General features: G+C 43.2%; 4 protein-coding genes across 13 annotated transcripts in view; 3 read left to right on the top strand and 1 right to left on the bottom strand.

Moving 5' to 3' along the window:
• NDUFA12 (NADH:ubiquinone oxidoreductase subunit A12) overlaps positions 1-9459 on the top strand; it is a 14035-nt gene extending 4576 nt beyond the window's left edge. The window contains exon 4 of the mRNA XM_035551669.2: positions 9184-9459. Coding sequence (XP_035407562.1) covers positions 9184-9364 — 181 coding nt within the window. The 3' untranslated portion in view covers positions 9365-9459. The remainder of the gene's footprint in view (positions 1-9183) is intronic.
• A 24034-nt stretch (positions 9460-33493) lies between these two features.
• TMCC3 (transmembrane and coiled-coil domain family 3) lies at positions 33494-169155 on the top strand. 3 transcript variants are annotated; one of them, XM_050711277.1, is made up of 5 exons: positions 76132-76300; positions 114281-114354; positions 162815-163713; positions 165219-165354; positions 167626-169155. In XM_050711277.1, exons 3-5 carry the CDS (start codon positions 162830-162832, stop codon positions 167926-167928), a joined length of 1323 nt encoding a protein of 440 aa, XP_050567234.1. In that variant the 5' UTR covers positions 76132-76300; positions 114281-114354; positions 162815-162829; the 3' UTR covers positions 167929-169155. The 3 variants fall into 3 exon arrangements, with proteins under 3 accessions (XP_050567231.1, XP_050567234.1, XP_035407534.1); XM_050711274.1 differs by lacking the exons at positions 76132-76300; positions 114281-114354 and adding an exon at positions 33494-33584 and having other exon boundaries at positions 167626-169149; XM_035551641.2 differs by lacking the exons at positions 76132-76300; positions 114281-114354 and adding an exon at positions 147713-147816 and having other exon boundaries at positions 167626-169015.
• Positions 169156-179697: 10542 nt separating this feature from the next.
• Positions 179698-206244, top strand: CEP83 (centrosomal protein 83). 8 transcript variants are annotated; one of them, XM_035551621.2, is made up of 17 exons: positions 179698-179975; positions 184537-184795; positions 185141-185291; positions 186078-186170; positions 186472-186603; positions 186941-187045; positions 191072-191323; positions 192489-192620; positions 195803-195917; positions 197356-197500; positions 197638-197787; positions 198451-198526; positions 199655-199812; positions 202555-202684; positions 203577-203680; positions 204435-204618; positions 205333-206244. In XM_035551621.2, exons 2-17 carry the CDS (start codon positions 184647-184649, stop codon positions 205516-205518), a joined length of 2262 nt encoding a protein of 753 aa, XP_035407514.1. In that variant the 5' UTR covers positions 179698-179975; positions 184537-184646; the 3' UTR covers positions 205519-206244. The 8 variants fall into 8 exon arrangements, with proteins under 8 accessions (XP_035407514.1, XP_035407516.1, XP_035407515.1 ...); XM_035551623.2 differs by having other exon boundaries at positions 179698-179913; XM_035551622.2 differs by having other exon boundaries at positions 179698-179856.
• Positions 206245-206380: 136 nt separating this feature from the next.
• PLXNC1 (plexin C1) lies at positions 206381-278758 on the bottom strand. The gene is made up of 31 exons (XM_035551619.2): positions 277708-278758; positions 267620-267742; positions 264544-264678; positions 262420-262520; positions 257326-257440; positions 256186-256330; positions 251341-251410; positions 249921-249996; positions 249745-249801; positions 245439-245578; positions 244114-244293; positions 242711-242798; positions 241592-241798; positions 241292-241483; positions 237872-237971; positions 236628-236729; positions 236136-236239; positions 233033-233074; positions 232440-232564; positions 231686-231884; positions 230161-230307; positions 222882-223059; positions 221470-221573; positions 217907-217961; positions 217038-217069; positions 216843-216950; positions 215131-215294; positions 214542-214689; positions 212556-212696; positions 212391-212465; positions 206381-210701 (listed from the first exon to the last, which is right to left on the bottom strand). The coding sequence occupies exons 1-31, from the start codon at positions 278656-278658 to the stop codon at positions 210597-210599; spliced, it is 4509 nt and encodes a 1502-aa protein (XP_035407512.1). The 5' UTR covers positions 278659-278758; the 3' UTR covers positions 206381-210596.
• Between the last annotated feature and the right edge of the window lie 9600 nt (positions 278759-288358).

Here is a 288358-nt window from a genome sequence, read left to right on the forward strand (position 1 = left end):
GCAGACTGGTTAATTTTAATTTAGAAGGGATTTTCTTGGATGTTTAAAGTTGTGGAAGGAAGGTACCATTCAGTAGGGTGCTTCCATAGATGAAGAGGTTCTTCCTTGATTAAAACAAACAGTGGTGAAGATATTCTGCGATTAAACCATTTATCGGTTAATGAGCGATAGGAGAAAGCTGATCTAAAACCTACAATGCTGTTAGCTGCTGTGTCCACGAGTGCTCTGTGCAGGTGCCTGTTCTTGTAGCTTGCTACGTCAACGCAATTTCTAACAGCTTTCTTGAAAAGGGGATGTTCAGTATTCAGAAATGGCTGTTGCAACAGGCACTGGATGCTGCCATGGGTAGGTTACGCTTTAGACACTGGCAAGCACCACAGCCCAGACTTTTGATTTATTTCGTACTCCAACAAAAGCAACAGAAACAGTGCAGCTGTGAGACACTGTAACTGAACTGCAAAAAGTTCCATATATGCACAAGTGTCTGGAATAGTTGGATTTAAATGATGTGGGCAGGAGAAAAGAAATGATGTGGGTCTCATTAGAGCATTTGAGAAGTGCACGGGTAGGCTGGCAAGGTAGTCAGTTTTGTTTCAAACTCTCTTTAAATTACGTTTAATGCAGTTAACACTTTCTCTTTCATCTCCAGTGAGAGTTTGATGACTTTTTTTTTTTTTTAAAGGTGACATTAAAATCTAAAATCATCACAACTAGCACATTCATGCCAGTCCATGCTGGTCCATATTGACTGCATAATAACTGTTTTTAGGGTCAGGTTTTTATCCTTCAAACTATAAGACTGTGCCTGTTCTCAAGTTTATCCTAATCTTGACGTACTGTTAGTTTTTGTTCTATCTTGTGTTTATGTGTTGCTACTTGTGTCCTCACAAAGCACAACAAAGCGTTTCTTCCTGAGTATCAGTCACGTTTCTAGGGTAAGCAGTCCTCCTTTCCAAGATATTTTTGTCAGGTTCTGCAGGACTTCTTAAAAATCGCTGATAAATTCATATATCCCATGGCAACCTTGGATATTTATTCTTGTGTAGGAATCTTAGCTTTGTGGTGCATATAAATCACTGACCTGTAATTCTACACTTTTTAGATAAGTTTTTCAAAATTGAAGTATTTTGACTCGTAATAAACATCTTTTAAATTGTATTTTTTTCCATCTGATATTATACTATCAGAGGCTTTTAACATGGCACAGATGTCTAATTTGAGACTTAATTCATTGTAGGAGTTCCTGTGCAGGGAGCTCTGGTTTTGTACAACTGCGCAGGAAACTGACTTTTTTCTTTGAACCCCCAGATTTGTTGGAGATTGGACTGTGTGAAATTACTTCTATTAATACTTTCACTTGGTCCTTAGTATAATATCTGTTCTGCCAGTTTTAAAAATGTTTGTTTCTTCAAGTGTTAGCACTTCCCTTCAACAGATGGAAAATTGAACGTTTGTCACCCGTGGGCCAATGAGGAAGTATATCGAGTACGATCCTAACAGTTGGGCTGTGATCTGAATGCTGCTTCTGAACACTGATTTTTGACTCTGCGTTTCAGTTAATTCATCTTGGTGGAGCATTGCATGGGTTTGCTGTTGTACCCTCTGCAGGTGGAAGCAGGTTTTATTGCGTTGTTTATGCTAGTGTTACTTTCAGAAAATATTTTGCAATTGTCGTGACTACAGATGGCACTTCTAACAAAATCCTGGTTTAAGACCAAGGCTAACCTAGAGATTTCAGATTTTCCTTTCTTTAGTGGTAATGCTAGCTAGTTTGAGTTCGCAGCATTCTTATAAAAATCTTACTGTATGCCTATGTATAGCCATACTGTTTTATTGGGAGTAATAGAGCGCACAGCAGATATGCAGGAAAAACATTTTCTTCTTTTATTCAACGTAGGTCATACTACAGGTAGTTTTTCTCCATGTTTCTGGTTGTTGAAGACACCATGCCATCCTAAAGGGTGGTTTTGTGGTCAGTGATGTGCCTTCAGGATTATGGAACATGAACAACTGTTGAGATACAGCCAGGTGCACCTTGCGTTTCATGCATGATGAGTTGGGAAGAAGGAAAAAAAAAAAACTGTGAAAACAGCTGTCTTGGAAAAAATAAAATAGGAGTTAATTAAGCCAGCATTTACATTCTGTCAGGTATTGGAGAAAAGGAAAAAGCAGCAAGAAGCATCTCATATGTAATGTAGTGTGGCACCATTTTTGTGAACTACTGAATGTTTTCAGTATTCTGAAATAATTTGGTGTACGATCTTTTGACAATGGATGCATTGAAATCACAGTGTGAAGGAGATCAAGAGTTGTTCTGACATCATTTCTATACAGGGAATTGGGACTGCAGCTGTTCTAAAGTTGCCTTGTGGTTTATTTTGATTTAATTTATCTTATTTAGCCTCTTCTTTTACTCTGGGTTTTCTTATCAAAATCAAGATGACGGTGTCTCCTTTGTTGGAGACAAGTTAATTAGATTTTTTTTTTGAAATCCTTTCAATACTTGTGGAACGATTAGTATTAAACTTCTTGTAGTGCTGTGCAGCATATTGGGCATTTTTTTCCCTGAATAAAGATGCCTTTTATGCAGTTAGGCAGCTTTGAAAACCAAAGTCTTCGTTTCATCTCCTAAGGGACAGAGCATGTTGTTTGCTGGAACTCCATTTTTTTTAACATGCTGTTCATGTGTTGTGTTCTGTGAACATACAACGATAAAGTTGTATCTGCTCATACCAGTGTGCAGAGGCGCTGTATTTAGTGCTTTCATAGATGTTGCCATTAAGAATTGCTCTAATTGTTGTCCTGTGTATTGAGCTCATTTCCATTTTATTGCTACTTTAGACGGGCCCGTATCCCTTCTGGTTCCTCATTCATTTATCTCCCAACCTAAAAGTATTAAGGTTAGCGAAGCATCTCCAGGAGCCTCACATGATGCTATTTTGTACAATTGGCATGTGCTCGCATTCATTTGCTGTTCTGACTTGGCATACGGATTCGCTCATTAACAAGCAAAACTTTCTTCTATTGGCTTGAAAATAATAATAATAAAAAAAAGGCAAGAAGGTGGTAAGGATAAATGACTTTCAGATTTTAGTATTTTGTACTTTTGCCTCTGTAGGAAAGCTTTTGAACAGGATTCAGGGAAGAAAATCTTAACGTTAAGATCGAGAGGAACCTTTTCTAATGTGACTCTTTAGGAATCTCTGAACAGCCTGTAAATACTAGTCATGGTACCAAAATTGTTTTCACAGGCAAAACAGTTTTGCTAGAAAAAAATGGCTATCTTGAACGTGTTCTTTGTGATGATAATCCAGCTTGCTCTTTTCTAAGGCAAGGGTTATCATCTCTGCGAATTCCATCCACCCCCAGCAGAAGCTGGCTTGGATCAGAGGCAAGCTGAGGCCTGGGTGAAATGTGCTGGGAAGAGCTGTTAGTAAGGAGGTGTGCTTAAAGCAGTGTTAGCTTTTTCTCTTTCTCCATTAATCAAGGGCTGCACAGAGAGGTGAAATAGTAGGGGTGTAAAATACAGGTGAACGAATCAAAGAGCTCGGTGCTGCTTTTTTATGGATGTTATTACCAGCTGCAGGTTGTCTGCGCTTGTAAGTTTGGCAGAGTAGCAAGTTGCGTTGTCTCACTCTGTGATCACAAGAGTGATACTTTCCAAAGGTATGAAATCCTGTGGTTGGCTGCAGGGACAGAGGGCAAGACCCCGCTCTCCTGGCACCAGTAGCCACTTAATTTATGGCGTGCAGGAGGGCAGCTGGCAGTGCTGCGGGATGATCGAGTGTTGGAGGGATGGCAGGTTGAGTAAATCCCCATTATCATTCTGCTCCTCTGGAAGGCACGCTCCTTTCTCAGCAGTAAGACTTACTGCCTGCCCTCATGCAAAACGACTCCTCTGTTCTGCTTAGTACCTGGAAGACTTTGTGTAGGATGTGGCGCTCAGCTGTGGGTACCGTGCTCTTTTGGGGAGGAGGCAGGATAGGGGTTTATTTGTTTGAAAATACACATAATTTTTTAAAAAGACTTTATTAATCTAAGCCGCAAACAAGCAAACTGTGGACCAGTGGAAGAAGCTTAGGGAAGAGCAGCGAGTACTATCAGACCTCCAAGGACAGTTGGAATTGTTTGCTTAAGAAGGAGAGAAATGACCATGGATATAACCTTTAAGCATTTAATCTTTTGCAGAGGGGAAAGGCACAGGCTGTCTTCCAAAGATAGGTGGGTAGAGTAGGAAGTAGTAGGTTTACATTGCAGAAGAGGAGGTACAGATCGGACACTGCTATCCTTACCGCTAAAAACGTCTGCTTATCTTCACTGGTGTAACTTGGTTTGGGAAGATCAGTAAGCCAGCGTCACATCAGTTTTGTAACGACTTCAGTAGGTGTCTGCTGGGAGCAATGTGGATGCAGCTGATACTTCCTTGGATCTAGAGTGTGTGCACACTGTTTAAATCCCTTCCAGGCTTGTACTTCTTGATTCTTTAATTCTCACAAATAAGACGTTTTTGGTTATTTCCACTGAAGCAAGGTGAGGGGAGAGGATCAAGTATCTCACCGTCCTTAATCTGTTTGAGATCAAAGAAGAGAGTACCATTATTCTTCTCCTCCCCAAATTCTCTGTATCAGTCCTGATTTTCAGGCTATGTTCACGTCTCATGCGGAAGCTTCCTGCATGTCTGCGTATTCCTGTGATGGATAGCTATTAACTATTCAGCGATCAGCATACTCCTGTAGCTCTGGCTGGAATTTGGAGGAGCACAAGTTTGCATTTAGGGAATTCTGGAAGGCTCAGATTGAGCTCGCTGAGGGGCAACTTAGAACCTAGTTTTCCGGTTTCAACAGGGTTATGTTGTCAAATGAGGCTTCTTTTTAAGAGTCTATAAGGTCCATGCAAGCTGAGGCCTGCTATCCTGCTGGATGCTGGAGGTTTGATTCCTTTGTATCATATTCAAAGCCTTTCGTGACTGGCTGCATGCTTTTTTTTTTGTTTAACCATTTTCCTGGTTAATGTAATTTGAATTGTTGGATCTGCTCTTTCAGTATAAGTTATGTGCTGTGGAGAAAGCAATATCTTAATTGCAGAATAGTTTTCCCCTTTCTCGGGAACGCTTTGTTTTGCCAGCATCGTTCGTTGTGTGTGCAATGTTTGACCAGTACGTTGATGTTTGTTTCCTCATAGTGCAAATCTGACATCTCTGGAAGGAGCTATAGGAGTGCTAACTTCATACAATGAAATTTCAAATTTAACTTCATTTTAATAATCTACATCCTCTTTGTTAGCTGATCTGACAGCTGCAGGAGGGAGGAATGTAGCATCTCAGTGCTAGCACACCAAGAAATGTAAAAGAATGTGCTACTCTCTTGTAAAACTGCTGTTCAAGAGTGCCTGTAAGGAAAACAAAAAAAGATTGATCAGGAAAGGAAGGAGGGGAGAGGGAAAATAAGGTTTTCATCCCTTCAGTAGATTTACAATAAACTTGTGGATTTTATAACTAGATTAAATGCTGGTGTAGTGTTTTTTAGGTAAATGGGTTAGTCACATTATTGTCCAATGGTATCTTAGGGTAGCTTGCCTGAGAAATCAGGCATCTCCCATATGTGTACAAATAAAAACGTTCCTTGTCCTTTTTTCCTCCCCTTCCAATACATGGAGTTGGAAGAATAAGCGAGGACCCTCTTTAAAATAATTTAAAAGAGCCTCTTATGATGCATATAATAGTCAGAGTTAAACCCCTAGTTTCTTGCTCACTTAAAGTACTTGGGAAAGCACTAAAATACTTCTGCCGTTTGACCATAACACACATCTTCGCTTCTCTTTTGTCTTAATGCAACACAGTTAACTTGCTGGAGAAGAAGTAGATGCTATCAAGTTGGCAAGCTTCCTGAACTTACGTAGACAGTGCCTGAACTTTGCAGATGCACATATGGTAGTAGCTACGCAGTTTGTATAGCATCGGTTCTTGTTTGACAGCTTGTACATCATATAATTGGCTCCGGTCCCTTGTAGCTTCAGTTTGAAATCTCCTTGCTTTTAAATATTTGTCTAAGACTTGGGAGAAGGTTCTGCACAGAGCATTTGAAGGTATGTTGATGAGCGTCTCATCTGTTTACCCAAGCAAAAGCCCAGAGGCTTTACTAGCCTCAGACTGCTTGGTAGTTTCTCTGCTCTGAGGCTCAGGAAGCTGCTCCAGCCTCTTCAGAGCTTTATCCTCCTTATTTTCTTTGCTCTAAGTCATCTGCTTCTTTTGTAGGTTTTAAGTCATTAGTTGCTTTTGAATCCTATTTTTCCACGCGTGGATTTATGGGTAAAGTTTGTATAGAAATCTGGCCATCTGCAAGACGTCAAATCTCTTCATTCGTGCTGTTCTGTCGAGTGCATGAAAAGCTTTTCTTGAGCATCTGGGAGTAGAGTCTATGAGACACCAGGGCTTCAAAGGACTCTTTGAGGGAAGTCGTCAAGGGGAAAGTCCTCCCAAAATAAAGCTTTCAGTTCTTGTTTTGCTTAAATGGGGAGTGGGCAACAACAAAATTCTCTTCTGGAGGTAAGTGTTTCAGTACCTGTGACTATACTGCCATTTCTCACTGGTAAGCAATTTTGTTTCTACTTTCCAGTGAGAAAGTGGGATTTTAAGGGGGCTTCTTTTGCAGATTCTTTTAAACCTGAGCTCAATTTCATGTTGATGTTTTAGTGTCAGAAAATCCTGAAAGCTAATGTAGAAATACTTGGACTACTCCAAAATACTGTGTGTTAAGAGACTTCATTGATTTAGTCTTGGAAAAACTGCAAAGCAAAGTTTAAATTACAGAATAATACTACTCTGTCACCCAGTTTAAATGGGTAAATAAACTCAGTATTACAATAATTACTTTTCCATTTCAAGGAGTGAATGTATGCTGTATATACCCTTGAAATGAAATAAGTGCTAGGCATCAAGTAAGCTTGAAATCTAGTCAATTTAAACTAAGCTTTCATACATTTCTTGTGCTCCACCTGCCCCAGCCTATCTTTCAGGGCCTTTGTAACTGCATTTCTAGCCAAGAAAACAATTTTCTTTTTTGTCCTGGTGATTTGTATGGCTCTCGAGGGAGTGGGAGGCTTGGGAGGATGGTGAGGCTTGGTGACAGGTGCAAAAACAGGTTTTTGCTTGCAGAATTCCTATCTGCTATTACCAGAAATGTCAGTAGGTGAAGGTGTACGTGGTTGTCTCCACATGTTACGGTAAGAGAGTTTGAAAAGCTGAGCAGAGCGATGCAAAGCATTTTGATATGCAGTCAATAGTCAGTGCTGGCAGGATGTATATGGACACTTGGATCTCGTCCCTCCATCCTGTGCCACAGGTCTGTTTCCTTGTATTATCAACGGAGAGCTGGCCTATAGGGTCTATGATCTCACCTCTTTCCAATTAGCTGTTTTACAGTGCTTTTGCTGACTTTGGTGCTGGTCATCATGGGACAAGTGATGTCCCGCCCAGTGGGAAGCCTGCTAGCATGCAGAATTCTTTTAATGGATTTGATCTGGTAGAGTGCCTTTACATAAGGTCAGAGCTTTGTGTAAGGTGGCCAGGGCACCTTCAGAGGCATGCAATACCAGATCTAAAATCAAGCAAGGCCTGATCCTATATCCTCAGGCCATAGCATGGTTGACGGAGATGCTGTGGGGCCTCCTCCTTCCAGACAGAAATCATTACCCCCGATCTTTATTTTAATAGAAGCAGTGGGACAAATGTAGTTCAAATCATACCAGATTTACAAAGGGGAGTTGGGGAAGAGAGGGATCCTCCTCCTATTCATGTTGCATTGAGTCACCACCTGAAATTGTGTATAATCTTCAAACTCGTAAGTGGATGATATTTTCCCATGGGAGGTGGTTCTTTACCTCTGAACAAGCTTTTATCTTATTTTCAAAGGATCTTATGGTTCCATCCAGTTTTGTATTCAAGTCAGTTTCCTGGCAGTTGTTAGTCCTACAGTGTGTGCCTTTCATTTGAGGTTTTTGTTTTTTTTTTCTTATAGAATGAACATATGGCTGACATATTTTTTTACGTGAAATTTTGTACTAAAGTTATATCCAAAGTTGGGATTTTTTTCTAAATAAATGTTTAGAAGCTACTTGACTGAAAATTATTCAGCCTTCTGTAGAGCTCTTCAGATTAAGAATATACTTGTCAGTCAAGCACATGCATCTATTTCATGCTACTTTTATTGTGGTTTTGTATTGATGTATCAATGAAAAGTTTGTGGGAATGGTTGCTGAAGGCTGAAGATGTAATTTTTAGGCTTTCTAATACCTGGAATTAGAGGGCTTCTTATTTTTAGGTGAAGTCTTTGGCAAAAGCTGCTTAGCAGAAGCTTTTTTTAATTCCACTTCAGTAAAAATATAGATAGGCTTTCAAAAAAACTCACTTCTGTCATTACATGTACTTCGTGCTGCGTGCGTAGTTAATTGGCGTATAATAAAAGTGATTCAGGTTTGAAAGTTGCTTTGGTCACTGAAAGAGAAATGGGGTGAAATCAATTCCTGCTGTTTTGTTTTAGTAAATTATTATGGAAAATACTTAGCTTGATCATTAATGTTATTTGCACAGGGGCGGGTTGACCTTTAGCTCATAGGTAAAGGATAATGGCTGTAATCACTTGGTAATTACCCCATTACTGATTGGTATCACACACTTCACTGTGGAGTCAGTAAACATTTACATGATTGCTTTCGGTGAATTTGCATCATTAGTCCATATATCGTGAGTGGCAGCCTCATGAAGGCATTGGAGATGGGTATTGAAACTGTTGTACAGAATAGTCTTTTGCTAAAAAAAGTTTTGGTTTTGCCCTTTGAACTAGCTGGCTTGTTAAGGCTATACAAACATGTAACAACGAAATACTCCCTGCCCAGAGACCTTTTGATCTAAGCCTACAAGGGAACAGGAAATTCAAATTCAGGTGTACTTTCACTTCCTTTGAAGCAGAACTGTTATTTGTCAGTTATATTTATGTAATTATTTTACATCATTATTCTGTAGCATCGTTCAAAGTTATACTAGAATGAAATCAGCTCCCTCTGACTCCCATGAAAATAAATGTTACTTTTCAGCGGAGAGAACCCTTGGGAGTCAGGAGGAAGGCTTGTTGTAGATCATGTAATGCTCCTTAATGTGTCTTAACAATGTTTCTTTTTCCTCTTAAGGCATCGTTGGCTTCACTCGATGACGGATGACCCTCCAACTACTCATCCACCAGTTGCTCGTAAATTTATCTGGGAGAACCATAAATTCAATCTGAGTGGTACTCCTGGACAGTATGTACCTTACTCTACTACTCGCAAGAAGATACACGAGTGGATCCCACCCACAACAGCCAGCAAATAACAGCAAAAAAAGGAAGTCATTTGCCTTAACTTTGGCTTTCAGTGTAAATTGTATCTTCATTGGTTTTGTTTAAAATAAAAACCTCCTATAACTGCTATGGTTTAGTTTATTGACCTGGGGGGGGAAATAAAATAAGAAAACACTGGGAAGATGTAGAGGACAGAATACATGGCAAGTCTTAATTTCAACAAGATACTGGGCTTTTTGTCATGTTATCAGTGGCTATTGTCTTTACAAGTGGTTCTCAAACTTTTTTTAGCATGCTAATCATTCCTGTGGCAGTTAGTTCGCATATTTGTACCGTTCAAAAGAATAAAAATATAAATTTGAAATACATGATCTTAGTCTTCAGCCTTATCCTATTACATTCTTTGCATGGCGCATAAATGTATCATTCCTGTACTATTTTAGGAAGTAGTCTGTTTAAATATTTGCAAGTCAAGTTAGATTAAGGCTGATCAAGGATTATAGTTTTTATTCACAAATTCTTTGTGCATGGGTATGTGTTGCTGTATTTTAACATGGTGTGTTAGGTAGTATGAAACATGTAAGGCTACAGCAAACAAATGATATCTCATTCCTCAAGAAAACTCAACTATAAGCAGGCACAAAAGCTGTTCCCTGCTTCTATGCATCATCACTGACCACTCAGTGCACTGGTTTTGGACTAAGACCCACGAGCGTTGTCAGTAGAGAACTTGCTTAAAATTGCCTGTCAGGTAGACTTTTAGGGGTGTTTGATTTGTTGCTGTATGATTAGCGGGTGTCCAACCAGCAATCCTGCTGACTCAAGCAGATGCAAAGATTCGACCCCTGTCACAAAGATCTTATTGGTTGCTTCTGTGTCATCGGTTTTGTTAGATGTTCTCACAGGGGTGTGGGATGGGATGTATGTCCTGCTGTGACAGGACCTTAAGGGTCTGTGGAAGCTTAGGACTACATACTGTGGGAGACTGAGAAGCAAAGTATACCAGAACCTATTCTCAAAAAATAAGAAATTTGCAAGTTAAAGAAATTTGGGACTGTGGCTTTTTCCTGCATCTCATAGTTTGATTCTTATGCTAGCTCTGCTAGTATTCTTCAGCAGAGCTGCCATCACTACAGGGTTTCCTCTATCTGATGACCAGGCCTGTAGGTCACTGACTGGTGACCAGTCCCTGCCTCCCTCTCCTCAGCGGGACGGAGGGAACAAAATGAACAAGCACGTGTGTCTAGATAAAGGCAGGGATATCGCCCACCAGTTACTGTCACAGGCAAAACAGAGTTGAATTTAGTTTATTGCCAGTTAATATCTACTTGAAATGAGAAAATAGAAGTGAAGGCAGAAAATATGTATCAAAACACCATCTTCCCTCCTGCCCCTGTTTGATAGGCTCAACTTCACTCCTTCGTTCCTCCACCATTTCCTGCCCCGAGGAACATCCTGGGGAATGCCTGGTTATGGTCATTTTGCAGGTTTGTCTCTGATAATACTTTCTCCTCATGCTTTGCCCCTGTGCTGTGTGGGCTCTCTACGGACTTCACAGGAATCTCCTTCACTGTCTGGAGCACCTCCTCACCTACTTTCTGACCTTGTTCACATTACTGCTTCTGACTGTTTTTCCTCTCTCTCTGTGCACCGTGTTTTCCCTTTCTTTCCTGTGCTATCACTGAGGCGCCGCCATCTTGGCTGCCGGGCCCGGCCCTGCCCTGTGGTGGCGCCGGTAGAGCGTGGCCCTGGCCTCACCTCACAGGGGAGCCCTGCGGCCCCCTTACAGCCAACACAGTCGCTTCTTTTATTGCTGTAACTGGTCTTTATAGAAACCACTATTTCTATTAGTGGGAAACAGCATTTTGAGATCTCCTAACGTAATTGAAAAGGATAATGTTTAATTTATGTTAAAAGCACAGAGCACAACTGAAAAGCAAATCATGCCATACTAGGAAGGACTTGTTCAATATTTTCACCTTGGGAAATTAGTTGACCTCAAGAACCAAATTTCTCCCAGAGTTGTCTAAGACCTTCATTACCAACATTCATCTCTATTTGTCCTACAGGCACATGCCTGGGTAGAGCAATTAACTGTTAATAGTTTTAGCTCTACTCTTTTAATGCGTTTTTACCTATTTCATGCCTCTTCCTTCTCTTGTGGGTTTTTTTGATTGCAACCTCAACACATACCAGCATGTGCAGTTGGGAATATTTTTCTGCATTTAGGGAACAGACAGTAATGTAGTAACTTTCTACACCTTCTCTTCTGAAGAGACAGACTCAGAGGTGGTACAGGTGTTTGCTGTCATCTGGAACTGAAATGTTAAGGGAGTGCAATTTTTATAATTTTATGCGGCTTTGTGTGAAGCAATGTTCCAACAGAAAGGAACAGCAGGAAAACAGCTTTCCCTCCTGCCCCGTGGAGCTGAACTAAGCCCAGGATTTGGCTGTTCAGTCTCGAACATGCCACCAGTCACGTTTCTGAAGAGCACAGAAACCTGCTGGTCCTGCTTTAACCCACAGGGACCATACGTGCGGGACTTCAGAAGCAGAATTTCACTGATAGTGCCTGTAACATTGCTTCCTCAAGGTAGATTGCAGAAAATATGTACAGGAAATAGAGTGAACATATGAAGGAACAATAGCAGTCTTTCACAGGGCTCTCTGTAAACACTCCTGTGATTCAGCCTTTTTATCAGCAACCTCCTTCACTTGTGGAAGTTCACCTTTGCTGATGACATCTGTCTCAGTAGATGGAGGATGCTCAATTGCTTTCTGGTTTAAATGACATTTTAAATGCCAAGCTGGATGAGTGCTGCAGCAGATGGTGTCTTCAGTCAAGTGCAACTGAAGCAATGACAGGAACATTCCCCTTACGCTAAATGTGACTTTAAAAGAGGCAACGTTTTGACTCACAAACCATGTCCCATTAAGAAGACAAGTACCTCCTTCAGGAGCAGCAGAGTGTTGAAACTTGCTTTTATTTTGAAGCTATGTCTTTACGAGTACCTTTGTGCATCCCCACAGTCCTGGCCAGCCTCCCATGTGCCATGGCAAGCCAGCAGGTGCTGTATGCAGGACACCCGCCCTGTCCCTCTCCACCGCAGTGACTTTGCCTGTGGAGTTGACCATGGCCCTGGTAATGCAACAGACCGGGCCAGCACTGCATTCCCATTAGAGAGTTGCTCCATTGACAGCATCCACCAGCCGCACACTGCTCACTGGGCCTCTGGATTTTCATCTTAAGGACCAAAAATCGCCCTGGCTGCGCAGCTTTGGAGCAGGTGGAGGTTGCCTTGCAGACAGAGGTCCTGTGCTGTAGGTGAGTACCAACAACACTGTCCGTTGCTCTCCCGGGACTTGATATTGGCTCTGATGCTGGAAGCAGCTAATGAATCTGCAGTAGCCCTGTTTGGCAAAATGTGTCTTCAATAGCAGGGAGGCTAATGGCAGCTCAGGTGTCCAGATGTGCCTCAGCGAGCGGTTAGGGAAGGGAAGCGCTCTGCTGCTCGGCCCTGCTCAACCTGTGCAGGGGCTGGGGTCCCCAGGGGCCTTCCTGACGCTGAACAGCTGGCACCAGAGCCAGGCCTGGCCATGTCCTTCCCCTATGGTTTTGAGTTGCTTGAACCCACCTAATGTCATGGCCCAGAGCAATGGATTTTATAAATGCTCAGGAACACTTCTTGGCTTTGTTTACATGTGACAAATACCAAGGGCATGTTTTGAGAAAAAGGCAGTGTTTTTTTTAAATTTATATATGAAATAATTACCTTTTATTTGTTATTATTATTATTATTATTTTTAAATAGCCCTGTAAGACTCACATTTATTATTTCCTATATGTGTTTTACTAAGAGGTTTTGGTTCAGGATTTTCCTCCTGTTAAATTTCAGCAGACTGAAAAAAAAAATCAGAACACAGCTACAGGTGTGCTAAGCAATATGTGTATACATAAATGTGCATAGATATATTTTTACTAGGAAAAAATAATACCAGACTTAGCATAAAGATGATATTTAGTTGTAAATTTGTATTAAAAATTTCTAACAAAGCTAAACTTTATGAAATTATGAAGCTATGTAAAACAAGTTAAAAGCTGATATTTAAATCAAACCTTCTTTCTTGTTAATTAAAACCACAAATCACTTAAATTTATAGAATCATAGAATCATCTAGGTTGGAAAATACCTTTAAGATCATCAAGTCCAACCATCCACCTAACACTACAAGTCCACTGCTAACCCATATCCCTTAGTGCGATGTCCACACATCTCTTCAGTACCTTCGGGGATGTTGACTCCACCAGTTCCCTGGGCAGCCCATTTCAATGCTTGACCACCCTCTCCATGAAGAAATTCCTCCTGATCTGTAAGCCTCCCTTGGTGCAACTTGAGGCCATTGCCTCGCATCCTATCACTTGTCACCTGTGAAAAAAACCCAACACCCTCACTGCAACCTCCTTTCAGGTAGTTGTAGACAGTGATGAGGTCTCCCCTCACCCTCCTTTTCTCCAGACTAAACAACCCCAGTTCCCTCAGTTGCTCCTCATCTATCTTGTTTTAGATCAGTTTATCCTGCACTACAAACCTGGTAAGGCAGAAGACATTGATGCTGCAATGAAAATTTTCTTTTGTGTTCAAACAAGTGAAAATAAGAGTTATGTGAAGCGCTTGTTAATTTTTTAAGTAGGTATTTAGAGCAGGAGCAATGATTAAAGGACAGCTTCACACACTGTTTCTAAAATCCAAAACGTTTTAGAATTTGTGCTGATTAAGAAAGATATGCAGCAAATTAAAATTTTAGGAGCTTATCTTTTACTTTATGTAAATTACCCACAAACAACTGCATTAAGTACTTAGTGTAATCTAATCTCTGTAATAACAACAGTGGATACAGAATCTATTTAAATGATCTGTACTACTGTCAGCACCAGTTAAGCGAATCGTAAATCAAGAGACTTCTGTTTTACATTGATTTATGTTGCTAGAATATTATACCTATTTGTTTCTCTTCGTCTGTGGGGTAATTTATTTTCTGTTCCTCTAATGGACTGCTTCATTTTTACCTAAGATACATATTTTAAATATTAGTTTTAGATCAAGTGGTTGCGGGACTGTTCTATTTCCTTCATAGCCCAAAGGATTTTTAGTTGATGGAACAGCAATCCATCAAAACACAGCCTGTATTTAACAGATGAAGTCTCATGCGGTTGAGCATTCAGACACAGGCCTATTAATAGTTTGTTTTTTGAGGGTAACCATCCATAAAAATTCAATGAGGCAAAACCAAATTCAGCAATATCTGTCTGTGTGGCGCTTCCCTCATGCCTTGCAGCAAAACAATGTCCAGAGAAAGCAAGAAAACACTAATGTGTTTTAATTTGAGGCAGCCGTGTTAAAAAAGAAAAGAGCATTTGTTTACCCTGGATATTTGGGAGTTCATGGGGCTGCTTAGCTTTTTTCTGTGGAAAGTAAAGTGCAAGGGTGGTAGAGCATGAGCCTCAGGTACACGTCACTTGTCCACAAAGCAACCGTAAGAGCATGGTTGGCACAAGCAGCAAGTTTGTTTTGTGGCACCTCTTGACTTAACCTTGAGCATCTCCAGCCTGAGCTCCGTGTCTCTCTGGGCCCCAGCTGAGGGGTGCTTTGGCCGTTTGGCACAAAGCCACGCTGGGACAGAGCCCCCTCTGCCTCTGCTGGGGGAGGTCACCTCCAAACCTCTAAGTGAGCCTCATCAATGCAGGTCTGCATAAGGTGCTGAATACCAACAGCCCTCCTGGCCTTCTGGATATATTAATTTCTGGATGTCTGTGCCCGGAAAGTCCATTAACAACGTGAATCTATTCAGAAGAGCAATTCTGAAAATAGAAAATTCAACAAGGGAATGGTGCTATCTCCAATGTCACGAGCGTGAGGTGACACCAAGAGCTCTGCCCGGCATCTGGGAGCCGTGGTGGCTTCAGAAGTCTCTCCAGCTGGAGCCTGGCCAGGAAGTCAGAAAACAATTTGCTCCATTCAAAAATTCTCTATTTGCTGTGAATAGCTATTAAAAGGGAGAAAAACCCACATCCACTAAAATAAGCCTGTGACAGATCGCACAGAGGGAGCATGTACATTGAGGGATAAAGTGATGTTTGCATAGTTAGATAGCAAGAAATTAAATCACAAAAAGTGAAGCAAGATTTAGATTTCTTACAGTGGGGTGTGAAAAACTCAGAGCTTTTACACATTTAAAAGAGGAAGAGTAAGGGAAATACCTGGCTTTATTTCTGCTGCCTTAGAGAAAGCTTTCTGGACTGACTCAGTCTCAGCTGTGAGAGTTAAAGCCCTGACCTGGCAGATTCATATGGAGCTGATACCAACTCAGACACAGAGATGAGATAGAAGTCATGGGCCGTGGATCAGGACACAATCTTAGGCAATCTGGAAGAGCTCAGCCTGAAGGTGTTCATACTATTTTTTAAAAACAACAACAACAACAAACTATCAGATTGAAAGCTATTTGGCTTTCCTATAATTCTCGTTGTTTAGCTTGCATCCTCCTCCAGCAGGATCTGGTTTCATCTTTGCAAATGAGCAGTTTCAGTTTGGGGCTGTCTGGCCTGCTGTGCTGTTGCTGTAAATGCTATCAGGGAATGGTAATTTGGCTTTTATGATCTTCAGATGGTTTCTGAGGGACTTCAAATGGTGGACTTCAAATGACTTCTGATGGATATTTTCTGATTTTTTTTTTCTTCAAAATAATGTCTTACCATCTGTTGGTCTTTGGGTTTTAAAGCGCGGTTTGGCCATTACAGTTTACGTTTGAAAAACAGCAGCAGAGGCAAATGCATGCTGTCAGAATCACTTCAAACAGTGAAAAAAAGAATCCGTGCTTAATTTAGTTCTTCAGTCATTTCTGCTAATTGGTAGCAGCAAGACATAATTTGGCACTGGATGAATTCCTGCCCTTTTCAGCTCCATGCTGTCCCATGCATCACAAGCTCGCTTTGGCCGGTGCCGGGCATGGGGCCGTGACTGCTGGCGGTGCCCCTATCACTCACCCGTGCTACAGGACAACGTAAACTGGTTCCAGAAAATGAACGCGGAAACAGCCACATCTCCCGCATGGCCAAGCACAGACCGGATTGTCCAAATCCAAGCTGCGAGCGCAATTGTGTACCTACAAAAGCAAAGCGGTGAGCAGTAATCAATTTGCACTATAGCAGTTGTCAGATTGCATCGAGTAAGCTTTTCTTTCTTCTAAAAGCCAAGTGGGATCTTACCCGGTTTTGTAGCTCCTATTAGAGGGGATTGTAATTGCTGTTGGTAGTGAGCAATAGGAAAACACAAGTCGTAGCTGACAGCGTGCCAGCTCAGGCCTGATTGCGGTGACGGGTCTTCTGCCCGCTTGTCTAACTCCACACTGGGCAAAATGATGCACAGCTACTCGTGCCCTCATGTCACAACACACAATCGTACAGTATAATTAACTTCGTGCGCTGCAATTAACAAAATAGCATCTTGATACAGAAATACATCAAGGAAACAGACAACTTTTATCACCCGCCATATGCTGCCTAGAGTCAGACATGTAAGAGTTGCTGCAGATTAGCAGTTGCACATTATAATTCATATAGGTCTTTCGGAGAGGATGATGCTTCACAGGCATACAGACAGTATCGTTCCTGAGGCAGCTTGCCAGTACTAACAGGGAGCTGTGAGTGAATTTGTACCACCACCCTGCCCTCCTTTCTGCTGTTCCCTTTCTGCCCTTCCCCTGTGCCTCAATTAAAAAACATGAGCAAACTCTCCTAGAAGAGACTGACCTCCTAAACAGAGAAGAATAAACATGCATACCTTTATGTACACAGGGAATGTGCGTGCTTATCCCCTGAGCTGCTTGAGCCTTCAATTGTCTTTTGGTAGCTATACATTTCATCTACAGGGGACCTGATCTCACCTCCAACTTACCTGCCTCTCCACTTCCCCCCCAAAAAAACATGCCACAGTGGGTCAAGGGAGCTGAAGCCGGGGGGAACATAAATGTTTTGCCCCTGTATTTTAGTGAAACTGTGAAGAGCACTGAAAAGCTTTAGACTCGCCGTGCTGGATTGCTCGAGGAGTGGCTGAGAGCACTGCAGCAATGGCTGTTGGCACCCAGGAGCAGCCTCTCGGTGCACCTTGTGCCCCAGCAGGACACACCGCTCTTGCAGGGATGGCTGTAGCAGGCTGTAGGGGGCTGGTAGCACTTGTGCTTGTAGTCACTTCTGAGATGAAAGCAGGGGAAAACTATAGTTAACTGTTTCTCTCCAAGCAGTAGATGAGCTCGTGTGCTCTTGCTCTGAGGTGGGTCCGTGCATCTTTCCAGCTTCCCTCTCGTTTCCTGCATGCTGTCATCCAACTTCCCTCACGCTCTGGGCAGCTCCTCTACCATCCTGCCTCGCTCCACAGGCCAGAGCTGGAGGTCTGTGTGCTGCCTCAGAGCCATCTCCCCCCATCCACAGCCAAGGGCTTTCATGTCACCCCTTGCTTCCCGCATCAGACTCTGCCCTCCCTTTTCATGCCACTGGCTGTGTGCCTTTTTTGTTTTGTTTTGTTTAAACAAAGTGATCATTTGGTCTCTCCTCCTGGAAATGATTAACTTGCATTTATTTTCTCAGGGCAGTATGAAACGTCCCAGGTTTGACTGAAGCATACCTTCCTGCAGAGCATCCTGTCTTGTTCTATAGAACCGTCTCTCCGTGGTCATGTGCTGTAATGACCAGTTGCCTCCACTGTTATAAAACTGGATTGAATTTCTAACTTAATTTGCCTGTGTCCAGCTTTCAGCCACTGGATCCTGTTGTCGTCTTTCCCTGCAAGCTGCGAGAAGTGATGACTGCCTAGCATTTTCTGCCTGGGAAAGCACTTGAATGCTGTAATCAAGTCACCTCTCACTTTTCTTGTTGACAAGCTGAACAGCTGGAACTCTACATCTGTGACTGAAAAGCAATTTTCCCTTGTCATTTTTGCGGTTCTCTACCCTCCCCAATTTTTCATCAGCCTTTTCAGAATGAGGATTATCTATCATACCAATCCTGCACACAAAGTGTAAAAAATCATCTTTCTTCTGATGCTTGATTTATTCCCTCATGAGCAGCAAGAAGTCAAGGACTTATTAGCCCTTTTTTTGCTGCAGGATTGTGCAGGGAGCTGTGTTTGGATTACTCTTCCACCAAAACCCCCCAGGCCCCTCCCGGAGTCACCGCTTGCCGGTCTCTGTTTTGCAGCACAGCCTGCACCCTCCCTAGAGGGACACATTTACTTCTGACCGTTCAAAGATGGGTATTCTGCACACAGAATCCAGTTTACAGGGTAATTCAGACAAAGCCACCAGGTGGCTCCTAAGAAACCTCTCCCTTTGGCAGCGACTCTCCCCCTGTGCAATTACACTTTGAAGTCTGTCAGTTTGTCCACTTGTTTCCCAGCTGGGAAGCAGAGAGCGTGCCCTGAAGGCAGTGGGTGGGCGGGTCACACCTGAGAAACTTTGCTGTGGTTTGGCAGTTCCAGCAGCCACGGGCTCCTCCGGCTCTAGTGCCCTGCACTGCCCACCCTGCGCCCCAGATCTGCCTTTTATCCTGCCGATCCCCTCTCACCCCTGTCCTGCTGGTTGTCTGCTCTCAGACACATCCCCCTGGGTTAAGAGTTGCTGAATTATACATTAGCAAACCCTGAGAGTGAGGACGCGATGGGACATACTGTTGAGTCATAGTGGGGAGAGCCAAATAGAAAATAAATTCACGGGAGCTGCTGAAGTAACCAGTTCTTAAACCAAGTAAGTGCTTTCAGACGTGGTATAGTGCTAACTTTCCATCAGGTTTCACACAGTACAAAATTAAGCCCCTAGGTGCGTTACATCTCCATGTGTACAAACCTGTAATCTGAAATGAGGAAATAAGATCTCCCTGGCAATTCTCAGAAAGTCACGGTAAGACGCTCTGTGCCTACCATCGGTTCCTTCAGTGCTGTCACCCCCTGTTGTCCCACCGGTATGTTTTTCCACACTCCTGGTCAGTGTTAGGGTGTATTTATGGTTATTTATTTTATATACTAGCACAACATAAGTAATATTCCAGTCTCCTGCAGTTTCCCAGTGCCTTCAAAATCAAGACGGCTGAAAAAGAAGGATCCTCAGCCAACTCTTTCACCACTCTCGGGGTTCACTTAGTAGTGTTCATCCCAAACATCCTCCTCAGTTACCAACAAAGAACAATTTCTCTCTACTTGATATAAATACATAATCCTACTTCTTTTCAGATACAAAGTAAATAATTAGCACTTGTTAAATTAGCACTTAGTAAATTATTAGCTCTTCTAACATCCAAATCTGAACCATCTAGTCCCCGAGATGTTTTGCTCTTCATGTCCTTCTGTATTGGCCTTAGCCTCACAGCTGGCATGCAGTCCTCAGCAGGGACTGTGAGACCTTTCGGTTTGACAGTGAGGCGAGAAGCACCCGCAGTGCTCGTGTTGCCACACCTGAGGAGAGGGGAAGATGCTCTCTCAGAGGTGCCACAGGGCTGATGACACCTGCGGGGAAGAGCAGGCTATGGAGCAGCCTTCAGTTCACTGCCCGTTGCAGATGACTGTTAATATCTCCAGCTGATGATGACCTGCTCACAGGCTAATGCAGGTTTTAAAATGATCGATGACCAACAGTGCTCTGTCTGGTAAGGACAAGCACTTTTTATTGGGGCCAGTAGAGTCTGCCCCACACTCAGATCGGTGGGGCTTGCCTTTCCAGATGATTGCTGGGTGCCTGATGTGCTTCAGCTGTTGTTGCTGTGCTCTGCCTTGGCCTAAGCTTAGCCCCACGAGCAACATTTAGTTCCTGCTGACCAAAGAGCTCCATCAGGTGTTCAGGGAGCAGTGTGACCTACGAGAGTGCGCACACCTTCTGAAACAGGCAGGACCCACAGGTAAAGGTATAACCAGCCCCGGGCTTGCACCCTTTCGCTCAGATCTTGGTGCTGACCTGCAGGGCTGGGAGTTGCCCGCCTGAGCCAGCTTTGCTTCAGGCCCCCAGAACTGCGTGCTGACTGGGTTTTTGTACATACCCTGCAGGCAGCGGGCTCCTAAGGAACAGTGGGAACTCCTGCTTTGCTTTTAGTCACTGAGTGTTCCCTCTTTTCTCTATTTCTACCAACACAAGAACTACGCAGGGACCGTGTTCCCTGATCACCAGGGAGGACTGCGATCGCCCTGGTCACCATCCATTTAAAATCAAACAGGAAATTAGAATTAAAATGAAATAAGAAAAGATCATAGCCAGGATTTTCATTAGGTTCTGTTTCCTGTGATATTTTCCATATTTCAGGTTTCATTTAAAAAGAGTTTTTTTCTCCTGATGCATATTTTTTTTTGTAGTAATCTTTTTAGTAGGTTTACTTCTAACTGGCATCAGCGAAAACTTCAGGGGATTGCGGATCTATTTTTTTTCTGTGTTGCAAGGCTGTAGCAAAGCCAGAGCGTAGGAAGCAGCGAATGCTAAAATTACACCTTGTTTGTATATTTAGCGAAAAATTACCCTGCAGGCTCCAGACACCCAGAGCGCTCTGCTGGGGAGCGTGAGCACTGCTTTTGGAGGCAGGACCGGCGTTGGCGGCCTCCCCGTGCCCAGCCATCCCCAAAATGACAGGGGGGGTTGCACCTGCTGTTTAGCATTTGGGGGGCCCTAAGAACATGGTGCTTTATAGCTGTTTGTCGAAATTCCCAACTAGGTGATGCTGCCGAACCCTGTGCGTCTTACGCGGTGTGTTAGGCCGCGCTGCCTCAGTGGCACCAGCTCCCTGTCGGTCCTGTTACTCTAGGTGCGGCCTGTCGTCCCGGAGTTTCTAAAGGAAACCAAGCTACCCTTCCCCAGTTTCTGTCCGACTAGGCTACACATTAGGAAATTTTTATCACCACCAGTGCTTCCTGAAATATCGGCTTCCTGACACGTGCGCCCTATGAAGAATTTGGTGCTGCTGCAAGGCTGTGTTTTTTTTTTTTTTTTTTTTGCTTTGAAGATACCATGTCTGCTGCTAATGGTTTCACGTAGAAAAGTATGCTGCCAAGCAGAAAGCGAGGTGCGAAGGTGCCAGGGATGCCTAGCCCCTGCAAGGTTTGTACACAGTAGCAGCTGGGTGAAGGAGAACTAATTAAATTAATTACTCCTTGTGCTTCTCTACAGCACTTCTGCAACAGTGTTTGTGTTCACCTACGTTTAACAGCTGACCTATGGAAAATAAACCAAACCACAAAGTGAAAGGTTGCCTTACCATTACCAGTTCTCCATGCTGTCCAAGATCCCACCTATTTTTTTCTATTTAGAAATTAAGGACCTTCTATGGCTTGACTGAATGTCACTGCAGTAGGCACGTGTCCTTTCCCTTCCCTTCTCCTTCCAGCCTACAAGAGCCAAATCAGTTTAATATGTGCTGCCACAGAAGATTTATTTAAATTTGTTCAAAACAAGAAACCATTGGCTATAGTAATTGCTAAAAAACAAGCAAAGAAAAAATCCTATGTCAGGATACATTATATATTGAACTTGCAGTTCTAGCATTAGAATTACCATTCAACAGCCAAAATATATACAAACATCTGCTGTGATATGAAATTATTTTTGTATGATGGGTTTTATGAAGGAGGAAACATTACAGTACTTGCCTTCCTTGGCTAATTCAAAGCAGCCATTCATGGCTTTCCGTATTGCTCTGCACAGCCCAAATGCCACTCATGACATTCTGGGTTGAGTTACAAGACAGGAAAATGCCAACTAATAAAAGTCATCTTTCCAATGTCTCAGTTTTGAGTGCACTAGCTCTTGCGGTCTTCAAGCTGGTCACAGTTTACATTGCTCAGCCTTAAATGGAGATTATCTTGGTGAAAGCCTTTTTAAGTCTGAGAGATTCCATTTTTGTATTGAAATACCAGATGTCATCCTGAGATTTAATATATTCTTTCCCTCTAATCTACAGCAGACAAACTGTTTGATCTGACACTGCATGCTGAAGTTACATTTTTTTCCATGCTGTGTGCTAAAGATCACTTAAAAAACCTGTCAGTAAATGCCTGACAGCTTTATTTGTGCTTGCTAATTAAGGGGCCCAATTTGATATCCAAATGGCTCTGGAAAATATTACATTTTCTTTGTCAGATTTGTATTTTATACTCTCATTACTGCTATTGTCTGAAGTATTGTTTTCTCTGTTCTGCAGGAAGGGAACTGGCTCTAATTATTGGCTTGGGGTGGGCAGTTGAGTGGAGGGGACATTCACACTACCTATTTTAAGTAAATTTACCTAATTTGCCATTTAAAGAGCCTCCCTCTAGGCAAGGTAGAGGTAAACAAGTTCCCAGCAGCTGAGCTAGACTCTGAGCATCTGTTGTGTGAATACCCACCATAAGATACACAAACTGGGAAAAGCAGAGAAATACTTCTTGATTCAGCCTGACTTGCTATGTTCACAAGGCCTTGCTGCTAACAAAAGTAGGCTGCTGTTACAACTTTGAAGTGGAGCACGATGTTTTACATACACCAAGTTATGCCATACTTAGAGTTTTGTGCAGACGTACGCACCTGTTCAGCTCTATATCCTTTATCATTATTACCAAGAGAGGATCTCCTCCTCAGAATATCCTCCACGTAGTGAAGGTAATGGTAGTGGATTGTGAAGGAAGGCAGCGCAGGAATATTTCTAAAACAGCATGTCTTCTACAGAGGCAGTGGAAAGCAATGTTGAGGAAGACATAAAGTAATTTCAGGAGAGTCTAGTGCTGTATAACATAAGCTCAGGAAATTGTTTCAATGCATACTAAACTTTAAGCACTTTAAGCAAGCGCTTAAGGGACTCAGGTATATTATTAAATGCTTTCCTGAGTCAGAACCAATATCTTATCATTTAAATAAAATTTAGAAAACTGTAAGCGGAGGCAGAATGCAAAATCAAAGTCAAAACCCAGCTTGATAAATGATGTGCAGCCCAGACAGCCTTCCAGAGTGCAGGCACTCTCAAATGTCAGTGTCAGTTAAGAGATGCAAAATATTCCTTTGTTAGAGTGTGCAGCAGCACCATATCTGACTTAGGCTTGGACTTATTTTTACAGCAGCTGGGGGAGAACTTCTTTATCTACAGAGTAAGTAAGGCCCTGTGCAAACGTATTTTTATGTATTTTAGAAAGTCTACAGGCTAGAATCAGAATGGCAATTACTGAAATTGTTGCCAGTGCAGCTGATATGCTGAGTTCAACTAAATTACATTTAGATACACTTGCAAACAGCAGGGTTAGCTACCTGCCATGTTGCTGGAGAAGAAGGTGCTGGAGAAGAGCACAAATTCTGGCTGAGCTTGTTTCCTTAGCCACAGGATAAAGCATTTCCATTAATTCTGACCTGTTCCACCTGACTAGAATATTTTGTTTCTTTCAGTAGGTTTTTAGTCCTTGAGACTACCCAAGTGCCTCAAAATACTGACTTATGTGGCTTGGTTGGTCTGTATTTGCTTTAATAACAAATGCTGGATGCTGGTACTAATGCTATCACTATAATTTCCATCTCAGGACTGGGTGACGACATTGAAATAGTGATATTGAATGTATGTCTTTGTTTTTACTCCTTTGTCTTTTCTGTTTTGGGGGAAGTTATCCTTTTATATCAGTTATCTTACATATCTAGATCTGTCTATCTATCTGTTTTTAAAAATATATCAAAATAACAACGCCGTAACCAGTTATTTAGCTACAACCTTTTAATATTTATTTCTCCTGTGAGTAGGCTTGGTGTACAAGTTGTATTTTAAATGCGGTGCTTATTTCACGAAGCTGATCTCTTTCATCTGACATGATTAGCTCAAATGAAAATATTCCCATGTAAAATTTTCTAATCCCTTATAACTCTCTGTGGAGGAAGAAGAGCAAGGGCAGATTCAAAATCTCTGCTGGACTGAAGCACTCAATTGCTGACTGTTAGGCAGTTGGCTAACTCATCTAATTCAAGTACGCAAAAGGGTGAGTAAGCAATAAACCATTTCAAATCAATCCATCTGGCAGTAGGTAAAATAGCTCTAATGAACAACATGTTTACAGAGCACATTTCCTACTCAGTCTAGTCATTTGCAGGATTCAGGCCACAGATGTCACAGGTTGTCTGAGAAGCATTAGATGCAAGGAGATGACTGCATGTGAAAGGGGAGTTTGAGGATAATTTATGGTGATGGATGTTTGCTGTTTATGCTCACTTCATTAGCTAAGTCGGTCTGGATAGCAGTCATGGGACTACTCTGCTTCCCCTACTGCTTGCTGATGGCCATTTGCTCTGGAGTTCATAGGTGAGTGCACACAAGCATATGTTTTTGGCTAGATGATTTGCTTAATGATGACTAAGGAATGCACATGGCATCTGTTCTGGAGTTGTTAGAAGTTGCCCTGTCCTTTGGTACAGAAGCTGGGAAGAATATACTGTTGTATTTCCCTCTTCTTCAGGCAGAGGAAAGGCACAATCTCTAAAGTTTCTGTTTAAAATAAAGCAATTGCATTCTGACTTCAGATGCTCTAGGAACTAACAAGATCCTAAGTCCACTCTTAACATGAGAAGCTTTGTATCTGCCTCAGCCAATGCTATCAGCATAATGTCTTGGCATTATGAATCTTTGGATTGCCTTAGGTGGGAACACGTGTTCATAAATAATAGCAGGATTTGGCTTTTTGTGCGTAAAATTATTAGGCAAATCAGTAGGAGCAGCAAAACCAACCAAATAGCTGTCTGAAAAGCGAGAACGTGAAGTGCTCTATAATGAGCCTGAGCACAAGACAGCTAAATTCACAGCGAGTTAAAAGTTATACTGCAATTGTGGCAGCATACTGTTTAGCAAGGATGAGCCAATTCTTTTGTCTTGTGAATGAGGAATACCACCAAATTTTGCAGTCATAATCAGATTCCTGGTGGATAAATGGACATATGGAAGCATTTATTCGGGCAGGAACAGTTATCTGATTAACATCACATACCTTCCAGATTTCTAGGAACAAAGGGCACTGCAAATAAATATATATTTGGAATTGTATCTCTGTTCTGAGTGGCAGCTCCCAGGAAATCCTGCAAAGGACAGAACTGAACAGACAACTCACTCAGGTTGCTTTGCACAGCGTGAAAAGTGCAAATAGCGAGAGCTGAGGATATTACAGTAAGATGAAATATTGTGACAAAGCAAGCCCCCTGTATAAATTCAAATTGCTGTTCCACCATTTAACACTGTCATCAAGGCACCTCTGCAGGTGACGCCAGATAACCAGTATGCATCAGAAGAAGCTGAGGCTGCATGCCCATGGCACAAGCAGTTCAGTAGTAAAACCACTTTAAAAAACGTGCTCCCACTTCCTTCCCAACCCTCCTTCCCCCACATGTTTTTTCCCTCAGTTATGCTGCACATAATTACATCAGCTTAACAAATTCAGCAAAAGAACTGAACTGACAAAATGCTCCGAGCTTAAGCACAATCCAAGTACTTACATTGGAAGTACTTGTCCTTGAAAAGAAAATTAACCATCCTGGTATAATTGTCCTTTACCAAATAGCTTCCTTATTGTACCTGCATTTTTTAAGCTAGGATAGCTGCAATAGAAAGTGCTCATACTCCTAACTGAGAAACAGAGCTAATAAAACTGTGATGCATAGAAAAGGCCTCAAGACCTTCTTCTATGTTTATTTTGAAACATCTTCTTTCTCCCTGCTAGGGCGGTATGATTCGCACTCTGCAGAACTGGGCATCTCTTCATACCAAAGTGGGAAACTGGTGAGGCAGCAGCCCTGGTTGGTCCTCAGCATGCTGAGCGCTTGAGTGCTCCAAGCCCTCCTCAAGCTCTTAAGGACCACTCCCTCAGACTTCATGATATCTGTTGTGGTTTAGCCCGGCTGGCAGCCAAACACCACACAGCCGTTCGCTCACCCTCCCCCCTCCCTCTCCGGGACGGGGGAGAGAAACGGGAAAGTGAAGCCTGTGAGTTGAGATAAAGACAGTTTATTAAGACAGGGAAAAGAATAACAATAATAATAATAATAATAATAATAATAATAATGGTATTAATAGTAATAATGTGTACGAAATAAGTGATGCACAATGCAATTGCTCACCACCCGTTGACCGATGCCCAGCCTATCCCCGAGCAGCTGCCCCCCCCCACCCCCGGCTAGCCACCCCTATATATTGTCCAGCATGACGGCAGATGGTATGGAATACCCCTTTGGCCAGTTTGGGTCAGCTGTCCTGGGTCTGTCCCCTCCCAGCTCCTGCTGCACCCCCAGCCTGCTCGCTAGCAGGACAGAGCGAGAAGCTGAAAAGTCCTTGGCTTGGTGTAAGCACTGCTCTACAACAATTAAAACATCAGCATGTTATCAGCGCTCTTCTCATTCTAATCCAAAACATAGCACCCTGCCAGCTACTAGGAGGAAAATTAACTCTGTCCTACCTGAAACCAGGACAATATCCAAACGTTTTGGGCTGAAGTCTGCTCAAGAAAGTCCTTGTGCTTCTCTGGCTATTTACGTCATGTGCATGAGCAAACCTGTTGCATCTCTCCTGTTCCTAGGATTTGCACTTCCCACAGGACAGTATTTCTTAATGTCTCTGCAGGATGGACTGAGCCCAGGATCTGCCCCCTGATTCTGAGTTATTACCGCATCTGACAGCACCCTGACTAGCATGAGAGACACTGAGGTGTTGCCATAACACCGACCATCACTGTTTCCTGCTTTAAATCCTATTATTGAATGAGGTTTGTCTAATTTTTAAAAGTTTAGTTAAATAATGCTTATGTGAGACCTGAATGTAGGCTGATCTGTAACTGAATAATTTATGTCACTATAATTTCCTATACGCCTGTAAGAACCACAAAGCACAGATCATTCCTCTATATTAGGTATGAAGAAAATAACTAGGGTGATACTCAAATTTTAGTTTGTATTTATGCATATGGTGTTATTTTATTTTTATCATGCATCTTATGAACGCACTGTTACTTCCTTTCTCCTATGGACTGTCTCATAGTTTTAAATTGACAGCTCCTGGAGGAGAGAGACAACGTGTGACATGTGAACAGAACCGAAGATTGATAAGGGTATGCATTCATTCATTATAATGACGAAGAAGGAATGAAGATTGACAGTTCAATCACTCATTAATAAAGACTTACTCTATTCTCATTCATGAATGTGTTAGTCGAATTCTAAAACATTTAAAAAAGATATCATTATTATTATTAAAGTTTGACTTAGTGCTTTCTCCTTACTTGACAGTGTAGAAAAATCCCTATCGATAAACAGAATTTTAATTAGTCTGAAAAATACCACAAAATTACTGATTTTTTTTTTCATTTTTGGAAATACCTTTTCTATTATAGATTGACATGAGGCAGGACTTAAATATTTGATTATTGTAGTTTAACAGACTGCTAAACCTCAGCTGAGCCAGAGGACTAGTGCACCATTCCAGACAAGACAGGCACAAGCTAAGTTACATTACTTTGAATCTGCCCTGGTCAGAGGTCTCAGACTCCCAATGACTGAATTAAAACCTCAACGACAGAGACTAATGACAGAGTCCACTGTGAAGGACTTGGCAGAACAGGGTGCAAGCCTTGTCTCACAGAGCATCTCTGTCTACAGCCCCCTTTCTAGGGGCTGCTGCTGGATCTCGGGCTGGTCCGTGTTCCTGTGGGGCAGCCGTACACAGCCCTGCTCCGCGGTGGAATCCAGTGGCGACCTCGTCTCCCATGACATACTTGGTTGGAGTTTGTGTGAGAGCAGCCTGGCCACCCTGCAGTGCGATGGGAAGCAGAGCTGCTGTCTCAGGGTACATGGTGCCAACTCAGGGAAAAGCTCACGGACACATAAAAACAGTCTCGGTACAGACGCGGGTAAGGGAGGCAACCAGAGAACCACGTTAAATCTTGTCCTGTTACAACTATTCCTCTTCCAAATTCTTTGAGCACCTCTTCAAGAAAATGCTTCCTCTCCCAAGTTAAGACTTAGATTTGTACAATTCACATTTTTAGCAGCTTCACACCCATTTGTTTCCTTGAATTCATTGCCAAATGGGATTGATTTGTCAGTTTGTGTTATTGTCTGGTTGTGTTCTACAATAAGATGGCAATCTCCTTTCCCTAAAAAGACCTTCCCCCCCAACCCCCCCCCCTTTTTTTTTTTTCTTTTGGCAGTGAACAAGTCATATTTTTTCACTGTTTGCCTGTGAAAATGATTATTCTCTGTTTCATGTTGACTAAGTGAAGTGCAGATATAGACAATCTATGATTTAAAAGAAAATACCCTCTTGGTTCAGCTGATCGGGTGGAGAGAAGGTTTTGTTCCCATGGCAACATTTTGCATTTGAGCCTGCAGAAATGAAGCTGCCTAGAGGCATTTCAAACATGCTGCGTTCAGAGAGCTGCTTGCACTCTACAATGTGTTTTCATTTTTTGTGTACAACAATTGCTTAGCAAACACCAGCGAAACAAAAGGAAAAATCTTTGCATCCCAATACGTTAAACTCGAGCCTGCTGATACGAGGTACGCAGCATCGTACTGATACAAGCATTGCTCGAACTGCTCCTGTAATATGCACACAGCGAAGCAACCTTGAAGCTTTACTATCAGCCGTCTGAACAGACGCCACAACTTCAGGTAAAAATCCGTCCAAAGCTCAGGTGTCACTTTCGTAAGAGTTCTTCTCCCACCTTCATCTGAGACAATGCTGAGACATGGCGTTGTGAAAAATAGCTTGGAGGGAACTGGCTAGTAGGCTGGGAAACAAAAACCCCGTGCAGGAGATCGTGTCTCAGAGACACGGGGCTGGAGCATGGGAAGGGCTGTAGAATGCTTGGAGAACGGTGAGATGGGGTGGGAGAAAAAAAGCCTTACCTAGTACAGGGAGGTGCCGAAGTAAGGCATCAGTGGAAAAAGAGTGGAGGACAAATCCAGTTTAGGTTCAGGTCTTTGCACTTCATACTGTAAAATTTGACCATACACTAGCAGGGGTGATTTTTGTGGATACAGAAGAATGAATTAGACTTCAGTGGTGACAGAGGGACAAGACAAGGAACAGATTTCACTTCAGGACTTTTGGTTTATTTATAAAATACTGGGAAAGAAGGACAGGACACAAGAAATTCAAAGAAGTCTTTAAGGGGGGTGGTAGACACTAGCCCTTCCTCTTTGGCTACTGTCTGTCTGTGTTTCACCAACCAAACCCTCCCACTCTGTACAAATCTTGTTCAGGCAGAACTGGAAAATTCCATGTTCTTATCCAAGATTGAACAAGATTGTCTGGGAGGGACACAGACCAGTGACACAAAAGCACGTCAGCACAGAAGCACAGTAATTTTTTCCAGGAAAAAAATGATGGAAAGTCACCCAGGAGCACAGAACTGCAAATGAAATGCACACATAGAATCAATGTTATGGTATTTTATGAATTATATTGTTAATAGAGAGTGATACTTTAATGGGAAATTCATTCACCTTTTGTGTCTATCTTTGGACACCAGTAAGCAAAGTAGTGACATTAACAATATTGGTGTTATTGACAAATACTTTAGAGGGAACAGGTTGACAGAGCACTGAGGTGTCGTAGCACCATTTGGTTGGTAACATAAAACTGTAAAATGTCCCCAGTATTAGAAGGCAGTAAATTGTTACCTACAGCTTTTTTGGGGGAAGGAAATAAAAGCAAAGTCATTTCGGAAGTCTTGTGGAAGGAAGACACCTCAGACCAGGAAATGTGAGTGAGGCAGAGGAAAGAAGAAGACAAGAGTATGAAGAAGGCAGACGAGGTTACGCTGAATGCTCGTTGTTCAGTTACTCTCAACCCGAGTTCATCTGAGCTGACCAGTAGGGCTGGAGTAGCTAGCTGTAATGCTGTGATCAAGTGGTACTATCGTGCGTGAGCAAAGCTCTTTGAAGACCAGCAAACTAACATGGCTTTTTCAAACCACACTTGAAAGTAACAGTACAATATGAATTTTGGAGAAGGAAGTATATCTGTGTAAAGATAAACCGATCAAGGGTCTGTTCGTGGAGGTCACAGATCAAACCCACCAAATTATGCATTGCTTCATGCCCAGACTTCCTCTGAAGAGGCCTCGTATTGCACGAGCATGATGAATGTGCTAAAACTGTAGGAGAAAACTGGCACACGGGGTGACATAACGGGGAGTGTGCTAGGGAGGAACGCAGAGATAGCTTACGGTAACACGGGCAGGAGAAAGGGTGGGTGCCAAGAGCCATGCGGAGTCAGAACAACTGATGAAGATCACAAAAAAGAAGATAGTGATGGGATGAAAGAGTGGAAACATAAGCAGTGCTGAAGCCTTGAAATGATATTATCTCAGACAAGACAAGACAAGTCAGCAAAGGTAATTATTTACTGCTGGTTGGCCAGATGGTCCTGGAGTTGTATCAAGAATCCCTGCCCACCACATTTCTCTACAGGTCTGGAATCCAAACTTTTCATCTACCCTAAAATGCGTGCGTTTTCAAAATGAAAGGATGGACTCAAATTTCTATAGCTCCAGGGAAAAAAAAAAAAAAAAAAAAGCAGAGGTCTACAGTGCAAGTAGTGCAAGACGGAGGCAGCAGTATTCCTGCTGTTATGAGAAGACAAATAAAAAACACACCCTGAGGTGAGAGATTTAATATAGCTTTTGAAAGATATGGGCGTAGGGGTCTATCTCCAGGGCAAATGGCTCAGCTTTTCACTTTCAGAGGACAAAAGCTCTGGTCTTGAAGAGGGGAAACAGCTTTCCAACAACCTGTTGTTAGAGATCGGGAGGAGGCTGCTCTATGGAAACCCATGGACAGGAGCCAGCTTTCAATGGGTTTTGTCTCATCAGGAAGGTAGACTGCTATGAAACCTGTTCTAAGACATTGAACACTCCTAATGGATAAAAAGCAGAGGTACTGAGGACTGGGGTTTAGGGTACTCTAAGAGCCACACACATGGATATAAAGCATTACAACACTCACATCTTATGGTTCCAACCATCTTTAAAGTAGCCGCAGAAATCTCCTTCAGAAAAGAAGTAATTTGAGAGTGTATATCTGTTAATGAGTGTAACTACAGAGAAAACAACCCAAATACCCAGAATGGATTCCCAAATACCTATATGGCTATGGTCCAGAATGATTGCTGATGTTCTTATTCCTCTTGACTACCCAGTTTCATTTATAGGTAAACTAGTAATTTCATCAAGCTTACACAATCAGTCCTTGTGCAAGAAGGACACTTGCACTTCAATGAGAAAATGTCTGGAAGAAAGGAAAGCACAGACCGGGATGACAGCACATACATTGAGAGGGGTTTGTCCCTTCCTGTTTTACACTGGGCAGTGGATGAGAACAGTCAATGACTGTACCAGGTAGTGTTGTTGGACATGCCACAGACTTTGGTGAATAATCACCATAAACTCTGTATTAACCTGCCAGCAAATATTCAGCCACGTAAACTAGACATCTCCTGTCCAACTACAAGTGTAAAATGTAACGAGCTTGATCTAGCTTCTTTGCTTTCTACTTACTAACCAGCTTGCTGAAAATTAATTTACCATGGATCACTATGCGCTGACTGGACTGAAGTTTCATGCGTGTGTGAAATCTGTTACTTGAAAACTTAACAGGACACAGGGCAGAGCTGGAACAATGGGTTGCCATGAGGTAAGGCACCAAGAGTAACACCTGAAAGGATGGGGACCGCCTGGTTGTGTCCCCCCGAGGCCCAGCACAGCTTGGCCAGCTGCCGGGCAAGCAGCTCGCCCCAGGGTGTGTGGCTGCGTAGGTGCAGGTTCAGGGCACTGAGCCGTGATTCACCTCCACGCTGGGCAGCAGGAGCCTGGGGTGCTTGTGCTTAGCGTTAATAGAGAGGGTACGTTATAATTAGCGCTGAGTACCCCTCGGGATCAGCTTCTATTTTAGCTCGAGAACAGCTTGTAACTCCGACAGCGTACTACAGCTTGCAGGGAGAGTGAACTGCTGCTGGAACAGGTGTAGTTTGCTTTGGGTGAGACTCGTTTTGTCGCAGGGAACCGTTGCAGGACCAGCACCAGGATCCTGCCGGCAGAATGAAGCCCCCAGCCCACCCCCGCCCGGCGAAGCCCCCCTCAGCGGCTGCCTCCTGCGGCCCAAACCACGCGGCCGGGACCGCGGGGCGCCCAGGGACTGACAGGACCCCGGGGGGGGCTGAAGGGACCCCGGGAGGCTCGGGGCTCCCCCCGCGGTGCCCGGGGAGGGCTGTGGCTGCCGGCCGGGCGGGAAGGGGCCGGGCGGAGGGGGCGGAGGGGGCGGGTGGGCCCGCGTGGGCCCGGCCCCCTCACGGCCGCGCTGCCTCGTGCCGGCCGCCAGCCGCGGCGCCGCCGCCGCTCCGTGAGGGCGGGCGGCGAGCAGCGAGGGGCCGGGGCGGGGGGGGCTCCGGGGGCCGCGCCGTGAGGGACGGGCAGCGCCCGGCGCCGCCTGCCCGGCATGCAGCGAAAGGTAAGCGCCCCGCCGAGCTGCCCGCCGCCACGGGGGGCCCCCGGAGCCGGGGGGCGACGCCCCGAGGGGCCGCCAGGGGGCGCGGGGGGACGCGGTTGCGCCCCGGGCGGGGGCTGAGGGGCGAAGCTTGAGCCCCCGGGGGGGGACGCGGCGGTCCGGGGGTCGGAGCCCCCGGTGTGCTCCGGGGGGGAGCAGAGCCGGCCAAGGGGGCAGCAGCTCCCCGTCCGCACGCTTGTGCCGCGAAGGCGCTGCTGGAAGCCCTCAGAAGATCAGCCGGAGGTCTGAGCCGGGAGGGGGAGGTCGGCGCGGCAGCGCCGGGGCTGCCTTGGGGCTGCAGCCGAGGGCTGCCGAAGTCAGGAGGAATCCTGCTCCCGACGGAGCAGCGTGTGCGGGCAGACCTTCCAGCTCCCCCCCGCCCGGTTTCCAGCAGCCCTTCTTAAACGCGAGCTGCAGTTCTCGGTGGAGCGGGGCTGCAGCGATGCGAGCTGGCCGTGACGGGAAGCTGACAGCGCGGCAGGAGCGCTATCGGAAAAATGAACCGGGTAGCCGCTCAGCCTCCCTGTCCCGCTGGTGTGCCTGCCTTGCGCTCATTCCGTGTTGTTTTCACAAATTTTGCCGTCACAGATTTAGCGCTGCTCGCCTAGATCCGCAGTAGCTAAGACAACTGGAGTAGCAAGGCATCCCACCGAATTCGCAGTGAAACACGTGGGGTATCTCTGGCTGCTCTCCATGGTAAGTGCAGCGGTTACAGCCCGGTGTTCCCGGCGTTCCCGGCACGCTGACACGAGGTGTGATGGCTGCACCTTGCTCGGCAGAGCCTGAGCCGTGCAGCACGAACAGGGAGATTTAGGATCGCTTTCCTTTGTCCTGGAGAAGAGCCCTCCACTGAGCCAGGCTGCTAAAACCCAGCGTTACTAATCTCTTTACAAATATTCCCAGAGCGGTATGTTGTACTGTTAGTGTTAATTATTACGTAGTTACTACACGGTGTGGGCAGACTGGGGAAGAGAAAACTGATGAATTCTATCCCAGCATTGTGAATAACGTGGAATGGATGCTTCATGTGAATTCTCCTTCTTCCACTGCCCATCACACTCCTTTGCCTGCTAGGAGGAGGAGTGCAGAAATCATCGAGAGCTGAAATTGAGGGCTTTGTAAAGGTCAAAATGACCTCAGGAACCGTGGATATAAGATATCTGAGCCCTGTTTCTTTTTTATACTTAATTTGTAGGCTGCCCGAGGGCTGATTCGCAGTTTGAGGGTTGCTCAGCCCTGTGCCCTCCTGCTCTGTGCTGCATACTCAGCCAGTCGCCCGTCCCAGAACAACCTCTGGGTGAATTCAGGGCCACCTGTGCTAAATCCCTCTGCTGTATCAGAAGAAGAGCGATACAAAGAGAAGTTACACTAAGCTAACTTTAGGTCAGAAATGATAAAAATAGTAATTCCTAATTCTTAGAGAACACCTTCGGCTAGTGAAGGCTGGATGAAGAATCTTCAAAGAGAGGGAGTCTTCTAAGCGGGAATCTTCCAAGAGAGGGAGGAAAAAGTAGCAAGAAATAGAACAATTGCAGACCTCACTTTGGATCACAAGTGCTCAGATCCTGTTTTAGGCATCCAAATGGAGAACTTTCTTACTGGTTTGTGGATCAGGTCCTTGGCATGTCTTGGTAAACCAGTAATCGTGTTGGCAGCCAACAGATAAAATTAATTTTGTGCCACGGCTGAAGTGTGAAACCACAGTGTCACACTCTTTATTCTCTGCAGTTCCAGGAGGTTCTTTCATCTGTGACATGGGGTCCTCATTCTGCATTTCTGTCTGTTGGGAAGGGGAGGTAAAACAGGGAGAAGCCCTGGTTTTGTTGTTCCTCTGTTGCTTGGTTTTGCGGTAAGAAGAGGAAGCCTCGCATTTGGGACCTCTCTGACTGTGCTGTCACTAAATGCACTCGGTGTTTCATTGATTGCTTCAAAAATAAATTAAGCTGGAGAGAACTGGGCCACTGAGTAACAAAGCTGAAATGCTTGCGCGGGGTTTAGTGCGGGTCAGCAGCTCAGTGTTAAATCCACACTTTCTGTTTAGATCAAGTTTTCCGCTGCCATCTGTGCTCGTACAGGAGCAATAAATAGAAAAGTTGTTTCGAACGTCTCAGAAGCATAGTAAAAAACCATGGTTCTGCAGCTGAGCTGTGTGTGGGGTGACCTCTCCGTGGTGGCACCCCTGGCTCCTGGGGTGAGCCGATCTGCCTGGGGAGCCTGCCTGCTCCCTGTGCTTCAGCCACCGCAGCGGGGCAGGGGGGACCCGAAGCCTGCAGCGTTGTGCAGGTGCTGGCTGGCACCTGGCTTCCAGGCTGAGATCTGGTGCTGCGTGCAGTGGAGAGCTGTGCGGTAGGGGCGGGAGGACACCACGGGGAAGGACAGGCAGTAGTGTGACGCTGTTAGTCTGCTGCTTTTAGGGCTTTCTGCTGAACCTGGAGCCTAGCCGAAGCAGCTCTTGCTGTGTGCTCCTGCTAGGGAGCAGTTGAGACGCCTCTGCCTGCCACCTATCTCCTTCTGCACCTCCAGCTACACCAGCTTAACGTGTTCTCCATGAAGGCTGTGCTTTCTAGATCCTCTGGGTGCGCGTGAGGTCAAGGTTTCCAAATTCTCCTAGTGTCTTATTTGAGGTGCTTTACAGGAGTCTCACCTTTCCAGAGAACGTGTCTCATATATTGCCTCTACACAGTCCCTTTTTAGACTTGAGAGACACGACGTACAGAGCTCCCAGGCCAACGCTGCTTTTCCTCCCTCCTCAGGTGGACCAAAATAGTTAAAGATGCCATAGGCGTTTCCTCGTACTTTCTTGCTTATACGAATACACATTTTTAAGAACTCCATTGCGTAGCATCTAGGTGCAGCAGCAGGATTTATAGCTTAGGTTGGTCTACTTGATTTCATTCCTAGTGGAAAGCCTGTTGCTTTTTCTCCCATGTGCCCCTCACTTCTCACTCGGTTCTGTATTAGTATGGAAATACCAATGCAAATATATATAAGCAGGAAGAAAATCCCTAAGGTTTTCTCCTGTTTTTACATACCTCCCCCTCCCCACCGTTCAAATAAAATAGATTAGTGCTCCTGTTAACAGAGACAAGCTGCTGTTAGACGGCGCAGGGAGGCGGTAGCAGGTAGGAGAGGAGACGAGAGACTGCATTTCCAAGCAACTAATGGAAAACCAGTCCTTCAAACCTCAGCATTCTTACCTCTTTGAACTTGTTTCTCTTTCAGCTTCTTTTACCAGATGTACCTGTCTTAATTTATCATATTAGGAGGTAATTTATTCAGCCTAGACAGTCTTTTACCAGATCACTGAAGTACATATTAGATATAAATTTGCATTTGACGCTTTTATTCTCTGTTTGAATATCACCACCGTGTATCTTGTTCGTTTTCACTGGGGAAAACATAAGCCCAATTCACCTGTCAAATTCCGCTGGAGCTATTTTTTCAGGCATGATGTACCTACCACTGGAAATTAGTGGAAGTCTAACACATCAACAAGAAAGTAGTATTTAGGGACAGCAAAAGGAAGTCATTAGCTCAGTGAGAATATACTGAAAATCCAAGCTAAATAAAATGTGTAACGAAGGTGAATTTGTCTGCTACTTTTGTTTTTATTAGGTGTAATTTAACGTTCTTAGTTTTTTTTCCTTTTTTACCTCTGACCCTCAGTAATCATGTGTAGCTGTGCTTGTAGGTACGGATGAGGGAGGGAGAACAGGCTGCTTGGTGATGCTCTGTTTAATTCATAAGGCGGTTAGGAGGGATATACATATCTTGGCAGGTACAGATCAGCGCTGCATCTTGCTATAAGTTTTAGTCACCGGATATTTGAGCAGAATGAAAGTCTTATTTTTAACCGAGTTGTCATTGTCTTTTCTCTACAACCTGTGCAAAGCTGTATGTGCTGGGACAACTTGGGATAATGGGAGTGGGTGGCTCTGTAGCTCTGCTGGGGAAAGAAGCGTCCTTTTGGTGGTTTTAGTTGCTCAGAGATTGTCTTCAGAGCACTGCCAGTCAAAAACTACACTTCAGGGTTGAGGTAATAATGAGGTTTTCCTTATTCAGCTATTTTGGAGGTTCTACTATGGTGGTTGCCCTCGGGGAATGCAAAATGTACTGCCAGATAAATCCATGACAACAGGTAACTTGCTTAAGCATGAGATTTATCCCAGCTGACATGCAGGCCGTTCGACTGGGTAGGATGCAGGGCATCCCGGACTGAGGGAGCACCGAGTAAATTCGTGCTCCAAGCGCAGCAGTGGGGATTTCAATACAGGTCTCCTCCTGCCTTCCCGCTGGGCTGCTGGGGGAAACGGGACAAATGGGCAATCTGAGATTTCCCCTGGAGCTTGGGCAGGCTGTCACTGGGAGGGTTTCAGTGTACTTTGGCAATTCTGTCAGTGAAAACGTAGCTGCCCGGAGGAGTTTAAGTGCCTAAAAGACTGCAGGATTTGTGTGTGAGGATTTCAGTGGGACATCAGTGTTGGTTTTGAAGGGCTAAAGACAAAAAGATTCCCTACCTTTACCTCCAGTACCTCTGGTAGCTAAAGGGTTCAGCTTTCCCATCGCTGCTTTTTTCTTTTTTTTTTTTCCTTCTTTTTTTTTTTTTCCGTGACTCAACTGATTAGCAGCTCTGCCTCTCTACCAACAGTGAACCAACAGTGAACATGATGCAAATATGGACATGTTTGCATGCATTGGGAAATTCTTGCCTGAAAAAGTAAAGGCTTAAAGCAGGAACAAGGCAATGAGGGGGACCAAGGCAGTGAAGCTGAGGCTTCACGTTCTGCAGTAGTGTGTGCTGTGGCGGGCTGCAGGTGAGAGAAAGGCGATTCATTCTGCGCTGCGACGTGAGTGGGGTGTTTGAAGGGTAGGTTGGTATTTCTGGCAGCGTCAGAGACCTGAAGTTGGAAGTGTCATTATGGTATACGTAAAAGTTGCTGGGCTGTCTCAAAAGTATCTACCATCTATTTAAAGTTCTTAAAACTATTTTCTTAAGATTCTAGAGTAAAATTCTTAAAAGTTGGGCAAAAAGGAGCCACTGTCTGATGGAATGACAGTGAGGTTTACGTATTGTAGTCCCCAAGTTTGCTTTTGAAAATGAGATTTAAATGAGTGGCATGCTTTTCATTGTCGTCTTGCTGGCCATACTGTCATCTGCCACCTTTGTTGGGAAGCAGAGAGGAGAGCAAGGAGTAAATGGCTTGGAGAGGAAGAATTCAGAAGTGATTCAGTACTGTTTCTTTTGGTAGAAGTTCCGGGGGCACCAAATGAAACTGTCAGGCACCAGGTTCAGAGCAGAAGGTATAGCTGTGGAGCTCCTTCCCGCTGGGTGTTGTAGAGGGCGTGAGTTGCCCTAGATTAAAAAACAAAGCCAAATATATTCAGAAAGAAGAGTACTTCAAAACTCCCTGAGTACAAAATTAACACTTCTGGCTCAGAAAGCCCTGGGCCTGCAGATCCCTAGCAGCTGGCAGGTATTCTAGGGAGCATCATTACACCGTTATCCTGGGCTGGGAGTCTTCCCTAAGCATCTGATGTTGGCCACCGTTTCAGCCAAGATACAGGTACGGATTTAATGTGAGCCAGCGCCACAAAACTGAGCTTTGTTTTCCCCAAAGGTTGTTTGTGAGATGCTGAGCCCGTTGGAGTCATATTGTTGGTTAAGCAGGTCAGCTGGGAAATGTTTTGTGGGTCTAAGCTGAGAACGTGTGCATGACTTAACGTGTGAGGTGGCGGGAAAACAAATAGAGGAAGATTAAAATCTTTTATGCATATCAGCTTCATTAAGCTAAAACCAGGATTTTTTAAAAGTCATTTCTTGTGTTAGTGGCCTGGACCTGACTCCTGTTCAGGGGGATGGAAGTCAGAGTGTCTGGTTCCAGGTTTCTCTATAGGCTTCCCACACCAGGACCAAGATTTTCCTGGCTTCATGTTCTGAGCTTGTGACAAAGCAGAATTTAGCATGAAAGGTACCAAAAAGGGCAGTTAATACCTTTTCTTGTAGATGTTCCCCAGTGCTGGAGTGTTGTCCTGGTGAGAAAACAATAAAATCTTAACTTTTAAAAATATGTATGAAAAAAAAATCTCCAGACATGGAAGAAAATAAAAAAGGGACAGATGTGTTGATTTACCTTTTTGTTTGTGAGGGTGGGGGGGCAAATTTTGCCTTCTTTAACAAAGTGTTTTGGTTTTTTTTTCCCTGTTTCCATTGCTTGGGGGCATGCCTATGTTGGTTTGAGCGGCCAAATAAATAGAGTTAATAGGTTCACCTTGGTATGAGTTCCTGGTAAGTAAGCCACATGTCACTATGCTTTCCTGTCAGTCTTTCCTGCAGTAGTTAGCAATTAGTGCAAAAATGGATTTCTCCAGTCTAACACACAGCAGAAGTACATTTAGAAATTGGCATTGATATTTTGTGTTTCTGTCTCCAAGGCTGCCTGTTTCCTCTTGGAGAAAAAATGACTCCTGCTCTGGTCAGAGTGCTGCCTGCTGGGTCTGCCCAACGCACCATACACCACCACCCCCGCTTCCAATAACTCAGCGGAGATTGAGCAAATCTGCCTTTTTCCTGGAACGCTGCAGGGATGATCAGGTCATTTGATAGCGGATCCCATGTGGTTTGATGACAACCGAGGTCTCCTTAAAGTGTAATATGCACCTTACAGGTGTATTCTCTTGCCTGCTTTGTGGTAGCACTTGTAGGCCAAATACCCCAAAGGTCTCAGAGCAGAGGATTTCTGTGAGCTCTAAACCTGTACTGACTGGTTTTCAGTTGGAAACGGCACCACTTCTCTGTTCTGTGCACCATTTTCTGTAGCCTCAGCTATGTTTTGCAAGCAGTGCCAGGCATTCAGGGTACCTCCTCCACATCACCCGAGGAGGCATTTTCCCTCCTTAGAGGACAGGTTGCACCAGCCTGCCCTTGGTATAATGACAGCCTCCCTGACACAGGGCTTGCGGCTCAGCGCACGGGGCTTTGGGCTTGGTTTAACAGGCACTCTGTTTTCACTGGGTAGCTGATCTGATGTGTGATTTTTAGGCAAATTTATTTCATCTTTTGTTTTATCTCTGTGGTCTGTCTTGTACGTGTTGGTGAAGAAACTTTTTCTCTCATTGGAGAGCAAGTAAGACTTTCCAAAACCTTTGATATTCTCCAATTGTAATGCGAAAAATGGCTAGGGCTCATGTTTTTAGCTCTGCTGTAACATCTGTGTGTGCTCTGGCAGATCTCATGTGGATTCAGGACACAAAATGAAGACAACGGCTCTTTGGTCACTTTTTTTTTCCCGCATTTGAACAACTGGTCTTAAGCTATTGTGTTTAATGTAGTGGAGCATGACCTTGAATGCCAAAAACCATTTTAAGAGAAAATGCCTCACTGGTCCACATTATTTTTGTCAAAGAAAAAAAACACTACTTGCAGAAAATGTATTTCTGCTGAAAATATAGAATATTCCCTGAAAAACTAACCCCTAGTTGAAAAATGATTCAAAGCTCTTAATGCACAATGGAGAGTCGAAATCTTTTCCAGAAGGGAAAACTGTATTTTTCCCCAGCAGCAACATAGTAATAATGCTTGCTAGTTTGATTTAGATATTCTGCTGTTTTGTAAATAAGTATTTACATCTGTTTTTTTCTTTTTTATTATTATTCATCTTGGACATTTGCTAGCATGTAATTATTCATACCAGTGACTGAATTTACAAATCCCCTCGTAGTTCTCTATCCTTTTCAGATGCAGTAAAAGCTGTTCTATTAGATGTTCTCTTCATCTTTTTTTTTCTTTTTTTTTTTCCTGCTTATTTCTGGAGAGATGAATAAACGTACTTTTTAATGCATTTCAATTACCTTACTTTTTGTTAAGATATATTTTCAGGTAACACAATTAATTAAAACTCCATTAACTGTTTTAAAATGAAATATCCCCTAGTGGCAGGTCTTTGGTACTGGCCTACTTGAGTTAATGATTGCAAATGGACGTATAATACACATTGACTTGCTCAGAATTAAAAGAGGATTTTTGTCCTTTTTCTTGCTCTTTGATGTATAAAGGACGCCTGAATAAGTTTCCTTTGCTTTCTACCATTTAGATTCACTTAATTCTGGTCTTCCTGTGAGTTAGTTTTTAGGGCTAATTCGTGTTATTTTGTTGAAAGCAGGGCTGGTTGTACAGATTTGGCATACCATCTGAGCGAATGGATTCCCTCTGACCTTTAATAGCAAAGAATTAGGGAACGTTTTCTAAGTCTTTCGACATTTGCATTAGCTCTCAGCTGAGGTGCCCAGCCTTGCAGTGGAGAAGCTGTGTCTACTCTCGGATGCTTTTTTCCTTTTGCTGTCAGGCTGATCTGTGCCCATCTCCTGCCATGTTCTCACAACCTGAGCAGGCACTCACGGAGGATGGTTGTTGTGTCCGTGGGAGAGCTCGGCTAGACCGAGTCGTTTTTCTAACTGCTTTGTAAGACGAAGAAAACCTTTCAGAGAGGTCTGCTTTAACCACGACTCGCTGATGCCAGTTCATCTAACACAGAGGCAAACTAGGTTTTTGTGCCTTGCAAAACACCTGCACTGGGAGGCCTTCTGCAGCTGAGCACAGAGGCTGCCTTGGTAAGAGGAGAAGGCAGGAGGAGGGCCCTCCTGCAGTGGGGTGGTATATTACAATATACCTCCCAGTATATATTGCAGTGGGGTGTATTACAATAATAAAGTTAGGTGTTTGTTATTACTGGGGAGAACTGTAGCAAGAGAGCGTTCTAGACTGTAACTCTGAGCGCTGTCATTGCAGTGACTGTGCAGAATGAGTTGACAGTATGCAAAACGAAACATCCCCAGCTTTGGGTGATAACAGAAGCTACGTTTTCCTGGCACATTTAATCTCTCTCTCCTTTTAATATGTGATGCAGGAGGGTTTTCAACTTAGCCCTACAACAGGTGACTTTTTTTCAGCTACTGTTTGCTGATCTTCAAAAGTAGGAGTGCAGCTTTAGCAGGCAAGAATATCCATCTACATACATAATGCTCTGGTAATTCACACATGTTGAGAGAAAAATGCAAATTTATATCTTAATAGCCTGGCATGCCAGTTCTAGAGGTGAGAGTGAGTAGTCAAGACTTTTGTACGTGACATCTCTGCTGACAGACAGTACAGAAATTGGAATAATTCAAGAAAAAGGTAAAGTTACTTTTATTAGGTGCGTCTCTTACAGAAACACGGGGATGGTGGAGACTAAAGGAGTTAGAATCCCTGGCAGTGGATAGTAATCTAATGTGAATCCCCAGGCAGGTGAAGTTACCCTGTTCTCGGCATGCTGCCCGGAGTAGGATGGGGGGAGGGATGGGAAAGGATGAATCAGCTCTGGTGTTTTGCAAGATCCTGCCTTCTAGTTCAATATTGTCTTGTTTTCTTTGCCTGAATTTATTCCTGACAGGTGGTGACAGAATGTTTTCATAGAAGATATGCCTTGTTAGAATCATAGAAACCAAATAACGTCTCCTGTGGCAAACTAGGGTTCACACCGACAAGCAGACGGGTTCTCTTCACTACTTCTTTACAGCTTTGAAAATCATCATTGCTGTACAACATCCCTTTTTGCTCAGGCCTGTCTGAGGAGTCTGAGCAAAGCCAGGCGAAGAGGCAGTTTCCAGTTGGTTTTGGTTCACAGAGCTGCCACCTCCAGCCTGGAACAAGTGCCCGGTGTGCAGACTGGGTTTGCTCTACGGTAACTAAATTTAGGCAGGATATAATTTAGAAATGAGAGGCACAAATCACTAAATTGGAGGGAAACATGGCATTGAATCAAATGAGGAAAAAGTAGTACTTTCCCAAAGCTAAATATCAATCATTAGTTACTTGATTTTGAGCCCACATTGATTTCATAAACGCATTTTCTTCCTTGGCACTGCTGCTTTAGGGGTTTTAAAGGATATGTGCGTTCTCAGATTTTCACCGTGCCTAAGAACTGCAATGTGAACTTCACTCATCGGACTGGTTGGTTCCTTCAGAGCAGCGGTCAGCTTTTTGTCCCATGGGACAGATTCTGGCAAACGGTTTTAGAGGTGCTGATATGAGGTGGTGGAAGAGTAGAGAGATTCAGGGTAGAGATGTAGCTACCACAGGTGGATTTATGGTTGAGTGCAACACGCAAAAGTACATTAATCACTGTAGGGTAGAAATGAGTAGGATGAATTAAATTTTTCAAGCGAAGCATTTAAACTATTTCTAGCTGTATGTAATCCACTCTTGTGAGTGAGAATCTTCTTTCATAAATAAAATGCTAAGGTAGAAATAAAAGCCTATTTCAGTACTGTCAACTTCAAAGGTAGCAGAAATGTTTTCTTAAACATTGGTCATTAACCATCATTCAAGTCTTTCATATATAACAATTCTAGAGATGCATTGGGAGTAATATCTTATAAGACATTACATTAGGTGTCATGAAGAACTAGGACACGGATAATTATGTTTCCTTTCTTATCAAATTAAGCTTCTGCATACTGACATAGCCACAAAACAACCCTCCTAAGGTAATGGAAATGGCATAAAACTCAGCAGTTTTTCCCTGCTGATTTCATTGCCCATTGCAGTCCAACTGCTGTGCGCACCACAGGCCTGAAACTGCACCTTGTGCATAGGAAGGCTGACCAGGTTCATTCGCTTGCAGTAACGCAGTTTCAGAAGCTCTAAAGGCTGTATTTTTTTCTGTAGGAGTTGCTCCATGATAACCTCTGCTTTCTGCTGGCACTTCCCTTTCTCCCTACTTCTAAGGAGCTGCTCCCCAAAATACTTGGAGCCCACCCAGCAAGGCCACCTTCTTTCAGACTTCCTTGTCCTGCCTGAGACTTGACAGCTCTCACTTGCCTTAGCCCTGGTCCCAACTCCTGCTATATTGCTTTTGTTTAGCTCTTCTCGCTTCCCTCCTTTGTTCCCTTCTCTGGGTGCTGCTCGGTTTAACCTGCAGTCACTGGGCTGGAGGGGGTACCGGACATTTCTCAGCCCCTCTCCTTTCATTGAATCCCATTTCTTGCAGGAGAGATGCCCTCCGAGTCAGTGCCTTTGCAGTGTTGCTCTGTCACTAGTGCTTTGTGTACGTGTCCCTCTGAGCTATGTCGCACTGTTCGGATGCTTTTCAGGCAATGAGCGAGGAAAGAGCTAAATGATTTACTCAGTCTTGTAACTACTAAGAGCTGGCTTAGGTTCATATATCACCTGTAAACCTGTCTTCCTGAAAACAGAGCAGAAGCGGATGTCACAGTTTTCACTCACGATCTGTTTTTAGACTTTTTCTGTTAGCAGGATGTGCTGGTACGTGAGAGCCCATCTCCTGCGATGCTTTCGCATTGGAGCTTTCCTGCGAACACCGAGTGACTGGTTAGGGAAACAGTGCTCTGTTCTCCCTGGATTTTGATTGTGCATCCTGTGGTTTTGTTTCCTCTCTTAAGAACGCCAGGCAGATACTAGCAAGGTGATTAGTGAGTCTGGTGCCCTGCTATTTTTGTGTACTTCTGCGTTTGAGATAAACACAGGGGAATTAATTAATTCTGTGGAGTTCTGTGCAGGCTGTCACGAGGATATAAAAAGGGGCTATGCGATGGCATACGCTGAGCTCATGTTGTTTGAGTGTCATGCATGGCTACAACAGACTAAGGATTAGTAACTTCATGCTACATTTCATAGTACTAGTTTAAACTAATTGAGCTGTGTGTGATTTGCCTTCTGGGCTCTCACTCCTGCTAAAACCAACTGATAATCAGTGCCAGCGTAAGTTAGACATTACTAAAATGCTGTTCAGCAAAACAGCTTGAATAATGTAACAAATGGTGCCATTTTGCATGCCTTTTTCAGAGCACAGAAAATCGATCTACTTCAAAAGCTGGAGCCCTGCCACTCGATTTTTGGTTTCTAGCAGTTTCAGACATAAAGCAGTTTACCTTATAGTTAGCATAATCATGCTGTCCAGTCATCAGCATATAAACTTCGTGGATTATGTTAGGGAATGGCATTGTGGAGATACAGATGGATCTGTTTAATGAGGAACAAACCCCGTTTTGCATGAAATTTATAAACCTCAATTATCCATGTGCCACGAGGGACAAAGAATAATTTTGATAATCAAGCTTTCAGAAAATGGAATGAATATTCAACATGATAAGCACTAAGAATCATGACCTCGTCTAACACAAGACTTGGATGACTGAAGTGCTTCTGTATTGGATTCTAAGAGTGTATTTAATGCTCGGTCTCCCGTTCAGTAACTGTTATTAGTATCCAGCTCAAAAAGATCTGTAAGAGCCAGCTAGGTCCAAATGCTCCTCAGTGCCACTGGTAGTCTTCAGTAAGCTATTACTGAGGACAGACAATGAGAATTTGATAGCCTGCTTCTCAAAGAAAGGCAATGTAAAATTTTACACAGTTAGTATGTCTGCTGACTAAAAAAAAAAAAAAAAAAAGAAAAATAACGGGCTTAATTTTCTCTGAATGTCATTTTTTGAAGTTAAATCTCTCTGCTAAGCTTTGGAGCTTAGAATGCTTTGGAATATTTTTCCTGCTCATTTAGAGTAAATCCTTCTTCATTTGTGTTAATTACTGCTCCTATGGTGATATTTGAAATACAGACAACCTATCTTTGATGCTCAAAAGAGGAAAAAAAAGACAAAAACTCATCATGAATCTTACTGCTAGAATGTTATTAATTCTGCATACTGATGTTCACAAATTCCTGCCATTCTCCTGCCTCCCACTGTCTCCATGTTTTGTTCAATAAATCCACGGGACGTTTTTCAGACAGCTCCAGTGTCTGAATATAAGCAATCCTTTCGTAAATAGTAGATATTAAGTAAAAATTAGCTGAAATGCTACACATTGGAGAGATCTGTGTTTACATTCTTGATATGAATTAGCATATTCTCCTGTTTGAAACTCCAGTAAGTTTATAGTAAAGTAATTCATCTTAATGTTTATGTGGTTGGGCCATTCCTGTGACTCTCCATCTGTTTTACTTCACTGCTTTACATTGTGCCAGGCTGTGTATAGGCGTGTCCTCTGCTCCACTGTCAGAGTGAACAGATGAATGCAAACAGGTAGGGGAGCAGATAGATGAACAGATGTTGGTTTTCAGCTGAAATGCAGCTGGGTCAATCCATTGGCAGTCGCACACCCCTGAAGACAGTTTATAGCTGACACTACTGCATTACTCCACCATGTAGTGCTCTTGGGAAGAGGTCTGTGGCTGACCATTTACCATTGGCTTTTTGAACACTATAAACAATAGTCAAAAACAATGCTAGTGCAAGGTCACTACTGGGATGTAATGCTAGATCAAAAGTATTTGTGAAAAAGAAAATGCCGAAGCCTAGGCTCAGGTAGTTATGCTGCCAGTTCCTAGTGTGTTCTTCTGCATAGCGTGTGGTAGCTGGAGGTGGGCAAGCCATGCTTTGTGACAGAGACTGCAAAAATAACAGCTGTTCAGGAACTTGCGTGTTCATAGCAAAGGGCTGCCTGAAGCTGAGGAGTTCTTTTCAGTGCAAGCGACCAGCTGGATGCAGAAGATCAAGGGAGACCTGAACTCGTGGCCTTGATGTTTTTAGATCAGTTGGGTTCTTACATGAAAACCTTCCAGAATGTTCTTCAGTTGGTAAGCATTTATCTTCTGACCCATTCCTTTTCCTTGCACTATAGATAATTGGCACTGTACACTGTCACGCAACCAGTGTCTCATCCTCTGTATGTGCACAGGATATGTGGCAGATATGAGCTGTTCAGGCGGGGTCCTTATCTTTGCGTTTGAGATTTGCTACGAGTGACAGTCTTGCACTATTCCCATACAGATTGTCATCACCTCCTTCCTTCTTATACCTTCCTTTAGGTCCCTTTCACCATTCATTTAAAGTGGTGCCTGCTCTGCTATGCTATTTCACAACAGCAAATTAGTAGCACAGGGAATCTCTGTAGTTCATTTTACCATAACCACCGTTGATTTCCAGAGACTTCCAGTTGCTGTTGCCCTGCTCACAAGCCTACTTTCCCAAGCTCTGTGCCAGTCTTGTCCTGCACATGAGAAGTGAAAGAGAAAATTACTTATTAAAGTGTCTTTGTTGGATGTTAGTGTGGCACAGAAAAGGAACAGAATCTTTATTGTACTACGTGCCAGAGGACAGTCAGTTGTACAAAGCGTGGGAAGGGGAGGTGGTGGGTGAGGGTGTTACCCGTACAACCACTTTGGAAATACACTTTGGAATTGGAGGTACGGTATTTGAGCTAAAGTATCCAAGACATTTTGTTTTTCAGGATAAAACTTAGCAATTTAAGAGTAAAATAATATATGTGAAAGTATATATGCCAATAATGTTAGCTGTCACTATACTCAGAGTTCTGAAGGATGGCGTTATTCACTTGATTTCAGTGGGAACTGCATTCTTTAGAGTGTAGATAATAGCAAGTCATGGAAAATGCTCGGAGGTAATGTTTCAAAGCAGTGCCACCTAATGGTACGTTTAGAATAGGAATGTGTGGCCTCCCACTCATGCAAAACATCGTGTGTACATACATAGCTGGGCTCTCTAACTTCCTTAAATAGTCACCTTCTGTGTTTCCTGATCACAGGAGGCAGTAATGACCTATACCTATCCCTATTAGGACTAACTGCAGGGGAACAAATGCAGTTAATGTCCTGCTTCTCAAAAGAAGAGCCGTTCCCACTGTACAATTAACCATCACACGGGCAAAAACTCCTGCCCCTAGGTCCCTCCTTCCCAGAGTGCTTGCAGAGGTGCATGTGCAGTTACTGTTTAGGACTTCAATTTCTGCTGAGACACTTTGCTCCAGCCCAGCGTCATGATCTATAAGCCAAAATCACTTGACCATGTCTATGGCAGCCAGCTGTTTGCTGCAGAAGTTTAGGAAAGTAAGATGTTTCATTGTGCTAAGGGCCTAAGGCAAAGAGGGAAAGAACAAGATGGAAGATAACTTGCCTTCCATATAGTTTTGCTCTACAGGGAAGTGGCTGTAAGGCTGGTTTTCCAAAAGTGAGGTCTCTCAGGCTGTGGAAACTAAACTTTTCCCCCCACCTTCTGCAGGCTCTGTACTGGGCCACAGTGGCTTTCTCGGCCCAGCAATGCCTAGCAAGTTTAGGGTAGAAGAAGAGAAGAGTGCAAAAAACCCTTCTGCTGTTCTCCCACCAAGACTGGCGGTCAGAATTGGGGGTAGTTTCTGCAGCTGGGATAGAGGAGGTGGAGAGGCAGTTTGCAAGCTGAAGAAAGAACAGCTCTGATCAGGCTGCTAGCCAGAAGCTGGTAATATCAGAGAAACAAGGGTATCTTATGAAGCCTGGGAAGGGAGTATTACTGGGAAAGCGTGCTTCATGAGCCTTTCATGAGCTTCATGAGCAAACAATAAAAGCAGGATGTTGTTAAACGTCCGGAGTAGTGGACAGTGAAATAAACCTCCTTTTTCCCATTTAGAAGAGGCATGTAAATGGTGGCAGATTTAGGATTTCAGGCCTTTCTTAATCACTCCTTGTAAACTAGTGATAGATGCCACTATGAAATGTAATGGAAAATACTCCTTTCGGCTGAGTGCTTGAGAAGTCTGATGCCAGAGGTAGAGAGTAGGGGGACAGTTTCTGTTGGTTACCCTGATGGAATTCTGGTACATGCAGGAGTCATCAATAATTTTTCATTACTTGTGTTGATGGCATTTTCTTGACAGCTGCAGCCCATATTCAACATACCTACTCCTGCAGTCCTGTCGTTCACACCACAGTAAATAGTCGCTGACTGGTCAAGAGCAGGAGGAAAGGTTTTGAAGTGTTGCAGGCCTGCTGCTCACCAGTGCCCAGATCCCTGATCCTTAGGCAACATGGTTTCACAGGCCTGGATGGGACACTGCACCAAGGGAAGATGATCTTAGAAAAATCCTTGCAGAACAAACTGGTCTTAGAATATCCTGAGTTGGAAGGGACCCACAAGGATCATCGAGTCCAGCTCCTGGCTCCACACAGGATCACTCAAAAATCAAACCCTGTGTCTGAGAGCATTGTCCAAATGCTTCTTTAACTCCATCAGGCTCGGTGCTGTGACCACTGCCCTGGGGAACCTGTCCAAGTGCCCGACCACCCTCTGGGTGCAGAACCTTTCCCTAACCCCCAGCCTGACCCTCCCCTGTCCCAGCTCCATGCCGTTCCCTCGGGTCCTGTTGCCATCCCCAGAGAGCAGAGCTCAGCGCCTGCCCCTCCGCTCCCCTTGTGAGGGAGCTGCAGGCCGCCATGAGGCCTCCCCTCAGCCTGCTCTTCTTGCTCTTGTTCCAGTTTCTGGCAGGACTAGATGCTGCCAGGATGCCAAAAGCTTGTCAAAACTGTTTGGTTGGTTGTGTGGCTGCACTGAATTCTCTGAGAAGTCAATTACAAATTGACATATGCTCATGTGTTAATTACAGCTACTGGTACAGCCTGGAGACCTCTTTTTCCTGCAGTAGCCATAACAGCTTGTATAATTCTGGTTAGCCTTAGAGAAAAGGGTCACTGAATTACACGAGAAAAGTCCTGGGGACACTTTAATTAAATTCTAGGTTTAAAAGTAGCAGTTTCTTCCAACAGCTGCAATGCATTAAGGCCCAGAAGGTGGATTAAGGAAGATGGGCTTCCTAGCCACCCTGCTGAATGCAGAGGAAAACCATTTCATGTGGAGATTACTGTCTGAACTGGAATGAGAAGCGGCACAGGCCTGCGGCTGGAGCAGCTGGGGCTTATGTTAAACCATTGCTGCAGTGCTGCTCAGTGCAATCTGTCAACCGGCACCATCACTCTTCTTGGGGTCGACCTGCCATCAGTTGCAATGTGGGTAAAGTAAAATACAAGCTATTAGTTAGGCTTCACCTAGCCTCTCTCCGTTGGACCAGTTCATTTGTATACAGTCCTTTCTTCTTCCTTGTAGGTACATTGAGTGCACAGCAGCTTCACCAAGTGGTACAGAGATGGACAGCACAGCAGGACAGCGCTGCTAAATTCCCCCTCAGATTCCAGCAACAGTCCCATTTATCGTGGATGACAGTAAAGCTTAAAAATAAATACCATTAATATTAGCTTAAATATAGCTACACAGTTCGCAAAGGTGTGTGTGTTAAGTCCTGTGGCTACAGAGAATGCTGAAGTCAACAGATTGTAAATCATCCTTCCTTGACCATTAAAGGAAATCATTAAGTTGTTCCTGAGCAGGGGAGCTAATGAAACTCAAGTTTCCTATGGTCTTGAACACACTCACTTCTAGACGCTTAAAAATTAAATTACACTATTTTCTGTTCTTGACACATACCCTATAAAATTCCCATCCGTTCTCATGTAGCCTTTCTTCCGTCAAATATTTTGATAGCTGTGTGCAAGCTGCCTCATTTGGCTGATTTGGTGAAGAGGATCAAAACCTTGGCCTTTCCTTGCTCTAGTTTTAAAAAACACACAGAAAGCTCATCATGTTTCAGATCTCTTGTACTGGTCTGAAACTAAAAGTTTACTATAGATACATGCACAGACCGATGCTGGCAATCTGAATTCCATAGGAACCAGGCCAGCTAAGCTATGTCAAGAATATGGGACTTAATACCAATGGGAGATAAAAATGAAAATGATGATCGTAAGGAGATACAAGGAAACAGTCCAGAAATGAAGGTCATTCTACTCTAGCTGCCTTGTAAGAGCACCTGAAACTTCACTGCTTTCCATGGTATGGGGAATATTGCAAACTTTGCTTCTGAATGTCTTGACTCCTTTACTGGCTTCATCTTCTGCCTGGGAATAAATCGTTCCAGTTTTGCTGATGGCAGTTTCACACTAGCACATTGCTGAACACCAACTGTGGAGGAGTGCATTTTGAAACAATTTTGCAATATATCTTGAATTGTGTGTTTCCTGAATCGCTTCAAAAGAACTGTGCTGCTCTGCCCTGGGGCAGCCATAGCAACTTTATACACTGTACTGATTTGGCAGGCCTTTCTGTAATTTACTTCTTTTTCTTGAAGTTTTTTCTATATAGTTGATACTTCCCTTTCATTGTATTAAACATTTTTTTAAAAAATCAAATGGTGATTGTATAGAAAATATAATAATGTTATAAAAAGATTTATCCTAAATGAGGGAACTCACTGACAAGGAACTTTACATGTTCATCTGTGCCCTTGACATAATCTTTCAACAACATTGTCTGTTCAGAATGTATATTCTCATTTGGATACATGATGGGTTTATGGGTGTCATACAAACTACTAGATATCTGAATGATGAATGACTAGGGAATTAAGGATCTGCAATGCTGGAGAAGTTCCCAGTAGATAATTTCAGTCCAGATTCAGGTGAGTTGTAGATACATATGATAGGTTGTACAAAAATTATAGGATAAAAGAGCATTCCTGTGACCATGCATAGCTTGTCATATCAACCTAGCACTGCAATTGCAAGGGCTGCAAGTGAGAGCTCCCTGCTCAGCAGGCTTCCCTTGAAATACAGGTGTAGTCATGTATTAAATAAATTGAATGGTTTTACTCTTCCCTTTCTTTATATGAAAAGGGTTTAAATTTTAGGTAAAAAAGCTGACTTTGAAAAAATAAGTATATTCTCATTAATGATATTAATGGAGTAACTGTTATAGCTTTGTTTTGAAGTCTCATTTGACTTCTTAGCATTTTTAGTGTGTAAATTCATTTTGGTTTATATATTTTAGAAACCGCAGTTGTTAGTTTGACTTTTTCCCTAGACACATTTTAAGGCGAGACAGAAGATCAGTTTTATAAAGTTTTTCTTACCTTCAATATTATATTGCTGAATTTGAGAAACAAAGAAACAAGACTTTCAAAGATTCTGTCAGGTTCTTTGATGTTAGGTATGAAAGAAGACATTTAGAAAGGAGTAATGGTTGTATGAATGGAGAAAGTTTTTTTTGGTTTGCTTCTGAAGACAACTTGCAGAGGCTGTACAGCTGGCCTAAGCCAGGTTCATGAGTGCTCACAGCTCTAGCGAGACTCGTGCCATCAGCAAGCCAACGCTGGTGAGCGCTCTGTGGTGCATTTCCACAGAGTCTTCTGGTTTTCTTACATCTTTCCCTTCCTCTCCCTAATTTTCTTACCTCAAAAACAGTAGGTATTTTTGTCATTGTTGTTTGTTTTAATTTTCTCTGGCGTGTATGGTTTCAGGTGTGAAGTGTGACACACTAGTTTTCAAATCCTCCCATTCGTATTCATGTCTGGATTTAAAGATGTGCTGATCTTCAGTTGCCTGCAACACTATGTGCAGGTTTATAGCATCTCTGATTTTCAGATCATGAATGTTTGCTTATACTTTATATACAAGATCTCACTGTTACATACGTAGTTGAATATTATTTTATTTCTCTACATTAGAAAACCTCTCAGCTTTGTGCAAGATGAGAAGATTGAAACCCATACTGTGTTTTTTACATCTGTCAGAGCATTGTTATTTGTGACACCTAAACTGTGATCAGCTTCTAGCCTAATTGCACCAGTGGTGAATATTCTTGGCATACCTTTATATTGTTTATTTTTAATACATTTGAAGCCTTTGTATTGTTCTCACATTTTTAGCAGAGAACGAATTTTATTTTTCTTTAAATTGTGTCATAAAAAGAATGTGTGCCTTTCTCTCCCTTTTTACCTCACAGATGCACAAATACACAACATTTGTGCACAGTGATTAAGCATGCAGTGCACAGAATGATGTACTGTAGTTGTTTCTCTTGTGAGTACATTTTCTTGCAGTTACACTGTTTGCTGTATCCCCTGGAAAATTATTACAAATGCTTCAAACTGTATGGAAAAAGCAGTGCTGCTAAAGAGCATGGGGTAATTACTGTTATGTAGGACTTCATGCTTGCCTGGATCCTGCTGCAGAATCAATGTGTGATGTAGGTGTGAATTCGCGTTAGAAGCTCAGCCTGTGAAGTGGAAGTGGCAGGCTTAGGGGTCTAAGATGCAATATAAAGCTTTGTCTTTCGGTTTGTTTTTCCAGGCTCTGCAGTAAATGCTACTGCTTGAATACTCTCCTCTTGATTTCCTTTCTTAGAGGCCCTGCCATGCTCAGCAGGAGTGCATCAGAACTGAGATCTTTTGGTAGCTGAGCTTTCAGCCTCCTGTTCTGTTGTGTCCTTCTAACACAGCACTGCAAGAGAAAAATAATTATTTATGAGAGATCATACTAGGAGCTAGGCTTCCTGCAAGAGACAGGTTAACCCCATCTCCCTGCAGAAACAAAGCATATATTTTCCTGCATCCTGAATTCCTCTTGTACAAAATGACTTTAAGCTGCCACAAGGTCTGTGTCTGCTGATGCAGTCAGTCTCATTTGTTCCTGTACACTCAGTTTTCAGAGGTTTAGGTTTTGTGCAGATGTTGCTCTTCAAATCTGAAGTTTACAAGAAAGCCATGAGGTACCCAGTCACTTCGGTGAGCTCTGGGTCCCAGCATAACTGATGCCTGTCAGAGGGCCAAAAGATTAGAAAGAGTTTTGAAGTAGGTAAATCAGTAGGATCTCTATGCAAGGTACAACATGTGAATCACAATCTTCACCTATTCTGAAAGTTACTGCTTCCCCTCAGATTAAGGGATGTGATTTCATACCAAAACTAGTTTGTGGTGTGAGAAGGTAATACAACTTTCTGCTTTCTCTATGGTTATATATAGCATACATAATGTGTAAATGTACATGCAGTTGCAGTAAGACCTTGGTTACCCAATTAGCCACTGAAGTCAAAAGGAGTAATTTTTTCTGCAGTCTCTAACATGATTTTGGATCAACCCTTTACGAGGGTCAAGAGTTCAGGGTTGTCCTAGGTGCAAGTTCCTTGTTAACAGGGGTGTGTGTCTCAGCCCACGTGTTACCAGAGCAGGAACACCAGGAAAAGATCCACAACCTCCACAGGAGGGGATTACTTCCAATCACACATTGGCAAATCCCTGTGTAGGAGGAGAAATTCAAGGGATCTCAGAAGATGTTCAGCCCTAAAATACAAGCAGTGGCTGTTGAGCGGATCGGGCTTTCTCCAGGCTGCAGCAGCTGGGAGCTGGGAGTACAGGTCCAGACTGTGGGGCAGGAGAAGGCTGCTGGAGGCCAGGAGGAAGGAGCAGGGGGGTCCTCCTGGCCTACCTTTGGGGCCAGTGCGTGGTCGTGCCTCCCACAGCCACAGGCAGTTCTAGCAGGTGCCACGTCTTGCTGGCCAGAAAATCTCACTTGCTCAGGGTCCTGCCATGTGTCCAGCCCACCTCAGCTCATCACATTGCTTTTACCATCACTTGCTAGACCTGTCCTCAGGGGCGGATGTAAGTATTCAGAGAGGTGTGAATACAGGTTTCAGTTTAAAAATGCTATGAACTTGTAAATTCATACGGTACTTATTTTGTAAAAATAACAGAATCACGTTTATTTGATACAACAATAAGTGTATACAGATGTATACATGATGTATACAGAAACCCATGTGTTGTGATTGTAAAGGGGGACTATAAAGTAACTCCTCTCACTGTAATCATCTCTCTGTTTCAGAAGATCTGGCATGTCAGTGAGCTCTCACCCCTCCTTTGTCCTTTTGCGTGGGTCCTGAGATCAGTAAGGCAGCAAATATTTGTTTTATTCTTGCTCAAAGACTCCTCTGGTAGCACAGAAAAAACCAACAAAGTTGTATGGGGAAATGCAGTGCTGTTCTGTGGTTTTGGCAGTGGGATTTTATTACATTCTTAAGGCAATTTCAGTTCAGGTCCATGCAGAGACCTCCAATAACAAGGCTATGTGAATAGGATTCAGCTCCTTCTCCCTATAAGCAGCAAGCGTGGTGCAGAGGTGTGTGCCCAGTTCTGTGTTTTTTCCCCAGTGTTTAGTGAAAACTGGGGCCCTGGTTTTATTTGCTCCTCCGAACTTACTCTGAAGACCATAACTATGATTTCCCACCTCGGCCTGTGCCTTTCAGGCAGCTGCAGTGAACTTGGCAGCTACGTGGCCCAGCATACCGAGGCCCACTGGTCCCAGCTTGCCATGCGCACACTGCGTGGCCTTGTCACCGCCGTGCCCCATGGCCTGGGCCGCGTCTGGGCCACATCTGGGCTGTGTGTCTGGGCTTTATGGAGGTGCCCCAGGCTGTGAGGGGAGGCTCCTGTGAGCGCCCTCTGTGAGGTAGCTCCCACCTTGGCAGCAGCTGCTGCCCGTGAGGTGAGAGAGCAGCTCCTGCTGTGCCCCTGTGCCCTGCTAAGCGCCAGCACGTGGCTTTAGGGGCTGGAAGGGAGCGGTGGCCGCGGCGAGAAGGAGCAGTAGGTGCTGTTGGCTTCCCTGCCTCTCGTGCTGCCCCGTCAGCTGCCCTGTGCCCAGGTGGCGGGTGCTTTCTGCCGCTCTTTGGCAGTTTCTCCTGCGCAGTGAAGTCAATGGGAGCTTTGAAATCATTACCCAGTTTTCATTTTTCTGCTTTATTGTGGTCCCAACGGGGCTGTTGAACTCTCGCCCAGCCCAGGCACTGAGCTTGCATGTAATTACCCCAGCCGCAAGCCTGCTTCGTTAAGAGACACGTTCCCCAGCTCTTGTCCTCAGCCTGTGAAGAGGGGCAGCCACCCCAGGGGCATGGCAGCCCGCAGCCTGCTCACTGAGGCCCGGGGCTGGGAATGGGTCGTTTGTGAGTGTCACCACGCTGTGCCTTCCGGGAAGCCATTCCAGTCTTCTGTGCATTGTCTGCTCCCCATCCCATGCAAAGAAGAGTGTCATTTAATTGGCTTTGCAGCTCATTTTCATGTCTTTAAACGTAAAACAATCTACAGAAATGAAAGAAGATCTGTTTATATTTAGCTACGGCTGAAAGCCTAACCAGTCTTTTGAGTTTCACTTACGATACAAAATTGCTGGTGTTTTGTTGCAGGTACAAAAGTATGAGAGAATAAAACTCCCAAGATCAGCTAGTTCGAAGGAGATTTATTTTATTTTGAACAGTATACATCTTTTGAAACCATTGTTGACTAGGGTTTATTCTGAACCAGTCTCTTCAAGTTTTGGATCTAATCTCACCTTAAAAGCACAAGGTTAAATAATTCTTTACACCTGTTTGTGGAGTTCAAGAGAGGCTGCTTCACAGTTGCTGTTTGATCTGATTTCAAGGTCTGCCAGCTTGCAAACAGGGTTATTATTTTTTTTTTCTACCTCTGCTGAGGAGTCATGTGAGGTTTTTTTCAGCTGTTGTTTCTTCATTTGAACAAAATAGCAACAAAACCTTCAGGTACAGCACTCCTGTCTGGAAAAATGTTCAAAGTCTGCTAAGTTATCAAAAAAATAAGCACCTAGCAACAGATCACTTAGGATACGTGTGGATTTGATGTGATTCACTAATAAACAACTCCGCAAACATTGCCAAGTGTTTTTTTCTGCACTACAGGACAGCAGTTTTAGCTCAGGGTCTGAGCCCTTTGATTTCTTCTTATTTTTTTGTGAGTCACAGGTGGATAATGATTTTAATTTCCTATAGCTAGTGAGGTTTCTGCATGGTCTGAATAGAGGAGGATCCTGCCAAATTAAAGTGTTCTGTGCTTGTATCAGCAACGCAAAAGTAGAGCTAGGTGGTGAAATGTGCAGAGCCAAGTTGTGTGCTACTGGGTAGCCACCAGCTGGCTCGAAGGGGAGGGCTTGGTCAATCTCTTTGCATCGATAATCAAGGATTCAGGATTCAAGAGTGCTAGAAAGGTGTAGAAAATTCCTCGCTTCCCTTCTTTTGGCTGAAGACTCTTGCTACAATCAGTGGCAGCGAACTGTCCTCACTAGGAGGTGTGGTTGTTGGGCTTGGCTGAGGACGCGGACCCAACAAGCGGGAGGGCTGCAAGCTGAGCTGAGCCTTGCCCCAAGCCCCCTCCAACATCCCGATCTCTGGCGAGGTTTCCCAGTGGCTCTGCCTGCCAAAGCAGGAGGAGGAGCAGCCTCTGAGCTTGGAGGAGGGCTGGGAGGCTACGCACATTAGCGCTGGAAAAGCCCAATGAAATGCAATTGAAATCAAAATACCATTTGTTGTCTTACCCATTGGAACAATTCACAGCAAATATTTCCTTTAGAAGAGGACAGCAATTTATTTGAAGATGTGTTTCATAGTCATGTTCTTAGCATGTTGTTGAAAGGACTTGCTCGTTCCTGTTGTGGTATTTCTAAGAGTGATTTGGCAAATGAGAAAGGGGAAGCGCTGTATAACAATTGCATCAAAGGCACAAAGTAAATTGAAAACCAGACAGGCCATGCTATTGTGTGTTAACATCTTTTGCTCCAGTGAACTTAGAAGTTGCTGCAACTATAGCAAGTAAAATTCAAATCATGAGTGTGATATTTGTGTGCCTTTAATGAGGTAGTTCCTTCCCACATGGTGGCTGAGAGTAGCTGAAGTGTTTTATTTCCTCTCTACTATATGGCTTAAATAGACCCTTTTTAATAGTAAGAGCAGTAGCTTCCATTTGCATACTTATCTTGGGTCTATTTATCAAGCTTTTTATATTAAATGATCTAGAAGAAACAGCTAAAGACTCTGAAGGTACAGCCCAGTATCAGAAAAAACAGGAAGAAAACTAAGTTTTCTGCAGAGTTTTTGATACTAGATGAAATGTTACATGTTGTTTGCAAGTGCAGAAGCAAGTTTTACAAGATATGCAACATTATTTGTGCTCACCACAGGGCCAAATACAGACATAAGGTTGGGGAAGGGGAAGGAAGGAAAGGGAATAGGGACTGGGTGGTGGGCTGGCAGCTCCCTCATTGTGAGGCTGGGATTGCATACCAGCCCAAGCAGTATTGCTGAGGGTTGGTGCTGCCTGTGGCTATCTGCTTCCACCTTACCTTGTAATAATTCCTTCAGGACAAAAACAAACAAACAAAAACTTTAAAGATATAAAATGAAACAGATTTTTTTCCAAGAGAAAAAGTGGATTCTGTGGCATTATCGCATTCCATGGGTATGGTACATTAGTCAGAGATTTTGTTTTGAAAAGCAAAGGTATCGTTGCTTTTCTGTAAAATCACCATTTAAAAATTTTAAATAAAATTACAATTTTAAGCAATAATCATTTTGCTGAACATGAGAAAACTTTGAAATTTTTCTTTTGCTAGGAATTTAGAAAGTGCTCATTTTCGCTCTGTAACAGCCAAATAATCTTCTGAGAAGAAAGAAAAAAAGGAACAATAAGAATCATTTTGTCACTTACAAATGCCATTAAATGCTATGTGAGTAATAATTTTTATTCACTTGTTCCAATGGCAGAAGCTAGCTCAGGGACATGCTTCTCTTGTCTGAGACCTAGCAGTCAAATTTTAGGGGGTTCTGTGACAGATATGGTCTCTCATGTCCCTCAGGACCAGCATACGAGGCTGGATTTTTCCAGAATGATCCCTGGTTTCTGGAGGGCCTTTGGTTGACATCTCCAGGCAGAGCCCATCTAAAAAAGTCAAGGCAACACTGTCCATGAGCTAACCAAGTTAGCTGCATCAATGGTTGCTTATTTTGAGCTCTTCACCTTGTGGTAATGGTTTCGTTTCCTTTTGCTGAGCATTTTGCTCAGAAGCTACTGCTTCTGTCAGGCAAGCAACATCCAAACCAATTAAACCTAATTTTAAATGCGTGTCCAAAATGGCATTTCATCTTCAAAAATGAAGCTTGGTGTGGTTTTGAATACGTGTTTTGGTCTCCCATCAGTGTTTTAAATGCACGTCTCCGAGTTTTCAGCAGGCTCCTCTCCTTCTTCCTGCAGAAATTAAGGGAATAAGGTTTCCTTCAGAAAAACGTCATATCAAAATGTTCCTAGCTACTACAGTCCTGTTCTATTATCACTGTGTGTGCACAGATGTGAGAGTTCATAAATAGCTTTTGCTGTGCTGTACGGCTCAGTACAGCCCAACGCGCTGTGGTAGAAGAGCTGTAATAGAGGGGAAGGAAAGAGCACAGCCACATGTGTTGTGCAACGCACTCAGGCACAGCCTCAGCTATGTTTCCTTTGTAGCGTACATGTATCCTAGCTGTTGGGAGCCATGAATTTTCAGTCTCTAATTCTAATTAAGATGAAGGAAAGAAAGGATGGGATGAACAACACTGTCATCTCACAGTGCTAGACTGTATGACATAAGGTAGCATTTGCTTCTTGGTGACAGACAGAAAATAAAAGATACTGAGAAAGGTCTGAAGTGGATCATTTTGTCTAATTAAACATATTCTCCAAGCTCTGTATTTTAAATGAATTAAGCTGAAAAAAATCAGTTCACCTATAGCCTTTTCTTTTTCTAGACCTTTTTCAAATGCCTTACTTTTGAATTGTATTGTTCTTGATTCCAGAAAATAAAGCTTTCAAGTCATTAGTGCTAAAAGTTATTTCTGAGGTCTTACTGGCTTTTCTTTTCTTACTTTTTTTTTTTTTTTTTTAACGAAACATCTGAAAACCATTCCTGAGGCACAGAAATGAGGTTGTTTGATTTCAGTTTTGTGCTAACTAATTAACTTACCCTCTTGCTTTAGCTGTCTTGTGATACTTGGTATTCTTGGTATAAGCTCTACAAGTGCTTGCAGGAAATATTAAAGAAAACCACCTTAAACCTGTAATTTGGAGAGGAGAGCTGTGAATACTGACCATGACAGAGAGCTGTGCAAACTGAAGGCAGTGTTTCTTTATCAGTGGTGATAGACCTATGTGACTGCCTGTGTACTTTCAAACCACTTTTAACCTGGATTATGTGGTAAAAATACAGCTCCAAGTTAAAGCAGTAAAGCCAATTTCAGATCAAGAAGAATGTCTGTCGGCTCCTCAAATAGCTGTTTTAAGCTGAACTCATTAGGCCTGTGTGTAGGCAAACAGATGTGTACAGATGAAGTCCAAAACAGGCAGATATGTCAACGGGGGCTTACAGTGCACCCAGAGAACCTGATTTCTCTTTCCTTTGCATCCTATATGTTTCTTTTCACAGCTGTGTGAGAAGAATGACAGTGTTACTGAATTTACACAGTCCACGAAGCCTCCAGTCCTGCAATTCTGGTCCTTTATCTTTTAACAAGCTCGCACTTCATTTTCAATGTGTGTATTCAGGCTTTACTTTTTTGTATCACCAATCAGATGAAACGCAGAGCTGTGGACTACAGTCTGATCCTATTTATAGAGTCTTTCTTCTAGTGTAACTGGACTGAATTTACTGGAGCCAGTCCTGATTTACACTGAATATAAAACAGGACCAGATCCTTGCTTTTTTCATCTTTCATCTTGATCACTCAGATTCCATTTTTTTTTTATGGTAAGAAATTACTGTTGTTGCTGACACATTTTTGAATATAATGTAACTTTTCCCATCCATTTCCCCAGCTCAGTTTCCAGGCTGGATTAAGATACTGTCTTTGAGGAGGGATGTAAAGAGGAAGCTGAGCTTGTGCTGCTGTAGAGGGACCACCACCCCATCCCACCCCACCACCATGCTCAGGCAGTAAGCACTCTGTAGGTCAGAAGGACCAGGGTGTCTCAGGCAGGAGAGATCTGAAGCTGGAGCTGTAAGGCCACTAAACTTTCTCTTCTGTTTTTTGTTTAAATTGCCAGTGCTGCCTGTTAAGAGCAAGAGCAAGGCTTGCTTTCTCGTACTTTCACTCCCTAATCCTTTATTCCAAGATGGCATGACAGCCTGCGTTAGTCCCTGGCAACACTTAATATGTAGGTGTGAGCAAAAATACCTAATTTGTGGTGAAATGTGCTGCCAGCTACAGGCTTTGAGAAAGTCAGGGAGTCCTTAGGTTCACTTAAACCTACCGACAGTCTGCATTATCACACGTGTTATCAGACAGTGTTCCCATACTTAGACAAGCACGTATTGCTCTAGACGAACCAGAATCCATCCAATGATACGTGCTTTTTAAGTACGTTGGTAATACCGGGGCTGAAAAGGGGGAAGTGTTTTTTTTTCAGTGCACCCAAGTAGAACCAGGGTGTCCCGCAGGACTCCCTGCGTAGCCAGCTCCCTCATCGCCCTTCATCTCCACTACAACAACCACCACAGCAACACCTGTCTCCCTGCCAGGTAACCTTGCTGATCTCTCAAGCACACACGTGCCGTGAGGTGAATGAAGTGGAAGGCCGAAAGACTGCTCGCTGTCATCTCTCCGACCACAACCAGGTGGCAGCGTACCTCAGGACATTACTTCTGCAGCTGCGCATGCAGCTGGCAAGCCATCAGCCGCCCCATCTCTGCGACCCCGCTGGCTGTGCTCGTATGCAGCCCCTACTGCTGCAAGAGCAGCCTTACGCGTGCGGGAGCCAGGAGAAGAAACCTTATTAATTATAAGTCTCTGGTGCTAGTGGCCACATCCCGCTGTAGGTCTTGAATGTAAGCGTCAAGTTGTGTGGGTGTGTGCTCCCTGCTGGTTGTCCTCCCTGGCTCCTGCAAACTGCTTCATTCCCTTCCAAACCGGAGGCTGACACCAAGGTGTGTCAGCACTAGAGAGATGAGGAATGTAGGACTACTTGCTCCCTTTCTGAAGATGTCTTCACCGGTGTGTTTCAGAGGAGCAAGTCTTTGGGCTTTTTCACTCTGAGTTTGCTCAGCTGTACGTAAGCCCATAGATGTATATAAAATGGAGGGCAAATATCCCTACCAGCTTGTAGAGGTAATACCAGTTTTTGGTAAAAATAACCTTTGTTTGTTGGTTTGCTGGCTAATATACGAGCTTTTTGCTCCTTGTTGCATACACTGTCCTGATTTACGGCGGGGTGGGGAGGTACCACTGACTATTTTAGTTAAAACAAGATTCTTATCTGCAATGTTTTTGCTTTCAAACTTCTCAGAGTCAAGATACCCACTTTCCACTGGAATTACACTGTTGTTTTACTTTTCAGCCTCCTTTTGTGCTTGGATTGAATTTGGCTGTTCTTTTGCAGTCCAAACAAGAACATATTTCTTCTGGTATTTTTGCTTCTGAGTTTTGACTCTGGGACTGTGTATGAACAGACACAAACTTCCTGAAAGTACTTTTGGAATGGAACAAGCTTCAACTTGTGACTTAGTCATACAGCTTTTTCTTATAGTTGTAGAAATTTATCCTCTTAGCAAGTGGTCCTACAACTTCAGAGGTGTAATGATTGCAGAGCTGGGTTCACGCTTGAATTCATCACAGGTTCGCTGGATTTATAGCAACTTTTGCTGGTTGTAAATCCTGTCACGGGTTTTCAGGATTCAATCAGGAAGGTGAAAATTTTCTCTGCTAGAGCCGTCTGAGGGAGACAGCCCTGTCTGGAGAAAGGTGAGACTGGAGCATGTCCACCAGAGTTTTTCAGCATCTTGCTCTGAAGGACTGCAAAGCAGAGCTAAAGCTGTTCTCATTCCTTAGGGAACACAAGGAGGCTAAAACATTGACTAATCTTTCCTGAGGGAGGTGTTTTGTTGGAGAACACTGGTTCACAATAAGCCATTTCTCTGGAAGTCTGATTTCACACTGGATGTAATTCATGTCTGGCCCACAGACTGGGAAAAAAAAGTGGGCTGTGGTAGATGATAAGTATATTCAGTCCTTGGCTGAAACGGGTATCTGCGATCAGGTTGGAAAGCAGAGACATCAGTCAAAATGTGACAAGTTCTGGGACTTGCGCTTGTTAGTTCCAGGGTATATTTCACTGCTTTAGACTGCTTGCATAGCATCAGGAAATAAAATCCAATTCCAAGGTTCAAAGTGTTTACTCTGTGAAAATCCTCTGAGTTGAATCTTTGTTAGAACATATGTATGATCCAATGAGAATTAAACCTTAGCAGAAGGCTTGTGAAGCATGAACATATACATAAACAAATGTATGTACTTGGGTATGCACAGCTGCACACGCTGCATCAAAGCCCTGCTTAAAAGAAAAGAACAAAACATTAATCGGCTCAGAATTACAGAACTGAATTTAGTTCCTTGAAGTAATTAGGGCAGCGTATGTGGCTTGTGGAGGAGCCATGAGAGTTAACTTTTGCAGATCAGTACAACTGTATGAAATAATAATTCCTCCTAAGTTTCTAACTCATTAAAAGATGAGGTGTGTGTACTGGCTCACTTGTTTCAGTGGTGCTCAGGGAGAGAACTTGAGCATCTTGTTGAATCAGGGCTGCAGCTTCTCCAAAATACAGTTGTGGTTCAAATGGGACTTCCCAAATGGTGTTTCAAACTGATCAGCACAGCCAGCTGCTTTGGAGATCATCTACAGCTGTGAAGGAGGAGGCAGCAGTTGCTCTGAAGTGGTCTGTGTAGAATGGGATGTGAGGGGGCTAATAACATGTAATTCTGGTTCTAGTACTGCTTGTATACTTTTTGCACAGGGAGAGAATAATTTAATCCTTTGTGGAAATCTTTCACATCTATCTTCTCTCTTTTTCCACTTGAGGGGTGTGATGTTAATCCTTAATACCATCTGGGGAAAGAATCCCTGTCTTAAAAGATTTGCTTTTACCCATTTATATTAGCAGTTATCAGCTTTTTGTGGCGTAGTGTGTAAAAGATGCTGTGTGCACAGTACATGGAATGGGAGCAAAAGGTAAACTGGACTGGAACAATAGGCAGACTTGGGGGATCTAGAAATACTAACACCATTGTGAGCTAAATTGCTAACACTTACTTTGCAGGAGACAAAAATTATATTGGAGCAATTTCTTGGCATTCAAACGTATCAGAGAACAACTACTATTATAATTCTAGCTTTATGCTCCCAGTGAATAGAATCCAATAAATGTTACATTTTGTTCTCGTTTTCCTTACACAGACTTCAGTTTCAATTTGCATAAATCATATGCTGTGGACTGTTTTGCTACTTCCTCTGTTTTTCATTCTGTGTATATTCCTGTACATGGTAATGCTTTGAAAAGATTTATAGTCTTTGTGAGGCATACTGAACTAGGAGACTTATTCCCTGGATTTATTCTCCTGGTATTAATTGCCTTACTTTGCAAATAAGTCCAGCAAGCCTAAGCCAAAATATTACAATTTATGTTGATGATGATCGTCAATTGGCAAACGTACAGGTCCTGTTTATCCTGTGCTTCTTGGTTCTTGTGCTGCCACAGTGTTCTAGGTTATCTGTCTTTGTCATCAAATAAAAATATCATAAAAGTTTGCTTAGACCGTGTTGTGCTTCTGAATGCTTTTGTTTAGAAATATATGCAGTGCTTGGTAGGGTGGGAGTCTGATTTTAGAGAATTTCTTGATCTACAGTCCAGAGGGATACAATTATTTGAAAGTCAGTTCTGTGGCATTTTTTCACTTTCCTGCTACTTCTGATTGTTTAACAAATGTACTTTCGTACAGTTTCTACTAATCCTTGGTAATATAAGTATTATTAACAGACTTAATAACAAAGAAGAGAAGTGTAAGTTTTAATTTGAATTTTAGATTCCTTAAATGTGGTGCCACAAAATAACTTCATGCAAAACCTAACAACCCTTAGGTATTGTACTCACTTATTACTTCCAATACCTGGACTCTGTAGGCTGGTTTGTCTTCTGTCTGAATCTGTTAATATATATATATATTTTAATATATTTTTAACAGGAAAAAATTAAAAGGCTTAGCATTCTCTCAGAGACCTAACATTGTACTAACCAGTAGCCTCCATTCACAAACTAATTTTGCAGTCGTAAAATGGAGTAGGAAAATATTTCTTCCTGAGGTACAGTTTTGTTAGCTATTCAAGAAAGAGAACTTGTGACCATCTTGTGTTTTAAAAGGAGGCATAATTAAATCATTGGTAACCAAGAAAAATTAAAAGTTCTTTCGCTAAAATACTTAATTTGCAGTGTTAATTTGCAAAACCCTGGGGTATGGTGGGGGCTGATCTTGTGAAGGGTGTTTAATTTGATGCTTCTGGTGCATGCAGTGCTCTAATCCTAATGACTTTCAAATGCTGGAAGAAATGAGTTGTGTTCATCTGCCTTCGTCTGAGGATCTTGCTTGCATATATCAAATGCTGCAATAAGTTGAGAGGACCGATGGAAAATGACAGCACATAATCTCATTTCAGTGAATCTGTATGCTCTCGGTAGGTTATTACTGGGTTTCTTTTGATCCCAGCAGATTCTGCATGTTTCTCTGTTCTGTAATTTTTCAGGCCTCCTTCCCAAACCTGTATCACCCATGCAGCTACTACGCGAGGCAGCAGAGCTGACTAACGGGGAGGAGAGCTGGGGAAAAAGAGGCAAAAGGCCTTGTGGTCTCCCCCATCTCCTGTGCCCTGTGAACAATATTCATCTTGTAGTCATAAAAGCTTCATATGGCTGTGCTGGTAAACACCATGAGAAAGAAAGTTGTTTTTAAAATTTACCAATGTTCACTTATATTTTATTTCTTGGTTCATCCCTCATTTGTCTTTAAAATGTTCGTCCAAATAGAAAGCCCATAAGGAAATTTAATTTTGTGTAGTTGACTAGAAGTGTACTGATGGCAAGTATATAATAAATATACTGCTTTATGCTGAAGGTTGAAACCCTTCTCTTTGGCCCTACGGCAACCTGAAGGAGGGCTTGCGCTTGTCCTGCAGCCCAAGCGTGCGTCAGTAGGGACTGGGAGATGGAGAGGCCTTTGTAAGCGCAGTCCTTTCTCAAGGCTAAAGTGGTTCTGCTTTCCTTATCAGGCAGCAGTATCTGAAGCAAACAAAAAGGGCCTGCGAGCCAGCAGATATTTTGTATGACATGTATTCATACTGAAATTGCCGTGGCCTCTGGATCACCTTAGCTTGTGTAAGGGAGGGGAGGGATGGCGAGGCGGGAGGAGGGAGCCCGCTCCTCACCCCACGGAGGAGCCGTGGCACCAGGCAGGGCAGCTCCGACATGAACGCAGATCAGGGGTGGCAGTGGTGGCTGGCCTGTGACCGGGAGGTAGGTCTCTTTCGGGCTGGTGTGGGGCTTTTCCTCACCGTGTCCCTGCCCTGGGTCAGGGAGCACAGCCAGCCCCGTGGCCGGGCCCTGGCTGGAGAGAGCAGGCAGCTGCCGCTGTGGAGAGCTGGCCCACGGCAAAGAGGCTTCATGTTTTCCTGAAAACAGTAAACATAAAACATTTTCAGAGGCAGTGCTTGGTAGCCTTACCTTCCTACAGGCATTGACATTGAAACAGGGATGGTTGACGTTCTCTGGTCAGAGGTAAGCATACCTTCTCTGGACATTTCCATAACTTAACTCCTGAGGAGCTGAGGTTTCTGAACCAGCACTTAACCTCTCTCACTCACCTTCTCCTCAGGTACAGTGTTTCCCAAGCATTGAGTGAGCTGAAATCACAGGTTATCTGCAGCATCTCTCAATAGGAAAATGTCGAGGCTAATCTATTGAATCTCTGTTTTTCACATACCAGTGCAGTACAACAAAGCAGCATGGGTCCCTGTGAAGTCCCTTTCTGCTTCTAAGACATCTGCTGCTTTTGATTTCAGTGTGCCTGGTTGATACTAATTAATACTAAAAGAGATGCTTTTATATTTCTTTCAGAGTGCTTTTGGTGCTAGGATCACTGGGGAGTGCATCTGAACTCTGGAGGACTGTCAAATGCAGGGTTTTCTCCAATTAGCAGCAACTCTTTCTCCACTGGCTTGCTTGCTTTGTCTCTTTGAGTATGCCACTTTTACTCCTCCTTCTCTTTTTCATCCGTTTTTTTTTCCTCCCTGTCACTTTGCAATAGAAGCTGTAATGTCACTGAACCGCTGCTGTGCCTCCCTGTCCTTTCTGTGCCAATCAGTTCATCTGGGACAGAGAGAAGAGCTTTGAGGTCATTCTTTGCTCTGACTATACTAAAAGGTGTAGGCAAGAAGGAGATAAGCCATGCTTTGAGTGGGATGATTTGAACCCTGGGCCTTCTTTGGCCACTCTGTGGCAGTCCGTGCTTCCTGAGAAGTACGGTGCCCACGCCGGGTGCAGCACTCATGCTGAAGCATTAACACCTACAAGTAAAACAGAAGGTTTATAGACTACAGTGTAAGGTTTATTTTAGGGTCATCGTTCACTTGTCTGTTTTGCAACAGAATGGCATGGATGGATATTTATGACCCTGTCTATCTGCATATCCTTTCTGGTGGAACTGCTACGTATGTACCCACTCTACATATTGTATTGTGCAGCCGATAGCTTCTTTTCAAGTGTGCTCTTCTTCACTTGTTCTTACTGTATAGCATGGTATTTGGAATTGGTGGAAATTCCACCAATTTCTCAAATCCTTTAAAATTCTAATTCTGTCCTCCTGTGTGCTTACAGCCCCTTCCAGATGCTATCTGTATTGTGTATAGAAAGTGGATATTCTCTATGTTGCTGTCCTGTTGGAGACCTAGGAGAATATCCCAAGGCACATCATTCCTGTTTGGCAGTGAACCATTGAGAAGCGCTTTCTTGCTGGAGATTTGTATTGTGAAAAAGTGCAGAAAAGCTGTACATTAACTGAACGTGCAGACAGTCTCCTCATTCTCTTGTACCAAGGAGGGCCTTTTTCCTGCTGTTGGAGGAAGACTGACATGGTCTCTCTCTGATAAACCCACATTATCTTTTTCTTAACACTGCAAAACCTTCCGGGTGCTTGCAAAGACAGCTCGCTTCCTCCACTGTTTCCATGTTTCCTGTGAACTGAAGCTGAGCGGGGTCAGGAAATTACTGATCAGTTGGCATATTTGTTGTTCACAGAAAGACAGCAAGTTTTCTGCCGAGTGGAAATTCCAGAGCACAGTCCACCACATCTCTTATGTGGAGTTAACTAGTCATCTATTTCATTCCGATTTTTACAGCAGAAAACCAGAATGATCTGCATTTCTATACAAACTGTGTTTTCCATCTATACTTTTGATGGAAGGAAGATTCCTGGCAAGCTTTCTTTCAATAACCACTAGTGAATACAGTGTCCTTTATTTAGTGAATTATTACAGCAGTGAAAAATGTGGTAGTCTACTTTTCAGAATAGTGGGAGTCAGAAAGCAGAGTCCTACCCTTGACGCAAAAGGATTGATCTGTCTGTGGTTGTCACTACAGGGAGTTCTAGATACATCAGCCCAAATTAGTTCCGTGTAGCTTTAAGTTTTAAATGCTAACTCATTTCTCTTTGCACAGAATATAGAGAGCACTTGGGTAGCAATTTAGGTACCACAGTAAAATAAAACAAGTTAGGTGGATGAACTCAGGCAACAGAGAGCAACTAAATGCATTTGGAAGTCGATGATTTACTGTGCGCATTGATGCAATCACTTAACCTCCTGAAAAAAACATGGAGACCTCTCTAAAATTGGAATGCTCTGAGACGGTCTCTATCTGTAATCAGTTTGGGCCAAAAATATAATGACTGTGACTGTCCAGAATGCTGAGACTAAGAAGACAGGCTGATCAGCTAGCTAATTTAGGTCGTGATCCAAATTGCACTGAAATTAATGGGTGGACTGTGACCTCATGAGAGCTGAATTGAGCTCTAATTGATAAAGGAATTCACTAAGCACGAGGCACTTCAGAATGTTTTTATTGCTGTTCAGAAGTCATACTTAGTTTAAAAGTTTCGAGCCTCTTTCTTAAAATAGCATTTGCCTAAGGTGGACCGTAAATGACTGGTCTGGTTTGCAGCAGAGCAGGAGTTAATGAAAGCTCAGTCTGTTCTCGTCTGTCCTCAGAATTTTCAGTTGGCAAATTTTTGGTTACCCTAGCAAATATAACCTCCTTCAACGGTTACCTTGGTTATATTTTTTACATTAATATCTTGCAGAGATTCAGCTCACTGGTTTTAGGAGAGAGATGCATCCGAACCAGGTAGGTTGGACAGGACTGCTGGATGTCTCTATTCCCTCCTCCTGCTCAAAGCAGACAGAGCAGGTTGCTCAGGTTCTTTGCAGCTGAGTTTTGAGTGTCTCCAAGGATTGAGATTGCACAGACTTTCTGGACAGCCTGTCCCATGGTTTGGCCAAAACAGAGCTCTGTTGAGCAGATGACATCCAAAACAGAACTCTGACAGGCTTTGCTGTGATCTGCATGTGCTCCATCCTAATACAGCCTCAGCTGGGATCTGACTAGTGTATACAGTCTGTGATCTTGTTGGAGTTTTTCCAGGCGAGGAGAAAACCCAGTCTTAACTTGGTCACTGTATTTACCATTACGTTTTTCTGGTTGTTTTTCTTTGTTTTCTTTGTTGTCTTCTACAGAGGCTGCATTTTAGGGTTGTTCATTTGGATCGGTGAGGCTGTGATGGACATGGAGCTGTCTGAGCTGGCTTCTGAGTTCTTTACCTTGATCCAGTCACTGTGGTGCTTTCTCTGTGCATATTTGGCATTGCTTTAGTTGAAAGCCTGTCTGCATGCCAACAGGAGGGAGAACATCAGCTCTGATAGCCTTTCAGCAGACACTTGAACTGAAGTCTGCTGTGATGCTAGCCCCCATCCACGCTGGCGTGATAGCCTCCACCCCTGGCAGATGCAAAAATCAGTTTGAGGGGATCAGAAAAGGCCAGAGTAACAGTAAGGCCCAGCTGTAGAATTAAAGATGACTCCTCTTTTGTGCCAACCCAAGCCGGGAGACGCCAGAACTTGCCTCTTTCAAGATTTAGCTTCCTAATTTCTTGAGGCTGGGCCCCACTTTGCCAAGTGGAACTGCAGGCAGCTGCCTCCATCCCTCCCCATCCTGTGAAGGAAGCTCTGTCTGTAAGGCTGCGGTTGGCATTTAGAGGGACTGAGGTTGCTTTTTTTTCTCTTGCAGCCTCCTGGAGATGCGTCAGTAAATCATGTGCATCATGTTATGGGAAATATTGAATGCAATAACTTTATTACAAGATCCATTTTTTTTTACCCACTGAGCATCATGAAGATTGAATGTATCGGTTGAACAGATTGGCTGTCTAACTAGCAGCGTGCACCTACAGGGACCCTCACTGCACTGTGCTGGTTTTAGAGTGACTTCTTTTTGGGGTGATTATACTCAGTTCTCACCTTTACATACCATTTGTAGTTTCTCAAGATACAGGAAAAAGCTGGAAGAATAAGAATTAAGAGACCAATAAACCAAAAGACAAAAACGTTGGAAATAATAATCTAAATAATATCTAAATATCTAAATAATAGAAAAATAATCTAAATAATATCTAAATAATAATATAATCCAAAATATCCTGCATGTTTTCTTAAAACAATGTCTTGAATCTCAGGGACTGCCCTCAGCCATTTCTCAAAATACTGATATTCTGCCTTGATTGGCCTTGCTGTGCAGCTAAATTTTTTTTTGCATTCTGTCTAAAGCAGTTGAAACCAACCTTGGCTTGGGCCTCAAGACTCAAATGTTAATATCACTAATTAACTTCTGGCGTGTTAAAATGGCAAGAGTATTAAAATAGATTTTCATTTTGTTTCCCTGTTTTGACTGGTTTGTTTGGATGTCATTAAGCTACTTATTTCTAGCAAAAGTACAAACGTTGTACTGTGAGCAGTGCAAGTAATTTATGGCTTCTTAGCTAGAAGTCCAAATGTTAATTTTTGTTACTGTTTAAATTAAATGACAGCACCATTTTATTCTGTTCTTCAGTATCCAAATAAATTGATTACACAAGTGCAATTAAGACAACAAGCTTAATCTTTCCTTTTATTGTGCAAGTTGGCAGTGCCAATATTAGCCTGCAGTCTTCTTGAGTTGCTTATGAATATTTTACATTGCTTTGCAGTCACTTAATAAAATTAAACTTCCTGAACTGAAGAAAAATAGTTCAATTATTTTTAGAATAATAGACCAGATGTCCATAGCATGGAGGTAACAATCATATTTTAATCAAAATACATCCTCAGTAGAAGATATTTTGCAAAACATGTCTCAATGGAGGCAGTATTTAATCTCACTGTTGCTGCTGGATTTTAGGTACGTGATTGAGTTCATGCTCCTGCACTGCCTAAGACAGTGGTTATGCACGATACAATGTCCTTAGGTTGCAGATCTCAACCCTTAACTAGAGCAATGCCTTAAGTAGCTAAAAGGTCCTATTATGAACAACAAAAATACAGAAAAAACAAATACTTCATGACAGGAAAAAGTTAGGAGCAACCCATCCCTTCGAGCGGAGACTGCATTATGGACTCAGCATGTTCTTCCTGCACCAGAACTCAATTAGTGAACTTTTTTTTTTTGTGCCTACAAAGACCTCAGCCTTACAGAGCTCCTGCCTCCCTCCCTCAGCCCTGGTTTTTAGCTCTTTTCTCTCTTGTTCTTCTACCTCTGTAAAAGAATTGCACTGTAAATTTGTTTGACAGTCTTTGGAGTCTGTCTCCAGAACTTAACCATTTCTGTAGATTTTTTTACCCTGACAACTGAGTTTGTATTCTCAGGTCGTCCCGTTGTGGTTTGATAGCTGTGGAGCCACTCTAGCCTCTGTGCGTGGAGAGCACGGCACCTCCAGGGGTTTCTGTAGTCCCATGGTCTTTAGGAGAAATACCGGTGGGTTGCACAGCAGCCTGGGACTGAGCTAAGAAGAGAATATCAGTCCCTGGAGCCTCAGTTTGGTTTTGCGTCTCCTGCTTCCACCCTCACAGCCAGGGCAATGCCTGTGCCTGGAACTCCCCTTGTCCCTTTCGTTAGCAGTACCTGCTGGAAATAGACGGGCATGTCAACACAAAGTCTATACAAGTAAATCAAAATGGACCATGATGCTGTCATCCACGGTCCGTGCTTTAGCATTACTTGGCCGTTACGTGTTAAGAGTTCAAGCGAGGGAGTGCTCTGCAATGTTAATACGCTTTGGACTGAAGTAGTTAGCAAGGTGGTTCCTAGCTGGAGAGTAAACGCGGCACTTCAGTCGTTATGTCACCGCGGAGTTAAAACCTGATTAAGACACCTGACAGAAACCAGCGCAGGGAATGTATTTACAGGAAATAGAGTTAAAAGTACTTCTAAAAAGGGAAATGTAGTTGAGTAGGAAACAGACTGAAAGTGCTAGTGAGCTAAGTCCCGTTGGTATGTTTTAGCTGTCACTCAAATTTTCCTCAGTAGGGATTACGTTTTGGTGCTGGTTTGTGGCTGGAATGCCAAGCAGTTTGACAGAAAGCAGATCGGATCTTCTGTAAGTCTGCTGGTTTTACAGAGTGCAGAGAAGGGCTCAAAAAATTGCAGGTGTAGGCAATGAAACCATCTTCCTTGGTTGTGTCCCTAACTAATAAAGCTGAAGGAGTGCAGGATAGGGGAAAGACCCTCTGTTGTTTTTGGGTCTCTGGTGACAAAGGGAGCAGGGAAGAAGAGAGAGTGAGCCACCACCCAGCTGTGCTTTCTGTTGCTCTACTGTACTTGTGTATTTTCCTAAATTTGAGCAATATCCTAGCTGGAATTTAGCATCAGCTTTATTGACTAGCTGGGTGTGGGTCTTGGGATCCTGGAGTTTTTATTTGTTCTCAAACTTGAAGAATGTTAGAAGTGTTTTTATGGTTTAAAATGAGGAACTTGGGATCTAAAGTAAAGTCCATTTACAGTTTTATAAATGTTTTCATTTATAATACAGTTTGTGCTTAATGAAATCCTCTGTGTAGACTTAAATATAATTCAGGGGAAACAGAAGAGTCCTGAGGCTTTCTGTGGCTGGGTTTATGCAGTTTGGGCTAGCTGGTGAGCATAATAGTCTTCCTGGCATTAGTATATATTAATTCAGATCATGTCACTTATTAACTGTTCATCTTTTTCCTCTTCTTTTTTTAGAAGAGGTACTCACATTTTTGATCTGTTCTTAATGAGGTGGCTCTGTTTGATTTCTTTGAGTAATTGCAATTTGTGCACATCTGCAAGGAGCAGTTTTGAGTTTTGCTTTTCATTTCTTCCTGTTCCAGTAAATCAGTCACAGGAGAAAGCATGGAGACATCTGAGTGGAAGATCTAAGTAGCCTGCCAGGTTGCCTTAAGATCTGACATCTAGCAGACTGGACTAGAAAGAGCAATGTCATCTGGACATGGACAGCTCTGAAGATGTCTTTGCATCGCACGGGGTTATTTACATGGTTAATGTGCTGTAGCAAAGCCTGTCAGAGATCTGATAGCAGGTCCATGCACTTACCAGCAGCTGTGGGTGTTAAAACTCCCAGGACTAACAACCTCCAGTTTCACTTTTGTTCGCTCCTCATGAGTTTCAGTTCTCACTGAAGTTCAGTTCCTAGACAGTAGGACTACTTAAATCCAATGAGACTTCTATTTATTATTATTTTTGGTTCCCTGGTATGAATCTGTCCCAAAAGCTTTTTCACTGACAACGGCTGAAACATCCTGCTTTATCCAAGTTCAAGCGAGTGCTGGGATTCTGGGATGATTGCTTGGCCACCTACAAAATTCAGCTTTTTAACTAAAACTGTTCTCAGAGACTCACAAAGCTGTTCATGCCTGTTCTCCAGACTTGTCTCTAGCAGACACCAAAACTTCTTATTCTTGTTACAAACTACCCCTTGAGATGGTTTAATTCAGCCGCTCACCTAGCAGAAGCTCAGCCGACCCATTTGGTTAACATGGCCAAGGCAGCCTGGTTTCTGGAGCCAGCAGCCCACGGGAAGCCTGCCAGCGCATGTAGCCCCAGTGCTCAGTGCAAATAGGCATTATTTGTGTCTAGGGTGCCTGGGACTGGGCGTTGGGATTGTCCTGGTTTCGGCTAGGATAGAGTTGTTTTTCCTCCTAGTAGCTGGTAGGGTGCTGTGTTTGGGATTCAGGATGAGAATAATGTTGATAACACCCTGATGGTTTAATTGTTGCAGAGCAGTGCTTACACCAAGCCAAGGACTTTTCAGCTTCTCGCTCTGTCCTGCCAGCGGGCAGGCTGGGGGTGCAGCAGGAGCTGGGAGGGGACAGAGCCAGGACAGCTGACCCAGACTGGCCAAAGGGATGTCCCGTACCTTATGGAGTCATGCTGAGCAATTAATATTGGGGGGGGGCTGGCTGGAGTGGGAGGACCGCTGCTCGGGGATGGGATGGGCATCGGTCAGCGGGTGGTGAGCAATTGCATTGTGCATCACTTGTTTTGTACACATTGTTATTAGTAGTACTGTTATTGTTATTTTTTCTTTCTTTTCTGTGCTAATGAACTGTATTTACCTCAAGCTTTCACTTTTTTTCTGATTCTCTCCCCCATCCCACTGAGTGCGGGGAGGGTGAGCGAACGGCTGTGAGGGGCTGAGCTGCCGGCCGGGTTAAACCACAACAGGGCTGCAGCTGGAATAATGTGTCAGCTCTCAGCAGGAATGAGATGTCCCATCAAGTCCATCACTGCGTTCAGTGCCTGGTATTTGTTATAAATGGTAAATCATTATTTTATCCCCCGTGCAGCTAGCAGGACCAGTTTTTCAGAAGCTTCCTCTCCAGGTCTGGAGGAACATGTTTGATCTTAACCCCTCTGAACTGAGGAGGGGTTATACTGCATCCGGTAATTCAGCTGCTCTCTCTCTACCCTTCAACAGCTGTGTTGGCTTTGGGGAAATGTAAATGATTTCCGCAGTGTTCTGCTAAGCAGGACCTTTCCAGGAGTGAGTCCAGCTTAAATCAAAATGTGATGATAGTGAGGTTGAAAGGAAAAAGGCTTAAAAGCCAGCCTGTGCAGTAATCACCCATGAACCTTTCCCCCCTCATTTGGGCTCCTTATCCCACCTGAGGAAGCTTAAAATCAGACCAAGCACAGATGTTATTGAATACGGTTCTGTGTCCTGTGTGCGGAGCTCTGTGCCGCCTCCTGACTGCTCCATTTTTAGCTGCAGAGTAATGTAGTGCTCTCATGATTTATTACACAAAACATTCTGGCAGCAGAAAGGATCAAGAGTAGGTGGGTCCATTACAGCTGTTATCTAATTCCTTTTGAATGTTAGAGACTATTTAAATAAAAAAGCCTTTTTTTTTTTTTTTTTTTAAATGTATGGTCCAGGATTTCCATTTGATGTTTGAAAAGAGAGATGTCTCTAATAGCCAGCTGACCCTCATTAAACAGGATAAGATCTGAACACTGAATATCAAGAACAAAATTTATGATGTTTCCATTAACCTCAATAGGGACAGGGAATTTTAATACCTGTGATGTGACTACAGAAGAAACTTCTCCCTGGTCTCTGGAGGGCAGTGGGGATCTCTCTCCTCCTGTCTGCATGTGCTCCTGCTTTTGTGGAAGTGAAGACTCAGCTCGAGGGGAACAGGAGCTCCCTCCTGCTTGTCCTGCTGGTGTGTGACCCCCTGGCTTGCACAGCAGGCTCCTCTGAACCTCTCCCGATCATGGTGCAAGTAAGGAGAGAGTAGGCAGGGACAAATTCACAGCTGGTAGTAAGCCTCTTCACAGGCTCCAGTCTGCAAAGGGCAGCCTAAACAGCCGAAATGGATGTAACAACAGTAGCTGAATAAACAGCGTTGGTCTCACTGGTGAGCCGGCAGCTCTGTGTGGTGCTCCGGGGAGTACGTGTTCGCTCTGTGTGAGTGCAACGAATCCACCTGAGGACATGAGGAAGCTGGAGAAGTGGTACAGCTATGTGGGGTGTGCCTCTTGGATGCAGCTAATGCAGGGAGCAGGGCTAATCTGGCCAGGAAAATAAGACCTGGAGTGTTTTGGAAAAAAATAGTCTGATAAAAAAAAAAGACAAGCCGCTGGTTGTACTCCTCCAGAGAAGCTTGCTCCTCAGTGCAGCACACTGACAATTGCCTTACTCTTTTGTTTGATCTAGAAGTGCATTAGTCAAATTATAAGAACAAAAGAATAAACTGAGTAACAGCCTGAGAGTGAGACACAGCTGGTCTACCCCTGTGAGAGCTCAGGGCATCTGCAGTCTGCGAGCACTGTGTCTGTCGGGCTTTTCCTCAAGCGAGTGGCTGTGTGTCTGGGCAGGGAGGAGGAGGAGTAAAGGGCTTATCTTTCTCTCGTTGGCCCTACAAATCTTGCAATGGAAATTCAAACCAGTCTACATATTTTTGCAGGCTTTTTAGTGATGTTTACGAAGAAAAAAAGCACAACTGGAAGTAAACTCAGCTCCTTCTTGCAGTTTCTGCCTCCAGTGTGCTCGTGCTGGGACCCCAACCTTGTCACTCAGCTACCAAAACTCATACAGGAAAGGTTGCTCACGCACTTTGGCTCTGAAAGAGCAGCCTTCAGAAAAAGTGGAGGCACTGCGGGTCCTCCTGCACCTTCTGCACGTCCTGGACAGCTGGGGCGAGTAGGCTGATACCTGCCGTCAGCTCGGTGCTGGGCAGGACGTGCTCCAGCAGCGCGAGAGTCTTTGCCTTCACGCCTGCTCTGTGTGTGCAGAGGAGTCTGGCTTTGAGGAAGACTCTCGGGCTATCTTTAGCAGACAGACCACGGCTGGGTTGCACTTCCAGAAACCGAAGCAGCCCTATCGTCTCAGCTCACGCTTTCATTTCTCTCCAGGGAATAACTCATACGAGCATTACAACCAGGCTGAAAACATCCACCTCTCCAGCAGTTCGCCGTGGTGGAAGAGCACTGTCCTTCTGGACTGCTTAGGTAATGCTGTTGGCTTTCGGAATACAACTTTTCTCTATTAGGTACTGCTTTTATCTGCTTTTCCAGCCGCGACTAGGTGGTCTGCTGCGGTGGTGGTCTGAGAACCAAGATGTTCTCCAGATCCTCCAGCAGCTTTTAGTCTGACTGTGCCTTCTGCCCTTTTAGAGCAGTCTTACTCTTTGCCTTCACAAGTGAGCCGTGCTGCGTGTGTGCTAAACAAGCAGTAGTCAGCCTGCAGAGGTGGCTGTTACGTAGGACGGACTGTGTTTGCATCCTGACTGTCAGGCATTTGGCAGTAATAGCTACCAGTGATTAATGGTATGACACGAGCTGTATGTGATAATACCAGTATTTATGGGAGTTGCTGTACTTTTGAAGTTCATGCAAGGTCAGAAAATAGGTCAATCAGCATTGCTTTAGTCCTCGTTTGCAGCACTTACTGGCAAATGCAGTAGTTTGGCTTCATGTACCTCACAATTTTCCTTCCATTTGGAAAAGCAGAGAAAGACTTGCATTTACGGTGTTCTATATGTATTTGTCATGTTCCTCACTCATCTCTTGTTTTGCAAGGGCTAGTCTTGAGCATTCATTGCTCAAGTTAGCGGTTGACTCAGCTTATGAATCTATTATCATATTTTTTGGAAAAATTGGCCCAGGAGACCAGTTTCACTGGCACTGACTTGAATGCCCAGATACAGAACACAGTGTTATAAATGAGCAAGTAATTTATCAGAGTGGGTCTTGGCCTGTTTTATCTAGTACTAATTTTTAAAGCCGGTTAAAATCATTTAGAGTTATCGATTCCTTTTAATGTAATATCTTTTTTGTTCTGATACCTGCTACAATAGTCAAGATACCCCATTTTTATTGTAGTGATCATATGAGAAGACAACATGACATTTCTTACTTCAGAAAGAGAACTTACTTTGGGATTTAAGGGCTTCTTTAAATCCTGAATAGCAATTGACAGTACAGTAACCTGGTGCTTCGGGGTGGGGGTGTTGTTCTGCGAGACGGAGGGAGGACACTAACTGAAAGTGGAACAAGTTATTTCACAGTATCCCCTGACAGCATGGTCACATGAAGTAAATGCATTTTGTGGGTGGGAAAAGGCTGGTTTTTTTACAAGCAAACCCAAAGAGGAATAGGAGTAGTTTACGTGAGCAACAAATGCACGCAGAGGACAGAAAGCAGCTGACGTTAAGTGAGTAAGGGCTGGGAAAACAATTCAGGTGTTTTTTTTCCCAATTCAGGGAAGAAAACCAGAATTAGAAAACACACAGGCAAGCAAAATTGATTTTGAAAAATATTTTATTATTATTTTTTAAATGCAGAGCAGCAAAGCATTGGGAGCTGGGAAGCCCAGCGGGGATTCCTGCTCCATCGCAGTATCAGTTGGGGTGCACCTGGCCTAACTTTCCATAGCGGGGTCTGAGACAGGGACAGCCCAGGTCAGCCCTCTCGTGGCCACTGGTAATCAAGGGGATTTTAACTACAGCCACCTTGCAGTGTTATAAATAAGACAACTTACAATCTGTTTGAAAAATAAGACAGTTTGCAGCCTCTAGGTTGTGTAGGTGAACATGCGCAGGGTAATTCAAACGATCAGGTGAGGTGGATGTGGGTGACTGACTTCTGGGACTGCAGGAGCTCTTTCGCTCTGCCAGTGTTCAGGCTGCAGAGCTGTCGGTGAAAGCCTCGAGCACCTCAGGGATGGCTCACGGAGGCCTCTGGCTGCTGCTTCACCAAGGGCAGAGCTGTGCCCACCCTTCCCTGCTCCACGTGGGGCCCCAGGGAACGTCTCCTCCTGCTCGGGCACTGCTGTAACGTGTGTGTGTAAACGTGTGAGGGGAATAGCAGGTGTTGCCTAGTGCTGGGCCTCTCCTCGCTCTGCCTGTTCCCCGGCTGCCGCCCGTGGTGCAGATGGGACGCGGCAAAGCTGCTCTGCTTCCTGCCCTGTCAGAAAGCCCTGCTGCTGCTGGGTAAGCTCCAGTGATCAGTCTTTATTTCTGTGGGGCATGCTTGTTTTCCTGGAGCTTGTCTGAGTGGCCTGGGTGAACACAAGTGCAATTTCATGGGGGACACGTGCAGCACTCAGGCGAGCTTACTGCAGCCCCTGGGGAGTGGATGGTCTTCTCCTGCTGTGGGTGGAAGAGGGCGAACAGCAACGGGGTTACCTTACTGTAAGAAGGAAAACTGCAAGGCCTCGTTTCTCTCTTATGCCATCCAATGGTTTTCTTAGTATGAGAAGATTTAAGAAATGGGATCCCAACCTCCCTGGAAGGGATGATTATCTGTAGTGACCGGTAATGCAGCATGCATGTTAAAAACATATAGGTAAAGGGAGGCTATTAAATCCCTGGGGAGAAACTGGCCTGACTTGTGCTTGGATTTTGAACCTCTTAAACATAATGTATTGTAATGGCGTGATTATTGCAAATATCAGTGAGCAGTTGCCCTTGGCTTCCCCTGAGCTAACGTGGTTCCTCTGGGGAAGACGGGTGCTGTAGCATTTGCATCCATTTCAGCCCAGTTTTTGCCAGTCACGCTGCCTGAAAGGCAGCAGCTCCCCTCTGGCTTCGGAGCCATGTCCATAAAACTGTGCATGAATTGATATAAGTCCTGGGGCGAGAGGTGTGCTGTTCTCCAGCCTCCTACTGCTCCAGTCTGAGATTCACGTAACGATTTAAGTCAGGAATAGTAACAGATTGGGAGATTGACCGTCTCCTCTGAATTATGCACCTCGGAGAGCCTGTGCTGGGAGGGAATTACGTTTAAGAGAGTAAGAGGTCAAGACACGAAGCGTGAGACACCTTCCCGAGAAGCACAGGGCTTCACTCTTGTTTCCTCTGTGGCACCCCCAGTCTGTCCAAGAAGGTTAAAAACGCTTGGAGTGGGTGTAGACCAGCCTTTGCGTGAATCAGAGTCAGGCCTGGGAATTAGTTCAACTACAAATGAGTTGAGGTCAGCGTTCAGTCACGAGGCTCGGGTGAAGTCGCCTCTCCACTGGGGGGATTCCTGGGTGATTTCTGTGTCCCATGTGATGCAGCAGACCAGAGTTGCAGGTCGTGGCTTTCTAAAATGTCTCTACTTCTGTGAACCAGGAACCAGTGAAAAGTGGTGCAGTTGTGTGTAAGAAAAGCCGAGAGACTGCATCGGCACTGGGTTTAATGCAAGCCCCTATTTTGCCCTGTGTCTTGTTAATTAGATGCTATTTTGAGTTCAGCAAGGGATACGATGTTAACCAGACCTTTGTGTTGCTGTTACTCCTTTAAACAGTTATTTGTGTTGCAGGATTTGTTGTCAAGTTATCTTCATTATTAATGGCTTTCACCATTAGAGTATTTTTAGCCTTGTGAGAAAGTACCAAGGAAAAAGGAAGGAATCCACTAGCAGATACCCAAGACTTAAGTATGGCTTTCCCTTCAGCAGGTTTTCCTACTGCTTTTGATTTTGGCTGTCTGGAGTGCTCGCAGGGAAACGTCCCTGGGTGACCTAAGCTGGTGCCTGTCTCCTTGAGACAATCAGTTCAGGTGCTCTTGCACCTCTGTCAAAGTCGGACCTTTTTGTTCCATTAGGACTGGTAAAAGGCAGATAAAGAAGAAGACTGAACTGATGAATTTTCTGCTTGACACCCATGTGCACTTGTAGCCCTCTTCTGGAAAATTAAAAGCGTAACACAAAACGTCCCCCAAAGTGTCAGCCACTCAAGCCTTGCAGATTTTCACCAGTCCTGAGCTGTAAACACTGCTTTCCTCTTGCTTTCTGGCTCTAGGCTGTGTTACTTCCAGTCAGGATGACTTGGCCAACTAATCCGTGTCCTTACTAAACAGGAGGCAGAAAAAGGGAAGTTTGTAAGGGGGGAAATGCAGAAGAAAGAATGGTTTGTACCTTTTGGAGCTGCAGGATTTAGCTGATGTCGTGCATAACTGAGGTATTGCACTCCGTGTCACTGGCAAAATTTTCATTAGTGAATAGAATGGAAACAAAAATTATGGTTACTTCTGCTCCTTTCAGATCATTCTCAAGGTCCATTGACTCTTTGTATATTCTAGGTAGATAAGTTCCAGAAAGCAGCGGTAACTGCACGCACTCCAAATTTACCCCTCTGAACGCTTTCACTGCGAACCTGTCACGCTTCGTTCTAAATCTCCCATTTCTAGATTATTCATGGTTTTGCACCCAAAACCTTCAAAAGCATTGGTTGGTTCTTTTACTTTAAAGTACAGATGTTGTACAGTGTTTTTTCCGGTATTTTTTCTTTCCCCTCAGTTTTATGACTACTGCTTTTATAGCCATGTCTCTGTGTAGTGACCTGAGTTGGATTTCATTACCTCTAACAAGAGAGCTCTGCCTCACGCCCTTCCTTTCATGCACAGCTGAGCTGAACATTGCACACATTTACTTCAAATGGAAAATGAGAACATACATGCTCTGAGAAAAATGTCTTTTTTTTTTTTTTTAAACTGGGATATTGCAGTGTGATTGCATTATTAATGGGTAAAGTGCTTTGGTTACTTTCTTTTTTATATGGTTTCTGGATCAGATTCCACTCCCTGTTAGTTTTGTCCTTGTGAACTGAGATTGTGATGTCTTCAAGCAAAGTTACTGTATGGTTTAGTTGTGTCATGGGAAAAAAGTAAGGGCAGTTATCTTTCTGCAGCTGACACATTAATTGGCATTGCTAAGCCTGTCTGTAAATATGTCCAAAATCTTCAGAAGAAGAGAGAAAAGCTTTCCAGCACCTGGCTTTTAGAATACGCTGGGATTTATGGCAAAGTGTGTAAATGGTTGCAAAAAAAAAAAAAACAAACCTGAGCCCCTTCCCTCAAATTTATGGCCTCATTTGAAGTCCAGATGAATTGTGCGTTTCTGGAGACTTCAGCAGGCTTTGGATCACGCTGATATTTTAAAAGGAAAGCATTTATCTTCAGGGGACACATGTTAAGAGGCAAAATAATAATGGAAGCAGTAAATTAAAAGAGAGAGAAAGCCCCTTGTATCATATTCTTCATTACCGTGACTCCACGATGAATTTCCCTGTGGTATTTATGTGATTCTTTTCACATGATAGCAAATCACTTCAGTAATGAAGCTTCTCCCAGCTGCCGGAGGAGAGCAGTCCTCAGTGTGACAGCGCTGACTTCCCCGTGCTCGGCATCCATTCTCCCTCCCTCAGCTGCAAGGAACCCCTTGAGGACAAGGGGTTGCTGCCTCTCAGCGTGGTTTGTTTCTAAGTATTATCCTCTCCCCGCTCTCTCAGGCTAGCGTGGTCAGGGGCTGCCTTTGCCTTTTAATTTGCTTTTCCAGCCACTTCTGCCAGAGGCAAAAGGCGGTGCGCCAGCCCCGGTGCTCCCCACCTGCATTGCCCCTTCCAAGCAGGTGAACTCCTTGCAGCGCTTTGGGGGAAGGAAGGGTGGCACTCCCAAACTGAATGACCCGTCTCCCTCCCAACAGCACGAATAGCTGCTGCTGTTGCTAATTTTATTATAAATATCACTTTTGTTTGCGTTTCTTTAAAGACTGGGATCGGGCATAAGGCTGTGTCTCTCCGAATAAAAACCCCTGAATTATGTATTCTGCTTAGTGGTTGTATTGTGCCAGGCACAGTGGGAGCTTGTCCTAGGCTGGAAGTGCCACTGTGTTATAAGTAATAAATAATAGCATCTAACAGTAATTGTTTCATTACTTTATGAGTCAGACCCTTCACCAGGGGATTTGCTCGCTGACAAACATGTTGTTCAGCTCTGCATTTCCATTAGGGAGACCATACCCGGCTTTTCGCTGTCTTTGTTCTGCGATGGAGGCTTGAAGTCATTCGTAGTGTTTAAAAAATACATGAGAAATTAGGCAAATACATTGAAATTCAGCGCTTAATGGCCTGCGTTAGGGTTCTCCCAAGTGCTCCGTGCTGCTTGTAGCTGGTGCCTCGGGTGACAGGAGGCAGGGTGGCCCAGCCGTCCCCGTCCCTGTCCCCGCAGCGTGCCAGCCTCGCTGCCCTGCGCACAGCCCCGTGCCCCGGGGCCAGCTCCAGAGCACTGAGGGGCAACCTAGGTGCAGAGCCGAGCAGAGGCCTGATGCTGATCCGGAACTGGAAGTTCTCCTCCTCATTCTGCCACAGGCTTCTGGTGATGCCTGCAATGTGTTGCTTCTTTCCTAATTTCCAAAGAACCACGGAAATACTAATTTCCCTGCACCTTGCCCTGTTTCCTCCCACAAATGTTTTTTTTTTTTTTTTTCCTGGACGTTTACTGATTAAAAGATGTTTGCTTAACTTCTGTCAAATGACACTGAATCCACAGCAGCGACCTCTCAGCAATGTGACAGCTCTGCCGTCCCTGCAGTGCTGCTCTGCCCTGCTCGAGAGCTTTGTGTCACAAAAAGAGGGGCAGCGGTCCTACCCGGGCAGGGCTTGCCTGCAGATATTGCTGGATTAATTTCGTACTGCACAGATGATTCTGAACAGCTTGTGACTTGTTTTTGTGCGTTATGAATAAATCCTCATTTGAGAGAGGAATACCACTTTTCTCCATGATGTTTTTCAGTGCATTTTTATCTTTCGTGCCAGTCGCAGATTGGTGTCTCTTCACATTTATTAATCGCACTGAGTGAATGCTGAGTTGATGGGTTAGTCTCTGCCATGACTGTAACCTGATTCTCCTCCAGTAAACTGGAGAGCATGTGATTTTTTTTTCAACTACAAGATGTGAAGTGGATTGAAACGAGAGGAAATTGTGCCATATGGTGCTCACACTCCTTAACTCGCATTTCTCACTCTGCCAGCTGTGATTCTGCTCGTGTCTCTAGAAGGTGGTTTCTGCGGGCAGCTCTGCATGCAGCGTGCAGGCAGGGCATGGCCGGAGCCCCGTCCCCACCGAAAGGACGATCACCCTCTCTCCTGACATGGGTTCTAGTGTACAAGAGAAAAAACATGGCATTCATTTTCTTCCTGTCATTTTGGTAGCATTGCCACAACATTCGTAGCTCTGATTTCACCCTGCTAACGCACAGGAAGGTAATCTGCGTTAGGATATGGACGCAAAACCAGAATTGATTGAATTGCTTTCTCTGGATTCATCCCTACCTGGCAGCTGAGCCCTGGCAGCTGTGTGTGCGCCTGCTTGAGGCATGAATCTTGTGGCTTAAACCAGAGGACTGTGCCTTCATGTGGGGCGCGTTGAGGGTGCAGTGCTTTGTAGCTGGGGTGTGCAGGGAGTGTGCGCACAGCCAGTCGTGATAGCACAGCTGATGCGCTACAGCCCGGTGAGCTGCAGGCCGATCACTTCCCATCTCATGCCCACGCTCTGACGTTTCCCCAGACAATTTAAAGATGAGCTATGTGGCAAGCTGCAAGTAGTAGTTGGGTGCCATGTCCTCCGCTCTGCACCGTGCTTCAGAGTGCATTTGCTCATTTTTGTACCCAAGGGCCTGAATCGCCCTGTGTAGGCGACGGTCGAGGTGGGTGAGCTGGGCTCGGGTGTGCTCAGCAGACCCCATGTCACCATAGGTCTCTGGGGTCCTCTGCCCCAGCCAGTTTGTCCAAGGTGAGGGCTTTGTGCTGCGCCCAGAGCTCGAACACAAGTGCCGGGTATGCCGATGCATCCCACAGCTGTAAGACTGGATTTTATATTTAGAAAAGGTTGAGTCTGTTCGAAAAGCAGTGGGTGCGGGCTCAACCTGTGGGCACCCCGCTTTGTACTAACTCGAGCAGCCTTAACCTCGGCTGAGAAGGCTTGGCCAAGCCTTCCCTTCCCCTACAAACGCCCAGGTGGCAGCACCAGCGTTTGGGTGCTATTGGTGTGCCCGGATCAGCCAGAGCAGGGTTACTTCAGGGGGTTGTGCTGAGGGACACCAGAGCCCTAAGGACCGGGGAGCTGGAAGGCACCTGAACCTCCTTGCACATTTTCCACATTCCCTTGGTGCCGAGCAGAGCTCTGGTCTAGTGCCTCGTTTTCTTGTGCTCACATGCCACCAGTGAGACTGCTCGAGCCATGCTAAAAAAATGGCAGCACGCTGAGAGATCAAACAAAGACAATTGTTAGGATCAAATAGATCCACATTTTTCTTTGGACCGAAACCTGTTTTACCACAAAGTGCAAAAGTCTCCCTTAAACTCTAGTTGAGCCAGAATTCACAAAATGAACTGAAATACCAGTTTTAAAAATGTTAACTTTAAGCTGTATTTAAAAACGTTTAAATGTCGGTAAATCAATTGTCTTGGAAGGGAGAGGAAAGTTCAGATCCGACTGATAAAAAATGTCCTTTTGCTTTGACCTCTTCTTTTGCTTTCTTAATCTCATAGCGTAAGCTAACTCAAAGTTTGAAATGTAGAGATGTTAAAGATTTCTGTAAATGTCAAAACTGCATAGGCTGAGCATTCCCATTTTTTACTGAAGTCAAGATTTGCCATAAGCCAAGCATTTTATGAACAGTTTATTTTTAAGAAATCTGTCAACGAGAAAAACCCTTAGAAAAGTAAATGGTATCCCACTTTTTAAACTATCTATCTTCGATAGGATAAAGACCGATCAATAAGACCGTCTAAGTTTTGCTTTCCAGATTTTATATATATAATGTATGGTCCTTATCATGGTTTAATACCGACTGCTTCAGAAGCAATGAATTCTGCCTTCTATTTAGGGAGGTAATACGTTTAAAGAGCAGGAAGCCACATTTTCCAGAAAGGCTAACCTTAAGGATAGAAAGAAAGTTCATTCCCCACCTAGAACTGGGACTCCAGCCCCCTGATGCCCAGCTCGGCCGCCGGTGGTGAAGCTGTCCTCGCCAGGCAGGCAGAAAGGATAAAGGGTCGCCGCTCCTTTTGGAGTGAACGCTTCCAGAAAACCTTCAGTGCCAAAAGTAATGATGTAGCAGTTTCTTTTTAATCATGTTGACTAAATGCAGATGCCGTGTTATTCACTGTCCAAGAAACAGATTTCACATCTGTCTCAGCAAGCAAGTAACTTCTTGCAAGAAATACCACGATGCGCTCATGCAAATAAAGTTACACAGGTGCAAGAATGCTTGCAGGACAGTTCTCAAAGAGAAAATGGTTCTGACCCCGTTTACAAGCTGAAAATAACCTACTTTGTAACCAAAAAGGTTTTTAATTGAAGTGTGACTCTCACTGGCAACTTCTGGTTTTGTTTTCAATGTATGCCTTTGTGCGCAGTGATGGGACAAAAACTTTCCATGAGCAGGATTCAAATGTGCTGTTACAAACTCATGTAGTGGAAAAAAGTCTATTAAATGTGATACAGAAAAGACCTTTTTTCATATTCAAATTTTAGTGGGTACAAGGAGGGAGGTAAAATTAGCATTTATTCATTTTTTTAACCTTATTTTTTATATTTAGGACTAGCTCTACTTGTAATCTATTTCTTTTTTTACTTTTCAGAGTGCCACTATAGTTAGAATCTGAAGAGGTGGTATTTTGGGGCAAATAACTGAACTGTTAATGTCAAGTGTTAAAAAAAAAATCCCGGGGCAGCAATCTTTGCCAGACCAGGAGACTGACCAGAAAAACCCAGCCAAACAAAACAGGCTTTCTTCGTTTGTCTTTCGATTTCTGAGCCTTCAGACGTACCGAGATCACATTTCACATTTTCTCTAGGAGGGCTAAAAACTTTGAAGTGCTGCATTGTTTTATTCATGCTGCTGTATTCATCTGATGACAGGGATGCAGGAGCTGGGTCCTTTAGCGCTGGTGTGGATTCATCACAAAACCACGGGCGCTGGAACCGTGCGCTGGAAGGCTCGCGTTCCTGTGCTAGTAGCTTTGCAATCCTTTGAGTGTTTGAGCAGATATGATAGTGCTGAGCATCTGACTTGGGATGAATACTTCATCAAGAATTTGAGAAAAAGAGCATCAGTTCATCTGGTTTTAGGGCAAGATTAAGGAGAATAGTTTGGTATTGTCTATTTGCTGGTCTTTGAGACCCTTTGCTTTAAAACACAAGCACAGAAACGCAGATATCCTTCTCATCCCTTACCCCTTGCTGACCCAAGGGTTACGAGAGTCCCTGGGTTGTGCTGATGGGTTTATCTTCCCCTGAGGGCAGCTAAGCACCAGACTGCTTGCTCCCAAAAGGGCCGAGGGATGCTCTGCAGCATGCTGGTGTGTCCAGCCTGGAAGGAGGAGGATGAGGACTTCTCCTTTTTTGTGCAGGCAGAGAGCTCTAGAACACCAATTTTGGCCCCAAAAAGCAGACAGGTGGAAGTCAGTTCTGGGAAAAGCTTAAATCAGGGTTCACAAACACACCAGAGTTCAGGAAGCCAGACTTCAGTCCTGCTCCTCAGAGAACTTTCTGTCTCCTTAGAAGATCTGCAGAATAACTGAGCGAGCCTACTGCAAACCATACCAATTAGAGATGCACTTTACAATGTATTAAGTGCTGCAAAGTGCAAAGTTCTGTACAAAATGAAACCAAAATTGGTGGATATTATGGCGTTGATATTTGTGTCTCGTTTTCCCTCCGGTAAAATCGTACCCTGTTACTTTCTAATGCATTTGAGATAACTCTAGGGAAGTTTGAGCACTCAGGGAGTCTCATGCAGTAATGCCCTCAGAGAGATGCGCGGTTCAGGGATTGAGTGGTGACATTAGAAAATGAGGAAAACACAGCTAGAATGCTAGATGAAGAGCAGCGATGAATGCCATTTGCTTCATTCAGATGACCGGTGCAGTCATTGCCCTTATTTCCCTGTCCCTCGGGGTACTGCTGTTGCGGTGTGCCCCGACCAAGCTCCCCGCGGGGCAGGCTGTACCCCAGGTGGATGCAGCACGCATGTTTTGCCGTCCTGGGAAGCGTGGCAGAGCGTGCAGGTCCTGCTTGCCCAGGCTTACTCTCGTGGCTTTCCAAGACAGGCTTTATCTGGCTGAAAGGACAGAAGTGAGACGCGAGGCAGCCAGAAGGCACGTGTGTGTTCAGCTCTGCTCCTCCCTGGGGGACGTGGGGAAGCTGATGCGTGCGTGCTCAGCCAGCCCGGTGGAGCTGCACCAGCTCCTCAGTCGTGTTTCTGTGACTGGCTGGTGCCTGGCACTGCCTCTCGGTTAGCAGGGCAGGAGAGCAGCCAAGCGCTGGAGAAGCTTCCCTGTTTCAGGACATGATTTCTCACTTCCTCCTTACCCAGTCTGTGATTTTCTTCCTCCTCCTCCAGCTCCTCTGCAAGGGCCGACAGTTCTCCTGTGTTTCAGGAGCACCCTCTTTCCACAGTGTCCCAGCAAGCACACTTTGCTGCTCTCTCCCATCTCAGGTTGTCCTTGGTCTCCTCAAGCCTCCCTTTCCATTCCTCCTCCTCCCCGGCAGGCTCTCTGCCTGCCCCCGATGCTTCCAGCTCTCCTCCCCTCTTCCCCCGTGCAAAGAGTGCCACGGGGCGCTGCAAGCCTCTCCTCTCCGCATGTCGTGCCTTGTGCCTGCACCACGAACCAGCGGATGGTGATGCAGCTTTGCTGGAAGCACTGGGGTTATGCTGCTGTGCGCTCACTGAAGCTCTTGTTAAGTAGGAGACTCGCAGAGCACAAGAGCTGGCAACAGCACCTGGAGGAAAGGTGGGAGCATCGTTCCAGATGGGGCAGGCGAAGCTGGGGAAGAAGGTGTGCTGCGAGTTATTAATTGTGCGTTCGCTTCAGCCTGCCTAATCCCGTCAGTGAAGTCTGGCATGGTGGAGCCCAGGGCTGAACCCTGGAGATTACTGGGCAGGGATATTTGTAGGTACTTTGGCACTGGTGTTCATTTCAAGAGCTATTAAAAATAATGAGATGCTGCGGCTTTGCTAACGATTTAAGAGATTCTCCCTGCATCTCAGTATGAGGCTGATCTGATGCAGCCATCTTTGTGATAGCATCCCACAGTGTTTTGTCTTTATGAGTACATCTTGTTCTGGCTTGTTTCAGAAATCTGCTCTTAGCTCTAAGGTCTGCAATCGTTGGCCTGTAATTAGTACCAATATTACAATGCTATTACTGCATTGGTCTGAACTCCTGGCTATTTTTGGATATGACGTTGTTCAAGTTTTTGTTGCATAGCTTGTTTCTCTCATCATGAATCAGCAGGCCTCCGAGTATACAATAACGCTGCTTTTTAGAACAAGTTGTGCAGAGTTACGTAGATAACCTGCTAGCCAGTATTTACGCAAACATATCTTTAGATGGAGACCACAGTCCAGTCGCAGGCTGAGGGGGACTGGGGTCGATATTCCCTTCTGGTGGCCTGGTTACTGAGTATCCGCCTTGCCTGCGGGCCAGGTAGTTGGCTGGATTTGCATTTGGTTTCACAGAGATCAGACACTCGGTATGCACACGGGTCATGTAGATGGCATTTACTACAACTGAAAATGTGAACTGGTTTTTGAGAAGCAAAATAGTGCTGCTGTCTTACTGAGAAACAACCAGGCCTATGCCTTACAGAGGACTGATAACAGGAACCCCAATTTCATGAAAGTTTGGGTAAACACTGGGACATGTACTGTGTTTGAACCCTGTAGCTAATGTCTGAGGTCTCTCAGCTTGTACCTTCTCTATGAATAGTAAAATGTTAGCCCTCCGGTGGCTGTAGTATCTCCGAGTTGCAGTTAGCATTAATCAGAGGTTGTGTAGCTTTTCTAAATGAGTGGCAGCTTCATATTTTGGAAATCTTCCTTGAGTGCCCTTAGGTTTTATTCACAAATAATCTGTATTCTCGTTTTCTTTCTCAGCTCTGTTGTTAAAGAGCACTTGCTTTCTGTTACGCTTCTAAAGCACGACCAGGAGATGCTCGGTGTGAAGCCCGCTGAGTCTGGTTCAGAAAAGGAGCCGTGCGGTGCTGGAGATACAGTCACTGATTCTGCAGCAGAAACTTTTAAGGCTGTAATACTCCAGAGGGCAAGGCCACTCTGCATAAAGGCTCAGACTGAGCGAGGGGTAATTAAAGCTAAATGAGAAACAGGCAGTTTCCATCTGTGATTTGGGAATCCTAGAAAATATTTACATTAGAAAGGAAGGCATCAGAGCACAGAATTAGAAAAACAGAAGTCAGGAGCCTGCCTCCAACACGGATATTCACTTTCCATGTGTACTGAGCAAATCATCACAGAGAAACACAGAAACGGGGTCAGAAAGCAGAGTGAGAGTCAGTCTTAAAAATGTAGATCTGGGGGGAAATTTTCATAGAAAGAGAAACACTTGTAAGGATTCATTTTGAAAAAATCTCAGGATTGAAAGTGTGCAATTAATCATGTATGACATTGCAATTAGTATGAGTTACTCTTTATAATTTGGTAGCATTCAGAGATATCAAAACCAAATCAGCGTTAATTTTTTTCTACATATTTCTCATTGTTTGACCTATACTGGCTGGCTAATTATTGTTTAAAACTCAGTCTTATGAAGCTTAATCCATTAATGTGTTTAAAGAGCTTCAATGCTCTGCACTAAAATATGGCATCAATGTAAAAATAATGATTTAGCACTTACATTTTAGTATCATTTCTGGATTTTGTTAGCTGACAAATTGCTCTAGCGTGTTCCAATGTATGTTATGAAAATGTACATGTTTTCAGTTTCAGATCTGGATGATATGTACTCTGCTCTAGTCTTTTACACTATCTTTGAGAAGGAAATTTAGTGATAGTTATAGAAATCGAATTTCTACACGGTGGCGTTGTAAGCCTTACTTACATTTCAAGTGAGGAAAACACATCCCGAGATACAGCTGACCAGAGCTGAAACCAGTGCTTATCATGAGCAGACAGCATGTGGGACAACACGTCCGTGACCCCGCGGCCTAGAGGACTGCTGGCAGTGTTCACTGTGGAAGGTGTAAGTTCATTGTGTGGATGGAGTCAGGACGTGTCAGCCCTTCTGTAGGTGCTCCATATCCAGATATCAGAACAGAAGACACCTCACGACTGGAGTGCTTGAATGTTGTGACGTTCAGTCACAAAAACCAAGGGGCTTTAAGCAATCGGGAGAAAATGGGGTCAGGACATTCTTGAGCATCTCCAGTACGCGCGATCGTGGCCTCATTCCTCCAAGTGCGAACATGAGCCTCTTCTGTAGGTAAATATGAGGAATTAATAGCACTGATTAAACTATCTTGTAGACACATATGCACAGCCATGAGATGCTAACGTGGCTGTTCACCAGAAGGAAAAATCTCTTCATTTAAGTAAGAGGCTGCCACTGACAGGATGGCAATATTTCTCAAGCCAATTTTCCTGTCTGATTACTGAGCAATCTGCTCTCCACAGGAAAGCAGAAGAGAAACCCTCTTAAAAGTTTAAATTTGGTTACTGAATTGAAGTCTATTTTTTTGTCCTTTTTGTTTATTTCCTTTTTTTTTTTTTAGTTCTGAAGTTTTATCTTTGGGGAAATAAATATGTCTTTATTAACCTTACCAGGAAATGCTGCCAAAGATCATCATCTCCTTTTAGCATTTCACTTCTAAATGCATACATGTGAAATTTCTAGGCCTCACTGAGCTGTCTCGGTGCTGAATGTATCTCCTCACTTTGCCCCAGTGCACACCCTGGTTGTTTTAGTGAGCTGACTGCAGCAGGTTCTTTCCGAGCTCTGGGAGGTGGGTGCCCCAGCGGGGCAGTAAGGTGTTCCTGTACCTCGTGCTGCCTGACCCCAACTTGAATTGCAGCTGCTTAGGTCCTTCAGGTAGTGCCTCTCTTCCCCTTCACCTACTTCCATGGTTGTGTTCGGGAGGGTGGGAGGATCGGGATGGCTTCACGGGACCACACGTGCTTCCCCTCCTTGTGCTGCCCCATGTCCTCTGCTGCAGCTCCTGGCTCCCCAGGCTCGCTGGGCTCTGTCCCTGGGAGGCTCCACGCTCCTCTCACCCGCTCTCTCCTCTCCGCTTCCTTGTGCCCTCGAAGGGCCTGCCCCCTTCCTGCCATGGCTCTGTCTGGAGAAGCTGTTCCTTTGACGCCAGATCTTGCATTTTGGATTCTTGCCTTTCCTGGCTGTTGGAAACCCTCAGGAAGTTGCTAAATCTGGGGAGAAAGAAGAAGTCTTGGAGCCTCCGATAAGAAGGGAAGGCTGCTGACTCCTGCTGGGGTGCTGCAGGCTCTGGAGTTGAATACTGAGCACTGACAAATCCATCTACCTTTGTCTGGAGACACAATATAGCTTGGGGATTAATGTGGTGCAGAGAGACAACTCCAGCTGCTTCTGATTTCCTCACTGGGAGCCCAGCTGTCTAGCTGCCAGGTTGTGATAGAGTTGTACTGCTAGGTGCATTGACTCATGCTCTTTTCCTAGCGATGCACAGAGATCAATTACCCATATGTTGCCTCCAGCGTGTATACGTGCCTTTCAGACCATCCCTCCTGAGGGGGTTATCGACGTTCCTGTGGAGCGTGAGAGATGGAGGGGACTCCTGCAAGCAGCCTCTCTACTGATCTGTGAAGAGATCCCGAAGGGGAAACTGGGAAGTTGTTTCCCTTCCCTTATATCGTTATGTGATAGACGTGCGTATGCGTCCTCTCTAAACGGGTTTTCTTTTCTTCTTGATTTCTTCATTAAAAGGTGTGCCACACATATCTTCTTACTATTGCTTGTGGCTACTATGCAGCCGAGCGAGTTTTTCGGTATCATGTCAAGACTGGAAAACAGAGGAGAGCGAGCTGGCTCATTCTCAGCGCAGATAAAACTGGCTTGGGAAAAATACCCTGAATATGCCCGTCCTCTTTACCCAGAGGCAGTGTTAACACCCGTCTGCCACTGGTGGCCTCAGTTGGACTCCCAGATATGGAAAGGTTACTTTTAGGAGGTTTGTTTTGACTGGACACAGCGACATACAGGAAGTAACAGGACTTTCTGTACAAAAACTGAGAGTTATCGTTCTCTGTCTTAACCTAAATTGGCAGAAGCAAAACTGTGCTGCTGAACTTAGCTTTTGCAGCGTGTTGGACTTGGAGTATTTATTCATGCTTAACTTGAAGCTTCTTTCCAGGAAAGTATTCACATTTCAACTCATTTATGCTGAGCAAATATTTTAAAATGCTACATTCTTCCCTAATTTCATGTAGAGCTGAAAAAGCCCTTACTGTGACAGAATAAAAAAGAAAGTTCACTGATAGTACTGGGGCTCTGTCTTGTGGGGAAATGTGCTTTCCAGCAAGCACAACAGTTTCACCTTTGTACTTTGCCAGGTCAACAGTCTTGTAAGAGACGACGTGCTTTTAAAAGAACCGAATTACACTGTGAGGCATACACGGCATGTAAATAAATGGCACATAGGAATTTCCACTCCGGATGACAGTGGTAGGTCACCAGCTCTAGTTGTGATCACAGCCAAGTGCATCAAAGGGAAGTATAATGAAATGTAGCATCCACTGTACTTCACAACTTGTCTCCACAAAAACGACCTTCTAAACCTCTTCTGTCTGCTCCCTTTCCCTCCCCGAGTTGTGAAGACTTACTTTCTAACATTATTTCCATTTTTTTATTATTTGTAACCTGCACCATTCTTCATGGGCTGTTCAGATAGAGGATCGTTGGGCACACAAGTCCTGTTTGTTCCCCTGTCTGAAGCCACTTCCTAACCATGAAGATTAGGCCCAGAGCGTCTGTGCTGATTCAGGTGGCAGCCGGTCCCCAGGGAGCCACGGCACTTACAAGATGTCTGAGTGATATCTGTGAGGGGTGGGGACAGAAAGAGACCCTGCGGGGGAGCCTAGGAATAAACAGATCAGGAAATAACTTTGAATAGCAACACCACCACGTATCAAACTGGGCAGGATGGAAACTTCTTTGTGAGTCGTTGTATTCTCGGAACATAATTCTGTCAGATGGCCATGGGATGTGTCGCAGGCTGAGAGGAAATAACTTTTCTGCCTGATGTTCCTCTGGAAGTCCACCGGCCTCTAGCAACCGTTCGCTTGCCCGTTCATGTTTGCCACTCCTGGCTGTGGTGCTGGCTGCCTGTGGGCCAGACGGTCACAGCACAGTGCTGACATGTCACACCGTCCTGGTGAGCCCAGCAGGATCTCAAGGGGCTTGATCTCACCCAGACCATCGGACAGCTGAGCATAAAGGCTGTGAACTTTGTTTCCTGCATCAGTTGGATATTGGATTGTGCGTATATCGGCTGGTGACAGCAGAGCACTGAAACCCGTGCTGCTGCAGGAGGCACCCGTACAAGACGCGAGGCTGGCTGTGCTGCAGAGGCTGTACATGTCAACCTTTCCAGCTAGGAGGAAAAAAACAAACAAACTGAAACTGCAATGGAATCGGGTATTTTTGTACATTCTTGTAAATAAATGGAATGGCATCCACATCCCTCTTCCCTGCAGGCTCTAGGAGCCAGTGACTCAAGGCAGGGCCCCTGCTCCCATCGCAGCACCGGGGCCAGCCAGCAGCTCCCGCAGGCTCTCTGAAGTCTTCATCTGTCACCTCCTGCTGCACTTGTGCTGGCATGCCGGCGGTTTCTTCTGGTACAAACTGTCTCTCTGGGCTTCTCGTACTCAGCTGTCACTCACATAGGCGTTTCTGACTGAAGCTTTCATTCTCTGCAGAGCTTCACTGCCCAGAGTCCAACAGCCTTTGGCCTTTCCCTGGTTTGGGAGGGGTGTGTGAATTTCTGTCAGCAGCCATCAGTCCTGCCAAGGACTGTGCAGCTGGCTGATCCCCAAGGCAGGACCAGCTCTGTCTCTTTCAACTCTTTCCCTTTTTTTCTAGGTTTCTGTGAATTGTGCATTTTCTGGATTTTCTTTTAATCTCTTTAGGAGAGTGACCAACTACTTGCCAATAAGGGGATGTGATACCACCACCCCCTCATTAGTTTTGTGGAAAGCGTGTAACTTTCTTGTGAACTTAGCTGGAAGAACGAACACTCCTAGATATAAATACATTAACTGTTTTACAACTAACTTACCTAATTAATTTCAGCCAAAACTTCTCAGTGAATGCTGGCTCATTGCATCTTTTCCCAGGTGAACTGAAACTGCACTGTTTTTCTGCAAATGAACTTTTTGTTACCATACTGACTCAGTCTTTCACATTAGTCTACTGTCCTGTTTACAGTAAGTCAAACCCAGCTATGTTGTGATAAAATAAGCATGTTTCCTATGTCCTGTTATCAGTTTCCACTCCATCATGGGGACAGTACTCTGGAAACGGGGGAAATATGTGCATCTGTCAGAGCTCCAGTTTGATTAGAAAGGCTGAGTATCATCAGGTAAAAGAGATTTGTGCAGTGGTCACTCATTACGAAATTTAGGACCGCTCACTGAAAGGTTAATTGAGCCAGGCATGCCATATCTTTTCCTATTTTTCTTTTCACAGAGCAAGTAGAATAGTTGGATGCTATTTCCCAGACAGGGGCATCTCGTGAATGAATCCCTAAAATCCCTTCCTTTCATAAATATACAATAAACAGATTCTATCTTTGATTAAGATGTTTCCTACTGTCTATTTTGGTATTACTGAAAAAAACCATGACCATTGAAACGGCCTTAAATGAGGCAGTTGTATTACAGCTGAACAGCAACAAAACCAGAACAGTGTGCCTCTAACATATACCCCAAACACTCGCGTATTATTTAAAGATATTTCAAGGACCTAGTTAAACTGGGCTTCTTTAATAGGAAGGTTAACGTTGAACTGTACTAATGCCACAATTAACTTGCACTGTTACTAATGAATTTTCTAAATCCATTTTTATGCAAGTTGTTACTATCCAATTGCTGGAGGCAAGGGAGTGCTGGGGAGCCCTGCAAGCAGTTGCAACAATGTCTGTGACTAATTGCATCTTAGGGCTTGGCCTTGCCAAATTGCTCAGTTTTTCAGCTGCAGCGATTTCTTTTCACAGAACCAGAGTCAGAAAATATGAAAGCAATCAAGTAGTTCTGCTTCTGAAAAGCCTCATTTGTTGTTCGTTTTCAGCGAGTGCTGAGACAACGATCTCCTTGGGCTGCTGCAGAAGGAGCCCAGCTCCTGGCTTAGCTGAACTTGTAACTTCGGTGAATTGTTTCAGCCAAGACTCTCCACGATATTAATGAATTTTTTTGCTACATCAGATTTTGGGGGCAGGATCCACAACTGTTTGAGGCGGTGTTTAGCTGTACTACGTCCCCCCTGCCAACTCCTGTACTGAGCAGCCATGAGTCAGACCTCCCAAAGCAATGAGATTACAGGCAGTGACTTTTTTTCTTTGCCATCTGTTTTATGAGTTGTCAGGTGACACTCCTGACAGATTTTTAGCTTCTCTTTGTAATCACAAATTTGCACTATTAAAAAATAGGAAAGCTGAGAATCTCACAGTTTTATCATTCTGGGACTGGGAGCTTTGGGAAACTCTAGATGTCAGGAAATTCGGCTAAAATCATGGATGTTGACAGGGCTGCCACAGGACAATAGAGCCCTTGCCAGGATCTGCTTATGAGCCTGCTGAGGATGTGCACACTTTTCCCAGGGACATCAAGGGGTCAGTGCCTGCCGACCCAAGAACCCTCTGGGACAAGAGGAGACCAAAGTTACGGTATATTGCTTTTTTGAAGCCTGGGTTTTCTTTTCCCCATGAGGCTGAGGCTTGTTATTGTGGCAGGACACAAGCCAGGAGCGGCTGATGAGTAAATGACAATAAGGAACCACAGAGCAAGAGCGTGGTCTCCTTTGAAGGGTTGTGCAGGATCCTAGCCACTGCTTGCCCTTGTCCTCTGAATTGTTAGCTGCATATGGATGAGGAGCTGAAGAAAGTACCTTTTCCTCAGCTGTACTCAGTCCCTGTCAAAAATTGATTACTTGGCCCATGTGCAGCAGTACTGTAGAGAGAGATGCTCTTTACCTACTTCTTTTGAGTTATGTGCCATGAGAAATCCTACTCTTGGTGTAGGGAAGGTCAACAGTGCAGTGTTAATCTGCCCGAAAAGAAAAGAAAAGAAAAGAAAAGAAAAGAAAAGAAAAGAAAAGAAAAGAAAGTAATACCTGAATTTACTCTTTGGTAGTGAGTGCAGGGATTTACTTGTTCTTCATAGACAACTGTGCAATGGAAGAAAAACAGTGTTTACAAGACAGAGCTCCTTACTGCAGTCAGAGCTGCTTTCCAACTGTTTGTCAAAGTGACTGCAGCCTGCGCTACAAGGGCACAAGAATAAATCCTAAAATTAGCAATAGGGGTTTGCAGTTGCCCATGCTGATCCCTTAAGATTTTGTAGCTGCCTCCAGTAAGAAACTCAAAACAGAAGGTCTGTTAACCGTGGGTAATTCTTATGCGGTGGCCAAATAGGAGAATGATTAGAGAAAATGTCAAGACAGAAATTACTCTTGTATTTTACAGAAATAAAGCAAAAAGTGATTATCTTCCTAAATTTCTACCTGTTGGCATCACAGTTTAAATTGTTTTTTCCTACCATGATTTAAATAAGTTGTTAATGTATTCCTCTGATCCAAAAAGCTGATTATTTTATCCTAAGGAAGATTTGTGCATCGTTTTGTGACGCACGTTTTGGGAGCTGCCTGTGTTCTGCTGAGAAGTCATTATACTAAGGATGAGGAATGGGATATATTAGAAACGCAGCAGTGTAATTATGTGCAAGAACTCTGTTACAGCCTTTGTTGATAAACTGCAGTCTAGATCTAGTCCTAGAGGATCCAGACAGTATTACCTTGTTGAGTTACTTAGCCTGACTCATTGCTGAAACTCTTCTCTGTAGTCTTACGCTGTGTGGTGTGTTCCCACCCTGTGGGAAATCTGAAGGCAGTGGCCAAAATAACACGTCTGTGATCAAACCATTTCCTTTCAGTATTTGTATTAGTCTCACATCCTTTTTCTGGATGTGGGCAAGTGAAAGGTGTCAGCTTTGCACACAGGACTCAGATATACTCTTTTTAATCAACCAGTCTAAAAGATGATGATACGTATTAAAAAAGTCAACCATACAAACAAACAAAAAAGCAACCAAGTATCTGGTAGCGTAGTCATTTTGGTTATGATGTACACATGCTCCTTGATCCATCCAGCCCTGTGGAGTCCACAGCCTCTCTTCTGGAACTGGGGGAAGTTGAGAAATGAATATTTAAAGCAAGATGTGTTGACCGTACAGAAAGTTTGATTTCCCCACCCCCAACGACACTTTTGCTTCGTATCAGCCCTCTTGCTTGTACACTATGTATGTGCTGCTCCTATGGCTCTCCGTCGGCAGTCTGCGTGCTAACAACCAGGCTCTGCGTGGCTCTTATGGAAGTGGGTAGGCTAGACGGAAGGATGCCCAGGGCAGGAGGCACGAACCACACTCAGCGTGCAAAGAGGGCGTGAGAGGAAGAGGCAGCTCGTTGAGCTCTCCTGCTTCAGTTCCACCAGATGCCTTTGGTCAGACGTGCAAGAAATTGCCTTTTTTTAAGAATTAGAAGGCAAAGGCAATGACAGCTTTAATGTTATGAAGGAACTGAGAAGATCGGGACCTGTGCTGAGATTTGCAGTAGGTATCATATTTGGTGTATGCCTAGAGGAATATCTAAGTGGTAAATTATATGTGTTTCTCACTGACCCCCGTATGAATCCTGGTAGAGTGCAGAAGATAATCTGATTTCAGAAGACCAGAGAAAATTCAGAGCAAATATGGGAGAATTTGGCAAAACAATGGGAGGTCTATTGGGAAGGAAGCCAGCTTTTTCTCAAAAAAAAAAAAAGAGATACCTTTAGATAAAACCAGGAACCAAACTTGCTACAGGTAACGTTATTTTTGATGTTAAAACTGACATGGGTTTTTTTGAAAGTGGCTGGCAAACTTATCTTTGTTCTCAAACCTTAGTGGAGCTCGGTAGTCACTGGCTGCCAAGGCTGGTAAGAACAGGACCTGACTTTTCTGGATATTTTAAAGTATTGAAGATCCCCCCATTTTTTTTTTTTATTGGATTGCTTTAGATGTGCCAAACTGTCTTAAATGCGTTAGCATTCTGTATTCCGAGGTGCACTGGTTATGAGGCAGGTCCTTGACTTTTCTGAGCTTTAATTTGCAAAAATTTTATTTTCTAAGTTTTACTTAAAATTATGTATAACTGATGACATTTATGTAGCTTTTTTTTTTTCTTTTTTAATGGAACAGTGATTAGTCATTTTTCCTTTTGTATTTGATTTGCTTATGTAAAGTGCAAACAACCTTTCTTGAAGCTGATTATTTTGGTAGAATAGCAGATGCTCCTCTATGATCTTCATCAAATGAAGGATTGGGGAAGAGACTGTGTTAACCGCGTGCAGGTGAAGGACTGTGTTCCTCCCTGTCCCCATACCTAATTCAAAGAATCCTGGCAATTGTCAAGCTGGTGAGAACAGACAATTTAGCAATTCAGATTACACTTTTTTTTTTTTACACACATTTTTTTTTTTTTACAAGATGAGCCCAGGTCACAGACTCAAAGAATTGCACCTGAATTTTTTCATTGGCTCATCACATGCTTATTGGTAAACCATCTGCCAATAAGATAATTGACTGTAATTTGGGGTATCTCATCTGAAGACCTCAATCTCCATCACCAAAAACGAGACTAATGCATACGACACAAGGATATTGTGTAGAATGACTCCCTGTATCTAACTACTGAAGAGCTCTTTGCAGTTGTAGAGTGCTCATTAATGGCTAATTAACGTTATTTAACTGTACTTCCTGCCATTAAAACTCCACTGTCCCAAATTAAACCAGGTCAAGCTTTTATTCTAACCTGTACATAGAGATTATTTTTTCCAGTCATAACTGTGTGTAACTTGCCATTTGCTCTCATCTGATCCACTTATGAGCTCTTGACAGCAACTTGAGTTCAGCCTCATCTGACTCAGTTGAGGAAGTAGCTCAGGTGTTCCCAGACCTCTTCCAGAACATCTTTGCACACTGGTGTGCATTAAATCCTCATTTTGTTTAATGGGATGATTGTCCCATTTCAAGCAGTTGAGGGGTAAGAGTCCTATTCAGAAAGTAGGGTTGCAAGTTAAAAAAAATCACTATGTGCCAAACTCAGCAGGGTGCTATTTGGACTGGTAGAAACAAGATGCAATGGTCAGTCAGGAGTATCGCAAAGCTGCAGGTTGCAGAGAGCCTTTCTCCAAAGAAGGTACCAGCTTGGTCAGTTCAGGTATATCCAAAAATGGCACATGCTTCCTCTCTGCGCGTACCAAAGAAAAACGAACTAGGATAACACGGTATTTTCCTTCTTCTTTGTTTCAGTAGCTGGAGTCAAGTTCATTACTCATTTGCTCAGCACAAGTGTCAGAGCAGGCTGTGTGAAGTAGCACAAGAATACCAATCATTATCTGTAATTTCACTGTGATGCTTATTACTGTGTTTCTCAAAAGTGATTGTCTTTATGAGGCAATTTCATGCCTTACTATGTCCTAATGCATCTTGCTGCTACTTTCCATGACTGGAGTGCTGCAGTGGATGGCTACAAACTCTTCAGAAGGGGTAGGTTAGGAAGGAGAGGCGGGGGGGTAGCCCTGTAAGGGAGTGTTTGGATTGTCTAGAGCTGAACAATGGTGATGACAGGCTTGAGTGTTTATGAGAAAGAATCAGGGGGAAGGCCAGTGAGGCAGATGTCCTGGTGTAGTTATAGATCACCCAAACATGCTGAAGAGGCAGGCAAAATATTCTATAAGCATTTGGGAGAAGTCTCACAATCACCAGCCCTTGTTCTCATGGAGGACTTCAACGTGCCAGATGTCTGCTGAAAATACAACACAGCAGAGAGGAAACAGTCTAGGAGGTTTCTGGATTGTGTGGAAGGTAACTTCCTGACACAGCTGGTGAGTGAGCCGACTAGGGATGGTACCCTGCTGGACCTTTTGCTTGTTGACAGAGAAGGACTTGTGGATGATGTGAATGAAGGCTGCAGGCCGTCTTGGGCATAGCAATCATGAATTAATACAGTTTTTGATTCTTGGGGAAGTAAGGAGAGGGGTTAGCAGAACTGGACTTCCAGAGGGCAGGGGATTGAGTGCACCCTCAGTAGGTTTGCAGATGACACCAAGATAGGCACGAGTGCTGATCTGTATCACAGCAGGAGGGCTCTGCGAAGGGATCTGGATAGGCCAGACTGATGGGCCGAGGCCAACTGTGTGAGGTTCAGCAAGGCCAAGTGCCGGGTCCTGCACCTGGGGCACAACAACCCCAAGCAGAGCTACAGGCTGGGGGAAGAGTGGCTGGAAAGCTGCCTGGCAGAAAGGGACCTGGGGGTATTGGTCGATAGCCGGCTGAATATGAGCCAGCAGTGTGCTCAGGTGGCCAAGAAGGCCAACAGCATTCTGGCTTGTATCAGAAATAGGGTGGCCAGCAGGACTAGGGAAGTGATTGTCTCTGTACTCGGCTCTGGTGAGGCCGCATCTCGAGTACTGTGTTCAGTTTTGGGCCCCTCACTACAAGAAGGACATCGGGGCTCTGGAACACGTTCAGAGAAGGGCTACGAAGCTGGCGAAGCGTCTAGAGAACAAGTCTTGAGGAGTGGCTGAGGGAGCTGGGGTTGTTTAGTCTGGAGAAGAGGAGGCTCAGGGCAGACCTTATAGCTCTCTACAATTACCTTAAAGGAGGCTATAGCAAGGTGGTAATCATCTCTTCTCCCAAGCACCAAGTGATAAGACAAGAGGAAATGACCTTAAGTTGCACCAGGGGAGGTTTGGGTTGGATATTAGGAAAAATTTCTTCACTGAAAGGATTGTGAAGTATTGGAACTGGCTGCCCAGGAAAGAGGTTGAGTCACCATTCCTGGTGGTCTTTAAAAAATGTGTAGATGTAGAGCACAGAGATGTGGTTTAATGGTGGACTTGGCAATGCTCGGTTAAAGGTTGGACCAGATGATCCTAGAAGTCTTTTCCAACCTAACTGACTCTATGCTTCTATAACTCTGTGATTCAAATACACAGTTTTAGAAGATGTTTCCACAAAATCCTTTCCAGATTCTAAATTAAAAAATTCTCAATATATTCCACTGTGAGTGTCATTAGGCTTTAGAAAATACAGATATACTGTGTTTTCTTATAAATTTAATTCCCTGTAAGTATTCAGTTACTTAGAGCAATGTGTGACTGATGATCCTGCAGTCTGGTGAACCCAGTTACTTGTTCAGCACAAGTTCATTTTCGAGGGGTCACAGAGGGAACACATTATCTTAGAAACAGTTTTCAGCAGTTTCCCATTTTCTCCTCCTTGCATGTACCTGGGATTTGTTTCAGCATTGGTTATGCTGTGCTGGAATCCTGTCTCTACCAGCTTGGTTCTTGCTCTGGGTGCGTGGTGTATTCTCACTGATAGCCTTCCAGGTGCTGTGGCTGAGCTTGCTGTCTAAACCAGAGAGCTTTACCCAGAGCACTTTGAAATCAGATTTTCCACTTGTGCTTACTGGGCTTCGCATGGAGCCTTGGGTTACCAGCATCCTCTGGCTAACTGCGGAAGCAGCGCAGCCCTCGGCCTGGGTTTCCTGAAGGCAGGCAGAGGGCAGCTTGTCTTAATCTCTGTCATCCTTCTGCCGGTTTTCTTCAGTTCAGCCTGAGTGCCTGCTGGCTGAAGTTTCTGCCACAGGACACGTGTTTTTACAGTACCCAGGGGTTGTTTTAATTTCCCCAAGGTAAATTACCTGTGGGGAGGAAAAAAAAAAATCACCTTGAAAAATCTAATTGCACTTATTAGGTCATTCTAAAGCACAACCATGAGCGTGTCCCATTTCTGAGCCGTAGGCATGTGGCAGAGCCCCCTACTCTGCTCCAGAGCTGGAGGCTGCTCTCAGCACACACAGCCTGAGGTGGGTGCCTGGGGTGCCCTGTGTGGCTCCGACCACAGCCCAGGCTGAGCCGCCGAACATGGTGTGCCTGCCGCACCCTCGGGCCTGGGAGGAAAAGGAATGAATTGGATGCTCCTGGAGCTAAATGTATAAATACTCAGCACTTTGAAGTTTGTCTTAGTGGGGAGACGGGAATGGTATGCGTGTGTCAGAGAGTGAGAGAGACAAAGGAAAGACAACTTCACTTCAAAACTTTGATTCATTTAGCCTGGAGAACAAGAGACTGAGGGGAGGCCTCATGGCGGCCTGCAGCTCCCTCACGGCACAGAGCTGGGACAGGGGAGGGTCAGGCTGGGGGTTAGGGAAAGGTTTTTCAATGAGAGGGTGGTCAGGCACTGGGACAGGCTGCCCAGGGAAGTGGTCATGGCACCGAGCCTGACAGAGTTCAAGAAGCATTCGGACAACGCTCTCAGACACGTGGTCTGATTTTTGGGTGGTCCTGTGTGGAGCCAGGAGTTGGACTCGATGGTCCTTGTGGGTTCCTTCCAACTCAGGATGTTCTGCGATGCTATGATTCTGTGATTCACAGTAACTGGAAAACAAGAAGTCAAAAATCTGTACATTTAGATCTGGTGCTAGTCAAATTTAGTAGTTCTGACTGGAAAGCTAAAAACTCCCAAACCTAGATATTTTTGTGTTGTTGTTAGTCCTGCCAGCTGTACATGGAAATCAAACAAGAATTTCTGTGTCCACAGTTATAGTATAAGTCCGCTCACCCCTTCGTTAAACATCACTTTAAAATTTTCCAACCTTGAGCTTCTAACTGGGAGGAGTCTGGAAAGGACACTGCGCTGGATCTGCAGTACCATTTGGCCATGTGCACACGGTATAATTCTATGGCATGCCAGACAGGAGCTGCTTTATGTCACCCCGATTAACAAATGGCTGCTGAATCAATAAGCTACTGCCCATCATGATGTCAGTCTGCACAATGCCGTTGATTTGGCAGACTTTTTAGATAAAGAATTCTAACCTCTTTCCTCTTGATGACTTTATTAAATCCAGATTGATCTCTCCTCCAAAATGTCAAGGAATCTGCTAGCAGCTTAGCAAGCAGAGAGAAAAACGACCTGCTGTAAAACAAACAGCTGTGATTTAGAAGTACAGGTCATGTCTGCATTGTCCAATGAGATAAAGGTAACTTTTCTTCAGCTGTTATTAATTCTCATCTTTAACAATTACTTAGATACTAGGCAGAGTAGGTCCCTGTTGTTTGCAGTTGAACTCCGACTCCTGTCTGAGCACCCCTGAGGCCTTTGCTCTCCAAAGGGGCAGCTTATGCTAAGGCTGTGGTACTGCCCCTGGCCCCGAACATTTCACTCTGCCCTGTTTCAAAGATTCCTGCCCCTGCTGTGAGGATTGCTCAGCTAATTATACAGCAATCATTGATCTGCTTAAATCGTAGCTGGATGCACTGGGAAAGACCCAGACTGTCATCAGTTTGCATGAATACACCAGACCGATAGGGCATCTCCCTCACCAGATACTGAGCTAGTTTTGCCAGGAGGGAGAGAGGCATCTAAAACAGGCAGATGGTTAGAGCAGAAAATTCTTCTAAGCTTCCCTAAGATGAGCTCTATCTACTAATGAGCCAGAGCCTTAATGCCCGATGAATTAAACAGATACTTCCAGAGGGCTTTGTACTTGAGAATCTTTATGAATCCAGTCCTTAAATTCCTGAGATATTTCGATGGTAGGACTGAAGCTCCTAAATCACTTAGGCTTGTCTAGTGTCGTCTTTAAAAGACTGTAATTCCTTGTAATAATTCACACAACTCTAATACAATCTCCAAAAAATGTTCTTGATCAAAAAAGCTGCATGCTCCAAGAACATGTACTGTTTCTGGTTCACAGTTAAAATTAAAAGGGTTTTATTTTAAAGGTTAAATGTCTTATATTTTTGAACAAACATGGAAGTGAAACTGTGTTACAGGTTAATGTAAATTTTAACAGCACTTCTACTTTCCTTGCATGTTGACAAAAGCCATGTTGGTAAGATTTTATCTGACTAAATGATAAGAAACATCCCCACTACAGTACTAGAGAATGTGGGTAAAAGCACAACGTAAGTCAGAGGCAAAACTCTCATTTTGCTTGAGTGAAATCAGAATTTTCATAGTATATGTTCCTAGAATATATTAGTTCGTTATAAAACCTCTTGTTCTTTCCCTTCTAATTAAACACCAGAATCTCATAAGTATATGCAACAACAAAAGCAAAAAAAAATTTCTTCACGTTGAAATCCAGTCAATTACAAAAGCAGAAGTAATTGTTTCAAGGATGATGCTTGCATGTATCATTTTTCCTGTTTTTTATTTCCTAATTCTATTATTTGCCTGTTTTCTATTTTGCTGTGGAAAGACCCTACACAGAGAAGAGACAGAGCTAGAACTCAATTTTGCACAAAATGGTGTCGAATGAAGGAATGAGAAAATGAGGAAAATGAAATAGTTTTTACCCTACCTCAATGAAATCTAGTAAAGGGTGAATCTAGTACTGGTGAATTTAAAGCTTTGCCATTTAACTTGAAATAGAGCACTGAGAAACATGTGCTTGTAGCAGGGAATTTCTGTAATTTGTGTACTGTAAGCCTACTTCTCTGCTGAATTGGTATTGCTTTGCGGATGTCCAGTGTAGTAACAGACATCTATTTTGTACCTTGTTGCATGGAGCTTCACATCCAATTTGGATTATCCAGCATGTTGTATTTAAGTGGTGGTTGTGTTTCATTCATCAGCTCATAATTCTTTTTATGCACACAAACAGGACAAAAGGCATGCCAAAATATCTGCATTTGGATCAGAATGATTCATTAACATGAAAGACGGAGAGATATCAACATCATTTGTATGCTGTATACATGCATATGTTAACTAATTTTGTTTTCAGAAGAGGTATGTCATGGCTCTCTGACTCTGAAATAATTACAAGCCTCAGCAATGGCTGAGGTGTCAGTCACAGTGTTTTAGCTCTGCTGGTAATGCTGTGAATATACAGAATATTAATATGGCGTGGGGCAGCTGTAGGAAAGAGGAATCTGTAGCTGTGCTGAGTGTCCACCTTTCCAAACAGCAACACGCATCTGTCAGTCAGTACTGGCACCCATCCCTTGGTGTCAAACTGGGAAATCCTTTTAAAATCAGATCCTTTTGTTCAGGGAAAAAATGTTTTTAAAAGTGGCTTTCTAAAAAAAGACAGCTATATTCTTCAGTTTTCCAAGCCCTTCTGTACCTGTTGTCATGCCCATCCTCACGTGCCCTGGTGTCTCTGTGCTCTCAACATGTTCAGTACTGTGCTTAACGATAAGACCAATATGTGCCAGAAGCATTTTACTTTATTACTCTGACTATATTGTTTTGCTGATATTTTGGTTTCCTCAGCCTTTCTCAAAATAGCTAGCACTCACTTCTTTTATTTTTCCAGTGATATTTGCAAATACCAGGCGTATCTGGAAATGACAGTGCAGGTAACTAAAATAGGGATTCAAATAAGCTTAAGTACTTTGTTTGGAAATCTTTCTGATTGACTTATTCATAGACAATGATTGGTCTGAGCAACAAGTACTATACAAACTATGATTAAGCTACTTTTTTTTTTTAATGAAAAAAGAAAAAGAAGAAAGATTTCCAACTGAAGATGAAAAAGTTCCAAGATTACAGAGCTTGCTCACCACCTGCAAGTATATGTTCTCTTAAACTGAGGCAGGTTGTTGTTCCTCCTCTTACACAGGGCAGCAAAGAAAGGCAGAACAGCAACCACATCCTTGCTGTGCACTTTGTGTTCTGAGCTGTGGCATGAAGATAACCAAACCACCAATTCCTCATTCGGCAGAGCCTCCAGCTAGCTTCACTTTTAGGATTTCTGCAGCCCCGGCCTGACCTGCCCCTTGGCATGCCTTGCTGCAAGTGGGGTGCTGCAGCCCATGTCCTCTCCAGGCTTCTCCTGCCTGCCTGCAGAAGCTACCTGAATAGCGATGGTATCTGATCACTACAAATATAGAGCGAGGCTTTTTTTTTTTTTTTCTCTAACAAAACATAAGTTTTAATTTTAGCCATTCTTCCACTGAATTTTTCAACGTTTCCTCATTTGGGTGAGTAGCAATTTACTGAATCTCACAGTAGATGTTCAACTGTAGCTTGTAGCAGGAGAGTTGATGATGCATCATCAGTGAATTGCATGGTAACAAGTGAGTTTATCAGAATAAAGTGCAAGGACAGCAAGTTTCCCTGCATTATTTTTCGTAATTAAGGAAGAGAAGAATACCTGTAGGTGGCAATAGCGCAGTAGCTGTAGCCACATACTTTTTTTTTTTTTTTAATCAGTAGGTTACCATCAAGTTAGCTTTCTGCAACCCCAATTCAATAAATAGCACTGTTACTGGAGACTGGCCCTAACGTTGGATTCCAGAATGTGCCAGGTTCTCCTTTCTCCCAGCACTGCTGAGCTTAAGCAAATTCATGGATGGCTTTAGGAATTTTGTTTCAATGTTTATCTATTTATTCATTTATTTTCAACCTGGGGGCACCGACACAGATTTTTAATGCTGGTGCTGAGAGAGAAGTGTCACTTTTATCATTAGCATTACTGCAGTGCGCAGTGTGAAAAGCTGCAATGACACAGTCTGAAATGAAAGCATTCTCTCAGTGAACCAGGCTATGCGCACCTGAAGTTAGAAAATGGTGTTGGCGGGCCCAAGTTCTAGCCTGTGGATGCTCTTTCAAGATGAATTTGTCGTGCAGATGGGTACTGGCAACATCTGGGGAGCATAACAACACCTGTGCAGCTTTGAGAGGGTGGCCGAGGGAGAAGGGCTGCTGGGAGCGTGAGCAGCAGTGCGGGGCACCCTGCCAGGGCCAGCAGTCGAAGGGCTGGTGCGCTCTGGGTTTCATGCAGGTTGTGCAATGCCTTTTGCAACTCACTGCTTGAACAGCAACGCATCTGAAGTGTCAGGAGTTACTAACTTGGTTGGTCATTGCACGGCGATGCGTTGGGTATATCAGTGTTGGTTAAAGACCAACTAAGGTTACGGAAGTATTGCAAACAGCTGCACAGATAGGAAGCAATACAGAGTTCTTAATTTGCAGTCTGTATCAGTATTTCTTCTGTATCATTACTATTACTTGGTGGGCTATTTAAATGCCTACTGAAAATTAAGTAAGATCTTATCTTGACACAAATAGTATGCATTAAAGGAGGCAATGTTAATGGAACAGAAAAATCTAAGCTCTATTTGTGGCCCATTGTCTATAGCGGTATTTTTCTTAAATTTCACAAAGTGGGGAAGCAACATATCCACTCAGAGCTCTATATGCCACTAGAATAACTATTTGTCCAGAATATTGTTTTCTGGGGGACTCTAATTTATGCATTCCAAGTGCTTTGCTGGGTGACAGTAGTTCAAAATAAAGGATATTTTTTGCAGAAATGTAATCATTACCTTTAGCTGTAAATCCCCATTACTCAGAGAAAATTGTCGATGCTTATGTTCCTGTAATTGCACTATCATTTTAACTGGCATTTTAATTAAGGCTCTTCTGCTAATCAGCTCAAAACTGGGGGCCATTTGTTGTGCACCTGAATTCACAGACTAAAATGAACATGTTGGAGAAGTAAACTCTGTGTAGAATTTTGGAGAGTTACTTAAAATAATGAAATAGTTGCAAGTGCCAAACTAACATGAAATCAAAGCCACCGAGAACATGCCTGTTGTGGCTCTGGGAGCAGCAGGTGAGGTGACAACTCGGTGACCTACTTTGCAGGCTTGGTTTTTTGGCATTAATCCTCCCAGTAGCTGAGAACCAGAATTCCACATCTGATGATATTGCTGCCCACATGCTTGTAAGGGGAAGTCTGTGATGGCAGTTTTAAGCACAGTAATGATTTAGGTCTCTGTAATTCACTGTACCTGACTCGACTTGTTGTCCTTCTAAATAGGAGGTTGGTGTGTTGTTCTCCTCTACTTATTTTATCCCTCTTTTTCAATTCTTCTTGCTCTGCAACTTCAAATAGTCCAGACCTTTAAGGAATCCTTTATGGTGGTAGAACTCAGCAATGTAGTGTCTGGGAAAATATAGTTAAGACTAAGCTTGCAACTGGTGTGGTTAGAGCTTGTCTTGCATTTAATTATCGATCCTAAGTTATTTGAACTATACAGTAACATACGTCTGCTTGCTTGGGAGTCTCAAAATTCAGGCTTGCAAGGAACAAAGTTACAGCCTCCAAAGGTCAAGAAAAATGAGCAGCCAACACAGATTAGAGGAGTTTTATAACAGTAGTGGTTGGTAGAAACAAGGTTTAAAATCTTTCTGTGAACCACATATCAGACACAGGTTTCTGTTGTCAGGACTGGGAACTCAGTGAAAGAATGATGACCTCAGCTGAACTTAATTATTTTGTTGTATAATGGTCATAAAAAAGGGGAGAGGCTTAGAAACACTTCCTTTGCTGTTCTCGTATAAGTGCTGGGCAAGGAGTCATGGGTTGAGGTTTTTTGTGTGTATGTGCGTGCATCAAATCTGTGCATGCGCTTTCTTTTTTCATACGATGTTTTAAAAAGATTGTGAGAGAATTTAAATCCTGACTTGATTACACAGGTTACTTAACTGCTGAGGAACATGGGGGCCACCCAATACGTGACAATTGTGCTGGACAATATAGATCAATGGTTTACAGACCAGCTGTAATGTTCTAAGAATAGGGCAGCTTCTCAGTTTTACAACACGGGCAGAGCCTACTCACATGCTGCTGGGTTCATGCAGGACACCAAACAACCTTCCAGCAAGTCACAGAGTTCATGTTTCCTATGAAATGGTGCCGCTGCGTCTGCCTGGCTTCTCTCATCAGTTGCGTCTTCCTTGGAGAGCTTCACATGAGGGTGATGGTGAGGTGTTTTAAAGGAAACACAGAAACATGCTTGTTCCTCTGAAAAATGCAAGCAGCCACTGCTCAAGCTTTCCTGGTCTCCTCTTTTGGCCCATGTCCTCCTGCTTTCTCCTCCCCGTGCATCCAAGATAATGGTGCAAGGCATGGGTTAAATGTAAGACTTCTTGAATGAGAAGAGTGTTTACAGCAACAACACAGCAAACAAATATCAATAGAAGTGGTTTTTTGGTTCACAGTTTCATTAATGTTTTCAGCTTTAAACTGATTTAAGACTTTTGCGAGGCAGATGACCCATGGCAGGTTACACAGACATTTCAAGTTACATAAAAATGTTAAGGCATAGTCAAGTGTTCATGCATGCTCTTGGGGATTGAAAGGTTACTTCAGATTTCTGTGTTTCGTTTTGTTTGTTTTTTTTTTCTGTGTATTTTATTTTTTTCTTGGGTTGTGTGGATGGAGGCAGAGGTAGCAGGTCATTCAATAGGCTATCTGTGGAGCAAGAAGGCTTTGTCCAAGTGTTTCATGTATCCTCCGTCCTGCGCACGGCAGACACCAGACGCTGCCTGCTCTCCTGTCTGTCAGCTCCTCGCTCGGGACTCCTCCCTTCTTTTTGGGTGGAGGCCTCCAGAGCAAACCTCAGCAGCCCGTCCTGTTCCCCTGCCCTCGCCCCCATCCCAGTCTTGTAAAGATGCACCTGGAGAACGGTCACCAAACCATGTTGCCACCATCACTGCCAGCGCTGTCCTCCCAAAGAGAAAGGCCACAACCACTGGCATAAAGCCAGAGCTGCTGGCGCTCCACTTGTCCGTGCGTTCATCTGGAGGAACCGGCACTGTAGATAAGGCCGGAGGCGGGTTTCATACAGCAAAACCCAGCCTGAGGATTCACCACGCCGCGTGGAGGACGTGTGGGAGTGGGACACACCTGCGCGCCGGCTCCTCGAGGGCAGGGCGAGCGGCAGCTGCCCCCGCGGGCCCTGTGCCGCAGGGCAGGCCTGGCCTGGCCGAAAGGGGTCGTGCGCTGCCTCGGGGTGCCGCGGGGTGCACTGCTTTGGGCAAAGCAGGGGCTAAAATTCCTACACGGCAGGATGGCTTTGTGTTTTTTTAGGCTTCCAGTCTCCAGTATAAGTGTTGACAAATATAAGCAGCTTGTTTACATTGAATTCTCTCACCTTGCGGCGAGTTTGAAACCCGGTACCGTTGCATTACAGCGTGCTGACAGATGCGGTGGATTGTCTCAGGCAAGCTTTTGTGTGTCTTGCAGTGTCACCTACACAGCAGATTGCTGGGTGGTGTTGCCATGCTGTGTATTAGCTATAACTTTCTCGGTGCCCACATGCTTTTAACTTCCCTTGAAAAGTGGCTGCTGCCACAAAATAACCCAATTTCTGTTATTATTATAACATTTAAATGACATAGCACGGTCAAAACAAACCATCTGTGCTGACAAGAATTTTCCACCGGTACACAGCTGAGGCGTCAGCCTTCAGCAGCAGAAGAGACCCAGTTAACGGCATCCATCTCCCTTACAATTTATTTCAAATTCATCCGTTGGAGGCATCCATCCACTGTCTTCCATCTTTCAGAGAGGCTGACAGAAATGAGATTAGTTGGAAACCATCTGAGGGGTGAAATTCATCCTGCGCTGACACAGAGCATGGAGCCCGCTGCGGAGATAGCTGCAGAGGGATTGCGCTCTTGGAACAGTGTCATCTACATACCACTTGGGTATAGCTGTCTGTGCTATGCTAAGCACAACTGATAGAAGAAAATTTTATACATATATATATATAAATTAAAATAACCTTCAGACTGGTATTTGAAGGATCCCTGTATGTGTCAAGTCTTTCAAGAAAGCCACGAAATCAAAGGACGCAGAAAGATCAAGGTTGAATATTAATCAAGGGTTGCAGCAGGAGGGCTTTCAAACTCCCTGGGTAGTGGTGTTAGTGCTGTGGCTATGTCTGAAAGTTAATGCCATGTGTTTTTTTTCCTTGCGTGTGTGTGTGTGTCAGTGCCTCACCTCCAGATCTTCAGGAAAGACAGATTAGTAATTAAGTAAAAAGACCAAGTAAATTATTCAGGGAAAGTTTAGTTTTAATAAGTGATTTGTGTACTATAGCCCTGAGTAATTCAGTAAAATACCAGTTTGCCTTTGAAATAACCTCATGGAAGAGGCATTGGCCATAAATTAAGTCAACAACTTGTATGTGCCCATTTTTAATACCTGGAAAATAGAGAGCTTTCATGATGTCTCTCAGGTACCGCATGATCTGACAAGGTCAGCATATTCTTCAAACTACTTGCATAAGTACATCAGTGTCCTTGCAAAACTACGTGAAATTCAGAGTACACAGAATGACTCCTGAGCACCAATTGCAGTAAGTGCCTCACCTACCTGGTAAATCCTGCCACGGCTGCTCCGGGGACTGACGCTGATCGGTGCTGACAGCATGATCTACAAGGTCTAACAAAATTGTGGCTTCTCATGCGTAGGAATCCTTGCATGTCTAAGCAGCAGCAGCACTAGTATGCTGATCAAATCCTTGACAATCAAAATCACTTTAATTACTGTCATTAGACTTGAAACAGAGGTAACATACATGCAGAAACCTAGGATATATTTTTGAAATTTCTTAAGAGCAACAAACTGCTGTCATGTATATGGCCTTCAGGTAGCTTTTCTGCACTCCTTCAGTTCAATCCTAGTAAATGACTGTCCTGCTGGAAGCGATCCTGCCAGCTTGCAGGCCCACCTATAAAGGTGGTTTTCTCACTGACATAACAAACACTGTAGTTGCTCAGTGTTAAAAATCAAGTTTTCATAGAGTGTCTCGTACTTGTGATTCAAGAAATGATGCTGTGATCTTACAACTTGTTGCATATTCTCTTTTTAATAAGTATATATATATACAAATATATGTATTTATGATTATATTTACTTGAGATATCTAGATCTGTACAAATAAGTCTGACTGAGGGCTCTGTATCCAGCATTCGAAGGTATCCATGTGTCCCAGAATTTGTGGTGAAAATTACTTTCAAGTTTACTAAAAAGCAACATTTTACTGCATGTCTCCAGCAGGGCTTTAGTAAACTACAGACCCTGGTGCTGCATCTTATTTGAATGGTTCTGCAGACCATGAGAAGAATTTGTTCCAGTTACAGGACTGATTTTTTCCATGGTTTATTGGCTGTCCACACTTTGCTGAACTAAAACCCATTAGCGGTAACAGAAGAGATTTGGAAGGATCCTTAACTGGTGAAAATTGGTAATGGTTTCAGAAGTCAACAGGTTTGTCCCAATTTCACGACATTTTAAAAAATCTGTTGCAAGAAATCAGCTCAGAAACCCCTACAGTCAAGCCATACCGTGCAGAACAAGTCCATTTATTCTTTTTCTTGGGGTAAATGCTCTCTTTGAGTCTGCTACACCCCTCCTGAAGCAGCTAACTTTCTCCCCCCTGCCCTATTTCAGTATTTACTCTTCATCTAACGCAGTGCCCACTTGACAACTGCTCAGGCTTGTGGCAGACCGACGTCAGGAAGGCACGATGCATGTGTTCCCCTGCATGCTGCCCTGTGCCACAGCTAAACTGCTTGCTCTGCCTGTGAAGTGCTGGTAGTCCGGGGGAGGCATAACTAAATAATGTGTGTTTATAGATGCGCGTGTCTGTGGAACAGCTAATGAACAAAGAAAAGATAGCTCGAACAACGTATTTTTAACCTCGTCAAGTTTTCTGTCTAGTATTTTTCTTATTTCTGAGATTACAATGCAGAATAAGGACCTGTTGAAAATAGTGGCTGTTCATGTGCTACTTTAAGCATCCTTCGTGACTGCTGAGGAACACTGAAAAAACTAGGGGAGGGGGAAATGCTCACATGCAGGTGTTTATCTGCACACGCTTACCTGCACATCCAGGTGTGTGTAGATCGGATGGTACAGAAGGAAACAAGAGGGCTGTATCTAGAAGTTTTGGGGGAAGAGGTGTCAAGTCAAAATGAGGTTTGTCGCAACGCAAACAAGGTGCTGAGAATTTAGCTCTGTGCATACAATAAGGAAAGAAAAAGCTTTCCATAATTAGAGAACATGCCTTCTGGGGGGGGGGGGGGAACCTGATGCTTTAGGGTCTGTTAATCTCTTCTGTTTTTAAATCACTTATGATTTTGATAGATGGGTTGAAGATGTCTTCCTGAGAACAGTTACTAAGCATTTGTTTGTTTTTATTCTCATCTTGAGAAGAGGACTCACTTTAAGGATTCTAAATGCTCAGGGACATTGTTTAACTTTCAGATGTTTACTCAGCTGCCTGTCCACATCCACTACACAGGAATGCAAGAAATCTCTGCTGATTTCATTGTGTTCATCTGCTTTTTTTCTGCATCAGTGAAGCTGAGTTGTGTACAGATGTGCCCTTGTTTCTTACTATTGGATGCCTTAGAAAAATAAATACCTTATGGTCTGGGGGACTGACCAGGCAAAGTCCAGGTAACTAGAGGAAATTCCCATATCAGTAGCAAGAATAAATTTCAGACAGATTTAGTGAAGCATCCCCAGAAGATGATACATTCTTAGAGAACACAAAGGCATAGTTTTCCTGCTGGGTCGTTTATTTTGGTTATGTAGAGAGTCTTTCCCTTTCCTTGCAGATCAGAGAATTGTTTGAACTATTACCTTAGATGTTTTATCTCCACAGATGTTCTAACGCCACATTTGCATTTTCCTCAGTCCTTCAGGCAGTCCTGTTAGTTTTCATCTCTCCCTCGTCATAACTTCAGCAGCTGGTGTTATGATACCCAGAGAGATGACTCTTCCAGATATGATTGCTGATCTCAAGTTCACCAGAAGAGTCACTCTGAAGCTTCCTGCTAGGTTTTTGCTTGGATGAAGCTGCTTGTTGTATTTCCAAGGCCTGAATGTACTACACTATTTCTGAAGTTCTGTTAGAAAAGGGGGAAGCAGTCCATTTTGGGGTGCCCGTGCTTGTATAGCTCTCCATACATAAATGTTAGATGGCTTCACACTTGTCAGTATCCCCACACTGTATCTTTTACAAGGATCTTAAATCTCTATAAAGATCGACAGTATACTGATGGTAAGGGTCTGGATGCAAACATACTCAACATGCTGCAACACAGCAGAAAAACATGGCAACTAAGAATGTGATTTCATGACCGATTTAAACCCTCACTTCTGACTTCTGCTGGACCCTGTATCCTGCCCTCAGGCTGCCCACTTGCCTCAGTCAGCCCCGCTGCTTGAGGAGCTGTGCAGCCAGCCAGATGCTGGAGCTAATCAAACTAATCTCTCTCTATATTGCGATCTAATAATTTACTTTGTTTTGACAGAGGTGGTTTTCACCTGGACCAGCTCTCTGACCTGCTCTACATTGTTGTATCCGAATTACACCCCAGCCTCAAGGGTAAGATATTAGACCAAACACAAGCATTAAAGGTATACATCCCTCTGCCATGACAATACATAAGTATGTAGCATTGCAGGGTACTGAAGTGATCATTTCTGCATACTAACTCAGAAGCGGGGTCACCCAAGCAGTCACTGCTTTTTGTTGCAGCGTAAGAGCATGATATAAATACACCTCCGCCTGTGTTGTTGCCCGAGGGCAGCTTGCATGCGTTTATTGCATGTCTGTATCAGTAATGGGCCATTTGTGTTTATGGCCCTGAGGCCTCTGATACCATCCCGTGCCTGTGGTTTCAGGGCCACTGATGTCATCCTGCTGGGAGCACCCACCTGGAGCTCTGATCATTCTTGGACAGGCAGTCTTTATCTGCGACACGGTGGCATATATATAGCGAGCCCTTTTACAGCTGCGTGTTATTACTCTCCGTGCAGTTCCAGCAGCGCTGCAGGTATGTTTCCCAGAATTGCTCTGCTTCCCAGCCAAGGCAGAACGGTTCCTTTCAGCCTAAGCAAATCCTCAAGCCATGCCTAGAGTTTCAACAGTGCAGAACAGAACAGAAGGAAAATGGTAGGTTTTTTTCATGAAAACTTGTGACTGCAATGAAAAATATTTTTTTCTCTTTAAAAAAAAAACACTCTCAAGACTATTTTTTCTGAGTTTTCAAATGGTGGAAGGTTTGTGCTATGTATTTTTAAAAATGGAAAACAAGAAAATACTTTGTTTAGAAAAAAAGCAACCTCTCATTGTAAGAAATGCAAGATATTGGTGATTGTTAATGAAGATTATGTTCCACCATTTCATAACTGTAGCAGACCTGTTTGTCTGAGATGCTGAAAATTGTTGGATTTGTTGAGTGTCAGAGCAGGTGGCGAGGTACGCACACTTTCCACTCATACAATAGGTCTTTGCAATGCCCGTTGCTTCTGAATAGTTTGTGTTTATTGTTGTAATATGACTTGTCCTCAGGTCAAACTGCTGGACAACGAGCTGTCTTACTTTGTCATAACTTTTATATGCCTGGTCACCAGAGCTCTTAATTACTTCTGATATATAGCATGTTGCTAATAGAGATTTTATGTTGCTATTAGAGTTTATATATTGCTTCAGTGCTTTCTACTAAGACTTGTGATTACAAACGTTTCAAAATCTACATGTAACAATTAATCTTTATTAGCACAATAGGAAAGTTGGAGTATTAAATTTCTCCCCTCATAATAATTTAAATAGAATTGTTTATAAGGTTGTGCATGTGAGGCACACAAACAGAAATAAATTCAAGGGAACATTGTGAAAGAACAGTTTCACTAAGAAGTCTCTAATTATTTTTAATAATTTTCAGTTTTCTTCCGTGTTTTGATTTGTAAGCATGTGCCTGTTAGATTCCTGTTGATAAGGTCATGCCTTTATACTGGGCTTGAAAAATCTGTCTGACATCTGGAAAATCACTGGCCTGAGGTGGTTACAAAGAAGAAGTGGGGAGCCACTCGTAGCTCGAGCAGAGGCAGTTACTTGCCATTGTTCTGGATCAGACCAACCCCAACCCTGCTGCCATTTTTAAAAAAAAAAATAATTTAATTTATTTTTTTAGGGCAGGAGGAGATACAGCTTCATCTTTCAGAAGTGCTTGAGGCTAGCTGGTGTTGGACAGGGCAGCAGCTCCGTATGCGCTGGGCACTGGGAGTGCAGAGGGCGTTCGGCTCTTCCAGGCACGGAGCTGCCCGGCTGCTGCGTCTCCTCTGCTGAGCTCTGCAGTGGGGCCAGGCTTCTGCGGGCACCGGGGCTGGCTGAGCTTCTGTCCCTTGGCATTGCTTCGCAGAAAAGTGCTTGATCGACATGGCTCTAGTGGGTAAAAAGGTCAAGAAAAAGAAGTCCCACTCCTCGTGTAACTTGAGTAAGAAAAGCTCAATTAAAGTTACGCTGGGGAAGAAAAAGAAAAAGGTTACTAGTTTTGTTCCAGAAAATTATGTTCCTATACGGCAGAAAAGGAATTCTCATAGACAAATGTTGTATCCCCACCATTCCACTTTCAGGTGATCTCACGCGTAACGTTTTCCTTTCATGGAACTTCAGGAGAGAACTCCCCTGAAATGCTAGGATTGTAGCTCGTGTTGCTACAGTTTCCAAAAACATTGCAAAGTATGCTGCTGTTTATATAGTCCTGCTAAACTCAGGTCTCAGGGATTAAAAATAAACCACAAAACTGTATGATATCTCATACATTTTATTTGTTGTAAAAGAACAAAGCAGAAGAATTCAACCTTTCAAAAACTGTCGCCAGATTTAATAACAAATTATAGCTTATGAATTTATGGTTTTGAAAGGTCCAAGAGGGCATGAGTAGATGTTAAAAGTCCAGATTTTTTTTTTCTCTTAGAATCTGTATTATCTCACAGACTATTCTGCAGCACCTGCCAGCACCAAGAAATTTAAAAATAGAAATCATGTTATATCTTGATCTAAATCATAATTTCAGTACTCAAAATTATATAGTTCTGATCCAGAAAAGTATGTATACAGGTGCTACAGTTTGGTGTTGTGAAGAATAAATACTCTTGGAAAATTTATTCCAATTAAGCAGAACGGCATTTTGGCTTTTCTGCTTAGTTGAGGTTACTTCACATCCCTGCCATCCAAATCAGAGATGAACGTCATATGTTTAGGTCTGGCACATCAAGAAGTAAACTGGAAGGAGCTTTCTGTTTGTATTACGCTTAACCATAGTGTATTAATGCGTGATAACCCATCAGACAACATACTTAATGCAGTTCCCTGCACAGGTGATTTTAAAGGAGAGCTTTCATGTTGCAGTGCAAAAAGATTTAGCAGAACCACAGTTAGATGAGTCATAGGTGGTCGCCTGATAGCAGCGAGGAAACTTGAGCTTCATTCTGGTGTCTGTAAACAGAGAGTGACTGGAGTGAAACCCGAAGGGCTGCAGCAAGTTTCAGTGCTGTATAACAACACTCACCAGGAAGAGGTGTAGTCTTACTTGCATAATCATTAATTTTTCTGTCCTTTGATAACCCTTCTGTATTTTCTGGTTGACTGGCAAAGAAGTCCTACTCCAGCATTTGACATTGTCTGTTGGTATGGAAATCGTTGATGCCACACATTTAGCGTGACGTAATGCATACAGAGCCACAGCCATGCAATGCGCTTCATAGGCAAAGAGAACTGACAGGTTCCTACCCAGCACAATCTCTGTGTGCAAGCAAAAGCCACAAATTGAGCTGGGGTGTCTGTGAAGCTACAGCCAAAAAGCAGTAGGGTGAAAGCTGTGGTGCTCTGGTATTCACCTGGAGTGCCTTTAGGAGCCCAGATATCAGCTACCCAGCTACACACAACTGCAAGCGCTTCTCTGGATGGTGGGCAGAGGTGGCATGCCCTGAGAGCAATTCTTGTGCTCATGGCCTATATCTAGTCCAAGTTTTTGCCTTGTTTATTTTAATTTGGGACAGATGATCTCACTGATATAACCATCAGGATATGCAGATATAGGCTATCTACCTTCTGGCTGCAGTCTGAACGCTTTGGATGCAAGTTCACGTTCACGTTTTGGAAGGGGGCACACCTTTACCTGCCAGCCAGCTGCAGCCTAGGTTCTGCAGACCTCACAGCAATATCGAGGTGGCTGATCTGGGACAGACAGGTTGGATATGCTCATATCCAGCCATAGCCAGGTGGGCCCCAAATTGCATGCTGTGAAGCAGAAAAAACATTGTATGCTGATGAGCGGCAGCCGTTCCCATTGCCCAAGGGAGGCTTCTGTACTTGCCTCTGCAACACGGGTCATCTGTACTGTAAATAGCTGGGTTCCAGCCAAGCTCTTGGCTGTAAAGAATGGCTGTTATTTACGTCTGCTAAAAAGGTGGCTCTTACTCATAGCACTTAAAATGCAAAACACTGCCACCATCCTGCAGGTAGTTTGCACTATTGCTGTCACTGCCAGCAGCAGCAGAGGGCAACTATGCAGCGTAATTTCCTTGTCTGTACAAGAACAAGAAAAGGACCCGAAGGAGCAAGGGACAATAAATAGTAAGCAGGGGAAGGAAAGACGAGGAAGGACTTCTGCTACCCTCAATTGGAATTTTTCACTTGTTTCTCTGTCCTTCACCCTCTGTCAGTACACTGCACTGATAGGCCAAGACAGGGAGCTTTTTCTGGTGTACAGAACGGGTACTCACAGCATATACATGGCTGTTACATCCTGAAAGCTGATAAAAAAAACCCTCTTGATGAGGAGAGGACAGAGAGGAGAGGAGCTGATTTAAAATTTTAGATACCTGAATGTTTGTCAACATCAGATCTTCTGAATGAACGTCACAGCCTGGCAATGCAGCCTGTAAATCTCAGAGTGATCCCTTGGCACTTTGTGTTGGTACACACAGAGTATCTCCTTTCCTGTGGGTGTGAAAGGCTCATGCTTTGGCAGAAACACTGAGAACGGCGACCGTGTGCTCATGGATAATAACTGCAAGGCCAGCGTCGCTCAGCACTGTCCCATTTGCTGTCAGATTTAGAAATGGTGCCGACAGTCTCTCATCACGTAGGACTCTTCCCTGGAGACTGGTTGTGACAAGCTTTTGGAAAAAGGTTTGGAGGGCACATTAAAAAGTCTCCCATGAAAAGCCCCAGTATCCTGTTTAGCGTACAGATGTTACCGTTGTGGAAAAAGGGACCTTCGCCTTCTTCCTGAGTGTGCCTTGGCCAATATATACTTAGCACTGTATGTATCAGTTGTCCCAACAACATCAGAACACAGCATTTAATAATAGCATTTTTAATTCTGGGAAGCTCAAGGCTCTCCACAGAAGAAAGGTGATGTGGTTCTCTTCTTACAAATGTGTGCTCCCAGATGGGATTGGCTGCGTCTGGTGAGTAGGGTCATGGAGCAGGAAATGGATGACAAAGATGCAGCTCATGCAGGAGGAGGGAGACGGGAGTCATCTGTAGAAATCTCAGGCCTGCTTTGGTCACTGCCTCTGCTGCCCCTCCAGGGATCTTATTTTCCCAAAACAGGACAATGGAGGCAAACCCAGCATTGACGTCTGTCCCACAGAGAGCTGCATACACCGGTGTATGCCCTTGTTCAGTGATCCTAAATTTAATCAGACCTTCAGTAATTTGCAACATTTTTTAAAAGGTCACTTCTTAGAAAAGGACAACAAAATGATGTAAACATCAGAAGTTGATCACTGAGGGTGGTGCCAGTGTCCTGAAGTGAGGAAAGGCGTTGGAAAAGGATGAAATTACTCTGTGCCTCTACGGACAGCTGGGAAGTTGATGAATGATTTTGAGAAATCTGAACTTCAAATTGACACAATGGATGGCTGGGATGATATAACAGTTTTGTCATTAACTTAAACCATAGAAATGAATTTAAAAATTACTTTGTCAGAAGAACAAGGGATGAGAGAATTCGTCTATGGGCTACCGCTTCTACCTGTGTCACTTTGAGCTCAGCCTCAAGTTCCTGACAATATTTGGAAGTCTTTGCCTTAGTGGATTGAAAGTTCAGTTGAGAATGGGTAGTGTGTGGTAAGAGCATTTATTCCAGGTCTGTGGGCTTTTGAAAATAACAGTGAGAGGAAGTATCTGGTGAGGCTACCAGAAGTACTGTGCTGTGCAGTGTTGTGCCGTGGTCGGGCAGTCCTGTCTTTTGGAGTGGGGAAGGAGAGCTGTGCAAACCAGCTCTGTGTGTGCGAGGAGGGGAGTTGTCTGTGCTCAGCCAAACAAAATGAAACGCGTTCAGCAAACGTGCTGTAGGATAGCAGTCTTCCTGCTCCTGCTACAGACCTGGGAGGACCTAGGTGCACAAGGGTGAGGGGGAAAGAGTAAAGGGAAAGGAGCAGTCTTCAACTGGACGGATGATTGCGTGGCACCACAGTTTGGTGTACACTGAACTTGCTTTTGGAAGACACAGATGATCAATCTCCAGCATAAGCAAGGAACCCTTTACTGTAGACGCTTGCAAAGAGCGGCACCTGCAGAGGCTGCTGAGATGGCAACAGCTTCTAATTGAGCTTGTCAGGAAGGGCTCTCCTTACCTGAGGGATGGGTGCTTCTGCCCAAGCTGCTGTTTCTGCTCCACAGTAACTTGCTGCTGTGCCCAGCAGCTGTTCTCAGCTGCTCAGCTGGCTGCCCCGTGCTCCGAGCTCGTCCGGGAAGCCCTCAGTGCCGGAGCTGTCACTGCTGGCACAGCACACGGGAGCTGCAGGAGCTGGTATGCATGGCAGGGACTGCCACCACCGATAGCGGTACCCGAACAAACGAACCTGACTGGAAGGCATGCCTAATGCCACACCTGGGTCTTGTGAGACTGACTGTGTTATCTTTTCTTCCTAGAAGCTGTGGCAGAAGGGAGTGCTTTCTTTGTGTACGTATTAGTATATGTGTTAATACTACTTTGACCAACCACACACAACTTCCTCCTAAATATATAGTACACACCCCCATCTCTTCGTCTTGGAAGAGATATTTCATGCTCTTCTTGCTAGCCTCAGGTATTATTTAAATAAAGCTGACATTATTTAAATAAAACTCTACATTTTTGAATCAACTATGATTTATAGTAAGCCTTGTATTACTCAAAAGCCAACCAACTGAAGCCTTTTATGTGCCCTTTTTCCATCTACCTATCCTCTCTATGCTTTGATCAACTATGTCTGGCAAGGCTTAAAAAAAAAACTGAAATTTTCTGAGGAAGTAAGGACGTTTCATCCTAGGTGCTGGAAACTTCACAGTCCTCTTTGGAAATGTGCAATTATCACTTCAGTGAAAACCCCAAACCCACAACATCTGCCTATTTAATTTCTTACTGACCTTTACCTCCAGAGTTTCCCTCCTTCTGGCACATTTTGAGTCATGAATTAACTTTCATGTCTGAGCTGAGGGACTGAAGAAATCCAGTTCCCATTTTAAAGCTTTTTCCCGACAGCCTTCCAGCTTCAGCTGTCTTGTTCAGCTGCATAAGTATAGGAAGAATGGCAAGTCATCACTTGTGTGCAGGCATCGTGTGTGACTTTGGTTACACGAATACTGCATAGGGCAAATAATGCTTCCCTTGGTAAACCCACTCCCTACTTAATTGGTCTTTGACTTTGGAAAATAACGTAACATTTGTAAAAATAACATAACTTTGTAAAAAACTGGTGTTAGAGTTGAAACACCTGCCAAGAAGGTTAGTTCTAGGATTTATTTTTTTCCTTTGGAATGTCAGTTCTTTCATTTCTGAAGACCTCATGTGATGAAAACAAGGAGGCCTTTGTGTCAGATAATTCCCTCTGATAGTGGTGTTATCTCAGTAGGTGAGGTTCCAATAAAAATGTAAATAGTGGCAGGGATTTTTTTTTTTTCTGTTGTAATCCCCTCCGGGGTAGTTTGCTGTGTTGATATGTATATATGTTTATACATGCATATGCCTTGGGACAGTTGCTGTCTCCCCTAGAGAAGAAAGGCGGCATGACTCATGCACGCGCATCGTAGCAGCTACCTAAAAGGTGAAGGAAGTCCTGCTGCTGCTGCAAGGGAGGCAGTCTGAGGGAACTCCACGTTCACTTTGTGTTACAAAGAAGTGGTGACAACTATTATTCCAGAAAAGGGAAAAGTACTTCTCCTGTGCAATTTGCTGAATGATTATAAAAAGAGTATTCAGCTTTTACTTTTCAAGAGTTTAACATGTGTTCAACGTTACTGAGTTAAATATATTTCTTGGCATAGGTATTCTGAAAATCAATGCAAAAAGAATTCTGCTCAACTCTTAGGAATTTAAGCAGAGGCTCATGCCCTGGAAGATGTGTTCTCCTTGGTGTTCACAAGTACGGTTTGAAGCTCCCGTATGCTAGCACACTGAAGGATTTATCTCGTATGTATAATGGGGACTGAAATGTCATCGGTTGTCATGCTCCACCACTTTGGAAAATGTGAGCACTGGTTATTTAGGTGCTTTGACGGAATTTGTATGCTTTGTGGAAAGCTCTGCGTATGGGGGACTTCCCAGGTGCAGCACTCAGCCGTGCCCGGGGTGCCTCACGCTATTTCGAATTGTCAAAACCTTGGGCTGATACCGCCCCTGAACGGCATCGTTAGCACTTGTGGTTCCTTGCGTTGGGTTTCTGAGCCCTTTGGGTTTGGTTGTGCTTTGTGGGGCTTCGCTGTAGCCACGGGATCTAGGTTAGTGGAAATCTACCACAGGAGTAGAACTCGAGGTGGCCACTGGAGTTCATCTGGATGGTCGAGAGCTGGAGCTTTCATGAGAAGCCCGAACCTAGGCGGCAGGAGGACGGGGGCCGTGACTATCGGGTCAGCTGTACCTCACGAGCTCACCCGCGCCCCCTCAGCCCCCAGCCGTGTGAGGGAGGCGGCAGCCGCCCTCCTCCCCGTCCCGGTGCGGAGGGGTTAAGGCGGGTGTGCCGGCTGAGGAGCAGCCGAGCCGCTGCCGCCGCCCTCCGGGCGTGCCCGGCCCTCCCGCGCCGCGGCGGCAGCCCCGAGCCCTCAGTAGCGCGGCCGCGGGGCTGCCGGTTGGGCGGCCGTTAGCGGGACCCCTGCCCGCCCGCCCGCCGCCATGCCGGGCAGCGACACGGCGCTGGCCGTGGACAGGACCTACTCGGACCCCGAGCGGCACCGGCGCCGCAAGACGCGGGTAACACGCGGGGGGGGGATGCAGGGGGTCAACCACAGCTCCCTCAGCCTGAAGGCTCGGTCGTGGAGCGGGGCTGCTGCCGTGGCAGAAACTCGGGGGAAGGTGGGAGGACGGGGGCTCACCCACCGGTGGGTTGGTGGCGCGGCTCCCCGCCTAGATCCCGGGTGGATGCCGGGGCTCGGGCTGCCTTCTCAGAGTTTCTGTTCACTGAGCTGCGCGCCGGGTGGTTTCATCCTGCCTCACGGAGTGACTGTGGTTCCCGGTGCTGAGCTTGCAGGGAGGCAGGGCTTGAAAGGTGTGTCAGCATGTGCTGTGGATAAAGGAAAAATATCCTATATATCCCTGGCATGTAACTTTATGGGACAATTTTCTTATGGTCTGCTGGCAAGGTCAGCTTCCTCATTAATTTGATGCTTTGCTCATAGAGCACACGATAACCATGTATAGACAGTGCTCGTGACCTTATCACTTATTTAGTAGTCTTCGTGGTGAGCGTCTCGCTGACGAAGGCGGTGGGCTCTCTGCTGTGTGCACAGCCCTCAAATCCTCACCGAGAGGCTCAGCTCCAACAGGTGTAACGCAAACGGCTCCTTCGGCCCCTGCGCTGCAGGAGGGTGTGAAGGAGAGGGAGCTGCTCCAGCTGACTCGGAGTATCAGCAGGAATCCCGTTTGCTTTTCAGTGCTAAGATGAGATCCCGAGTGCGTCAGTAAATGAGCTTCACAGTTTGAAGAGTGGGGATTAGCTATTTGTGAAGAAAAATGTTGTTTCGTCTTTCTGCTTTTTGTCGTACTGCACATTAGCCGTTCTTTCCATCCCCTCCCAGCTCGTTAACTGAGAGCACTGAAAAGGAGGCGGTGTGCCTCAGGTTGTTGCTGCATAATGCCATGCTTTAGAGTCAGCAGCTTTACTACGGACGTTTAGGATGTTCTTCATCCTGCAAGCTGGGTGCAACAGCCATGATGCAGTTAAGAATTTTGTGTGTTGCTTTTGTTTTTCTCTTAACAAGTTGAACTAGTTAGTTCCTCTTCATTGCTTTTGCTGAAAGAGTACTATGCTATCTAACTTAATGTGGCCACGGAAGAAAGTTGCTTACCTTCAAGGCTGATTTTAAACATGCTTAAGAGTTGAAACAGAAGCCTCCATCCTATAGTATAGTTGATCTGCTTAAAAGCATGAGGTACCATGATTAACATTCAGTATTGTACCTGTGTATTGAAAAATAAATCACACTCTTAAGACAGTTTTATGAAAGCATTGGGCTTCTGTTTGGTTTTGAGTTTATTTTCATCAGGTTTAGCCTCTCCTTCTGTTTCTGCAGCCATGAGAATTGGAAATATAACTCATTAAACTGTTCCTAGAGTCGTATATAATTGCATTGCTCCAGGGTCTAGGCTTTACAGGTTGTGCCAGATCTCATGCAACCTGTAATATAATTGGCAGAGATGGTAGCAGCAGGTTGTATATTCCAGATGATGGCAAGAGCTTGCACTAAATCCATTTGTGCTTATTAGGGACAAATAGGATTTTTTCCTGGGTAACTTCTACGTTCCTCTTAATGCCTTAACCAAGGGGATAGAAGTGGTCAGGCACCGGAGTGACTACAATTGGTGGTATTACACAGGAAAGAAGCAAGAAAGCAGGATGTTGTTTCTCTCTTAAAGACTGAATAAAAAGCAGCTGAGCAGCTGGAGATAAAGCTCCTGTTCCGAAACATTCATGGCAAAAAGCAACACAGAGAACAAACGCAGCAGTACAGAGTCGGTGGGAGGACACTCAGGGAACCCAACACACCTGGGGGACCTGCCAGTGTGAAGAAGGTCTTGGAGTTGGTTTTATCAGCATGGTGGGGACAGTGTGCAGTAAATAGGGCGAGATGCATTTAATATAGCTTGGCAGAAGGAGCGGCAAAGTAGTTGTTGGGCTGCATAGTCTGCATAAAATAAGGTACTGAGTCTAGTTTTTGTGTGTGAAGATTTTGAAGGACCACTCCAGCTCTGTGGCTTGCTGCCTGTGTCCCTCTAAGGATTTTTCTTGTGAGAAAGGAAAGCCTTCTCTGTGGATGGGGAAGAAGACTGTGCCACAACCGTAGGAAGGCATCACCAGGTTCAGTTTGCAGAAGTGCTAAAGAAACTTAATGTGAATGTAGTCTTCTGAGTTTGTAAATATTGGAATCTGAGGGGAAAAAGATTTTACAATTCCTGCTGCAGTTAAAAACCACCTTCAGCACAATGCAACGGGTCTCTTCAGTACCTTCCTGTTTAAGGCCACTTGAAGCATATTTTCTGGGCTCTGCTAACAGCTCTCCAATGAACCACGTTACATTTTGTTCAAAGATACCAGGGCCTGAAAGAAAGAAAATACTTTAGTGAGGGGCAGCCAAGTCGTTCTTAATGTGGGGGGATTTACTGCTGCCTAAGGAGGTCAAGTACTTGGAGGGAGAGGTCGGGCTCCTGTTCCCTTCCCTGGCCGAGTCCCAGGAGGGCCAGGCCGTGCTGTGCGTGGCAGCACAGAGCAGGGCATAAAACCTCTGCCGTTTGCAGCGTAATGCTACTGGTGCCTTGCTGCTGGGGTATTTCTTGGTGGGTGTGTATTTGGGTTGGGCTTGTTACCTTGGCTCTGGAAAGTCATCCATCCATCCCCAGCTGTAAGGGTGCCCTTCTGAGGCACTGTTCCTGCCTCTCCCCCTCCCCAGAACCAGACGGGTTGCTGCAGCTCGCTCTGTCTGGGGCGCAGGTGGAAGCAGCGCATACGTCGTGGTGCAGACTGGTTCAGCTCACCTCTGCTAATAGCAGCTGCCGTGAGCTGCAGCTTCCCTGCGCTTCTCATCCACTACTGGTCAGTTCCTGCAGCACTCAGAAAACTAACCCAAATCTTTCAAAAACAACCTCAGCCAGGAAGTAGAACGAGATATGGGAGCAACGGCTGCATTTTTAGATGTTGTGTACCAAGCGCTGTTCTCACTTGAACGTAGCCTGCAGGACAGCTGAGGAGTGTCTTGGTGCTTTCTCAGGGACTCATTTTTTTGCAGCGAGTACTGCAAAATGAGACCAGAGGTGCTCAGATTCTGTCCACACCAGGCTTCTGAGGCGGCAAGTCCGTGCAGAGGTCTGTGCTATCACAGTAGCAATGCTCCTGATGCTCAAGCTAGCTTCACTATGCTAATTTATGCCTTATTGTGTTAACCTGTGCTTCAGGACCGCCCATCAAGGCCATATTAAAGCTCTCACCTCTCAATGCTCACCAGCTTGTCCTATTTAGATCTCGGAAGCCTGTGTGCTGAATTTTTTGCTGCTGGTCAGGGCATTGCTCTTCACTCTTGATCTCTTAACCCTTACAGAGCAAGAGTCCTCCACGATTCATCAGGGTTATGAATTTATACGTATGGTCTTGTAGAAGAAAAGTCCTCTTCTAGCACAACTAAAACACGAGTCCCTTACTGCACCCCATTATAAGCCTCTGCAGTGATACAGCCTGCTTTTAACCAATACCAGGTGCTCGAGACAGAGATGCAGGAAGTCCTGGTTACATGATTCCTCTCACGCTGGAGCATATTCAGAACCTTTATTAGTGTTTCATCTGAAATAGTAAGAATTGTTGCTTTATATATAAAGAAAAATCTCACCTGGAACAGATGTGGATGTGCTATTTTTTTAATCAACAAATGGGGATTCCTATTTTCAATCTTCTTGTGCGCTCAGCCTTAGTGAGACTCGCAATAGAATCAGTGCTTTGTGGATGAGCTGATTCTTATCTAAACACAACCGAAAAATGGCTTACATTAAAAAAATACAGAAATCTGCTTCTTTTCTTGTATTCTAGTGATGAAAAATGTCCTCTGGCCTGTCTCTTCTAATTTTCCATGTCTCTTTTATGATCCCCTCCCATTCATCTTGTCTATACATGAGGCAGTCTTTTTAATAATCTCTCCTCGTATGGAAGCCTTCCGAAGCCTCTAATCACTTTCATCATCTGCCGAGGATTCCCTTTATTTCTTGTAATCTTCAGTATATTTAGAGGAAATAGCATGAAGAGCCAGAGGAAGATTATTACTATTATTTAAAAAAAAACAATAAAAACAACAACAAAATCCACCACGGTTTCAGGAGAAGTTGAGATTTAGTCTGTATTTCTGGTGTTCTTTAAATACAAGGGTCACTTACGTTGAAGAAATGTTTGGTCTGGGCTTTTGTGGCTTCTAACCAAACCTCCACATACTTTGTGCCCAAAGAACTTATGCATGCTTCTGTCGCCGTTTCCTCATTTTTTGACGTAAGAATATTCTGTCTCATCACATTATCTTCATCTTAAGTATCAGCTTTAGATCCACGGTGTATCTAGAAATGTGCGAAGCCTGTCAAAGGGTAGGCTCCATGATGCAGGAATATGGGGAGTGAGAAAGGGAAGCGTCGGTTGTGGTTTTAGCCTCATGAAACAGATCAGCTGCATAGAACTGAAGAAAAGCCCGTTCATTTAAAACAACAATCCTGTTTTTAATATTTTGTCACTGTAGAGCTGTTTGGAAAACTGTAACAGTGTTTTTTCTAGCGCTAGAAAGGACTGTTAGGAAGTTTACAAAGCAGCTATCCTTTTTTTTGTTGTTGTTGTTTTCCTTTGTGTACTTTGAGTTTTGGGATTAAATACATCTAAATGGTAAAGGTCAGTGTGAGGTGTAATTTGTTGTCAAATGAAATAAAGGGGACAAACGCTGCTATACAGCTTTGTATGGCGTTGCCGTGCTCCCCCGATCCTGCGGAGTGAACCGATGTGGTCATGAGCCATAAATATTGTATTTTCACCCAGTCCACCTTCTTCCTTCCAATCCAAGATGTAAACAGCAAGTGAAGGTGGGGATTCACGTTCTTTTCAAGGTTTAAGATGGCTTCTAGGTTCGGAAGTTTTGTACTTAGACCTTTCATTGCTTTTGGTCTCTGCCTGGAAACGTAGTGTCTCTGAAGATCGGCTCCTTTCCTCTGCTGTGCTTTTGGTTCATCCTTCCTGCAGTGGCTGGCGTTGCTTGCAGGGCTGGGGCATCTACTGGCAGCTCTTTAAATGTGAGGTCTATTTAAAACAAACAGACCCACCGACTTAGCCACCGGAGGGAAACCTCCATCCTCTTGGCTCGTGCTTTTTGGAGGACGTGCGGTTGCCCTCCTGCCAGGGTGCCAGTGGTGGTGCAGGGGGGTGCAAACAGTTCCAGCTCCGTAGTTTGCCTCTCCTCATCGTCTGTGTAGGTGAGGCTTTAGCTAGGTGCCACCTGGCACAGGGTCTGCATTGAGGCAGAGCCTGCGAGCTCTTGGCTGCACTGGCCTGCTGTCACTGCCCAGGCTGAAAAGATCGCTGCTGCCCCTTGTCCGCGTTTAGTGGTCTTGGCACCACGAGCGAGTGTGCAGCTTTCCTCTTCGCCCCTGGAGCTGAGTGTGGTTTGGGGAGAGACGTGGGTGGGAGAGGAGACTGTTGGGGAGGGGTGGAACGTAATTCTCATTTTTCTTTTATATATTCAGCGAGTGCCACTCTAGCAATAGTGCAAATGCTCGTTAGCAAGGAGGGTTGCGTTATTTTTACTATTGACATTTTCTGCTCTTCCCTTGGTCCAAAGGAGGAACGGAGTGTTAATATGCAATGCCAGAAATAACCCTGCTGCTCTAAAGCCTTGACATATGGGAGCTGGTATGCAACTGGGGTGCGTGTGCCTGTGCAGCTAGCCTTCTGCACGCTCGCTCAGCAAGTGACAACTCTGCTGAGGCAGTTTTTGTATCGTCCTACGTAATCTAAGCTTTAAATGAGGGACAAGAATGGAAGAGGAGGGCTGTCCCTGCTAGCTGAGCTATAAAGAATATCTACAAATTGCAAGCTGTGATGCTATTACTGTGGAAAGCTGGAATGAGGCTTTTTGTTCTGTTCTTCTTTTTATTAAAAAAAATAAGGAAAGAAAAGAATAATAGCGAGACTTGTTCCACTTTATTATTGTCATGTTTTAGTGTTGCAAAAGCATAAAATTTGAGAGGATAGAAGCTAGTAGCAGTGGTTTCTTTAGTATTTTCTTAGTTACATTAGATTGGATGCTCAGACTATGGAGTGCTTTAGTGGGCCTTTGATATAAAATATTGGGCATCTTGATTAACTGTTAGCGCAGTAGGCACCTCTTATTTGTTTTATCTATTTGTAGTGGTTTAGTAACAGTTACCTTCCTTTATACATTTCGATTCGGTAGCCCTGCCTGAAGAGGTTGCAGGGGATGCAAAGCACTAATGCTGTGCTATTGAATCGAAATCAAAACGTGACGCACGCAGTCCTGAGCTCCGGCGGGACCTTGTCATTGCCGTCAGTAACCCATGGAACTCGTCCCAGATGAATTAGAGCAGCCTTACGGAAGATTTTCTGCGCATTAAGCAAGCGCTCCTTACAGGATAGCAGGTGCTCCTGTCTGTTCGGATGCCAGTCTCATCTGGCTTTAGTCAGGATGGTTTGGGTGGGTTTTAGTCTTCGGTTTTGTTTTGTAAATAAACCATCTTGTAGCAGGCTTGGCTACAAACGCGTGGACCACGTGTGCTTTCTGGCAAAGGTTGTGACGAAAAGAGCAGCCTCTGTGTGTGTCTATCTACATAAATAAGTTAAAACACCGAGGACTGCAACAATTAAACATTAAGTAATGGTCTGTGTCATATGATTTCATGGAAATAATAGGGCTGTGCCTTTCAAAAAGGCTACTCACATCTACAAGATACTACACTACACACTTCTTAGGCATTAAATAAGATTTTTTTTATTGAATTTCTAATGTTGTGTTTAAAGCAAGCATTTTTAGCTGAGGATGAAACATTGTGATGGAAGCTGGTGTTTTAAAGATTGGGAAGACTGCAGTGCTCTGAAATCAGTTTATGTGAGCAAAAGGTGTTGATTTTCAAGGGTGATACAACACTTTAGAGCAGAGCTGGTAGAAGTGTACATCCTCCTTTCTCACAATAAAAAACAATGTTGCTTACCCCCACCAAAAAAGCCCTCTGATTCAGGTAAGTAATACAGCTTGGAGGAAACGTGAGGAGTCAGTGCTCTGGGGTCTGTAGATCATCAGTTTTCAAATCTAAGCGGGCTGCCAGTGCTATACTTCAAGCCATACTGTGACAGGAGGAGAAGCCCAGTTAGGGTAAGTCGATGCAGCAAGTTCCTCTGGTTTTACAGCATTCGCTTCTCCTTTTCTCCCGAGTTATTCCAGTACGTTTAATCTAGACGTTGCAATTAAGCTAGTACTTACCAGTCAAATGCGGAATGCAGTGAATATGCAGAAGATGCGCTGCTCTGTGCCACCGTGCCTGGACACGAGAGTGGCGCCCAAAGATGAGGCCGGCAGAGCCGTTAGCGCTGACCCCTCGCGTGGCGCGATTCAGTGCGGTGCCACCTGGTAGCAAACCGTGCCTCGGCGGGTGCTCCAGCTCCACGCCTTCGCTCTCGCTTCCCAGGAGGTCTCATCCCAAATCCGGTAACGACACCCCTTACCCTAAACTCGTGCCTTGTCCCAGGGCTTCCCTGGGAGGGCAGCAGCTGGCTCTGAATTGAGGGACTGGGAGGGAGATGGGCGGTGGAAGGAGGGATACAGGTGGGACTTAGCGTGCTGTGCCCAGAATGTAGCCGCTCCCATTTTTTCTCTTCCTTTATCCCTTTTTTCCTTCCCTTTGGGGGTCTGACTATGTGCTGTGGGTGCACCCTGGACACTGAATTACCAGCCTTTTATGTAAGTGCGTGAATTCAAATCTGAAAGCGATGGGAAACAGGAAAGGACAGGAGAAATGCTTCTTGGTGTTGGGCGTGGGGCGCACACAAGCAAAGGAAGAAAAGGTAATAAAATGTGTGAGAGTGGCTAAATGCAACAGATAAGAAACATGCGTTTCTCCTGAGATACATCTTTTGGTAGGCATTTTGTTACAAGAAAGCTTTGTTAAATGTCAGCTTTCGGAACCCTTGCTTCTCTTGCCTGCACCAGTTCCACTGTTTCCCAACAGTGTTCTGACACATTGTCTTATGAAGAAGATGCATCCTGCATCACACGCCTTTGGATTCTCTTTGGCATGGTAAAATAAATTTGACAGCACTTCTTGAATTATGTATCTGGCTTTTTTTATTTTTTTTGTACTTAACTCAGGAGAATATGCAGTGTGTTGAAGAAACTGTGACAAATGTGGATTTGGCTAGAATCACACTAAGAACTTATTCCAAAGGTCAGATGTAATTTTCTTGTGTCCATTCTTGACACCACACATTTATAAAAATAAAATGCTTCGGTACTTGTTATTGCTCCAGTTATCAATGTATGTGCGTAGTATGGGCGTGTGGCTCTTACTGTGTTAGGAAACTGTTTTACGAGAGGTTTTGGCAGGAATAACATGATTCTGTGTCATGGTTGTCCCTGATATTTATTGCCGAATCTGCAAAGTACCTCTCCACCTCCTCAAGTTTCTGATTTCCTTCCCCCCCCCCTTTTCCTACGATGCCCATAGAAAGGGGCTATCTGTGTTCAGTTTTTCTCCATTTCTTAAAAAAACCTGGCTACATTTTATCACCTGTAACCAGTCCTGTTTTGAGCAAATTCCATGATATCAGTTTTGATGATCAAAGGAGGAGTGACAGCCTGCTCCTCAGAATAGATCTCTAACTCTTATCTTAGGAGTCTCTTTAGAGCCAGGCAGTGAATGGCAGCAGACCGATTGGGTTGCTGCCAGGCTCCTGCTGTGCTAAAATGGGTCCAGAAGGTTCACGGTGAGTTTGCCATACTCCTGAGTTGTCTTCCTCCACAGCTTTTTGTGAGGGTCTTTGCAGTGCTACCCTTCCCTTACACATGAATTCATACAATGGGTGACCCTCAGGCCCTTCCGAAATACAGCGTTGTCACAAGCAGGTGCGGCTGGCCCCGATGAGAGCCCGTGACCTGCGTGTACTCCTCCAGTCCTCTGCAAGGGGACGGCGTTTGGCAGACTTGACCCAGAGGCATGGGCTGGCAGGGGGATGCCGGAGAGTGAAAGTGTTTCCTAATGAGGTCTGAGCAAGCCTTAAGAAAAGGAGAAGGGTAAAGACAAGGAGATCTCTGACAGTCAGTGAGAGTTTCTTCTCTGTTTGCCGGTAGGTACATACAAGAAATTCTGAGGCCGCCCGTGTTGACGCCTGCACATTTTGTTCCCAGAAACTGTATGGATGCAGTCCGTGCAATTTGTTGTGAAGAGTACCAGGGAGCATTGCTGTTTCGAAGAGCTAGACACTCGCTGCTGCCAGTCAAGGATGTGTGCCACTGTCAGGTTATTCTGTTGTCTTCCCAGTGCTGACTCCCATGGTCTTCTCTGTCTTTAGAACACAGATAGATCCCATTAAGCAAATCTGTTCCTGATATTTATGAAACCAGCTTCCTGTGCTTTTCCACCTGAGAGGCGTGACTGTCTCTTGCAATATAAACTTAATGTAGAAAAAAAAGATGCATCTTTCTTTGTGCTTGGTTTATTTATTTATTTAGCCTTTTTGGAAGACTTCTTTTAGTTTTATTTTTTACATATACCAAGGAACTGGAAGGGCTTGGGTTGCACGTAAATATTCAGGAGTATGAATAAGAAATGAACTGGCAAAGCTTAATCTGAAAGTGATCAAGTGGCATCTCTAGTGACACCTTATTTATAAAACTTGGTATCTAGCTTTGTGATTTATTGGTGCAAGAAGCTATGATATCTGTGTCCTTTTAGATTTAGGAGAGGGCTTTGAGGATTGAGTGCAGTAGTTTACAAATTGTTCTTTCAGAAAATGTTTTGACCTGTGTTGTCACTTTTCACGTGCACCTTAGGTGGATTTTTCATTCGCTAATGAATGTGTACGTTTCACTGAAGCGCATATATATATATATATATAAAACTGCTCTTTAGTTTTGAAGAAGTACTCTTGCAGTGAAGTTACACCTACCCGTGGTGTTTAGAAACAAACAGCCAAGCCCTTGTTTCAGTTGTTCTTGTTTGGACTTGAGAGCATCAACTAGGAGAATCTGTGTGCTTTGTGCCATTATGTGGCGTGGCACTTAATGTCAGAGAAGGTTGAAGCTCAGTGATTTGCTTGAAGATAATCTCTGGTTTGAAATGAAGTGTAGAGCAGCGGTGACAACATCAGCCTAAGGCCCTGCAGACACGGGTTCAGCGTACTGCGGCAGCGCTCGGCCCTTGTGCAATGGTGGAGTCGCTTCACCCCTCCCAAGATGGTGTGATTTCACCCAGCATGCACAGAGTATAACTGCTGTGCAGGGTCCGTATTTCAGTATTTCACAGTCACTAGTCATCTGGATGGCTATTTCTTTTTTTTTAAAGGGGAGGGAGGGAGAAGGGGACAATTAAACAACAAAACCAAATGAAACCCAACAAAACTTTTTTTTTGACGCTCCAAGAATATGTAGCTCATGCACCTTGCTGCTTTCCACATGAGGCAGACTTAAAGGACACTACCTGTCGTAGGTGGCTCTTCCCCAGAAATAGCGTAAGCCCCGTGTAACTTCAGGGTTGCTCACCTGCTCCTAAGGTGGTTGTGTGGGGCACTTCTGTAGCTGAGAGGGGCCCAGCTCCTGCAGGTGCCCTGTCTGACCTCTACTGAGTTGGTAGAAGCTTGAGCTAAATCATGAAGCTGGGCATCTGAAGCTGGTTTAGATTAAATCCACTTGAAACAGCTGTGTGGCAGTGGATACTGCAGGAAAGATGCAAATTTCACCATTTTTCTAGTATTACAGAACTAGCTGTATGTAGCGAATATCCAGGCCTCTATGCCAAATCGCCTCCACCCCTGACTGGGAGAGTCCTTAAGGTTCTTGTTAGGCCGACAAGCAAAGCGTTTTTCTGGCTCTCCCTCTTTCAAGGCGCATTCTTAATAATTCTGAATGTTCATTTCACATATGCTTAATTATACTGTTTTAGGAGAACTTCTCCTCCGCAATCTCTGTATTTTGCCAGCTTTGTCATTATGCATAGAAACTATTGCTCTCGGGTCGCTCAGACACTTGGCAGTACAGGATGTTACCTTTCCTTTTCCCCTCCTCTGTCTGTTTGGCTCAATTATGATTATTACAGAGTGCTCCTGTTGTGAGTGCTGTACAGAAATGCATGATTTTCTTCTGTGTAGTTAAGCCAGAATTAAATTGTGGATGGATTGCTTTCTTCTTTTCTTTTTCCCCCGAGGAGCACAGGTGAAAGAATACCAATGTGCGACTTGGAAAGAGAGAGAGGAATGTTGGTTTAACTTGTTACTGCAAGAAAGTGAACGATTGCATCTCTAAGTTTGTAGGGCTCTCGTTACTTCTGGCAGCAGCACGTGCTGCTGCTAACGTTAGGTTTGGCAACGTTTGGCGTTTTGTTAGCGGTGCGTTAAATTGGAATTAGATGGGTACCGCCTTCCACGGGTCGTCTTTTGCTTCTTCTGGGTGAACTTGGTGTCTTTGTGTATATGCAGGACTACTTTGGGTTTGAAATATTTATTTTTTTTCCAGTAAAAATTTTTCTGTTGGTTTAAGGAATTCACTTCAGCCTTGCTTAACCTACGGCAAAAGATGTAACAGTAGGGTAGGGTGGTTAGCCCTCATCTGGCTGCCAAACAGACCTCGGTCTCCTCTAAACTTTGGGGCAGGTTCTGCCAAGTTAAAATGGATCCTCCCTGAGGAGCATCCCTCAAATCTTCCCTAGGATACGAAGATGTATAGCAGTTGAGCATGTGCAGCAAGCCTTCCCAACGCAGCGAGAAGTGCTGTGCGGCAAGTTTTCAGCGTCGTTGCTGCATGTTGTTCACGTGAGGCTGCTGTGTGCCGGGCCCGTGGCAGGTTTTTGTGCTGTCAGCTTTGTTCCACAACATTTCTCTGGCTGAAGGAGGAGCCTGTGCAGCACAGTGGCAGGGCAGAAGGGCACACAAGGCTGAACTCTGAGCTCTGCTGTTATACTGAAGGACGTATCGGATTTGTAATCAATTGCTCTGTCGGAGGTCCAAAATAGAGGCTGCCTGATAAAATACATAACTTCACTCGCACAAACCCTGGCCTTCAGAGGAAGTATGATGCTGTGTCTTAATTCCTTTGAAACTTAGTTTTTATGATGATCTTCTGATTGCTTCTGTTCCAATCCTCAGAGGAAGAATGCAGTCGTTCCCCGTATAAGTGCTTCTTCAGCGTGATCTGTCCGTGAATCCCCTGAACTGCTGTGTCGTCTTTTCAGAACGTGCCCCGCAATCTTCAGTATGTAACTGCTTTTGCTGTTGTTGAGTAGACCTTCCCATCTTGAAGAGAATGGGGTAAAGGAGGGAGACGGGGACGCCTTTCTGTGCTTCATCTACAGCGCTGTGGCTCAAGTGGATGTTTGTGTTAAGGAAATTTGGGTCTGACGCTCATCGCTCTTCAAGTGTAACTGTGTAGATGATCATTGGCACGTGACTGTGACTGATGGTACGTAGGGAGTTGCAGCACCGGTCCCTGTTCCTGCAGACGTACACCTTACTTGTCCTTTTGCCTCACCTTTTCTTTCTCTAGCAATGAGAAGGCGAAGGTTGTTCATGCATATACTGTTTCTACGGATGCTGAACTTGTACTGAAGTTGTTATATGGAGACTGAATTCTTACTTGAGAACTTGAGTTAGGATATGCATTTTTAAAAGCAGAGAAAGTTCTGGTTTAGGCATATAATTTCTGTCGTACTGCTTTGTTTCTTTTTAATGTATTTGTGACTGATTTTAGAAAAATAAAGGGCAACAGTTGATTTAATTAAAGAAAGGGCTGCCCAAGAAGCTAACTTTACAATGTCACACCGTTAAATCCATTTTATTACTATCCCTTGCAAATTGCAGTAGACTCTTAATGTCTATTTTTAAGAAGAAACTTTTGTCTCTGATTACATCCAGTGTAGCTTGCTAATTTTAGGGGTGTGAACTCCTCATGATTTAGTGAGACGAAGTTTTAATAGCTGTCTGAATACTTGGTTAAAGTTTATCACTGTATGTCTCTGTGTGGGGCCAAACATTGCTTATGCTGCTGCTGTTTTGATGACTAACAGGCTGAGTGATAAATATATGCTTTTATTAAAGGTAGTGGAGTAGGATGAAATTCTCATTCTGAGATGATTTTGAACAGTTTCATGTCTTAATAAACTGAGTCATCGCACCAGTGTGTTTTAATGCCAGAGTTAGAATTGGCATGAAGGTACCGCATTTGAACTGAGTTTTTGAAATTTCCATCTTAGTGGTGGTGAACTTGACGTGTATTTTGCTAGCAAACACACAAAATGTTATCTTTATCTTCTGTAGTAATTCTCCTTTGCCAAATTTGGAGAAGCTTTAATTTTAGAAGGGTAGTGCCTGGTGTCATCCAGTGCTGTGATTAACATACTGGGAAGATTCAGTTCGAGCTGCTCCAAGACTCTTGTAAGTAAGTTGCGTCAGTCTGAAATGTTTTTTCCTCCTGGGGCAGACAGGTCTATCTGTTGTCATTATCTTTGCAATAGCAATAAGATTTAGGAGACAGTCGTGTTAACAAAGGTACAAAGTGTCCTCGATTCGGCAGCTCATTTCCAAACACACAAAAACTCAGCATTGTCACAGCAAATGTGCTTGCTTTTCTGAAAGTTGAATGCTCAGAAGCATTCCTTAGGCTAACACTATGCTCAGCTTTCTTCTGCCTGAATAAGTTTTGTATAGTTTATTCAGCCCTTGTCTCATTTTAAAAAGGAACAATGACTAAAGATGATGTCCGTGCATTATTTGAAATTGTAAGTATGTTATGTATTCTGCAACATTCCTGCGTAGCTTTTTTTTCATGAGTGAACAAATTTGACAATGGGAAAATATCGCAGCATTCTGATATTTGAACGTCCCAGAAGATGCACTTCTATTTTTAACTTCCTTATTCCCAATTATGCCAAGTCATCCCCTGTCCCCACCAGAGTAATGAGCTGACTCTTTGCTGTATAAAGCTCTTCTCTGGCAAGGTGTGCTGTTTGTGCAACAGAGCACTCTCAAGAAAACTTTTTTTTTTAAATTATTATTTACCCGGACTCACAACTCCGTATCTTTACTATACTGGTATACTAGATATACTCCGTATACTTAGGATACTCTTGCAGGTGCAAAGTGGAGCTTCCAAATTGCTGGACGCTAATTAAAAATGACTAAGGTACTAGTGGAAACTGGAGCTATATTTTATACTAGTTTCTGTAGTTTTCCATCTCTGAGAACTTGCGTAGAAATTCTAGCTTATCGACTGTTATGAAAAGCTGAGAGAACGGGGTGTGACGGCTGTGAAGATTGGGAAGCTGCTGTTAAGCATTATCGATCTCCAAGCCACCACAAGTAGAGCAATTTTATTGTTGTCGGCTCAGGGCACATCCTCTTTCGGGTTTTAATGGCCAGTGTGAATTATAATAGCAGTGCACATTAATTATTTGTAAAACATTCGTATTTCTGTGGGTAAACTGTGCCTCCTCCTGCGTGTGACACCATGACTTCAGCCACAGATCTCGTAAACTGGGTTGCCCGTGGTGGTTGTAGTGCCGCCAATACTTGTGTTTGGTAACAAAGAGCCTGTGCTATTGCGGCAGCAGGGATTTTGCACAACATTAAAGAAAACCCAGAAACCCCTTAAACAGCTCCAAAAGATCCTCACGTTATAGCTCTAAATCCTGTCCAGAGATTTATGAATTTGATGCATCTCTTTTCAGATGTTTTAGGCTTTTTTCCCACTCTGAGGAGTGCCGATTTCCTATCGCCTCCTATACTAACCTTTCTCTTCTCTTCCATCTGCATCCATCTCATCTTGCAGTAATACGTTTAATGCTCTTTGGTCTCATTAGGCTTCATCTCTCTTGGATACATTTAAATTGTTTATTAAGAGACTCAAGCACGCGTTTCAAAGGCATTTTACTTCTTAATCCCTTGGAACTAGAAACAGTATGTTCCACCGTGTAAATAAAAAGAGTAGGGTAATCCCCCAGGGGAGATTAACTGGGAATGAGGTTAGCCGGTTTGGGTATCTGCATAGATTTCTAAATGGTTAGCTTGGACCTGGGTATTCGGCAAGACGCTCCTGTTCAGTGGAAGAGTGGAGGCAGACTGGCTAATCAGGGTGTGTGGAAATGAGAGGTACTTGCAATCCGGGCGAAAGTAAGACACGGAGAACTTCAGCTTTGGTCTTTGTGCTGGAGAGTCAGTGGGGCTAACCTCCTCCAGGAGAACAGCCAGCGTAGCGTGGGACCTCTTTGGGGAAGAGAAGGGGATGTTCCAAGTAAGTAAAACCCTTGGCATCACCCGAGTGACATGGGGGGGGGTTTGAAAACAAATGGATCCCTGGGCAAATTTTCAAGGAGAGAGTAATTAAGTGCTTAGCTGAAGGCTTGGATGTGAATAGAAGATGAAATAAATTTAACTTCTGGGTTAGCCAGTGGTGGATCCTCTCAGTTAAAGTGGTCTGTTATCTTAGCAAAGGTGAATACCGTGTCTGCTGAGTTCCCTTTGCTTAGGAGACGAGAATATGCAGCCCTGAGTCAAACAGTTGTGATGGTGCCATGGGATAAACAGTACAAGAAGTTGGAAATCTCACGAGGGAGGGGGGAATAGAAGAGAGATGGAGGTAGAGGCGGTTAATAGTCTTGCAGAGCATCTGGTATAATTCCCCTTTAAGCAAAGAGAAGTTTGTGCTATTAAATGAGCTGTCATTTAATGTATGGCAGCCTGTGCACCGGTACCAAGGAGGAATGTTTGAAATCAGGTTGGGTGTAGAAGAGAGAGACCTAGCTGTGAGTAAAGCCAGGGTAGGAATCGAGATGAAAAACTTATCCTTGGGAGCGATGGTGTTCTGAAATTGCTTTCCTAACTCGAGTAGCAGGAAAAATACATAACTCCTTTTGAAAGGAAGCCTGATAAGTTTATGAACGTAACTTTTCAATGTTAGGAGCCAGGAAATTCCTTTAAGTCCTTTGTTTCTGCGCTGGAAATAATTTTACTTATTTCCTGAGGCTTCTGCATTATTCAGATCCTTTGAAGTGAGTGTATTCTGCCCGTTGGATTTGGCCTGGCTTCAGCCAAATTTGACAGGAGAACAGAGGCTTCAAAGGTAATGAGCACAGACATTTTGTGAAAGTAATTTTTCCATCTCCTCACCAGGTACTTATCTATTCTTTTAGGGCATGAAAGCTGGAGATAATTTGTACATTATCCACTTGCTGGCATGCTGTCTGGTCAGTAGGTAGATAAATTTAAGATTCTCTGAACATGCCCTCTTGCCCACCTGCCAGGCCAGAAAGCTTATGGCAGGGACACTAACAAAGTAGGAGCTGTTATTATAAATGACTATTAAGGACACGGGAGCAAGCAGAAAACACTCTATAAACTTCTAGGGGCATAAGAGACTTTTGAAGGTGTTGAGGTGTGGGGAGGGGATCTGGGAAGATACTGCAGGTGCTGTTGCTGTAGGAAATGAGCGTAAGGGCCATGTGATACCGTATTTCCTTGGTTTTGCTGAGCAAAACCCTCGCTTTGGCTGGGTTGTGGGGGTTTGTGCAGAGACTGGCCCTGCCACTTCTCTATGAGTTCAAATGTGTCTGGGGGAATACAGCAGCTGTGCTGTGCTGCCGGTCGCTCAGAGGCTCAGATCCCGAGGAGGCAGTGGACGCATTTGCGTTGTGGAACATTTTCAAAACCCCTTTGTGGTGGACAGCTGTCGGGTCCCCCATCTCGCACGCTCATCCGCACACACATTGGCCAGTTAAAATGAAATGACTGTGTTGAACTGCTCAATTAGCTGTCCAATCCATTTAGTGATGGGAAAGTCTTAATTTTGCTCAGGTGTTAAACTACAACGCGTTCGCTGCAGCACTGTCTGTTAGCTGCTGGTCTTGGTTCCTCCCAGGTGTGCTGGAAAAAGGAGCATGGGGAGATGGGCAGTTTGCTGCTGGAGATTGCAGCCTGGGTCATTTAAGCCAACCACAAATTACTGCTTAAAAGCAGTAATGCTGTGTTAACAAAAAGATGGTCCTGCCCATAGTGCTTGCCAGTTCAGGAATTAAGTCACAGTGGAACAGAAGATTTATGTTCCAGGGCATCCACTCTATTATTTAAAAAAGAAAAAGAAAAAAGCTAGGGCGTGCGTGGTTTGTAGCCGTGATTTAGGGATGCTTATTGGAAGCCGCACGCTGTGTGTCACAGGAACTTGTTCTTCTGTCACTTGTCAGGTGCAAGAGAGCTGTGTTGCTCTTGTCTTTAAAGCAGTTACTGATGTTTGCCTTCCAACTGTAGACCCGTAGACAACTTGCATGACGTACAGGCTGTGCTTAGGCATGAGATTTCCTATTTAGCACCTTTGGTACTTCCAGAGGTAGACGCCTGGTCCCGAGCGCAGCCCGGTGTCGCTACCTGTGCGCTGTCGGTTTGCCTGTAACCAGCCCTGCAGAAGGGTTCTTTTGTCTCTCTGCGGAAACAAATTGTTAATTATCCGTGGTGTTATTTGCGTTGTGTTGCTAGCAATGATGGCTCTCTTCAGGAGGAGCATGGAGTTATCCACCTGCTGGTAAGCGCACGAGGCACTGGTGCTTATTCAGGCCCAGGACGGGTGTAAGGTGTGGCCTCTGCCGGTGTCCACGTCCGTACCGTGGTGCTCTCTCACGAAAGGCAGCTGTACACGCTGACTTGGATGAGGCCGTTATATCAGCCAGGAACAACAAGTTGACAGAGTTAATAGTGAAAGCTCTGGTAGTGATCTGCTCTGAATGGTTGGGCGGATGTGCTCCCAGGCCCTTGGTGTGTCACAGGGCAGTGCAGAACGGGGGAGCAGGCTTGCCGGAGGGAGCTCTGCAGAAGCCCTGGGAAGGCAAGGTTGGCAGAGCACAGCTTCACGGCCACCTCCTGTGCTCTTAGCAGCAGGCTGGTGGCCAGAGAAAAGCGCTGTGGTGAGGGAAGGTAGACCACTCCGTCATGGGGTGGTGTGCCTTTGGGAAGGCAGGACGTGCCGGGTGAAGCGGCAGATGCTGACAGCAGGCCGCTTTGCTCTGGCGTGGTGCTCGGTGTAACTCGGGCAAAGAGCTCCCAGCCACAAACCAAATGCACGTTTCTTCTGTCCACTGCGTTGTAAAGAGGCCGTTTCCCATCACACCGCTGCTTGCACAGACAGCAAGTGCCATAGGAAGTGGGTTCTGGCTTTGCGTTGACACAGATGGAACCCGTCGTTGAAACGTTAGAAAGAGGCAAGTTCACTTTTCTGTTCTCTTTGACCTTTCTCGTGGTTACAGTTGTTATTGGAAATGGAAATTTTAGGTTTGGTTTTAATCGGTCATTGGTCTTGTTTATTATCATACATGTTTTATGAGTTAATTTAAGATTGACAGAAAACTAGTGTAACTAAATTTGGGCACGTGCTTTATGTGGCAGGGCATATAAAAAAAGCTGTCAATCTGCCTTCTGAACTCTGTTTTGAAGAGCACGGTGTGTTCACTGCTGTTGAGCGTGTTGGGTCTTTTCTTTGTTTTCATTCGTTAGGTGCACTTAATTATTTTTGACTGTTTCACTCTCTACAGCTGCATGATATTGTGATGTTCCTGATCATTTTGGGGGGGGGGAAATCTGTTCTCATCCATGCTTGGAAATGCAAAAAGTAATTGGTTAGTCAGATACCTTTCTGCACTGGGTAGCTGCCATATGATGTGGAATAACAGCCTTTACTGAAGGACCTCTGGTTGCTGCTTCTGAAGCTCTAGGTCTAGGTGCCTTGACAGAGCTCTAGAGTTTTTGACTATGCTTCATTGCTGCGCATGGCATGAATATTTCACTTTCATGAGCACTGAAGCAAGAAAATCATGACCTTCATTAAAAAAAAAAAGTTGTTTTTTTTGGGGAATGGATTGTTGCACAGTGTCTTGCCAAGTGTTCAGCGTTTAATGGCTTGCCTACATGTACTGCACTTGCATTAAAAAATAAGTTCTTGCTTTTTATAAGTGTTGGGTTTTGCTGCATACAGGGTTGGATATTGCAGGTAACTCTTTAGCTCAGATTCATTTTTTTTCTTACCAAATTTTAGGTGTGTGTGTGCTAATATTCATAATCTGAGAACTAATGCTTAAGTTGATTTGGAAATCTTGTTTTCCAAATCTTCCTATTACCTTTTCTAATACCTGGCATATAAAGCAGGACTGCCCAGGAATGTGTTAGAAAAGATGTAACCTCTTTTGTGCAGGTATTTGCTGTTCTTTGACTAACTGATGAAAATCATTCACGGATGTATTTGGTGGAAAAAATAAAACGAACAGTGTTTTAAGATAGCATGGACTGTGCAATCATAACAGTTGATTTTTTTTTTCAAACTAACAGCTTGGGGTTCTTGAGTCAGGAGATGCATGCGGAGGAATCTCAACAGTGACAGACCCTTGGTGCTTGCTTCAAACTGGAGTGCAATCACCGCTCTTCGGTGGTGAATTATTTAGCTGTATAAGTCAATTCGAGCCTACCATGATTTGAGAGGTAATTGGATGGCATTACTTGTGTTATGCATTTACTGGAGAGGTAAAAACAGTGTATGGAGATCAGGTTCAGCCCGCAGTCCATTTAAGCGCTCTGGCTTGCAGACAATCCCTATTTTCAAGTTCTTCCTGTCAATATCAGGTAGTGATGGATGTGGGGTTTGGTACACTCCGTTCTGGTCGTGGTGGGAAACATTACGGCACGATGCTTTTTTAATTGGAGAGATGTGTGGCTCAAACGCTGCTGATTAGTAAAGCACTGAAAAATTGGTCCAAAATACAGTTTAACAGCTAGAGAATAAAAATCAGATTCAATATATTTCGTGGAAGTTCTGCAGCTCAAGCAAGCTGCTGCCGATCCAAGGAAAGGAGTCTGCTGGGCACCTTGTGAGCTCCCTGATGTCTTGTTCGAGCTGCTGGGGTGCCTGCGCTCCTGAGGTGTGCTGCCCCATCGAGTCCTTGGTGCCTCCTGCAGCTGGTTGCCCCACGCTGTGGGGGCTCAGGGCAGCAAATTCCCTGCCGAAGGACAATGAGAGCATGCCCGAGAGCACGAAGCGACACGGTCGAGTGCCCTCTTTCAACAACAATGTATTTCTTCCCGTCACGCCTGTGATGTGAGCACAGTGTGCCCCTCACCGGGGCACGTCCTCCCTGCCGAGCTACTGCCCCAATCGCTTGGGTAATCTCTCCGCGGACCTCAGTGTGCCGTGGGCAGGGTTCCTGAGGAGAGGGAGAGGAATGCCATCACCTTAGCTAGCAGCGTGGTGCTTGGGGGTCTTCCTTCCTCAAAGCTGAGTTAGAACGCGTCTGAAGCTGAAGAGCGCCTAGAACCCAACTCTTACTTCCTCGATGAGTAATCTTAACTGACAAGGAAGTCTACCCGTTATTTTTCTCCCCGTGCCTGTTGCTGAAGACACACGCGTATATATGTGACTAAACAAGTGATTCATCTTTGGTGGAATATTTCTTCCCCCTTGGTTTCTGCAGTGATGTCATGTTACTTTGTGCATCTAAACTGATTCCCCTGGCAACAGATTGTGATATCAGTACTTCAGCTGGTAGACTGCTATGAAGTCACTGCAAAGAAATCCCTGAGAAAGGAGAGAACAAACTCCTCAGGAAAATTATATTTTTTTTTCAGCATGTGAAATAATAGGAAAAGGAATTTGGGAAATGACTGGCTGAGTGCATCTCGTTTGAAACAGTGGCATTTGCCTTAGTACAAAGTCTTAGTACTAAGTACTTCAGAACTACCTGCGTTAGTTCTTGTAGGCCATTTAGAATCGCGGCTGTTCCAGTTAGCTGGAGCTGCTGTTGAAATGTCATGTACCATCCTTCCAGTCTTTGTTCTTTGAGTGTCACAGAGAGAAAAAATGTTAAATTAAGTCCTGTTCTATCTGCATAATAAAAAGAATTGTTCTTTTAATTGCTGCTGCAAGCATTTAAAAAAAAAAAGAGTAGCTAAAAAAGATAAAAAGTATGTTTTAGAGTGCAACTGAAATTGTTTCTACCTCATGCAGTGTCTGCAGGACAGCACAATGGTAGGTTTTAAAGCAGATGTTATTTTGCTTGACTCCCAGGCAAGTGGCAGCCTGGATAGCCATGCGAGTAGATTATGGCACGTAATATCTTAGCACTTAAACTTTCAATATTGTCCTGCGTTGTATGTGTTCTTCCAGGTTTGGGTTTGTTTATTTGTTTTTAAAATATACGATCCCTCCGATATATCTTTGCACTTCTAATAACCGAAGGTCCAGACATGGGAGAGGAGAGTTTCTTCCAGGTAGTGGCAGGCTGATGGGGAAGGCTGCCTGAGTGTCAGAGCTTGTTACGTGGCTTACAAAGCTCGTAGCTCTGCGTTCATGCTTCTTAGTTCTGCAGCTGCATCGTATTGCTGCTGTTAGATGCCTAGAAGCCAAGCTGCTGTTGCTTCCTTGTAAAGCTACGCAATTAAAGACTATCTGCACATTTGATAAGGCATCTTTTGAGAGACCGGGAATGACCTGTTAGAAAGATCATGCTTGGGCAAAGGGAGATTCTCTTCAAAGTGCTGAAGAGAACTTGCGCTTAACTGGTAAGCTGTGATTTGAAGCCAACTCCTTGTGTGCAGCACCCTCCTGTACGCCAGGAAGGAACAAAACAGGCCCCGCAGTGTCTTCCCCAAGTTTAATACCAAAAAGTTCCAGGCCTTCCTGCTTCACCCAGAGTAGTGACTGATTCAGCCTCCCCCTGCCAAGGTGGATACCATCATCGCCGGTGGATGCCATCCACCTCAGGGCTGAGATAAAGTGAGGGCAGAAGAGTCTAGGCTCTGATTTGCAGGTAGCAGAATCACTATTTGCAAGGTGTCAGATGCCTGTGGTATCAGATTGAGAATGAAATTTCATCTGAGGTGGCTGCCGGAGCCACGTGGCATCTAAATCTGAGCATGGATCAAGTGTCTCTGGTTGTCAAAGCCACGCTTTGTTTAATTTTGGCCTAACAGGAGTCCTCGAATGTTTCAGCAGTGAAAGCAGTTGTGACACTTGATCTTCTGTGGGCAGGAGAACACAAATTTTTCATCTTCTGAATTTATGCTGAGCAGGTTCAGGGGGCAATGCTGACAAAAAGGGAAATAAATAGAATGTGTCTTAATCCTTGGAACCTGTGACCGGCATGAAGAAACAATGTGGTGATTAGATTTTGTTCCTTTCATCTCGGGCTCGAATTCCATACCCTGTGTGCTTTGAGGGGAGGGGGGAAGACAAATTCCTATGGAACAGATCATTGAGTATATCTGGCACGACTATCTCAAGGCAAGCTTTGAGAAATAACTTCCCACTGGAACATCTCTTGCATCTAGTAGACTTTTTCCAGGGTTGGCCTTTTTGCAGGTCAGAAGTACTGCCCAAACCGTTCCAGCAGGTCATTGAGGAGACAGCTGTCTGGAGCTGCCAGCTCTGACTTCGAACTTGTACTATTCCTACGAGAACTCCTAAGAAGGTGATCAGAAAGGCGTGATACTCCAGCTCTGATAATCCTCCTCTGAAAACGTTTGGACTGGGCTAGGTTTGCTCACTCTAAGGGATGCCGGCAGGCTGCCAAGTCTGTCAGCAGCAATGTGTACGTTCACACAGAGCAGCTCCTTACGCAGCCGGTCTGTGGTAGTGTGTCTGCTGAAGCCACGAGATTCTCTTTTCGTCGCACCGTGAGATGTTCTCTGACAGCAAGAGAGCTGCTCGGAGCTGGGGCTCAGCAATCCAGCCTGCAACAGAATTTCTCTGGTCGGGTTAAAATTTACATAGTGCCTGCAGCGTTTTTGCTACGTATAATGAAATTACTTACTTCCTGGAGCAAAGCTCTTCCCAGGAGGTATTTCTAGGAAGATTCCTTTCCCTACAAATAATGGTAAAACTGTAAGAAAACTTCAAATCGGTTTTGACATAAGACGTTCAACCCCAGTACATTAGATAATCAAATATAATATTATACTGTAAACATGGTGAGACCTTTTCCTCTTATCTATTCACTTCATGTGACCCAGAAACCATCTAGAGATTTCAAGAAACAGAGGTAAAGTGCTATAAAATTTGTATTACACATCATAAGGCTCTTAATTTATTTACACTCTGCTGACCCACAGCCCCAGCCCTGCATGCTAAATAAAAATTCATGCGTGGCATTGTGCACAAATCTTTTTCAAACATGTACTGTGAAGTCAAAACCAGTAACTAAACATGACCTACTTCACAGGAAGAGGAGTGAAACTGCTTTTCAAGTAAATAGCTAAATGAATGAGAAATAGTCGTTTTACTGCTCTATTTTAATCAGCTTTAAACATGCTTAAGAGTTGTTATATGGATGTTCTGCATTGTGGTGGACCCACAATGAACTGAGCAAATCTGAAACCATTTGAACATACACCTTTTTTTTTTTTTTTTACTTCGATAAATCTTTGGCTTTCAGGTAACAGAAAGGTTTAACAAGGTTTTTCAATGTTTTTAAGGTATCTTTTTTTAAGGTATCTTTTTGCTTTCAGGCTATATGGCTAGTGTCTAAATATTTTTTAATTATACAGAGGAACATAACACCTGGCGTATTTATTTCTGTACTGACCTTTGTTTTTATAACACCCGTGTTAAAACAGTAAATGAACAAGAAAGATAACCGAAAGCAAGTAAAAAGCCTACAGAGCAAAGGGGACAGGTAATTAACTGCTTCAGTCTTTCCATGAAGCTAAAATGGTGAAGTGTTGCCTGGGTAGTCCCAGCATCATATGTACAGACAGGCTTTTAAAGTCTAAATTTGGAGAGTAGATCAAGTCGAGAAGGGACTTGTCATTTGCTCTCCTGTTGTTTTGTTTTGTGTGTGTAGTGTATTTTTGGTGGTGGTGTTTTTTTTCAGGAGTGGGGTTGTTCCTTGTGTTTGCGTTGTGTTGCATGAAAGGTTTGGGCCTGTGCAAGTCATTACAGCTCATTACAGGTTCCCAAAGCACTTCATGATTGTTTGCAAATCTGCAAGCTTCCTCGCTAGCTGACGTGGAATATAAGCCATTCGGTGGTACCCTCTGACTAGGTTGAACGTTAGGTATTCTTGGCTTTGGTTTACTACCTACTTCTCTTTCAAACCTTGTTTATTATAAGCAATGCTAATTTAAGCCTGCAAGAGCTAATTTTTAAAGTATATTTCTGTATAAACTTAATGCCGATAGCAAGTACTTTTCTCAGCTTTGGAGAATAGTAAAATAATCTTCTAAAAAAAGTAACTGAATTGAAGTCAAGGTGTGACAGGCTCCTGGCTGAGCAAGGAGCAATGGTTGAAGAAAAGAGTGGGACTTGCTTGAGGGACTGTTGGCACCATGGGCTTGTGAAGGAGCTGTGGTGTGATTTGTGTGTTTCTCAAACACGTCGAGTAACTGACTACAGAAAGTGAGGGTATTTGTCAGCCTGTGTCTTCAGGAAGAATATCTGGAGATTGTTTTCTCAATGTGTAACAGCATAGGGTATTAACTCACTCTACGGAAGTTGTAATTAGTTTAGGGTTGTCTGGCTGATCTCGCAGGAGGGATATTTCTCAGGGTGTGTGGTGCATGCAGAGCTTCGCCTGCCTGTCGAGAGCACTAAATGCTTTATTTATAGGCTGTAGTTTATGCTGCTTAAATTACTCCACGGACGCGACCAAATGAGAGATGAAGAGAAAACAGCATTTAGACAATTTCCCACCGCCTTGATCTTTGAGAGCCAGCGCTGCGTTTTGGGTTTTTGCTTCTCCGCTTTCAGCGGCGTGAGGTCTCCTGCGCCAAGCGTTCAGCTGCTTCCTCCGGGCGCCTGCAGCCGGCATTGCTCCCCGCGCAGGTACCGCGCCTGGCTCGGCGCCCTGCCCCTGCCTCTGCTCTGGCTCCAAGGACAGCGGGGCTCTTGTCTGCTTCCTTTCCCGCTGCGCTCCGCTTTGTTCCTTTTTTTTTCCTGTGCCGTTGCTATGACTGAATATGGTAATACGTTTATGAATCTTTTATACCAAAGCCAGCCATGTGATAAAGCCATATCCCTTTAGACCGTCTGAATAGAAACTTGAGAGGGAAAAAAATATGAATCTGTTCAGAAAGCTCAAAGGAAAGGGAGGCAGGCAGATTAGAAATGAAGCCACAACCAATATTCCCTTCCTAAGCAAATCACATTGGTGAATAGGCTGTAAACATCTCCACAGCGCTAAAAATAGAAGAATCTAATGCAAGTTTAATATGTAGGAGCCAGCGTTTTGGAAACTGGTGTTTATGTCTATAGAGCATTGAGAAACGCTCTGTGTTTACCTTGAATGGGTGCTGAACACATGCAATTTTCTGTTGTAAATGTGTGTTGAACGCTCTGAATTAAGATTACACTCTGCTTTAAAGAGACCATCGGGCTTATTGCAGTGCTTCATGACTTAATAACAACGTATCGGGAAGGTGGTACAGAATCATCCGACTGAACTGCCGTATCCCGCTTTAAAGCGGTGCGGTTCTGTTGGGCTGTAATGACCAAGAACACAGGCAACAAACTTGGAGCTGGGCAGCCTGGGGCTTTGTCCTGACATGTTATAATGAGATGAGCGCAACTGTGCCGCTAAGCTGTGACAGTAGCTTGAAAGATGCTCTCCTAATCCTCTGTGGTTAGGTCGGGGAAGTGGTGACTTTCATTGACCTGAAACTTAACCATTACGAAAACTCTGAGCGTCTTCTGTCACTTTCATTCATTTCACAGAGAGGCTGATTGTGGTGCTCTGTGACTCAGTTCCTGGAAGGTCTAAGTCACAGGTGGTGAGCGTTTGTGTGACAAGTTGACCGGACTGATCTGCTCTTGTTTCAGAAGTACGTGCCTGAGTGGCCTAGCTAAGAAAGGTTATGGCTCTGTGAGAATCTGTAGTATCTTTTTGTGTTAGATGTAGTATGAATAGCACCTATCATTACCATTTCTGCTTAGACAATATAGGTAGCTTTCATTTTCTTACTAGCAAATGAAGGTTACTTCCAATGCTGGAGGAGATTCTCTGGTAAAACACAGGTCTGCGCTAATGACAAACTTGAAAATTGTGTCTTATGCATTTTTACCACTTGACTTAACAGTCACTGGCTTTAGTAATACGTGCTACTGAGGGCGTAGCAAAACCTGTTCTCTTAGGATTGTGTTTTGTTATTAAGCTATATTATGTTGTTTCAAATGTCCATTCAAATTGAAACGTATGGATTGCATAAAATCACGTGCTTTGGATCTTGTAGTATCCAGAATAAACACTTGTTATTTGTGTAGTGTATGTAAATCATCCCTATCCCATCCTTGTTAAAAAGCCAGATTGTTCTGTGATAGTCTTAATTTCCTGTATCTTCTTCCATGAAACTCCTAGGAAACATTAATATGTAGTTTAGCAGTTTTTGTAACTTCTGGCAAATCCTGTGCCAGGTAAATTATATCCCAGATAAAAAGCACGATTAAACTTAATTCAGATTAGAAGATGAAATTGTGAATGTTAGAGCACAAGCAAGATGGTAAGTGGAAAGGTAGAAGAAAAATGCACCAGTTCAGAGCATGAATAAGCATGTTACTGTTGTCAATGGAGGTATTATTTCTGTAGCAAGCTGTACTTATTTTTATTTCTGTAAAGTCATTAGAATAGCGCAGTACAGTCAGCAAGTACTGGGGGTTTCTCTTCCAGCAAATCTCTTTGGTCAGCCCGTGGTCCTTGCTAATATGAATTGGCAAGTTTGCCAGTTCTGTCTTTAGACTCTAAAATAGAGTTAGTATGGCGCCTGGCTGTATGAACATCTTGGTGAAGTAAACCTCTCTGAACTTTAATTACGTTTTATCAAATATCATTTGCAGAAATCTTATCGCTACCTCAGAGACATTATCCCAGGACAATTACCTGTTGTGTAGCATTGCCCTGTTGGATTGAATAAACAGTCCTCTGACACCACCACGTCCTCTGGAGGGCTAGGGTGAAACAGCCACAATATCCGTAATGATGCCCAAATCCAAATTAAAAACACTGAACAGGCCTTAATCCCCTCTGTGCTTCTAGACAGAGTTTTTAACAAAAATAGGGAAGCCCGAAAGGCCTTGGATATGGCAGGGTCCTGCAGCACTTACCCGAAGGCAAGGGAAGGCAGGGAAAGCAGCACAGGCTGCAAAGCCGTCACAGCTCGTCGTTTCTTTCTGTGTCTCTTGCCAGTGGGCTGTTGCTGCTGTTTTCTTAGCCCTGCTGCCTACTGTGGTACGTCTTGACTAAATCTGTGCTGCATTGAGCACAATTTCACTTAACTATATTAATGTAGCTAAGAAGCTCCATCAAATTAGTCTATAATATCTTATCGACCTTCTCAATTTCAGTATCTATGATAAGTGTTTTTAATTTCACTGTGTTAGCTGACTTCTAGATGAGCAGCATGGCTTTAGCAGATTAGGACTGACCAATTTGGACACCGTTTTTGCACTGCATCTATTTTATATCCTGCTCTGTGCCGTTTCACGTGCTGTGCAAGCGAGCAGTTTCTGAGCCCTTTCCAGCAGTCTGTTAAACAAAGTCGCTTCTGTTACGTGCCCCGATCCTGATCTCGCAGCCCTGTGTCTGGGAGCGGGTTTTGTGCTGGGTGGCAGGGAGAGGGCAGGGTGGCATGGTTTTGTCTGTTTGGTTTTTACAGAATTGCTGAGCACTGAATTTGTGCATACGTTTTGTGCTCTGTGTGTGTTTGCACTACAAAAGGAGTTGTTCATGGAACGTGCCTCACAGTTGGGGGGTGGAAAGCAGCGAGCTTTGTAACGGGCCTTTGGTATCCTCGGGAGCTCCTTCCACCCCTGACATTTGAGATCTGGCCGAGCAGAGCGAGATGTGTGTTCAGTTCATGAGCATCTCAGCAAGGAAAGCCGGCCTGGGTTTGCCTCTCCTGCCCAGGCAGCGCGTAGCAGTCACTGCTCGGGCCTCTTGGAACTGACGCAGGAAACTTTGTACCATGCTCGCAAAGTTCTGTGAATCCCAGTTGCTTAAACAATAGTTTCTTCCTTTATCCCTGAAACTTTAAAAGCTGTGATTATCTCTTTTTGTTAGAAACAACACGGTGGCATAAGTATAATTAATCCAAGTTTATCTTCTGAAATTGTCTGAGTCGCTATCTCAAATTAATTCAGTTCAATAAATCTGGCTAATTGGGGATGTGTCCTCTCAGGATATGAATATTTTTGAGACTAGATAAACATTTTACTGTAGGGTTTTATTCCTCTCTAATTGGGTGAATCTCTTTGATTTCCTTTTCAGTCGAACAGGCCTTCTGCATTTCAAATTTTTTAATTAATTGATGTTATCTACTGCCTTGTAGAACTTCTCTGCCATCCAGTTTCTCTTACAGGTTGAGGTATCTTCTGTAATGTACTTTAGTATTTGAAGTGTATGGTGTATACAGAAAGGAAAAAGATAAAAAAAAGCAACGTGGAGATGACCTGTCACTTAGCACTAATAGCGGGTTGTTTTAGTTCATGAGATTGAATATCCAATAAAATTGATATAACGGTCTTAGCCGAACTTGGTTTGGGGAGAAAAGACTGACAGGAAAGCTTTTTTTATTTACAACAAACAAAAAAAAACAAACCAAAAATACCATAAACCTTTTATTGGACGTGACTCAAGCCAGTACAAACTGGTGTTTTGAAACACTGTGTGAGAAATTTGGCAAAATCGTAAAATCATATGCCATAAACAATGTTTTAATGTATGGTGGCTCTTTCCAGACACTTAACCAAAGAGTTTAAAACTTGTTGTAGGCTTCTGCGAGGGTTTTCTCCCATTGCAAGTACCAAGTAGGCAGTTAGTGCAGTGACTGTACTGAGTGACACGTTGCTAGTTGTGGCCCGGGTGTGGAATCAGAAGGTTTCTGTCCTTGTATCGCCCTCTTGGTGGTCTATGTGAAGTCAGCAGGATGATTTCCATCATGACTCCCTGAAATAGAGTTGTTTATTGGCTGATAATTGTCATCTTCATCACTTTAGAGCTCTTTGTCAGTTCAAGTAAAACTTCCTGAATATCTTAGTGCAGTAGAAGAGACTTAAATCTACAGAAACAGGAAGGTAGAAGTCACTGCCTACATGTGTCTAGGAAGCAAAGCAGTTGCAGTGTGTGTCAAATTCAGTGCATTCTTCACCATTGGGAGATGCAAGCGCACACAAAATGCTTCTGGAGGATGCGTGAACCCTAGCTGAGGCAGTCGTTCGCTCTGTGGTGCTGTTGTGTGCTTATTGAGCCCCTTCAAAAAGAGGGATTCAGGAAGAGCTATTTGTAGAGGCACACTTCTCTTTAAAATGTGTGCTATATCTTTTTTGTGAATTCACGTTTAGTTCTGACCACTTCAACTGATAGGGTGTAAACTTAAAATACCACGCCAAGGGCAGGTTCTCTAGAAGGCGCACATCAGCTGAAATGCGGTTTTAATTTTTTTGAGATTTTCTGCGGACTAGTACTTGCTTATAATAATAATTTTGTCTGTAGTATGCATATTTATAAAACATTTATAAATGCATACTTACACCCATCTTATTTATATAAATGGTTATGTATAAGCATACAAATAGTACTTGAAGATACTTGCTCAGGAACAGTTGAAGCTGCTCTCAAAGTCTGATTAGTTCTCCTCATAAATGGAAATCATCGCTTGTGACCCTGCTTAGTAGTAGAGTCACAGCATTAGCAAACCTTGTTCCATTGTATTTTTACTTTAAATACAAAAACCACCGCATTGTTTATGTTAACGTGGGGGATGTTTCGTATTCCTCCAGGAAGGAGGCGTGCAATAAGCACTGCCTAGCGGAGGAGCTGTTGCCGTGTTGCCTGATGTTTTATGCTGCCCCATGGGAAAAAGGAAAGGACAAGATTTTGGCATTTTTAAAAAAGAAACGCGAACAAGAAAATGCTTTAAAGTTCTGTTGTTGTGGTCTTCAGGAGACAGAAGGTTAAATTCTGCGGAGAATGTTGGCACTTACAGCGCTGCAATTAAGATGTTTTCTCCAGATTATTCAGAGCACTGTTAAACAGTTACGTATAGTAGCTTAAAATGCCATTTATTGCAGCAGTGTGTTTGAATAACAAATGACCCATGTAATAATGCGTCTCTGATTCCAGTTTTAGCTGTCATTATCGTGTGTAATGAAATATATTTTTGATAATAATTAGTTTAAACTCTTTTTAAAGTAGGCTTTCAAATAAAGTCTCGTGTCTCTATTTTCTGGGGCTGTCTCTCCCTTTTTTTCCCCCTTTCCTTCTTTCAGCACAGGTAGGTCATAAAATGTGGCCCAGGCTCTTGAATTTTGGTGGCTCAATCTCCCTGCAGTTTTAAGGCCTCAAAGCCTTTGGCCTCCCTTACGGTACTGGGTGCAAATACCTGCCTTTGATAGCAGGCATGGGAGCGCAACTGAAGAAATGTTCTTCATGGGTGTGTAATGTGACAGATAGCGAAAGCTTGCCTGTGTGTGTAGGTAAGTAAGCTTTCAAAAATAAAGTTACTTCATCAAGATGTGTACTAATGATTATGGAGAGGTAAACAGCATGCTCTTCAAAACAGGGCAGCCTGATGCGTAAGGGCAGGGGTGGGACGGAGAGACCTTCCGGGGCTCAGAGAGGCTTAGCTGGCTGCTGCTGATACATGGGAGGAGGACTGCCAGCTGTGGGGCTTGATGGACAAGCGCTGCTTAGAGCCCCTAATGTCTGGAAGTCAGAGGAATGTCTGATGTGTGTGAATTCTTCGTAAAGCGGGATTAAAGCCCCATCTGTAAGCTTTCCAGGAGCTCCCATAACACTGAAAACTGACATCAGGCAGCCTGTGGCTGTCAGTCACTCAGGGTAGTGGCGCAGACTGAGTTTTGTGATTACACCTTCACGTGGAAAATGAACTAAAAGCCCTCTGTATAGGCAGAACGGCACACGTAACTAATGTTTTTGTGAGGTTTTACTTCATCAGCCCAGTATGCTCAGACAGAAAGGAGGGAAAAAAAAAGGAAGAAAAAGCAGGCTCCTTTAACTAAGTGGCTCGGTTCACGTACAGGACAAGATGTGATTGTTTATATGCTCAGGATGTGCTGCTGCGATATTAACGCAAATGAAGAGATCTCATGCGTGCTGGAGCCATTGTTCTATTGTTTATAACTGGAAGGTTTGCGGTGGTTACAACAAACAAAATACCCACGTCTTGGGTCTTTTGCACACCATGCTCGTTCTGTCTGGGTTTAAAGTGTTTTGTCTCTGAATGGTGGTACTGCCAAATTCGCTGCTACTGTTCAGTCTTGATGTTCCTGTGACAAAATAGGTTTTATGTTTTATGTTGCCATCTAAGAGCAATAAAAAATCATGAATTAGACTTCCTAAAATGAGTGTTGGATTGAGCTTTAGATTTTTGTGCATCTGTAAATCACTTTTTTTAAATTTCCATAACATTGTCTGTGTTTTGGGGGAGGAAGGACTTTGTTGGTCATTGACTATTAAGTTAGATGTGGAAGTCATTTCTCTCTAACTGACAAGAAACTTTCAGTAATATTCCCTGAGAGTATCTCATACGACTGCACGCGTCCAGGAGCCGGGATTTCAGGAAATGCTGAGGCAGTGTGACTAGCAGGTAAATCAAAAGAATTGGTTGTCAGCAGAAAGACCCGGGTAGGGGGAGCAGGTGACCTGCTGTTGCTTCCTCCACACAGAACAGATGAGCTGGGATGTGAGGGAAGACGCGCTCTAAATCCCCAGAGGTGGGAAATCAGAAGGACGTGCTGAGCTCTGAGAAGTGGGTAGTCATACAGGGATGCGCCTGCCTTTTTATCAAATTCTCCTTCATGGCGAAGGATTTAATAATTGGACATGTATAGGGGCTGGCTCTTCACTGAGTATTTCACAATATTCAGGGAAAATCTAATTCTTGCCACCTATTTGAACGCTGTTAGAAAAGGGAAGTAATTATTGAATGGGAGGGGAAGAAAATCTATAAGAGCTAGTGGTGTGTGTGGGGGGTAAAAGGAAGTGCTTGTTAGAAACACTGAAACTGAGTTGAATAATCAGCTTGAAAGAAGAGATGCAGACTGTATCTCATGCATCATTCTTCAGGAGTCTGCCACCCCCTCTGGTTCGTGCTGGCTGTAACATGAGGGGCGTGCGTCGGGTGCAAGGCACCTCCTCCAGCGGGAGCAGGACTGTGGGATGGCACCCCAAGGCGGTGGGACCCCCAGGCGTTTCCTTACATTGCTACGGAAACCTGAGAGGAAAGGAACACGCGCACAAGTGTCGCTTATCGTAATTTAAGAAGTTAGGAGAGAGCATTTTAATGACTATTTCTTTATTAATGGTGCTTAGCTAAAGAGTTGGACTGACCTGAAGCAAAGTAGGTAATTGTGGGGTGTGGAGCCTACCTCTTGCCCTCTTAGGAAACTTTATGAGCGTAGTAAATGTGAGTGGTAGTTCATCACTGTGTTCTTTTCCCTAGGCAGGACACTGACTTCTGACACAGCTGCTGGGCAGTCAGTGGAGAGTGGCTTCCTTTGCTTTTATAAAAAAAAAAAAAAAAAGCCTCTTGAACTCAGTGTCTGGGCATGGAAGTTGTTTGCGTTGGCGCTGGTTTGCTCGTGGCAGTTTTATGCTGCGGAACAGCCTGGAACAGGACTCATCGTGGGTCATGAAACAGGAGACTTTTCAATGGATGTTGCTGTGTTTTGAAGGATTTGGTGTTAGTAATTAAGCAGAAAGCTGCCTCTTCCCTCCCTTGTTCCCTTCTTGCATTGTTGGTTTAATCTGAAGTAGTGCTGTATTTAGAGACTTACCTACAGCCAGCAGTGACCTAGCTAATTTGGCTTTAGTTCATTCCTTTAAAGTTCATTCCTTTAATTATGAATTAGAAAAATGGATATTTTGTGCTGAGCAAAACTTTTGAAAGTACCAAAGCTGCTGGCTGGCTTCCCTCTGTGTGGTGCTTTGCTCATGAAATGGCCTTGGAGCTCCCCAGCCTCTGAATGCTGAAGTACGGGGAGCTCCCAAAGGGTAGCTGGGAATACCTTGAAAATTTCTCTGCTAAACCTAGGGATTGGAGAGGGGGCACAACAAACAAACAGAAAAACCTGATATTTGCATTAGTGCCAGTGGTGAGTCTGTTACTGCCTCAGCATCTCTCCAGGTCTGTTTAATTCTTTAAGGAATACATATACAGCCTGGGCAGAGCGGTGCTTCGGGCTGAGGCGTTGATGGGACCGGGGCTGTGGAGCAGGACCCACTCTTTGAAAACCACCTGGAATAAAGCCCGTGTGTTTTGGTGAGAGATCCTTACAGCTTTGACGTTCATCGTCTTGACGGGCAGCAGGGGGACTGCTGATGGTAAAGGAGCCGTCCTTGGTGCTATTTGACATGCTGAGTGTAGGTACTTCATGATATTACTATTAAGTAGCTCTTTTTAAAAAAAAGAAAAAGGGGGGGGGGGGGGGGGGGGGAAGAAAACATTAACGAAAACATTAGCGAAGGGGTTTTGCAGTGACATAGTGTGCAACAATAATTTTGTGGGCTGGTTTTATATGACTTAAGAGCTTTTATGATCACTAACCCTGTTTTGAGCCTTCAGTGAAGGACTCATCTGTGGATTTTAAAAGAAGCAGTGAATTCGTAAGCAGTGGTGAAACTCCCTTCCCAAACACAGTTCTGCTTTGATAATACACAGCAAAAGTCAGAAACTCCTGTGCGTGTTGTTTTACCCATTGGGACCCCTGTACTTCTTGTGTATGTACACTTTCTGACAAAAAAAGAATTAGCCCTGATTATTGTTGCTGTTTTGCTAAACCCTGAAAAGCTTTAGAGCTGCTTTTATCCTATTTTGTTTCTTATGGGCTTTTTTCCTAAGCACTGATCAGATACCCCTGTAAAGGTTGTAATAGATGTACATTGTCGTCATAAATTTTTGTTTAGCTCGCACGGCTATGACTGGTGATGAGGCTGGCGAAAGGCAAACAAACAAAACCAAGGCTGTAAACCGAGCCTATCTGAATGAGCAGATCACTTGCGGTCTTTGTGGTTTGCTTCTGGTGGTGTCCTTTCTGCAGCCTGGGGTGTGTGTGCCATCAGTGACAGTCTTGCCAGTGCTTTTTCTGTCCCAATCTTCATGCCCCTTCTTAAAAGAATATAAAAGGCACGCATGAAATAAACAGCAGGGTTCAGTTTGACACCCAGCCATGGGTGCTGAGCTCTCACTTCTCAGTGGGAAGCGACTGAGCTGGGCGGCCAGCAGCTGGGTGCTGGGGGGTGGGCTGCACCGGGGGGGCCGCATACTCTCCGTGCTCTATTCGCTACAGGTTTCTTTCTCCCAAGTGGATCGCACCCGGAGCTTGGTGGAAGAAGGAACCTTCTAGTCCTGCTTTGCATGTTGCAACCAGAGGTTATAACAGCCGATCTGCGCAGGCTTGAGGCACGGTGTTCTCACCCATTCTGCAGCTCCTGTCCGCTTGGTACCCTCCTCACGGACACCTGCAGGTTCAGTCTGACCTGGGACGTTTGGCATGTTCCCTTCCACCCAGCCCTCCATGTGGTATTTAAGACAAAATGTTCCTGGCAGTGCGTGCCTAACGAAGGGCTCCTAGCAGTGCACCTATGTTCACCACACCAAGCCGTTCCTGCACTATCCCTCTGGAAGCACTGTGCTCTGGCTTGGGGCGTGCTGCGTGCGCAGCCCAGCAGTACTGTCTGTGGGATTTGCCCGGCCCTCGGAGGAGAGACTGGGGCAGGAAGAAGTTGGTTTACCCCCAAGAGGTGCCCCAATGTCCTCTGTCGTGCCTGGCTCTGATGCAGGCAGGAAGCCTGCATTGCTCTGCTCCGCAGTCACTGGTCTTTAAGGGGCACGAGCTTTACAAGGAGCTCTCTGCTGGGCTGAGAGCTACTAACATTCGTGACCTGCTCCACAAAATCCAGCGGTCTCTAGGCCCCAGGCTTCCTTCAAGCTAGTATTAGCTATGGCAATCCCAGTAACCACAGTCAAATTGTTTTTTCCTGCTTGTCCAGAGCCTAGCTTCTAGGAAACGTCTCTTGTATTTCCTTGGAAATTTCTGGGCTTTTCTCTCGTTACCACTTGTCTCAGGACTGCTTCCTCTCCTCTGCTGCCAATCCCCAGTTCCTGGTTAATTGTTATTGTGATAGGAGAGATGAATGGTGATTGCATTCTCTTTTCCTTTGTGCTTCTCGCTAACACGGGGTAATTCTTCTCAACTCAAAACAAGGATGCTGCAGCAAGCAGGATTTAGGATAGAATTTGCAATTGGACCCGTGGCGTCTTGGGGTAACGTAGAAGTTGAGCTACAGAACAATCACAAAAGGATCTTTGCCAAGCTGGTCAACCTCATCACTGGAACAGAAGGTGGTAGGGCACTTGTCCAGAGCTACCTGGGTCCTCCCTCCAGTGTCTGCTTGCTTCAGATTTAAAGGGGTGGGGAACGTTTTACATCAATAGACTATTTTGATAGCTTTTGTTGCTACAATAACCTGGCAAAATGACGGCAAGAGCAATGCTGCTGCTTTGGCCAAACACACTCGGGTATGTCTTGGTTGTATTTCTTCTGTACCCTTGCAGAGCTCTCAATCCAATAGGATAAAATACCGGTCCTAGCAGTGTTTTTGGAAATCCAGACAATTCTTTTTCTAAACTTCACTGAAATTAAACTGAACCTACAATTGATGAACCTACCATTGGTTTTACTCATTTCAGAAGTAGACTTACCACGTGTTACTTGATTTTCTCAGCTCTACTTACCACGGCCTGCAAAAGCAATGAAACTTTCAGCTGATGTAATCCTTTGACAGTATTGTTCTTCTTTCCCCTACTGCTGTTATGACCTTGATGTTACAGGAAGGCACGGGGTGCATGAAGGTGACAGACCTTGCCAACCGCTGGAGACTCCAGAGAACATAAGGGACATAAGGACTCCAGAGGACATAAGGGAGAAGGGATCTGGTTTGGGCTCATATCCAACTATTACAATATATTTTTAGAGTATTTTGTACTGAGGAAGTAAACACTTAATGCTGTGCAAAGGTTAGAGATGGACCCACCCATTCCTGGAAGTATGTACAGCTTGTCCTGAGTAACACCAGCAGTGGAGCTGTCTTGTGTGTATATGTGATTCAGTGATTTATTATAGTATGCTTCGGGGCCAAAAAGCTTATTCAAAAATGTCTTCAGTTGTTTCAGGAAACTATTGTTTTATATTCAGCTTTTTCTCTTTACTGAATTTGTCCAGGCCTAGTAGATATATTTAAAGAAATGTCTGCAATAGGAGTACAGATCTAGTGTCTAAGCTCTTCAGCTGACTGCCTTGGTTGCTTTTCATACCTGTGAGAGTCTACAGAAAGGTCCAAGTATCCCACGTGAAGCTATTTTTGCATATTTTAGCTGTACTAGTAGAATTATGATTGTTGTCACTTTAAAAAATGATCTGCAAAAGCTATTTTTTTTGCCATGAGTTATATATTTAAGGCTTGTTCTAAATAAGTATATAATTTTGAGCCACCTGTGATTTTTGTCACTCTTCAAATTAGATGTAGTAAATATAGAATGCCATCCGTGTCATATCTGTGCTACGTACAAAAATGAGATCCTATTAATGAGGTGTCTTTCATATGAAATGCATATGATCTATGATATTAAATCATATAAATCTCATATATATATATATATATATATATATATATATATATATATGATTTGTATCCCTTTTCAATAAGCCTGCGGCTTAATATTAATCCTTTTAATCAAATTGGTGAAGTGCAGAGCTAAGGCTACAGCACTGGTTTAATCCTTGGAATAGATTCCTAGTCTTAAATGTCACCGTTAAAACAATGAAAACAATATTCTCTAGAAGAAATTGTCAAATCAGGAGCTGTTCAGTTTGCATTTTTCAAGTGTCCATTTATCTCAGAGGTTGGTGAATGTGAACTTTTACATTACCTGCTTTTTGTCACTGCCAGAATCCTAGCTCTGCCAAGGACCCTTTCCCAGCAGCGATGCTGCGGTTGGGAAGGAAGAGGCAGACTGTTCCGGCTTCGTAGATTTACACAGAAAAGGGTTAGCCAGGAAGGTTTTTGGTGTTAGACCTTGAATAATTTACTGTGATACCACAAGAAATTAGTATTGTGGTTTTGTTGTCTTGTGTTTTTTTACTAGCTACTTGTGCAAGGTTTGGTGAAATGCCTTTATTTCTGAAGCAGATATTGCTGGCTGGGGCCAGTTTGGTATCCTGCATTCTTTCCTTACAGATAAATTTGTGGAAAAAGGCACAGAAGAAAAAGGAGACTTACAGACTTCCAGGCAGTTGTAGGCTGTTGCTTTAATGAGTGCAGTAGCAAAAAAACCAACCAACCCAAAAACAAGAAACCTAAACAAGCAAAAAAGAACCCCTGTAATCCTCTATAATCCTCAGTAATATAAGGATAAGAATATAAAGTAGGAACAGAGGTGATCTTGCCTCTGAAATGTTCAGGTGGAGATCCAATTTGTGGCTGTGTTTGTAACCCACCTCAATGGTTCTCGTGATCAGTCTGTGCATGATGCATGCACAGTATAACAGTACTAACTAATGTAACTAACATGACATAACAGTAGGATGCCGTGTCTGGCTCCTGAGGCTGTATTTTAAGAGGAGTGGAAGAATACTGGCAAGAATTCCCAGGAAGACCACCAAAACGGTGTAAGATTGGGAAAAGAAGTCTTACAGCAATGTTTAATGATGTCTTTATGTTCTTAATCAAAGAAAAAAATTGAATGGTGATGACTGGACAGGTATGTGTGCAGGTCTTGCTGCAAGGAGATCTACAGTACTACAGACAATAGCAAACACTGTGGTTGGAAGTCGACCTTTGAATGTAGTATGTCAGGCCTTCTGGAGCAATGAGTAGCTAAACATTTGAACAGCATTTCACAAATGCATCTTTAAAAGATATGCTTTAATAAAGCTTCTGTCCTGTTTCTGCTTCTTGTCTCACTCAAGCAACTGTATTCGATCCCCCTGGTGTTAAAACTCTGAAAACCCATCATAGCCAGAAGTGTGTTAAGCAGTCTCTCTAGATGTGATGTTGCAGCAGCTTTAATGAAATGTACCTTCTTTGTCATGGAGGCTGGCATGAGATGGTAGAGATGAAACCATTCTGGTTAGGTCAGTCTTGTCTCATGGATCCTCTGTGGCTCTGGCTTTATAGGAGGAAATACTCTGTATGTTTTGTATCAGACCATCTTGTCTGTCTTCTGAGAAAGGTGAATAATCTGTTGTGCTGATGATGTGTCCAGGTTGCCTAATTGTTTTTGCTAGCTCTCTTTTGCTAAGAGCATTATTAAGGTGTATGGATCCTACACTTAAGTGAATGCATTTTTTCCCCGAGTTCCTTTCAGCAAAACCCACTCAATTAATTTGGCATTAAAACAGACTTAGTCACAGCAGATCGAGTTGTTAGGCAACTTCATCAAGTGTGGAAAGTCAAATATGGGCCAGTTCTTTCTCTGTGCTCTCTGCACTAAAAACTAGCAGCTGCTTCCTACTGAAGTATACAGTGATCTTCCAGGATCATTTAGCTAGGTATGCGAAATGTGATGAATTAGAATCATAGATGGCTTGGGTTGGAAGGGACCTTGAAGACCACCCAGTTCCAACCCCCCTGCCATGGGCAGGGACACCTCCCACCAGACCAGGCTGCCCAAAGGCCCATCCAGCCTGGCCTTGAGCACCTCCAGGGATGGGGCATCCACAGCTTCTCTGGGCAGCCTGTGCCAGTGCCTCACCACCCTCTGAGTGAAGAATTTCCTCCTAACATCCAATCTAAATCTTCACTCTTTTAGTTTAAAATCATTCCCCCTTGTATGCTGTCATTATTTGACTGAGCAAAAAGTTACTCTCCTTTTTTTCCTCTTCTCCAGGCTGAACAGCCCCGGCTCTCTCAGCCTTTCTTTGTAGGAGAGGTGCTCCAGCCCTCTGATCTTCGTGGCCCTCCTCTGGACCCGCTCTAACAGCCCCACATCCTTCTTGTGCTGGGGGCCCCAGCCCTGGACGCAGCACTCCAAGTGGGGCCTCGCAAGGGCAGAGCAGAGGGGGACAATCACCTCCCTCCCCTGCTGGCCACTCCTCTGTTGATGCAGCCCAGGATGCAGTTGGCCTTCTGGGCCGCAAGCACGCACTGCTGGCTCATGTCAAAACCTTTCATCCACCAGAACCCCCAAGTCTCTCTTCTGCAGGGCTGCTCTCAAGGACTTTCTCCTCCCAGTCTGTACTCACCTCTGGGATTGCCCCAGCCCAGGTGCAGCACCTTGCACTTGGCCTTGTTGAACATCATTAGATTCACGTGGGCCTACATCTCAAGCTAGGAGCGTGTATCAGAAACAGATTTGAACCTGGTAAAATATACTGTTCCGTACATTACTGCCATATAATGAAAAGTCTGTTTGCAACTTTATCGGTATTTGACCATTTCTAAGAGAACAATGGTGATTATCAGCTGTGAACTCTTTGAAACTCTTCATAGTAATGAAAAAATATGTAGGAACGCTTTCTAACTAGGCATTGTTCTGATTTTGTAACTGTGACTATGATTACCTGCATAATTTTCACGATTATTAGTCTTGCTGCTTTTTTTTTTTTGAGAAACAGGTAGTTCCCTCATCTGTTTATCAACCCAGGGAAGTTGAGAAAAATGCTCCTTAATTTCAAAGAAAGGCTCATTCTATTTTGCTACAATAACCTACCTTATATACTGTATTTGTTATAATTATGTGCAGTAATGGAAATTGAAAGCTGGATTTCAAAAATAAAACTCAATTTCTCTCTCTCTTTTCTGTCTCCTCAGGTGGAAAGACATGACATGAATACTCTCAGTTTGCCACTTAACATTCGCCGCGGAGGCTCTGACACCAATCTCAACTTTGATGTACCAGATGGGGTCCTAGAGTTTCACAAAGTCAAACTCAGTGCAGATAGCTTGAAACAGAAAATCCTCAAGGTTACTGAACAAATCAAAGTTGAACAAACAGCTCGAGATGGAAATGTGGCTGAGTATTTGAAACTGGTAAACAGTGCAGACAAGCAACAGGCTGGGCGCATCAAACAAGTCTTTGAGAAAAAGAACCAGAAATCCGCCCACTCCATTGCTCAGCTGCAGAAGAAATTAGAACAGTATCACAAAAAATTGAAGGATATTGAACAAAATGGATCTTCCAAAAGCACTAAGGATACTTCCAAAGATAGCTTGAAGGATATTCAGCATGGAAAGCCTCGTACCTCCGGGCATGGACCAGAGAGCAGCAAGTCGGGTGTGCCGGGTGTATCCTTGACACCACCGGTCTTTGTTTTCAGCAAGTCGAGAGAGTTTGCAAATCTGATCCGAAACAAATTTGGTAGTGCAGACAACATTGCTCATCTCAAAAACACCCTGGATGAATTTCGGCCAGAATCGAGTTCTAGAACCTATGGGGGCAGTGCCACCATTGTTGCCAAACCCAAATACGTTAGCGATGATGAATGCTCAAGTGGGACCTCTGGCTCAGCAGACAGTAATGGGAACACTTCATTTGGTCCTGCTGTGGCAGGCTCCCTGGACAGCCAAGGAAAGCTCTCCATGATTTTGGAGGAACTAAGGGAAATCAAGGAAACACAGTCCCAATTAGCTGATGATATCGAGAATTTAAAAACACAATTTAAAAGAGACTATGGCTTTATTTCTCAAATGTTGCAGGAGGAAAGATATAGGTATTTTCTTTTAACTGTTCTTTTGAAATGACTTATGGGCATATGAGCATTTGGAAAATGTAAATGTGTGTGTGTGAGAGAGAGAGATAGAGACACTTTAGAAGCAAAAGGAAAAAATAATTCCAACTGGTATCTGGTACCAAAATGTTACTCCTTCCAATAACTGAACATCTATGCATAACATTGTCACATCATTTGATAAGAAATATTAGCGCTCTGCCTTCAGACTAAGGCCTGTCAGAACACTCCGTCATCTGATACCGTAGTGGCATACTGTGAATACTGCATAGAGGAGGTGCCAGTTGTTTTGTAGGTGGTGGAAGGAGTCTGATCTGTAATGACTTGAAAATGGCAATCAGTCTGCGGTGTAACAGCTTCCTTACAGCTGCTAAGTACATCCCTAGTCCTGGGTACCTTGTGCAAATACTTCTTGGACACATTGCTGTCTAGTGGATGCAATTTCACAGCGTACCCTGGTGCAGTGTAATTTTCAGTTGCCGTAGCACAACTTTGTCTTGCATTTCTTACTTGTAATTAATTCCTTTATCGTCCACTGTGGAAAGTGAGACGTTATGCAGGGGGTTTGCACCTGCTGTACCTACATGCCATTTGTCCTATCACTTGTTAAAGTAAGCATTGATTCTTGAAGTCTCTACTACACTAATGGGCAAAACCTCAGTATGAAACAATATTTAGTGTTTTCCTTGTTTACAGATGTTGAAATACAGGAAAGGCTGGATGTCAGATGGTAACATGAGGGAGGAAAGAACAGAGTAAATGTCCTATTGCTCTGAAGACTTGGTTCCATGACAAGGCAGTGGCCTTTTCTGACAGCTCACTTCCTAAGGTGTCAGGCCTCCTGCCACCATTTCCACAGCTAGACAATCTTGCCTCCATCATTTTTGTGCCAACTGCAGCATTTCCCTATTTGCCTGCTAAACCAAATTACGAACTGACCCAAAAAAAAGGGGAAAAAAGTTAGTTTTCTGGTGGTTTAGTTGAACTGGTTGACCATATAGAGACGTGCCAGAATGGGCTGTCTGTGATTGGCAGGACCTTGCAGTTGTGTGTGAGAGGGGATCCAGGGAAATGTTCATTTCCTTTCACTACTGGTGAGTTGTTAACTGGATCAAGTTTGCCCATGAAACCATATTTTCTTGACTGAGTGAAGAGTGAGAAATGGAAAAATGTGAATTGGAGACCTTTAACCATTGGTTTATAGTTCATATAATTCACCAATGATATACAAATATTTGCTCTGTGGGTGTGTATATATAATATATACCCACTGCCAGGAAGGAACATTCAGAAAAGGATTTGAGTTTGTTGAATAAATGCTTATGGAATGTTTCCAGTATTTCTAATGATTTTTCTACTGCTTGGTAATGCCAGTCAGATGAATCCATAGTACGCTGAGAAGTTGCCTTTTAAAGTGTGTAATTGTTTTCATGACCTAGCATCACTGAAATAGAAAGCACTAAATTTAGACCTTTTTTCCTGAAAAGATACGAAAGATTGGAAGACCAGTTAAATGACCTCACTGATCTTCATCAACATGAGACAGCAAACTTGAAACAAGAGCTAGCCAGCATAGAGGAAAAAGTGGCGTATCAAGCATATGAGCGATCACGAGATGTTCAGGTACTTTTTTATGCTTATCAAACTTGTAACACTTGCTATAAATCGTGTACTGTAAAAATATTGTACTGTAAAACACTTGCAGCTTCCCATGTCTTTGTATATAAAAATGTGGGGAGACACTTAAGCCCATGTTTTCTGTTTTCTATGGTAAAACTCGAGCACCTTTAAATCAGTGACAGTCTCCATTTATTTCAATAGACCCAGAATTTTATCTGCTGCAATCGATGATAAAATCTAGGCAGATTTGTGGATGAAGAATGGACTGTGTTATAATCTCTTGCACCAGAGGAAGGATTTGAATCTATTAAGTGTCCTAACAGAATCCTCTTGCTCAGACTTTCCCCAGTATGTAGTTGTATCACATGACAAGGTTTACTCTAAATTGTGTTTAAGGTAAAAAGTGTGAGAGAGACTTCAAACAGATGGTTTATAGTCATGTCTGTCTTCAGGCAAAAGCCAGTAATGTCTACAAGTTTGTCCTGAACAGCAGGTAGTTATGTACTTCAATATTTATGTACAATATAATCATCAGTATAACGCATAATGTTTCTACCCAAAATCTGAGGAAGTGGTGAACATATTGTTTTGCCATACCTTTGGGTTTACATTCACTAATGACTGAGGAATGCTCAATGGCTCTCATCTTATTGGCTCAGATGGTAAATGAAAACTTTCCATCCAGTACATCCCTGTGCTCGCATTCCTAACCGTAGAGAGCAGAGGCAGCAGGCCAGTAGCAGGAAGATCAGACCCTTTCCTGGCTGGTATGAGGGTTAGGAAACCCCTGGGAATAGTGAGAAATGGATGATATTGAACCTAAGCATATCAGAGCTTCCTTTGTAGGTTTAAAGAGATCTCAAGTAAGTAAAGGACTCCTTTCTGTGTAGGCATCTTGAGGATGTAAATAAAGAATGAGACCTGAGCTTTCCAGTAGATGGGCTGTGAAATGTTAAACTCATCAGCTGAACCCTGAGGGGACAGTCAGCACTTCAGTTTGTTTTAAAAGTCTCTCAGTTGATACAGGCTTGCTTCTTTTATCTCTCTAGTTGGGCCTGTTTAATCTTATCTAATTTGGGGTTTGGCAAATAAGCTAAGATACAGAAAAAGCATTCAAGTTGTGGATATTTCATGTAACAACTGAACTTTGGAGCACTCAGACCTTAAGGGTTGGGCAGATGAGTTTTAAAACACCGGCTGGTCATGTGGTAAACCAAAAACCATGGAGAACTGGCCCAGCCGAAGAAAGCTAATAACTCTTTGTGCAGTGTTTTTGTTTGTTTTTACATAAATACTGTATTGAAGCAGTTTACTGTGTGATCAGGAGAAAATCCCTGCCAACCCAATGAAAATGGTTGGAGGTGCTCCATCTCCTGAAAGTAGCCTTACACGGTGTCACCAATGGTGCCCAAGTCACAACTCAAGCACAAAGTGGCATTTTGGCAAGTTAGTGAATTCAGCAGCTATTCAGAATTTGGCAGTTAATGAATTCACCCTTCCATGTGAAGGGTTGAGTGTGGGGTTAGTGATTCAGGCACCATTTTACAAAGACCACTTTGAGCTTGCCCTCGAGCAGAAGAGGAAGGCCTGCTTTCTTTGAACAAACCGTGAAGTGGAACGTATCGTGAGAGAGAGGGAATGCCTTACGGGCATCTCCGCAGGTGTCTCCACTGCATGCTGCCTGCTTGGGGTGCAGGTGAATGAGCCTGCACGCTGACAGAGCAAGGCATCAGCAGCACACTGAGAGCTCAGGCCCCGCGCTGTGGCTTTCAGAACAAAAGTATTGTAGACCAGAGAGGTGGTGTAAACCAAATGGTACATGTTGCACGGTAGATTTAATTAGTAACACAGCGAGTCATTACTGTAATGATTTCTGTAGTGTATACAAAGAAACCAACTTCGGTGCTGTTTTAATGCAAGGGAAGTTGCCACGGCAACAGCTTTCCCAGTATTTTATCTCATCAGTATGTGCAGGAAACATTATCTATCGTGAACATTACAGCTATGATACTTTTTTTTTTTTTTTGAAGCATGAAAAATGGAAATACTGCATTTTGGACGGTGTTGTCAGACTTAATTATGCCTGGGCAGGCAGTGATACATACAAGTAGATAAATATGTGCATTTATTTTTAAAAGAGTTGGTGGTTCATTGAAGTTTGAGGAGTCTAAAATAAACTACACTTTCTAATCTTAATGATGGATGGTCCTGCTGCTAAAACAGGAAGTGTTGTGTGGAAATACATCTGCCCTGATTCTTGTTTTCTATCTCCAGGAAGCCTTGGAATCGTGCCAGACCCGTGTTTCGAAGCTGGAGCTTCATCAGCAAGAACAGCAGGCACAGCAATCCGAAACAGTTAATGCCAAAGTGCTCCTGGGGAAATGTATAAATGTTATCTTGGCCTTCATGACTGTCATCTTAGTGTGTGTTTCTACTATTGCAAAGTTCATTGCTCCTATGATGAAGAGCCGTTTTCATATCATCTGCACTTTTTTCGCAGTGACGCTGCTGGCAATATTTTGTAAAAACTGGGATCATATCATTTGCGCCATAGAAAGGATGATTATACCAAGATGAAGCTGCTGGTCTGGCTGTTCTGTTTTTCTTTTCCTCCCTATTTTCAAGTGCTGTGTATATACACGTTTTTGTCAGTTTAAATGTGCAGACTGAATGAAGAAGGCTACAAAGACTCTTGGACTTTAAGGGGGTGTAAATACATAAATGCGTACTAGTTGGCAGTCAGTAGTCTGTTCAGTCAGATCGTGTCTAATTGGGTATGTCTGTGATGAACTGCTTGCTTATGTCAGTTTTCTGCCTTAATCCCACTGTTTTTCCACTTTACAAACCTACACCCACAAAAGATGGTAGGATTCTTTGAGAGGGATCCAAGAAACTGTAAGTGTAAGGTGTGCTGTTTATTGGACTGGAGTGCAAGGAGTGTGATGAGGAGGGAGTACATCATGATGTGTATCACCTATATTAGGCAAATTATCTCTTTGAATCCAGCTAGGATGATAACTAGAATTATACAGTCAGATGTATTAATAGTTTCAGATTCTAAATTAATGGGTAACTGTATATGGGGTTTTCAGGACCAGCAAAACTGGATGCTTCTGCTAGTAACCCTTTGCAAGAAGAGTTTATTGTTCAAAAGTTAGACCACTGATGACTAGTGACCACAGTTAGCAGTTGTTCTATCCTGGCGCTGTTCCTTATCACACTCAAGGAAAACGTAAGTGCAGCATAAAGCTTCCAAAGATGAAAACTGAATTGAATGACAAGATCTCCAGGCCACTTCAAAAGGGAGCAAAGGAGCAAGTAACTGGTGGGTGTGTTGTCACGCAGACCAGAGTGCTCGCTTGCTTCAAGCATTGCAACCTGCAAGGAGGAGGAGTTAAACACAAAGGCAACACTTAAGTTAACCTTTATTAGCACTGAATTGTTGGGATTCTCTAACTGAATGGAAAGCAGATAGGTGGTGGGACTCTGGGTACGGTGGAATTTTTTATGTCAGATTAAAGCATGCAGAAGTATGAGGGAACACATCCTTAGGGGAGCAGGGAGTTAAACTTCTGTAAATATACAAACACTGTGCAGACTCTCTTGACAAACATTCCTGAAATAATGTATTAGCATACACTACCACTACTAGGAGAATAGGTGGTCTTGTTTTCCTACTAGAACTTATTTTAAGAACTGCAGGAAAAAATCCCTGAAGTCCTCTGCTTGGCTCTCAGTCATGATGTGAAACAATCTTTAATAAAAGAAATAAATGAGAATTCTCCTCCACTCTGTATTAAATGGAAAAAAAAAGTCTCTCTCGTTATTTGGGGTTCAATGTTACTTTTAAATTAACTGTCATGATGGATTATTTTTTTTATTTGTAGTATTTGTTAAGCTGGTTTTACAGGAAGGGGAAAGGGGATTATTTGATGTGGGGGGGTTGCTTTTTTTTTTTTTTTTAATTGCAATAGTTGGTGTAGGGATTCAGAAATCCTTATACTGAGGAAGGGGAATAGGGAGGGGAGGCAAGGGAAGAACTTTTGACCTTTTACCACTATTGGATTAACAGTGACTACAGTTACCTTTTGTGGCTTCAGGGACTGAAGAAAGGACAGAATTAACTGCGTAAATAATTATATGACTCAGCATTTAGAAAATTAAATTAAAACACTGTAAAGGTCATTAAAGAATTATGTGTGCACTGCAGCTTTGAACACAGAGATCAGGAAGGATTGTGCCTGGCCTGCAGGCACCGGAAGGCGATCAGCTCAGGCACACCCTTGTTATCCTGACCCAGCACTGCCCCATCTTCGGAGGAAGGTGGAGGGGAAGGCAAAAGTCCTGCTGCAAGTGGTATCGTGGGATAAAGCCCAAACTCACCAGTAGCCTTTTCCGTGGCTGTGTCAGGAAGAATTATTGTATAGATACGTTCTTCTCTTCCTTAATCTTTTTTTTCTCCTCTCTGTCTTTACCCCCTGTATTCCTAGTATCCTCTGAAGATGGCAATAGCTATTGTAGTATGCTTAACGTTCTCTGTCTTAACTCTTGCATGTGCTCCTGCTGCTGCTTGGTTCAGGAAGACCTTTCTTCCCGTGTGCTTAGCCCATTTTGGCACTGTGTGCGTGCCCAGCAACAGGCCTGCACCCCTACCTTCCCAGTATCTGCACTTGGCCTCCTTTTCCAGCCAGCTGGTAAACTAAGATTCCTTCCCTGATACAACTCTCAAACTTATCCTCACAGGAAAGTCTGTTCCATAATGCTGAAGAGATTGAAAGGAAAAAAATACACATTTTTTTCTGTCCTTCACATCACAAGGAAGGATTTCCCTTGGTTTCTTTATATGCCCTTTAAGTGACCTGAGATCCTCTTGGTCTTTTCTACTGTTTTAATATAATTTGTTCACATTTTCATTTTTTAAGAGGCATATAATCTCTTTTTAGTTTGTACTTTCTATTTCTTTAGCTAATGAATGCGCTTCTATTCAAATTCAGAGTCCATTGTTTCTAAAGTCTTCTTGCTAAATTCCACCAGCTATTTCACTAATAATCCCTAAGACTGTGATTTTTTTCCTCATTTCCTGAGGCCACAAGATTTTTTTTTATTTAAAAAAAAACAAACACAAACAGTTGTGGGAGTGATCATCAGAAATCCGTGACTCTGTAGTGCTCTCTTGCCATCTTTATTATAATCTCCATTCTTCTACTTTGTTTGCACAGCCCCCTTCTGGTTTGGCCACTCAAGAACGTGCAGTTTGTCGAGCATTTTGTTACGTAGGTTCAGAAGGGTATGCGGGCAAGGAAGGTACGTTAATTTTACTTGAGAAAAGCTCCTTTGCCTGTTGCATGATCAAATGTTTAAAGAGAGAATCCTCACAGTGCTAGTGTACATAGTTAAAAACGTAATGTCAGGTAGTCGTCAATTCTCTTATGTCACAGGAAGTTGGTGTGGTACAGCCTGGGAACGTGAAGGCTTCTGCTCCAAGGTCATCCTGTTACAATGGCGAAAGATGTCCTCAGTGCAAAATGAAGGTAGAACATAAAATCAATGGGCCTCTGAAAGACTGCTCTCTGCCCTGATAAAATCTGACTGGGTCCAAATTGGAAACAGAAAGGCCTTGCATTTCTGTATTGGCTTTTATCTGGCAGAGGACACAGAGAAAGCTGTAAACTCTGAGTAATGTTACTTATGCAAATTAAACCTTAACTGGTAAATGGGCACAGCACTTCGCTAGGTTATTTTCCATGCTGTATTTAAATCACTGGTTGATATGACATGCATCAAGAAATTAAGATGCGAAGGGCAAAAGCCTGCCTTTGGGTGAAACTGCTGTAGTTGTGCACGCAGAAGGGCTGCAGGGCCAGGACCTCTGCCAAGCTCGTTCCCACCTGAAGGGGAGGGAGATCTCCCCTCCTAGCTTCACCCATTTCTTACCTTGTGCTGACACGGGTGTGTGTTGCAGCCTTCCGTGTGTTGCGTTGGCTCACTGGGCTGGCAGAAAACTGAACCAGCGGAAGAGGAGGTAGTTCTCCACCATACCAGAGACTTGAAGGGGCTGAGGGAAAGGTCTCAGATGTGCCAGCGCTGGCAGAGGAAGCGGGGACAAAGAAAATGAGCTGTTTTCCTTTTTTGCTTCAGTGAATCATTAGCTGCCCCTGAAACTGTGCTCTAGGCAGCTTCCCTAGCAGAATGATAGCACAGCTTCAGCACCGAAGGCTCTTCCTACCTTTTGCCTACGTGGAACAGACACAAACAGCAGCAGGACTGGGTAGCGCAGGCTCACTGGCTGTCTCGGTATCCAGCATCAAGAGCAGGCTGATGGCCAGGCCGCTGACTTCAGTATCAGCATCACTTCCACTGCTTGGGCTGCGATTTCACGAGCGTGCCTACCTGGACTGCGGTCAGAACTCTGCTTGCTGTGAACGTATGCTCAGGCCATTCTGAACAGTTGCAAGATCTCTATTAATGAGAACTTTAACTTCTCCATCAATTAACCATGTCTGGTTGGGATAGTGTTTGCCTTTATGGTCTCCTACAACACCTCAGGTGTTGTTCTTAGTATGCTTGTTGCACTTAACTCATTGTGAGCCTCTAAAACACACCCGCTCAACCAAAAATTACAAATGTCTTCTCTGTTTGATACTGCCTGGTAATGAATTATTTCTCTTCTCTTTGTTCTCTCACTAAAAAGTCCTTCAGTTAATATTAATACCTGACCTATTGGCATTTGGCAGCTATTTTGCTTAGAAGCTTCTGGAGACTTAGTTTCTCATGAAGGTTGGCACAATTTTCCTGATCTCTCCTATCTAGGCACAAAGGTCTAAAGCAGGGGTTCCTCTGAAACCTGTGTAATGGCTCCCTCCACTAGCTTTAACTCTAACTCCCTTACTGTTGTACATTGAATTAGTCACTGTCAACACTGAATGAGACCCAGTTTAAATTCCTTCTCATTTCTGGTTTACCTTATGTGCATTGGTACAACTTCCCATTTTGCTACAGTCCTAGGATGTCTCCTTGTTCTGAATTCTTAAAAGAGCCCTGTCAAATATGACTATTTTCTGCTTTAACATCAAAATGCCTGTGTTATGCAGTGCCTCTGCACAGGAACGTCACGTGTAGACCTGATATCTGTGCTGTATGAAGGATATTTAAAAGCCAATGTTTTTCTTTGTACAAAATCGTGAATGCTTATCTGGGGACTAGAAAATAATAGATGAACACAACTTGCTCTAGCAAAGATACAAGATCCAGTGACTAGTCTAGTGTCTAGTTGAAGCTAGACAAATCTAATGCAAGTACAAGCTTCAGTTTAGTAATCATAAGGGTTGTGAGCGTATTATTAGCTACAGAATAAACAAGGACTTGAAAATTTTAGGCTAAAGTTGAACAATGTTGTTCAAAGAGGAATCAGTCCAGGCTTATGCCTGATCCAAAGTCAATTGTATAATCACAGGCAATGCTTTCTGGAGTTGCATTCTATGAACAAGAAACTTTTTTGGGGGTGGGGGTGTTGTAAGATTGTGGTTCATTTAGTTGGCATGGAATTTTGAAAGCCAAACCCATTTCTATCATGATATAGACATTTTATTTCTGGATTCAGTGGTACAGCAGAAGGTAAACACAGATTAATGTAATTAAACACTTTAATTTGGATAACAGAATTTAATCTCTTCAGAAAGTCCATCTAGGAATAGCAGTCAGACAAGTTTGCTCTCCTCTTTATTAATCAAGCAAATATCTGTCAATTGTCTGTTTGTTTCCATTTACCATCATGCCAGAACATGTCCTTTAATTAATTATATTGCTCCCTTTAAAAAAAACAATAGATTATAAGATTTGTTTTCAAACAAAGTTTGAATGGTCTCCTTGATGCTGGGTAGAATGCAGGAAAAAGAATCAGACAGTTTCACACTACAGCAATGAAAGACTAAGTAAAAATTAGTTTGAGTTAATGGACTTGTATATTATCCCTGAAAAAGCAAACTGAGTTGATGCTGTATATAAAGACTGCATGAGGACTAGTCAAACTATCTTGTATGACTGATTTGCTGTATGTTTAGCATATGAAGTTACACTGTTGTTGGAAAGTTTTGCACAAAGTCATCTTTCCTTTTTTTTTTTTCTCCTAGGGAATTTGGGCCTGGTGTAGTATTAAACCGTACCCCAAATTGTCTGTTTTAATTGACTAAAGTTAATTGTCTCAGTGCGTAATCTACAGTGTTTCTCATAGCATACTCATTTTGTGCAGCACTGTGGAAAGATGCAAATACAAATATGTAATTTTTGTATATTTTGTTCTGTAGTCATGACTGCCTTTAAGGTGTCATTAACATTTTTAAAATAAAAATACTTACATTTATTTGATGATGTAAGTTGTTCCTTAAACTTTGTCTTATCACTCTGACCCATACCAGTTTCTCTTTGTCAGTAACAGAGTTATCCAACTGAGAGAAAACCCCAGCTTTAAAATACTGGTAAAACAGGATTCTGCTTTGTTGCAGTTTTGACCAAAATCAGTCATGTGAATTTTATTTACAGCTATGACATAGCAGAACTGCAAACATTAAACGAAGTATCATCACTGCTCTTCTCCAGAGCTTGTGTGAACATGCTATGCAAACATTATGTTAGCGTGCCAAGCAGTTGGACTCGCTTTGGATTACTTTTTTTGGAAAACTGAATTAGAAACCAAAGCTGATTTTTTTTACATGATTGTCAGAAATCTTGGTCATGTGCCAAAAAATCGAATATAGGCATGCATAATAGCTAACATAGCTGACATAAAGCAAAACATTTGCATTTATTTTTCACAAAACAGAGCTCTTATCAGCTGGCACCAGCAGCCATTAGAAATGATTTTATTTTTATACCAAGAACAGAGTAGACAGTGCAGTAGCAGCATTTTGCTTTGCACTCATGCTGCCTTTCTTACTTCCTCCTATGGAAGCAAATGGCACACAGCAGCTCCCGTGTCACCTGCAGACAGGTCTTGTCATGCTGAGTTTCACGCAGATGCCTGGAACTCAACTTCTATATTAAGGTTAACTCAATTCGACAAACAGCAGGCTCCCCCTAGCTGCTAATAACATTTGCCCACTTCTGACATGGGCTGCATAACCCCTGCTAACACACTGACAAACCTGACGTTAAAAAGGCATCTGACTCATCATCGGTTCTGAGTTGCTTGTAACTGGTTTTGAAGAGTTCATAATGCACCCTGACAAGTGTTTTCATAGCACTGTCAAATATCCCCAGTTGGAAGGGGCCCACAAGGACCATCGAGTCCAACTTCTGGCTCCACACAAGGCCACCCAAGAATCAGACCAGATGTCTGAGAGCGTTGTCCAAACTCTTTTGAACTCCCGCAGGCTCCATGCCATGACCACTGCCCTGGCAGTTCCAGCGCCTGACCACCCTCTGGGTGCAGAACCTTTCCCTAACCCCCAGCCTCCCCTGTCCCAGCTCCATGCCGTTCCCTCGGGTCCTGTCGCTGTCCCCAGAGAGCAGAGCTCAGCGCCTGCCCCTCCGCTCCCCTCGTGAGGGAGCCGCAGGCCGCCATGAGGCCTCCCCTCAGCCTGCTCTGCTCTGGGCTGAACAAATCCAGGGACCTCAGCCGCTCCTTATACATCTTGTCCTCCAGACCCTTTACCATCTTCATAGCCCTCCTTTGGACACTCTCTAATAGTTTTATGTCCTTTTTATACTGTGGCACCCCAAACTGCACACAGTGCTTGAGGTAAGGCCGCACAGTGCAGAGCAGAGCAGGACAATCCCTTCCCTTGATCGCCTGGCAGTTCTGGGCCAGATGCACCCCAGGGTACGGGGCACTTTTGGCTGCCAGGGCTGAGTGTTTTAGCACCCAGAAAATAGAAAGGCAGAGAGGAAAATACAATGGTAATGCCGTAACTTAGCATAGGAAGAGAAGTGTCATGCATAGCCAAGCAGTGGTTTCCATACAGCGTTGACAATCACAGACACACAGACACAGACACAGATTTCTAGGTTGGAAGAGACCTCAAGATCATCGAGTCCAACCTCCGACCTAACACTAAGTACTCCACTAAACCATATCGCTAAGCTCTACATCTAAACGTCTTTTAAAGACCTCCAGGGATGGCGACTCCACCACCTCCCTGGGCAGCCCGTTCCAATGCTTAATAACCCTTTCGGTAAAGAAGTACTTCCTAACATCCAACCTAAAACTCCCCTGTCGCAACTTTCGCCCATTCCCCCTCGTCCTGTCACCAGGCACGTGGGAGAACAGACCAACCCCCACTTCACTACAGCTTCCTTTAAGGTAACTGTAGAGAGCGATAAGGTCGCCCCTGAGCCTCCTCTTCTCCAGGCTGAACAAGCCCAGCTCCCTCAGCCGCTCCTCGTAAGACTTGTTCTCCAGACCCCTCACCAGCTTGGTCGCCCTTCTCTGGACTCGCTCGAGCACGTCCATGTCCTTCCTGTAGCGAGGGGCCCAAAACTGAACACAGTACTCGAGGTGTGGCCTCACCAGAGCCGAGTACAGGGGGACAATCACCTCCCTAGACCTGCTGGCCACACTGTTTCTTATACAGGCCAGGATGCTGTTGGCCTTCTTGGCCACCTGAGCACACTGCTGGCTCATATTCAGCCGACTATCAACCAATACTCCCAGGTCCTTCTCGGCCAGGCAGCTTTCCAGCCACTCATCTCCCAGCCTGTAGCTCTGCTTGGGGTTGTTGCGCCCCAGGTGCAGGACCCGGCACTTGGCCTTGTTGAACTTCATACAGTTGACCTCAGCCCATCGCTCCAGCCTATCCAGATCCTCCTGCAGAGCCTTCCTGCCCTCAAGCAGATCGACACACGCACTTAGCTTGGTGTCATCTGCAAACTTACTGAGGGTGCACTGGACGCCCTCATCCAGATCATCGATAAAGATATTAAAGAGGACCGGCCCCAGTACCGAGCCCTGGGGGACACCACTTGTGACCAGCCTCTCATCACTGGATGAGACATTTGACAAATGACCCTTACCATCACTGTACACCAAAAATACTTCATGGTGGTGCCCCTAATAAATCCGAGAAGCAAAATTTTACAAACGAACCAGAAACCAGCTGAAGGCACCCAAGACTCCATCTGCTGTTACACTAATCAGTAACTGCAGCTCATTTAGACACATCAAAAATGCCCCGAACTACCTAGGTAGCTGCTGCTATCAGTGCAGCTTAAACTTAGAGATAAATGTTTCCTGAATGCATGGGTGCCATCACTGTACTTGTGCTACTGTGTATTGTGTACAGCAATCAAAAGGTGGGTTTTGCCTGCCATGACAACTAGCATAGAGTTGTTATCATTGAAAAGAGGAATATTCACATTGTGCCCTCCTGAATTTATATCTGGACCGTTGATGTAGGTGAAAACTCCTTAGTTTTACAAAGTTACCTAGTGGAGCAATGTTGTGTTACTTTTCATGTGCAGCCTACAAGCCAGAGGATCCACCCTCCCCTGCCTTATAACAAGCTTGAAGCAGGCCAGTGCTGAGTTGCTGAAAGAAGCATCGATACTCTTCGGACAAGAACTCTGGGAGCTGAGCTTGCATTCGATGCAGTCATGATGGCTTCAGTTGGTGAGTGAGAGGTTCTACTCACCCATGATGTGTGTGTAAAATTTGGAAAAACTCTTTAGTTGTGGCTAGAATGGAGCCAATCTAATGGAAATGAAAGCGTAGTCAGAACTGAAGCCCATAATATGAGTACAATGTACTTAAATGTGATATCTCTTAGCAGACCAATAAATTCCATCTGCATTTTTTTAATTTTTCTTTTTTAGAATACCATTTTAATAACTTGGTACTCATCTGGGAAACATCCTTTTTTACCATAGCTGTAGACACGCGGTCAGAGGGGAAGGAGGCAGACGATCAGTATTGTATAAGCAAGAGTCAATGTACATGCTGAACAGAAAACTAGAGAACACTTCTGTGCAATCACTACTGCATTTAAAAGCAATCTCATCTTCTGATTTTGCAATGCCAAAGTATTGTTTTTGTCAGGCAATTTCCACACAACTACGTACGGTTTTAGCTCTCCAACACAAACAGCATGCTACTTGGATACAAAGGTCTCTGCCACAATTGTAAGAGATGATGGTACCATTTGCAGGCTTCCAGGCTCTGCTGACTCAGAGGCTGACGGGGCTTGCACTCCTAGCACTAATCCCCCGTTTGGCCTCTGTCCTGATAGGTTGGATTCAGGTCAAGGTGACAGAAACTAAGCATGGATTAAACTACAGGTATGAACAGCAGCATATGTGCATAGCAGCAATATCCTTCTCTAAAGATATGCCACTGGGTGACAGAAGATAAGGATTTATCTAATCTAGCAATTATTTTCAGCTTACTCAAGTAAGCCAGAAAGGAAGTGTAAACAAGCCTACAAACTCAACAAGACACTTTCTGACCATACTTAAGTATTATCTATCTTTCTCCAAAGAGTATATCTGCAAACCGCTTCTAAATATTTTCCTGGGGTTCCCCACTGATTTAACAGCTCTTTGTATGTTGTTTTCTTTGTGTGAGGATGAAACTGGCTGCTGTGTGAAATGCTGATCTACCCAGAACTAATTTGAGATAACATGTAAAGAAACACAAATAACCTCTAACAGTATCAACCAAACACCTTGACGGTCTCTAAATGAAATCTGTACTTTTACTTGAGCCTCACAGTGCATTTAAATAGTGTATGTTAAAGAGAATTTACTTTTTTGTAAAATAAGCTATTGACATCTGTAGCTGCATACATTTCTATTCCTATGAAAAACCTGGGTGTTGGGTGATGTTGCCAAGAGGTGAACTTGCTACCGCCTGAATCCAATATGTTATAAGGGTGTTTATTATTCCTGCTTCCTTTAGGCACTGACTTCATTAGCAGAGTCAGACTGACACAAAGAGAAAACAAACACACACCGATATGTGTTTCCCTCTTTCCCCAACAGTTAGTTTTCTTTTCATATTTACTTATTGATCTTTATGTTTCTCATTTGCCTTGTAGTATATAATTTTCATTTTCTAGCTGTTTCTCCCTCTTGTTCTCTAGGCTCATCTCTTGTCTGACCCTCTTGCCTCTCTGCTGTGTTCCTGAGTCCCATGCTTGCTAGTTCTTCTTCCCTCAACCATCTCCTCTTTGTGCCCTTGGTCTCTTGCTTTCACTCTCTCTTCCCCTGCGCTCTACAAGATTCCCAGGCCAGGCCCATCTGAGTCACTACAGCAGCATTATAGTAAAAGCAATCAGAGGTAGGAGCAGGTTTTCAGTATTGCTTCTTGCACAGCTGTGAGATGGGGAGAGAGATGGTCACTACAGTTATTCAGAGGTTATTCAACAGCTTTCCTGGTGACAGCCACCCAACCCTGTCTGCTGATTTTAGTTACCTAGATAATTTTATATTTTAAAAGTTTTTTTTTCCTGTGTGTCCTCCTCCCAAATTCCTGAGCTCATACTGATTCCTGACTACATTTCTCATGCAAATTGTTTGCTATCGATGACTTCTGTGTAATCCCGATGTGCAATCCTCGTCACCTGCCAACCTCGCCCTGCAGTTTACAGGCGCTGTGACGGCAGCTAACCAGGGCTCCAGATCCATGCACAATGCTGTCTGCTTCAATGCACAGCTTTTTTTATTTTATTTTTCTCCTCTCTCTTTTTCCTGTGGGGGTCATCGGTAACACCCGTGTTCCAAAATAGCAAGGAAGCCATTTCTAATCCTTATTAAAGGACTGCTAATCTCCTTAAAAGAGTGCCCACGATGGTCTGGATGCCCACGTCCCCTTTTAGCCACAGGGATTTCACAGGGGAACGGGTGACGTTTCCCAGAGGATCACGGTTATGATATCTCCACTCTTACTGCCTGGTTTCAGTCAGAAAATAGCGATCACCACTGGAAAGAGGTGAACGCATTGTAATGCGTTTAACTGCATGGCCACGCAAAGCGCAGTGCCCGTCCTGTCAGCAGCACCGGGCTGCTGCTGCTCAGCTCTGCTGAGCGCACACACAAGGGAACGGCCTCAGGTTGCGCCAGGGGAGGTTCAGGCTGGAAATGAGGAGACATTTCCTCTCAGAACCAGCGGTCAGGCGTTGGGACGGGTTGCCCAGGGAGGTGGTGGCCTCACCGTCCCTGGGGGTGTTCGAGGAAAGGCTGGGCCTGGTGCTTCGGGACATGGTTTGGTGGGTGACATCGCTGGGAGGCGGGTGGTTGGACCCCACGGCCTGGGAGGGCTTTTCCAACCCCACCGCCCCCACGCACGCGCGAGGCCGTTTCCCCGACCGCACCGCCCCGTCCCGCCCCGTCCCGCCCCATCGCGCTGCTCCCAGGACGCCCCGCGCCCCGCGGGCTGCCGGCGCCATTTTTAAACGGCTCCCGGCTGAGGGGACGCCGGGCGCGGGGGGAGCCCCGCGGGCTCCGCGCCGGTGCCGGTCGCCGAGCGGGGGCTGCGGGGAGCGGCCGGCGGCGGAGAGCGGCCGTCCTCGCCCGCCGGTAACAGCCTCTGCGTGCGGCCTGTCAGCGGCCGCCGGGCCGGGCGCGGCTCTGGGGGTACGCGGCGTGCCTCCTGCCCCGGCAGCGAGCCTGTGCTGGGCGCCGCTCTGCGCCTTCGGGTGCGTGACGCCCGTGTGAGTGCCGTGCGCTGCTCGGGCTCCTGCGTGCATGGGTGGTAGGGAAGGTGACAGTAACAAAACGTCCTGGGGGCTCCTTTTCCTCACACGGGCTTTCCTCGCTTTGCATGCGTGGGCCGCACGCACAGTGGGGTGAATATTGTCGTGTTTGCCTGCAGGAGGTGTGTAGGGCACATAGGCTAACGTGAGGCATAAGTCCTGACTGAACACCTCTGTTTTTAAGTCAATATGAAAAGGCATTTGTCAACGGCAGGGGAAGTGTAACTTGGCTTGTGGACTATACAACTGTGTGTGACAAACAGCGACCTGTTGCATCTGTATGTCCAACTACAGTTTTGAATGAGATTTTAGTGAGGAGAATTTTCTCATCTGTATCTAAAGGTGTCTCTTGTCATGGGGAAAAAAAAAAAAAGAGAAACCTACCTGGCATATGTAGACAAATTGTTCTTGAGTGCAGCTATAGGAGACTTACCAAATGTAACTCCCGTGAAAAGTTTCAGTTTGATCAGGAAGTGCTAGTGGCTTGACTTACCAGTGTATGTGGCTAAAGCAAAAACTTTAATCCTGGGTTATCTTATAACCTTGTTTGTTGTTTTTTATCTAACAAAAATAACCCTATTTCTAGTGTAAGACAGAAATAGCAAGAGTAATCCCGTGTGCCATGCATGAAGATGGGCACTGTGAAATCATATATCATAGAATGGTTTGGGTTGGAAGGGACCTTAAAGATCACCTGGCTCCAACCCCCTGCCATAGCAGGGATACCTCCCGCTAGACCAGGTATACCTTAATATGCCTGATTGTTGACAGTGTTGTGGGAGAAGTGAGAGTTGAAATGAGACTGATGTGTTTTACAAGTCATAGAGGTGTTCTCCAAAATTTCTGCACTTAGGCACGCAGAAGTATTAAGTATTTATTTTCACTGGATTCTCAACAGTGACATCTGAGCAGTTACCCAGATTATAGAGATTCCTATAATAAAGATTTTCACGTTTTGCTGATTTTTTTCCAGTATATATATTTTTTTTATTATTTATTTTATTTTATATTTTTTAAATGTGGTTACTTTGGCTATCACAAGCTGCTGGATTAGTAAAATATAAACTGTTAGAGTAGTATACAATCTAATTTCTCAAACGATATATAACTCTGCTTTGCTTTTTTTTATTTGCTTGGTGTTCATGGGAAGTGTGACCTCTGGTGTGTTGCATAGTCATTTAAGGTAGGGTTAATTTAACCTAACTTTGTCAAAAAGCCGAGTGTCTAGCCCAAGGCTGTGACCACATGAACATCTGAACTCCTGATGTGACAGTTCTCTGCTCCTGGAAGAAGAGAGGCGTGCTCCTCCTTCCACCGCCTTATTTGTCTCTTCGTTTCTTTGTGCAAGCCAGTACCAGTTGCCTGCTTTCACTGATTCTGTGGCTTGTTGGGTTTTTCCATGTACTGGAATGACTCACTGGCCTCACCAAGAAAAGAATCTATTGAGTGTTTTCCGCTTGTTTAACTACTGGCTTCTTGACTTAAAGCAGTTCATAGAAGGGTCTGGTGAACGGCAGTTCCAGGAATGAGGATGAAGGAAGGAGGAATGCAACATCCCATTCCTGCTGACAGGGAGCTGTCAAGTGGGTTATGGTTTCTCATCAGCTCCTTATCTGCTCAGGCTCTACAGACCCTTAAGCAGAGCAGTAGTGTCTGGAGTCACTTGCGTGAGGCTCTGCTGCCTTTGAGTGTCTCACTTATTCTTCCAGACAAATAGTTTATTGTTCCATGAGACTTTGCAGCAATCGTTGCAAAATTCCATTCAGAGTAGCATCTAATTTAACCGCTTAAAACAATGTTCGACCACGGTAAATTTGTGTGCGTTAGCATGGCCGTGGTATGGAAAGAAGAGCTGTGAGCGAGTTGTGTCACCCAGGCTGGTACGTGCTGGAGTCCTGGAGCTGGGCTGTGCCAGGGAAGCAAGAAGGAGGCCATGGTGTTCAGAAATTATAGCGGCGTCTTCGTGTTTTTCTCTAAATGCAAGTTTTCTCACCATTTTAAGCGCTTGTAGGAAACAAAATTTAAGATGTTATAGCTCAAAAATCTTGTGAAAGAAGAAAAGTCCTTTCATGATGTGTAGATATAAAGGAGAGAGAGTTGTGAGGTAGGTCTTTTTAAGCAATATTTTTCTGCATGAAAATAGCTCTTTGGGGAAGAAAGGCAGAACAAAGGTGGCTCTTGGGAATGTAGTCGAGTTACTTCACTTAGCTGGACGTTCTACCAAAGATATTAACCCATATTTATCTATTGATATATGTATATTATGTAATTTCAGGTATTCAGTGTGCAAAACCTGCACTTCAGGACTCTGCACCAATACCTTTCCTTGTGTACCTGGACAAAATGATGTTACGATTGCATAGTATGGGTTTGGGGCAGTTGATACAAGTTTGCAGTTTTGTAAATTTACCAAGCTTTGTTATGTTGTAGGTGGAGAATTCATTTTAGAGATGCTGGGGTTTTAGTTTCTTTCAAGTGTGTTTTATGGTCCTCTACTCCTTGAACAGGTCTACAAGGGAAGAAGGAGGTTTAACTAGTGTTCCTGTAAAGTATTTCTTAAAATTATATGTAGTCCTGCGTAATTTTGAAGAATATTTTAGGTCTATTCATCGACTATGAGAAAGTGCCACTAGTACAGAAGAGACTCATGGTAGTAGGGTACTCACCCTATTTATAGGGCCGAGACAATGTTGAGTGTTTGCAGCTCTGTGAGGACTTGTTTTGTTTTGAAGAAAAAAAGAAAGGTATTTTCTTTGTAAGAAAGTGTGTAGGCTAAATATCACAAGTTGCTGTCAATGATTTCAAGGAAAGAGATCTTATAAAGTAATGAAATTTCTGGTACCGTTCAGTTTTCACTGGGAATGTAAATCATGAAGTTTGCCACTAGATGTCCCTGCAAGTCCAAATAGTTTTGCTCCCTTAAATGCATACTGCTTAGGTTTTTGAATGTGTGAAACGGATTTGTAAGCCACGCTTTTACCCCCTTTCTTCAGTCCTCTTTTCTTTTATGTGCGATCTTTAGGCAGGCGCGCACACAACTGGATATGTGTTTTTTTGCTTTACAATCTGTGGACTCTGATAGTAGCAAAAGCTGTGAGGAGAGGATGCATTTCCCACCTTCAGCAGCTAGGGGCTGAAATTACAAACGGTTGCATTTCCATTTATTGTTTTCTTTTAGTCAATTAGTTGTCAGAAAACTCCATGTTTTTTGGTGTCTTTGTAATGCTGCTTCAGAAGCATTTCCTCCTCCTTATCCTCTCAGCAAACTTGAGTAAAGCAGGATAAAAGAAATCGCTGTTGTCACCTTGCCTGTGCTGGTATAGGAACGCTTTCCCCTGACCTTTCCCCGTCATGGCAGTGGAGGAAGAAAATGGGCACTAAACGTGCCGTGCTTATTTATCTATATGGAGGATAATTTTCATCTTGCTTGTAGTTCAGGGGTTTATAGAATCGAATGGTAAGTGCCTAAGGTAGGCCCATGAGAGATGTTAAGAGCAGAATACTAGAAAGCATTATGTATTCAACTATGTTTGAGAAGGAGGCTAGGTATTTGCAGTGATGCTGGAGATTTAACATTATTTTTTTTTGCATACCACTGCAAATATGGAGTTCTTAGGCACCAGTCCAGTACTGCCAAAAGCTAAAGCGGCAGGCTAGCTGGTTTCAAAGCTTTATAACTTCCCTAAAATTCAGTTGCAGTCCTCCCTCCCCCAGATCCTTTAGAAACACCAGCAATAACCAGTCTAAGGCAGTGCCTCGTTTCTAATATCGAAAAGCACTGATGAGGCGCATGTTATAATACTTCCTCATTTCTCAGCATCTGGTGATTTGCAGCTTTCTCACACCCATCTGAGATTGTCACATTTAGCAAAACTCTTGCTGGAAAGGTCACAAGAAACCACCAGAAAAACTTCAAAAACTAGAAGTGACATGCATCAGTGATGTATTTCAGAGATAAACTTTGGACAATCTGGAAGATACCAGCCCATGAAATCATAACTCTTTCAGAATTGGCTTGATAGGAGCTCAACAGTGAGAATTATCTCCGGTTTGAGGTGATACGATGGTGTGTGGAGCAGCACATCGTGTTAGGATAGTGCGACAGACTGTGAGACAAACAGCTTTTACTACTTCATATCTGATGTCTGTGACCTCTGCTTGAATCCTAGTTAACATGGCATAATTAACATCAGGGTTTGATTCTCAGTGTGCAGCATAAGTAAAAATAACATTTTGTGTGGCCTGGTGGTTGAAGATGCTTGTGCTTATTTTGTATTGACTCAAATAATCTCCAGACTTAACTTTGTCTTGTGTCCCCGGGACAGCTACTACATTTCAGGGCAGGTAGAATGAGCAGAGAAGAGTGGCCCTTTCAGTAGGGGATTTCTAACGTGAGTTACGGCAGAGCTCGGATTCTTCTGTATTGAAAGCAAAAGTAGCATGTGAAGTCTTTGAGGTGTGAATGTACTTGATTGCTAATTACATGGGTTTGTATTTCTGTCAGGTGACCCGATCTCCTGGGATGTCAGCTGAAAAGGTGCACAGCGATGTAGATTTGTTATAAGTTCATTTTTTTTGGTCCTCTCAATACTCATCGTGAACAGTCACCATAAAATGGATGCTTTGGGCAGTCTCCTTCCTCCCATGGCTGGAAATGGCGATGTGGCTAATTCACAAGAATTACAAAAACTTCTGATTGATGAAAAAATGCGATGTGAGCACCACAAAGCAAATTATCAAACTATAAAGGCAGAACATATAAGGTACAGTAATTTAAGCAGGTTTCTTCATTACAGCTGTTAAAAGATGAAGCAAAATGTTAGGTGGAAGGGAGTTTGTGTGTGTTAGCTATTTGTGTATTTAAGGACGTATTTGAGCATTGTTCACGTTAGAAAAAACAATTCAAAATACCTTAAGACATTGTAGGTGAGGTTTCTGAAATACATTATATGTTTGTAAATATGGGATAAGTTTTCAATATGTTACAGGATGAGGGTATTAAATTCTTAGTTCTAACTTGGTATTCTTATTTTTTGCGTCTGAAGATGAGGTTTCCAAGCTTTAATTTGGAGGGTAAATATAAAATAAATTTATATTTTACCTTGCAGGTTACAGGAGGAATATACAAAATCACAAGATGAACTGAAGCGGTTGTTAGTTGAAAAGCAGACTGTACATGAAAAATTCCAGTTTCTTCTTGCTGAATATAGAGAGGAGTTGTTGGGTAAAACACAAGAGTTGGAGAGACTGAAGATGCAGGTGAAGCAGTTTACTGGTAGAGCTTAATATGTGTTTCAATCCTGGAACAGGGCCATGTTTATATTTGTTTGTAACAGGCATACACTTGGCTTGAATATATTTCAGGTACCTTGAAACCTGCCCAATCTGAGTAATGCTTCTTCCTTAGAGTGCCTATAGGATGAAATTGTTCTGTTTAATTGAATCTTCTGAATTCTGTTAGGTACTACATTAATAGTAAGCTCCTCGGTCTGACCCTCAGTCTCTGTCCATGCATGTTCTTTTCCTGTTACGGGGAAAATCACCTGCCCTGTTGGATAACTTAGATGCCTGTTAGCATAAGTGATTACAGAAGTAGGTATTTGTTTCTCTTCATGATGGCAACTTTCTTCATCCTAAAAAGGAAACAAACCAAGAAAGAAAAATCCCTACCCAAAACATTTAAGATCACTTGGATGACATTTTCTATAATTGCTTGTTTTCCTAAACTAATGCAGGACGTAGTTCTTAGGAAACAAACACAGCATCTAACAAAGGATCCCCAGACACTGATTGACATTTGTATTGCTTCTACCAGTGAATGCTGACATTTTAAATGTCAACATTATTATCTTCCCAGAATACTTTTAGATTGCTAATATCACATTTCCTTGCTTCTGTAGCTACCATTGAGAAATTCTTCAGAAAAATAGAAAATTAAGCAGAATTCTTAAAGCCATACTTGAAATACTTTATTCCTGGATATTTGGCCTGTCACACTGTAAATAAATGAAAGACTGGTTATTAATTATACCTTTCTGTCTTAAGGTCCTAACTCCTCAGAAATTAGAGCTGTTAAAAGCACAAATACAGCAGGAATTGGAATCTCCTATGACAGAACGTTATCGGAAACTAGAAAATGTAAGTATAGAGTATTTAGTAGTATTTTATTTCATTTAGAGTAGTAATAACCAGTTCGCAATTGTTCCTAAAAACCTTAGGAAATTAAAACTGAAGGGGGATCAAAGTATGACTTTCCTTTGGCTGGCTGGTACTGTTTGCCTGCTGTTGCCCTAGGCAGTGGAGGTTGAAACCCTAGAAAAGGGAGGGGGAGGGATTCATGTGTACAAATGAAACTTACGAAGTGACAGGAGCATTGCATGGATGTTTGAGAGAAATAAAACTGAAAACTTTGGACTGATTTCTTTTTTGTCTAACTCAGGAAGTGGAAAAATACAGGACAGAATTTAACAAACTTCGTTATGAACATACTTTTCTGAAATCAGAATTTGAACATCAAAAGGAAGAACACGCACGTATTTTAGAAGAGAAGAAAATAAAATATGAGGCAGAGGTACATAGAATGTTATGTTAGTTTAAATTGTATCTGATGACAAAACCACTTGATGGGTTATCAGTTTGACACCATTTTGTAATGTAATACTTGTTTCTGATGTTGTAATTCTCAAAACGCTTTTATGAATTAACCCTAAGGCTGTCTCTGTAGGCTTGTTTGGTGATGTGTTGCAATATCATTTGTGCTATTATAAGTTAGAGTAGACTTGCCTGCTGATAAATGACAGCCAGTAGCTTTCCTTAAATGCTTTTTTAAAATCACATTTTTGATAGAATTTGAGACATGAAATTAATAAGTTGTGAGTGATAGAAATTTCAATTTTAAATTGAGGAAGTCAGGCAAAAGCACCAGGAGGCCTGCATGGTTGAACAAGGAGCTCCTGGCCAAACTCAAGCAGAAAATGGGAGACCTGGATACCCAGAATATGGAGAAGGCTGAGGTACTCAATGACTCTTTTGCCTCTGTCTTCACTGGCAATAGCTCTAGCCTCACAGCTTAAGTCCCAGAAGGCAAAGGAAGGAACTGGGAGAATGAAGAACTGCCCACTGTAGGAGAAGCTCAGGTTTGGGACCATCTAAGGAATGTGAAGGTGCACAAGTCCATAGGACCTGATGAGATCAATCTGCAAGTCCTGAGGGAACTGGTGGATGAAGTTGCTAAGCCACTGTCCATCATATTTGAGAAGTCGTGGCAGTCTGGTAAAGCTCCCACTGACTGGAAGAGGAGAAACATAACCCCCATTTTTAAAAAGGGAAAAAGGTAGACCCAGGGAACAACAAGCCATTCAGTCTTACCTCTGTGCTTAGCAAGATCATGGAGCAGATCCTCCTGGAAACTATGTTAAGGCACATGGAAAAGGAGGTGACTGGTGACAGCCAACATGGCTTCACTAGGGGCAGATCATGCCTGACAGATTTGGTGGCCTTCTAAGATGGGGTTACAGCACTGGTGGATAGAGGAAGAGCAACTGATGTCATCTACCTGGACTTGTGCAAAGCATTTGATGCTCTCCCCTATGATATCCTTGTCTCTAAATTGGAGAGACATGGATTTGACAGATAGACCTCTCTGTGGGTAAGGAACTGGCTGGATGGTCACACTCAAAGAATTGTGGTCAATGGCTCAGTGTCCAAATGGAGATCAGTGATGAGTGGTGTTCCTCAGGGGTTGGTGTTGGCACCAGTGCTGCTTAACGTTTTTGTCAGTGACATGGACAGTAGGACCGAGTGCACCCTCAGCAAGTTTGGCGGTGATACCAAACTGTGTGGTGTGGTTGACACTCTGGAGAGAAGGGATGCCATCCTGAGGGACCTGGACAGGCTTGGGAGGTGGGGCTATGCGAACCTCATGAGGTTCAACAAGGCCAAGTGCAAGGTCCTGCATCAGGATTGGGGCAATCCCAAGCACAAAAGAGTCTGGGCAGAGAATGGATTGAGAACAGTCCTGAGGAGAAGGACCTGGGGGTGTTGGTTGATGAGCAGCTCAACACAAGCCGGCAATGTGCTCCTGCAGCCCAGAAAGCCAACCGTATCCTGGACTTCATCAAAAGCAGTGTGGCCAGCAGAGCGAGGGAGGTGACTGTCCCCTTCTACTCTGCCCTTGTGAGACCCCACCTGGAGCCCTGTGTTCAGCTCTGGGGCCCCCAGTGCAAGAAGGACCTGGAGCTGTTAGAACGAGTCCAGAGGAGGGCCATGAGGCTGATCAGAGGGCTGGAGCACCTCTCCTACAAAGACAGGCTGAGGGAGTTGGGGTTCTTCAGCCTGGAGAAGAGAAGGCCCCGGGGAGACCTCACAGCGGCCTGCCAGTGCCTAACGGGGGCCTACAGGAGAGCTGGGGAGGGACTCCGTGCCAGGGAGTGCAGTGATAGGACAAGGAGTAACGGTTTTAAACTAAAAGAGGATAGATTTAGATTAGATGTTAGGAAGAAATTCTTCCCTCAGAGGGTGGTGAGGCACTGGCACAGGCTGCCCAGAGAAGCTGTGGCTGCCCCATCCCTGGAGGTGCTCAAGGCCAGGCTGGATGGGGCTTTGGGCAGCGTGGTCTGGTGGGAGGTGTCCCTGATTATCTTTAAGGTCCTTTCCAACCCAAAGCATTCTGTGATTCAGTCTTTGATAGATAGTTCAAAGAATATTAAAACATTGGTATCTTTATTTCAGTTGTGTTAACTCTTGAATAAACAATCCATAACTTCTTTGTTTCAGAACTGGACTTTGAAATGTGTAGCCAAATAAATTGCCAGTTTGTGTTTTAAATATATGCAGCAGTGTAAATGAGTGTTGCATATGTGATTTGCATATTCATTTAAGTATTTGTCTGGGAGCATATCTCAAGATGCTAAATTAGAATGTATTAGTCCCAACGTGAGGCACAAATCAAAGGCAATCATTGCTTTCAAATCAGTCCAAATTCACAAATGCAGTGCATCAAAACCAGAACACTTGTCCTTCACAGAGCTAACCCACCATGCTGCTCTACACCCTGCCTCTCTTGTGGGCTTGCTGGGTTTGTGCTAGTCCTGCTGCTAACCAACATGCTTAGAGAACATGGAATTACCTAGATGGAGCCCAGGGCACAATGTAGTCTAGTTTCTCTCGCTTATTTAGAACCTTTTTAACCTCCCATGCCATTTAATGTAAGGGTACTACACAAACATCCTAATTCCTAAATGCTGGCTTGGACCTGTCATGTGGTAAGTCTTCAATCCCCTCATAAAAGGGATTCTGAGGGTATATGCTGCAGAATTTGGCATTGCTCCATAGGAATCACTGATTAAATTCATAACAACAGTGCTGCAGATCAGAGTTGGGAATACGGTTTCCAAATATGGAGAGAACTCTTTTGTACTGTACTTTATTACTGTTTCGGCCCCGGTCTGCACAGTACATTCTGTCTATGTAACTTAGTGTGAAACTCTGGGATCTATATGTTTATAGTGTTTGTTAGTTAGAGTCTCAAGATTAGTTCATACCTATCACACTGCCTCGGGAACTTGCTTTGTTTTCTGTCTGACAGGGCCAGTTCATGTTGACTATCATGGATTCTGGAAACAGTACACCAGGTGTGGTCTTAAAACAGCTGGAAGGGTGCAGAAGATCATTTCTGGGGACCTGCTGGCTATTCTTTTCATAGAATCTTTAAGGTTGGAAAAGACCTTCGAGATCATCTGGTCCAACCATCCCCCTACCACCAATGTCACCCATGTCCCTAAGCACCATGTCCAACCTTGAACGCCCTCAGGGACAGTGATTTTGTTAGTCTCCAGGAGTCCGTTGGCTGTCTTTGCTGCGAGGGCGCTCTGCTGCCTAATAGTGCAACTGTCCACAAGGACACCCAGCTCCCTTTCTGTGTAGCTGCTTCCTAGGTAGCTGCCCTCAGCCTGTACAGTTGCAGTGGGTTACTCCATCCCAGATGCATTGCTGTGTACTTGCTCTTGTTGAACTTGAGGTTCCAGTCGGTGCATTCCTTCAGTCAGAAGAGCAGTTCTGCTTTCAAGCATATTGACCATTCCCCCGAGTTTGGTGTCGCCCACAAGCTTGCTGAACTTGCACTCCTGTCATCCAGGTCCTTGATAAGGACATCAATCAGTATGGGACCCTATACTGACCCCAGAAAGGTTCCATCAGTTACAGGTAGTCAGCTGAACTTTGCATTGCTAATCACCACACTTTAAGCCATCCAATTTTCCACCCAATGTATCATATGCTTATTCAGCCCATATCTCACCAATTTGGTGAGGGAGAGAAGATTATAGGAGATCGCGTGAAAAGCCTTGCTAAAATCAATGTATACAAGATCTACTGCACTCTCCTGGTCTGCAATGCCAGTCCTAGAAAGGAGAGAGAGAAGCTGAGCATGTTTTGACCTTGATAAACCCTGTTTTCCATTGTCTTGTCTTTCATGGGTTTAAAAATCAATGTTAAGAGGATTTGTGCCACAGCCTTCCCAGAGGCTGATGTGAAGTTGATTGTCCTGCAGTTACCTGGGTCCTCCTTCTTGACACTTTTGCCCTTCTTGATGATGGATGTGCCATCTGCCTCTTTCCAGTCTTCAGGAGCTTCTTGGGTTGCCATGACCTCTCAAAGATGATAGAGAATAGCCTTGTGATGATATGAGCAAGTTCCTTCAAAATGCTTGGGTGCATTCCAAGGACTAATGTGTGTCCAGTGGGTTAAATGATCCCTAACATTTTCTTCCTCTACTCCGGGTACTGCTTTACTTCCACAGATTGCTAGGTGGTTCGCGGACATCTGAGGACAAGCCTTATCAGTGAAAATTAAAGCCAAAAAAGGTGCTGACTACTGGGCCTGTTGATTGTCCTATTTTGAGAGAATACAAATGCAAATATAATTTCTTAATTCTTAAATGCACGCTGCTGCACTTTCCTGAATTGTCAATCACTGTATTTGTTGCTGTCTGACACGTAATCAATGTAAAGGCTTTTCTTTTTCCAATTAACATCGATCAGATTGCAAGGCTGGAGAAAGATAAAGAAGAACTCCATGATCAGCTGCTCAGTGTTGATCCCACAAGGGACAGTAAACGTGTGGAAGTACTCTCCAGAGAAAAGGCACAACTCTATCAGAAATTGAAAGGCTTAGAGGCAGAAGTAGCGGAACTAAGAGCTGAAAGAGACAATTGTGGTGCACAAGCAGAAAGTGTTCAAAGAATACAAGTCCGACAGTTAGCTGAGATGCAGACTCTGACAAGGTCTCTAGAGGTAAGATTTTTAAAAAATTTTTTAATTTCGTCTCCTTGTAGAAAGTAGTGAGAATAACACTTAAGCTAATAGAACTGTCACTGAGGTCACTGATAATTTTGCTATTGAATCCACAATTTGAATTTTGTAAATTTCAGGTTTAAAACTAAGGTGCAAGTACATTGCAGTCTCACTACCAATTTAGCTTTGCAAAGGTGGAGAGCTTACCTGAGAGATTTTAATCGATCTTCCTTCTAAACACGCGAGTGATACCATATATGCAGTCAAAAAGGTGTTCAAGTCAGCACTTGTCACTTAGTTGGAGTTAGAAACTGGTGACAAGATGTTAATAATCTGCTACAGTACATTTTTAATTTTCAAAAATTCTTTTTGTTTTTAATCTTTTTACCTGTGTCTCTCTGTTCTCCAACATATTGCCATAATTATTTAGTTTTTGGCTTTTGCTTGCCCTTTGAAGAACCTTTGGTATTTCTGACCAGTTATATTTCCCAGGGTTCCTCTGCATTCCTCGTTTGTGGTCTTCAGGTCTTGCTGCCTGTCTAGGTAGTGAGTCTTTCTGTGTAGACTTCTTAGATAGCTGCAACATACAGATGCATGGTTCATTTTCCTTTTTACTTTATAAGTGCTATATACACTTGTTACAAAACGCTGTGGATCTCTGTCAAGTGCTCTGATCCCAACTTAAAAAGTGTCACAATATTCTTCATTTAGAAAACTTTAAAAGACCCTGCCAGAAATAGGTAATTTAGCTTGGAAAAATTAAGGTGAAATCCTAGGTTATACTGCCTTTTTGATACTTCAGTAAATCTCACGGTCTTGAGCCTATAATACTTACACACTGATGATAGCGGTGTTTAGAGCCGAGTAGGAATTTACCGGTAGGAACATGTGCTGCCTCCTAACTAAGCTCTGCCTTCTCAAGTAGGATTGACAATGTGGGTGATTCTGTGCAGGCAGTGTTAATAAAAGCTGTTGTTACTTCTGAGTAAAATACAAAACCCTTATTGTATTGGAACGTGCTGTTGACATACTTGTTAAATATTTTTAGGTATAATTATTATAAAAGGTCATTAGTATCCTGAAGCCCAGATCAATTGAACCATGCAGGTCAGTAGCTAGAATTAGCCTTGCTCCAAAAATGTAACAAACACCTCCTTTATTCAAGGCAGAAAAGAAGTCAGCTGAACAACAGATTGATCGAGTTGAGAAAGAATTGCAGATGAGTCATGAGCAAAACATTCTTTTAACGAGCAAACTTCACAAATCTGAAAGAGAAGTCAATTCCTTAACTGCTAAAGTAAGTGCTATTATGATATTCTAATATACATTTTTTTCATATCATGTTTAAGTTTCTGTTCGTATTTCACATTAAGAATAAAGTAACAACATTTTTCTTCGGTGACTTAAAGTAGGTTTGGAATTTTTTTTCCCTAATTTCACTTGGAAGATATAGAATGTGACTTCACAGGAAAAACTTCATTTCTAGGAGCATCTTTAAAGATTGAGGTTATACTCTTTTTATTTTATATTCTAGGTCTTTTTTCTAAACTTAACAGTGCTCAAAGAGGTGTCTTTAGGTTTTTAATACTCATGAAGATAGCCAGCCTTATTTGACTGCAAATAAAACATTTCTAACCTGTATAAAGTTTTTTTTCATAACCTCTGTAAAGTGCAATGGAACTCTAAATAGATATTTTTTTCCTTTCTTTAAGTTGAGGTATGGCTTGTTGATTTATTTTATTTATTTATTTTATTTTTAAGTATCCTCGGACCGGGCTATGTTAGCTACAGGTAGCAATGTGCATCAGAATCACTGCTGAGATCTAGGTTGTGTTACAAGTGAGACAGTTGTGTAGCCTTCCCCTCGGGCTAATGCCAGCATAGCTTGTACAGAAACGTTTCTGTACAGCGCTGCATTGTATCATTTTAAGTGGATTATTGTTTTACAAAGTTTGAGTATCTTAGCTGTTGGATTGGCACCATATCTAAGGGATTTTGTTTTGTTTCTGTGCGCTTTTTTTGACAACTTGGAGAATTTTTTAGAAAAATACTTAGGTGAAAATAAAATTCAAAAGGCTTCTAGTATAGAGAAAACCTGAAAGTGCTTAATAAGAAACTTGGCATTGATATTTAGTATTTCAGAATAATTAGATTGGTATGGATGCCAGATTCAGAGTTTTATCTGGTTGCATCTACTCTTCAGCTACATAATATACAAAAGACAGACCTTTATGTAATTTTGTATGTGGTTATTTGAATGAATAAGCCAAATTGAAGCACCAGTAAATTGTTTTACCTTCAAATGTTGCAGAATAGTTTTATTGCTTTATGTAAATCTGAGTCAGCATACTCATATTTCATTCCTAATGAAATAGGTACCAGGATAAATGTTAGCATTCTGCTATTTCTCATCCTGCCCTTTCTGGAGAAAATGTTGGATGATCATTTTTAGCACATTTGTCAGTTCTTGGTAGCAAACTTAATGTCCTGTGTTTTCTCACTCTTTTAGAAAGGCTTTAATTATTTCTGAACTAACTGTAAAGCCCGTAGCTTTGGTCTTGTATGTATAGTTGAATGCAGGACTATTTTAAGCTCTGTGTTGACTTAAAGCTATCCTGCATTTCTAAATATTCTCCAAATTAACACTGACATGTGCACTGTATGGGTATGACAGACAACATAGGCATAATATGTCTCAAAAAAGATACCATGCAGGAAAAAAACCTTCACCTTCTTCCATAGTTGTTCTTCAGCAACCTCGGATTTCATTCAAGACACGTTTTACATTTATGAATGTGAAGTATTTCATTTTGGTCCTTAATCCAAAAAGTTCAAATTTACCATAAGGATAGGATTGCTGGTATTTAATGTCTCAAATGAAAGCTGGTATTTAATGTCTCAAACTTGTGTAACACGAATAATAAATTGGAGGATGAAACTTCTTTGTTAAACATTTTTAGATCAGTGACCTGTTAGAATATCTAATCATCACCAGTCTTTTTGTATCAGCTGGTGTTCTCTACACACCTCCAGAAGTAGGAGAAAATGATGATGTTTCTTGAAGGGATGAAAGTAGAAAACAATTTCTATATACTAACATCCCCATCCCCCCGAACACTTCTGCACCCACTCAAACTCATTGCTGAACAGAGGGGCACGCATTTGTGTTGCGAATCTTGTGCCTTAAAAAAGCCACCTTAAATCTTTCCAAGTTGCCCTCAGATGTTCTCAACATCATATTTAAGCAACCAAATCCACCATGTAGTTACTTAATAAGCTACTATGTCATTCTTAACCTTTTGCCACTTGCATGTGCTAGCAGGTTGTAATTGCATTTGTCACTGTGAATGGATTTTCAATATAAGTGCTTTCCTCTAGGTATTTAATTCTCATTGACCGTGTAATTACTGTGTACGAATGCCTAAACTATAAAAAAAAGTTTTTGTGCAAGCAGTAATTGTCTTTGATTTCATATTCTTAAGACTGCTTTTATGAGGCTGTTTGATGTGTATGTCATAGCTGCAGAGAAGTATTTAATTTAAAATGCACTTTAAATCTATGAAGACTTCGACTTTGAAAGTAGTGTAGCGCTCCAGGAGGTCAAGGGTGATTAAGGGATAAGTGGTTATCAAATTGAAATGATTTAGGGGAAGCAATGGATACCCTGGTTTTGCATGCCCCTGCTTTGTTTTACTCCAGGGAGATTACATTTAACTTTATTTTAGTTTGACTCAGAGATTTTTAGTCGGAAGTGAGGTATGAGCAAACTGACATGCTAATGCTTGAGTTAGTGAGGCGTCAGGGTCTTATGCAATATTGGTTCAGTGTCATAACGAGAGAGTTCAAATGAATAGTCTTCTCAGAAATGCGCCAGTGGTCACAGGCTAGCTTGGAGAATGTCTAGTATTTGCTCAGAAACAGTTTTCATAGGCAACCCTGAACATTTGTGTGCAAATCTTTGTAAAGAATATCTTCTAGACTTGTAATAACTTGTAATAAACTAGCTTGTAATAACTGGCTGGTTAAAGATGAAATATGTGCCCATAGTCAGAAAGCTTGTTTCCCGGAACGGATAGTGTAGTTGGGCGCTTTAATGTCTTCGTCAGGGAATATGCAAACCTTGTGTTTCAAGAGAACTGATAATACATCCATTAGTTTTCAGTGTCTGACTTAAGGAAGAAATAAAAGCCTGCAATGATACCAATCATCATTTGGGGAACCAGATCATGTCAATAGATGTAGTGCTGCAGTATCCATATAAGCGCCATTTAAAAATTATCTGCAAGACTGGATATTCTAGAATGGCTTTCAGAAAAACAGTGGATGGAAAAATATATACAAAGATGTATTTAAAATAAGGGTAATTACCGTATTTCACAGATCTTCTTGTTAGCAAAGTATCGCCTGAACAACTTCAAGTAAAGCTGCAAATACGTATGTATTTATTTTCAGTGGATTTTTTATTTTTCTAATTCTTAGGTAGAAGAACTTAAACATTCACACAAATTAGAAGTAACAAATGTCAAACTGGAGGCAGCAAGAACAAAAAGTGAAGCAGAAAGAGAGAGAAACAAGATTCAAAGTGAAATGGATGGTAAAATGTGCAATTAATTTCTAGTGGTTTCTTCTGTAACTTTCAGTTAGAATACTACAGTTATTTTTCCTCTAAACATTCCCCGGCAATCTTTATCTTCTGCTTCTGGTCTAGGTGATAGATAGAAAAATTAATTTTATCTGAAATAATTGTGTCCTATCACTTGATCTATCACACAGGTTATGAAGGACAGATACAGAACGACTTGCATTTATGTAAATTAATGGATTTGTGATACAAATTACACATAATCTGTTTCAAATCACGTCCCTTCTAGGGCATTTTTTTCCTCTATTGTCTATTTCTACAGCCCTTTGTACTGTGCTTGAAACCTTAAAGTATTATAAGGCTTCAGTGTTTTATTTGTTTTCTGCTTCTGAATCCATGGAATGGAAAAAAAATGGGTTAGGCTGTCATGTGAAACAAAATCTAGTTTGTTCTTTAAATAAAATAGGCAATGGTCTAAACTACCTAATACATCTGAGCCTGTAGGCAATGTGTAATAGTCTTCTGTAGTGAAAAGAACAAAGCTTTCTAGTACCAGTTGCTGATAATTTAGATCACTGCACAGCTTTTAAGTGGACTGTCCTCACTGATTTACCATAATCTCGATATGGTACCTTCTTCTTCCTGGAACAGTTATTTCTGTTGGTTTGTTTTACTGTTAAGTATTCCAAGAGCAACCAAGTGCTGATTTCTGTATCAACAATGCACTTAATGCAAACTAACAATGTTGGACCCTATGAAGTATGAAGTGAAGTACAGACAAGATTTGAGCCAACCTGAAGCTGGCTGTGGAATCCGGTTTGTAACACCGAATTAGCTCAATAACCAGGAGTTATTGTTATAACTTGTCTACCTATTTGCCTGTGGAACATAGATGCCTTGGTTACGAGTTTTACCATGTGCATCATTTGTTCCTTTGTGTGGAGTCACAATTTTAGAAGTGAACAATTTGGTAGTATGACTGGATTAAAATGGGAGATTTGCTGTAGTCAGGTTATTAATTTCAATGGTAACCTGTTACTGGTTTCTGTAAATGTAACATCCTCTGCAAAAATAACACGTCGCTTGACCATTTCTTAGCTATTGTGGGACTCTTTTTTAGCCATACACAACTGTGTACTAGAAATAACTTTCGAACTTAAATCTATGATAATACCAACTGTTACATTTGTATATTAAAATAATAAGCACTTCTTAGACAAGGATTCCAGTGCAATGGTTACTCTTCAAAAGTTTTCTGAAATGTTGCTGTTATACGAAAGGTCTTCTCTCTTTTGTCTGTCATTTCATTTCTTTCATTCATTCACATTCAATCATGTGAATTCTGATTTTTAGTTCCCTTTTTGCAATTTATAAAGTTATGCTATTAATGGATTTCATCCGGTTGATATCAATAATGACATTTTAACTTTTTTTTTAATGTATACTGTAGGATTGCTGTCAGACAAGGAAATTCTTAAGGCAGCTGTTGAGCGTCATAAGGTGCTTTTAGTAGAAAAGGATCGAGAGCTAATTCGTAAAGTGCAAGCTGCTAAAGAGGAAGTTTTTGAAAAAATTGCAGCCTTACAAGATGAAAAGTATGTTGTTTGATTTATTGCTCAACTTCTAAAAGGGCTGGGAAGAATGTTTTGAGTAACTTATTTAAATGTCATTCTTAGTAATAAACTCTTGGCACTTTGTCATGTTCTTCTGTAAATATTGTTTAATATCTCAGGTTAGAACTTGAGAACAGATTAGCTGATCTAGAGAAGATGAAACTGGAACAAGATACTTGGAGACAAACTGAAAAGGATCAGTATGAAGAGAAGCTACGTGTTGTACAGCTGGCAGAAGAATCTAGCAAAAAGGAACTTCAGCGTCTGCGGTAGTGGTTTTTCTAACCTTAAAACAAATTTCTCAATTTTTTTCTTAATTTCTTTACAGTAGTCAGTATAAAAGTTAACTATTTACAGGTGCAAAAGTTTTCATTATGGTGAATAAAACAAATGATCTTGTGCGGTGTGTAAAAAGATGGCAGTAGAAAAAAAATATGCTGTTTATAAAAAGTTAACATTTTTCATCCAAACCTTAACAAAAATTACAATTTTAATGAACATTTTTAAGAAGTAACTTTGCATTACCTTTGTTAAAATTTGGTCCATGTTGGCTGCTCAGAAAAACCCAGTGTTAAAAGGAACTGTTTTTCTTTCCACAATAGCACCATATCATCAACTGGCAAGCTGGGACCCTAATATGATATCTTTCTGAGTTGGCTATTATAATTCTCATTGAAGTTGGTTTGCTACAGTATTTATATAAAGATCAGTATGAGAAAATGAGTAAAAGTCATACTACAAAAACAAACAAATAACCTATTTCTTACTGCTATATGAAATCTAATAATCAATAAAAATAGATTTTTAATTACTTAATTTGAAAGGCTGCTAAATATTTATACCATATATTTTGTTGCCAGGCTGATTTGTACTGACTTCTAACATCAATATTTAAATTAGATTAAAATAAGTGTATTTTATACAATTTTTAGATTAAAAATTCAACAGCAAGCTATGCAAGCAGAGGAGCTAGAAGAGAAGAAACGTGAAAGCGGCGATCTAAAACAGGTAAGAGTTTACTGCATTGTAATATTTTATAGAGAAATACAGTCTTTCCTGTAGTTACCATGTCCAGTATTTGAAGATCAAATTGAATTCTTAAGGCTTTTTTTCCCCCAAGGGACAAAATGTATTCAACAGATATTTAAAAAAAAAAAAGGTGTACAGGAATCAGTCATGCTTTTGTGGGCCTTCATAAATGGATTACAGCTTTTCGTTTCATGCATTTTTTAGGTATCAAGGATTTCAAAGCTGAATGTTTATGGACTGGTATATTGAAAACGGTTATGCACTATTTAACTGGAGATTCAGTTTCCATGGAAACTTATAAATTGTTTCTAGGTAATGCTCTGCATTTATACTGCATCTCTCATCTGAGGTTCTTCAAGTGCTTAACAGATGTTTGATAAATGAATAAACTAGCGTAAAGTGGTATATTTCTATCACAAAGTGAATTGATGGCAGTGTTGGAAATAAAACCTAATTCTTTTAACTCCTGCTCACCCATACTGCTACCTAGTAGGCAAGAATATAGGTGTGCATTGAAGTCATCTGGAACCCGGGTGCTACCTGAAGGTCAATTTAATATTTTCTTTTCCGCTCTAGAAAGTGGGGTATTTGTGAGTGGGGAGAGGAAAAGAAAAGGGGAACAATCGGCCTTTCTCTGTGCTGACTGCAGAGATTGGACTTCTCAGACCCTGTAATTACTTGCTTCTGTGAACTGTCGGTACAGCCATTGAGGGCTGTAACACGGTTGGAGTCAGCATTGTGTGTTAGGAGAGAGAAGAGTCTGGGTAGCTCCAAAGCTAGGCTGATCAACGTGGCGTGGTGCTCTAGTCCTGTTCAGCTCTAGGGTGTAAAAGATTCTCTTAGTTCTAGGGGATACATCAAAGACTGAGGATTCCTGTCTCCCTTTCTCCTTCGTATTTCAACTACAATAGAAAATTTCTTCCTTGTCTAATAGTAATTTATTGTAAAACTTCTGGAGAAGCCGTTAAGTAAGAAGAAAGGGAACAATGAGATAGTTTTATGTAAATTCATGCAGCCAGTTCGTGTCTGCATTTTGTTCTCAGTATCTCAAAATTAATTGTTAGTTATGTGCATATCTTCTCAAATGGAAAAATTTCATTTTTATAGCAAATTCAAGACATGCAACTCCAAGTTGCTTCACTTTCTCAGTCAGAAAATGATTTGCTGAATTCTAATCAGAAGCTGAAGGAAACAATAGAAAGACTGAGACAAGAATGTCAAAACGCCAGGACTCAGGCAGAAAAAGCTCAACTGGAAACAGAGAAGTAAATTTTATTTCATTTTTGGCTTTACTTTTCATATTGCCTGTATTGCTTTCACATGGTTTACTTAGTATGCATTGTGGATTCTGAGTAAAGTCTGAAATTAAATGTGAACAGGAAATACTAGACAATTGCATATTTTTTTAAAGCCATAGCTTCTGTTATCTGTTATGCAGTATATATAAAAGCTTTGCTTGTGATAACTTCAAAAATAGGGGTTTGTTTCCATTCATATTTGTTACAATTTACTATTGACTAATGAAATACACAATTTAATAGAAATAGGATCTCATTTTATAAAGAGTGAACATCAAACTTATTACTTAGAGTAGATCCAGAATTTTGCACGTAGTGTTTTAAGAGTGTTAAGAGTGTTTAAGCATGAAGAGTAAAAAAAAAAAAAGTGGTTGTGTGTTATATTGTGCTTTGATAAGATTTCAGGGACCCCGTCCATATGTGTGTATATATGTTTTTTCCCTTTCACCACATACTTTTAGCTGATATGAGGCAAAAAAAAAAAAAAGCCTATTCAGTGTCTACTAGTTGCTCCCATCAGAATGAAAAATAATCGCTTTACGCTTGACCACATACAATCAAAACATGCTAAAAAATGCTAAAGGAAACCAAATCTTGTCCAGAGCCAGTCCAGTAATGAATGTTTTCCTGGAATTTAAAGATTAATTTGTCAGTGGGTATGAAAGAGCTGTTCAGTATTTCCTAGCCTAATAACCACATAGATGTGTAACTTTTAATGGGTTATTGTGTTGTGGCTGTTTAAGAGATTCAGTGTTCCAGATCAAATAGAAAACTTCTAAGAGGTGCCATGTGGTATACATATATATATGTATTTTAAATCCTTCTTTGCTATGGATTGCTATTGCAATTGCACTCTTGTCACTGGTTCAAGTATTGCTTTTCAGTTTAACATTTGAAGAGATTGTTGCATTAGGACCATAGGGTGCTGTGTTTTAATGCCATCAATTCAGGTGTCGGTAGCATGTTAAATACTTTGGATGTTTACTTCAGGAAGGAGTATCCATATTTTGAGTGAGACCATCACTCATTTACACATTCGTGGGATGTAGATCTTTTATCAGTCAGGAGTCAGTTTTCCTGGGAGGGGAGTGACAGGAGCTTGGCAGTCCTCCGAGATGATTTTATAAATCTGTAGGTTAATGGGAGATGCACCGAGTCCAATACTGCAGAAATTAAGAAGCTTTGCAGCCTACATGCAAGTCCTCCCAGTCTTACCCCGGGAGCCTTGGTACATTTCCATTTTTCTTCTGACTCTGTGGGTGATGCAACTTCCTTCCTCAGTTCAATAATTCTTTTGAGCTTGAACTCCAAGGGTAAAGTTGCATCAAAACAACATAGCTTAAAGAGGAAGTGAAGTAAGGACCAAAAGATAAGAAGGCCCGAGATATACAGTTTTGGATAAGTTGAGATAATGCTAGTTGGGCCATGAGTAGGTAAAGCAGTTGGCTGTGTCTGGCTTAGGCTTGGAAATGAAAACGTGAAATGAGAAAAAGCCAAAGGCAAACTACTAAGACTCACAAAGAGGAGAGATGAACTCAAGCAGGCACTTGTTTAGTGTTTCAGGAACAATATCAGTGGCATTTCTTTAAACAAACAAAAACTCAGGGCCTTTTTAACTACGTCTCAGCTGAAATTCTTTTAACGTTAAGCAGTGCTTTTTGAGAAAACTCTTGGGTTCCTGGGTAGTAATAATTACTTATAGTCAACAGGAAGATACAATCCCCACTGGATCTGCTAAAAGAACTATTATGGATATCAACAGGGCCAGGATCCTGGTTCTGGTTTGAGAGTGGATGACTCATAATAATTTCACTGCAGGGAAGGTAAAGGATGTTTGGTGAGAAATGTATGGAGATTCATTCAGACTCCCTGCAGGGAAACTGCATCAGCCCAAGACCAGAGTGGTATGGATGCACTGATACCAATCCCTGGACTGCATTTCTTAAAAACTGCTGCACAGAATCTCACCATTTGATTTTTATATAATAGCACAGTCAAATAGGCAGTTATTTCTCTGCTTTGACCCACAGTGCAGATAACCACAACAAACAAGACGAGAAGCTGGCTCCTTTCCTTTGCACTGCTAGGGAGCACAGCCTAATTTTAACATGTTTTAACCATGCAAAAATCTAAACAAATTACAGATTTTGGTGGCAGTGTGGGTTCAGCTGGGATGTAGTCTAGGAACCGTATCTGTGGGAGCTTCCTGTTACGTTGCTGTTTGTTCTGGTCGGGAGCACACAACAGTCAAGTCTACTTCTCTGTTACAGAGGAGCAGAGCACACAGGGCAGCAAGCTACTCCCTTAGATCTCACCTCCCAAATGCAGAAGGCAGTTGTCAGCCCTTGTGACAACTGACACTTGGCATAGTTGTCTAACGTTGCGCTCCAGTGTGATTATTTGATTTGAACTTAGAAATGTTCTCTGGACAGTTGGGCAACAAGCCAACCAAGAAGCAGCCTACAATTAACTTGCTTACTGGAATTAATTTTCAGAATTTGCCTCGAGGTTGAACAAAACCTAGGATTACGTTAATGCACAGGTTCAAATTTGGTGAATCTTGGGCACAATCAAATTGAAATCAGAAGCTTCAGTATATAAACGTAGAAATTGTGAAAAGAAGCATTTATTTTAAGAGCCTTAAGGCCATAATCCAAAACACTGCTTTTTCTATATAACATTTTAATCTTTTTACCTGATTTTTCTAAGGACTTTAGAATACAAACGTATTGAATGGCTGGAGGAGAAGCACATGCTTACTCAGCGCATCACAGAGAAAGAGGAGAAATACAATGAAGCAAAGAACAAGCTATGTCGAGCTGCTGTTGCTCAGAAAAAGGCATGTTGGCTCTTCCTTTATGAATGATCATGTTTATGAAAAGATCAGCATTGCTTTGGCCAGCTAGAATTGTTTTAATATTACAAGTCTATTTGCAATCTACTGTGTATAACAATAAAGTACATCAGGTTCTTCAGGGTTAGCAAAAAACATGTCGAAGCGATATGCAAAAGAATATTATGACTGGCAACTTTGTTTTAGTGCCATCAAAGATCTTGTGAGGGTTTCCTGTGTGTATTTAAATGTTATTTCTGTGTGTTATTTTAAGGTCGAGTCCTTGATTAGTAAGGATGATGTTTCAGGTATCAGATGGATGTTGTTCTCCTTTTCCTTGATTATGTGTGACCCATCTGTTCTGTGTTGCAGTGTGGTACCCCTCATATTCTAAGCTTGCTTTTTATGTAATAGCTTGAAACGAAGAAAATGATTAATTGTTTATAAAAGCTCAAGATTAGTTGGCAATTTTATGCGTTGTTCGTATACTGATTATGAAACGTACAGGGAGTTTCTAAGCTCGTTTGAAGTTGAGGTCAATACGAGCAAAAAAAAAAAGTCACAGAATAAAGTGTACAGGTTTTTTGTCATGTTTATACGTGGTCATTTAAGGAATGATTCTTGTAATTACACAGCCAGTGTGTGTTAATACAGTTAGTCATCGACCAACGAGTGACCTACCGTGCATTTTTCAGTCATAGCTCTGGGTTATTTCCCATCTCTTTTGTTTCCTATCCCGGGGATTCAGAACCTCCTAAGAGCATAGCACTGCTTAGTAAGAAAGGAAAATTCCTAAAAACTGTCACAACATTAAACCACGTGCAGTCTGGATTTAATTTTTACAGAACCTCATATACCAAGGCGTTACTTAGCTTTGTTTGAAATGTCTGTTTGGCAGAGAAAGACGCTCAATGATAATAAACAAAGGAGGATGCAAGAGAAACTACAACTTCTGGAAGCCAAGATAGAAGAACTAGAAAAAGAAAATCATGTGTTAAATAGGTAATAAACATTCATTTTTCTTACCTTGAAAAATTATTTATGGCCCAAATCTGACTTAGAAATATGAAGTACCTACGCCACTTAGTTTACTAACTGGAGCCAATCTAATGGCATTTTCAGCATTAGAATTCTTTGGATGGAGTCCGTCTATGATGGTTGTGTTTGTGGACAGCTAAGAGTTTATAAGACAATTGCAGGGCTGAGTCTTCAGGCAGAAATGGAGGAAAAATATCTGAAGAGTGTATAGATGCTGTTGCAGGAATCCCTTCAAAAGAAGGAATTTATGTTTAAAAAAAAAAAAGAAAAAGGTGTGAGCCAAGCAGTGTTGGAGTTGAAAGCACAGTATGTGAAAATAAATGGAAGACTGGAAAGAAAAAAAGACTTCAGAATGGCAAGGGAAACAGACTTAACATCCTCCTTGAAAGACGAGCTCCTTTTCTTTTTTTGTTCATTGAGCGAGCATGGAGGGCATGATTCAAATAATTAATTTAATGTGGCTCACTACTGTGAATGCTATTAAAAGCTTAATTTATTCCATGTAAATTCTAGTCCGTAATGCAGCTGGTAGGTTGGTGTGTGCAGAGACTCTGAGATGTTTAGGCTGAAGAATATTCACAGATCTTCCACCTTCAGGATCTTCCGGAATACAGTTTGCCTTCATAGGGACAGTGAACAGCAGAGTGCTCATGGAGAGGTACGCTTCTGTGGTGTGATAATAAAGGTTCTGAGCAATAAGACATCTCTTATTCTGCAGGCAGAATGTCTCCTACGAAGAATATGCGCGCCTCCAGAAGAGGCTGAAGGACTTGCAACGTCGACACAATGAGTTCCGGAGTTTAATTTTGAATCCTAACATACCATCGCTCAATCCAGCCAGTGTAACGTCATCGTCTGCCTTGCCTCCTGGGCCCGAAGTGTCCTTCCCCCTCCTTCAGGTGGTGGTGTATTACCATGTATATGTGAAAAAATAACATGACAAAAGAGGGGTATTAGAACAGTCCTTCACTGAAGACCTTAGTCTTAAGGAAGGAAGGAGCTTTAGCTATTTGAAAAGAGGAAAACTCTTTGGAATGCATCTTTTGGTGTTCCCTTCCTCACAATAGGAAGGAGTTCTTTAAAGACAAAGGATACATTACAGAATGCCACAAACAGGCAGTTTTAACCCTACTGTCTGTAGTTTGTCCCTCTCCTGAGAGGCTTTAAATGGCACCTGTTGGACAAGATATCCCATAGTGTTTGCATCATACCATCCTTTCATAATTAAACACTAGTATTGCTGCGCTTGATTTCTTGTGTGCTTGAAAGCATTTTATTTACCCCGGTGAGCTTCTGAGGGTGGAAAAATCTCTCTAATTGAGGCTGGCCAGGCCGACTTTACTGATTCTTGGTGAGGTAAGGCCTCAGCTTAGTGTGCATCTTCATCCAAGAGAAGGAATGCCTGTGCTCGTTTCTTGCGGCTGTTATTTGTCTTGAATGTCAGAATGATATCCACTAAAATCTGGGATGGTGGTGGAATCTAATGAGTAACAACATTCTGCCCTTCACAGTTTTTATTTTAAAACCATTAATAATAATAATAAAGAAATAGTTGCTCATTTTGGTCCGTATGTAGGTGTGCAAAATGTAACACAGCAACTTTTATTGATTTTAAGGAGGAACAGCATCAAAGAGAGCTTTCCCTGCTTCGCAAGCGTCTGGAAGAACTAGAAACCACGCAGAGAAAACAGCTGCAAGAGCTTGGACCATCTAGAGAGCGAGTAGCAGTGGGAACATACAGGGACCTAGCCAGAAATAAGACAGCTGAGGAAGGTGGTGCACAAGGTGAGGACTCCAAATAAACCCTGTGGATTCTACGTAGTGTTAGTCTTCAGTAGCTTATCATTTGTACATGCTTTTGGTATTCTGCCAAACCATGACTGTATGTGCCTGAATTGCCTAAAAAACACTCTGCATAGTTTTGTATTTATTTTTGATAGACTGTTTAAATTATCAAATACAATGTTTTCTAAACAAAATCATTGTAAGAGTAACTGCATTTTGAAAATATCTTTATAAATGATATAAAAATATTTGGAAGTCAAAACCTGAAATAATCTTATTGCACAAAACTTTAAAAAATATTTTAGCAATATTTTAGCTGAAATTTTGACATTTGAAATATAAATCAAGATCCAATTTTCTGGAAAAATCCTAAAATAATGTCGTTGATAATATCTTCTTCCTCCTTTGATGTAGAAGTTATTGTATCAGTGTGGAATTTTGCTGGGTTGATATTTGGGTTGTTAACCAGTTGCTATAATCTACATTTGGAATGTTATTTTGAAGTTCCCATGCACATAGACAGGATGAAATGAATTGAAAAAGCGATGAAAACTTTTCTGTGCTACTCTTGTCAGTGTGCCTCTTGTACTTCTTATAATGGGCAGAAGCAATAATCGTTTTTTTTAATAATGTAGTGGAGTTAAGTATAACAAATTGCCTTCACATAATGAAAAGAGTTTGTATTTGTTGTTGCTACTGTAATTTGTTTACTCCGCTACAATAAAATCTATTTATTCAACGTTTATTTGCTTTATTTTTTTTCCCTTCGTTATCAGTTTAGTAACAGAAACCTGTAAAGGATCATTTAGTTTTTATGATTTGACAGTGAAAACTTTTGTGGGTGTAGAAATTTTATCTGCTGTTTTTATGAAGATATTACAATGAAAATGTATTAGTGACATATGCAGTACATTTTTAATAGTTTAATCAATATTGTTGTTAGATTGTAGTACTAGACAACCGAGGAATAAAATTACGTATAGTGACATTGTCATTAATATTGATTGAGATTTGCTTTCCAGATGCAGCATTTTTTATTTTCCGTGCCGTATGCCAATATAAGCATGGTATTGCATTTTCCTGGGGAATTTGTTAAAGTGCTCTGAGAAAAACAGTGTGTTAGCCTGTAGCCATTAGAAACAATGGAAGGTGTTTCTGTCTCCTGGAGGATTAACCTGGAAAAGGTAACGGTCGGTGTCTGAGCTAACCTTGCCAAATGTTAGGTTCGCCAGTGCTTATCACTATACCGTGCACTGTGCATAATGGTTGCAAAGAGCTAGCGCTCAACAATCTCGTTTCTGTCTGTGACCCTGGGTATGTGGCGTTCTGCAGGACTTCTACACGACGTCAGGGCATGGGGAAGGGGATTTATACAAACTAGGGAAGCCTTGGAGGGTAGAAGGCGGCTAGTAACAGGAGGAAGGATGATGGTTAGCCACAGGTTTTGTGGGCTTCCTTTCCCAGTTGGTCCCAGGCTCTCTTCCTAAGAGTCAATTCCTCTCCTGAAATAACGGTTATCAGGTTATCCTCACTTTTATTTTTTTAACTTTTTTAAAAAAACCTATCATCATCCTGAGAGCCTTGAAGCAAATGAAGCTGTGCACTGCATCTTCAGCCTGCTGATGCTTCCCTGGGGCTGGGAGGCTGCAGGGAATCCCCCTCCACGTGCCTCCTGCCCCAAGGCCCCGCAGGGAGGCTGCTGCTCTGTTTCAGGCCAGTGACTCCCCACCCCCGGCATCACCTGATGCTGCATCAGGCCTTCCTTTTCGTACTTCCCAACTTCAGGGTCACTGAAGTGGCTGTAAAACACGGCGCTTGCCCATGTGGCTGTGCCTTGGAGCCTCTGCGGAGCTGGAACCTTAGTGGTGCCTCCGAGCTGATGCCGATCAGTGTCTTACACGCCACGTCTCGTACAACCTCAACATGGTTACAAGCTCTTTGTTTTCTTAACCATTTTTAAATACACAAACTAATCAAAATAACCTTCAAAGGCATTTTATTCTAGATAAACCCATACAAACACCAACATGTATTTGTCATTTGCACTTTTTTTAAACCATTCATTTTAAACAACAGGTTAACTTCTGTACAACAGGAATTACTTTACACATTAGTAGCATTTGACTTTAAACTAAATGACTGCAAAATAATGCTCTGTAAGCTAGTGTTAGAAAATATGCTGTTTGCAATAGCAGTTTGCCTGTAAACATGTGAAAATAAGTTAAAGAATTTTGCTTTCATTTCAGAGAATGCGATTAGAATTGTTGGGTTGCCATAAGGTAGCTTTAGTCACAGGTTGGTTGCTTTGTCTGTGTAACAAAATAACAGCAAATTGCGAATATGGAAGGCGTGCCAATGTTTTGTGTGCTGACCCAAACCTACCAAAAGAGCTACAATCACTTAATTATACTTCACATCACTTTGTGAGATCCACCTTACGGGTTACAAAGTCCCAGCATGACTTCAAATGGGTTACGAACAGAGTGAAGCTGTTTAGGAGGCTTGAATAAAAGGCAATAATCCTATTCCAGGCTGTAGGCTAAGGCTACAGGGCCTGCTTCAACACATAATCTCTAGAAATCATCAACGCTATTGTAGCAAACAAGCAGTAGTACAAATACAGAATAGGACTGATTTTTGTTTTCTCATCATAAAAACACATAGAGTGAGGTTCACAGGATCAGACCCACGCAAACAGATTATATTTTACAGCTTTTCAAGCAGAAATTTGGGTTGTTTTTCTGCCTGTACAGAAGATTACTGTTGAACAAAACGATCACATTTCCTTCAAATGCACTTCCAGCAAACACTTGAAATGGAACTGAACTTCGAGACATCTGTCTAACCAGAAAGAGTAAATTGCTTATACCTGTCCTTCTGTGTTAATTACTGTGCTTTTTTTGTTTGTTTGTTCGATGCTGCTTTAAAAGTTTAGGTTAAGAATGTTAAAAATCAAAGCCCTTAAGTACAGGTAATCTAAGCTTAAGTAAGTGCTGCTCAAGCCATGGTCCGCTCCTTCAGGACAGAGAGCAAGATAGGTTAGGGTTGTTTGTTTGTTTGTTTTCCATTAAAACTAAATTTATATCACACTATATTGTGCCGGGTAAACTGCTGAAAGTACTGCAACACTGTAGTGCAGCTTCCTGAACAAAGCCATACATTCCATCAAGTATAAAGTGTAAACTTAATAGCAAGTAAAAGACTTGAATTTTAAAAAGCCATCACAGTATGGGCTGGTGGCTCCCCTCTCTGATATGTAAGAGGTACAAGTTGTGCAATCACATGGTAGGGAGGGGGCAGACCAGTAGGCAACGTGTTGTTTTGTTTTGTTTTGTTTTGTTTTGTTTTCCGTGTTAACAGGCGCCCTTGCTTCTGCCAAACCCTGGTTAGCATTCCCTGGCGCTGGCTGTCCTTGTGCCTGGTACCAGCTCCTGGTAGCGCGTGCAACAAAACCAGCCAGCCCCCGTATTGTGCTGCAGCCTCCGGGCTCCTCCAAGGCTGCGCTGCGCAGAAATAAATGTTTTGTGCGCTCGGCTGCCTGGGAGCCGTGCTCAGGCATCGCTGTCTCGTCCCAGCCCCAGCACACGCTGCCTGCCCTAAGCGTGGGCCACCTGCGCTGGCTGAGTGGTGCCCCCTGTGCTGCCCAGGTGCGGCCCTTTGGGAACACGAGGCGAGAGCCCACCGCCTCCTCCGCTGGCTGGTGTGCACGAGACGCTTCTTGCCAAAGCCCTGGCTCAAGTCTAAGGGCGGGCTGCAGCCTTAGTGAGTGCCACCACAGCAGTTGCAGCAGAGCCTGTGGCGACCAAATGTTTCGGCCTTGTGGTGGTGGGCGGGTGCGCTGGTGCAGCAGCAGAGCCAGCACCACGGCTGTTCCTCTGCGGCTCGGCACCGCGGCCACTGCACCAGCAGCAGCACGGCCACACACCTGCGTTTCAGCTGGGCTCACTTCAGCCACAGACGCAATTCCCCCCTTCCCCCCGGGCTCTGAAAACAGCCAAGCCTCAGAAAACTGCCCCGGCGGGACTAACAAGGGCTGTTCCCCGCTCCCTGCCCCCAGTCCCCAGCTGTATCACGTACACATCGACCAGGGATCACCACAGGCCTCCTGCTCTTACACGTTATTAAACTAACCCTCTTTTGACAAAGCTTTTGTTTGGACAATCTGGAAAACTAAACTAAACTAAACTAAACTGCTGGCATTCGGTTTGCAAGCCCCTTGCACGTGGACGGCAGGCCTGGCAGCACGGGCGCGTGGGCCTGTGCCTCGTGCACCTGAGTACGGGTCTGTGCCACCGTCCTCACGGCCTGGTCTGATGCAGTGCAGCTGCACGGGGGTTTCACCTGTGAAGCTGCTCACGCGTTTCACAGCTTACGTAAGGATGGAAAGGTAGATCTGTAAACACGGGCTGGTGCCAGTCCAGCTCCTTTCTCCAAAAGCCTCACCCCTGCTCAGTGGTTGGTTCCACCTTGCAATTTTTAAACTCGGAGAAAGAAGTCCTGCCACGTGCCATTTGTACTTCAAACCTCAGGCCCACTTTTTCTGCTAAGCGAGCTTGTCCTAAGTGTCACTTGGGTGCTGTTTTTTTTTATTCAAACAGGAGCCAGCCTACATTTGTCTGGAAGGAAGGAAACTGCAGCTGACCTGTATTCTGACACCGGAGCTCATCCTCACAGCCAGGGCTGCTGAAAGGATGTGGCAAAACATCAACTTTCTGTCTTAAAAACAGAGCTAAGCAACTTAATGCGGGCGACTCTGAACTTGCAGTGTGCGTTGTGCACCTCCTACAAGCTTCTTGTTAAGTAAGCAGAAAGCTTACTGAGGCAGTATTTTTTTGAACAAAAAAGGTACATGTTCAGGTACCCCAGTGCCGGCCCCCACCGATGCCAGCCTCACTTTCGCTTTCACACGCTCACATTGGAGAATCTACCCCTGCACACACTTCATTCCCAAACTTAGATTGTACTTGGAATGGTCCGAGTGGAGAAGAGTGTCCAAATGTTTCAAACCCTGTACATGTAGTCATTCAAAACTGTTCTGGGAGCAGCAGCGCTTATTTAAAATTCCCCACAGTGACGCTGTGAGTCAGTGCTCTGCTCAAATCCATTTGCATTTTTTCTTCTCATCAAATAAGGCTTTTACTTGCTGGAGCTGTTTCTGGACTTCTTCAAACCCCCGTTCTCGCTCGAGTTTGCTGACAATCTGTTAACAATTAGCAAAAAAAAAAAAAAAGATAGTAATTTCTTAGTGCTTATTTGATTTGCAATTCTTTAAAGCCCGCTTTTCTGCATTCCAGCAACTACTGGCAGAAAAATCCATCCGAATGCCCGCCTGTATGTAAACATTCTCTTCTGACTTTAACACTTTATTTTGGTAGTTTCCCTTTCAAGTCATTATGATTACAGGATTTGCAACACTTCCACAGAGGGAAGAATGACAGAGCCAAGCTAAAACCAAAACAAACCCCACACATGTTCAGCTATTAAAGTGTGAGGCAAGGCCACTGCTCCAGTTTCACCCCTGAGCAGATTTGCAACAGATCTTTTATTTCTCTTCGTCTGCCCTCCAAACCCAGGGCAATGAACTGCCTCTCCTTCTCCAGCTGACCCACTTGGCAGCGGATCAGGTGATGGGAAGGAGCACGACTGGTGTCTGAGAACTCTTTGCTGGCAACTCTACAAAGGGACTGAGGTCTCGGCAAACAACGAGTGAGGTTTAGCTGCTCCTCATCAAATGCCAGAGCAGGGAAGAGCAGGGGGAGGGAGGGATGTCTTTCTAAGGATGGGACAAGCATAGCTAGTGCTACCTTCAAAAAAGCAAAAAGGGGTATTAGGATTAGAATGGATGCTGAACTCTTCTGTGTCAACAATTTTAATGAGGTTAATGAATCGCAGTCCTTCTCCAAGTATTACTCTAAAATTCTTTTAAGAGGCAAAGGTTTGATGCTGGAGCCAGATAGTTCAAGCTATTAGAGATCAGAAGCATCAAGCTAGCTAACAGGTGACTGAGAGCTGGCTGATTACAGCGAGGGCTGACGCTGTGCTGTTGGGGATGAAAGAGGAGAAGGTCCCGTTGCTGGGAGACCCAGCCAGCCTGCTGGAAGCGGTAACGAGGCCCCCAGGCTGCACACGTGGCCGGCTCTCATCTGCATCCCCGCGCGGGCACACGCGGCCCCTGTTAAGGCTGCCGAGCATCACGGCGTGCAGCATCCTGCCAGGGTAAAGCGGCGGGCAGGGATTTTCTCACAAAGCAGCTTAGAGGCAGCCTGTGACTAAATGCATCCAGGTGAGAGAAGGGCTCTTTTGTTGGCAGTAGCGGGGACTGGAATCTAGAGCTTCTTTTCATTAAGGGAACGTATCGGAGCAGAGGATGAGAGGGCTGTGATGGGAAAGCAGCATTTGTCTTACTGCAAGGCCGAGTGTGCCCTGCTGAGGGGTTTGTACTGACTGTTAAAGCGAGATCCCTGGTGCTAGAGTCTAATCAGGCTTCTGAAGCGTCAGGGAAAAAGAGTGCAAGCGCAGGAGTTGTGACAGGCATTAACAGATACACTGCAAACTGCGATGCGTCGACTACACAGGAACTTCCCCAAAACTTCAGGGAGTTTCATTTCTATCGCCTGTGCGAAAACCAGTGGCGACAGCGAGGGTGCATCACGCACCCTCAGCCTGTGAGCCCTGCGGGAGGTGGGGACTCGGGCAGCCCCGTGGCCGCACTGCTCGGGCCCTGCGCAGCTCGGGGGCAGCGCAGTCCCGGCGCACCACCGCCAGCTGCCTCTGGAGTGGGCACCCAGTAAGTCACAGGACAGCCCCTGGTCTGTCTGCCAAGCCCGGCTTTCATCCTGCGATGGCAAGTGGATGTCAGGGGGGAAGCAGGAACTGCAGATGTGCTTACCTCATCATAATACTTCACTATGTATCTGTAGATTTCAATCAAGGCCACTTCCTCATTAAATTCATTTTCATGTTTCTAAAACAGAAAACAGCGCTGGTCAGATGGTTCTCCTTTTTTAAAAAAAGTAATGGGAAGGCAAATGAAGTTCCCGCTTTTCGACCACACCTTAGATTCCTGAGTTAGAAATTCTTCAACCTCTGAAGTGGTCAGCTGGGGCAGATCCCTGATGGCTTTGTAGTACGCTTTCACCTCCTTCTTGTAGAGCGGAATGTCCTTAGCGTAGAGAAGTTTATTTGTTGGTGCTTCCTTAAAAGAAAATATTTGAAGTCTTGTCAATTTTCGCAGCACAGATTTTCCTGAGGTTCCACCTCCATATAGTTAATTGCATCTAATTGTGTCTCTGTGTGACTCATTTCTCTTTGCAGTGGTTACATGCAAGGAATCAAGGTTATGAAAGAAAGATGAAGAACAGCCTTCAGTAATAGCGCATTGTGTCTCATGACAGTTGCCATGTAATTATTTCCAGTGGCATCGGGAGGGCTGAAGATTTGTCCCTTAGACAAACTTCTTTCTAACTTCCTCCCCACCCCTGTCTGGACCTGAAAGATTGTGAAAGCTGAAGCAAAGGGCTTGAGCTATTTACATACAGGATACAGCAGAGCTGTGGAAAGTTCCCCCAGGGTCACAGAGCGGAGAGCCCTGCAAGACACTGTGCTGGCAGAGGTTCCCCTGAAACACTTTGGTCCCTACTATTCCCTCCTCTCAGGGCTTTAACAGCGTGGGGAGCTGACTGCCAGGCATACACGGCCAAAGGGATTTTTTTTTTTCCTCAGGGCTTCAGCAACCCAGGTCAGTACCGACTGACCAGGCAGCTTTTGGCTGCTGAGGAAAAAAAAAATGCTGATGTTTGTGGCAGGAGCTAAAGCCCCACCTGGAAACCATGTTTTCAAAATGTAAAAGTGGGGGCTGGTAGTTTCCTGTGACTGCTCTAGTTTTAAATTCTGGGGAATAAATGACACCAGCATGTGATACCTTGTCACTCCTGTTTCCACTATGTGATAAAGGGTTTTAAGTATGTTTGTTTTCTAAGTGGCTAAAGAATGTTTAAGATGAAGGGCTAAAAATCATGGAAGTAAATACATTTTACTAACATCTAACAAGATGGTAACTGCATTACAAAGTATCACGTTTCAGCATCCCTTTTTTCCCAATGGCTAACGGGAGCTGCTGTATCAATAGTAGTTCACAATCCAGGTTGACACATCCATTTCTACTTCATAAGTGCAGAAACTTAACAGATCACGCTCATTTGCAGGTTTTCATCAAATAACTGATGTGATTAGTTTTAATTCATGACACTTCACTCCTGAAGTAAGATAAACAAGCACATTATTTGTTATTTACCTTTAGCAGAAGAGCAGTTGCTTCAGATCACATGGGAAATTACTCCATTTTTCTATATAAGATTTTACACTGAAAAATCTCTAGCCTTTTTTTCTTGGTACCATGAGCCTGAGCACATACTGCCTCCTTTGGTCCAAGGGAAATGAGTATATCCACAGGAAAAATGAATTATTTCTGATCTCCAGGGTTCTGGATATTATACTAAAGAACTTCTGAATTTAAGATTTCTGGACCTGCTCCTCCGGCAAATAATTCTGGATATAAAGAAGGTGTAGCTAATATAGATTAAAGGAATTGTTTAAAACTTTGGAGCTCTTTCAAGTATTCACACAGATCCCAGTAGCTTACTACTTGTGTTTTCTGCACAACTGTGTCTGGCAGGCAAAGTCTGGACTACTTATTAAATAATGATAACACTGTTAAGACCTCTGTTTGAAAACTGTTAAAAACTTGATTTAAAATTTTACTGTTTCCACCCTCTTCCGCATATTCTATACACTGCACAGAAACTAACTGCAGAGAAGATAAGCAGCAGTTAATTATAAGTATGGCATTTTAGTAGGTGTATCCGTCTACTCCAATGAATTCTTTAAAGTCTCGTGTGATGGAGCAACAAGGAATGGAAACCCAACTTAATGAAGCCACTGTCAGTTTTGTCTTCAGCTTCAGCAGATCCAGGACTCCATCCCCCAAATCAGTTGAAAAAGCGATTGACAAGTTAGCAAAATACATGAAAGGCAGCATTACCTTCCCCATCGTCTGTTCTGCTAGAGAAAAGGCATCCATGAAAGCTTGTGCAATTACAGACAGGCAGCCATCTATATGTGAAGTCTTCTTAATATCAAAGACAAACTGGGGATTCTTCAGTATGTTCACCCAGAAGCGCAGAGGAAGACTAGACAGGGAAAGAACAAACATCTTTAAAATTAACTGCTGAGGCCGCACAACTGCTTTAGAATAGCAGTTTAATTGCACTGTGCTCATGAAAAGGAGCACATTTTGTGCTGCTTATTCGTGTTAGAAGAGAGGTCATGGAACAAAGGCTACGGAGCACACACATCAGTCGCTCACCCCTCCATCCTCAAACAGTGCTCTCAACCTGCAGGCACTTCTTTCTGAATCTCAAGTCAGTGTGCAGACTCCAAAGTCCTGGAGTGGTTTTTATCAGTACCTAATTGATGTACTAAAATTATGGGGACCGACAGGGCCAAACCACACCTTCACCCTGACATAACAAAATCTAATCTTGTTCTTCTGATTACAGGCGACCTGCTCCATCTCTGCAACTACGCTTTTGCAGAGTGCGTGCACTCCTGTGCCCATCACACGGATGTACCTGTTGGTTTTCCAGATATGAACCACATCGGGGTCAGTGATTTTTTTGCTCTCAGCCTGGGCATCCAGAAAGTCAAAAAAGTACTTGATAGCAACAGGTGCTTTACTGTTGGGTAAACTCCAAATGCTTCTGAAGAGATTTTCAACAACTGAATGAATCGCAACCTGAAAAGTAAAGAAAATGAGCAATGCCACTGTTACACAAGAAAAGAACAATATTTGTTGTCTCAGAGAGCTGAATGTGCTCCTGGGGAACCACACACACAAATTGCAATACGCTTGTGGCAAAAATCTAGGCCACAGGCTACTGGAAACAAGACAGTCAGTAACAAAATTGAAACTACAAACACACCATAACGAGCTGCTTTCACATATCACTTCCACGTTGCTGACCGGAGAATTGTGAGAAATGTTGTGACAAATTGTGTGTGGAGGGAATCACTTGCTGAGTTTCCCAAATGGAAGACATCAGCTCTCCAGACATTGAAGAAGGATTTAACAAGAAGGATTTAAGTGTATCGCAGGGCCTTGACGTGTTACTGTCCTGTTCGTTTCATTGTGTCTGTGTGCATGTCTATGTGATAGAAAGAGGCAAAGAGATTTAATGCAATTTCCTTCAGTGCCTGGCTCATCACAGGCAGAATTTCACAGCAAAGAATTTCACAACACTGTTGTTCAGAGCACCATCTTACTTTGGAGAAAGCTGATTCATTTAAAGCCCTCTAAAGGACTGCTTCCTACGAGGCTGATCTTTTCTTCGGTACTTCAGACATCCACCGTAAGATATTAATGGTTTTTCCCCAGCAATTCCTGAGGGCTTACGGTAGTTTCCATGGCTAATGAGAAGTGACCAGTCTTCACTCTCACTTTGAGTAGTGTCCCGAATTACTTCAGAAGCTATCAACAATCTAATTAAATAATGACTGATAGATTTTTAAATGCAAGAAGGTCATAATCATTATCCCTTCAGGCGTCTTGCATTGCCCAGCTCTCAGCGTTGTGCACTGATTAATACTGTAAGTAATATGCTGTTGCAAAGAGTTTTATATCCCATCTGAGTAAGTCAGAAACCAGATGACATTACTGGAGGGAGCGAGCACGGCTTACTCCTAAGTAATGGGTACTGTATAAATTAGGTAACTGTATTACAAATGCTAAGGGCCTTGTTTTTAAAATTCATCTACTTATTTTGGAGATTTCATTTGAGACCCTAAAAGATTATTTGACTTCATGGGCAGTATTTGCTGAAACTCAGGCCTTGGGAGTTGTCTTTAAGCTGGGAAAACTCCACCAGAAAGCAAGGAAAATGTTGACTGAAAGCTGTTTCTACAGAAGGGACTGTTTTTCCTCTGTGGAGCTCAGTTGCAAAACTCACATTCAATAACCCCAATGACTAATTTTTTTTTATTTAACCTTATTAAAAAAAAAAAAAAGGTTGTGCTTACTGAGGAGATGGAGACTGTGAATAATGGAGTATTGTAGTACTTGAGCTTTAGAAAACCTGAAATGTGGTCATCTTTGCAAATGGTTATAAACTGCAGTTAGCAGGGTGACTTTCACAGTTTTTTTATTTAACATTTGATATACATACAGAAAGCTTGCATAATTTCTGCTTAAAATTCTGTTTCCATTGTGCCAAATTAGCCAAGCCTGACACCAGCCCTCCCCCCCCCCCCCCCCCCCCCCCCCGCAGAAAAGACCTTCCCAGCTCACCTTGGTCGACAGGAGCTTTGTCAGATACATTTCTTTCACTTTGAATTTCTGCTTTCCCTTGTGACCCGCTCCTTTCATGTCTTTGTTGGCTTCAGAGTCTGGTAAAATCTGTCAACGAAGAGATTAGAGGTGACACAGACACAAATACAGGCCAGCATTAAATCTACCGCGTAACAGCGTGAGGACTGAACTCACCAAATGGCAGTGTTCGTCGGAGTAGTCGACACCTAAACAACAGAAAGCAAACAGGCATTAACAAAACACACAGCTACGAGCCTGCGAACTGTGCTGTGCACCACGGTGCGTGTCAGGATGCTGAGCGAGCAGGCTCGGTGTCACACTTTCTTGCCCGCAGTGTGGGGGAAGCCTCAGAAATGCAGAGGCCCCAGCTCCCCTCCCCGTGTGCCAACTTGGACGGCTGATGTTCATCATCTGCTGCTGGGTGAGGCGGGTGCAAACCACAGCTCCTCCGAGGGGAGGACAACGGGCAGCAGAGGGGACGGCCGCGTGGTTTGGGCTCTGTTAAGGGCACTCTGCGGGCGGGCGGAGGTCAGGCTGGAGAGCTGGCTGGGAACAGACAGCCCTGCTCTTGCCGAGGGCGAGGGCAGTGCCGCCCCGTGACTCGCGCCCCGGGGCCACATCTCTCCTCGCTGCAGATGTCTGCTCTGACGGCGAGGTGAATCGCACGCCGCGAGTGCTGCTTCTCCCCTGGGGCTGATGCACAGCGGAGGGCACTGGAGCAGGGCACGTTTCCTGTGCCGATCTTATCAGTCAGCACTTTTTGTCATCTTCCCTGCCCTCTTTTCCTGCCTGCGAGTTTGCACCTTGAATCACTCAGTAACCAAGGACTGCAAGTCCTTCTGCCCTTCTTTCCTTCGCCTTCTTGCCTCCTCCTAGGCCCACTGTGCCTGCCGGAGGCGCAGAGCCAGGGTAACGTGGCTCTTCTTTTGGCTCCGTTATATTAAAGTGCCAGTTTTGCTGCCCAAGATACAACATAGCTCACTACTCGGCATCCCCAGCCCATTCCCCACACAAGATTAAACAGAGCGCAGTTTCTTTGTTACCTGATCGAGTGTTTGTCTTCTTTTTAAAGACTTTTATGGTTGCTCCATTTGAAATCTGAAAGCAAAACCAAACATATCTTGCTGAAGTAGGTCATGGTCAGGATCTAGCCCAGTTCCCCTAAGAGCTATTTTCAAACCTCAGTTCCCAAAGTGACCAAAATATTTATGACCCATGGACCGTAAGGTCAAAATCCATACCTAGTTACCTTGTGATTTCTAGGAAAAATCTTCCCCCTCCTTGCCTGAATTTATAGGGCTGCCAGGATAGAAACCACTATCTTTGAAAGAAAGAGGCAAGTCATGCTTTTATTGTCAAAGAAAAGTCCAAAACAGCTCCTGCTGAGAGCTACACCACTGCTCTGCCATCACACGTTGGGTTTTGCCAAGTGCTAGTATACTTCCCTCTATAATTACAAAAACAACTGGCCAGTTCTAGGAAGGGATGTCTGCCAAAATAATTTAAGTATTTTTTAAACCTTGGCAGCCAGCCCAGTGTTAGAAACCAGTTTAAACATTAAGATACTCTATCAAACGCTGTGTCTTATGCCAAAGAAATCTGCACTTACATTGGATTTACTTTCCAGGAGCAAGTGTATTTTATAAGCCTTATATTTTGCAGGGTTTCCATTTGTCACACAGAGTCTCAGAGCTCTTCCAGATAACACAGAGCACTTTAAAACCCAGCTGCAAGTGCGGATATGTTCTAAGGCTATCTCGTGGTGTGACACAAGCACCCAGAGAGACCAAGAGTCCTCCTGCTCCTCCCTGAAGACAGGTGAACAGGAACAGGGCTGCACAACAGCCTGCCCCCTCCCCGAGTGTCACGGGCAACGTGCTGCCTCCCCGAAGAGCAGGAGAGCCGCCCAATGCTGAGATACCAGCTCCTGTCCCCAGGAGAAAGGCCGGGCTCGGGGAGAACTGTGCTTCCCTCTGGGTGCTGGGGACCCTGCTGCAGCACAACCACAATTCAAGCCCCACTTCAGGTTTTATTCTGGGACAAGTGCTGCTTTTAGTACTGAATACAATTATGCTTTCCCTTCTCTATCATTGCTGCAGCATCCATACTTGCTGTTCCTTTCAGTGTTGTCTACAAAAAAACAACATAAGCCCTTCTTTTGGGGTCTAACTACCTAAATCACTTTTTCTGGTAGGTTGCTCCTATGGGCACCTCAAAATGTTTTTACTTGGACAGCAGATCTAAAAGTGGCTCTCCAGCTCACTTCTTGCATGGGAAGTAAGATATTATGATAATCGTCAGCTTTCTCGTCGAGACTTGTGGTTACTCTCATGTAACCAATGGTGCAGACCTCATAAATAATCATGTCAATATCCCTATTAAGAGCACAGACTTAGAGCAAAAGGAGCATAAAGAAACACATAAAGGTCTTAAGAAGGGTGTAGTGGATTTCTCTCCCTTCAGAAAAAAAACACACAAAATGCAAACATCCCCTATTTGTACATTTTTAGATTTACTGTAGGAATGAAGTCTGCTTTTTCAAGAGTAGCTGGTGAGTCTGGCACCTTTACAATGCAGCCCTCATGCTTGACTATCTTAAAAAGACATGATGTTACTTCCCAGTTCCAGATACTTGGTTAGTTTTGAGTGTTTAAGGCTGGCAAGCAAAAAGAAAAAATCAGGCTTGCCACAAAACTCTAGGTCCTGTTGAAATGTAAGCTGGAGTTCCTCAGGCAATGTTACTAAGCTCACACTGTGTATGCAGGTTTCCTTTTCTTGCTTTGCTTGATAACTAGACATCTTTACATCCCTTTTTGCATTACTATGCATACAAGAGAATAAACTGGATATGCTAATTGCTGATACCTGCCACCAAGCCGCTGACTAAAATGCCTTGGAGCTTCTGCCTAAAATATACAGCTTTGTCAGGGTCAAAAAAATGGACTAAAATATCTACCAGATACCCAGCACAATTTCCATAAGGCAGCTGCTAAGCTATAATTAGTATAGTTACAGCTTGCAAAAACAACTGAACCTCCTATCTAGCACGCATCTGCCTGCAGAAACCACAGATGAAAACAAGGTCTGGGACCAAGATACCCAGGGATGGCGGTGACCAAGTGGAGCAGATGCATCTGCCGCGAGGTGTGGCACCCACGAGCCTTAGCGCACCACGAGCTCAGAAGTGCAAAAAGCTGCCATGGAAAGTTAAGGAGCACCTGCACTAAAGGGGCTGGCAGTATCGGTACCATCACATTAGACAGAAGTTCAGATATCTATCCAGATTCAAATCTACGATGACCTTTGCTGCACAGACACTGATTGCAACACTGCAATGTCCTAATTTGTACAAAATCTTTACGGAGTGGAGGGAAGTTCCACGCCATACAGATAAGATTCAAGAGAGGCACAGAGGAGACTGTATTTAGGACACTGGATTAGGATTCGAGACATCTGAGTTCACCTCTGCCTCCCTACAATGTAAGGAGGCGAACAACCTCCTAGAGAAAACTGTAAAGTGACTCCAAAGGGGCTTGCTTCAAACCTGAGCAGCCTTGTGCTTCTCTCAGGCTGCCAACAGTCCTGCTAGGAGTCCTTGGTCCTGTCTGTGGATGGCACTCTGCTTGCTCATGCAGGCAGCAACTTGTTCAGGGCTTCTCAGCACCATACCACGTTGCATGACACAGACCTACATTTAGCAGCAAAACTTTCAAATAAATAAAAATTGAGTTTTGTGCCAAGAGCCAGACTTTCAACTTCAATGTGCATGAAAGCATGCAGGAAGCTCATTTAAAAGCACTCAGCACACTAACTCCATTTCCAGAATTTATCTGTAAGCATCAAAATGTGAGCTACCGTATCACCTAAGGCCAATCATCTCCTGTACATCTTACCCCAGCTTCTCGCCCTCTATTTTGTCTAGCTTCAGTGGAAATTCCTTACACAGCCTGTGCTTCTTGCTATGATTTTGCACTGTGCTATTCCCAAAAGGGCTCTGCCACTAGACGTGGCCCTGTGTGGAGCTGCAATGATGGAGAGAGAATTGCAGCACTGGAAAGGACTGGTTTGCAGGTGCAATTGGAAGTGGAGGGGAAAAACTAGGGTATAAGGGGTGACAATAGATAGAAGCAGAAAGAGGCAAAAAGAGAAGGAGTGACACAGAAGGTTTCAAGAGAGTAAAGATCAAACTTAGCCTGGTCGTTGCTTTATTTTGGCTCTCAATGATCTTTCACAAAAGTTCAGAGAAGAAAATACAAGGTGGGATAAGGTGCACAATTCCTCATGGCATGACAAAAACTCAGCAGCAAAGACTAGAAGAGGCTTAAGGTAGTGTCCATAGCTGGAAATCGGATGATCTGTTAACTGAATGACTGCCTGAAGTAACAGTTTCTCTGCAAGAAACCCTGCAACAAGCAAACCTCTCTGAAGAGTAACAGAAAATGTGACTCATTGGCAAGAAAGTTGTGTGTCATATTTGTTTCCTTCTGTTGATGATGCTCAGCTGTATCTTCACGATTTTGATCAATCATGATATTTCTCTGCAGTCAGCATTTAGGGGTTGGGAGGGAACTGCTTCTCAACTCATTGGTATGGTTTTCATGCTTACCTCGTAATGACCGATGGTATTTAGCTTCCTTATCCCATCTTCCAACACCTCTGAGGAACCATCAATGTCTAACAATTCTCTTTGCTGCTCCTCAGACACAAGTTCTGCAGTACAACAGCAACAGAAAACAATTACACCTCAACCATATTCTTGCTTTACAGATGCTTGTAAAAAACTACCTAATTATTTTAGTACCACTGGCTCCCAATTGAGCTCTGTGTTCTCTCTCTCCCTGTGCAAGTTCACACAAGAGCGGTTTTGCAATCCCACACTACGGATTCCTCTTCTGGGGTGATGGCCTGGATGGCTTCCTGGAAGCTACTGGTCCTTCATTTTGTGTTGGTCAAGACAGTGTTTTCAGAGGTGCTTTCACCTAACGATGCTATTCATTTGCACAAGCGTGCCCTGGCATTATGGTCACACTGGGACTAGCAGAAAGGTAGACAAGGTAACGTGTCTGCTGATAGCTGCATGCTGAACTCCTTGCAGAAGTGAAGCAGATGTAGTTGTGCTGTTCTAACTGGTAGCATAAATGATCTAGTATTTCCCTGGAAATCCCTTATAATAGATCCTTTCTGGCTAAAAGTTATATAAATAAATAAAAAAACAAAGCCAAATGCAGATATTCCTGGAAAGAAAACTTCACAAACATATCATAGAATCACAGAGTGGTTTGGATTGGAAGGGACCTTAAGGATCCCCTAGTTCCAACCCCCTGCCATGGGCAGGGACACCTCCCACCAGACCAGGCTGCCCAAAGCCCCATCCAGCCTGGCCTTGAGCACCTCCAGGGATGGGGCAGCCACAGCTTCTCTGGGCAGCCTCTGCCAGGGCCTCGCCACCCTCTGAGGGAAGAATTTCTTCCTTATACCTCATCTAAATCTGTCCTCTTTTAGTTTAAAGCCATTACCTATTGTCCCATCACTGCACTCCCTGGCACAGAGTCCCTCCCCAGCTCTCCTGTAGGCCCCCGTTAGGCACTGGCAGGCCGCTGCCAGGTCTCCCTGGAGCCTTCTCCAGGCTGCACAACCCCAACTCCCTCAGCCTGTCTACACAGCAGAGGTGCTCCAGCCCTCTGATCAGCCTCGTGACCCTCCTCTGGACTCGTTCTAACAGCTCCATGTCCTTCTTGTACTGGGGGCCCCAAAGCTGAACACAGCACTGCAGGTGAGGTCTCATTAGAGCAGAGCAGAGGGGGACAATCACCTCCCTTGCCCTGGTGGCCACATTGCTTTTGATGCAGCCCAGGATACGGTTGACTTTCTGGGCTGCAAGCGCACACTGCTAGCTCACATTGAGCTTCTCATCAACCAACACCCCCAGGTCCTACTCCTCAGGGCTGCTCTCAATCCATTCTCTGCCCAGCCTCTGTCAGTGAAGTCTTTGAAAATATAACACAGTGACACACTTACCAAGACCAATTTCATCCATCTGAAGACCGTAGAGAAAGCCATTCTTATTCAGGAAAGCCTGAAGGCTCTTTTCCTTGGTTTGGCCTATGGTGTCACAGTCCAGCACGTTAACTTGAATAGTTTGACAGGCATCTCCACTCTCATTTTCCGGGATTTTTTCAAAGATAACATTCAGTGTCTGAGGTAGAAACACATGTTATTTTGACTTGCAGGGAATACCTGGCATAGAAAACCTCCTGATAGCAAACCTGAAAATTTACAACTTATTCATTATTAAAGCTATTTCAAATAAAGATTATTTGAAGGAGCTAAATGATGAAGCACTTAGAACTCCTTGTGTCTGAAGAATTAAAGACACGTATTTCCAAAAATGCATCTTGCATTTTGCTTTTGTGCCAACCTACTTCAGTGAATTACAGCAAAAGACAGTACACCAGAAAAAATACTGTTCTAAAAAAAGCAGATCTTTTTTTTTGAAATGAATGCCTTAAAAGTAAAACTATAACTGACTAGAGATCTGATAAGGTTGCTAAGTAAGTCTCATGGTAAACATGACTGACTTCAAGCAGATAGGAAGCAATGTTAAAATACATATTTACACCAGCAGATTATGCTGAGTACCTTGAATCATACCAAAAAATACACCTCCCATGGAGATGTCAGTGTCCGACTGCATACGGCCATGTCCCCAGGAGCAGGAGAGCCGGGGCCTACTGCGGAAGCAGGGGAAAAGGAAAGCACGTTGCAGGAGACAGAACCCAAAGTTCTGGTCCAGATCTATACGGAAAAGAGTGATTTACCCCATGCATTGTTACTCCAGGTCATACTCTAACACGGCCTGTCTAGGTACAACACCCCTGCCCTTCAGCTCAGAGCAACTCTTAGCTGGGAAACAACTCATCTGCCAGGCTGCACACAAAGTAAGTATGGGCCAGACGGAGGTGCCAATGACACTGGGTGAGTATCTCCGGGGAACTTTTTTCGTCAGGTTGTATTTCTGGGCAGGTCAGGCAGATCAATTGCTTCCAAAAGGCAGGGGAAAAAAGGATGAGCACAGGATAGCTAGTGCAGGCTGATGAGAGAGATTATTTCTAGTGCCGCAGCCCGCTTCTCCCCTGCTTCACTGTTCACTACACAAACACACGTTCTGCTGGAGATGTCTTGGGACAGAATTAAAGTAAGTGTTGTAGGTGCCTGCATGGGGAAATCTACTGAATCATTCTGGCTGTTGGACACTTCTGGTACAAAAATTATCTCTTGACTGAAATGTGAGACATATAGGTATGACTCAGTAAAGGAATGATTGTTAAAAGAGGAAGCAACGAAAAATGTTTATTTTTTTTGTGCTGTCATTTGAAGGAAAGAACTTCTGTCCAGGTTGCTGCAGGGATGCACTTTCTCCCTTCTTAGAAAAATGAATAATTAATATCAGCTGTAAAGTGCTATTTTCTGCTCTACTAGCCAGCAAGAGTGGAAATTCCCACTCACTGATGGTACGAAAAGGAGTCCAGTCAGACATTAATTAACTTTACTGTTTCTATAGAAGCAAAAGAAATATTAAAAGCAGGGTTGCAAATCTATGAAGATCAGGATTCAATGAAGACTAGGACAGAACTGAAGTAACTGACAATAACTTAATCAGGACATGGAAAGGCTTAATTGTGACGAAAATGAGCCGACCAAAAGGACAGACAGAACGGAAGAGAACGAGATGTGCGAGTGGTAGCTGCAGAAGGAGAAGCAGACTGGATGCCCTGCCTCAGGTTAGGATTTCATGCAGAAAATTAGTAAAAAAATGTATTGGCACAGGAACGAGGGAGTCATGCTTGGTTAGGCTCACAGACCAACTGAACAGACAACAGTCCTGTCCTTGACTTTGACTGCCCTGAGGTCATGGCCTTGTAGGATAAAAAAGTGGACAGGGACTAACTGTATTTTGTCTTTGGACAGGGACTAACTGTATTTTGTCTTTGGAAAGCTCTCTACATTTCAATCAGTCTTTGTCAACTGATCTTTCAGGAGTAGCTGCTCACTCTGTAACTGATGCTGATTTGTCTTTACTCCTTTTAAACATCCCTTCCTTTAGTTGATCCTTTCATCCTAACCTTGTTATTACACTGCAATATTCACATTCCTGCTTCTCCTTTTTTCTCCTTTTTTTTTTTCCTGTCAAGAGAAACTGTTCTTTACTCTTCTGAATCTCCTTTTCAGCACATGCTCTCACACGGATTGCACGTAGAAGTGCAGCCTCTTCACTTATTAGCATGCGAGAGTCCTCCCAGCCCCACTCAATTCACTGTAGAGTGACAGGACTGCAAAAAAAAGAGAAACGTAGTCCTTTAGGTAGGTGGAATATAAGTCATTTACAGACTCCGTAATCTAAAGTATCCATAATGTGAGGACAATGATACTTTATGACTCAAAGAAGTGGTCAGATGGGAAGAAATATTTGAACACGTAAAAAAGTCTCTAAACCACGAGAGCCAGACAGTTTTGCTGACATGATTTCCCGCAGAAGTTAATCTTAAGAAATGAAGCAATTGATGAGGAGCTACGAAAGCCAATTATTATTATGTCTTCTCTCTGTAGCTGAAGTTTTCATAAATCAGATTCAACCTGTCTGACAGCACAATCCCTGGCTTTAGAAACCATTAATCAGAAACTGACAGTCACAATCACTGCATTTAGACACAAAGTGCAGAACTGGAAAAAGGATCAGAAATGACCGTAAAATTATGAAAGCCTTTTATGATCAGCTGTGAAGGTCAGAAAACACTAAGAGAAATAGCAGGGGGACACATGGAAGTCATGAGGAAATATTTTAAGGCCCTTTCCTAAGCTCGCTAACTCTGCAAAGGAAACCAACCAAACGACCAAAACCAGCCAGTTAGCTTAGGGAAAGACTCAGGAAGAAATTACAGGACATCTGGTGCAACACAGTAATATCTAGAGTTGAGATTTTGTGCACTAGAAATTAGTGGTTAGCAACACAAAGTCACAGTGCTCTTCAGCAAAGGCTTAATGCAGTTTGCAAGAATTGTTAAGGGCTATTTAAGGAGAACAAAGCAAGCATCTGGAACTACTTGTATGGGAACCAGCTTGGAACCTAACTAAAACACAGGGAAAAAACAAACAAAAAACATTTTTTCACTCATGCAGTGACAGTAATAATGACATTTGAAGACAATGTTTACAGATGATTTTTCAGATTTGTGGCTTTCCTGATAATGAATCTCAAACAAGGAATTTTTCAGTAAAGCTCTTAATAAATACAGGAAATACCAAATTAGATGTGGTTTAATAAAGAAATGCCATAATACCTTTTTTTATTAGATGTAAAGGAAATTCATCTCAGAAATTCAAGGGCTCTTATTCATCACTCTGTTCTCTGTTCAGCTTTGCATCTGAACAGCATACATTTCCATTTATCAGACAGTCTAACAGAACACGAAAACCTTTTGATCAGTGAAAGAGATTTGTGTAAAGGAGACAGCACCATCATGTACAGACGATATTGCCTTAAACCTACTTCCTTGTATCCCAGACCGTGAAATACGACAAACAAGAATAATCAGATTGATTGTATGATCCTTCTGCGGCAGCCAAAAGGTTATAGGAAAGCCAAGAAATTGGGACAGAAAATGTTACGGGGGTTAAATTCATGCTAGATGGGCACTGCACTACAGTACAGTATTCGATCCGTACCTAACTCAGAAGACTCCTCTGTAGGCAACAGCTGCATTGCTGACTTCCTAGCAAGGGCTGCTGTGTCCTTTTCTGCTGATGAAAATCCCCATGTGTCACATGCCTTTAATAGTTTCCTTATCTCTCACAAGTATGACCAATAATACCACATCCATGGTGTCTCAGTAGGAAATTGGGTTCCCTCTCTCTGCTTTGCTCCCTGACATCCCTCCCACTCTTTTAACACCCTTCTTTTAACTAGTAAAGCAGTTCAACACTTTAAACAACCTTTTACCACACAGCTTTGCTTCACTTTCGATAAAAGACTCTTGTCTGAATGAGTGAATTAGATTGTTTCTTCCCACCCAAAAACGCAAATCTATTTCAGCAAAGAGAATTCAACAGGCCAAATCCCTTTTGAAAATTAAGTAGTGACCATTCAAGAGAAGTTTGTAGCTCTTAAATGCCCAAGTATTAAGTCTACCATATGAACAGGTCCTCCCCTGATTTTCCACAGGAGAGATTCCACCAAGAATTTCTCCTAGACTGGGTCCGCATTGTGTAGCTTTTCTATTTAAAAAAAAAAAAACAACATTTCAGTCAAATGTTAACACTCAGCTGGACAGTGTTTTTTCATCAGTCATTGAGCAAATTATCTACCAAGAGGTGCAGCTGCTTGTTTGCCTGTGAGAGCAGACTTGCTTCCTCAGCTTCTGAAAGGCTCTGTGACACATCCAAGTCTCTTTAAAGGCAGTTTTATTTCTCAATACTCAAACATAAGCACAGCATGAAACCACACAGCTCCTCAGCTCACACTGGACCAATGCTTTTAAAAGCATCTTTCTTTCAATTCCACTGCTTGAGTATTGACTTCAGAAGCCCGTCCCTATTCAATACATGACCCTTTCCAGCAGAGAGTGGTAACAGTAGGGGGTTGGCTGATCCCAAGGTCTGTGGCCTTTTTAAAAGAGGCACACAGCCCTGCCAAGGAACAGCTCTAATGTAATTCAAAACCAATGCACTTCTTAGTTCTTTTTTTTTTTTCCTGTTACAAATGGCCTGAATTTTAGAAAATCTCTCCCGTCCTTCTTTCTGCATGCCTAGCACTTCTTCCTTCTCCTGCCCAAGGGCCTAAGTGATGTGTTTAGGAGAAGACTCTCCCTGATTTTCAGGAGCCTGGCTGTATCCTGCGTTTATTGGTTTGGAATGGAAGTCTCACTCCTGAAAGGATGTGCACCTCCAGTGCCTACACCCTTGTTTGTGCCTTGCCACTGATTTCAGAGTTCAGCTCTGTACTAGATGCCTCCCTGCATCTTCAAGTGTCTACATATCTTAAAACTCTGGACACTGTCTGTCTGCAGACATGCTGCAGTAACTTCCTAACACCCACTTTTGGGTTGCTTTTTATGCTTTGCTCTGGACAAGCATGCTTTAGCATACCACTATGGTGGGGCCTTTGAAAAGCGCAAAATAAACTACTTACAAAAGACTGCAAGACCTAACAAAACCTTCTCCTTGTCCATCCAGACCTAGAGTCCTTCTGTTCCATCTCCGTAATTCTACTGCAGGATCCTCTCCCCTTTTCTGACAGCTTTAAAGGGAATATTCGGCCACTTCTCGCCTGAGTGCAATACACTGCTGAACCTCAGAACAGCAAGCTGCCTTATCAATCTTGTAACACTATCATTTATTAAAGCAGTATCATTAAAAAGCAAGAATAAGTGATAAAAGTAATAAAATAAGAAGTAACGAGAAGTACAAAGGCAGCAACCAACATTTGAGAAAAGCTATCTACTCTCACTTCCTCATCCATCTGCAGACAGCCTTCCCCACAGACACTGAGTCCTTCAGACCACTTCTCGTCTCTTCTCTTCACTGCCGGCTGCCTGCAAGACCCTATCAGCAACTGCATGCATAGAAGTAGTACTGGGAAAAGTATTTAAGGCAATGTTCCGTAGGTTCACAGTCAGCTATCCCCCGAGTCATCTCTCAATGTGAATTTGTGCTATAAATAAGAAAAGACAATCAATTCCACAGGACCAGATATTCCTGCATAGTCTACTAGTAATAGGCATATTGAGCTTGCCTGAAAACTACTGATCTGCATAACTACTGTGTTTTATATCCTATGGCTACATATAGTAATGCATTTAAACTTACCCTGGATCCCAAATGCAGTGCACAAACAAGGAAAACAAAGATATGGTATTATGCATTCAGCTAATTTTCAGTCAAATGTCCTTTCCAAATGCACACAGTGGTAACTCAGCTCGAAGTATCTTCAAATGATGCTTCCAACAGCAGTTTTGTAAATGGCTCTAAGAAGATTTGACTATAAATTTGGTAGTTCAAGAACTTTCAGTTGAAAATGACAACTCAGAAATGTGCCACAGAAAAGCAGTCATTTTGGTGAACTTCCTACGTGACCCAACTTTTGCCTCAGCTAGTCCAAAGGGTTGCTGACCAGCCACAATTTCCAGGGTCATGTAATCTACTCCAATACAAGGCATCTTAGGACCTCCAGGGTCTTGCTGCAATCATGGAAAACAGGCAGACCTGGAAACTCCAGCCCTACCCGAGACTCAGGATCTGGGCTGTGGAAAGGCCTGATTTCTCCTCCAGAGCCACTGGCACCTACACTGTCCTTTCCACGGCAGCTGCTGCCTGGCCGTTTTTGCTCCCAAGCTCTGAATTCCCCTGTCAGTCACACTTCCCATACTCCTAAGTATGTCTGGTAACTCCAGTAAGAAGTCAGGAGCTGAGAAGCAAGGAAACCAAGGAAATGACTGGAAATGCGGATTTTTAAGTTCTCAGCCTCAAAATCACTTGGAAATTCTGGAAAAAATGGACTCTGGTTACTCTGAAAAGTATTTCAGATCTTCTACTCAAAAAGTCACAGCTTTTACACGCTTAAAAATGCAGTAATCTTTGCTGTCTCTTCTCCCCCCAGTTTCAGAATGACAGTCAGGGAAGTCCAGTATTCAAAGAATTCTCTTTGTAACTGTAAAATAGGAAGCACTTTGCTGTTGCTTTGGGAAAGAAATCTATGGTAAAGTTCAGAAACTTAGCTAAGTTTCCCAGTTAGCTTGTTTTTAACCAAGCAGCTAATTAAAATGCACCACTCTGTAACCTTGCTAATTTGGAGCTAATAACATGGAAGCCCACAGCTGCCTGAAGATTAGCCACAACAAAACACAACAGAAAAATAAAACCTCTGCATTCCGTTCCTTCATTCGTTGAAGAAGTGCAATTTAGTTAAAATTCTAAGCTTATGTTTACATTTTTGTAATACACTTTAAAATAAGAAGGAATTTTAATACCTGGAGACTTCATTAAACCTAACCTTTGGCGATTAAAGCATGCTGTGAAGCAAACAGCGACAGCTATTTGTAAAATGTATATTGGTGAAACACCAGCTTGTTAAACTCCATTCTATTTTGAAACGTTGTGAGCAATAGTAATTTTGTTCTTCTCTATCTGGGAACTTAACCATCACCTCAGTGTGGTTATGCCTTAACAGCCTTAATTTACCTTCCTAGAAAAAGAAAAAAACATTGTAGTTGTCTGGTTTTGGAATGCAAACTGCCAAACGTACCACTGTTTTGAATTCAGACACTTGCCACAGCAGCCAGTCTTCGTTAAGTGTGTACAGGGCTTTGCAAGTTATTGCATCCACAGGTCCTTTGTTTATCCTCTGATTGAGGGTTGTCACTAGCAAATAGAAAGGTTCACCGATTGTCTCCTAGGATATGAAACAAACACAAGGAACATGTTTATTTTTGTAGTCACTAAAGAGGCATGAATAAATAGAAAAAAATCAAGTGTAACAAATTGAGTTATTTCCTTTTAACTAAATTGTTATCTTGCAATTAAGAAAGAAAATCCCTCTGAGCAGACTTATCTAGCTATTTGTTTAACCTCCATCCTTTGCCTTTGCTTTTCAGTGTGAAAGTCTCATGCAAATAGCAAGAGACAGCTGGAGTGTATGGCAATAGAGCTCAAAGCCTCTTGCTGTGCACGAGTACACTACAGACAAGCTGCTCCTTCTCCACCTGGCAGATGCTTCCTAGTTCCACCAAAGCGCTGGTGGTGGGGAAGACGTGCATGTGTTCACAAGCATACTTCAACTATTTCTTCCTTTTCAGTCTTGTGAGAAAACAAGCTAACATCTAACTTCCTTTTGAATTGGTTTCAAATTGGTTTCCTCTTGTGACCCCTGAAAAAAGCCTTGGGAGCAAAGTGGTGGGACATACACTGGTGTATCAACGAAAGAGGGAATGATATTGGGGTTTTCCTGTCCAGCCTGAAGCCCAGGCTCCAGGTAAACACCCGAGCAAGGAAGGATGGATCTTTGCTTCCATGCAACATTATTCCTGCAGCCCAGATAATCTCACTAGCCCAGCTCCATAAAGACGACTGGTGTATCAAGAAAAAATCTCTCTGACAGCTCCTTGGCTTTCTCCTGGGGTTTCAGGAAACCTGTGCTGAACCCCAAACAATTCTGCTACTGTATCGATGGTACAGCAAGGATTGATATGACTGATACCAAGTGTGATACCATCACACCAGTGGGACAGGAAGCATAACCAAGCACTGAAACCAAGATTGAAGTGCTACCAAGTGGGCTAAAATAACAAGTTGAAAAATGAAAGAAAATGCTTATTTTGTTTCCACTTGAAGTCATTTAGTTCTTGAAATCTGCAGTGCCGTTTGGGGGTTAAGAAGTTGGAAGGAAGATGGTATGCCTTAAACTTCCATTACATGGTAGCTTTTCAGCAGCTCACACAGAAAGGTACAAACTGCATTTTACAAGTGTACCAGTCTTTTATTATTATCGAAATACATCTCATAGAGATGCAATAATGGCTTGCACAAGAAAAGGATATGCTAGAGTTGCAAAATTACCCAAATCTCAGCCAAATAAATGAAACAATCATCTCTTACAGACCTTCTCTTTTTCTACATCCCCTCGATGATAGCTAGCTATGTCACCTAAACTAGAAGAGGGCACCTTAAATGTTAGACAATGCTTTGTACAGACCCCACTAATATTAATTGGGGAAGAAATCAGTTAAAAATACTCTTTGTATATCTTATGAAGTGAAAAGATGTACAGATACCCGGAGAAAACCAGAAAGGCAGACGGACATCCAGTTTGTCAGCAATTTTTCTACCACAGATTCAGTTCGTCTGAGCAGGAGTTTAGGCTGTACATTGCTTGATTGTTCCATCAAGTCCTTTGTCAACACTTCCAAAATTTGGGTTAGATAAACTAGCTTCGTTTGTAGTGCAATAGTCAAGAAGGATGCAAACAAGCACCTGTTCAGAAAAGGAAAAAAAAAGAGAGAATGCTATATTATTCGGAATTTCTCTTCCCAGTCATCTTCAATAAGAGAAACACACTTTAGCACAGTTCATATCCTAAGTTTTCCTTTCTCAGGCACTGAATCTGTCCACTGATGTATAAAGAAATATAAAAAAATGCAAGTCCATCTGCTCTTGTGATTATTTTTTAAACACAAAATTTGTGTCTCTGCATTTAATTCTGCAGAATAACACCTGCTTCAGTGACAGTACATTTCTAAACTGTAAAACTGTTGACGTAACTGCAGGAAGTCTTTATAGTTTTGAAGTGAGTTTTCCTGCTCCTTTGCCTCTTGGTTTACAGGCACAAACATTCTGTTTTTTCTTTAATAGCTTGTTTAATGGCAATGTTTTTTTCTTCCTCAGTGTATGCAGATGGAGAACATGGAAAAATGTTCTGGAGTAATACAAGCTTATTTTGCAGGAGTGGAAGCTACATTTGGGTGCTACAATCTATGCTGATTTTTCTTGCTAGTTGTCTTGAAGATGATAAGCATAATCATACTATACCTGTCTGTCACAGAGAAATTTTTCTGCTTTTCAAGGGTGTGAATGAGAGTAACAAGAAAGTTCTTGTTACAAATTAAAGCATGCAACATGTTGAAGCTTTCATCCTTGCGCGTTTGGTCTCTGCTCTGGAATAGTTAAAGAAAAGTAAGTACACTGTAGTTTGGCTATGATGGATTCTTAATGCTCAGAAAGATGGCAAGCAACACACAGGGCAAGATCCTGGCCTCATTTAAATACATAGGAATTTTGCATATATTTTATGGGTCTCATGGTTTTACTCAAACGCATTTGTGTTTGTGTACAACACACTGAGAGCACACTTTTCTAGTACATCCACAAATTCATGCCAACAGTTTGCCTGTTACCTGCCATGACTAGATTCTGTTTATTTTATTTCAGTAAGTCATAATATACACTAAGTAACAGAATCTTACACATCAAATTCTTTTTATACATAAATCCATGTAACCCTCCCCATGGGGACAAGGAATGTAATGAAAGTCCCATCTGATGTGTTATAGGACAACACTCAGATAAGGGATACAATCACTCATGACAAAATATTCAAGGCATATCACACTACATCGACTTACTTGTGGCATGTCTTCACTGAAGATGGACGCAAAGCCTCCTGACTAAAATATAAGACAGGTCATATATATCATTCTGATGTATACCAGAAGTTTCTAACACATGCACATTAAACACGCCAAGCCTGTTCCTGATGGCATACAACTTGAAATAGAGGCTAGGATTTCCATTCAGCCCGGCTACAGTATAAAAACTCTACACAATGATTTCTGCCAGGTTCACTGGATAACAAACTCTGAAAGATGGCCTGATACTAACTTCAGGACTACCGTGTGTTACTCTGTGCTGCCGAGCTGCACTAGCACAGCAGTGAACTAATGCCCTGCGGGAAGGGCTGTTTATTATCTTCATCTGCCACTGTGCTGGTGTGCAAGGGATACTCCCGGCTGCACCGTTCTGGAAATACGGTTTCTGTAACGCCGTGACACTTGAGTTCATCTGCCTCCATTCATTTCAAAGCACTTTACGGATGTTCACAAATGAACTCTCCAGGAGGTCTCCACGCTGTCAGTCTCCACAGAGGCACAGGTGCCACCACACACCCAGCCCTAGCAAAAGCTGTTGTAGCGAAAGGAAGCCCCCAGTTCTCAAATACCTTGCAGATGCATCTTGCCTGGCTCTCGCAGCCTGCAAGGCCCCCAATGCACTTCCCAAAGCAGTATCCTTGAGCATCAAATTTACACTAGAAACATTTACTATTACTTGCTTTATCTGTGGTGCTGGCAGCCCCTGTTTTTTTGATCCTTCCCTTTCCTCATGCCTCCTGCTCTCTTCTTTTCTAACATCATATTCCTCTACTGGCTATATTCACATTTTTTCAGAACTTTTCTTCAGCATCCCTACCACCACCTACCAGTAAAACTCTCTCTCCCTAGTCATGTTGTGCCCCCCCACCCCCCTTTTGTTAAGCAGCTGGAACCACACAAAAGGTTAAAAATGGTTGCAAACAGGGAACAAGCATGGTAGCATTAAACCAAACAATGCGGAAAATGGAGGGAAAACAGAAATAATAAACCGGATTTAACAAGTAAAGCAAAAATCAGGCTGAACATAAGGCATATTTTAAGAATAGCTGTAATATCTGTTTAACACCTATAAGCATTATAAGCACGAAACAAAAGCTATCAAGCCAGACCAAATACAGAAAACCAAAACAGCAGGAAGCTAGAAGCTGACGAAGAAGGGGTCCATCGCTCTTAATCCTAGTTATCTGACTCCCTCCTTCAGCAACTGGTCCTGTCCTGAGGCAGATGTCTCAGGCAAGTGGGGTGAATCACATCGAGCTGTCTGTCCTTACACTGACTACAGAAGATGCTCAGAAGAGAAGGTTAGCAAGGGAAGTGATGGTTTTATCACTTTGACCTTTCTGACCGTAGGTTGACGGTTTATCACTTTAACCTTTCCGACCGTAGGTTGTAATCTACTGTCCCCAAACCTTTTCTGCTCATCTGTAATATCTGCTTAATAGAGCACTTCTCTCCTGCCACATCCACATAGCACAAAGTATGTTTGGACGCTCCTGCAATATAAATGATAACTACTTTGCAGGAAAAATTGATACAGAAGACATTTAATAACTTGCCTGACACTGCATGTCTGTAGAGAGCTAACAGTGGCAAGTTTACACCCGTGTTACAGGTATTTCAAACTGAGACAAAGTCTTAATTGGAAACATCTCCAGGATTCAAGATTGCATGAGACTCCCTAAGGCAAAAAAAGGATTTCATCCTTTTCTGACCTTACATAATGCAACAGAGTGACATACTTCGTGCCTTTTTTTCTTTCCCTTTTATTTGCAAAGCATGTTCACCCAGACAGCTTCTACAGATTGTTACTGTTTTGACAGGGGATTATCAGTAGGAAAAAGATACATTCCTAAAAATAAAAACACAATTTTATGCTAATATGCCTGGCAATAAAACAGACTGAAATGAAAAAATGCAGAAAGCAGATTTTCTTGGTCCATTTTATTTGAACCTCCCAATAACTCCATACAAAATAAACCCAGAGCATTACAACAGGTGAAGGAGAGATACTGACAACTTCCTTTGGTGTGAGAACTGGACTCAAGTATATGAAGATCACATATACGTACTTGTTGAACATGAATCTGATTTAGTATCTGGTGTTTGGCATTGTACAAGCAAGGGACCCAATTCTGCATCCATCACATGGGTTTAACTTTATCACGACGAACTTTCAGTTGGATTACGCACAGCGATAAAGTGAAGCAGTGTGCAGACAAGGCTGCAGGACTGGGCCACAGCAGTGGTAAGCGACATATGTTGACTAGTATAAACTATATACCAGCTATAACTTAAAACACCACTGCACTAAGCGAATGTTTCTGCTCATTGGTGTCAGTTACACAATAAAATATTGCCAGCTGAGACCAGAGCTTCTGCCAATCAGCAAATGCCAATAAGCACTGGTTATGGCATAATTTTGAAAGCTGTGGCAAATGCACTTACCAGCTTGTCAAAGTGCGACCAAAAAAAAAGATGAGAAAAAAAAACACATATAAGAAAAGGCCTCTCCTGTCCTTTTATCATGCTGTGGCACAAACTGCTTCAAAGAACAATGAAAATACCCATTTCTAAACTGGACAGCACTTAAGTACTTACGTAATTTTTAAGCATTTGATCTGTACTCCTTTGAATCAAGGTCTTACCATTTCTGTCAGCAGCACAAGTCTAATTAGAAAGTGTCATGATGTTAGCTAGCATATTAGCTTGCCTGACTGTTACTTTAATTAGCTATAGCACGGGAAGTGAATACATGAGAACAAAAAAGCAATGGATAAATTATAGCTTTGTTAGGATGGCCTGAAAGGCAAGCAACTTAGCGAGGCTGGGCAAAAAGAAACTGATGCGTACACAACCCTTGAAAATTCAACAGTGGTGCTTTAACTACAGCATTTAGGCTTGGTTAAATATAGAGATGTACGGCCTTAAGTGTTCTTTGGGAGCTCTTGATTTAAGAAAAGTTTCTTGTGAAAACAATGTGCAATGACTGTGTAGTATTTACTTTAGTTATTTATCCTTATCTTCCTAGCTTTTTTATTATTATGAAGGGCTGACAACTGAAAGACTTGTAAATATTTACCTCTGGAAAGAAAGTTCTAATAGCGAAGTGTTTGTAGTCAAGGAAGGGAACAGTCCCAAAACTGTCCACCACATCTAGTTCATCCATCTGCAGTTCAGCAAATCCTGAAAGAACACCCCCCCTCCCCACCCAGAGGGTTAGTTTAGTTGACACAAAATCATCTCCACAGTTATAACTTGGACCCAATAGATGTTCCTTAGAAGCAGTTTTCAGGCAAGAGGGGTTGTTTTTGCAAAGCAATTAAGAGCTGGAAAGTATCAATCCATTTTTATTTTCACTTTTGTTGAAGGAAATTATTACATGCAATCCTATTAGCTTAGGGCTATCTGCTACTGCAGCGCACACCAACAATAAGGAGAAACTCCGACACAACACAAAAATATTTTAACAGCTATAAAATTAAAATGTTTATATAATGTGAGCTTCTTCTTGAGCATTTCATTTCAGAAATAATACTGTATACTTAAGCACTATAAAGCTCTTTAGACCTACCCTCGCGTATTTCTTTCCGAATCTCGTATTCCAGCAGTTCAAGTTGCTGACTCTGTTTACGGGTTAACTCTTTGGATTTGTATCTAGTAACTATGAATGCCACTAAAAAGGAAGGAAAAAGAAAGAGTACTGAAATTTCAGAACAGACAACTCCTCGACAGGACATATTTTAATACGATTTTAAGAAACAGAAAGATTAATATACACTTGCACTCTTCAGAAGGGCTAATGCTTCTACCGTCACCAGTGTGATAGTACCCATGAGCACTAGTTACCTGGAGCCAAAACCATGTTTAATAAAAACCACTTCTTGTAATGAGGTCTTGTCAATCCAACTTTATTTGAACGTACAGCACATTCTGATATATACAACCCGCACAGTGAGTCAGAGACTCTAACAAGCATTTCTGCTATTAACAACCTCCTTAAAGTAGCCCTGATTAAGCAGGAAAAGCAGTTTTGAACAAGAAAACCACTTCCAAACTGTTAACTTCCCTAAAGCTTATTTTGAGAGAGAAAAGGCACTGGATGAGGTTCTTGTAAAGCTAATGCACTCTTTAAAAAGAAACCCAACCAAACAAAAGAAGAGTCAAACCCCAAACTTATTACATTAAACTGAAATTTATTGAATACGTAACTGAATACATAACTGGTTCATGACATTTAGAAAAAGAGGAGTGACAAAAAGACAATGGGATAATTATGAAATTATGATACCTCCTCAGTTTCATAATGACCTACTAATTCACAAATGATCCAAATGAGACTGAGCAGAAACACCACAAACACTGCCTGTGGATAAACTGTTGGATGGAAAACATCTGCCCCAAGGTATGGGAGGGAAGCCCAGCTCTGACAGCTGGAAATGCCTGAGTTGTGACACAAAAATGTACGTCCTAAGGCTTGCCTCACTACATGATGGTGAATAATCTCAGCAGAATGGCCAAAACTACTGTCTTATGCTGTAGTCTAGTGAGATGGCATTTACCACCAGAACAGAGTTAACTTTGTCCACTCTATTGGGAACAGGCGAAAACCCACCAGACTGACTGTCTTACACAAGACAGTTTGTCTTGTGTATATATCTTTGACAAATTTCAGTTTGTTGTAGTAAGTTTGGGGTTTGGCTCTTTTGTTTGGTTGGCTTTCTTTGAAGTGTTTCTTTGTAGGTGTTTATGTGCGTTTATGTGTTGTGATCATCTCCTGCGGCAAATCAAAAGCTGAAAACACATTATGGTACTTACCTATAATGACACCCACTACAATAGGTAGCAAAATAAGGACATATAAATATATATATGATGATGTTGGTTTGACTTCAAGCTCAAAATTTCCTAATTTGACCTGAAGAAAAACAATGGCTGTGTTAGTAGAGGACAGGTGTTACATCAATACTTAAAATGTCATTTAATGAATAAAAAAATATATATTTGAAGCATATTAAGTACCCTGGTTCTGCAGATCACTGGGAAGACAGCAGCAATTTGGGAAAAAATATGTGAACCAATACAAACAACTTCTACTATATTTGCTGTTTGATCAAGATAACAGAGCAGTGCCTAAAAAAAATTTGGAAGTCCTCATGAAGCACCAAATTTTGCCATTGTTTATGCTGCAAACAAAAGCCCTCAAATGAATGTAAGGAAGGGCAGAAGGAGGCCTCCAGCTGTCCAAGTGGCTCATGCACTTCAGAGTCACAGCTAAACGTTCTGGCATGTTGAAGCGAGGAAGGCATGTGTTGTTAGCTAAAAGCATTTCCTTGCACTCACAGTGTTAATCTGGTGAGCAGAAAAACAAGGTAGGACTCAAGCTGATAATGAGGGAAGTAACATTTGTGATAGAGGCCCTGGACCAGAGTCCTCTTCCCCATTTCTTTGCAGATGTTTCAACCTCTTCATGTAGGACTGCAGGGCGTTCCTGAAGGTCAGCTTCAGAACAAATACAACATACAAAATATGTACAACATTCCCCAACAACCACTGGCCTTGTCAAAAGCAGGACAGATGTTAGTTCTCAGGAACACACTGAAGTCTGCCAGACAACGAACTAAAGCATTCACCACTGATAATTATGGCAGAAGAAATTTTGCAAAGGAGAATCTCCAAGAGGACAGTGAAAACACGTAAATAAAGGGTAGCTAAGACTATAAACAGACTAGAAGTAAAAACACACTTGAACACAGAAAAAGAATACCACCAAGTGCTGGGGATAGAAATGAGCCTCAGATAATTGAAAGGAAGAGTTGGGTTGAAATTATTTTGGGTTACAGCAGGGAAGGCAAAGATCTGGTGATTCATTCACTGGCTTGTCACAGAATGTGAGCAGCCAGGGCAGCTGGAGGCTGCCAACTGGATAGTCACATTGCAGCTACAGGGACAAGAGCAAGCAAAGAAACTAGGGCTACAAAGCACAGAAGACAAAACAGGTCTATTTCTTCCATCAAGTGTATTTTTCCTTGTTTGTTTACATGTTTCCACTGTTCTTACACAAATTAGTTTCGGTCTGAGCCTTCCTAGAATCCCATTTGCCTTTTGTAAGACTGCAATACATTGGTGGTTAAACATGTTAGTCACTCCATGACCAACACACCTGCCTTTCTCCTCCTGTCATGTCCAACCAAAGTGCTCCTAAAGAAGAAATTCCTGTTATTCATTCCTGCCTATTGAAAACTGAGGCAAAACACTCATTTAATTTTCAGGTCATACTTAGATTATCCTTAATCTTCACCACAACCCTCCTAGTCAGTGGCCCCATTTCTTTCCTTATCTTCTATTTATTCTGCTTATGAATCATGGACTAAATATGGTACACCTGAAATCATCTGACTCCTGTTCCTATATTAATTTCATTCCTCCTGCATGATATTATAAAACATCCTCTGGATTGGTAAGGCCTCTGAGCTTTACGTCATCAGCAAACGTTATTAGCACATGCCTTATTTTTGTGCTCAATTCACTAGTGATATTAAATAATATCTGTATGAAAACCAGCATTGCCCATAGGCAGCCCCCCATACACATCTAGCATAATCTGCTTTTATTAAAAAGAAGTTGACAATTATCTCATTTTCCATTTTCCTCCAGGTCTTTCAAGAGCTTCTCATTCAAAATATATTATAAAGCTTTACACAGAGTTAGAATTAAATCATCAAACCTACATCAAGTTTTGTTTTGTTTGCTTTTCAAACACTGATTGTACATTTGTTGTTCTCCAGCCCTATAGTAACTCTCATAACTCCACAGTTTTGTTTTTTTTTTTCAGTCTTTCCTACCAAGTCTATAATATCACGTGCCAGTTCTTTCTCAGTGCTGTGGTAAGAACGAGCCCGCTCTTCCTGTCTTGAGCTCCTTGATCTGTCTGAATCTTGCTTCTGTCACAAGAACGGCATTTTCTCTGACACCTCCATTCTGACTGATCATCCTATCTTTGAGCCAACACTCAATAACCTCTTTCTTACTGAAAACTCAGGCAAGAGAGACATTTATTCATGGACCATACCTAGATTATCATTAGTACCTACCTTATCCTTTTTTTCATAGAAACTTTACTTCTTCTATGATGATTTATTCATATGGTAGAAAAAACACGTGATTTTTTTTTTGATGTATCCTATTTTTACATTTTTCTTGATGTTAGAAAAAGTGTTTTTAAGGCACTAGAAGTAAAAGGTTACATTATAGCTATTGCACTTGATTTGCCTTAGTGAAGTGGTGACCTTTTGATGACAGTTACTCCTATGAAGCTTGCAGGATGGGCATGTGATGCTGCAAGGCAACACTAATACTAAAACGCAACACCAATCTCAGAAAGACTTTTCCACGCCATAACTGGCTCAGATGGCAGGATCCACAGATGGGGGACCAGTTAACAGTGATATGGAATTGAGAATAGCTTCGTTAATCTTTGCTGTGTGCCATATGCCTTGAAGTCAATAGAGTTATTTCAGTATTATACCAGTTTTATATCACCATACATTGCAGTAAGAGTCTGGCATCATTTTTCTCCCTTATAAATGGTGATGATTGCATTTAAAAAAAAAATCGTTTCTTCATCTTATTCATGGAGCAAATATCTTAAGATGCCATTTAGCTTTGACATCCATGCTAATGTTCTTATATTTGGGCCTGGCTTTGTGCCATATGTTCACAGTCTTTTGGCCTCCTTGGTGCACATTGAAATTTCCCCTTTTTTTCATCCAGAAACGCTTTCTCCTGTGTCTCAGTGATTACTACACACAGTTCAAGATACTCATTTAGTTTTAATGGGGAAAACTGAACAGGAGGACAGAATCCTTTTCTTCGTGACCACATTGCAGCAGCAGATTGCTTACAGATCTTAGATGAGGGGCACTCCCGATCCCAGTAATATTTTATCATCAGTGTCTGTGTTACAGCCAGAGGTGTGGCAAGCTACTGCTCTCCTGGTGCTCAGCAGCAGGGAGCTCAGTTTGGCCTGCAAAGACTACTTCTGGCACCACAGCAGCAACCAGGCAGTAAGCTAACTCAGTACTGCTAGTGGTACCTAAGCTAGGGAGGCATGCTGAGATGTGAGGAATATAACCAGACAAGCAAGTACCAAAAGAGCATGATCAGAGCACTAATGATAAATTTACTACATAAACATCCAAACACTGCTAAATTGCAACAAAAGGGAAATCTACTTACAAAAACTTTCACAGTGGAAAAGTCAATCTTGTCTGTTCCTTCTCTTTTGAATTTGCACAGTATGGTGCTACGGTCTGGTTTTTTGGTAATATTTTGGACGTTGAACCATACCTTTTTGGTCTGTGTACCATTCATATATGACAGATAAACCTCTACCTCAGTTTTAGAAATATTCAGGTTGTCATTTTCTTTCTAGAGGGAAAAAATTGAAGATAAAAAACAGTCACTAAATATGGTAAGACATAAAATAACCCTCAATATTATAAATAAGGAATTCTAGTTTATTACTTTCGAACTTACATATATTTTTAATTCCAGATCAGGATCCAGCTCAGTGTGCAGCTGGTAGTTAATGAACACGGGGTCAGGGTGATAGTGTAATTTGACACATGGTATAAAGGTAGTTTCCACTTTCAATATCATATCAACAACTTTACCCTCTGTTGCATGGCTCAGACTTGGTGTTAAGTAATGATATTCAGATTCATTTCCAGAACATTTAGAGACCTAGAAAAGCAATAGCAAAGCTGTAACAGTCATTAAGCACTCAATGGTGGGTACAATTACAAACAGAGGCACTCAAAATCATTTTAAAGCCTTCCTGACTTCACACAGATACCCGGTAAACCTCTTCTCTGTGATCATGGCTGCGTGCGGAGCACCTGAGAAAGTTTCTGCACTGAGCCTGTGTCTGCCTTTAAGCACATTTATCACACTCTCTGTGCGCTGTTTTAAGGCTGATTGCACACTGCTAAGGCAGCTATTTCCTGCAGTGAGACAGGAATAGTGATAGCAAATTCTCCTTCCTTCCCCTTAATGCAGGTCATATGAGACAAGCAGGACAAGATTTCCAGCACCCCTTGAGCACTGCCTCTCCCCACCCCTCTCCTGTTAAAGGGGGGTTTGCTACACTCGCCACACAGGCAACTCCATGGCCCGGTGCTGCTGTTTTCTGGTCTTTGTGCTGCAAGACCAGGAGGCAACGGGGAGCCCACCGCTTCAGAGCCTTGGATTTCATCTCAGCAGTAGCTTCAGTCACCTCCTGCTTGCTGAGGCATTGGCACCATCTGGGTTCTCAGCACAAAACCAGAGAGATGTACGAGACCCCCTCCTCCAACAGACCTGCAGCTGGAGGTTGGGGATGGTGGCTCAAGAAGGACAGTTTTGGAACAAGTTTTTAGAGCACAGAAAATGTCACGGGGAATCATGCCGAAGAGTAGCTTATGTTTATCCATGATCCTGTACTGAGGATATGTGCAACCATAATCCTACAAGTGGTCATATTTATTTCAGTAGAATGACTCACGTTTAGTGTGTATAAGCATTTGTAAAATACTGAGATCCTCCTAAAACCTTAGGAACAAAACCTAATCCTTTAAGAGACCTCTGTTTGGTATTGTAAAGGAGATTAAGACTTACGGTGAGGTTTGATCTCTGGTCATCTGAAATAATCACACTGTCCACCACATTAAAATTTCTACCACTTGCAGTTATTTTGCGACCACCACTGAAAAAAAAAAGGGGAGAAGAGGCAGTAGCGAGGTTAAAATTATCTGCTTTCCTACACGTAAGTCCCCCATTAAAGCTTTAGCTGTGAATTACTCATGCATTTTGCTCTGGTAGCAGGTAATACAATAAAGTCAAACTGCAGGACAAGATAATTTGAGCTATATAGCGTAACGTCATTCTTTCTTCATAATGTTATGATAAACGCTTTTGCACAGAACCAAATGACTTGATAGCACACAAACACATACTTCTTTTCATGAACTCTTCATCTTGTTTTCTGTTCATGCAACCTAAGAACTATACTGCAAGTTAATATTCTGTCTGGAGGAAAGAACATGATGGTATTTCATTGCCCTAGAGCAGCCCTGCCTGTGCTTAATTCTTGCTTTCCTCAGGACAAACCGATGGTGCCAGGCACCTCGCAGGGAACATGCCTGGCAGTATTCAGACCATCTGTCTCAGCACACACAATGGTGCTTGTGTCTGAGGGCTGTAGCCCAGCATCTCTGCTGAACGCAGTTGGAGTGGTTTAAGGTATTATTAATTTCCAGCTGCCTGCACTGCCCCTCACCTGGAGGTGAGGGCATGTGTTCTAGCTGCTCAGCTGCTGCAGCTGCCAGACCAACACATTACCTCAAACCCACACTTGCCTGTGGTTGATGCCAAGATGTCAGATTGAGAACATGAAAGCAGGTAAAATCCCTTCTGCTACTCTGCTGTGCAGCAGAGGGACAGGCAGGTGCAACACTCTGCTTGAGAATGTCTCAAACTGCCCTGCATGTCTGACACCAGAGCTGAGAGTCTCCTGCAGAGCACAGCAGAGGCTTGAAAGGGCCTTGTTTGGCTTTAGGGAAACCCATGCTAAAGCAAGTCTGCACCTACCACTTCAGTGGAGATAATTTTAACTTCATTTTCAATTCATTGATACTTTATGCTGTTTTGAAGGTGAAGTGTATATTAGAACCAAGAAATCAAAGTTAGAATATTCTGAGTTTGAATTTGTGTGTGCTGCCCCGACTTTTGGATTTAGCTTCAGTATGAAGAGACTATTTTTAACTTCTACCATGGAGACTTGGGGTGAACAGGAGGAAGTTTATGGAATCCTATAAAACACAGGATCTGTCTTGCAGCTATTGTGACTATTGTAAGTTAAATGTTAAACCAGTTCACCAGTATAAATTCATCCTCCACAACAGGTTACTGCAGTCATCCAAGTTCCCATCAGCTGCAGTCTGGCCAAGGAAGGACACTCACTGGCTCAGTGGAACTGCATTTTATTAAATATATAAAAAGTATGGAAAGACACACTTTACCTGATCCAGGAGGTATTTGGTGTGATTCCAAAACATGACGGCGGTGAAACATAATGCAGGGTTACTGCTGGTGAACATTTTCTCCCATCAGCCTGTATACATACACTTTTGGCCTCTTTACGTGTTGGTGGGAGAGCAAATGTCATTTGTGTATCATTTAGCACATTTCTAACTTTAATGCTGGAGGAGAGAGAAAACAGTCACAGATGCTGAATCACAGATTCAGCCACTCATTTGGTGTTACTGCATGAAGCCTATAACCTAAAGCAAAGGATGAGGAGAGAAGAGGAATGAATCTCTGAGCTGCCAGATGGAGGTGAAAAGAGAAAGCAGGGAGTTGAAAAGACAAAGTAGGGCATCTTTTGAATGAAGTTGCTGTGTGTCACAATAATCACACAAGATGGTACAGATATTGGTCTCACAGCCTTGGGATAAGGCTATGTAATGTAATGTGTCATTCTGCTGTTTATTTTTTTTACTTTGTTCTACCGACATGGTTCATTAACTAGTCAAGAATGAGAACCTTCTGTTTCCTTTCCTTTCTTCTTTTTCACTCTCTTCCTCTTTTCCTTTCTTTGTCTTTCTCTCCTTCCCCTCCTCCTTTCTCTCTTTCCTCTCCCACCCCTTTGTCTCCCCTTCCCCTTTCTCTCTTGTTCTTCCCTCCCTCTCTCTCCTTCTCTTCTTTGGTTTTCTGTAGTCCCCAGTAAATTTGTGGTTGAAGTAAAAATTGAGCTGTACTATGTGAATACTTTTTCAAGTGCGAGCTATGTAAAAAGGACTTGGTAATCACAGGCAGCCATTGCAGCTGCACCTGAAAATGATTGAGAATAAGATAGCCTAATTATCTAGGGGTTTACACTGTGCAATCATCAACAGAGAAAAGTACAAGCTGTTGCATGGGAGATTCCCTTCCTGGCATGGTGTCTGTGCTTTCACAAGCCAAATCCTAGAATATATGGGGGATACTCTGAAGCAAAGGAGAGCCAAACAAATGCCAAGGCTTTCCTGTGACCTAACTTCTTGTTGCCTGCTGCAAGACCAGAGGGCCACAGGTACAGACCTGTCCTAACCACTACTGAGAACCACCCACGTACCCACGCCATCCCTTGCATTGTACCCAAACACCACATTCATTTCCATCCTCCAGGAATTTAAAGTGGAAGAATAACTAAAGGAGTGCAGAGCATCCCCCTCCACTGAGAAGAGGTCCATGACAACTGTTCACACAACTGTATTGCTAGGGAAAAATGGGGTTTGGGGTATAAAAACATAATTTACACTATGCAAAGTAAACAATAGTACTTTTGAGAGCTGTGCTAACTCACATGTCTGGTTTACAGCCACTGATGCCCGTCAGAATCAGTTTTATGCCCGATGCACGTGTAAAGTTTTCTCCTTTGACTGTTATTTCACTTTTGCCTAATGTAGAAATCCACAAAGGTTCGATGGAATGAATGTTGATATGCTATTAGAAAACAAAGCAAAACAGACTGTTTACAAAAAGGCTAGGCAGTTAAAACAGCAGCAAAAAGAACCACTGCACAGGAATGTGGGTTTGACAGCACTGAGATACATTTTTCTTATTAATTTCAGATCTTGCTAAGTTTGATCCTGGGAAGTACTGTCAATCACAACTTCTTTACAAGCCAACTATTTTTACCTACATAATTTATATTTCAATTTATCTCATAACAAAGTTGCCAAAAGGAATCATAATCTGACATGCTAGAAGGTATGTATCATAAAAACTCAGCCTGAAATGACACATTTAGTGTGACCCTTGAAGAACTATGAAACAACACGAGACAAAAACCATGGTGCTGTCACTGTGAGAGATCTGAGAAACAAATGAAGGCATCTCTCCTGACCTGAAAAGGGGAAGCAGTGTCAAATCGTAGAATGAAAAGTCAAGAAAGAGCCCAGAATGAGCTTTACTAGAAAGCCTTTTCAAAGTCATACTTTGACATGAAGGTATAGCACAATTGCAGAGATCTTTTGGTATCTCATTTTGATGCAAACAAATTTACAAATCTATCTCTGCATTTGAGAATAACCCTAGGTTGCTCTGATGCTGTCTGTCTTAAAGAAACATGGCCAATCTTTAAACCAGGCTTTTTTTTTTGTATCTTTCCATTTACTTACTCTAACTTACGAACACTACCGAGAACAGAGATTTTTTTCCTAGTCTATTTGCTTGATGCTTTTGACAGCATCTCACGTTTAATCAGTTTTGCTGCTTCCCCAGTTTTATAATCAGACAGTCAGCTTCCTCTCTGTGCATCTTTCAGACATCAAGAGAAAACTGAAAGCATTCAAAAAAAAAAAAAAAAAGGAAAACACTCATTTGAAATCACAGTGCTTGGGACCTTTTCAGGCAAATGATTTCTAGCTTGGTTTTAGACTGCCCATACGACCAGTTTGAGTTTTTAGTGTTTTGTGATTAACTTGATTTCTGTTGAGTTTGCCTGTGGATGCATCGATGGGTAAGTTCAACCTCTCTGATACTGAGAACAGAGCTGGTGCAAAACCTCTCGGAAAGCTAGGGAAGTGCTTGCCACAGTGGTTTTCTCCCCACTGATCTTTTCATGTCCCAGAGCAGCACCAAGACTTCAGGCTCATGGCCTGAGGAGACCACCTGGATCCCTTCTCCAATCCTCTGCAAACACAGCATTTGCCTGTTTCAGAAAAGACCCTGGGGTGTTTTCCCCATGCACTGCCATGGCCCAACAAACACTGAAACACTCCAGAAAAAATGTGAGACCTGTCACAGCTGACCTAAAGCCACAGCTTTTCCCTTAGGAAAGAGCAAGAGAGGGCAAAGGCCAGGGCCAAAGGGCCTGCAAAAGTAAGGAGTTTGTTAAAGAAATTCCTTCGCTCCAAGGTGACTTCTGACAGGAATAATGGAGGAGGGCAAAGGAAATGCCTGACAAACTGCTGAAGAGGAAAGTTCACTCCCACCCTGACCTGGGGATCAGATGAACTCTTGGTAAGCGAGGAACATGAATGAGGCAGAAATCTGAGAGGCTGAAGCCTGCGAAACAGCAGTGCTTTATTGCAGCTATGTCCTGTCCTGTCCCTCCAGCGCACTGGAGGAACCCAAGTATCCTCACACACACCCAGCAGCCAAATACTACATAAAGGAGTCCAAAACAGCTTCCGGACTCCCACAGGCAAGCAGCAGGGAGCCCTGAAGGGCAGGATTTTTCAGTATCACACAAGCACACAGAGACCCCCAGAGCTACGTTGGGACCGCGAGCACCGGAGAGGAAACACAGGGCACCCAGAGGTGCTGCAGGCAGGAAATGAGGCTTCCTCAAACTTCAGCTTACAGCCAGCCTCTAAACCAAGAAAGAGAACGATGGCATGGTTGTACAGAATGTTTTGTTCTCCTTCTTTCCTTTTTTTTTTTTTTTTTTAACGCTAGCTGGAAATTGCGGCGAGCACAGTTCACCCAGAAGTTTCACTGCACAGCTGCACCTTCCCTGCGGTGACACAACGCCAGCCTCCTCGCTGGGCCCCACCTCAGACTTGTGGTTTCAGGCAGACACCAGCAGCTCTGGGGCCAGCTGGCCTCGGCCGCTGGACAGTCCTGACCTGACTGTGGTGGTCTGCGACACCTTCCTCAGCAGCAAAGAAACTGGATTTCACCACTGAATGCGGGAGAGGCAACGCTTCCTCGCGGGCCGGCTGGGCCTGCGGTGCTCATTTCCGAAGGGACCCACTGCCCCCTCAGCCCCTGCACACACAGCCACTGGGTGGCTGGAGGAGACCACACTAGCGAGAGTGAAGGGAAACAGCAGAGGCAGAAGGACGTTTATAAAAACCAGTAGTTGTGAGGCATGCAGATGCCATGGTGATGAAAGAGAGACACACAGCAAGGGCGCAGCAGGTCCTCAGGTGATGTAAATCAGCACCACCCTGTCAGCTTCGATAGAGCTCTGTGCTGCTGAGACTTAGCCCCCCGTCCCCGGACAGCGTAGCGCTTCCCTGGGGCTTTGTAAACAGTGACAGACACATCCTCAGAGCTGTGGTTAGCGCGGCCGCAGGTCACAGCGAGATGTTTGGCAGTGGACCGGTTTAATCAGCCTCTGACACCCCAGGGAGCACATCCCTGTCCCTGCGCTGCTCCTTCACCAGCGCTGGTGCAGGACTCCAAGGCCACACAAAGACCTGGATCACGCAGCTAAACCCAGCTGAAAAACAACCTGCCAAAAGAAAACATTTATTTCCAGCCAAATCAGTTTCTTTGTCAAGAGCATGTGCACAACTAGTCCAGCTGCTGCTGCAGCACAAGGGGAGGAAGGTGCAAGCATGGAAACCAGCAGCTGGAATCAGGAGCAGGACTGGGGCTGCCATCACCAAAATAAAGTATATTTATATAAATGCTTGGCTGGGGCTGGGGTTGTGGGAAAATATAAAACCTCCTTCTCAAACCCTCCTTAAAGCACCAGCAGCCAAAGGAAAGCAGGATTTCAAAAGCAATTTCAAGCCCTCTGAATGGCTCAATCACATCTAAATAAACATCTGTCTTTGGATTGCCTCTAGTGCTTTCAGAGCCTTGTCCATCACTGTCTTTCCCAGATAAGGCATGTGGAAGAAAGCCATCTCCCAGGCAATTCCAACTATTTACCAATGTCAAATTAATGCACTTGGAAGAAGAGCAAAGAAGAATCTCCTCTGTTCTTTCACCAGCACTAATGCTTGTATGCACACCAAATCCAGAATATTAATGTTCAGAAGCCCGAGTATTGCAATCCCACACATCTCTGCAGAAAACAAAACGGCTTTTGTGATCTTGTTTAAGACACCTCAGCTGAACTGCTGGATTTAAGAGGTAATTCCTGTCTTCACATGTAAAAGTTTGGGTAGTTCTAATGAAACATTTAGAGATAAGAAGACAGTGCCTATTTATACCAACCATGTTATCATTCACAGAAAAGCAGAAACCCAGAATTGTAGGCAGCAAACCTCTATGCACTTACTCATCAGTCAAATTTCTCTTCGATACTCATTTCTCTCCTAACACCTGTATGTCATAAGCAACCACTGATGACAAGATTGCTCAGTTTTATGAAAAAATAAATACATTTGGTACCATAAAGAATGAAGGGATAACCTCATGGTTAAAGGGCTGTCATTTGAAAAAAAAAGGGATAGGTTCACACAGTCTATACGATTTCAGAAGAGAACCAAACAACCAGGTTCAGAAAGGTCTTTTGCCACCAGCAACACTCCTTCCTTTCCAATGATCCTTCTTGGGTGGGATGGATGGAGGGTAGCTCCATCTCCAGCTGATCCGCTGGCTTTTGTCACTAGATCACCTAAACACAGTACACGTGGATTCTGGCATTTAAGGCAATATTGCAAATACTGCGTCTAGAGGTAGGCACATGACTTTTGCAGTGCTTACTGTCTCAGTGTCTGGATCCAAACTCCAAAACTTAGTGGGAATCTTTAAGCACCATCCAAGCACTAAGAAAAATAGCACTAATCCAAGTTTTGCGCTTTTTGTATAACAAATTGTTTCCTCATCCATAACTCAATTCTTCCTTCAAAGTTCTTTCATTTTATACAAATTTCTTCTCCAACCCACATTACTTCAACAATGCTGATCTGAAAAGGCTAACTTACCTCTGATTTCTGTGCAGTGGCGATCCCTTGGGAAGCAGTTGTGGTGCTGCAACTATCCTGAAAAAAATCAGCATTTCTCCATGTCAGGACAAGAAAGAGACAGATTACTGCTCAGATGTAAAAAAATACAATGAAAAGGTATCACAGGGGATTCCAGCTTTCCTCACAAACTTCACCTGGCAGGCAGTGGCGGAAGAGACACGCGTCCATTTACAGCTGGCACACTGACCATCGTTTATACACCGTGAGCAGCTGGTAACACAGAAAACAGGGTTTTGTAAAACACAAGGACTCAATCTAGAGTCAGTCATGAATGTGAAATTTCAAGTGACAGAAAAAAAGCACAAATGCAAGAGAAAAATCTGGCAAGCATGTAATGAAATGTGTAAAACATAACCTGAGTTTACCCTCCAAGCCTATTGTTCTGTTCTGCTTATTCTGAGGACAAATTTAGTATGAAATATCATCTGCGCTAAGATGCTGAAAGTCATACATTTCTAAAAAGCGTGAAGCAGACAGAGCACTTTGGATTTCATTTTGATGTGGTTTTTCCGGTATATAAGTGGCCAGATTGTACTTTCAATCATGAAAAGGACAAAGAAAACCATCGTCGATTCTTTTACAGCTTTCCTGAACTTCTATTCTATGTGTGTAGTATTAGCAAGTATTGTTGGTTTGCTGTTGTCTCCCCTTTCCAAAAAAATATGCCTGTTGGAGACAAGCTCATTGTTTTGCTATGCATCAATGAGCGAAGAGGATAGCGAAGAGTAGCATAGGCTACACATGCTGAGAAATGCTGTGATTTAGAGAAAGACAGCTTCTTCTCTGTGTTGCTCCAGGGACTGGGCAGTGATGTGCCACTTCCCCAAAAGCAGGATATCGGTTTCATCACTGGTGCCTATAAATCAGGCTCCTTGTAAAGGACAGGGGTGTGAAACACTGCAGACACCTAGAGTATATGTTAGTCACATCTAAGTTTTAACAACCAAAAATCATAAAGGGTTAGGTCACATACTGGGCAGAAATGATTTCTACCGCAACCTGTCAACAAGAAGTGTGGCTCTGAAAAATAGTGTGTACAGAACAATAGGTATTTACTATTACTGTTAGCAGATTTGATGTCATTTTCTGTTTTAATTGTATTTATGTTACCCATGTAGCACATCTAAATCACAACCTACTCCATTAAAAAACAGCTCCATAAAGTTACTTTCAAAAAATCTGTTGATTTCTCTGACTTAGGTCTTATCCTGAGTATCAGAGGCTCACCTTTCTCATACAGACAAAAAAGATCTTAATGTCGTTATGGCATCCTTTATTATTTTTTCAGACATTTGTCATTCAGCCATTATAATGCCTCTCCTACGGCTGCCAGGGTCCCATTAAATAAAAGAGTCATCAAAAGAAGCAGCTCTTCAAGGGCAATAAAAAAAGAGGTGAAGGAGGAAATGCGCCAAAAAAAGGGATTTGGGTATATTTAGTGGAATGTATTTCCTTAATAAACACCAAAAAAAAAGAACAATCATATTTCATACCCCCCTTCCTGTGCACACACATAAACCCCTCAAAGAATTTCAATAGGAATCAGGCTCTTACTTTTCCAACTGAAATGTTTGTGTGATATTCCAAGAGCTCGAGGACAGCGATGCTTCAAGGACTAGACAATCTGGAAGAATGTGACTGTTAGACATATGCTGGATATTACAAGAAATACCTGTTAAAAAATAATTGACTTGAAGACTCATATGCCTTCAGCTGTTCTCTACATGGTATTCTCACACACATATTCCTCACACTTTTGACTGATAAAAATAACTAGATTTTATCCTTCTATAGCATCCTTCTGCTGAGTTATTTAAAGACTATATACACACTCATTAATTTAGCTTGATGCCACCTATGCACAATATAGACAAGTAATGCAATTGTAAAGATACAGATAAGGAAATGCCACTGTGAAGTGGGAATGTAAAATCATCTCCTGAAGAGCATACAGTATACCTGTAGCATAGCCAGACCCTGAATTCAAACATTCTAACACAACAGACTGTTCTAATGCAAGACATCCCAACATACTGTACTTCTATTTCTTTCTGTCTCACTTGGTTTCAGAGTCTTCTTTTGTAATCTATGCAGTAGCAATTTTCATCCTATTTAAATCTTTTATGATTGCATGAGTCAATTTGCCATTATTTCAGCTAGTAATTACTATACCGACAATTCGCTGGCAGCTGTGGAATGAAAGACTATCTTCTCCCATGAGCAGAATACCACATCGAAAAACAGAGTTAGCTATATACCACTTAAGCCATGGTCTCTTTCATCTGTGTGCCTGCAGATGTGTACGTCTGCAGAATGAATGGCTGTCTGAGATCAAATGAAACCCATGTGTGCAGACCTTTCTGGCTTTTCTATGCTAGGAAGCAGATAGATTTTTAATACAGGAAAGCTACATAGATTTAAAGCATACCCACCTTGTAAAGGTAGGGAAAGCTTTATCTTTACCACAGGCTGGCTTATTCAGATGAAAACCAGCTTTGGCTACATCTAAACTGCTAAATCAGTAGTATCTCCTAGCTCCAAATGCCAGCACGGCACTTGGGTGCTTACTGCAAAGGTCACTTGCGTGCTTTTCAGAAACAACCCTTGGTACTGTTCATGTGCTTAAATACCTTACTAAATGGAAAGCAAAGAGTCTGATTTTTAAAGGTATTTCAGTGCTTGAAGATGTAGATGAGTGCACACAGACACTCCGAAATCCTCCACCAAACACCTATTTGCATCTCCAGAAATCTACATATCTGCAGAAATCTGACGTGCTGGGCACAAAATTGCCCAAATCACTTGCCTAGGTCATTATATGAGACAGGTCTTAAACCACAGACTACTGAAAAACAGTATTTTACTAGGAGTAATAAGTAAAAGCAAGAAAATTACCACTTCTGGCAAAGCTTGTCTTCTAAGTTTAAATACTTTAAAAATGACACAGTCAAAAATGGTTTCCTGATTTTGTCTCTGTTGAAATTAACAGAAAAACAAACAAACAAACAAAACAAAACAAAACAAAACAAAAAACTATTTCTTTCTGCATGGCCTGGGCTGACCTTTCAAAATCCATCCGACTGCATTGAGTAGCAGATATTTTCAAAATGTTTTTTTCAAGAAATGGTCCCTGAAGGAATTTTGCAAATGCATGTTCTGGTGAGACTGAGGTCACTTTACACGAGGTGCTATAAACAGTCAACATAACTCCCACACTTCTATTGCCCACTAATGTAACTTATAGGAACATGTGAATGGCAGTAACACTGGCAGGCACGAGCTAAGCTCACAGCCTTCTGGTTAACACAGTAAAAGCGCTCATCTTTGGCACAAAATACAAGCAAGGCAACCAGGCTTCCATAATACTATATTCTGAAGACCTGCTAATGGAGTAAGAGAAAGCCCTAGTCCAGGAAGACACAGAACCAAAATGACAATGAACTCCATAACTACAAGAAAGCATGGCGTTTGGGACTAGGTCTGTAAAGGACGTATTTTCTTCTCTAATGCTTTTGTCCTTAAAAAAGGATTTTTGTCCTTTTGTCCTTTACAGTGTTTACTAAAGCCACCTTAATAGTCTAGAATACCCAACGCATATCAGCCTAGCTGTCGCCTGCTAGGGAAAAAGTCTTTTCCTCTTGATTCTCAGACAGGAACATGGCACACAAAAATATATGGTATCAGAGGAGTTTTTCCTGTGCAAAGGCTGTGGATAAGCTCCTGAAGTCCCAATATTCCAGGGAACCTGCCTCTATTCTATTTTGTATTCTAACATAGGCAACTTAAAAAAGGTGAAAAGACAACCTGTAATAAAAGAACCCTGTGTTTCTATATAGATCCCTGAAGAAATGCAAGGGGGATATTTTACTCCTGTTAGTCAAAAAAGACTCCACTGTGAAGGATTATCATCTCAACTTTGAGAACCTAGAGAACAGCTCAAAAAGTCCAGATATTCAGTAATTTACCAGATCATTCTATTACTTAATCATAGAATCACAGAATCATTTAGGTTGGAAAATACTTTCAAGATCATCAAGACCATTCCTATGTTCAGTTTTGGGCCCCTCACTACACGAAAGACATCGAGGCCCTGGAGTGTGTCCAGAGAAGGGCTACAAGGCTGGTGAAGGGCCTGGAACACAAGTCCTGTGAGGGGCGGCTGAGGGCACTGGGGTTCTTTAGTCTGGAGAAGAGGAGGCTCAGGGGAGACCTTATTGCTCTCTACAACTACCTGAAAGGAAGGTGTGGGGAGCTGGGGGTTGGCCTCTTCTCACAGATAACTAGTGACAGAACTAGAGGGAATGGCTTCAAGTTGCGCCGGGGGAGGTTCAGGTTGGAAATGAGGAGACATTTCTTCTCAGAAAGAGCAGTCAGGCATTGGAACAGGTTGCCCAGGGAGGTGGTGGAGTCACCGTCCCTGGGGGTGTTGAAGGAAAGGATGGATGTGGTGCTTAGGGACATGGTTTAGTGGGTGATACTGGTGGTAGAGGGATGGTTGGACTAGATGATCTTGGAGGTCTTTTCCAACCTTAATGATTCCATGACTCTATGATCAAGTCCAACCATCAACTGAGTCACATCACTAGACCATGTCCCTTAGTGCCACATTCACACATCACTCAAGTACCTCCAGGGATAGGGACTTCACCACTTTCCTGGGCAGCCCATTGTAATGTTTGACCATGCTCTCCATGAAGAAATTCTTCCTCATGTTCAACCTAAACCTCCTCTTGTGCAACTTGTGACTGTTTCCTTCTGTCTTATTGTTTGTCATGTGAGAGAAGATACCAACACACTCCTTGTTGCAAGTTCTTTTCAGGTAGCTGTAGGCAGTGATGACATCTCCCTTCATCCTCCTCTCCAGACTAAACAACCCCAGTTCCCTCAGTTGCTCCTCATAAGTCTAGGTTTCTAGTCCCTTCACCAGCTTTGCTGCTCTTCTCTGCACGTGCTCCAGCAACTCAATATCCTCCTTGTAGCATGGGGCTCAAAACTGAACACAGTACTCTCAAGGTGTGGTCTCACCAGTGCCATGTAAAAGGGGGCAAACACTTCCCTCATCCTGCTGGCCAAACTATTTTTGATGCAGACTAGGATGCCATTGGCCTTCTGGGCCACCTGGGCCTGCTGCTGGCTCACGTTCTGCCAGCTGTTGACCAGCACCCACAGGTCCTTTTCTGTTGAGCAGCTTCCCAGCCACTGTTCCCCAAGCCTGTATTGCTGCATGGGGTTGTTATGACCCAAGTGCAGCACCCCGCACTTAGCCTTGTTGAATGTCATGGGATTGGCCTCGGCCCATCGATCCAGCCTATCCAGATCCCTCTGCAAAGCCCTCCTGCCCTCAAGCAGACCAATAGTGCCAACTAACTTGGTGGCAAGCTTACTAAGGGTGCACTTGATTCTCTCATCCAGATTGACAAAAAAGCTAAACAGAACTATCCCCAAGATTGAGCCTGGGGGAATGTCACTGGTGACCGGCTGCTAATGGGATTGAACTCCATTCACCTATGACTCTTTGAGCCCAGCCATCCAGCCAGTTCTTCACGTAGCATACTGTACATATGTCCAAGCCATGAGCAGCCAGTTTCTCCAGGACAAAAGTTTCCCACAGGATGCCCAAAACAGATGGCACAATCCATGCATCCAGTACAAATGGCTCAGGCCTCTAATTCTGAGAACTACCATTGAACAAAATAGTACAAAAATAGCGAAGGGATTCTACCAGTAATTCAGAAAGATTAAAGAAATCAAGTCGAACACAAAAGGTATACTAGCCAAATTGCCCTTGAACCATATATTTTTCTACTAATCATCTAATTGGGAAAATCCCTTTCTTACAAGTATCTAAGTGAGGTTGACCAAGGGGTTCACTGAATGTTGAGATTATTTGTTGTACAGACATTCACAGATTCTCCTCTTACTTATGCCGGTACTGATTGTTGCAAAGACAAATTCTGTTTGCAGGTGAGAGAAGGGCTGAGATAGGTTAATTTGTCAAGGCAGGGCACTGGAACAACACTGCTTCCATGGCTCCAGCCAGCTTGATTGTCATTGTAGCTACCTGAAGTTTCCTTACACAGCTGCTAACTGCACCACGTAAATATACTCCCCAAAGCCGAGAGACGGCACTGCTACAGGCTTATTTGAAGAAGCTGCTTCTAGTTATAGGTTAATATGTTTTATTACTTCTAGAGAGGATTCCATATTAACAGATATTTAATTATCAAGAATAGAGTAAGCATACTCAAATCACTTGACAGAACAGGAACTTTTTTTCAATGACATTTAATAAAGAGTATTACCTACTATTATACACATAAGGCTAGTATTTGTGCTCAGTTCTCTTCAGCAATAAAAGACAGCGAATAAGTACTAAATAAATGTAATATTAAAACATACCATAATCCATTGTCACCAGAGTAGTTAGACTGCAGAAACAGGATGAGTTTTTCAGCACTACATTTTCACAAAATATTTCAATAGGTTTTACAATTTCTATCATACAGGAAGTAAGGGTTTTGCTTATGCTTGTAGACACAGTGACCTATAAAACAATAAAAACATAAAAATATATTTCTTGTAAAAATTGTTAACTTCTCATCTTGTTTTTACAGAAAACTTGAAACTATGAAATGCAGGAAAGAAATTTTTTGTGGCAGAAGCAGATAATTCATTAGGTAGCTTCTCCAAGGAGAGGCCCACTCCCAACAGGAAAAACAATACAAAGAGTCCTGAAAGGAACAGCATTGCTTACTTATGGAAATTAAATGGATCTCTAAGGTATGTGAGGGGAGCATTCTGGAATATTTTTGATCTTAAAAAAAATAATTTTGCTATAAAAGTATTACATGCTATTATAATTCCTTCAAAATATTTGAGCAAGACCATAAGTCCTCACAGAGAGCCTACATTTGCATCCATATCCAAACTGCACTTAATTGTGAAACAAAATTTGTCTTGTAATTAATTATTCTTTGTTTCTCGCTGAGAGTGCTTTACAAATATGAACACACTAATGCATTCAATCAGGAAACCAGAAACAATAGCATGCAGATTAAGTGGCCGGTCACAATACTTGATAATCAAATACTCAAGGCTATGTTTGCTGTGAACAGATACTGAGTAAATACTAATATCAAGCACTTAAAGACGCATTTGTGTTAGCATATGCGCCCCAGTGAATGTTTTGTAACTTGTTACAAAGCTCAGAACTTACATAATGCACTCAATCCATATTCACTGGAAATATGAAAATAGCTGATAGTGATATAATGGAAAAGTTCTCTTTGTCAGCATAGTGAATCTTTGAGTCAACATCATGAAGTATAGCTTCAAGATACATTTTATGGGAGAGGAAAAGAACATCTGTCTGATCTACATATTCAGCATACTGAGATTTCCAGTACTTTCGCCAATTGTTGAGGTAAGAAGGACATATGTATGGAATGTAGTGACAAAAGAGGGAAAGCTGCAATAAGTGACAAAATGACACATTTTAAGTCACAATAAACAAATACACATAAAATTGGGTATACATACCTGATTTCTGGCAGGGAAACTTAGCAGGATTTTCAGATCTTTATCAGGTGCATGTGAGATGTTATACCAACCCTTTGTGCTGTTTGAACGCGTACAATTTTCTTTTAATGTGCACCTAAAATTATACATAAAATTATACTAGCTTCCTTATGATGGCTTTTTTTTCAGACACTGTACTTCAACTTGTTTAGTATGCTATTGATTTTTTACAGCAACACTATTGATTTTTTTACAGGAATATGGTTAAAACTGCAAAAAGCTCCAGGGAAACAATCAACAAAATCTTCTGCTTATCAGAATAAATTACTCTGCATTGATATATGCTCTAGGGTCCTCATTAAGTCAACGGAACTTAAACATATACAAGATACTTGGCCAGTAACGACGGACGTGGTAGCCTGAGATGGAATACATCACACCCACTTTCGACTGCTTCATTGTACAGCTCTAGATCTGACCCCTTTTCACTCTACACTCAATGGGGAGAAATATGCTCTTTCAGGGTAAGATTCTCCTAAGTTATTTTAGACATTCACACAAAAAGGAAATTAATCACACTATAGATTCTGCTGCTTCTCTCTGATAAGACTAAGAGGAGATGGGGATGAAGCTCAGATGTGGAGCTACGCTTCAAATGTGTAGAGCTGAGATGAATTCTTTTTCCCAATCACCTCTATTGTCCACTGATGTGAATGGTAATCTTTGCTCTTGGTTAAGAACACCTGTTTTGAAAAGGTAGTTCAAAACAGATTTCTCCATCTTCAATAATAAAATTAATTTCAGAGGTAGGATGGCAAAAAGTAAACAAAAATGTTGTAAATGTCAAATTGGAGGAAAGAAAAACTATACAACAGCATAAAATTAAGTAAGAAGGAGGGAACACCAGGATATATAAGTACTGTAAGGATAATACATATTAAAGCATGCAATAAAAAAAGAGAATATTGGAATACAAATTAGATGGACAGTCACTGAGTCTGAAAGATGAATCTTTAAAATATTGTCTGATGCGAACAGCTAATGAACAATTCATAGATTAACTTCAAGTAATTTCCTATAGCTAGCAAGTAAAGACAAGTTACTGCCAAATGCATATAACTTAATATTTTAATATTAATTTGAATATTCATAAATGTGATACTTAATGCTTTAATAATAATACTTTTCTACAAAAGGTAGAAACATGTCTTGCTTCAATTATGTGACTAGAGACGTGTATTACGGAACTATTCTTTTGCTAAAAACTAGAAATGTGGACATTCTTGCAGAGCATGGACCTTGATATAATTTTTGCATGAGGAGCTCACTGTTTGAACATATTTCACAATGTTTTTGTTCTTCAGAAGGAATAACACATAAAAGACTTTCAAGAAACATACCCACCACTTTCCAAAATGCCCCAAATAACCCCACAAACCATACAAACCCTAAGGCCACCTTCTCTGTAAATTAAGATGTTGGCAATAGCAATGAAGTTAATCACGGGGTCACTTCCTTTGTGGTCTAACTGAGGAAACCACTATGTAAGAACCTGGTGGAGCTTTGCGTCTAACTGAGGAAACCACTATGTAAGAACCTGGTGGAGCTTTGCATCTGAATACATTCAGAACACAACTACACTGTCAGAAATTGGAAGAATGGCTAACAATCAGGACAAATTTAAGTCTCATTTATATCTCTGTTCAGCTTACTGAGATCACAAAGGTCCATCAGCACCAGCTTTAGAACTACAAAGGATGGTTGGGATCTGTCATTAACTCATGTCCATAAACCAGATGCTAAATAATTTTCACTGGCAATGAGGCATGGCAGAGAGACATCCAAAAGTTTCTGATGGGCTGAGGATCACACTCTTGACCATGCAAGGCAATGTACTTGTCAGACTTGGCACTAAATAAACACATACATCTCAGTGACACTAATATTAACATATTAAAAAAGAAAACAGTTGATAAAGCTGAATATTTAAAACCATCTCCGGACAAAGATATTTACATTCTTAGGCTGCCAGAGCAACACAAGGAGGGAGCCAGCTTCCCTAAACTACAACGAAGAATCTAACAATTTCATTGCAAAAAATGTACTATCACCTAGGACCAAGGTCTGTAATTGTCTATGCCAGGAAAAAAAAATTGTCTTTTGTTGCTCTAAAAGCTGATGTTTAACTTTCAAAGAATTGGCAATGGAAAATGGTCATTTCATAGGAAACAGACACATAAGGGGAAGTAGAGCATCTGATGCCTCTCAGCATAAATTTTCCCAATTGCCCTGTAGAAGCAAAGAGTAACAAGAAGTCCACTCATTTAAGGATGAGATTATTTTGTTGTATTCCTATTTTGAGACAATCTACACTGTTTGCAAGCATGCTGTAATGCACAGAACAGATAAATATTATTTGTGAAAATTTACATACAAATTCAGAGAAATACTAAGAAAGTAAAAAATATCAATACAGCAAAAGTTGCTGAAAGTTTCTGCAGTCTGGCTTTCTTGGAAAGGTGGAGTAGCCCAGACCATGTCCAACACAAAAGAGAATTTAGACATAGTAGCAAGACAAGACACAAAGCAGAGGGTGAGATTAATTAATTAACTGGGGGAAGAGAGCAAATTGAGAGAGCAGGATTCCGAGGCTTCCATGAGAGGCAAAGGGGCACCATCTGCTTTAAATACCCTATGGAACTTCAGGTTCAGATTTCAGGCACCCATAGACATACTGTGTTATTTCCATATTGAAAATACATGTAAAACATCAGTGCCTTGTACTGGAATAATTTCAACATACTTCAGGTAAATCTGATTCATCTATAGAAAATCTATAAACACTAGGAGAAATCACACTATGCTATGACTAATTGTTTTGAATGATTTTAAGGGAAAAGAGGAATTTATATATTTGTCCTTATGGAAGACAGAGTAGACATGGGAAGATTGGCAACATTTTGTTTCATCTGTAATAAAACGCGCATATTTTTTCATCAAAATACTGGATTTGAGTTCATACTGTCTTCAAAATGAAGCCCTGCTATTAAGTTTTATTTAAAAAATTCGGTGCACATTTAATATAAAATTTATTTTCAAGTGAAAGTATAAAACATATAATTGATCTCTAATTCAAAATAAAAACTTTTGTGACAACACCATGTGCATTTTTTCAAAAAAGAATAAAATATTATGGAATATATTGCTATAGTGGACTTTAATAAAAGTATCTGTTAAAAACGTCCTCTTTTTCTAAAACTTTAATTAGAGCTCTCTCTTCACAAAAACATTTAATGATGCTAAGTGTTAACAATGAAAAAATATGTAGGTGTTGAAGAAATCCATATTACAGTACTTCGTTTTTTCTCCAAAAGAGTAAACTACTTCTTTTTCAACTGGGTGGAAACTTACGGTGATTCCCCTACTAAGTAGGGGATTTACTGACTGAAAACTGTTATTTGTAAGCTCTTTATAAGGTAACTAGAAGCCTGAAAAGCTTACCGCTGTAACTTATAGAGTCTCTAATAAGACAGGAAAAGAGGATATGAAAAAAAAAACAAAAGAAAGCACACTAGAGAATAAACACCTACTCTCTTCTGATAACCACCTTTGCAAACACAAAGAAGCAAATCTTCAGCAAAATCATGGTAACACTGAAACAAAACCAAAATGAGTTGTATTAACCTTTTAAAGGATGGTTACTAGTGGAATTCCTTAAAAATCAATCTTTTAGCCAGTTTTACTTCATGTTTTAATCAGTGGAACTGGCATAAAAATAAGGTATACACTGATAACATCAGCTGATGATACAAAGTTGGGAACATTGCCATGCAGAGTAGGATGAGACTACCACACAGGAAAGCTTGGATAACTTTGAAATGGGATGACATTTCAAAGCACAAGTACAAGAACATGTACCTACATCAATAAAAATCTCACAACCCATATGTGCTATAGACTGGAAACTCATCAGTTGGAAAGAAAACAGAGAAACAGAAGGGCCTGGGGGCTTTATGTGATCATGGATGACTGTGGTCCATCAATGTGTTGCAGTCATGAAAAAGACATTTATGATCCCAGGACACACAACGTAAGGTGCTTCCTGGACAAACCGGGAAGGATTAAAGACCACTGAACAAGCTGAAATCTCTTGTGGAACACTTTGACAGCCCGGGCCATCCTTATTTTAAAAGGATGCATAGAAACTTCACAGAAGATCTACTGGAATGGAGTTGAAGAAAGGAGTGCCTTACGTGAAAGCAGCTGTTTCAGCACAGCATAATGAAAGTGAAGAACGGGACTGCAAAACCAGGGAGACAATGAATGTGAGGGACAGGGAAAACCAAGGCACTGTGGGCACTAGGACAAGTATAACCTCTCCATAGATACACGTGTGATGAAAATGAGCAGAGAGATTTTAACCAGGAAAAAAATAAACACTTGGATAGCCATGCGATCACAACAAGCAGGACAAAAAGCCCATCTAAGTTTAAGATGGAGCTTGATCAGTTTATGGTGGGTTTACATTATGTGATTTCTTGCAATTGCCAAGACTAGGCTCGATGACCCAGGAATTCCTTAAATCCAGGCCAAACATGCAGTAGCTTTAAAACCTGATTCAAAGAAAGCAGCAAACCTCATCACTCAAATGCAAGGACAAAGTACTTAGAAACTAATTCTCCTCTAGCCTAAACCAAAGGCAGTGGATCCAAAGCAGGGAATTGTGAATATTGAAGAAAACTGAGTGCTCTTTCCCTCCACTAACCTGCAAGAGACTCCCAACTATTAAGATGCTTCAAGTATGAGTATACAATTTTCTCTCTCAATCAATTTAGAAAGCAAAACTATCTGCTCTAAAACCAGAGCAATTTCTTCTTTTTAGCCCAACATGCATTTTATGGATAGATCTCAAAAGTCTGAGGGTTAACATAGGCTCTAAAAGGTACAGAGCTCCTTTTCACATAACAATAAAGTCGCTCGTAATTATGGCTATGATTGATTTCATAAAAGTTCAGTAGATACAATCTTGATGCTGAATACCCCCAAGCCTGTAAAAATGTACACTGAGTAATAATGCATTGCTTTTATATGCAAGGCTAAAATACCAGAAAATACCTTTGATTCAGAGAACACCACCCACAGTAGGGATCCTTTGCAGATAAGCATTCTTGCTTGGAAACATATCTACTGCAATTTGCAACTGGTATTCTTCTCACCTAGAACCAAAGAATGCAATAATACACTGAATTAAAATAGCCTCCAGAAACAGGGAAATTGAGGGTTACCGTTAAAATTCTGAGAGCAACCAAGCACGATCCCTTCAGGGAAGTTTCCTTACAGACTCCCCTCTGCCAGGAGACCTTTGGATAGAAATATGCGGCCTATTTTACACACACTGCATTTTGTCATCAGATGATGAAACTCCTCTGACAATGACAATTTGGTTGTACTACTCAAAGGCCAGCATGGACAGAGTAATGCAGGAAAGACTGATTAGCACAGTGAGTTATAGGTAATAACAGAAAGGAGGCGTATTTTACAAATAACGCTCTGCTTAGCAGCATAGTTTTCCTCTCATCAGAACTGAAATTTTTAAATGATAGATGAAGATGCATCCAAAAATGCATGCGCAAAACAAAATGCATCTGTGTTTACATCAACATGTCAGGTAACTGCATGTGCACACTGGAACAAGCGCATGCAACTACTTAGCATGCATGCAAGCAAATGCTATTTCAATAAGCAAATATAAATAATTGTGGCTGTATCGTATATATCTATACTTGTACATTCAGCTTGAATATCCTAGTCAGCCATTTTCAGAAAAGGAAAGGAAAAAGAAAAAGAGAAAGCTGTTTACAAATACAATAATGCTATTAATAACAGTGCTAATTAATAATTTTAATAAGAAAAATGTTCCTGATTCAAACCATTTGTTTACAAATCTGTAAAAATTAAAAGTTTCTATGTTTAGTGAACAGAAAGAAGGATATATAGCTTTCTGCAGAACTGCATTTACTTTTTCCAACTACAAATTTTAAAATTCAGTTTATCTGAAAGTGTTTGAGATTTAATTTTGGAAACTAGACAACATCTTAGACGACTAGCAAGTAGAAAAAAAGACAGTGTAGATGCCTTATTTAAGCTACAAGAGATGATTAGAAAGGCATTTATTCCTAGAAGCCGTTGCTCCTCTATAACAAGTTGCTCTTGCCAAAGAAAACGCGAGTCTTTCCTTTGAATATTTACATATATTTTTGACAGAAATTTTGAAACCTTCTGCATTTGTGATAGATGGTTTGTATCAGTCAGGAGTTGTCCCACCAACTTACCCACTCTCTCAGACGGCAGGTTAAAATGGTATGTCCACTGCTGGAGAAGGGATCTTACTGTAATGTAAATGAAGGTAACCAAGTGCTGGGTAAAATCCTGTCCGGCTAAGATGGACAGCCAGCCCTTATATTTTCACTTCCATCTTCCCAGCTGCTGGCGAGACAACGGAATTTGCTGAGTTGATGCTCAGCAGCCCCGCTGCAGGGCATGCTGCAATGACTACACAGGTTCCTGGGAGCCACTGTTGGGATGCAGCTCTGACTCAGATGCCCACATGCAGCAGCTTCCAGGGATTGCCGGATTTCTTGGCCTCATTATGCATACACATTAATCACTTCTAATTCTGGGGTTGTTTTGTTTATTTGTTTGTTAAGTCTAGGCCTAACTGAAGATAGTGAGAACTTTATCACTGACTTCATCAGGACTAAGACTTCAAACCCATCTCTCACGAACTAAGAAATTTCTCCACATCAGAAAATGCATAATTGAATAGCAAGCCCTGGCACCAATACCTGGATTACCACTTCAGAGGAACTCAATCTCCAAAGAGTCTACAAGTTTTGTCTGCAACCTCCAGGTTTGATTCTGCATGATTCCAGCCTCCAGGAAAAAAGAGAAAAAAAAAGTCTCTCTTGATTGAATGACATAAAATAATCATGGGATTAAGGGCTTTGCTGGATCAGAACAATGGTGGGCAGCACCATGGAAACAGAAGCTCTTCTGAGCTCTGCAGAAATGCAACCAAAACTTAGAGAACATAACCCAGTCTTAGATATAAAGCTGGTAACTGCAGTTTGGATGTTTAAGTTTGGACTCTGACCCATACTGATGCTTCACCTCTAAAGTGCCAGAAATCCTTAGAGCAACAGTTTACTTTATTATTATTATTTTTAATGCTGTACTTACCTTATTGGCAGATGACAGATAGATGTAGTTATTATCTACTGGATCAAGTCGAAGTTTGGGGAAAATAGAGGTTTCTTCTTTAATTTCATACAAAACCTCTGGGCAGTTAGATTCCATATCCTCATTAAGAATAGCCTAAAACACATTAAAGAAAATTATTCACAAACCCTTTTATTGATCAGTTAGTATTTTAACCAAAAGCCTAATTTCTGTTTTTTCAGTAACTACACCAGAGTCTCTGAGATGATTTACTGTACCCTGATACTGTTTACCTACTGCACTGGGTCTCACGCTGTGGAAAGATGGAAGAAAAGACCATCAGAACAGAATTTCTACAACATACACAGCAGACACATTTTGCACTGAACCTAGCACTGCTTTAGTGTATGAAACATCCCACTCACCAAGTATATTCATGACTGTCACAGAAACTGAATGTGGAAGAGACACCTATATCCCCGTCATATTGTGTTAAGTACTCCTATGAGTGGAGAAGAGAGTACTAGTCCTCAGAAAACAAACTAACATCCAGGTACCCATAATGTAAAAGTGGATCTATGCAAGTAATTGACAACAGTCTCCAAGACAGAAGTTTCTTTGTGGCTTCTGTGAGTATACATCTAAAGTGGTTCTTTCTTATTCTGCTCAACGGTAGTTTTCCACCACCCTTCTCACCAAATTCAACAGAACTAGAGACCACAGAAACTTTATTTTGCAAGTTAATAAGCATGCTAACACTGATACAAGTTTCTTCCATAAACATGACTAAACAAGGTCACGTTCATGGTCTCTACTGTGCTAAGGAGACATGAAAGACTTCAATTCTGTTTTTCATTACCAAAAGCACAGTGTGATCAAATAGACAAAAGCTTTTCAAGCTCTTTATTATATTCCTTTCCAACTGTCTGCGATAGAAACAAAAAATTAGAGTCATCCTTTGCAGTGTAGACAGGAAATGCACATTCTAGCAAAACTCGGAAAAAAATAAAGCATAAAAGACCTCTGGCTGGATGGTTGAAAAGTTTCATAGCGAGATAAGATGACTTTCACTTCTAAGCGACTTATTTAAGCTAGTGTAGGTCAACTATTCAGAAGCTAAGGCAAAATGAGCCTTGAATTTTCTCTCTAATGGACAGCCATTCACATCATACAGACCAACAAACAAATAAATATGCTCTTTTGCCATGCTCCCCAAACCTACCAATATTTAATATTTCCACTGGTAGATAAAAGGGTTTGTAGAAGGAGAGTGTCTGCTCCTTTAACGGTACCTGGTCAAGGAACTTTTCCAAGGCAACAAGGAAAAGGGAGACAGTGATGGGAACCAAGTCTGGTCAGTAATAGAAATCGATGAGGGCATGAGACAATGTGGGAGTCTTTATTCCAGCAGGGTTATCTGATAGAGGACTTCTAATCTGGGAGACAGTCACAAGACAAAAACCTCCCAGTCACACTTGTCTCTGGGCTATCGAATTGCAGGTTCTGGTTCCAGGAAGGTCAACCTGGCCTTTACAGCTGACAAGATTGCGAACCGGGAGAGCCATGGAGACTGGGAGGGTGCAGAAACTGCAGAGTTCTGCAAACCCCCAGGGATGTGCAGGGGCAGGAGGGACAAAGATGTGGGGAGAGGTTTAAAAGGGTATAAGAGGGCCGGTCACGTGTAACGGGGCCTGTCAGTGCACTCGTCTGGCCGAGTCCTGCGTCTGATCACCACAGTCTGTCCTATCTTCTCATATTTCCTCATTAAATCTTTCCTTGACTCTCTCTGTGCATATTCATACTGTCTCTCAGTGTGCATGCTGCAAGGACTACTTGCCAGCTCCTGGCCAGACCTGTGTGCATGTGAGGGAACATCAGTGCCAGCTGCTGGCATCAGGCGGGGGGTGTAGCTGTCCCCAGCCTGTGGTGCCAGCAACTGGGGCTAGTGGGGTCCTACATCAGATACTGGAGCGAGTGGGGTCTTCTGCTCCCTGCCACGGGGTGGAGGCGGTCTGTGTTACCAAATCAGCTACTGGGGGGGGCCGGCGCGGGTGAGGCGAGTGCAGGCTCTGCACCAGCGGCTGGAGTTGGGCTGCAGGTTGCAGCCCCTGTGCCTGGTGCTGGCTGCTGGAGGGGGCCACATGTCTGTATCTTCCCCAGCCTGGTGTGTGTGGGGTGTGCCTGTGTATTTGCCAGCAAACTTTAAGCTGGACCAGGCAGCGAGTAGTGGGCACCTTGGATCCAGGCAGGGGTATCACGCAGGCAGGGGGGCCGTGCTGGTACGCCCAGGGGGACCTATGAATGCGGTGTGTGTGAGGGACGAGTCTGTGTGTGCAGCAAACTTCAGGCTGCACCAGCCAGTAGGCCACCCATAAAGTTGGTAGCTGGCCCAGAATCCGCTCACGGGTGCTAGGCAGACAGAGCAGCCATGCCGGTACTTGAAGGATCCACACGTGTGTGTGTGCCTGTGAACCTGGAGAGCGCTCTGTGTGTGCCTGCACCAGTGACCTTCCGTCTCTACCAGTTGGAGAGGAGGAACGGGCCTCATCTGTCTGTGTCTGTGTTTTACATGAGGCCTGTGTGTAAGTGCTGCTGAAGGCAGCCCGTGTGTCTCTAGATACGTGCTCAGCTTTGCTGCTGGTGAGACCTGCAAAGGGGAAGGTGGCAGCCGCGTCCCCAGCCTGGGCTGAGACCCTGGGACCCCAGGCACCGGGCTGGGTCCCAGCGGTCCTTGGCTGGAGCGACTGGAGGGGACAGCCACGCTCTTTACCTCACTTAACAGAAAATCAAAGCAAGGAAGTAAACAAAAGGCAGAGTAAATGAGAACTCCACAGTCCATAAATTGATTACCGTGGGCATTAGCAGATTAATGAAATGCTTCCATGAATTCTAAACAGGGTACATAATTGCTTTTGGAAGTTATCTTGTTCTCCAAGTAACAATACAGTAGTTACTTCACAAACAAACAAAAAAGAAATTCAGAGATTCAGGGTGGTATATCTGTTTATAATCCAGTGTATAAACAATAGGAAAAAATACTGCATTTGAGCATGGTAGTAGCTGATGCAGAAGGGAGGAATTCCCACACTCCACTTACCTTCAGTAACTGTCCATCATCTGTTCCCAGAAAGAGAACTATCTGATTTAAAACAACTGTGCCATAAACAGCTGCTAATCCAGAGTGAATCAAGGTAGGTGATTTCTTGATTGATCGTTCCTCCTGAAAATCAGATATAGGAGAAAATCATTACAAAACTATTCACCTGTACTGCAAAATGTTAATTAAAAAAAAGAGAATCCCTGGAAAGATTCTCAGAAAACTCAACTTCAGAAAATAGTGTGGGTGACATTTTTATTCTGGCAGAATTTCAGAGCAGCATATCTTTGGAAATGTCACATAAAACTACTTTTTTTATACATGGCAACTGGTCATATCCATGATAGGGATTACATATACTGCAGCTAAACCACTGATCTCAGTGGGACACAAATTTAGTCTAATAGCAGCACATTACTTTGCAAAAAAAAAATTCTCTTTCTGGGGACATAAGGCCCCAGACCTATTCTGGATTGCCAGTACTTCTCAGTGAAGCCATGTTTTCCCATCACCTGAGATCATGTATTATAAGGGCTACGTATACACTCAGTAACCTCTTTTAAAGGCATGCAAATGTTCTGGAGAAAGCAGACTTCAAACACACAGCCTTTTTTTTCATGTCAGAAAATGAAGAGCTTCATCCGCCTGCATGGTTTCCTGCTTTACACTAAAGGAAGTTGAGACCTTATTACATAAATATAAAAATTATATAAAGCAGCATAAAGTTCATGTCAGGGAGAGCAAAAAGGTATTTCCATGAACTTTAAAATCAAAATGTTACCTACAATTCTCTGTCCAAACTGGATGAAGTTAAGAGTCAAATGTGTGAAAGCAGCTCATGAAAGAAAAAATTGTGCAGGAAATCCCTGTATTTTGTGGAACAAGAAACCCCAAGCCAAATAACCCAGACCTATCACCTTTACTGTAGACAACCAAGTTTTGGGAGGAAGCCCTTACTGTGTGAGGGATTGGGAGAAGAGCTCAGGCAGAACCATGTCTTTGGGAACAAGCCCCATGCATCAGCATAAAACGCCCAGAATTTCAGCCTCAGGGACAGATCCCTAAACCTACAGGAACCCTCTGAGAACTTATTTTGCTTTAACACACAAGACACAGTGTAAGAAGGGACCTCTAAAATCCACATTTTGCAGAAATGTGAAAGCATTTCTCAAAGTTATGAAGCAAATCTCTAACATGGTAACAGCTGAATCCAGCTCTCCTGCATGCTAGGATGATGGTTTAACCCCAAAAAGCCTTCCCATATAGAAATACATTTTTTCTGAACAGCAATCCTAAGTCAATTAAAATCTTTTTCAGTCATCTGAATTATTAATTAGCTTGCAAGAGCTGCCACTTGGAGTAAAAGAAGACTTGATTAACTTTCATATTTAAAGATTTTTTTTTAAATGCAACAGGAAGAAGACATAGGAACTGTCATGTACTGGCACAGAACTTCAATAAAACCCAGTTTGGTATGAGACTTCAGTACCATGGAGATCTGTTTTATATATGGGGAAAAAAAAACTGATTGCAAGCATTTTGAGGTGGAAAAAGCTAACTCATTTTTTTATTAGATCAGAGGGTAACAAACTCCAGCACTGGTGCAGACAATGAGCCCTCTCTCAGACCAAGGAATGAGGAGATGAAGTGTTCCAGGCTTTGATTTCCAAGAGAATTAGGAGTTTTTTCTCCGTGCACCATACAGCAGCGTGAGGAAGACAAACCACCCTAAGTTCCTTGCAGACTCCATACAATAAGATCACAGAAGAGGGGAGGACTCACCCAGTCTCTGAAAAGCTTTGCTGCCAGATTTTATTTTGACCCACACACTAGTAAAAGAACTAGTGTCATATCAGTGCATCCTCCTCATCTGACTGAGGAACCAGTACTGACAAGTGTGGAAGCCTCCTCCCCTCACTCTGTTTGCTAGAGGGAGGGTCAATGCGACATTGAGCTAATACAGATCCGGAGAGGAGGAATTTAGATGGTGGGCAGTCACAACAAAAAATGTCACCTCTCCTTTGCAACCTATTTCTCCAGCATGCCCATTCCCTCCAGGGTGCAGCTGCTGCTTTCACCCTTCTGTCATCCCTCTTCCAAGTGCATTTACTTTTTTAACAAGCCCTTTTACTTCTTCCACTGTGACTAATGGGGTTACAGCACTGTAGGGCCTTCCCGAGCTTTTTCTTTCACAGATAAATCCAGCCCTAAAATACATTTACAGTCTAAACTTCCCTTATACTTGAAGAGTCATTCATCTCCACAGTCATCTACGCTGTAACACTTCCAGGCTCATTCAAAAACTAGAAATGCAAAAGAAAAGACAATACTGCTGCAGAAGACTTTTTTTTTGTAAATTCTTCAGTTCCACCCTTCTATTTTATTGTAATGTTCCCCCAAATCTTCACATAAACAGGTAAGCTCAGAGATCTCAACTTAACTTGCATCTTGCTTTTAAGATCAACACTTCTATGCTGTTTGGTTATTGGCGTGAAAGGTATTTATACTCATTTCATATTTTGCATCTCTTTTTCAGACTTATCTCTGTATGATTCCAGCTGAGGCAATCACATTCCCACTTCTAGTTTCTGTCTTGATTTCCTCTTCATTCTTTTACATTGCACACCTCAGAGGAAAGGGCAGCATTTTAGCTCACTCAACATTCAACATACTGCAGTCGGCCAAAAGGCAAAAATTAAGGGTTTGCAAATCCAGAGTGAACAAATGGGTGCAGCTATACAAAAGGGCACAAAACTTTTGAGCATTGTATAGCAATAGCCAACACTGGAACAATACAAAAGTGTCTTTCCTAGAGGGAAAAATCTTATGGAAACTCATTCTTCTTTCTGAACTTCACCACCCTTCAAACTCTTCCATCAATTGTTACTACATCAGAGGGCAACAAATATTGGTGCATGCAGTGAGCCTTTATTATGGCTAGGAATCAAGGAGATGAACTGTTCCAAAATTTTATTTCCATCAGGTTTTTTAAGTGGTATATTGCATAGCAATGCTGGGAGGACAAACCCAGGTGTGCAAACTGCAAAACATGAGGGAGGGTGGCAGGAAACGAGAGGGTCTTCATGGAGAAAGATCCTGAGCCTCATGATGCAAGGCAGGAGGGACAGTCAGATGCTACTCTCGTGGAAGAGGCTGATGGAGGCTCCTGAGACATGGGAGGCTAGAAACGTGTGACTTCTTGCAGCAGAAGAAATGCTCCTACTCCACCCTCAGTTCTGAATTTACAGAATCAGTGAAGCGCGCTAATAAGCAACGAGGGAGAACAAGCTCCATTAAAAAAGGCTTTGAAACCAACTGGGCTTGAACTGAGCACTAGCAGAGAGAGCAAGAGGAAGTGGTGGGTGACAGTGGTTGGAGATTCCCTTCTGTGAGAGATGAAGGCACACATCTGCTAAACAGTCTTGCTGTTAAAACGGGTTTCTTTTTTTAGGGGCCCTGATCCAGTACATTGCAGAGAGACTGCCAATGATTTTCCATTCCTTAGACTACCACCCACTGTTGCACACCCACATGGGCACCTAAGACACTGCCCGGAGCAAATCAGGACTACAGAGCTCTGGGGGCAAAGTGAAGGAGATAGGACCCCAGGTTTTGTCAGTCCTATGGGGCCAGTGAAGGGTGATGCTTCCCTGGATTTGCTACTCACAAACAAGGAAGAACTGAAAGGACATGTGATAATCAATGGCAGTCTCTGCTGTAGTAACTATGAAATAACTGAGTTCAGGATCCTGAGGGCAGAGAGGAAAGAACAGCAGAGTACAGACCCCTGGACTTCAGGAGACCAGACTTCAGCTTGTTCAGGAAACCGGTTAGTGGGATCCCTTCGAGAGGCAGCTTTGAAGGGAAAAGGAGTTGAGGAAAGCTGTCAGATCTTTTGGGACAAGCACAAACCTCAGGAAAACAAGCAGACATATCAGGAGATGGGCTAGATAAGTAGCGAAGTCATGATTTAACTACAACACAGAAAAACAACATAAAGGAGGTGGTAGCAGGAACGAGTTACTAAGGAGGAACTGTCTCTACATATAGGGAGAGCATCAGGAAAACCAAAGCTCACCCGGTGTTGAAACTGGCTAAAGATGCTATGGGCAACAAGAAGAGTTTCTACTACCACAAGAGCAATAGAAGAATAAACAATGACAAGGTGGGCCTGCTGCTGAATAGGGCAGGGGATTTATTGACAGGGGATGCAGATAAAGCTCTGATTTTACTGGCAAGGTCTTGCAGGCCTTTGTGCCTAAGAGTTCAAGGAGGAGTGAAACTACTAGTATTGGAAGAGGATGAAGCCAGGGGTCTCTTAAGAAATCTCATTTCTAGGGAACAGATGGGATCTGTAGGAAGATGCTGAGAGAGTGATGTTACTGCAAGGTCATTCTCTCATACTTCAGAGACTGTGGAGATCAGAGTAAGTCTCCAACAAATGAAGAAAGGCAAACATTGCAACCCATCTTCAAAAAGGACAAGAAGGATGACCTGGGGAACTACACACTGGTCAGCCTCACTTTTTGCCTGGGAAAATCATGGTGCAAATCTTGGAAGCCATTTCAGGGCACAAGAAGGAGAAGATGGTGACTGGGAAAAGCCAGCATAGATTTAACAGGGATAACTCATGCCTGACCAACCAGATTGTCTTCTGGGATGAAATGACCTGAGGTGTGGAGGAGGGTAGGACAGTGGGACAGTAAGACAGTGTCATTTACTTTGGCTTTAGCAGGGCTCTTGACACCATTTCCCACAGCCTTCTTGCATCCAAGTTGAGATGCTACAAGGCTATACAGCAGGACTGCTGGATGGGTCAAAAACTTGATGGATCATCAGGCTCAAGGGATATCGGTTAATGGTTTGTACTCTACCTACAGACTAGTTATGGGTGGAATTCCTCAGGGAACCTACCCTGGGACATGTCCTACTCCGTATCTTTATCAAGAACATGGAGAAATACATGGTGTCAGAGGGATGGGAGATGCAGAGCCAAGCTCTTTACTGAGGTGCATGCAGGACAACAAGCAATAATGTCCACAAACTGAAATAGGGAGGTTTCCAGTGGATATGACACTTTAAATAAGAAAAATCATGATAAGGACAATTTTGCAGAATAGGTTGTGCAATTTCCGTCCATGGAGTTTTCAAGCTCCAACAGAACAAAGCCCGGTGCAACCCTGTCTGATCTCGGAGCTGACCCTGCTGCATGCAGGAAGCTGAACTGGAGACCTCCTCTGAGGCTCTTTCCAACCTGAATGGCTCTCTGGTCCCAAGGAAGAAGTCCTCTGTTCAGGAGTCCCCAGGCTCTCAAAAGTTCTCACTCAGAACACCTCGTGAAGCCAGACGACAAAAGCAACTCTTCTTCTTACTGGTAATGTGAGAATTTAGAAGTCTCATGTGGCTTACTTCCCACACCAAACATGGGCAAACCGAAACTGGAAATTCACTGCAACTGGGCGGAAATATTCACTCTAGAAATGTTAATTCGATAAGTCTGTCAAACATCAGATGAAATACTAGCAGCCTGGTAATACACAGGAGATGACTTTACTACTGGAGAGTTAATTACAGGGTCAATTTTTGATACCAAATGATATTTACAAGTCTGTAAATCTCCCCTTAAATAAAAGATCATGGATCTTTTGGAATGAGTTACCAGACAAATTCAAATGTCATTCCTGCAAATTAATGGTCATGATTAAACTGATGCAACTCCGGTGACTTCAACACCTGATTCTACCAGCTAAGATTTGTCCCAGGGTTACAAATTATGCTCAATAAATTAAGGAGCACGTACCGACTCGCATACTTATCACCCACTGAATAACACAAAAATTTAAAGAACAGGCTGTTATGTATCCTCACTCGCATTAAACAGCAGATGAAAATTCAACAGAAATATCTTATCATTTAGCAACCGTCTCAGCCAATTTTCATTTTTTAGGATTTTCTCCCTCAAATATTGCAGAGCCCTTTCCTTACCATGCAACTTTTTTCAACTGCAAATCTAATTTCCCGATTTCTCATTACGGTTAGATAATTTCCTATAACTCTCTCCTGTTGATGTTACCTCATTTGAGCACTTTTCTAATACATCTGCTTATCTGTGATCCACAAGATCCTGGGATCTCTGGGAGAGATCTGAGATTCTAGTAGCTCCTGTTCAGCCACAGAACAACAGAAGCAAAGCCTTTCTTAAAGCTCATGAGCTACTGGAACAAGTTTGTGAAAGGTTACAATGTGCCTTGTATGTCCTGGCTAAGGAGCTTCTACTTCATAATTATGACCCACCAAAAACGTTTGTTAGTGCTCAGTCACGCTTCTGAAAAGAAACTGAGAATCAGATTTGGCAATTTCAGATTTAATGACTATGGAAATCGTGATGATGATGTACTTATGTACACACAGTTTACGCTGTCAAGTTCAACAACATACACCTCAACAGTGTATGTAAGCAGATATACTCAAAATGAAGAGATATGGATAAGAGGAAAACAAGTTGAACACAAAATTGCAAAATATTTTCACAGCTTCATCTAAGACTTCATTTTTCTCTTGCTAGTTACAGATCATGTTTCTGGAAATACAATGTTACATACATCCAGAATAAACACAGCCAAGTAGGACAAAATGCTCTGTGCATTGCATTTCTCGCATACTGCAAGAAATTAAGCAAAATTAGCTTCTTCTCATAAGCAGAGATTCCAAAGAATTTATAGGACTCAAATACTTTTTGATAACGCTGGTAAGCTAAGATCTTAAAAATTACTAATTTTGAATGACAGAGTCAAATCCAGCATCAAATCTTACTGCAAATGTCAACGTTGGCCTAAGTCGTGATCCGAGACCAAAGAGATCACACACCTACAATGAGTTCCTACAGGACGGTAAGCAATTTGGCACCAATCCAGTGAGGTACTCAAGTTCACACTTAACCTTAAATGCATGGGCATCTCCCCTGAAAATGGCAGAACTACTTATATGCCTAACGTTAAATATGCCCTTAAGTGCTTTACTGGGTTAGGGCCAGAAAGCTCGGTACCTTACAGGAATGAGCTCACGGTAGGGCATGCAGCAATAGCACGGCAGGGAAGTCAGGAGCACAAACACCACCGGGTAAGCCCCTCTTGCAGCGTGCTATTCAGAATCACAGTGCCAACACAGTGCAAGCACAAGCAGCCACGTGGGTACAGAGAGGTATGAGGATGTCTTGCCTAAAAGTAATCAGAGTAATTACAGAAATGTGAGGAATGACAGGATCGGAAGACAAACTGCCACCGATCCCTAACATACTCTTACTACAGACTGTATTCCTGCAGTGAGGAAATTGTATTTGCAGTCCCTACACAAACTGACAGGACGTGTCTGTGCACACACACCTCATCACACCGTATCTGAGCTCTACAATTCAAGTGCACCCAGCAAAGGCAACTAAGACCCGCAGCACACTACAATGCTTAGCATCTTCAACGCAAAAGTCAGGATCATGTTTGACAAGGTCCACCAGCCACAAACACCATCCAGGACTCGAATTCCAGGCGATCATAATGTTATAACGCACTCTTTTCCTCTGTACCGACACTGTCTTCAAAAGACTGGACAGAGAGGCACATGTAAGCACCGCTGCTTGTCTGCGCACCCTCTACAACATGCTCCTGATGCTCTGTGCTCCAAAGCAGCCCTTTCTGGCCACAGCCCGTGCCAGGGATGGCACACACCTTCCTCGCATGCTGCGTGCTGTCTGACGCGCTGCGCGCTATCTTCCTGCCAGCTCCGTACTCTGCACGCTTCTGAGTCAGAGAAGGGTATGTTCCACTTTCGCAGGGACTCATGATTTGGTGAGAGACAGTAGAAGAATCTGGACTCAAACAACCCAGAAGCAGAAGCATATGGGCCTGTCATCCACAAAAGTATTCTGCATTAGCCTAGCCTAACCTTCTGTACTATAAAAAACATATTACAGCTGAACTAGATGCATTTATTTATATGTTTATAAACTATAAGCACATATCATTAGCTTAAAAAAGGGAACACAGTTAGTCATGTAACGTTACAGGTCGTATTACTACACAACACCCCGATGTCCTGCGATCTCACGAAATATTAAAATACCATTTTCCCATCAGTGGTAAACTGTATGCACTGTTGTGGCAAAATACCATGATTAATGACATCACTGTAGTTAGGGACATAATGTCAGGCAATCACTTTAGTCATTTTTAATGTTGGGATTCTCCAGCACTGTGCCCAAATATAATCTACATTTCCAGAAGGGAGACAAGCTTTTTGGGTTACGAAAGTAACTTTGGAGTAACAGAAGTCTGATCTAAATCAGACAGATCCTTTGATGTGTGGATCACTGATTTTTCGTATTCAGCCATTTGGATGCGATGGAGAAAGGAGATCGAGAGGAACACAGGACCTGACATGTGTTACCTCACCCTGTGAATTCCCAGGGACTCCTCTGGAATTTCCAGCACAGGGCTTTGAAAAGTGCTTATATAGGATCTGCTGCCCAGGGAGGTTTCATTTTTCTGCTTCTGCATGCTCAGAAAGCACCTTATGAAGAAAACCCATGAGTAATTAGAAATAAGGAATACAAATCGCAAATCCAACTAGCAAAACAGATATTTTGGGATGAGGATGAGACTTCAGATTCATTCAGCAAGTTTGCCTTGTGAGAGCACCATAATCACGCACTAAGTTACAAACTGGCACTGGATATCAAAGAACTGGCTCTGGCTCTGTTGTGAGAGTTCCACTATTTACTTCAGCACAGTTGTTTCACCCACATGGTGAAATGGGTGTTCCCATTCATAATGACATCCTCTGACACTGGCAATGGTGTTGCAATTCAGCAGGGAAACGAGCAGACTGAATCATAGGTGCCCTCTGGTAGCTTTTATTTGGAAGAATCTTGGCACTCTGCTCTGCTGTGGGCTAGATTTTGTCGCCCAGGAGAAACTACTACACTTCTTTCAAGGAGTTTCCAGCAAACTCCTGTCATAACAGTGTAAGGATTCAGGGGTTAAGCTGCAGACTCTGGAGCTGCAAAAAGATACGGCTTGCTTTACGATGGCTTGCTCGATCCCCTGTGGTTCTCCCTGATACTTTTCAGCATTGTTCCTTTTACCACAGCTCTGAAAAGACTGAGTGTGACTTGAAAGCACGGATGGGCCTTACAAAAGCACCTTCTCGTCTTGAACTACATTTTTAGCTTCCCAAATTTCCTTTTTAGCTCATTTCTTCACTAGCTGCCAAGGCCACAGCAAAGCAGGTAGCCTTGCCCACCCTCCCTCCATGTGCACAGGCCACCCCACAAAGGAGGAAGGAGTTCACAAGAGTGTTACAGAAGGAGGTGACCAGGGGATCTCCATGGGGTACCGCTTACCTCTGAAAATGTAACCACCGAGACAACAAATACATACTGGCTATTGCTGTCTGCTGTGCATGCTTGTCTGGGGGGGGCTTGTGGGCCCTCTTGAGAAAGAGTCCTGGGCCAGTCCTGGGAGGTCTGGAGAACACCCACCACCGCGCCAGCAAGCATAAATAACTCATGAGCAATGGGCATAACAACAAGCACAGCCCAGTGCACAGAAGTCAAACTGATAGGCTTTTTTTTCCATTTCTGATGTAGCTGCAATGACACGAGATGTGAATGCACAGAATAAGGTAGGAGATGCTTTATCTAGGCTCTATGGAAAATACAATGAGGTATGACTAATTCTTGGCAGAAAAGGGCACACTGAGTGAAAAGCCCGAGTCTTGAGCCTGACCCAGGATGCCCTCAGGTGCTCCCTCAGACACATCCTTCCTGAGACATAGTTGGGAAGGACGCTCCAGGATCTGTTAAGGGATCGTCTCTTTAGAAACAGAAAGCGCTGCATAGATCTTCAGGGCTGCCGGAGCGAGGGCTGATGCGCAAAGCCGATCACGGCTCTGAAGTTCCCCCGAACTTCACGCGCCTTTGGGTCCACTCGCCGGGGACGGCCCTCGAGTCATGCACAGCAGCACCGGCAAAAGCAGCGCCAGCGACAACACCGGCATGCAGGGCGAAAGCTTAGCAAAACGACGGCCAGACTTACGCAGTGGTTCTCGTTGACGGCGAAGTGCGTGGAGCCGCAGGCTTGCTCCTTCATCTCCTCCATCCCGAAGATGCAGACGGCGGTGGCGTTCCAGGTCTTGGTGCTGTGGCTGTGGTTGAAGACGCCCACCCACCAGCCCTTCTCTCCCTGGCGGATGAGGCTGGAGGAAACGATGAGGCTCCTGCACCCACAGTCCAAATACACCTGGCCTCGCAGGGAGAAGCCGCGCTCCGAGGGCTGCAGCTGGTGCAGGACGGCCATGCTCGGCGGCTCCGGGTCCTTGCCCGACTTGGCCTTCCAGCGGTAGTAGGGGAAGAAGAGGTGGCCGCCCCACCACAGCGCGTCGACGAAGTGCAGGGGCTCCACGTCGTACTTGATGATGCCCAGCTCCTCGCTGGGCAGCAGCGAGTCCGTGGGGCGCACGGTGATGGCGGTCGTCTGGTCCGACTCGGAGGGCTCGCAGTCCTCCTTCGCCTCGCGGCGGCCGGCCGAGTAGGTGGCCGCCACCGCCAGGTACCAGGCGCCGGCCTGCTGGAACACCACGCCGGCGGTGGAGCCGCCGGGCAGGCAGCTCACCACCTCGGTGCGGTTGAAGCGCTGCCGGTAGGCCGGCCGCTCCCACACCTCGCAGCTGCCCGACGCCCGCGTCCAGCCGGCCAGCAGCACGCCGCCGCCGCCGGCCTCCTCGTAGGGCAGCAGCAGCTTGCTGCGCACCCCGGGGGGCTCCCCGCAGCCCGAGCCCTCCGCCAGCGGCGGGACGCGGCGGCGCGGCCGCAGCTCGGGCAGCAGTTCGTAGAGGCAGCTGCCGCCGGCCACCAGCACGCCGCCGCCGCTCACCTCGATGTTGTCGATGGGGGCCCCCGGCAGCTCGAAGGACTGCGGGCCGCCGGCGCCCGCCAGCGCCGCCAGCAGGGGCGGCAGCAGCCAGCCGAGGGCGGCCGGCGGCGCCATGGGCGCGGGCAGGGCTCGGCTCGGCGCCGCGGGGCGCCTTTAGGTGGCGGCGGGCGGCGGGCGACGCTGCGCCATGCTGCGCCCGGGGCCGGCCGCCACCGCCGCCGCCGCCAACGCCGCCGCTCCCTCCTCCGCCGCGGCCCGGCGGGCGGGGAGTTCCTCTTTCGGGGCGGGGAGGAGGGGGCGCCTGTGCGGGAGAGAGGTGGGCCGGGCTCCTCCGGGAGGGCTGCCCAGGCGCCTCGCCTCACCTCGCCTCGCCTCCCCTCCCTCCCCGCGCTCGGCTCCGCTCCGCGCCCCGCCGCCCCGGCCCGCCTCGCCGCGGACGAGGGGCGGGAGCCGGCCCCGCCGCCCGGCGTGCGGGGGGCCGGGGAGGGGAAGGGGAGGAGGAGAGGGAAAGCAGGGGAGGGGGCGAGGCGGGGCGCCGGCAGCGCCGAGCCGTGCTGAGCCCCCCCGGAGCCTCGCCTCGCCCCCGGGCGTCCCGCGGGGCTGGCACCCCCTCAGGGCACCGCCGTCAGGGCTCCGGGCCCGCCGCCTCGCAGCCCCGCGAGGGACGGTGCCGGTGTCCGTCAGGAGCCGGCGGTCTCGCTAACAAAGAGCCCGCCGGGTGCGGGCACCCCGCCCCGCTTCGGCCAGCCCTGCCCGCCCCGGCATCCCTGCTGCGCGCCCCGCCAGGTGGGGCGGGCGGGCGGCGTGCTCGGCTGGCAGAAAATGGTCCTCTTCCAGATTTTTGTGGGGAAAGGGGGGGTTATGAAAGGTGTCAAAGACCCATTTTTGTGTTCTCCGTTGGGGGTCTCTGGGAAGTCTGTGTGAGGGTGGGCGTACGGCCCATGGCCGCTTCTACTGGGAAGGGGACATTCACAGAATTTTCCAAGCCGAGGCCGCTTCTCTAACACTGACCCTCCATTTACACTGCTTTTGCCCCAAAGTGGCTTTACAGCAGGACTAACTAAGAACTAGAACAAAAGTAGCCCCTGTGCTAATGAGTCGAGCGCCATATTTCCAAGTGGGAAGTGCGGGGCGGTTAGCAAATTTGTATCATCTTTCTGCATTTCTATACAAGAATTATTGTGCAAGAATTGCTGTTGCTGTGGTCAGCAAAAGTATTTTACCAACTTGCAGCAATCAGGGGCTAGGATGCATACACCCGTCAAATCCAAAACCCTGCACAACTTATTTGCTTATCACACAGTGACTACAAAACGTGTCAAAGATCTACAAAATGTACAGGGAGTGTAGAAGAGAATCATTGCACGAGTTCTTTCTCGTCAGATGCAAAGGTATACTGCTAACAAACACTGCCTGCAGCTCCCTGCGCGGGACTGAACTTCTTGTCATCTTGCCAGTAGGTAAACAAAGTATTACAGATCATCATGCCAATATCACCAAAATAGGTTGTGTACAGAAACGCAATTTACGCAGCTTTTCAAAGGAGGCTGAACGTGTCACACGAGTGCACCATGTGCTGCCTTGACTCGTTGTGCTCACAACCGTGACGCTGCAGGAGAGCGAACCCACTTCCTACCTGCAAGGCACCTTTGGTACTGCCACAGAGCACATCCAGCAATGTCTCCCTCTGTGGACATCCCTCCCATCACAAATCACTGAGCTCTGCATCCGTTGGCTTTCAGGGCTGACCAAATGACCAGTTTCTCTGGGTTTTTGTGTAAAATATGCCACATGTACTTCACGGAGTGACTGATTTGGTTAAATGGGTGACGCCCCTGACAACCAAGACAGCAATGTTCTGCCTTAAATTTTGCTTGCTCTAGGACCCATGAAAGATAGCCTGCACATGGCTGCTGTCACAAGAGAGCAGCCTGGCTGCGTGGGTGGCAGGTGCTACCCAGGCAGGGCAGGAGGCTGCATCCCCCCTGTTCCCCGGACAGCAGTCAGCCCCATTCTCCAGACTCATCCCTGCCTGCATTGCTTTTCTGTTTCTGTCCTCCCTTTCCTCTTTCCAGGGAAGCAGCAGCTGGAACCAGGTCCTCGTCTTGAATTTTGTGTACACTTCTGAGAGCCACTGAAGTGGCTTTACGCAGAAAATCAGTGCATGAAGTTTTGCCCATGAGTGTCAGAGTCCCCTCAATTCCTTTCAAAGCCATGAAGTAAACAGGAGCTCTTGTCCCTCAGCCCGTTCTTCCAGAGGTACCCTGGAGGATACCAGCAGAGCTGAGCTTCTACTGATGTTATGGAAATAGAAAGCAAGGGTATGGGTTTATTTCGTAATGTTGCTGAGTATAATAATTGCTATTTAATACAGAAGACCGGAAAGTGGTGCAATTAGTTTGTAATACTCTTAGAAAAACTAAACAGAAAATGGCAACTCATATTGTTGTACTGTCTTGGTCACTGGTCCCATATTTGGTACAGGTATGCTATTGTTGGCTACGTTTTATTTTTCAGTCACTGCAGAAGGGGCAAACAAGGGTATCTGCCTGTTAGCGTTACATTTTATAAAGCGTTGCTGGCTAACTCTGGCACTCCAACATAAATTTCTAAAAAATCTAGGGAAGCAAAATGAGCCTCCTTTACTCCAAAGAGCTCTCTTTTAGATCTTCATCAATATTAGCAGAACACATCCTGAATTAACTTATGATTGCTTTTCCCACTGTGGATCAGCTGCCTAATTCCCTCCTCCTTATTTCTGATCTGCATGCTAAATTTCTCAGCAGTTATGACTACACAGAGAATCTGACAAAAATATTAGTCAATAAATGAGATTTATGTTCTTTAATTTATTTAGCTTAACTTCGATATTTTTCCTGTTTGGGAACTCCAAGCCCAATTAAGATTTGGGTTGATCAGTTCATTTAATGCATATGGTTACCTTAGCTTGGTTCTGAAATGTTTTTTTTCTCAAAGGATAAATAACCTGCTGTTTATAAAGCAATAACAGGTAACATTACTCAATTATCGGTAAATTTATCGGTAAAGCATTTTTATCCTTAGTGTAATATTTGAAAAACTGCATTTCTTATTCTATAGCTAAGTCAATTTTGTAATGTAACTAAATGTTGACTAAATAAAAAGGAAAATGTTGGGCAGCTTTTTCAAAAATCTTTGCTGATAAGGATTCACTTCCTTGCAGAGTAACTGCATTTGATTACTGAAACTGATTTTGCAATGTTGGATTTCACTTTTTTTTTTTTTTTTATGCATCATTTAGTCTAAAAGTTACCGACCCTTTTTGGCGTTTTTAGATGTCTTCACAGCGAGGAATGTCAGCTTCAAGAAACAGACTCCTTTGTGACCCTTGAGGAAATTCCTAGTGCTATTGCAAAAAATGAGCAATTAACTCTGAAAGGCCTGCAAATAATACAAATGAAGGTAGAGGAGAATTGGCCTGAATTCATGAATCTACTAGTCATATTCGCCTACATTAAAATATTCACAGGTATTAATGCTTCCTGTATTGTGGGAGGGGGAGGGAAAGAAGGAATGAAGGGAAGGATGGGAGGGAGGGAGGGAGGAGAAAGAGGGAGAGAGAAAAGGAGCAAGGAAGGAAGAAGGTTTTCATCCTGTTTTCATTAAAAGTACTATAAAAATTTGGATAAGAAAGCAAGAAGCCATTATGTATAACTAAAATGCAGTTTAAATCACATTTGTTTTCTTTTCAAATGTATTTTGAGATACAGTAGCAATGTTACAGAGAAGGAACTGAGGAATACACACAGGAAAAATACAGTTTGCTCTTCTCTATGTTGAAAAATGCTCATAATCAAAAACTAAAATGACACTGAGAAAGTAGATTTTGTATCAGAAACACAACCAGGAAATCTAGGTTCTAGGTGATCTGTGCCACAACCTTCCTATGTAACACTGGACAAGAAAAATCTCTCTCTGAACCCCCTGTTTGTCTCCTGTGTTTATGAAAGAAATAAAATTAGTTAGATTTCAAGGAAGCTCTGCGGATCAACATCAGGAAAGGCACTATATAAACGGGAAATAAAATTACAGGATTACAGGAAGGCACACTTGCAATACAGATAACATCACAAGTGAAAACAACTTAATGTTTTTGTGCTTAGCTTATCATAACTTCCACGGCTGATATGTATCAACAGCTATGTTTTACCTAGGATGTATTTTATTTTATTTTATTTTATTTTATTTTATTTTATTTTATTTTATTTTATTTTATTTTATTTTACTTTATTATAAATGTTTGTAGCTCGGCATCCAATGAAATAATGTCTCCATGAAGTAACTACAAAGCAAGAGAGCTGAATAAGATCAGTCTCATTTTTTCCCTCCACAGCTAGTAGGGTTCATCAGCAGCGTGACCTGGCTTGTCCCACAGCTGAAGCAGAACAGTTGTGACTGGATGGTACTGGCCAAACACTGGTAACGCACCTGAAATGTGTATTTTGCTGGTATATTTGTACCTGCTGTTTGGATGCACACAGAAAGTACACAGCACACAAGGATTTCTGGACAGAGAGCTTTGTCTGCAGTCCACTGGGGATGGGTTTAGTGTGTCAGTGTAATTTGCCAACATCCAAGGCAATACAGAATAAGAAAGGCACAAAGGGGTCACAAAACCATGGTCCTCCATCCTCTGTAGGCACATTGTTGTTTCATTATTCTGGTGCTGCCTATCTATGAAGGCAAAAAAAAACATGAGTTTGAATAAAAGGGGCCAGAGTTTGGGTGAAAGAAGTGTGTTGTGAGTATGACAAGCGAAATCAAGTGAGAGTGTGTCCTGGTTTCGGCTAGGATAGAGTTAGGTTTTCCCTCCTAGTAGCTGGTAGGGTGCTGTGTTTGGGATTTAGGATGAGAATAATGTTGATAACACCCTGATGGTTTAATTGTTGCAGAGCAGTGCTTACACTAAGCCAAGGACTTTTCAGCTTCTCGCTCTGTCCTGCTAGCGAGCAGGCTGGGGGTGCAGCAGGAGCTGGGAGGGGACAGAGCCAGGACAGCTGACCCAGACTGGCCAAAGGGATGTCCCGTACCTTATGGAGTCATGCTGAGCAATTAATATGGGGGGGGGCTGGCTGGAGTGGGGGGACCGCTGCTCGGGGATGGGATGGGCATCGGTCAGCGGGTGGTGAGCAAGTGCATTGTGCATCACTTGTTTTGTACACATTATTATTAATAGTACTATTATTGTTAGTATTATTTTTTTCCTTTCTTTTCTGTCCTAATAAACTGTCTTTATCTCAACCCAGAAGGTTTCATTTTTTTTTAATCTTTCCCCCATCCCACAGAGGGAGGGGGGAGGGGGAGTGAACGGCTGTGTGGTGCTGATCTGCCAGCCCAGTTAAACCACAAGAGAGTGTAAGGGTAACGCTGAGGATTACTGAGGGAAAGAGGGTGAACCACGAAGGACAAGAAAGGATGTGAGCTGGATGGGAGCAAGGGATCAATGTCTTTTTAGACATTTTAGACATCTTTTTAGACAAGTGAGATCAGAGGATAGATAAACCTGAAGAAGAGGCCGATAACAGTGAGCTGTTATATATGCTGTTACAACTCCTTGGGGACCTGTGTGGGGTGGCGTAACCAGCAGCAAAAAGTCCATGGGCTCCAGGTAAACTGTTGCTTCATGGAGTCCTACTAACGCGTGTGAGTCCCTTGCCCAGGGACGTGCACCCTTCTGGTGAACAGCGTGCGAACACTGGAGCAACACCGCGCCAGCAGAGTGCTGTGGGTGCAGATAATGCTTTGCTTCATGGGTTTGGCATGATGCAAACAGAAGGCTCGGCCTCCAGCTAACCGTGGCTGGAAATGTAGAGATAAGCTCTGACTATCAGCATGTGGTCCTAGAAAATACTTTTTAACAGGAGCAGTAACCACAGAGAGCAACACTGCTTCAGTGTGGGAACTTATTAACTTTATGACAGGGGGTGTATGACATGGAAACCTGCAGGAATTTATGACCCAGAGGGCTCCTTCCAGTGCTTCGTTCTTATGCCAAACTTGCCAGGAAGGGTGATGATGGGATGAGTTACCTCTGGTAGCACAGATGCTTTCAAATGTGACCCAAGCTCTTGAACTGGCTGTCTTTAGAAAGTGATAATGATCACACAGTGGAAGTGGCTAAGATCTATAGCAGGTTTGAACCAGTAGCGACTTTGATGAAATGAGGAAAGAGAAAATGCTTTGTGATGTGGCCCTTCCTGTGTGAGCCTGAATACAAAACCTCCATATTGCCAGTTCCTCAGTGTCAGACAAACATGCCCTGAGTAAAAGCAGAACAGATGTCATCCGTCACATCTAACTGCTCAGCAGAAAAGAAATGTTATCACGAACCTGTCGCAAGCTCCTTTAATTCTTCCGCCAGCAGGACTTACCAACTCTTGACACCTGCAGAGCAGATACTCAGCTGAGAGCTTCCTAAACAGTTTCAAACAAAATCTGCTGGATCATCATGTTTGCTATTTAAGCTGTCTAAATCAGCCCATCTGACCCATCTGATCTGAATGAGACAGATAGAGGGGAGGTTGTTGCAAGTTTTTCTGCTGTCAGATCTGGTGGGCTGATAAATTCAAGAAAAGGATTATGGTGATAAACAGCTGCGTATGGGCTGAGCAGTGGCAAAGGAAATGGTGGCCATCCCCTGAAGAGTGTGGGGTAAATCTCTGGTATCTGCTGATATGAAGTGAGGCTGAGCAAGAGGCACGCATTGCTTTCACAGACACCATGACTGTTTTCTTAACTTACCTTTATATTAAATACTCATCAGCTCTCATTAAGAGTACCCATGTGAAAACACCAAAACCACTGTGTTCATCAGCACAGACATTTGCAGTGATTCTCTGCCTAAATGTTTTCCCCATCTCTGGCACTCTTTCCTTGTTCAGTTTTGTCCTCACCCTATTCATTTCTAACAAACACTACAGATTTATAAACAATATCTAATAGATAACTCTAGCAAGGGCTTTTTTAAAAAAATACGGCTTTAGCATGTGTTTTCAAGAAATTTTCACCTAGCAGAATTTGAAAAGCCTGTGTTATTCCATTAATAAGAACCTTCAAGTCCTAGAAAGTCTTAAAAGGCATGCTAAAATTTGAAATTTATTTCAAATTTTCTCACTTGGAGTTGAAAAAAAACAAGTGCTCAAAATTGAAATATAAAATACTGTAATCTTCCTCAGAGTTAAACTAAGTGAATGACTGCTTTGGAGTCATCGCCACTTTAGTTACAGAATTGGTGCAAGAATTGTCACAACGTTGTAATTTCTGGGAATGCTCAGGGGTTCAGAACAGGTTCTGAATGGATCAAGTACTATTTATTCCCACTGTTTTCTCTGATTTCTCTAAATGATATCAGTTTTGTGCACTCCCAATGCAGATGTGTGTAAACACACTCACTTTTGTTTATAACTCTAGCTTTTGGTTGTGTTAATCTGGTCGCAGCCAGAATTTTGTAATCTGACAAAGATGTCACTTGAAAATTGAATCGGATTACAGATGCATTGTGCTGTAGCAGATAGGAATTAATCTGAAGAGAAGGTTGCCAAAGGCCAGTATATACAAAGCAACAAGCCTTAATTATTTATATTTTCCAAAGTGTTTGAATACCCTTCCCACTTATCCTGACATTCATGTACGACATGAGCTGTTACCTTTGCTTGCTGTTAGACCCACTTACATCAGCTGGATCTAACCCCAGATCTTATTCCAAGTATACCCTTCAGCATTGTAACACTGACATTTCATCCTTTACTTCCAGTATGTGGACTAAAAGAAGACAGAGTACTGAGCCTTCTTCTCTGGGATGCTTTGGGACAAGGGATCCTCCACAATCTCCCATGTGCCAGAAATGACAGCGCCCTCCACATGCCCTCCTCCTTGAGCCTGGGAGCCTTCCCATCCCAGCCTTGCCTGGGTGCTAACTGTGGGAGACAGCCCGTCTTAAACACTGAGCAGGGCAGCCAGCCACTTCTGCCCTTCGCAGACCCAGTCCAACACATTAAAATATTTATCTGTGTCAGAGAAAGAGCTCAACATGTCTGCAGAATTGCATCTTGGTTTTTATTTTATAATTAAACATGTAAACAACACACTGGTGCTACATAGATTAAAGCATAGAGATATATGGAATTAAAGTTGATTTCAGAATAGAATCAAAATATATATATTTTTTTCCAAATGCTTGGTTCTTTTAAGGGACTGTTTAACTAAGCATCTATTTAAATAGGTAATCTACCTCTCCTCACGTTCTGACCTCCAAATTTGAAATATTGCTGCGAGAGAAAGAAAAATAACTATATAATTTCCCAAAGGTTAAAGGTCTATTTCACAGCAATTATGCTGTGAAATTAATGACTTGCCAGCAAAAAAGAACTTCACAACTTGCTGTGCATAAGAAGGCAATGAGTGATGCTAGCTCCACTTGGAGGGTAACCTGAAAACTTCTCTGGAGTTTCTGACGCAGCCTTGATCTCTCACTGCTGGTGCTTGACCTTTCCAGATACATTCTCACCTCGCTGTCTCCATGGCTGCGTCATGGCTGGTTTTTGGGACACATCTTCAAGGAAAGGTGAAAGCTGACACAAGTTCAGCTACATTAATCATCATTCTGGCAATTGCTTATCAGCTATCTCAGTCTCACTTCCCCCTTTTTGCTTGTGTTGTGGAGACTTTTGCATGGAAACAGGATGTCAGGGGCTGACAAACTAGTCCAAACGCTGCAGGATATTCAGTGCCCAAAGACTGCACTCTGGAAGCTGATATTGTTTTCTTCTGTGGTCATCTAAGAGGAGTCAAAGATGAGAACAGAGGGCTAGACAAACTTGGCATGTTAAAAAAACCCAAGTTCTATAGAGAATGCTGTTCAATGTATTCTAGGTATCTACAGTCTTTACTGGCCATTTTTAAAACAGCATCGACATGACAGGAGTGCTTAGTTTGTCTTTTCACCGTTTTTAATGAAAGTCTGATTAATTAAGTTAGCTGAATTATATAAGCTAGTGAAATTAACAAAGACAGCTTTCAGTTTTGTGTCCAGAGGCTACAAACATAGTTTCTGCCAAATTATCTCCTCAGTAGTTACACTCTGGGCTGATAGAAAGACCCAAGATATACAATACCTTTGCCACTCAAGAACAGTGGGAATTAAGTATTTTAATTAGGATCATAATTGTTTTTAATTAGTGCCATGCACTAAATGGAAGAGTTTGCCTTTCCTTGAATGCTGTTGAACAGCGGTGTCTCTGAAGAAATGGGGCAATCCTTTAATTTGATAGGATTTTGTTTGATTTTTTTTCTTTCTCCTGATGTTTCCCTTCACTGTGTTAATTCTGAGAAGGACCTGAATTGAATTGTCATTGTCTCTGATGGTTCACCAGTAAATTTACTCAAAAGGTAAATGCAGAAGAGCTTGCATTTGATGGTTGTAATCCCCTGGAATACCATTTGGAAAGCCTGTCTCCAACCTTTTTACTGCTGCTAATTTTGCAATGAAGAGTAAACTAGTAGCTAGATTACCTATTTCCCTCCCTCCCTCCCTCCCTCCCCTCCCTCCCTTCCTTTCTTTTTCTCTTTCCTTCCTTCTTTCTTTCTTTCTTGCTTCTCTTCTTCTTTCTTTCTTTCCTTTTCTTTTTTCTTTCTCTCTCTCTCTTCCTTCCTTCCTTCCCTCCTTCCCTCCTTCCCTCCTTCCTTCCCTCCTTGCCCTCCTTCCCCTCCTTCCTTCCCTCCTTCCCTCCTTCCTTCCTTCCTTCCTTCCTGCTCTCTTTGCTTGCTCTCTTTTCTC

This window comes from Cygnus atratus, chromosome 1, assembly GCF_013377495.2.
Source record: "Cygnus atratus isolate AKBS03 ecotype Queensland, Australia chromosome 1, CAtr_DNAZoo_HiC_assembly, whole genome shotgun sequence".
Lineage (NCBI taxonomy): Eukaryota > Metazoa > Chordata > Aves > Anseriformes > Anatidae > Cygnus > Cygnus atratus.

What these genes read in the sequence shown, in the direction of transcription:
- TMCC3 (XM_050711274.1), top strand. An exon ending in TTGCAGGAGGAAAGATATAG is followed by an intron (nt 163,714 to 165,218) that starts GTATTTTCTTTT and finishes TTTCCTGAAAAG; the next exon opens with ATACGAAAGATTGGAAGACC. An exon ending in AGCGATCACGAGATGTTCAG is followed by an intron (nt 165,355 to 167,625) that starts GTACTTTTTTAT and finishes TTCTATCTCCAG; the next exon opens with GAAGCCTTGGAATCGTGCCA.
- CEP83 (XM_035551621.2), top strand. Translation starts at nt 184,647, where the DNA reads ATGGATGCTTTGGGCAGTCTCCTTCCTCCCATGGCTGGAAATGGCGAT. An exon ending in ATAAAGGCAGAACATATAAG is followed by an intron (nt 184,796 to 185,140) that starts GTACAGTAATTT and finishes TTTACCTTGCAG; the next exon opens with GTTACAGGAGGAATATACAA. An exon ending in AAGGAACTTCAGCGTCTGCG is followed by an intron (nt 197,788 to 198,450) that starts GTAGTGGTTTTT and finishes TACAATTTTTAG; the next exon opens with ATTAAAAATTCAACAGCAAG.
- PLXNC1 (XM_035551619.2), bottom strand. Translation starts at nt 278,658, where the DNA reads ATGGCGCCGCCGGCCGCCCTCGGCTGGCTGCTGCCGCCCCTGCTGGCG. An exon ending in ATCTGGAATTAAAAATATAT is followed by an intron (nt 241,484 to 241,591) that starts GTAAGTTCGAAA and finishes TTTTCCCTCTAG; the next exon opens with AAAGAAAATGACAACCTGAA. An exon ending in TTCTAACTCAGGAATCTAAG is followed by an intron (nt 212,466 to 212,555) that starts GTGTGGTCGAAA and finishes TTTCTGTTTTAG; the next exon opens with AAACATGAAAATGAATTTAA.